The 209,460-nt window shown below is 39.1% G+C and overlaps 1 protein-coding gene across 4 annotated transcripts; it reads left to right on the top strand.

Moving 5' to 3' along the window:
• The first annotated feature begins 96,385 nt into the window (after window positions 1-96,385).
• RPS6KA3 (ribosomal protein S6 kinase A3) lies at window positions 96,386-207,828 on the top strand. Of its 4 annotated transcripts, XM_049873249.1 has the most exons (24): window positions 96,645-96,715; window positions 115,934-116,021; window positions 117,009-117,045; window positions 122,823-122,879; window positions 157,552-157,668; window positions 163,189-163,270; window positions 172,841-172,921; window positions 173,524-173,603; window positions 174,210-174,316; window positions 177,725-177,762; window positions 178,790-178,932; window positions 179,521-179,591; window positions 184,787-184,875; window positions 185,024-185,088; window positions 185,167-185,269; window positions 187,163-187,287; window positions 189,391-189,516; window positions 191,751-191,840; window positions 193,741-193,899; window positions 194,306-194,467; window positions 197,067-197,143; window positions 197,858-197,975; window positions 201,345-201,485; window positions 202,342-207,828. In XM_049873249.1, exons 4-24 carry the CDS (start codon window positions 122,838-122,840, stop codon window positions 202,462-202,464), a joined length of 2,139 nt encoding a protein of 712 aa, XP_049729206.1. In that variant the 5' UTR covers window positions 96,645-96,715; window positions 115,934-116,021; window positions 117,009-117,045; window positions 122,823-122,837; the 3' UTR covers window positions 202,465-207,828. The 4 variants fall into 4 exon arrangements, with proteins under 4 accessions (XP_049729205.1, XP_049729206.1, XP_049729207.1 ...); XM_049873248.1 differs by lacking the exons at window positions 115,934-116,021; window positions 117,009-117,045 and having other exon boundaries at window positions 96,386-96,715; XM_049873250.1 differs by lacking the exons at window positions 96,645-96,715; window positions 117,009-117,045 and having other exon boundaries at window positions 115,998-116,021.
• Window positions 207,829-209,460: the final 1,632 nt, after the last annotated feature.

Here is a 209,460-nt window from a genome sequence, read left to right on the forward strand (position 1 = left end):
TTGAAACCATGTGTTTTCATTAATGGAAGCATGCTGAATCATTGAGTGTGTCTGAATTTTTGGTAGGTAGTATAGATTTTTTTTCTTGCCCCCTCCCACAAGCCTACCCTAAGTGTTCAGTGGTACATACGAAGTATCGCTAATTATACCCCAGAATCTCCACCAGTCTATTGGTACATATGTGTAACAAATAAAAATTTTCAAAAAGTCTATTTTTTTCTACCAAAAATTGAGACACCTCATATAATACCCTGTAAAAACAGTTATTTGCAGCACGTCCATTCCATTGGTTTCAAATGGTCATAAAGGCCCCTGCCCTGTGGCAGCGTGAACTATCGATGGTACCATACAAAAACCCATTGCCGCCAAGTCGATTCCAACTCATTGTGACACTATAGGACCGAGTAGAACTGCCCCATAGGGTTTCCAAGGAGCTGCTGGTGGATTTGAACTGTTGACCTTTTGGCTAGCAGCCAAGCTCTTAACCACTATGCCACCAGGGCTCCATCAGTGGTACAGGAGCTTCCCAATAAACGTCAAAGACTGGAAACGTTCATGATCAATATATGTACCACCAGGCAAAAAAGGGTTAAATACTTAAATAAGAGATCTGTCAGGATCAGTTTACGGGATACTAAACATTTTTTGAGCTACTAGTAGGCTCAGGGAGTCCCTAGGCAGTGCAAACTGTTCACATGTTCGACTGCTAACAGAAAGGTTGGGGGTTCAAGTCCACCGAGGGACGCCTCAGAAGAAAGGCAACCCACTTCTGAAAAATCAGCCATGGAAAGCCCTATGGAGCACTGTTCTACTCTGACACACACGGGGTTGTCATGAGTCTGGGTCAACTTGATAGCAACTTTTTTTGTTATTTTTTTTAATAGACTCACAACTCTGAAGGGTGAAGTCCAATCTAGCTACTCAAGTGGGGTCCACAGATGGGCAGTATTGGCATCAGCTAAGAGCTTGTTAGAAATGTAGAGTCTCAGACCCCAGCTCAGACCTTATGAATTAGAATCTGTATTTTTTTAATAACTTTTATTAAGCTTCAAGTGAACGTTTACAAATCCAATCAGTCTGTCACATATAAGTTTACATACATCTCACTCCCTACTCCCACTTGCTCTCCCCCTCTTGAGTCAGCCCTTTCAGTCTCTCCTTTCTTGACAATTTTGCCGGCTTCCCTCTCTCTCTATCCTCCCATCCCCCCTCCAGACAAGAGTTGCCAACACAATCTCGAGTGTCCACCTGATATCATTAGCTCACTCTTCATCAGCGTCTCTCTCCCACCCGCTAACCAGTCCCTTTCATTTCTGATGAGTTGTCTTCGGGGATGGTTCCTGTCCTGTGTCAACTGAAGGTCTGGGGAGCATGGCCACCGGGATTCCTCCAGTCTCAGTCAGACCATTAAGTTTGGTCTTTTTATGAGAATTTGGGGTCTGAATCCCACTGATCTCCTGCTCCCTCAGGGGTCCTCTGCTGTGCTCCCTGTCAGGGCAGTCATCGATTGTGGCCGGGCACCAACTAGTTCTTCTGGTCTCAGGATGATGTAGGTCTCTGGTTCATGTGGCCCTTTCTGTCTCTTGGGCTCTTAGTTGTCGTGTGGCCTTGGTATTCTTCCTTTTCCTTTGCTCCAGGTGGGTTGAGACCAATTGCTGCATCTTAGATGGCCGCTTGTTAGCATTTAAGACCCCAGACGCCACATTTCAAAGTGGGATGCAGAATGATTTCATAATAGAATTATTTTGCCAATTGACTTAGAAGTCCCCGCAAACCATGTTCCCCAGACCCCCGCACTTGCTCCGCTGACCTTTGAAGCATTCATTTTATCCCGGAAACTTCTTTGCTTTTGGTCCAGTCCAATTGAGCTGACCTTCGATGTATTGAGTGTTGTCTTTCCCTTCACCTAAAGCAGTTCTTATCTACTGATTAATCAATAAAAAACCCTCTCCCACCCTCCCTCCCTCCCCACCTCGTAACCACAAAAGTATGTGTTCTAGAATCTGTATTTTAACAAGATCCTCGTGAGATTCATATGCACACAAAGCTCTCAGAAGTGCTGATGTAAAAGACTGAGGAAAAGTAATTCCCATTTGGACACCAATGAGATTGGGTCTTTCTGGTGAGAGACAGAGACCCCCAAATCCTCTCTCTTGCAGGCAAATGCATTTCACTCCACAATCAGAGTTAAGTTTTAAGAAAGAAAGGGTCTGAAAGAGGAAGGGTACTGAATTAGCTCACCCAGGAGCCTGCTTGTTCTGACTGTAGTTTGGCTGGTCTTCCCTCCTGGAAGGCAAGAAAAGAGCTATGCTGGGCAAAGAAGAACCACCTGCAATATCTGGGCATTAGGTCACAAGGGCTGGGCCTGAAGTGGCTGCTTCATCTACCTGCTCACTCATGCCCCAACCCCTATTGAATCACAATACCACAAAACAGCGACCCAGTATAGAATAAAACACTACTTCCCGAAACCAGGATTTCTCTATCCAGATCCTGAATCTGTCCACTTCATATATCCTTAACAGGACTGAGCATGCTTATTAAGAGTAGAGGCTCAGGGTTCAAGTCCCAGCTCCATCTTTTACTGTGTGCCCTTAGACAAATGATTTAATTTCTCTGAGCCTCACTTTCCACATCTTTAAAAATGGCCATAGTAATTGTACCTATCTGATGGAAAAACTGTGAGGGTTAAGTACGTTAATGCAAGTAAAGACTGTCTAGCAATGTCTGGCACATAGAAAGAGCTCAGCGAGTAACAGCTACTATTATTAGCATCATCAATACCCTTATTATAACCCGTTGTTATCCTAATGGTTACTATTGTTACTAGAGAGCAGCTTCTGGCTTAACATGAATTAGCACTCTCTGGGTAGGGTTGTTCAACCAGTTACATATGCACACCATCCAGTCTGGAATTCTCCATCTTATCAGGAAATGGGTTTTTGTAAATACTGTAACAAAACCTGGCTAAAATCCAGTCGTGGGGTCTCGACTCCAGAGTGTCCCCCTAATCCACCAGTGCAGCAACTCTGTTCAGGTGGAACTGGGACTCACCTGGCCCGACTTAGTGTTTCCATGCCATTTGCTAGCCAACCCCTCTTCCCTAAGTACCCATAGATCATGCAATTTAATAATTCATTCCAGAATTTTGAGTGGATTCCATTTCCAGTTCAAGGTTAGAGTTTTTGAGAAATTGGGACCTTTTCCCTTTTCCAATTTTTGAACTCTCATCTTCCCCACAGTTCTTCAGTTTCCAGCAATGGCTAAGCAATTTCAGTTGCATTTATCTCAATTCTCTCAGATTGTCATTTTTCCATGTCAGAAGACATAAATCCATTTATAGAAGCTTGTGGCTCTAACGATCTCCTCCCTTTATCTCTGGTTTCAATTCCTCTTAGGCAAATGTGTTCTAACCTTTCTGAATTCTCTCCACTGCCACTGACATGACACTGTCAGACCCAAGCAGTCAGGCTAATCCCATCCTCATTCTTTGTGATCTAAGGATAAATTGAAAAGCCTACCCCAAAAAGAATTAGCTGTTTGGGTCCAACCTCCGTTCATTTCAGTTAAAAATAGTTCTGATAATAGCTTTACAAGTCTGTGCATGTTTTTTATGAGTTAGAGGATGTCCAGTGGGACTTTGGGCCTAAAGTTGAGGACAAAGAAGTAATAAGTAGCTCCACATTCTGGAGAGACCCATGAGCTATTGGGACCTGAGAACCCACAGAACTGGCCCTCCTCCTGTAACTCACACCCTCCTAAGTGGGAGAGAAGCACAATTCCCTCCAGTCTTTGTAAGGCAAATACTGGAGAAGGAGTCACAGGAGTGATGCAGGAGTCATGGGGTAATCAATCATCATGTGGGAGAAATAAGAACATACACCCACATAAAAACTTGTATACAAATGTTCACAGCAGCATTGTTCAAAATAGCCCAAAAGTGGAAATAACCCAATGTACATCAACTGATGAATGAATAAATAAAATGTGGTCTTTGCATACTGTCTTAGTCTGGGTTCTCTAGAGAAGCAAAACCAGTCACGCATATATACATATATATATAGAGAGAGAGAGAGATTTATATCAAAGAAATGACTCAAGCAGTTGTAGAAGCTGGGAAGTCCCAAGTCTGTGGATCTGGAGGCTTCTCCTGACTCACATAGCTACAGGGGCTGACAAACTGAAGATCAGCAGGTAAGATGGCAGGCCTCTGGCTTACAGGCTGTGGAGGCTGACAAATCCCAAGATCAGCAGGTAAGTTGCTAGATCAAGTCCCAAGAACCAGAGGTCAGGTGACAAGCCAGATGCAAGATCCAGAGCGAACAAAAACCAACAAGCTTTGCCAAAAAGTCCACATATATTGGATGTAGGCCACACCCTCAAGGAAACTCCCTTTCAATTGATTGGCTGCCCACAGCAGATTTCATCATGGAGGTGACTATATCAGATCGCATATGGAAGTGAATACATCATTAAGTAGCTGCCAAACTACATCATAGCTGCCAAGCCACTGAGAATCATGGCCCAGCCAAGTTGACGCACAACCTTAACCATCACACATACAATGGAATATTTTTCAGCCATAAAAAAGAACAAAGTACTGATACATGCTGCAGCATGGATAAACCTCAAAAACTTTATGCTGAGTGAAAGAAGCCAGTCGCAAAAGATCACATATTTTATGACTCCATTTAAATGAGATGTTCAGAATAGACAAAGCTATATAGACAGAAAGTAGATCAGTTGTTGCCTAAGGCTGAGAAGGGGGGAATGGGGAGTGGCTGCTAATGGGTATGGGGATTTCTTTATGAGGTGATGAAAATGTTCTAAAATTAATTGTGGTGATGGTTGTACAACTCTACAAATATTCTAAAAACCATTGAATTGTATACTTTAAACGCGTGAACTTATGGTATGTGAATTATATCTCAATAAAGTGTTACAAAAGAAAAAATAGAAGTGTGAACTGGCCTCCCTTCTACAGAAGGATGCTCTGGATGCTGCTGAGGGGCAGAACCCACAGGCTCACCCAAGAGCAAACATCAGAGCATGGTGAGGGAGTGCTGGGGAGTGAGGAGCTTATGTGAACATGGAAATTAGCGCTTGTTTCTAGCCCAGAGATATATGAATGGGGTGGGGCGAGGTGGATGCTGGAACAACCTACCTTGGAACGACAGTGAAGAGGGGTGGCAGAGGATGTGCCTGCATGCCTCGATTGGGTAAGGCGAGAATGAGTACACTTCCTCCAGGCCAAGGAGACATTGGGGAAGAAAGCATCTGGGCTTGAGCTAGCATGTTTGCAACTCACTCAAGAGGGCTGCCCACTAGACAAGGGGACCCCAGCAGTAAGATGAGAAGGGTATATAACCAATAGTGGTAACTGAGGGAGAGGGAGGAAAAAGAGGCTGAGCCAGATCTCCCCCATCAAGGAGCCATATAGTGAGGAAATCCCCAGGGCCCTCTAAGGCAGTGCTTCTCAAACTTGACTCTACCTATGGATCCTCTGGGTACTGATTAAAATGCAGATTCTGATTCTTTAGGTCTAGTGGGGCTCTGCATTTCTAACAAACTCCCAGGTGTTAAAAATTGTGTTGCACCATGGATCAGCTTGGAATAGCAAACCTAAATAAGTAGTTCTCAAACTTTCTGGTCTCAGGGCCCTTTTTCACCATTAAAAATTATTGAGGATCCCAAAGGGCTCTTGTTTATGTGGATTATAGCCATTGATATTTACTCTATTCAAAATTAAAACCAACAACTTCTTAATACTTAGTGATTGGTCCATTTAAAAATAACAATAAAGCCTGTGACATGTTAACATAAATAACATAATTCTATGAAAAGTACATTTTCCAAAACAAAAAAATTAGTGGGTGGCATTGTTTTACATTTTTCAAATTTCTTTAATGTCTGCCTTAAGAGAAGACAGCTGGATTCTCATATTTGCTTCTGCATTCAATCTGTTGCAATGTATTGGTTGAAGAACATGAAGAAAATCAGGCCTCACACAGCTATGTAATCGAAAAAGGGAGCAGTATTTCAATAGCCTTATCAGATAATTATGGATACTTTCCTTTGATACTTCACCAAACCTCAATAAGAGATAGTTTTTTTAAAGGTCAGTTGCAATGTGGAATCTGAAACCATGATACAGTGAACTTTTCTTACTCTGTTATGTTAAAATCCATTGATTTAGCTTGCTCTTTGAGTGAGTCTTTTACCATACATTATTTTGTAATATCATACATTGGTCGTTTGGAAAATATTGACTCACTGAGTTATGTAGATGTTCCAAATGTTAACACATTTCCTTCTACAGTTCCATTCAAAAAATCACATTTTTTACTATCACCACTGATCTCACCAGAGACCAGTCAACTCACCAGAAAAGTTTTTAAGTGCTGGAAAGCTGTCAAGCTCACAGAGGTGGATACCAGTTTTCCAAAATCTTAATTTTTGCTTGAAAGCTCAAATTTTATCATTGACCACAAATACCATCAGTTGTTTTTCCCTGAAGTGACAGGCTCACTTCAATCATTTGCAAGAAAATGGTGCCAAATACCCAAATCAAAATAATCATTGTTTGCCTACCAGCCATTCTTCCAAGCGGAAATGATGTTTGATGAAAATAAACAGCTAGTTCAGCTTGCAACTCAAACAATCATACACACCAGTTTTCTGGAGACAGCCATTGTATTTCAGTATGTAGCAGAAGTACTTTATGCATACTTCCCATTTTATCACACGGAGAATTAAAAAGACATGTACTCAAAGGCCAAGGTTTAATACAACTAATAATTTTTACTGCTTCATTAAGGACATCCTTAAGTGAAATTGGATTCTGTTTTGTTTTGCTTTACTATTGGGAGTGCACGGTAGTGAAGAATGCAGCGACTATTTGCACAGTTTGTTGCCACTGCCTTGAATCATGCCAGTTTCAACCACCATTGCTTTTGCACTATCAGTGCAAATGCGAACACAGTGACAAATAACATCTTAATATTAACATGAAAATAGTTTTGACCTTGCACACCAAAGAAAGTCTCTGAGAACCACTGCCCTAAGGAACTCACCATGTGATCCATAAGAAAGCCAGCATTGTGCTAGAGTCCTAGCAGTGTGTACGAGAGAAACCACTGAGTAGTTATGTTTTACATTTTTGTGAAAAAAATACGATAACCAACTAAGAAAGAGGTCCATTAAGTAAAAAGACCCTTGTCCCTTTTCTTCTACCACCTCCCCCACTCAACATGCTTGGTGAGCTAGGCCTTAAAGAAAAGGAGAAGATATATTTTAGAGCTAGACCAGGCTACCCCAACCCCAGTTCAACCTTGGGCTTCAGCAAGGAGAGGAAATAAGATTAAGACCAAAGTCGAGGCTGAAATTTTAAATTGGACAGGACTTCTAATAATCAAAAGTGACCAGAAATTTATGGAATCTGCCCAAGATGTTTGTTATGAAGAAAATGCAAAGTGCAATAAGACAGAGCACAATTGGAAGCAAGGATTAAAGAGTTAAAAAAAAATACTTTCATGTTTCTAACCCCACTGAGTTGAGACTTTTCATTAAACAGTTATGTCTAGTCCCCTTCCATTTATAGTAAGTACATATCTGAGCTAATTGAAGGGATCCCTATGTGACATGCCATATTCCTTTTCTTCCTTCTCAACATCGTAGCATTCATCTAGTCAACAAATGTTGATTGAACAGCTGCTACTATGCTAGGCACTATTCAAAGGGTTTGGGAAACACCAATGGGGGAGGGGGGAACAGATCTCCCAAGATCCATTAGGGAAGCTTGTTTGTAATTTTACTTTTTAAAGCTTTTTTTTTTCCAGTTAGCCATGGAAGCTCAGCTGCAAAGCATGCTGGGATCTCAGAGCAACTTCGCAGGGTTCAGTGGGGCTTTGCTAAATATTATGAGTGGTCCATAAGACTGGTCCCAAGGAACATGGCTGATATTCTATATTGCAATATTTTAGGTCTATTTTTTTTATCCAGATAGCTCCAACGGCCAAGGTTATCTAATGATTTAGTGGGTAGGAGGCCAAGAGCAGAAGGCTCTGGGCAAGGTCAATAAGAGTATCAGCATCTTGATTTCAGTGGAATCTAGGAAGAACATAATCCCAGTCAGTAGCTGGAGGCACAAGGGACATAGTCCAACTTGAACGCAAGGAAGGGGGCCTGGTGAGGGCTTGACAGGAGAAGGGTCTTACTCAATTGAGCTGGAGGTTCACTTGGGAACTTTGTAGTAGAAACAAGAGCCAGTTTATAGGCTGGAATGAACACTATGGATTGAATTCAGGATCAAAGGCAGTTCGATGGTGTTATGGATTGAATTGTAGCCCCCCAAAATATTCATTGTGAATCCTAACCCCTATACCTGTGGTTATAATAGCATTTGGGAATGGATTTTCTTTGTTATGGTAATGAGACCGTATTAGTAAAGGGTGTGTCTTAAATCAATCTCTTTTGCGATATAAAAGAGATTAAACAATAAAGAGAGCGAGCAGAAATAGGGAAAGATAGATGCCAAGCCACATGAAGATCACCAAGGAACCAAAGAATAGGAGCTAAAGAGACAAGGACCTTTCCCCAGAGCCCACAGAGAGAGAACATCTTCGCCTAGAGCCGGTCCCCTGAATTCAGACTTCTACCCTCCTGAACTGTGAGAAAATAAGTTTCTGTTTGTTAAAGCCACCCACTTGTGGTATTTCTGTTATAACACCACTAGATAACTAAGACAGATGGGTATGTGGCTGCTGCCTACTGGGCTATATTTCTGGGGGTCTGACCCAGGGCCAGCTTAAGACCATTAAAGGCTCTAAATCCTGAAAAGACAAGTAACGTAGAATAAAAACAATACTAAACTCTAAACTAGGAAATAAGTATAAGGAAGTCCAACAAAGCTCTGCTTTTTACCATTGATGTCTTCTTCAAAGTTTTCCCTTAATATCCAATCCTTCAAATGGGCATTTGTGTGTGTGCGCGATAGTGTGTGTGTATCATAATCATATATTTAGTCTGCCTCAAGGGTCATCTGTACCGATCTGCCCTCAGCTCAACAGAGAATGTGAAATACACACGTTGGGAAATCCAGAGTGAGCCTCTGGCATTCACGTGATTAATACTGAATGGGCCTTCAGCCAGAAACCCTGGTGATGTAGTGGTTAAGTGATACAGCTGCTAACCAAGAGGTCGGCAGTTTGAATCTACCAGGCGCTCCTTGGAAACTCTATGGGGCAGCTCTACTCTGACCTATAGGGTTGCTATGAGTTGGAATCGACTCAGCGGCAGTGGGTTTGGTTCTGGTTTTTGGCCTTCAACCTGCAGCTCTCATTATCCTCAGCCTATTCAACTCTTGGGCTTTATTTTAGCTCAGCATTTCCAGTTTGTGACCCAACCAACCTACTGCTCCAACACTCGGCAGTCCTATTTAATTCCTTGAATCTTCTTTATCTACCCATGGTGCTTCCTTGGGACAGCTCTTTCAGGGACAATCCCCTTCAGTTCATCTCCAAGCCCCCTCATGCACCCTGACTTCCTGGGGAGACCCGGTTGGGCATGATCTGGCTCCCCCCGCGGCTTGGACCATGGAGGAAAGAGGCCAAGCAGATAAACCTTCCTCTATCCCTCTTCATCTCTCTCCCCAAGTAACAGTCATAAGGCTTGAGGAAAATGCAAAGGCTCTAGAAAATGGTAGAGCAATAAGAAAGAATGCTAATAATCTTATGCTTAATTATTATAAAACTCTCACAGCTGCCCTTCTCAATATGTTGCACGTAATGCCACGTGCATTCAAGTCATCCTCGGGTGCTTGTCAAAATGACACAATACTGGCTGGGCCAAATTTCAAACCTACTCTCTTAGTTTGGGTTCCTCCAGAAGCAGATGCTGAGACAAGGATCTGTGTGCAAGTTGTTTATCCGGGAGACGATCCCAGGAAACACTGGAAGGAAAATAGGGAAGTGAGACAGGAAACGGAAGGCAACCAGTAAAAGGTGCACTCACCACCAGTCAGATACTAATGTGAGCAACTGGAACTTAATCTTGCTGGGGAACTTTAGAAACAATATAGTACATGCATCCCAGCATCTCAGAATTGTCCCACTGAAGAGGTGAGAGAGCTGAGGTGTTTGGATGCCAACTCTCTTCACTCATTGGTTCCAGCTACACTCTAAAAAAACAAACACTCAGGTGGCATTAATTCCCTGACACTTCCGGCCTGCAAAGGCTCTGGTAGAGGAGGTTCCAGTGGCCAGAGAAAGCCCTCTGGCAAAGACGTATAAGTGCTGGGTGCCGGGGGCAGGCTGAGTATTAAGTATTGAAAACCAAAAAACCAAACCCAGTGCCATCGAGTTGATTCCGACTCATAGCGACCCTACAGGACAGAGTAGAACTGCCCCATAGAGTTTCCAAGGTGTGCCTGGAGAATTTGAACTGCTGACCCTTAAACACTACACCACCAGGGAGTATTAAGAAAATGTAGGACTAGTAAGACTGGATTTCTAATTTCCCAAATTTCCCAAAGGCTTCTGTGAATAAGACAGCAACCTCCACCCCATCATGCCTTCTCTAGCCAAAACAAAACAAAAAAAATCTAATTTTAGTAAACCCTCCTTTTCTTAGAATGAAAGCATAAAACTTGAGTCTACCACTTACCATTATAATCCCTGGGCTGAATTTCCATTTTGTACCAGGGGAGCTATTTTAGACAAACCCTGTGAACTTAAATAGGGAAAGTGATTCATTGGCATGTAAGGTCCGTTTCATGTTGATGTCAGGATGGAGAAATCAGATGGTGCTAAATGTTCTCTCAGGTCAATATTAGATGACTTCATAGCTTTCACCAGCGTTTTTAATGGTTCAACATTTAGCACTCAAGTCCAGGAGCTTTTTGCCAGCTCTTTAAGAAGGGGGAGCAGGGGGGAGATGCTATTGAAAGGTTTCTTCAAAATGTTAGTTAATGCACTAGGGCATGGATTTCATTACATGATCACATAACACTGAGTAGCAGAACATATAGTGGGCAATCTAAAAATAATTACCGCTCAGATGTCAATTAACCAAGGGTTGGCCATGAGCCGGGCCTTGGAAATGTGAAGCTGGGGGCTGAGAGGGCAAGCTCTTGAGACTCAAGCTTTGATAAGGCTGCAGGTTGGGAGGGAATAAAATCAAATCCCTGCTACTGCAGTTTTCACTCACTTTCCCTTCCTATTCTCCATAACCATAATCTGCTCCATCCCCATGAGAGCTATGAAGGGCTAAGGAAGGACTACCATAGTCCTTCTTTGCTAAAGTCAGGAGCCATCTTACGTCTGTTAAATATCAATGTAGATGATCATGAATGCTTCTTTGTGGTGGGAGCTAGGCTCTTTCTCCAATACCACCCTGCCTAGAAAAGTACAACTATTAAACAGAGACCAAGGGAAGGGAGGAAAAACTAGCTCAGGGTTTGAAGCTGAAGATTCTCCCAAAAGAACGAATCAGAAACGTTTGAGAGAGTCAGAGAAGAAGAGCGTCTATAACAGTCAGGCATCCTGAGCTTCAACCCTCCATCAAAGTACTCATCATACCAACTTGTTTGTCCTTTTCTGGCCTTTCTCCCGCATCCCTTCTGCCACCCCCACTGAGCGATCCCTGAAGGCAGAGGCTGAGCCCTGTTCATTCTTGACTCCGCTCTGCCTGATATACAGTAAGCTCACAATTCATTAGGGTTGAGTGAATAAATGGATAATAATTATTTTGGAAAAGAGACTTGTAGTGCCACACAGTAAGGAAATGCTCAAAAACAACCACAAAAAACCCAACAATGAGGTTAACATCAAACGGACTCAGGAGCCAATTGAAAGATCTCTCAATGGTCAAAACTGCAACAATTTAAGCAACAAAATAAAGTAGTATTGGATTATAACCCAAAGTATAAAATAAATATTCACAAGCCCCTTCTGATATAAATAAATGATTAAATAAATTACTGAATGGAGGAGGAGAATTATGCAGATACTCCACCTTGAAGGAGATAGAATTCCCCACTCCTTCCGTGAGCTGTGCATACTGACTTCCTTCCAAAGAGGGCAGTACAGAAAGATGGGCAGGTAACTTCACAGTGGAGAAACCTGACAAACACCGCCTCAACCAGGTGATCAAGGTCAACATCAACAGTGAGAAGTCATATTGATAATATGCACGCTTGATATAATGTGATGATAATGGGACTTTACCTCTGTGGTCTTCCTCCCCAAAACACACCACCCCAATTTAATCATGAGACAAACAGCAGACAAATCTCGTTAGAAGGGCATCCTACAAAATACCTGACCAGTACTCCTCAAAGCTGTCAAGGTCATCAAAAACAATAAAAGCCTAAGAAACTGGCACAGCCAAGAAAAGCCTGAGGAGATATGACAACAAAATGTAGTATCCTGGATGGGACCCTGGAACAGAAAAAGGACATTAAGAAAAACTAAGGGAATCTGAATAAAGTATGTTGTTGTTGTTGTTTGCCATACAGTCGATTTCAACTCATAGCGACCCTATAGGATAGAGTAGAACTGCCCCCATAGAGTTTCCCAGGCTATAATCTTTATGGAAGCAGACTGCCACATCTTTCTCCCATGGAGAGGTTGGTGGGTTCGAACTGCCACCAGGGCTCTGTATGTTATTGTTGTGTGCTGTTGAGTCAATTCCGACTAACATCAACCCTATAAGACAGAGTAGAACTACCCCATAGGGTTTCCTAGGCTGTAATCTTTATAGGAGGAGATCACCAGGTCTTTTCTCCTTCACATTGGCTGGTGGATTTGAACTGTCAATCACTTAACCATTGTGCCAACAGGAATAAAGTATAAACTTTAGTTAATAATTATGTATTGATATTGCTTCATTAATTTTAACAAATATACCACACTAATGTCAGATGTTCCCCCACGTGTCTATCAGTTCGTCACACAGTAGGGGCTTGTGTGTTGCTGTGATGCTGGAAGCTAAGCCACCGGTATTCAGATACGAGCAGGGTCACCCATGGAAGACAGGTTTCAGCTGAGCTTCCAGACTAAGACAGACTAGGAAGAAGGACCCGGCAGTCTACTTCTGAAAAGCATCAGCCAGTGAAAACCTTATGAATAGCAGCGGAACATTGTCTGATATAGTGCTGGAAGATGAGCCACCCAGGTTCGAAGACACTCAAAAGATGACTGGGGAAGAGCTGCCTCCTCAAAGTAGAGTCGACCTTAATGACGTGGATGGAGTAAAGCTTTCGGGACCTTCATTTGCTGATGTGGCACGACTCAAAATGAGAAGAAACAGCTGCAAACATCCATTAATAATTGGAACCTGGAATGTACGAAGTGTGAATTTAGGAAAATTGGAAATCATCAAAAATGAAATGGAACGCATAAACATCGATATCCTAGGCATTAGTGAACTGAAATAGACTGCTATTGGCCATTTTGAATCAGACAATCCCACAGTCTACTATGCTGGGAATGACAACTCGAAAAGGAATGGTGTTGCATTCATCGTCAAAAAGAACGTTTCAAGATCTATCCTGAAGTACAACGCTGTCAGTGATAGGATAATACCCATACACCTACAAGGAAGACCAGTTAATATGACTATTATTCAAATTTACACACCAACCACAAGAGCCAAAGATGAAGAAATAGAAGATTTTTATCAGCTGCTGCAGTCTGAAATTGATCAAACATGCCATCAAGATGCATTGATAATTACTGGCAATTTGAATGTGAAAGTTGGAAACAAAGAAGAAGGATCAGTAGTTGGAAAATATGGCTTTGGTGATAGAAACAATGCCGGAGATCAAATGATAGAATTTTGCAAGACCAACGACTTCTTCATTGCAAATACCTTCTTTCACCAACATAAACGGCGACTATACACATGGACCTGGCCAGATGGAACACACAGAAATCAAATTGACTACATCTGTGGAAAGAGATGATGGAAAAGCTCAATCTCATCAGTCAGAACAAGGCCAGGGGCCGACTGTGGAACAGACCATCAATTGTTCATATGCAAATTCAAGCTGAAACTGAAGAAAATCAGAGCAAGTCCACGAGAGCCAAAATATGACCTTGAGTATATCCCACCTGAATTTAGAGACCATCTGAAGAACAGATTTGATGCACTGAACACTAGTGGCCGAAGACCAGACAAGTAGTGGAATGACATCAAGGACATCATACATGAAGAAAGCAAGAGGTCATTGAAAAGACTGGAAAGAAAGAAAGAAAAGACCAAGGTGGATGTCAGAAGAGACTGAAACTTGCTCTCAAACGTTGAGCAGCTAAAGCAAAAGGAAGAATTGATGAAGTAAAAGTACTGAACAGAAGATTTCAAAGGGCCTCTCGAGAAGACAAAGTAGGGTATTTAACGACATGTGCTTTCCATGCAAAGAGCTGGAGATGGAAAACCAAAAGGGAAGAACACGCTTGGCGTTTCTCAAGCTGAAAGAATTGAAGAAAAAATTCAAGCCTGGAGTTGCAATAGTGAAGGATTCCATGCGGAAAATATTAAATGATGCAGGAAGCATCAAAAGAAATGGAAGGAAAACACAGAGTCGTTATACCAAAAAGAATTAGTCGATATTCACCCATTTCAACAGGTGGCATATGATCAGGGACCAATGGTACTGAAGGAAGAAGTCCAAGCTGCTCTGAAGGCACTGGCAAAAAATAAGGCTCCAGGAACTGATGAAATATCAATTGAGATGTTTCAACAAACAGATGCAACGCTGGAGGTGCTCACTCATCTATGCCAAGAAATATGGAAGACAGCTTCCTGGTCAACTGACTGGAAGAGATGCATATTTATCCCTATTCCCAAGAAAGATGATCCAACCGAATGTGGAAATTATACAACAGTATCATTAATATCACATGCAAGCAAAATTTTCCTGAAGATCATTCAAAAACGGCGGCAACAGTATATAGACAGGGAACTGCCAGAAATTCAGGCCGGTTTCAGAAGAGGATGTGGAACCAGGGATATCATTGCTGATGTCAGATGGATCTTGGCTGAAAGCAGAGGATACCAGAAGGATGTTTACCTGTGTTTTATTGACTATGCAAAGGCATTCGACTGTGTGGATCATAACAAACTATGAATAACATTGCGGAGAATAGGAATTCCAGAACACTTAATTGTGCTCTTGAGGAACCTTTACATAGATCAAGAGGTAGTTGTTCAGACAGAACAAGGGCATACTGATTGGTTTAAAGTCAGGAAAGGTGTGCGTCAGGGTTGTATTCTTTCACCATACCTATTCAATCTGTATAACAACGATTGTAAGGATGGCACAGGACCGGGCAGTGTTTCGTTCTGTTGTGCGTAGGGTCGCTATGAGTCGGAACCGACTCCAAAGCACCTAACAAGAACAACAATTCAGTCTGTACGCTGAGCAAATGATCCGAGAATCTGGACTACATGAAGAAGAATGGGGCATCAGGATTGGAGGAAGACTCATTAACAACCTGCGTTATGCAGATGACAACCTTGCTTGCTGAAAGTGAAGAGGATTTGAAGCACTTACTGATGAAGATCAAGGACCACAGCCTTCAGTATGGATTGCACCTCAACATAAAGAAAACAAAAATCCTCACAACTGGACCAATGAGCAACATCATGACAAACAGAGAAAAGATTGAAGTTGTCAAGGATTTCATTTTACTTGGATCCACAATCAACAGCCATGGAAGCAGTAGTCAAGAAATCAAAAGACACATTGCACTGGGTAAATGCTGCAAAGGACCTCTTTAAAGTTTTGAAAAGCAAAGATGTCACCTTGAAGACTAAGGTACGCCTGAGCCAAGCCATGGTATTTTCAATCGCGTCATATGCATGTGAAAGCTGGACAATGAATAAGGAAGACTGAAGAAAAATTGACACCTTTGAATTGTGGTGTTGGCGAAGAATATTGAATATACCATGGACTGCCAAAAGAACGAACAGATCTGTCTTGGAAGAAGTACAACCAGAATGCTCCTTAGAAGCAAGGATGGCGAGACTGCATCTTACATACTTTGGACATGTTGTCAGGAGGGATGAGTCCCTGGAAAAGAACATCATACTTGGCAGAGTACGAGGTCAGCGGAAAAGAGGAAGACCCTCAGTTAGGTGGATTGACAGAGTGACTGCAGCAATGAGCTCAAGCATAGCAAAGATTGTACGGATGGCTCAGGACCAGGCAGTGTTTCGTTCTGTTGTGCATAGGGTCGTTATGAGTCGGAACTGACTCGACGGCACCTAACAACAACAATGTCAGATGTTAGGGGAAACTAAACCCATTTTATCGCATTTTTAACCCCATAACCCATCCCCATTCCCCTCCTTCTCTCCATCCCCACAAGCATTCTAATATATTGAACATGTATCTTTTTTTTTTTTCATATGAATGTGTTCTTTCAAACTGTGGATTGTTTTGTGTGCATGTATTGTTAATCTACGTAGGTAGTACTAGGTTATATATCTCATTCTGTTTCTTGCTTTTTTCATCAACATTATGTTTTTAGATCAAAAAATAGGGAAAACTGTATACAAGGGTTTGATATGGGAACTCTACTGTCTGATCAATTTTTCCGTAAATTTAAAATCATTCTAAAGAATAACATCTATTAATAAGAAAAGAGAAGGAAGAGAGGGAAGGAGGAAGGAACCGAGGGAGGGAGGGAAGGAGGAAGGAAGAAAGGGAAAAAAAGATTTCCGGGGGAACTGGAGTCGGACTATGAAAGGGTTTAATTCTGTGCCGTAGGCCATGGCTAGGCCAACTACTGAAACCCATAAGTAAATATAGACGGAAAACTCTTAGGGCCCACAGTGCAAGCACTGGGTGCCAATGGGCTTTACAGAATGTTGTGTAAATGCTAGTTCATGCAGTAGGTAGTATCTTTGCCCACCTGGAGGTGAGAATCTGAAGTTCTAGGAGGAGTTAAGGGCAGAGTTCGTCTTTCCACTTCCCCATTGGGGGGACAGCAGAGAAGACAAGTAGTGAATGCGGGACACCCCAAGCTCCTCATGATCTCACAAATTCTCCAATCCACAATTCTACTTCCTTTTGTCTACCTCCCCTTACTCCTTCCCCACAATCACTAACCTGTGGGAAGGTAAGTCCTGGGTCAGGGACACGGCCTCATACGGTGATTAGCATAACTATGACCAGAGTCAGAGGCCCTTGGTTTTCTTCCAGTTCTGCCACTGCCCGGTTAGAACAGTCCTTAGTGTTTGTGCTGACAGACGCTTCACATTGGTAACAGCATGGAAAATGCTGAAGAATTGGGCAGGTCTGTTTGTTCCATGGAAACCCTGGTTAAGTAGTGGTTAAGAGCTATGGCTGCAAGCCAAAAGATCGGTAGTTCAGATCTACTAGGTGCTCCTTGGAAACCCTATGGGACGGTTCTATTCTGTCCTATGGGGTTGCTATTAGTTGGAATCGACTCGATGGCAATGCGTTTTAACAGGTTCGTTCTATGCGTATTGATAATAACTAGCATTTATATCACAATTTGCAGTGTTTACAAAAACCTTACCTCACTTAATTTTCAAAAGAACTCTGAGATAAACAGGGGAGTTGTTATTGTCTTTGTTTTACAGAGGAGGGAACTAAGGGTCAAGGAAATTAAGCAACTGGTAACAAACTACTATGGCAACAAAGACAGTAAGGCGCAGGGAAGTTAGTTAGCAAATGGCTCCTCCTGTCACCTAGCTTAATGATGTTTCCCAGAGTGCTTTTCCTGCTCCTTTTATAAAAAAAAAAAAGGTCCATCAATTGGAATTTTTCTTATCTCAAAGTCTCACAACAAGTCTACAGATTGGGGTCATTGTTAAAAATGAAGGCTCAAAGTTACTTGCTCAATATGGGGGCAGGGGTGGTTCAGTGGGTGAATACTTGACTTCCATGTGGAAGACCCAGGTTCAGTTCCTGGCCAGTGCACCTCATGCACAGTCACCACCTGTCAGTGGAGGCTTTCATATTGCCATGATGCTGAACAAGTTTCAGAGGATCTTCTAGACTAAGACAGACAAGGAAGGAAGGCCTGATGATCTACTTTGGAAAATCATCCAACGAAAACCCTAGGGATCACAACAGTCCTATCCGCAACTGATCATGGGGATTGCATGGGACTGGGCAGCGTTTTGTTCCATTATGTATACGGTTGCCATGAGTCAGTGGCTGACTTGATGACAGCAAACAAAAATAAGATCTCAGCATATAAGAATCCAGATCTAATAAGACAAAAGAACTCATGCTCTTCACTCTTGGCCACAGTCCTTTCCTAAAGTTACACTCTCTCCCTAGGTGACATTGTTTATGCCTATAATGTGTTAATCATTAAATTGGTCTCCAGCCCAGACTTCTCTGCTGAGTTCCAGATCCATTTATACAACTACCTACTGGAAATCTCCGCTTGGGCATCCCATACGCATCGCAAGGCATATCCTAGATTTAACTCATTGTATATCCCTCAAACCTCAAACCTGCTCCTCCTTGGGGATTCCCAATTTCAGTTAATGGCACCACAATCTAGTCCACTGCACAAATCAGAAATGTGGAAGTCCATCCTCTCCCTCACCCCGCACCCAGCTGTTGAGCCTTCTCAATTCTTTCTCTAAACATGTCCCCAGTCACTCTGCTGCTTTCTTTCCCCAAGGTCTCTCAATCCTTTATCTTTTGCAGTATATTACCCATTGATCTCCTTGCCTTTAGTCTGTCCCACTCTCCGCTCCAAGCCTCAAACTCCTCTCTGCCTGCCAAAGAGGTCCTCCTAGATCTGTCCCCTGCCTAACTACATTCTAGTCTCACTATCCCCACTTTCCTCTGGCATATTGATTTCCAGTAAATCCAAAGTCCTTCAAATCCACAACAACCACGTAGTTTCATGAATTTGCACCTTGCACATGTCATTCCTTCTGCCTGGAATGCCTCCTTCCCGCCTTCAAGACTCAGTTCAACAATCAATGTCACTTCCTCTATGAAGCATTCCACTCCCCAAAGAAAGTTCTTACCCCCTCCTTTGTAACATTGCTGTACCTTAAATTTGCCCTTGTTGTGGCCCTTATCACCCTGAATCACAATTCTTTGTTACATGCCTGCCACACCTCACCACCCTGCTGGGAGACCCTTGAGAACAGGACTAGGCCCTACCCATATTTCTATCTACAACGTCTAACCCAGTGTTTGACACAGAGTGAATCCATCACCTCCGAATTAGTTCTGACTCTTAGCAGCCCTGTGGGATAGAGTAGAACTGCCCCATAGGGTTTCCAAGGCTGTAAACCTTTACAGAAGCAGACTGCCACATCTTTCTCCCATGGAGCAGCTAGTGGATTCAAATCACTGAACTTTCAGTTAGCAGCTGTGTACTTAACCACTGCACCACCAGGGCTCCTTAACACATAGTAGGCACTGCATAAATGTGTGTTGAAAGTAGGCTGGAATTCTTCATCACTGAGTTTGAGAATCACAGAAGGAAACTTAGAATTTAGGCAATGCAAACGCTCATTTTACAGGTAATGATAGCAAGGCCAGAGAGGCTGTGACATGCTGAGTTACACAACTGCTTGGCAGCAGTGGTAATAAATAGATTCAGATCTCCTGAATGGATTCACTCCTTTATCAGTTCTCTTCCCATGATTCCTCACTGCCTCTCAGACTCAAAGTAGAAAAGCTATTGAACGTGTCGGTGTCTCTGTTTCCACTCATAGGCAACGGAAATTACTAATGCCTTCCCTTGCTACATCATAGGGATTTGATTTAACTCCAGTGAATGCTGTCTGTAAAAATGCTTTGACTTCAGAGCAGAGATACACCACAGTGGAGACTCAGCAGTCCACCACTTTGATTTCAACTTCTCAGTTTACACTTTCACTTCCTTTATTGACTTTTCCTCCCCATGTAGCCTGCAACCCAGCAGAAGCTGGAGGAGAAAGAGATTTGCAATTTCCTCTTCCACTCCAGCTCCACTTAACTAAGGAGAAAGGTATTGTAAATAAAGTAAAACAAAGGCTTCTCTACAACAGCACTAAAAAGATTACCACTGATTATAAACTCGGAATGAGAATAAAAGGAGGTTCAAGTTTGGAGTCTTACATTGGGAATGATGATGACACTATTCAGAAACTCCACATTCATATCCGTACATATATGTGTATATAAAATAGCCTGTTGAAAAAGGAAAAAAAAATTTTAATTCTGATGTCGTTTCTTAAAAGGTCACGGGGGGAGGGGAGCGTTAACTGTACTCTTGAAAAATAACAATGTCATGGGTTATGGAAAGGTCCCAGATTAAAGGAGGCTAAGCAACATGACAACTAAATGTGATAGCTGACCCTCCACTAGATCCAGTACTGGAGGAAAAAATGCTGTAAAGGACATCATTCAATGGATTGACAAAATTGGAATTGGAGCAAAGGATTAAATAAAAGTTATATTAATATTCAATTGACAGAAGTTGATAACTGTTGTGATTAGGTAAGAGACTATCTCTATTCTTAGGAAATACACACTGAGTATTTAAGAGTAAAGCTCCATAATGTATGTTATAGATTGAATTGTGTCCCTCCCAAAATGTGTGTTGAAACTCTAACCCCTGTACCTGTAAGTATGATCCTGTTTGAAAATAGGGGTTTTCTTTTGTTATGTTAATAAGGTCATACCAGAAGAAGGTGGATCCTAAACCTAATCACTCCTGAGTTATCAAAGAGCAGATTAGGCACAGGGGGAAGACAGATGCCAAGGAACTCCAAGGAACGCCATGGAGCACAGGCAGTAACCAGAAATTTGGAGAGAGGCCCACAGAAGGAATCGACATATCCAGGACTCTGATTTGAACTTTTAGCTTCCAGAACCGTGGGAAAATAAATTTATGTTCTTTATTAAAGCCACCCACTTGTGGTATTTCTATTACAGCAGAACTAGGTAACTAAGACAGTAACCTACTCTTAGATGATTCAGATAAACATCGTGTGTGTGTGTGTGTGTGTGTGTGTAGAGAAAGAGAGATAATAGATACATAGATGATAGACAGACAGACAGACAGATAGACAGATAGAAATATAAAGGAAAAGGGGTAAAATGTTTGCAGTAAGTGTAAAGGGTATACAAATGTTATTTATACTATTTTTATTCTTGCAAATTTCCTCTAAGTTAGAAGTTATTTCCAAAGAAAAGCTTTTTAAAATCATGTCTGAACAGAATTTTGCATTTGTGATATTTAAGGCGTTCAATTGCTATATTCCTATCTATGTTTGGTAATTATGTCGCTGGCATGATGTTAAAAGCTATAGGGATTAAAGAGAGAAAGAGCCATAATTTCTTCTTTGACTAGTTCATTTCTAGTTCACAAACACATGAAAAAACAGAAATAATAACAAGCAGAAAATGCTGAAGGTAGTATCAGCAAAAGGAAAGGTGAAATGGGATGCCAGGGCTTTAGAGAGGAGATGGCATTTGAGTCAGGCCTTTGAGCAGGGAGGGGGAGGTGTTAGATTTGGAAAGGGGCAAAAGAGAGAAAGGGCATCCCTAGTTGTCTTAGTTTCCCAGTGCTGCTATAACAGAAACACCACAAGTGGGTGGCTTTAAAGAACAGAAATTTATTTTCCCATAGTTCTGGAGGCTGAAAGTCCAAACCAGGGTCTTGATCATGCCACTTCCTTCTTTGTTGGTGGCCGTGGGTATTCCTTGGTTCCTTGGTGTTCCTTGGCTTGTAAATGATTCTCACATGTCATTTCCTTAGTAGAACCCCTCTGATCAGTGACTCAGGAATCCAGGCAACTTCTATCTTGTGATGCTGCCATATTAAATACATGACCTTAAAAGTCGACACGGAAAGGAAAGATTGAGAGGGAGGATCACACAAGGACTTTTGTGGTCACGCCTGGAGATGATGTATATCACTTCTGCCCATGTTTCAGAGCCCAGTCACTTGCGATCAGCCAGACTACAAGAGTTACTGGAATATGTACTTTTTCTGTGTGCCCAGGAAGAGGAAATGAGATGGTGAGTATCATAGTTTTGGCTTCCCTTAAGAGCAGACTCTGTAACAAGTAGTTTAGATGCGAGGCAATCTCAGGCGATATCAATAGGGAGTGGGGAAGTGAGACAGGGAAGAGAAGGAAGTGAGTATACAGTACATTGATGAGCATACGCTGAGCACCCAAGCACAAGCCTACTGGGGACTTCTGGGAGACTGCATGAAACAAGCCCCATAGTTGTTCCATCTGAGAAGTGAGGAAGCTGAGGTATTTATCCACCAACTCTCGTCTTTCATCCTTCATTGGTTGCGGGTTGCTCCTGGGAAGTTAACTCTCTGGCATTTCTGGCAAGCAGGTCAAGCATGCTCCAGTGGCCAAAAAAGTTCTCAGGTAGATTCCCATGTACTTATGTATAAAGCCAGCGGTGTGTCCTGAATGGTCTGGAGTGCTGAATGCATGTGAGAAGGACACCAACAGCATCTGCTACAGTAAGCACCTACCCTTAGCTTCTAGACCATCTCTACCATGCAGATAATCCTGACTGAAGTACTCCCTGGAGGCCAGAGTGCAGCTTGAGTTCATAACTCTGGAGTGAGTCCTGAGAATGCATGTTCATTAAGACCTTCAAATGAGTCCAAGACAGGCCATTTATGGACAACCATTGAGAAACCTCCCATTCTGTACTGAAACCTTTGTTATCTCGATTGTCTCTCAACCATTCTCTATTGGCCTCCTACTCAAATCTCATTATCTTCTCCGGTCCTCAACTTACTCAGTCATTTGGCACATGTGATTATTTCCTCCTTGAAACACTCTTCTTCCTTCTGGGATTCCACATTCTCCTAACATTTCTCCTGCATTCCTGAGTGCTCTCAACCTACTAACCAGAGAAGCTCACTCCTTCTTGTTGTTGTTGTTAGGTGCTGTTGAGTCAGTTCCAACTCGTAGCAACTCTATGTACAACAGAACAAAACACTGCCTGGTCCTGCACCATCCTCACAATCGTTGCTACGCTTGAGCCCATTCCTGCAGCCATTGGGTCAATCCATCTTGTTGAGGGTCTTCCTCTTTTTTGCTGACCCTCTATTTTACCAAGCATGATGTCCTTCTCCAGGGACTGATAACTCCTGATAACTTGTCCAAAGTACATGAGACAAAGTCTCGCCATCCTCACTTCCAAGGAGCACGCTGGCTGTATTTCTTCCAAGACAGACTGATTCATTCTTCTGGTAGTCCATGGTATAGTCAATATTCTTCGCTAACACCAGAATTCACATGCATGTGAGGCAATTGAAAACACCATGACTTGGGTCAGGCACACCTTAAAGCGACATCTTTGCTTTTTAACAATTTGAAGAGGTTTTTTGCAGCAAATTTGCCCAATGCAATGTGTCATTTCGTTTCTTGACTGCTGCTTCCATGGCTGTTGATTGTGGATCCAAGTAAAATGAAATCCTTTACAAATTCAGTTATTTCCTCTGTTTATCGTGATGTTGCTTATTTGGTCCATTTGTGAGGATTTTTGTTTTCTTTATGTTGAGGTGTAATCTATACTGAAGGCTGTAGTCTTTGATCTTCATCAGTAAGTACTTCAAGTCCTCTAGCTTTCTACAAGCAAGATTGTGTCATCTGCATATCGCAGGTTGTTAATGAGTCTTCTTTCAATCCTGATGTCACATTCTTCTTGATATAGTCCAGCTTCTCAGATTATTTTCTCAGCATACAGATTGAATAAGTATGGTGAAAGGATACAACCCTGACGCACACCTTTCTTGACTTTAAACCATGCAGTATCCCCTTGTTCTGTATGAAAAACTGCCTCTTGGTCTAAGTACAGGTTCCTCATGGGCACAATTGAGTATTCTGGAATTTCCATTCTTCCCAATATAATCCATAATTTGTTTTGATCCACACAGTTGAATGCCTTTGCATAGTCAATAAAATACAGGTAAACATCTTTCTGGTATTTTCTGCTTTCAGCCAAGATCCATCTGACATCAGCAATATCCCTGGTTCCACATCCTCTTCTGAATCCAGCTTGAATTTCTGGCAGTTCCCTGTCGATGTACTGCTGAAACCACTTTTGAATGATCTTCAGCAAATTTTTTTTGCGTGTGATATTAATGATATTGTTCTATAATTTCCACGTTGTGTTGGATCACCTTCCTTTGGAATGGGTACAAATATGGATCTCTTCCAGTTGGTTGGCCAGGTAGATGTCTTCCAAATTTCTTGGCATAGATGAGTGGGGGCTTCCAGCACTGCATCCATTTCTTGAAACATCTCAGTTGGTATTCCATCAGTTCCTGGAGACTTGTTTTTCGCTGGTGCTTTCAGTGCAGCTTGGACCTCTTCCTTCAGTACCATTGGTTCTTGATCATATGCTACCTCCTAAAATGGTTGAACATCGACCAATTCTTTTTGGTACAGTGACTCTGTGTATTCCTTCCACCTTCTTTTGAAGCTTCCTACACCATTTAATGTATATATAAAAAATAATTTGAACATGGAATGTATAAAATATGAATCTAGGAAAATTGGAAGTCATCAAAAATGAAACGGAACTCATAAACATCAATATCCTAGGCATTAGTGAGCTGAAACGGACTGGTTTTGGCGATTTCGAATCAGACAATCATATGGTCTATGCCAGGACTGACAAACTGAAGAGGAATGGTGTAGCATTCATCATCAAAAAGAACATTTCACGATCTATCCTGAAGTACAATGCTGTCAGTGATAGAATAATATTCATATGCCTACAAGGAAGACCAGTTAATATGACTATTATTCAAATTTGTGCACCAACCACTAAGGCCAAAGATGACTATTCCTTGGAGGCCCACAATTACTCCTGGTCACCATGCCTAGACCTTCCGCAGAAACAAGGAATGGTAAGTGGATTTACTGGTAGTGACTGCCTGAAGCCATGTGCTAAGGAGGATTCTGAGGCCACATGATCTATTAACTATGTCTGCCATGAGTGTTGGCATAGGAAGTGGAAGCCTAAATTTAGACTTGAATCAGCTCTGCTATAGATCTTTCTGAAGTTTCCATCTTACGTGATTTCTCTCAACAATCTCATCTGCTCCCAAGGCATTAACTTTTATCTCTATATAGACACCACCTAAATACATATTTCTTTCCATGACCTCTCTCTGGAGTTTCAAACATATTTCCAACTCTTCTGGGGATATGTTAACCTGGATATTTATTTTCTAATTATAATCTCTTTCATCTGCCTTCTCCATGTCACATGATGACTTTGTCATCTTGCAAGTCACCCCAAAATAAAACCTTGGCATCATCTTCATTCCTTTAATATTTCTTTATCACTTTTCCATATAATTTACCATAGTACATGAAGTGTATTAGAGTTAGTTGTTTTCCCTCTCTGCCCCCAAACACTGACTTTTTAAATAAAGGGACCAGAGCTAATTCATCTTCCATATCCAGCTGCAGGAACTGTCTCTGACACTAAGTAGAAACTGAGTTAAGTGCCTCAGGATGTGTTTACATATATGTATAGAATTCACAATTTAATATATAAGTTTTATAATTTAATATATAAATTACATGTATGTGTATATATAATTTAATGCATAAACTATATATGTACGTTTGTTTTGTTTATTCTCTTTTATTCTTCCACCCTTCCCACCGTATATCTCTAATCAATCACCAAGCTCTGGACATTTAATTGTTCCACAAAGACATCTACATATGTCAGTTCCTTTTCCATGCTCACTGCTTGTCATAGGTCGGGTTCCCTGGAAAACAGTCTCTGGGATGGAGATTCAAGTACAGGAAGTTTATTAGGGATGCTCTCAGGAGCAAGAACTTGGAGGAGTGAGAGAAGCAAGATTGGGCAGAGAGGAGAGTTGGGATGCAATGCAGTGACAATAAAGGCCTCAGCTGACCCTAAAGGGAGCTCTGGAGCTGGGATGGCCCTTCATGGATTTCCCAAATTGGGGAAGGTATCTGGACCCATATAACCCCTGCCACTGACCAATCATTAGATGTGGGCTGCCCCAGAGAAAGAGTGTGATCTTGGACCAGTGAGCTCTCTTCAGATGAGGACAATGTCCAGAGGAAGACTCAGCTGAGAGCCATCAGCCATCAACACTTCCTGCAGCTGAGGTAATGAGTGACACAGTCCTGAAATGGGGATCTGGGAAGCATACCACAGCATCCACTATACCTCAATGTCCTAATTCATACCCACATGACTCCTGGCCTTCCCTACTGCAGGCATTGCCCAGCAGTCTCACTGCCTCCAGCCCTTTACTTTCCAATCCATCTTTGGTTCAGCCACCCAGACTAACTTTCCACAAACCAATTTTAAATGTTCCTGATACATTGTTCAGGAGTCAACACAGCTTACTAAACAGTATGCACAAGTTCATTTATTTTGGGAGCAGAGGAGAAGCAAATACATATATAAAGAGGAGGACCCTCAACAAGATGGATTGACACAGTGGCAGTAACAGTTGGCTCCGGCATAACAACAACTGTGAGTATGGAACAGGCACTGTTTTGTTCTGTTGTACATAGGGTCGCTTTGAGTTGGAAGGAACCAACTCAACGGCACTTAACAACAACAACTATATATATATGTAAATATACAAGTAGAAAACTATCATTTTATATATAATATATATATATGTAAATGTACTTGTAGGAAACTATCGTTATGTATAAACCTGTTACCCGTTGCCATTGAGTGGATTCCGACTCATAGCGACCCTGTGGGACAGAGTAGAACTGCCCCATAGAGTTTCCAAGGAGCACCTGGTGGATTCAAACTGCTGACCTTTTGGTTAACAGACATAGCTCCTAACCGCTACACCACCAGAGTTTCCATATATATATATATTGTATAGTCACGAATATATATATATTCGTGAATATACACTTAGAAAACTATCATTTCAGGGCAAATCCATAGATACGGAAAGTAGATTAGTGGCTGCCAGCAGATGAGGGGAGAGGGGAATGGGGAGTGACTGCTAATGAATAGAAGGTTTCTCTTTAGGGTGATGAGAGTGTTCTGGAATTAGATAGTGGTGACGGTTGCATAACCTTGTGAATGTACAAAAAACCACTGAGTTGTGCATTTAAAAATGGTGAATTTTATGGAATGTGAATTATATCTCAATTTTTTGGCAAAAGTATCTTGGAGTTGGCATAAAGTGACAGTGTGACTATAACGGGTTTGTGTCCTTTGGCTTCAGCTGGATTTTCATATTTTTCTGTAAGTGGATTTATTTTGTGATATTAATTTAGGGAGGACAAAAATTATCTCTTCAAAATGAATCTTTTGTGGTAAAACCTCTGATACCTTGTGGTTGTCCTCCATTTTGTGATCTGATGTATTTATCCTGTGTGTTGTAAATTCTAATTTCCATGATATTAATGAGGCGGGATTAGAGGCAGTTATGTTAATGAGGCAAGACTCAATCTACAAGATTAGGTCGTATTTTGAGTCAATCTCTTTTGAGATATAAACGAGAGAAATGAGGGACCTCCTATCACTAAAATAGTAGTGCCAGGAGCACAGCACGTCCTTTGGACCTGAGGTCCCTGCACTAAGAAGCTCTTACTCACAGGGGAAGGTTGATGACAAGGACCTTCCCCCAGAACCCACAGAGAGAGAGAGCCTTTCCCTGGAGCTGGCACCCTGAATTCGGACTTCTAGCCTCCTCCTAGACTGTGAGAGAATAAATTTCTCTTTGTTAAAGGCATGCACTTGTGGGATTTCTTTTATAACTGCACTAGATAACTAAGACATGCCTCATCCCTGTGTGTGGAGTAAAAACCAGGCCCTTCCTGAACAGGCCCCAGCCTGCTTTGGCAGACACCATTTTTCATTCTCCCATGACTCTCCACACCTGACTTCAGCCACACCACATTTCTCCATTTCCCGAACATGCCCTGGGCTTCCTGCCTCAGAGTCTTTGTTCCCTGTCACTCACACCCACCCCCTCCTTTGTCTCCTCTCCCACCCAGCCCTACCTGCAAAAATATTTCCAGGGCCAAATCACATCTCATTTCCCGCAAAGCTGTAGTTGAGGTATCTCTTTCTAGCTCTGCTAACACTTTGTTTAGCATCTGTTTTTATACCACTTATTACATGCTGAAGGAGCGCTGGTGCACAGTGGCTAAGGACTCTGCTGCTAATCGAAAGGTAAGCCATTTGAGCCCACCGGTAGCTCCGCAGGAGAAAGATGTGGCAGTCTGCTCCTGTAAATATTACAAGCCTTGGAAACCCTATGGGGCAGTTCTATTCTCTCTCTTATAGGGTCACTAGGAGTCAGAATCAACTTGACAACAATAGGTTTGGTTTGGTTTTTGGTATTACATGCTGGCATTTTATATAATTAGTTGTGTATTCCTCGTTGGGCTGATTCACTTTGGATTCCTCTACTATACACGGCACATGGCATTGATACTCATAAAACTTTACTGAATTGTTTGGTTTAAGTTTCGGGGGGAAATGCAAATCCACATTCATTCATTTGCTCATTCAGCAAGTGCTTGCTAATGGCACACAATGTGTTGGGTAGTAGTGTCCAAGTCAGGCAAAGTCCTTGCTCTCGTGGAACCTAATTTTTTTTACACCTACTCTTCACTTACCAACTATCTCGTTATCTAACATTTCATATTTACAACAATAGTAAAAAATCTACTATCCGACTATTTTTCATATTAACAACCTATGTCTGGCAGTAACACCAAGACACTGGGCAGGCTCTGCAACATCTCAGGTCCAGTACTTTGCAACCACACTCAGCAGCGGTGCCTCCCAGGTGGAGGACAGGTCAGTAGGGTCCTTCTTGGTAGAGGCAGCCCTGCATGTGGGGAGAGGGTCGCCACTATTTCCATGAGGCAAACTGGGGGATGGGGCACAGAGGGATCATGTCCAGGAGGTACTTGGGCTGGTGGTCGATAGCCAAGGATGCCTTGTACACCGCCAGGCCTGGGATGACAAAGGTGAGGGCCCTGCCTGTGCTCAGGGCCACCTTTTTCCATCAGGGTTGGCACTGCCCTTGCCACACTCAAGGCTCTTTTGGAATGCTTGCCAATTCTGGTCTAGAACACATTTCTCCCACCCTAAACATCATCAGCTGTATTCTGCAATTTGGGCAACTGGCTGAAGGTGTGCCAGGATGCTGAAGGGCATTGCAGCGGCCCGGGATAGCTGTCTGGAGGCTGTCAGTACAGGTGTGGGCCTCTCTCCTGAGCAGAACACTGCCTTATACCAGGGCTCAATGACTTTCTTGAGTGCAGGGTGCCGCGTGGTAGTGGGCTCTGCCTTTTAATTCCATTTTTGCATAACACCTATTTTTGCATAACAACCTGGTCTTTGGAACCTAACCGTGTCGATAAGTGAGGAGTGGGTGTATTTTTATTTATTGAGGTATGATGTACATATAGTGTGCACAAACCTTAAGTATATACCTCAATAACTTTTTACTTCTGTACATACCTGTGTAATCACCCCTCAGATCAAGATATAGAATATTTCTAGTACCTCATGCTCCTTCCTAGTCAATACCCTCCTGCCCAGAGGTAATCACTACTTCAACTTCTACCATCATAGATTAGTTTTACCTGTTCTTAAATGTCATGTTAACAGAATTATACAGTACCTTCTCTTTTCTCTTTTTGTCTGGCTTCTTTTGTTCATCACTATTTCTGTGAAATTCATCCATGTGGTCATGTGTAGGAACAGTTCGTTCTCTTTTTATCGCTGTGTAGTATTCCATTGTAGAGTATTCCATTGAATATTCCAGTTTATTTATCTATTCTCCTACAGATAGGCATTTTGGTTGGCCCCAGTTCTGGGTTATTATGAATAAAGCTTCTATAAACATTCTTGCATATGACTTTTGGAGGACATTTGACTGGGAATGGAATTGCTGAACCATAAGTGGCTTTAGAAGATACTGCTAAACAACTTCCTGAAGGGGTTGTGCCGCTGTGCACTCTCACTAACAGCATATGAAAGCAAACAACAAATTGAAAAAGAAAAACATCTGATAGTGAAAAAGTTATGTGGAGAATTAAGCTAGGATGAGGAAACTACTTTAGATTTGATAACCAGGCAAGGCTTCTCTGACAAGGTGAAATTTAAGCTGAGACCTGAATAACAAGAAGTCAGCCATGTACGTGTCAAAGAACAGCATTTCAGGCAGAGGGAGCAGCAACTGCAAAGGCCCTAGGGCAAGAAGGAGCTCAGCTTGTTCAAGGTACAGAGTGGAGGCTAGTGTCCTTGGAATAGAATGGGAGCTAGGAAAGGGAAGGCAGTAGATAAAGGGTATGTTAGTAAGCCAGCTGCCACAATGGGTGACTGAAGCTTAATTCTGTGGGGAAATTTTGGAAAAGGTATAAAATACATGCTTCAGAATTATCCCACCCATGGGCTGAGAAAGCTGGAGTATTTATGTTCCAACTCCCACAGTTATTGCTTGAAGATTGCTGTAGGGTAAGGTGGGGTATGAATTTCCCAGTGCTTCTGGCCTGCAAAATAACCTTCTGTGGTGTAAGGCCTAAAATTAAGGTCCAATATTAATTATGTGCTGCCTTAACATCTGGTGAAATCAAGAGGGCCTTGAATGACCTAACCACAAGCTCTCTCCTCACTCTGCTCCCCTCACCAAACAATCCTTCTTATCAAACAGATCAGACCCAGTTTCTACTTATCTGAGTAGCAGGTTTCAGTTCCCTGCCAGCCCACAGAATTATTCAAACAAGCCAATCACATCCTCCCATGGGAACCAGAGGGTACCCCACCGTCTTGATACTATAAAGCCTATCTCCCACAGTCCCTGCCAGTTCATTCTGTTCCCAAGCACAAACCCCAGTTGGTCCTGTGTGGCGTGTGGTGTCCTCCTCTCCTAGGTTGTGAGTATATGTGACTAATAAACTGCTGTCAATCTCATCTGTCCAGTGTCGGATGTTCAGCCATCCCCAGAACCCTAGGACAGGAATCCCTTCCTCACCAACTGGGTGACTAACCAAAAACTCATTGCCATTGAGTCAATTCTGACTCATAGCAACCCTGTAGGACAGAGCAGAAACTAGGAGATGATTAGAACACCTTGCGCAGTTCTGGAAAAAGTCCTTGGATACAGGGATGCAGATACCAGCAGTTGGAAATGGCCTAGAACACATTAAACCGGCCAGTCTGGTGGGGAGATGTTGCACTGACAGTATTGCTCTGCTTTCTTCTATTAATTTTGTCTGTTTTCTATTTAAATTCTTAATCCCATTCACGCATCTGATGTAGGTATTTCCTTCCATAACTTCCAATCTCTTCCTCTTTATCAAGGCTTTTAACTTCATCCTGGTTGCCTGAATGTTCTTGACCCTTGGCCCTATAGCCAGCTCCTCAAATACACTCCTTTCTCCCACCCTAAACATCATCAGCCATTTGACCACCTTCATTCCCATGGCTAGCCTCTTTGGATCATGTCCATCACTTGCTTTTGCTTTTCTTGGGCTCCCATCACTAGGCATTCTACCCAGCATAGTGTCTTGCCAATCATAGATTCAGTACATGCATGTGGAATGACTACTGGAGGGGGATCCATAACTGTGCTGGTTTGGAAAGACTTAAAATTGCTGTGAAATCTCAGTTTGATTCTTGCTCCTCCCCACAATCCTCCCAATCCTTTCATTCCTCCCTTAGGTACTTCCTAGATGTTTCCTTGACAATTGAAGTCTCTTTCTGTATCAGTTACCAGTGGCTACACAATGCCGTATAACAAAACACCCTAAAACTCGGTGCCTTTAAACCATAAGCATTTATTTAGTTCACAAGTCTTGGGTTGGTAATTTAGGTTGGGCTTACCTGGGCAGTGCTTTAAACTTCAGCTGAGCTCACTTATAGGTCTGGTTGCAGGTCAGCTGATCTAGAATAATCTCTCTGGGATGACCGGGAAAACTCAGCTCTGCTCCTAGTGTCTCATTTTCTAGCAGGATAACCTAGGCATGTTCTCATGGCAAACACAGAAGTCAAGAACAAGCAAGTGGAAACATATCAGGTCTCTTGAAGCCAAGGCTCAGAAACGACATATCATCTCTTTTACCACATCCTGTTGGCCAAAACAAGTCAGAAGGCCAGCCCAGATTCAGGAAGAGGGAAATAGATTGTACCTCTTCAGGGAGTGAAACTATAAGGTCACAAGGTAAATGATGTGGCTATAGGACAAGGTAAAGCAGTAAGGCCACTTACGCAATTGACTATATTGTGGTGCTTGCCTTTTGACCTAGAAAGCTGAGGGTGTATTTCCTCCCTCTTTAAACTCAACATTTCTGTATCATAAAATGCCCAAGTAAATATAAGCAGTAGTGCTTTGGGGGCCTGAATTATTAGCTATTGCCTCAGTTCTTCATTTCTATATATGTAGACATCAAAGTAAGGACTATAGAGTATATGGTTTCTGTCATAAACGTCTTCCCCAGTAGACTTTGCAAACGAGATTGTCAGTCACCAACTAAAGCTCCATTGTGACCAGAAGTTAGATACAATCAACAATAATCTTAGATTTGATTTATTTCATTTTCTTTTGGGGAGAAGGATGGTCTCCCGCTGTCTGGTGTCTTCACTGGAAGAGAGACAGTGCGAGGGGGTGCTTAAATTACAAGTCATTTATGAAAGGGAACAAAGGAGCCACTACATTACTGCTGTTGCCATGGTCATCTCATATTAAATTAGGATAGGGGAAGTTACTGAGATAGCTTTTCAAACCAAGTGTCTCCTCATAAGACATCTCTGCCAGTGACATCAGCAGGAACATCAGGTACAGAGTGTCCACTGCAGAGAACGTACAAAATATTCAAGCTGACGATGAGCCTTGCTGTGCCCCGTTCAACACTATTTCTGTCCTGTGTGAGGTGTGTGTCCTGAATTTGATTTATCAGGTTTATCACCATTGACCCACAGTGTACTCTGTGGATGCAGCAAGGGGCTGAATTAGGACCTGAAAATCCACTACACTACAGTGCAATTGAAGCAGAATGATTAGACACTGATATAAAGCTTTGGAGAGAAAAAGGGATGTGGCAGCAACTCGCCCTTAATTTCCTGCTTAGGGAGAAGGAGCAGTGCAGAAAGGTGGTTAAGAAGCCAGGTTTCCCAGACAGTCTCAGATCTGAGTCCAGACTCTGCCACTTGCTAGCTACATGACCTCAGGCAGGTCTCTTAATCTCTTCAAGCCTCAGTTTCTTATCTGAAAATGGGACTACAGTCAAAACAACCTCAAAGTTTTAATGGAAGGGAAAAAACATATGTAAAGCACTTAGCAAGGTTCCTGGCACAAAGTTAAGTACCCAGTAAAAGTGAACTATAAATTTTTAAACCGGAAGGGCCCTAGGAGGTCATCCAATCCAACCCCCTCATTCAGAAGATGAAAGATGGAGTCATGGAGAAGCTAAGGAGTCATCTCTGGTTACATAGCTAGTGGCACAGTCAGGACTGAAAACCCAAGATATTCCTATTCCGGTGCCTTATTTCTCCACCAGCCCATCCCACTGTGGCCTGCAGCCCTACTACCCTCTCCACAAAGTATAGCTTCAATAAGTAGCTGGGAGTTCTCCCCTTTACCCGGAATGCCACATCTCAGGCACAAGAAACTCTGAATGGTGTGGGATTTTCTAATGAGGCACTCGCTGTCTGCTCACTTTAATCTGCTGCAAGTGTCTCTGGGAAATAAACTATTGGCAGGTTTGTCCAACAGCTGCTCAGCCTAGAGACCACAGCTTATTTTGGTCCATTTATGTTAACTCATCTGTCTTAAGCTCTTTGTTAGTGACTCACCACATACTGCTACCAAAAATACACACCAAAATCCAAGAATCATTCATATGAAGGGCAAACCTCTTCCTTAAAATCCCACATTTCTGCCGTCTTGTTTTTATATGGTTTTTTTTCCTCATCCCACCTCCGCATCACATTTGCTTCTCTCTTTTCTTCCTTCTCCACTTTGATCGCCTTCAGTGGCATGATGCGGTCAAGAGAATTCTAGAATGGACATCGGAAGTCCTGATTCTCGTGCTGGTCTGGCACTAATATGTGCCTCAGTCTCCTTATCTGTAATATGGAAGGGTAGTATTATCTTTATAGTTCTCACAGCACAACCTCCGAGAACTGCCTCATTGATTTTTCCCTTCAGAGATTCCAAGCTTTGAAGGATTTTCATCTACCAGGCAATCTGCATTGTTTTTACACATCCAATATACTTCAAGCACTTAAAAAAATTTTTTATCATGGGGAAAATAAATACAACAGAACATTTTCCATTTCAATTATTTTTACATGTATAATTCAGTGACGTTAATTACGTTCCTCTTGACGCGCAACCATCACCACTATCCAGTAAATTGCCTTTTAAAATAAAAATTAGCATTCCCCATTTTCTATTAATTGCAGATATAAACAATCTAATATATATTAGAATTGATAACCAACAACAGTTAACAGGAAATGAACATTTTTAAAGGATAAAATTAACATTTCTTTTTCTTCTTCAAAACAGTGAAGCTTTATTGATCTTTTTAGACAATAGGTTTACAGAGCAAACTAGTTTCTCACTAAACAATTAATACACACATTGTTTTATGAAAATGGTTAACAACCCCATGACACGTCAACACTCTCCCTTCTCGACCAGCTTTCCTGTTCCCTCCTGCTATCTCGTCCTAGCCCCTGGGCTGGTGTACCCAGTTAGTCTCGTTTTGTTTTACAGGCCTGTCCAATCTTTGGCTGAAAGGTGAACCTCAGGAATGACTTCATTACTGAGCTATAAAGGTGTCCGGGGGCCGTACTCTCGGGGTTTCTCCAGTCTCTGTCAGGCCAGTAAGTCTGGTCTTTTTTTTGTGAGTTGAATTTTGTTCTACATTTTTCTCCAGCTCTGCCTGGGACCCTCTATTGAGATCCCTGTCAGAGCAGTTGATGGTGGTAGCTGGGCACCATCTAGTTGTGCTGGACTCAGTCTGGTGGAGGATGTGGTAGTTGTAGTCCATTAGCCCTTTGGACTTATCTTTTCCTTTTATCTTTAGTTTTCTTCATTCTTCTTTGCTCCTAAAGGGATGAGATCAGGCTTTTAAGACCCCAGATGCTACTCACCAAAGTAGAATGTAGAACATTTTCCTTATAAAATATGTTATGCCAATTGAAGCTAGGTGTTCCCCGAGACCATGGTCCCTACAGTCCTCAGCCCAGTAATTTGGTCCCTCAGGGAGTTTGGATGTGTCTATGGAGCTTCCATGACCTTGCCTTGGACAAGTTGTGCTGGCTTCCCCAATATTGTGTACTGTCTTACCCTTCACCAAATTTACCACTTAGCTATTGTCTATTTAGTGTTTTTCCTTCCCACCCCTCCCCTCCCTCACAACCATCAAAGATTGTTTCTTTTTGTATGTAAACGTTTTCATGAGTTTTTATAGTAGTGGTCTCATAAAATATTTGTCCTTTTGCGATTGACTTATTTCACTCAGCATAATGCCTGACTTATTTCTTAAGATGGCTGCTATTTCAAATACTATACCCAGACTCATCAAAGGAAAACATGCCGTCTTCATTAGACTTGGTGAAACATTGAAAATGGCTCATAACCTATGTCCGATATTTAAAAATAAACATGCATGAAAAGGATACACACCAACTTCAGGATGATGCTAATCTCCAGGGAGGAGGAAAGGAAAGGAGATGGTGAAGACAGTCTTCAATTGTATCTGTAATATTTCATTGATTAAGATCTGAAGCAAATACGGGAACTTGTTAATGTGTTAAATCTGACTGTTAGATCCATGGCTGTCAGATATTAATATTAACCTTACTTTTCTTCCATTAAGGTGGATTTACACAACATAAAATTAACCTTTTTAAAGTGAACAATTCAGTGATATTAAGATATTCACGATGTTGTGCAGCCACCACCTCTATCTAGTTCCAAAACGTTTTCATCATCTTAGAATCAGGCGCCATACCCATTAAGCAGTTAATCCACATTCCTCTCTCTCCCTACTCCCTGGCAACCACCAATCCACTTCCTGTGTCTATAGATCCACCTATTCTCATCATTACTTTTTATGTTTCAGATATTTCAAAATTAAATATTTTAACTCAAAACTAAGCTTACCAACTTCAACTCTTATACAGCTCTGATGGGAGTGTAAAAAGATACAACCACTTTGGAAATGTTTGGCCCACTGCCATCGAGCCAATTCCAACTCATAGCAACCCTAGAAGACAGAGTAGAACTGCCCCCTAGGGTTTTCTAGGCTACAGTCTTTACAGAAGCAGACTGCCATGTCTTTCTCCCACGGAGCAGCTGCTGGGTTTGAACCACTGGCCTTTCCCTTAGCAGCCGAGAACTTAACCATTGTGCCGCCAGGGCTCCTTACACCTACCATATGATCTAGCAATCCCCCTCCGAGGTATAGGCTCAAGATAAATGAATATATACATTTGCAAAAAGACATATACAAGAATGTTAATAACAGCTTTATTCATAAAAGCCAAAAATGGGAACTAGCTCCATTGTCTATCAGTAGATGAATGGATAAACAAATTGTGGCATATTCATCCAGTGGAATACTACTTAGCAATAAAAAGGAAAAGAACTCCTTTTATCCAACAATATGGATAAATCTCAAAAACATGCTGAGCCAAAGAAGCCAGACATAACGGAATACATTCTGTATGATTCTATTTGTACCAAAGTTCTAAACCAGACAAAACTAATCCATAGTGATAGAAATCGAATAGTGGTTCCCTTTGGGTGGGGGGAGGGATCAACTGGAAAGAGGCAAGGGGAAATTTCTAGGGTAATGGACACATTTTATATCTTAACTGGTGGGGTGGTTACACAGGTGTTTGAATTTGTAAAAACTCTCCAAATTGTATATTTCAGTTCTGTGTTTTCACTGTATGTAAATTTTACCTTGATTTAAAAATGTGTGCAAACTGTAAATTTATGTTCCATCTTCATGGTCTCCTAGGAGCTCTAAGGATCTCAGGACAGGAGCCAACCTTGGATTAAGGATCTCTGCCATCGTTTTCATCTCTTAACAGGATACGGTTTTACTTCTTCATTGCTCTTCACTCTCATTACAAAGGAAGTCTTACAGGATCTCTTCCAAAGGCGATGTGGCAGAGTGGAAAGAATATGGGCTTTAGAATTAGCCAAAGCCCTAAGTTTGTACCTCTGCTCTATGCCTCACTGGCTGCATGACCCTGGACAAGGCACCAGCCTCCTTCAGTTTATTTTCTTAACTGTAAACATCAAAGTAAGAAGCCTACTCCTGAGGTTAGTTGGAAGATTAAATTAGATAAGACTAGGAAAAGCACCTTTCAGACAGCCAGGCTCAGCGCAGATGCACCATACATTTTGGTTTCCATCTTTTCCTTCCTTTACTTTTTATAGACTCTCCACAAAACAGGAGCTTCATATCTCCATAATCATCACAGTTCAATTCCTGATCCCTGCAGGTGTCTTAATATAGGAATAGCCTCCTTGTTCCACCTCAAATGTGCCCAGCACAAGTGTTACCCTTAGATTCTGGCAAAAGACATCCCTGCCCTGGGACCCATGATTTAGTGGGTCACCTCTGAGCCTCCTCCCAGCCATACCCTTCTGCATAGGGCAGGGGTCAGTGGGGTCAAGGAGTTGTGCTTGCCCAGAGCCTGTGCCCCTTCCAGACCACATTCTGGGTACTCAGGACCCAAGTATCTGCTGCCCAAATGACCTAAAGCTGGCTTCCAAGACGTGCATAGGCTTTTTCTCTGGTCCACTTTCTTGAGAGTGAACTATGTCACCCATGAACACATCCCTAGGTACCAAAGAACGGTCAAAGGGCAGCTGTTTCGGACTATGTGGACACAGCTGGGACATTCAGACTGGAGTGGTCACCCACATTGTGTGAGGTGCATCATGGTGATGGAAAGATCTAGGGATGGAAGAAAAATGTAAGCCTCCTGCTGGGATCAAGAGCCAGGAACTGGTTCCCCCTGTGCCATCAGGTTCTGGTACAGAACTCCAAGGAGTCTAAGAACTCTAAATCTGGACCTGGCCTTGCAGGTGAACATTAAGGTATATTTATCAAAGTGGGATGGCAAAATATATTTTCTAAGTTCTAAATGTTTAGCCCTATAGTATGTGGGCCTCCTTTGTGCTCTTGTCCTGGGCTTCCCAAATGTTAGGGACAGGCCTGTCAAACATATTCTCTCATGGCCTTTGCATTTACTGTTCTTATGCCTACAATGTTCCTCCACAAGATCTTTGCTTGGCTTCCGGCCTCATTTCCTTCATGTCCCTGCTCCCTTATCCCCTCTTCACTTCTTTGCCCACCGTGTTTAAAACTGCTCCTCAGCCCTTAGGCCTCTCTTCCCTAATCCTGATTTATTTTTCTTATTACTACTTGATATTCTATTTATTAAATATCTAATGTTGGACTCTTTCCACTAGAATATAAACTCCAAGAGAGCCAGAATTTTCCTGCCTTGTTCATTGGTATAACCTTAAACAGTGCCTGCCACATAAAAAAATTACTTAATAAAATATTTGTTGAATTAATACATGAGTGAGTTAACGGATGGATTTCAATCCCCATGCCTTGTTCTCTGTTCTGGCCCTAATAGTTCACAATATAAAAAGAAAAAAAAATTAAATAGGCCAAGTCACTTGCATTTCAAATTTTATTTCACTTTTAATAAAAACCTGCTGAACACAACTCCCCATTTTCTAGTTCTCTTGCTCTATTTTTACCACGATGCCTATTCTTGTTAGAGACTTCCAGTCCCTTGACATCTCTTACTTTGTCTTCATCCATCAGCTTTCTCCTGCCTCCATCTCCTTCCCTCTTCTGCCTAGAACTAAAAGCCCATCACTACAACCATTTTTTCACCAATACCCTCAATTACCTTCCCCATTTGTCTGTCAAAACCCTAATTCTGGATCAACTCAAGGAACTTTGCCATTTCTACACTTAAGCTACATCATAGGATAATAAGTTAAAAGGGATGGCAAAATGATCTAAAAATATAGTCATTTCTTTCCTGGCCAAAACTGTTGCCTACCAACTCTTGCACATTCTTTACATGGCTAAAATTAAACACGCAAGTCTTCCGTGGCATTTAATTAGCAATCTGGCAGAAAGCAAATGCTGCTTTACTTTCATTCACAAATTTTAGTTTAATTACATTTCGTATCCTTTTCCAAGCCAAGATGATTGGGTTCAAAACTCTGATTAAGGAAACCTAAGGGACAGGTTGGAAACCCTGGTGGCGTAATGGTTAAGAGCTACGGCTGCTAACCAAAAGGTCGGCAATTCGAATCCACCAGGCGCCCCTTGGAAACTATGGGGCAGTTCTACTCTGTCCTATAGGGTTGCTAAGGGACAGGTTACGTCACCTTTGAAAAGCCAGAAACTCATAAAATCAACACAGGAGCTCTTTTATTTATTTATTTACCAGCTAGAGTAGCAGAGCTCCCTTGGTCCTATTTTACAATCTCTTTGTAGAAGTTCCAGATCTCTTTTCATAAGCGAGTTGACAGTATAAAAGCAGAATACAATATTGTATACTTACTATGATTGCTATTATGTAGAAAAATATGAATGTGTATTGGCAAAATAAAATGTTGTTGTTAGGTGTCATCAAGTCATTCCTTTGGGCATGGGGTCTCCATGAAACGCTGCCTGGTCCCTGCTCCATCCCCATGATCTGTTGGAGATCGGACTGTTGTGATCCATAGGGTTTTCACTGGCTGATTTTCAGAAGGAGATCAATCACCAGGCCTTTCTTCCTAGTCCATCTTAGTCTGGAAGTTCCCCTGAAACTTGTTTAGCATCATAGCGACATGCAAGCCTCCACTGATAGACAGGTAGTGGCCACACATCAGGTGCATTGGCCAGAAATCTAACCTAGGTCTCCCACGTGAGAGGCGAAAACTCTACCACTGAACCACCAATGATGGGCAAAGAATGGAAGGCAGCAAATAGAAATGGTGCTTGTGGTATTAGGAATTTTGTTCCTTTTTTCTGAACACTCTTAAGTATTAATTGTTTTACAACCAAAAGTGAGGACAGGGTAGGAAAGGGGGAGAGGAAGCCAAATTCACTGCAGAAATGATATGATACGGTTATAATATTCAAATTTCTTTGGAATTTCAAATCCGTATTGGTTCCATTGATACCTAGAAGCAGCCATCCCTCTGACCTTTAATAAATGTCCTAAAGAAATCAAAGTGGTCACAGCAGGATAATTATAATCCTTTGGCTTTAATGTCCCATGCACTGTACTTATTACAAATGTCTTATCAGTCTCTTTTGGATCCCAGAATATGGAGAATTTGAGCCATTGTGCATGAATCCCAGAGTCTGGATCAAGTTGCAATAGAAAATCACCATACATTCTCATGAAAAACAATTGTATTTTAAAGATTATATGTAATAAATGGATTACTAAAACTATCTTCTAATATATTGCTTTTCCAAGGGCAAAAAAATAGAAATACAAGCCCAGAGGCTCAATTCTTGGAGGGAAGGGGGGAATCTCTTTAAAACTGTTACTAAGACTCTTAACCTAGAGAAAAATGAGGAAAAGGCCCTTATCATTTCCTTCATATCCAGCTCCACAAAAAACTCAATGTTTCAGCAAACGAATGAGGTGGATATTCCATTTGTGGGAGCACTAATTTCATGAGGTTACTTCCTAATCAGAACAAAAATAAACCCTAAATGTAAATGCATCTTGTTAGTGGCCTGTCCATAAATAACATTACAAATCAATAATTATGTTCATTTCCTTAGGAATGCCTTAATTATTATTCCACATAGAAATGTGGGTAAAAAAAAGTAAACAAAATCAGATAGAGAACTTTCCAGCACCCAGTAGATTTCAGTAAATTCACGAATCCCATAGATTCACTTTGGTTATGTTTCTTAGCAATTCTACTATTTTTTTTTTTTAATTCAAACACGCCTGCTTGTTTATCTTAAAGAATCCTTTAAAGGGGCAGTACAGTTAAATTGTCACTGTACTTTTTAATAAGGAATGATGGCAAATTATAAACACTTTAGTTGAATTACCAATAGTAACATGTTTCTACTAGCATTGTGTTTACTCTAAGAGCAAGTTGTTTATTGTTTCATTTATTTATTGCGTTCATTTGTTTGCTACTAAAATTTGTTTATGGCAATAACGAAAGAAGATGGACATAAAATTAAAAATATATATCACCAAACAACAATTGTAGGAACAGCAGTGACTAAAAGTGTCACCCCTTCAGCATGACCCTGTAATCGTTTCTTAGATGGTCCACTTACACTCTTTGAAAAGCAGCATTATTAGGTAATAAAAGTCGAACCGGGTGAAGGATGGTGTACGGTGCAAATAACACAAATAACTGGCATTCTCCGTTTGTTTGCCAACCCTGCCTTTCCCCTTCCTCCCCCCAGGTATTTTGTAAGTGCGCTATGCTAATGTTTTTTACAGCAACATGTAATAATTCACACTTACTACTTTGTGCTATTTGAGCTCAAGTGAAAGAACACCTATACTACTAAATGTGTTTTATTAAGCAACAATAAAGAGTCCTGGGAGATTCTTTGGTAATTCTCATTTTTAAGTAAGAGTCAAGGAAAAAGAGTTACTCAATAACAACTCAGAAATTCACTAGTACTTTTTTATATGCACCTTTTTTCTAATAAAAGGTAAATCACACTCAGGGGAGTGAAGCTAGTTCTGGGGGGATAATGATGGTGATTCCTCATCTGTGATGTGATGCTAGGGCATTGTGGTTCATGCGGGCTGATGTGCTGCTTTTGGGTTCTTGCTACTTTTAGATTCCTGCATCTGGGGGGTTATAAGGAGACTAACCTAAAGTGCTTTTTCAGATTTCACCTGAGCTATTGAAGATAACGTGTGAAACAGCACAAAAAATGAGTTATTGGGTGTCTTCAAGTAGATTTTGAATCTTAGTGACCCCATGTGACAGAGTAGAACTGCCCCGTAGCGTTTTCTAGGCATGGCATAATGGTTAAGCTCTGGGCTGCTAAGGGAAACGCCGGTGGTTCACATCCGCCAGCTGCTCCCTGGGAGAAATATGTGGCAGCCTGCTTCCTTAAGAGATCACAGCTTTGGAGACCCTATGGGGCAGTTCTACTCTGCCTTACAGGATAACTATGAGTTGGAATTGATTGGCTTTATGGGAAGAGACCCACAGGTCTTTCTCCCGCAGAGCCGCTGGATGGGTTTGAACCTCCAACCTTTCAGTCAGCAGCGGAGCACTTAACCGTTGTGCCACCAGGGCTCCTTACAAATGAGTTACGGAAGAAAAATAGGTTGAGGAGCACTGGCTTAACAGTTTCAAGTGCAATATGATTTCTTAACTTTACAAGTAAAGTTGCTCTAAAAGCACAGGAGAGAAAATTCTTATCATTCCATCACCACCCCACCTACTCCAGAGTCTGGAGTCTTGGTTCAGACCAACCTTGTGTCTTGGGCAAGATGCCCCAGAAACAGACCTGAAGACTAGGAATTAAGTAGTTTGTCTGGGAGATGATCCCAAGAAGCACCAATAAGAGAGTGGGGAAGTGAGCCAGGGCAGAGAAGGAAGCTGATCCAGGGCATGATAATGAGCAGGTTACTGCTGTGGGCAACTGTGGTTCAACCCTACTGGGAACCTTGGAGGAGACGGACGTGTAGAACATAACTCAAAGTTGGCCCCCGCCCAGGATCAAGGAAGCTGGAATATTTAAATTCCAACTCCCATTCATCATTGGCTAAGGGCTCTAGCCAAGAGAAAGCCCACAGGCAGTGAGATGCAGGTGTTTGCAGTAAGACACCAATTGGCTTGTACAGGAATGATGAGTGCCAATGGGACATGGGAGGGGCCCAAACAGTTGGCCACACTCTGCAAGCATGAAATTTCTCTCAGGTCTCATAACTTATCACAAAAATGCAAATTAACCTTGCATTTAATTCCACTGTAATCTCCAAGTTAAAACGGTACTCCAGGAATATGAACCATATTTATCCTGTGGCTTCAAGTACCTGTCCCTGGCACACCATTGAGAACTGAAAGTTAGCTCACTTCAGTTTGAGAAAGCCAGAAGCAAAGAAGCGCAGAGAGCCTGGACTTACCGATAATCAGCACTGGCTACACCTGTCTGGGGAAGGAGCAGGCAATCTTGGCAAAACTTCTCTACACAGGCTTCACTGGGGAATAAAAAAAAAAAAATTTTTTTTAATGCCTCCTACTTAGGTTTTCTGTTTCCCATGGAATTTTCCAATTTTTCCTGGAACCTCAGGGAGTCTCAGCTTTTGTTGTCCTCCCTCTCCCAGAAGTTGACACCACCCCTTGACCATGCATACAGGCAGAGACAGCCAATTCTAGCCCATCTAGATTTCATGCCTCAATTCATGTACCTGATCATCCGTCAGCCTTGGCCCCAGGCCCCAGTTCTGGCAATTGAGCATCTGTCTCATTTCCAAGACTTTGCCCACCATGTGCCCAGTTCTAACTTCTAGGCTCTATCTTGGTCCCTGTTTCTGAATTTCTATTCTGGTAATCTATCTAATCCCCAATCCCTTCTAGCACTAGGGCTCCATCTTGTACTTGTTAGTTCTTGTCTTACACTGGGTTCTCTAAAGGAGCAAAGCCAGTGAAAGGCTCCAGTATGGAGCCCTGGTAGGCCAGTTCTACTCTGTCCCATAAAAAAAAAAAAAAAAAAATTTTTTTTTTTTAGGGTCACTGTAAGTCGAAATCAATTTGATGGCAACAGGTTTTTTTCTGTGTGTGTGTATGTATATATATATATATGTGTGTGTGTGTGTGTGTATGTATAACCCAGTGCCGTCGAGTCAATTCCGACTCATAGTGACCCTATAAGACAGAGTAGAACTGCCCCATAGTTTCCAAGGAGCGCCTGGTGGATTTGAACTGCCTACCCTTTGGTTAGCAGCCATAGCACTTAACCACTACACCACCAGTATACATAAAACCCACAGCCATTGAGTTGATTCCGACTCATAGGGTTTCCAAGGCTATAAATCTCTATGGAAGCCAACTGCCACATCTTTCTCCGGCAGAGCAGCTGGTGGTTTCAAACTGCTAACCTTTCAGTTAGCAGTCAACCACTTCAACCACTGTGCCACCAGGGGTCCTTTTATATTTATATATATATATATATGGTGAGATTCATTTCAAGGAAATAGCTCATGCAGTTGTGGAGGTTGGCAAGTCCCAAATCTGTGAGTCAGATGTCACGCTAGAGGCTTCTCCTGACTCAAGTGGTTGCAGAGGCTGACGCATCCAAAATCAGCTGGTCAGACAAAAGGCTGCAGGCTCACAGGGCTGCAGGAACTAGTGAATCCCAAAATCTGCAGGTCAGAAGGCCGGCTGCTGGTTCATATCCCAAGAACCAGAGCTCAAAGGATGACAAGTTGGATGCAGAATCCAGAGAGGGTGAGCTCTGCCAGAACATCTATATATATTGGATGCTGGCCACACCCCCAAGGAAACTCCCCTTTCAACTGATTGGCTGCTCGCATCAGATCAAAGAATGGAGGATGGATACAGAATATCTGCCAAACCACTGAGAATCATGGCCTAGCCAAGTTGACACATAACCTTAACATCACAGTCCACCCCTTGTCAAATTGGCACCTGTACACATCTTCTTAAACCATACATGATATCTAAATAAAGACAATTATTAAAGTCATACCTACATCTAACATGATAAAACTAATATGCATACAACTGAAAATGCACTAGCCCTGCTTACATCTTATGTTTTATAATAAGTAATGCAGTAAGGGGGGGAAGAAAACAAAGATATTTGTTTTATATATGTATGTATATATGTGTATGTATATATATATATATATATATGCATTCATGCATATATAACAAAACAGGGAAGAAATATTAAAATACCTCAGCTGGTCATGATTCTTTGCCTGGTGGGATGACCTTCATTCCTGTTCCAAAACTCCAGCAGGTGACCCCACTACCTGCTTCAACTAACTGCCTGTCTACCTGGGTTTACCTATTTCTCCCCTCCCCAGATTCCTTTTAAATGCATTCAACCCATTCATTTGAACTTCTAGGTATCTCCCCTTAGACTGCTTGGGCCAGTTACTGGCCTGGAATTACATGTTTTTACCATTTTTTTTTTGTTTGGATGCTGTACTTTATCAGCCAAACTCAATCTCTCTTTTCCCAACACTCACTGCCCTGCCCCTCAAAGCCCAGGTCCTAACCTCTATTAATCTTCCCACATATAGCATTGACTAATCAGACCATGACATAGTCTATCACAGCATATTGGCTCTCTAGGATTCTAGATACTATTCCCTATCCCCAGAGCTTTATAATTCTAAAATGAAGTTGTTCATACTCATATCTTGACAAATTATAAATTGCTTCCACCTCTCCCCTGTTTAGGAGACCCTCTCCTTTTTTTTCTAGATGTGAGTTAATTAGTAGACCTAAATGAATGTTGCTCCAAAATAAGAGACACTCTGTCACAAATATCATCACCAAAAAAATCTCTATAGTAATACACCAAGAAGATATAACCGTATTAAATATTTATGCACCCAATGACAGGGCTGCAAGATACATAAAACAGACTCTATCAGCATTAAAAAGTGAGATAGACAGCTCCACAATAATAGTAGGAGACTTCAACACACCACTTTCGGTGAAGGACAGGACATCCAGAAAGAAGCTCAATAAAGACACAGAAGATCTAAATACCACAATCAACTAACTTGACCTCGTAGACATATACAGAACACTCCACCCAACAGCAACCAACTATACTTTCTTTTCTAGTGCACATGGAACATTCTCTAGAATAGACCACATATTAGATTATAAGGCAAGCCTTAGCAGAATCCAAACATTGAAATATTACAAAGCATCTTCTCTGACCATAAGGCCATAAAAGCGGAAATCAATAACAGGAAAAGCAGGGAAAAGAAATCAAACACTTGGAAACTGAACAATACCCTGCTCAAAAAAGACTGGATTATAGAAGACATTAAGGATGGAATAAAGAAATTCAGAGAATCCAATGAGAATGAAAACACTTCCTATCAGAACCTTTGGGACACAGCAAAAGTGGTGCTCAGAGGCCAATTTTATATCAATAAATGCACACGTCCAAAAAGAAGAAAGGGCCAAAATCAAAGAATTATCCCTACAACTTAAACAAATAGAAAGAGAGCAACAAAAGAAACCCACAGTCACCAGAAGAAAACAAATAATAAAAATTAGAGCTGAACTAAATGAAATACACAACTGAAAAACAATTGAAAGAATTAACAAGGCCAAAAGTTGGTTTTTTGAAAAACTCAACAAAATTGATAAACCACTGGCCAAACTGCCAAAAAAAAAAACAGGAGAGGAAGCAAATAAGCCAAATAAGAAATGAGATGGGTGATATTACAACAGACCCAACTGAAATTAAAAGAATCATATCAGATTACTATGAAAAACTATACTCAAACAAACTTGAACACATAGAAGAAATGGAAGAATTCCTAGAAACACACTACCTACCTAAACTAACACAAACAGAGGTAGAACAACTAAATAGACCCATAGCAAAAGAAGAGATTGAAAAGGTAATCGAAAAACTCCCAACAAAAAAATGCCCTGGTCCGTACAGCTTCACTGCAGAGTTCTACCAAACTTTCAGAGAAGAGTTAACACCACTACTACTAAAGGTATTTCAGAGCATAAAAGAGGATGGAATACTACCAAACTCATTCTATGAAGTCACCATATCCCTGATACCAAAACCAGGTAAAGACACCACAAGAAAAGAAAATTATAGACCTTTGAACGTAGATGCAAAAATCCTCAACAAAATTCTAGCCAATAGAATTCAACAACATATCAAAAAAATAATTCACCATGACCAAGTGGGATTCAGCCACGTGTTCAGGGATGGTTCAACATTAGAAAAACAATGTAATCCACCACATAAATACGACAAAGGCCAAGAATCACATGATTTTATCAATTGATGCAGAAAAGGGATTTGAAAAAGTTCAACACCCATTCATGATAAAAACTCTCAGCAAAATAGGCATAGAAGGAAAACTCCTCAACATAAAAAAGGGCATTTATACAAAGCCAACATCCAACATCACCCTAAATGGAGAGAGCCTGAAAACATTCCCACTGAGATCGGGAACCAGACAAGGATGCCCTTTATCACTACTCTTATTCAACATTGTGCTGGAAGTCCTAGCCAGAGCAATTAGGCTAGATAAAGAAATAAAGGGCATCCAGATTGGCAAGGAAAAAGTAAAAATATCTATATTTGCAGATGACATGATCTTATACACAGAAAACCCTAAGGAATCCTCCAGAAAACTACTGAAACTAATAGAAGAGTTCAGCAGAGTATCAGGATACAAGATAAACATACAAAAATGAGTTGGGTTCCTCTACACCAACAAAAAGAACATCGAAGAGGAATCACCAAATCAATGCCAAGGACAAAATACTCAGGAATAAATCTTACCAGAGATGTAAAAGACTTATACAAAGAAAACTACAGTACGCTTCTGCAAGAAACCAAAAGAGACCTGCATAAGTGGAAGAATATACCTTGCTCGTGGATAGGAAGACTTAACATTGTAAAAATGTCTATTCTACCAAAAGCAATCTATACATTTAATGCAATTCCGATCCAAATCCCAAGAACATTCTTTAATGAGATGGAGAAACAAATCACCAATTTCATATGGAAGGGAAAGAGGCCCCGGATAAATAAGGCATTTCTGAAAAAGAAGAACAAAGTGGGAGACCTTACTTTACCTGATTTTAGAACCTATTATACCGCCACAGCAGTCAAAACAGCCTGGTACTGGTACAACAACACGTACATGGACCAATGGAACAGAATTGAGAATCCAGATATAAATCCATCCACATATAAGCAGTTGATATTTGACAAAGGCCCCAAAACAATTAAATGGGGAAAAGACATTCTTTTTAACAAATAGTGCTGGCATAACTGGATATCCTTCTGCAAAAAAATGAAACAAGACCCATACCTCACTCCATGCACAAAAACTAATTCAAAATGCATCAAAGACCTAAATATAAAATCTGAAACGATAAAGATCGTGGAAGAAAAAATAGGGGCAACGTTAGGATCCCTAATATATGGCATAAACAGTATACAAAACATTACAAAGAATGTAGAAGAAAAACTAGATAACAGGGACCTCCTAAAAATCAAACACTTATGCTCATCCAAAGACTTCACCAAAAGAGTAAAAAGACTACCTACAGGCTGGGAAAAAGCTTTTAACTATGACATTTCTGATCAGCGCCTGATCTCTAAAATCTACACGATACTGCAAAAAGACAAATAACCCAATTAAAAAATGGACAAAAGATATGAATAGACACTTCACTAAAGAAGACATTCAGGTAGCTAACAGATACATGAGGAAATGTTCACAATCATTAGCCATTAGAGAAACGCAGATCAAAACTACAGTGAGATTTCATCTCACTCCAAGGCTGGCATTAATCCAAAAAACACAAAATAATAAATGTTGGAGAGGTTGTGGAGAGATTGGAACACTTCTACACTGCTGATAGGAATGTCAAATGGTACAGCCACTTTGGAAATCGATTTGGCACCTTTTTTTTTAAAAAGCTAGAAATAGAACTACCATACAATCCAGCAATCCCACTCCTTGGAATATATCCTAGAGGAATAAGAGCCTTTATACGAACAGATATATGCACACCCATGTTTATTGCAGCATTGTTTACAATAGCAAAAAGATGGAAGCAACCAAGATGCCCATCGATGAATGAATGGATAAATAAATTATGGTATATTCACACAATGGAATACTATGCATTGATAAAGAACAGTGAGGAATCTGTGAAACATTTCATAACATGGAGGAACCTGGAAGGCATTATGCTGAGTGAAATTAGTCAGATGCAAAAGGACAAATATTGTATAAGACCACTATTATAAGAACTTGAGAAATAGTTTAAACTGAGAAGAAAACATTCTTTTGTGGTTACAAGGGTGGGGGTGGGAGAGGGGTAGTCACTAATTAGATGGTAGATAAGAACTACTTTAGGTGAAGGGAAAGACAGCACACAATACAGGGGAGGTCAGCACAGTTGGATTAAAACAAAAGCGAAAAAGTTTCCTGAATAAACTGAATGCTTCGAAGGCCAGTGTAGCAGGGGCAGGGGTCTGGGGACCATGGTTTCAGGGGATATCTAAGTCAATTGGCAAAATAAAATCTATTAAGAAAACATTCTGCATCCCACTTTGGAGTGTGGCGTCTGGGGTCTTAAACGCTAGCAAGCAGCCACCTAAGTTGCATCAATTGGTCTCAACCCACCTGGAGCAAAGGAGAATGAAGAACACCAAGGGCACAAGGCGATTACGAGCCCAAGAGACAGAAAGGGCCACATGAACCAGCGACTACATCATCCTGAGACCAGAAGAACTAGGTGGTGCCCGGCTACAATCAATGACTGCCCTGACAGGGGACACAACAGAGAATCCCTGAGGGAGCAGGAGAGCAGTGGGATGCAGACCCCAAATTCTCATAAGACCAGGCTTAATAGTCTGACTGAGACTGGAAGGACCCCAGTGGTCACGGCCACCAGACCTTCTGTTGGCCCAGGACAGGAACCATTCCCGAAGCCAACTCTTCAGACATGGATCGGACTGGACAATGGGTTGGAGAGGGATGCTGGTGAGGAGTGAGCTTCTTGGGTCAGGTGGACACTTTAGACTATGTTGGCATCTCCTGCCTGGAGGGGAGATGAGAGGTTGGAGGGGGTTAGAAGCTGGCGAAATGGACATGAAAAGAGAGAGTGGAGGGAGAGAGCGGGCTGTCTCATTAGGGGGAGAGTAATTGGAAGTGTGTAGCAAGGTGTATATGGGTTTTTGTGTGAGAGACTGACTTGATTTGTAAACTTTCACTTAAAAAAAAAAGCACAATAAAAATTATTGTAAAAAATCTCTATAGATATCAATGTTTTTTCTTTAGTTATGAAAGTGAGAGGGAATAGATTTATCAAAAGGCTGTAAGGACACATCATTTGATACATAAGTAAATAAGTAAAAAAAGAAAAAGAACCAAACCACAACTTCCATTGACACCTTCTTAGCCTACCACAGCAATGTTGTTGTTGATTGTCGTCAAGTCATCTCTGACTCATGGTGACACCATGTACAACAGAAAGAAACATTGCCCAGTCTGTACATCTTCATGGTTGTTGATATGCTTGAGTCGATTTTCGTGGCCATTTTGTAGTATCTTCCAACCTAGGGGGCTCATCTTCTAGCACTATATCTGACAATATTCTGCTGCGATCAATAGGGTTTTCATTGGCTAATTTTAGGAAGTAGATTGCCAGGCCTTTCTTCTTAGTCTGTCGTAGTCCAGAAGCTCCACTGAAACTTGTCCGCCAGGGGTGATGCTGCTGGTCTTTGAAATAGTGGTGGCATAGCTTCCAGCATCATAGCAACATGCAAGCCACCCAGTATGCCAAAATGACAAACAGGTGGTGGACAGCAATGTTACTACTATTTTTATACTCCCTGGAATAGGTCAGGGGCAGCCTTGAAATAGGTACTCCCTTTGCTAAATAGAAAGGAGTGCAGCAGGCCATGGTATACCATGGTTCTATCTTTTTTCTGTTCCTTTTACGTTCGTACCAGTTTGGGCTGTTTTTGTTTGTTTTTGAGATTTCTGTGTGATACTACTAGTAGTAGGATATAGGTTCTTCAATGATTTTCAACTATTATGCAATATACTGAAATCAGATTATTCCCTGCTTTTTATTGCCTCTTCCTAAAGTACTCCATTTTCATTACCCAATGACAGTGTTCCCTAAGGATATAATACTTTGAACTTGGGGCTCATCAAACAGGAAGATTTACTGTATATTAGTTGCTTGCTTACTAGGCAGGCCTGTCAAGGTATCCCAAGGGAAAAATGAGAAGTTGTTTGAAATTATAATTTTAATTAGACTTTTGTTCTAAATGTTCTGAACTGGTTTTTGTTGTTGTTGTGCGCCTTTTTTCCCCCAACTCAAATTTGAGGTTTTCATCAAGCAATTCTTCAGGTTTCTGATTGGGTGAAATAATAACATGATATAATGGAAGGTTGAAGATCATTAGTCCTACTGTCTTGTTATAAAGAGATGGAAATAAGCTTAGAGAAAAGAAATAAATTGCTCAAGGTCATAGAACTAAACATTAACAGGGTTGCAGAACCCAGGTATCCCAACTTCTAAACAAACCCATTGCCGTCGAGTCGATTCTGACTCATAGTGACCTTATAGGACAGGGTAGAACTGCCCCATAGGGTTTCCAAGGAGTGCCTGGTGGATTCAAACTGCTGACCTTTGGTTAGTAGCTGTAGCTCTTAACCACTATGCCACCAGGATTTCCACATCTGAACAAATGATGTTGGGTCTACATGTAGACTACATACAACTGAATATAACCAAGTTGACACAAAATTATTATATAAATGAAATTTGTCTTCCGAACTTTATCCCCTACCCCATGAGCATTTCCTTCCTCCTTGAGAAAACACGGAAACCCTGGTGGTGTAGTGGTTAAGTGCTACGGCTGCTAACCAAAGGGTTGGCAGTTAGAATCCACCAAGCGCTCCTTGGAAACTCTATGGGGCAGTTCTACTCTGTCCTATAGGGTCACTATGAGTCGGAATCGACTCAATGGCACTGGGTTGGGGTTTGAGACAACATAAGTTTTTCTTTCCCTATTCTTCTCAACTCCTATCAGAATTTACTTGTCCTGGGTCCTAAACTCAGGGCCTCCTCTTCTGTGTTTCAGGTGGCATCTAACTATTTTAATTAAGTCTTGTGACAGTGAGTGTCACATGGCTTCATGCTAGACTTTTCAAATAGGGCCAAGTTCCATGGGATAATTGAAAGCCATGGATTAAATATTAATGATTCGTCTTCATCAACCATCAAATTTTCTGAATAACTTGGTTGTGGAAGAGGATGATGAAATCTTTGCCTCTTCAGATTCACTCTCCACCCTACTCCACCCAGTTCTGTGCACCTGGAGGCTGACCTGTATGGACTACATCAATGGCCTTCCTTGTCTTCTGGCTTCCCATTGGGTTTGACGAATGGAGGACACCAACAGGAGATCAGAGAGTGGAAGGAATGGGAGATTTGTCCAGAGGATCTCTACACGTTGGCTGCATTCCTCTGCTGAAGGCCACCGCTACTTTCAGACAGCTCTTTGCATATACCTGGGCCCCAATAGCCACTTCCTCCTCCAGGCCTTGAGGCAGTAACAGCTCCTTAGTATCATTGCTCCCAAGGTATTGCACTATCCCTTCCTGGTTTCCCTAAACCCTGCTGATGCATGTAGATAGTCCCCCCATCAAACCCTGCTCAGTTACCCCGTTTGAATGTGCCATCTGTTTTCAGACAAGACCTTAAACTGATATAGAGTCCAAAAGGAAGTTAAATACTTTGACTAAGTAATGTAGATAGTTTTATCATCACAAACATGAACACATTAAAAAGCAAAGTGTAAAATACAAAATTTATTGTTCTCTGCTAAGGGGCATCTCTGTGGAACATTTTGGTGCTCACTGGTGAATGTAATTCTCCTTCCTTGGGGCAAAAATTATGGTAATCAGAACTCCGTAAGAACTTTTACATTACCACTTTTTTCTGGTCTTTGGCTTGTAGTGAAAGAGGAAAAGGCAAGGACAAAAGGAAAAGAATTTCATGGCAGGGATTCACCTTACAAAAATATTTTCAAATTGTGTCCTGATCTCAGAACACTTTCTTTTCTTAAAAGAAAAAAATAAAATCTGTGAACCCCCAAAACTGTTGTCCTGAGATAATCTTTAAACCTTAAATGGAAAATATCCCCTGAAGGCTTCTTTAAACCAAACAATAAGTTAGCTTATTTAGTAAAAATGTTTGCCTTGAACATCTTGCTCTTTTGAAGAACTATCTATATGGGATCAAACTGACAACAGCAACTCAAAGGTCAGGCAGGAAGCTTAGAGGGCAGTCAGTTCACGTTAATCGGGGAGGAGCAATTCAGAAAAGGAGAATCGTTGCATAACTTGAAGAATGTCATCAATGTCATTGGATTGAACGTGTAGAAGTTGTTGAATTGGTGTATGTTTTGCTGTGTATACTTTCAACAACGATTAAAAAAATCAGGCATTCACATTTTATAATTTTCCTTCTTACATTTTGTTATGAATTGAACTGCATCACCCAAAAAAGTTATGTTGGAGTCCTAACCCCTGGTAACTGTAAACATGACCTCATTTGGAAATAGGGTTTTGAAGATATTATCAGTTAACATGAGGTCATTCTGAAATAGGGTGGGTCCTAAATCTAATCTGAGTGGTGTCCTATAACAGAAGAGAAAAAACACAGAGAAACAGACAGAGGAAAAACGGCCCTGTAACCACGGAGTTCTGCTGCAACTGCAAGCCTGCGGCTACCAGAAGCAGGGAAAGGTAAAAAAGGATCTTCCCCTAAAAAAAAAAAACTAGAGCCCTCAAATTTCCATTGTTTAAAGCCACCCACTTTGTGGTATTTAGTTATGTCTGCCCTAGGAAACTAATACACATTTGTGTCCATAAATATAATTTTTCTATTTTTATTGTGCTTTAAGTGAGTTTACAAATCAAGTCAGTCTCTCATACAAAAATTTATATACGCCTTTTTTTTTTTTTTACTATATACTCCTAAATGCTCTCCCCCTAATGAGACAGCACACTCCTTCCTGCCACTCTCTCTTTTTGTGTCCATTTGGCCAGCTTCTGACCCCCTCTGCCTTCTCATCTCCCCTCCACACAGGAGATGCCAACATAGTCTCAAGTGTCTACTTGATCCAAGAAGCTCATTCTTCACCAGTATAATTTTCTATCCCATTGTCCAGTCCAATCCCTGTCTGAAGAGTTGGCTTTGGGAATGGTTCCTGTCTTGGGCTAACAGAAGGTCTGGGGACCATGACCGCCAGGGTCCTCCTAGTCTCAGTCAGACCATTAAGTCTGGTCTTTTGAGGAGGATTTGGGGTCTGCATCCCACTGCTCTCCTGCTCCCTCAGGGGTTCTCTGTTGTGTTCCCTGTCAGGGCAGTCTTCAGTTGTATCCAGGCACCATCTAGCTCTTCTGGTCTCAGGCTGATGTAGTCTCTGGTTTATATGGTCCTTTCTGTTTCTTGGGCTCATAATGACCTTGTGTCTTTGTTGTTCTTCATTTTGTTCTTCATTCTCCTTTGCTCCAGGTGGGTTGAGACCAACTAATGCATCTTAGATGGCCACTTGCTAGTGTTTAAGACCCCAGACGCCACTCTCCAAGGTGGGATGCAGAATGTTTTCTTAATAGATTTTATTATGCCAATTGACTTAGATGTCTCCCAAACCCATGGTCCCCAAACCCCCGCCCCTGCTGCGCTGGCCTTCAAAGCATTCAGCTTATTCAGGAGACTTCTTTGCTTTTGGTTTAGCCCAGTTTTGCTGACCTCTCCTGTACTGCATGTTGTCTTTCCCTTCATCTAAAATAGTTCTTATCTACTATCTAATTAGTGAATATCCATCTACCTCCCTCCCTCTCGTTAACCATCAAAGAATATTTTCTTCTCTGTTTAAACTATTTCTCAAGTTCTTATAATAGTGGTCCTATACAATATTTGTCCTTTTGCAACTGACTAATTTCACTCAGCATAATGCCTTCAAGATTCCTCCATGTTAGGAAATGTTTCACAGATTCATCACTATTCTTTATTGATGCATAGTATTCCACTGTGTGAATATACCATAATTTATCCATTCATTTGTTGATGGGCATCTCGGTTGCTTCCATCTTTTTGCTATTGTAAACAGTGCTGCAATGAACATGGGTGTACATATATCTGTTCGTGTAAAGGCTCTTATTTCTCTAGGATATATTCCAAGGAGTGGGATCGCTGGATTGTGTGATAGTTCTATTTCTAGCTTTTTAAGGAAGTGCCAAATCGACAAATGTCAAATGTACCATTTTACATTCCCACCAGCAGTGTAGAAGTGTTCCAGTCTCTCCACAACCTCTCCAACATTTATTATTTTGTGTTTTTTGGATTAATGCCAGCCTTGTTGGAGTGAGATGGAATCTCATTGTAGTTTTGATTTGCATTTCTCTAATGGCTAATGATCGTGAGCATTTCCTCATGTATCTGTTAGCTACCTGCATGTCTTTTTTAGTAAAGTGCCGTCCATATCTTTTGCCCATTTTTTAATTGAGTTATTTGTCTTTTTTGGAGTTGAGTTTTTGCAGTATCATGTAGATTTTAGAGATCAGGTGCTGATCGGAAATGTCATAGCTAAAAACTTTTTCCCAGTTTGTAGGTAATCTTTTTACTCTTTTGGTGAAGTCTTTGGATGAGCATAGATGTTTGATTTTTAGGAGCTCCCAGTTATCCAGTTTCTCTTCTGCATTGTTTGTAATGTTTTGTATACTGTTTATGCCATGTATTAGGGCTCCTAACACTGTCCCTATTTTTTCTTCCACAAATGTAATTTTAAAAAATGTGTAAATGTGATAATATCATACACATTTAGATTTTTGGTGCAGTCTTTTTTTCTTCTTTTCCTGTTCAGCCTGGCACCCCTCTCTTGTTTCTGCTCCCCTCCACTACACATACCCCCTTCCAGATAATTCATGTTAACAGTTTAGTCCGTGTCCACACATATTTTATCCAAATGCATACATAAATGCATAACCTGTTGCCGTCAAGTCGACTCTGACCCATAGCGACCCTATAGGACTGAGTAGAACTGCCCCATAGGGTTTCCAAGGAGCAGCTGGTGGATTTGAACTGCCAACCTTTTTGTCAGCAGCTGTAGCTCTTGACCACTGTGCCACCAGGGATCAATAAATACATACAAATATATATATGCATGTATGTATACACACATATCTGCACATATACATATATAAGAAGTTATCATGGTCATTGTTATGGAAGGATGGAATTATATTATTCATGTTTTTCTGCACCTTGCTTTTCTCATTCAATAATACCACTTGGAAATTTCTCCAAGTAAACTGACTGTACAACACTCCATTGGATGGATATACCGTAATTTATTCAGCCATACCCTCTTGATGGGTATTCACTTTAGTAACCATCTTCCACCACTACAAGCAGTGTGTGTGTGTGAATTCACAATTGATCTTATTTCTAAGAGTTGAATCCCCTGAAAAGGGATGACTGGGTCAAGGGGCATAGATATTTTTAATTTTAAGAGATGTTGCCAGATCGCTATGCAAAAAGCTGCAGCGGCAGTGGCGTCACTGGGGGTATGGACTGCACCAGGTGACACTGTCAGAAAGAATGACACCAAAATGATTGACTGTAAAGTTTTTGTGCAGTGTTTCAGCAGAAATCTATTGTTTTTAATAAAAATATCCCGGTAGTTAGTTATAACAACAAAAAAAGCTTTCATAAGCCTAGCTTACATGTATCAATACACCTACAAGGCTAAAACTCTATGCTAATTTACCTTTTGAACCTTCTAATGCACTCTGGTCAGAGCTATCATTATTACCCAATTACAATGACGCTTTGAATCACGTGGTTTTGTCTGCACGCTACAAGCACACATCATTGTTTTTGTTGATGCTGGTGTTTTTATAGAAACTGATTTTGTCAAATTTTCCAGTGCTTTAGCTACAATATTGTGGTAATTACCATGGGGTGGGTGACACCATGAGTTACTGCACTAGGTGGCACCAACCCTGGTGACACCACTGTGTAGCAGGTTAAATTTCCTCCAGAAATGAATGAAAGCACCCTTTACCCTGTATCCAACCAGCAATGCATGTTATGTAGATCATTTTAAAATACATACCAGTTTTGTTGGCAATACCTTATTGTTACTTTCATTTGCATTATCCTTTTAAGAACACCTTTTCGTGTGCTGTTAACCACCTGGATTTACTCTTTTGTGAATTGCCACTAAATCTTTGGCCCATTTATCTATTTGCAAAGAAATTATTGTTTTCAATAGAAATGGCAAAAGCTTAGGATATACAACTGTAATATTTTTTATATTTATTTTCAAATTTCTGATTCTGCAAAGAACATTGTTGGGACATATAAAGTATAATCTGACCTATGTGACAAAATGTTCTTCAATAGTTCAATAAAAACGTGTCCCTTCAAGAAATTAGGTCAATAAATTATTGTCAAAAGCGAGTTTTGACTCAAGAAAAGGTTTATACACAGAAAGAAACAGTCTTTGATGGTTCCTAGGGTGGGGAGGAGTAAGGAGGGGAAATCACTAACTACATAGTAGAAAGGCAATTCACAACATAGGGTAAGTCAGCAAAACTTGACCAAAGCAAAGAAAGGCACTGAGAGAAACGCAACAACAACAACAACAGCAAAAAAGGCAACCACAGTAAATAATATAACATATATAACCCTACAACAACAGTAAAAACAAACAACAATTTACAAGCAAATACATGGGTAGATATGTACGCTGAATAGAGAAAGGAAGGAGTATGAAAGTATACCCACATACATATATAGGTTAGACTATAGATATTTTTACATACATATTTGTATACATGGCATGTATATTCATACGTATAATAAGAGCACAAAGGGGGCACAATCATAGAAGCTTCCCAGACACTATCAAACACCTCAAGGGACAGAGTTACTGCGACTGAGGGCTGGGGACCATGGTCTCGGGGGACATCTAAATCAATTGGCATAATATAGTTCATAAAGAAAATGTTCTACGCCCTACTTTGGTGAGCACGATCAGGGTCTTAAAAGCTTGTGAGTGTCATCTAAGATCCTTTGCTTGGTCTTATCCCACTGGAGCAAAGAGGATGAAGAAAACCAAAGACACAAGGAAAATATTAGTTCAAAGGACCAATGGGCCACATAAACCACAGCCTCCACCAGCCTGAGCCCAGAAGAACTATATGGTGTTTGGCTACCACCACCAACTGTTCTGACAGGGACCACAGTAGAGGGTCCCAGACAGAGCAGGAGAAAAATGTAGAGCAAAATTCAAATTCACAAAAAAGGCCAGACTTACTGTTCTGACAGAGACTGGAGGAACCCCCAAGACTATGGCCCCTGGACACCCTTCTAACTCAGAACTGAAGCTGCTCCCAAAGTTCTCTTTTCAGCCAAAGATTAAACAGGCCTATAAAACAAACAATAACACAGGTGAGGAACATACTCCTTAGATCATTCAAGCACAGAGACCAAATGGGCAACACCTGCCCAAAAGCAAAGACCGGAAGGTAGAAAGGGGCAGGAAAATTGGAGGAATGGTAAAGAGGAACCTGGGGAAGAAAGGGGGAGAGTGCTGATGCTTTGAGGGGATTGCAGCCAATATCATGAAATGATTTGTGTATAAATTTTTTTTATTCTTTTTTTTTTAAATTGAACTTTAGATAAAGGCTTACAGAACAAACTATTTTCTCATCAGTTAGTATACACATTGTTGTATGCCATTGGTTAACAACCCCATGACATGTCAACACACCCTTCTCAACCCTGGGTTCCCTATTACCACCTTTCCTGTTCCCTCCTACCTTCCAGTCCTTGCCCCAGGGCTGGTACGTCCCTTTAGTCTTCTTTTGTTTTATGGGCCTGTTCAATCTTTGGCTGAAGAGTGAACCTCAGGAGTGACCTCATTACTGAGCTGAAAGGGCGCTGGGGGCCATACTCTCAGGGTTTCTCCAGCCTGTGAGGCCAGCAAGTCTGGCCTTTCTTTTTGAGTTAGAATTTTGTTCTACATTTTTCTCCAGCTCTGTCCAGGACCCTCTATTGCGATCCCTGTCAGAGCAGTCAGTGGTGGTAGCCGGGCACCATCTAGTTGTACTGGACTCAGTCTGGTGGAGGGCGTTGTAGATGTGGTCCATTAGTCCTTTGGACTAATCTTTCCCTTGTGTCTTTAGTTTTCTTCATTCTTCCTTGCTCTTAAAGGGGTGAGACCAGTGGAGTATCCCAGATGGCTCCTCACAGGCTTTTTGTGTATAAATTGTTAAATGAGAAGCTAATTTACTCTGTAAACTTTCACCTAAAGCACAATAAAACATTTTAAAAAAAAAGCAAGTTTTGAAATTATTGCTTCTTTAAATCTTTTGCCTATTTTTCTACTTTGTTAAAGAGTTCTTTTTGGACTAAAGGTATTATGTCTGCCTTCTGTTGCCTATGTTTTTCCAGATATATTGTTTGTCCATTGACCTTATGCCACGTGTCGTTTTTACATTTTTATGTAGTCAAATATAAGTGAAACCAGTCTTGGTTAAAAAGGTCTCGCCCACCCCAACTTCTATACGTAGTTTTCTAGCAGGATCTTATTATTTTATTTTTTGCATTTAAGCATGTAATCTGTTTTAAATTTATTTTTGTATACAATTTATAAGTAAGGCCCAATTTTATTTTCTTCCAGATGCACAGGCGAGGTTGCCTGCCCTTTGTACTAAACAATCCATCCTTGCCCCACGCTTCTCTTTACTCTTCTACAATTCCCTGACTTCTACAATTCTTGATTCTCTCCCACAATTCTTCATTATCTCTGACAATATGCGGTCTCACACAATTCCTTATCTCTCTCACAATCCCCTGACTCCCACAAATCCGTCTCTCCCAAAACTCCTCCTCACTCCCATTTCTTGTCTCTTCCACAATTCCTTGCCTCTCCCACAATTCACTGTCTCTCCCACAATTCCATTTTACCCACAATTCTCTGTTTTCTCCCACAATTCTCTATTCTTTCCCACATCTCTCCCACAATCCTTTGTTTCTCTCCTAATTCCATCTCTCCCGCAACTCTCTATTCTCTCCCACAATTCCCTGTCGCTTCAGTAATTCCTCATCTCTCTCTCTTAACACTGTCTCTCTCACAATGTTTCATTATCTCTCACAATTTCCTTTCTCTCATGCAATTCCTTATCTTCTACACAATTCCCTGTATCTCACATAATTCCTGGTATCTCCAACAATTCTCTCCTACAATTCTTCATTCTCTCCTACAATTCCTTGTTTCTCCCACAATTCCTTCTCTCCCACAATCCTCTGTTCTCTCCCAAATTCCTTGTTTCTCACATAATTCCCTGCCTCTTTCACAATTTCCTGTCTCTCCCAAAATTCTCGATTTTCTCACAATTCTCCAGTCACAATTCCGTCTCTCACACAATTCCTTGTCTCTCCCAAAACTCTCTGTTCTCTCCCACAATTCACTGTTCTCTCCCACAATTCCCTATCTCTCTCACAGTGCCTTGTCTTACACAGTTCTCCATTATCTCTCACAATTGCTTGTCACTCACACAAGTCTTTGTCTCTCCCAAAATTCTCCAATCTCTCTCACAAATCCCTGTTTTCTCCCACAATTCCCTGCCTCACATAATACCTTGTCTATTCTGCAATTCTCTGGCCTCTCCTACAATTCCCCATTCTCTGCCACAATTCTTCATTCTCTCTCACAGTTCTCTATTTTCTCCCTCAATTCCCTGTCTCTCCCACACTTAAAAAAATAAAAAAACAAACCAATTGCATTTGAGTTGACTCCACCTTCAACTCATGGTAACCTCATGTGTGTCAGAGTAGAACTGTGCTCCATATGGTATTCAGTGGCTATTTTTTTGGAAATAGATTGCCAGGCTTTTCTTCCAAGGCACCTCTGGGTGAACTCAAACTGCCAACCTTTCAGTTAGCAGCCAGGCTCTTAAACATTTGTACCACCCAGGGGCTTCCTCCCACGCTTGCTTGTCAAATATTAAATTCTCATATAGTTCATCTATTTCTGGATTTTCTGTTTTGTCCCATTGAACTACTTGTCTACTCTTAGTTACCGTATTGATTGAGCTTTATGATATATTTTCTTATCTGGCAAACATGTTGCCCCTTCTATTCTTATTTTTCCAAAAAATAGCTAGGCTCATCTCAGGTATTTATTCTTCCACCCACCTCCAAAAAAAAGATGTTTTATCCAATTTTTTTAAAAGATGAAAAAATCACCCATTGGGATTCAAACTAGAATTAATTAAATTAATATTAATTTGGAGAGAATTAAGTTTTTTATATTAAGTCTCCTTGCCCAAGATCTAAAGTGGCTTTCTATTTGGTCAGATCTGTTTTATGACTTTCAATTCAAATTTATAGCTTTTTCATGACAGTTCTGAACCTTTCTTGTTATCTTTCCATTATGTGTTTCTTACGGTTTTTGTCAATATTATGAATGGACTAGGCATTTTTCAATTTCCTTTTCTAGGTACTTATTACTAGAAAAGAGAAAAACTATTGACTTTTTTAAGTATGTTTCTTTTTATCTCAGAACCATAAATAAACTGAAGGAGTGCTTTATGTAGAGACCCAGAGAACATTTCAGATGGGGGGAACAGTAAGAGCAAAGACTCTGAGGGGGGAACAAGGATAATGTGTCAATAAATAGTAAAGAGATCACTATGGCTGGAGGCAGTGGGCAATGGGGACAGTGGTAGAAGGTGCTGTCAGAGAAGTAGCCTCAGGCAAGGTTACACGGTGCCTTACATGCTACCTCAGTTATCTATTGCTGAATAACAAATTACCTCCAAATGAGTGACTCAAAACAATAAACATGTATTATCTCATGTATTTTCTGTGGGCCAGGAATTTGGAAGTAGCTTAGCTGGGAGGTTCTAGCTCTTGGTGTTTCTTGAGGTTTCTGTGAAGATGTCAGTCAGAGCTGCAGTCATCCGAAGCCTTGACTGGGACTAGAAGATCACTTCTAAGATGGTTTACTCACAAGAACCGTGCTACGGACATTGGTGATTTTACACATCCAAATTCAATTCCTACTTAATGCCTGAAGTAAAACCTTGAAGTGTATGCTCAGTCACCTTTCTACAACTATATTCCCTTTGCTCCTATGCTAATTTTGAAAGACATGTTTTGAACCTGAACCCATCTAAATGTCAAGCCCTGGCTACAAATGTCACAACCCAGGTATATTTCTAAAGCCTATGCCTCTCTTTTGGAAACAAAATAGCATTTATGAGATCAAGAGAACAGTAAGAAAGGAAACATGAATATTTTAAAGCAGAAAATATGGAGATCCTCAAGATTTTGACAGAATCTCTTTGATGAAATACTGCGTGTAGCTCCTATTCTATTGCAAACATAATAAAAGGGAATATATCTCAACATGAAAACTCTATTACATCCACCTGTTTATAAAAGGGAGATCATATGTAAACGAAATGGGAACAGACTCGACTGGAGAGAATTACTGCATCCTCTAAGAGCTCAGTCTCTTGTTTCAGAATGAAGCTACCAGCTTATTCTCAGACTATGACCCTACAATTTGCATAAGTTATTGTTCCATCTTTTTCTTACGTTTTTATGAGAGGGTTTTTAGTTGTATTAAATTTATTCTTATGAAGGGAAGTGGAGTTGCTCTCAGTAGCCAGTTTTCTGAGGACCCTCTTCTTTTCAAACCTGCTAGACATGGCGAGTAATAACGAGCTACAGGCCAGGTAGTAAAGGCAGACGCAGGGCTTTGAACCGGTTCTAAATGGTTCAAACAAGGGCAGTGTACATGTTGGATAGCAACCAAATCTCTTATGCTTCAGGGTTTTTGGGTGGGGGGGCTTAAAACAATAAGCATGTTCTATGGCTCACAAGTCTGTGGGTCAGCTGGGCAGTGCTGGTTATCCAAGCCAGGCTCGGCTTATGTGTCTACAGCCCGATGGTGGTTGGCTGGTAGCTGGTTACCTAAGATAGACCCAGACGAGACAAGCCCTCTCTGCCCCATGTGGTCTTGCATACTTCAACAGAGTAGCCTGCATTTGTTCTCATGGCAATTCTCATGGCAAGGGTCTAAGAAAGAACTGAAGCATGCAAGCCTTCTGAGGCCTAGCTCCGGAAATGATACAACATTGTTTCTGCTGTCTTCTATTGCCATACAAGCTACAAGACCGACCAAGATTCAAGGAATGGGACAATATACTCCATTTCTTGATGCAAAGAGTTGTAAAATCATATGCAAAAATTGTGGATGAAGAATTACAGCCATTTTTGCAATCAATCAAGATCCCAGAGTGAAGCCCAGAGAGTTGAGCCCAATATTTGATAGTGTGTGGCATTGCCAAGGCATTTGCCAATTCAAAAGCTGCTGAGCACTGTTTACAATAGCAAAAAGATGGAAGCAACCAAGGTGCCCATCAACAGATGAATGGATTTAAAAATTATGGTATATTCACACAATGGAATACTATGCATCAATAAAGAACAACGATGAATCTGTGAAATATTTCCTAACATGGAGGAACCTGCAAGGTATTATGCTGAGTGAAATTAGTCAGATGCAAAGGGACAAACATTGTATGAGACCACTATTGTAAGAACTCAAGAAATAGCGTAAACAGAGAAGAAAATATTCTTTGATGGTTATGAGAGAGGGAGGGAGGAACGGAGGAAGAGGGGGACTCACCAATTAGATAGTAGACAGGAACTAATTCAGGTGAAGGGAAGGACAACACACAATACAGAAGAGGTCAGCACAACTGGACTATACCAAAAGTGAAGAAGTTTCCTGAATAAACCAAACACTTCGAAGGCCAGAGTAGCAGGGGTGGGGGTTTGGGGACCATGGTTTCAGGGGCAATCTAGGTCAATTGGCATAATAAAAAGTATTAAGATAACATTCTGCATCCCATATTGGAGAGTGGCGTCTGGGGTCTTAAATGCTAGCAAGTGGCCATCTAAGATGAAACAATTGGTCTCAATCCACCTGGAGCAAAAAAAAAAGAGAATGAAAAACACCAAAGACACAAGGTAAGTGTGAGCCCAAGAGTCCGAATGGGCCACATAAATCAAAGGCTACATCAACCTGAGACCAGGAGAAAGAGGTGGTGCCCAGCTACAACCAATGACTGCCATGACAGCGGGCACAACAGAGAATCCCTGAAGGAGCAGGAGAGCAATGGGATGTTGTTGTTGTTAGGTGCCGTTGAGTCGGTTCTGACTCATAATGACCCTACACACAACAGAAAGAAACACTGCCCAGTCCCGAGCCATCCTTACAATCGTGGTTATGCTTGAGCTCATCGTTGCAGCCACTGTGTCAATCCACCTCGTTTAGGGTCTTCCTCTTTTCCACTGACCCTGTACTCTGCCAAGCATGATGTCCTTCTCCAAGGACTGATCCCTCCTGACACCATGTCCAAAGTATGTAAGACGCCGTCTCGCCATCCTTGCTTCTAAGGAGCATTCTGGTTGTACTTCTTCCAAGACAGATCTGTTCATTCTTTTGGCAATCCATGGTATATTCAATATTCTTCGCCAACACCACAATTCAAAGGTGTCAATTTTTCTTCAGTCTTCCTTATTCATTGTACAGCTTTCACATGCATATGATGCGCTTGAAAATACCATGGCTTGGGTCAGGTGCACCTTAGTCTTCAAGGTGACATCTTTGCTCTTCAACACTTTAAAGAGGTCCTTTGCAGCAGATTTACCCCATGCAATGCCTCTTTTGATTTCTTGACTGCTGCTTCCACGGCTGTTGATTGTGGATCCAAGTAAAATGAAATCCTTGACAACTTCAATCTTTTCTCTGTTTGTCATGATGTTGCTCATTGGTCCAGTTGTGAGGATTTTTGTTTTCTTTATGTTGAGGTGCAATCCATACTGAAGGCTGTGGTCTTTGATCTTCATTAGTAAGTGCTTCAAGTCCTTTTCACTTTCAGCAAGCAAGGTTGTGTCATCTGCATAACGCAGGTTGTTAATGAGTCTTCCTCCAATCCTGATGCCCCGTTGGTCTTCATATAGTCCAGCTTCTCGGATTATTTGCTCAGCATACAGATTGAATAGGTATGGTGAAAGAATACAACCCTGACGCACACCTTTCCTGACTTTAAACCAATCAGTATCCCCTTGTTCTGTCCAAATAACTGCCTCTTGGTCTATGTAAAGGTTCCTCATGAACACAATTAAGTGTTCTGGAATTCCCATTCTTCACAATGTTATCCATAATTTGTTATGATCCACACAGTCGAATGCCTTTGCATAGGCAATAAAACACAGGTACACATCCTTCTTTTTTTTTTTTTCTGGTATGCAGACCCCAAATTCTAGTAAAAAGACCAGACTTAAGGGTCTGATTGAGACCAGAGCAATCCTGGAGGTCATGGTCCCCAGACCTTCTGTAAGCCCAAGACAGGAACCATTCTTGAAGCCAACTCTTCAGACAGGAATTGGACTGGACTACAAGACAGAAAACGATACTGGTGTGGAGTGGGCTTCTTGGATCAAGTTGACACATGAAACTATCTGGGCAGCTCCTTTCTAGAGGGGAGATGTGAAGGCTGATGGGGACAGAAGCTGGTTCAATGGTCACGGAAACACAGGGTGGAGAGAAGGAATGTGCTGTCTTATTAGCAGGAGAGCAACAAGGAGTATATAAATTTTTGTATGAGAGACTGACTTGATGTGTAAACTTTCACTTAAAGCACAATAAAATTTTTTTTAAAAAAAGCTGCTGAAGGCACCCTGAAAAATAGCCCAGACGTTAAGTTAGGACCCCTAAGGGACTACACCCTAGGAATAGGGGTAAACATGAAATATACCAGCCTTCACAAAGACTATAACCCAATCAAATCAGCTCAAACCCTGATTGGTTTAAGGCAGCAGTTCTCAAAGTGTGATGATCTTTGCAGGGCTTCAAAGCAGGTGTTTCTAGTTTGAACCCCTGCTGAGAATTTTCATTTCCAACAGGTTCCTTGGTGATGGTAATGCTGCTGGTTAGGAACTGATTCTTTTTCGTTTTTGTGTATTTATTTATTGTGCTTTAGGTGAAAGTTTACAGAGCAAATTAGTTTCTCATTCAAAAATTTATACACAAATTGTTTTGTGACTGTGATGGTTAAGGTTGTGTGTCAACTTGGCTGGGCCATGATTCTCAGTGATTTGACAGTTATGATGTAGTTTGGCAGACGTATGAGGTTGTGATCAGTTCCATGATGAGATTTGATATAATGTGATCTCCTCCATGATGGGATCTGCTGTGAGTAAACAATCAGTCGAAAGGGAGTTTCCTTGGGTGCGTAGCCTCCATTGAATATAAGTAGATATTCTGGCAAGGCTCCTGGGCTTTTGCTCACTCTGGATCCTGCAGCTGGCCCCTGTTCATCGGACCGCTGGTTCTTGGGACTTGAGCTAACAGCTTACCTGCAGTCTTGCCTGCTGATCTTGGGATTCGTCCATCTCTGATCTTCGCAGCCTGTAAGCAAGAGCCCTGCTCTCTGACCTGCCTATCCCTGGCCCCTGCGGCTATCTGAATCAAGAGAAGCTTCTATGCTGACCCACGGACTTGGGACGTTCCAGCCTCTACAATTGCATGAGCCATTTCCTTGATACAAATCTCCCTCTACATATATTTATATGCTTTACTGGCTGGCTTAGGAAGCCAGCCTAAGGCAGTGGCATTACTTGCAATCCCCACAATGTATTAGCACTCTCCCTCTCCCTTTCCACCCGGGTTTCCCATTTCCATTTGTCCAATTTTCCTGTCTCTTCCTGCCTTCTACTCTTTGCTTTTGGAAAGGTGTTGCCCATTTGGTCCCTTATACTTTATAGAACTAAGAAATACATTCCTCACGTGTGTTGTTTTATAGGCCTGTCTTATCTGTCTTGAACTAAGTACAACCAGAATGCTCCTTAGATGCAAGGATGGTGAGACTTTGTCTCATGGTACTTTGGACATGTTATTAGGAGGGACCAGTCACTGGAGAAGGACATCATGCTTGGTAAAATAGAGGGTCAGGGAAAAAGAGGAAAACCCTCAATGAGATGAATCGATACAGTGACCGCAACAATGGGCTCAAGCATAACAACGATTGTACATAGGGTCGCTATGAGTCAGAACTGACTCAAAGGCACCTAACAACAACAACAACCTTTGACTGAAAGGTGAACTTTGGGCGTGGCTTCAGTTCTGAGTTAGAAGGGTGTCTTTGGTTTTCTTTATTGTCGTTTGCTCCAGACAGGATGGGACAAATGAATGTATCTTAGGTGTCTCCTATTTTGACTTGAGTAAGAAACAGGCAGCAGTGCCCCACTCAAAGATGGCAGCCAACCATGCCACTTTGAATGTATATCACTCTCCAAGGTCCTGGCAATAATCCAGTCTCTTGCATCAGGCTTCTGAAAGTTTCCTGATGCAGGAGATTGGATCATTGGCTCCTAAAAGTTTCCTGATGTGGGAGATTGGATCGTTGGCAGGACTATGGAGAGTGACACATTTGAAGCGGTGTGGTCGGCTCCCATCTTTAGCAGGGTGTCTCTGCCTGTTTCCTAACCAAAACCAAACCAAACCCAGTGCTCTCGAGTGGATTCTGACTCATAGCGACCCTATAGGAGAGTAGGACTGCCCCACAGAGTTTCCAAGGAGCACCTGACGGATTCAAACTGCCAGCCTTTTGGTTAGTAGCCATAGCACTTAATCACTATGCCACCAGGGTTTCCGCCTCTTTCCTACTAAGGTCAAAATCTGACACTCAAGAGATTTGGTTGCTATCCAACGTGTCTACTGCCCTTGTTTCCCTCAGCCATGACTGAACCGTTTTGAATAGGTTCGAAGCCCTGCCTTGTTTCTGTTGAGCATGACTGAACCATTTCAAACCGATTCGAAGCCCTGGGCAGAAGCCAGGAACTCGGTGACTAGAATCAGGCAAAAGTCAGAGAGAAGAAAATGTCTCTGATGAAAATTAATCAAATCCAAGAAGATATTCAGAACCTACCCAGCAGAACAGCTGCCAAGAAAAAAAAAATTGTCAGTGCAATGAGAAGGATGGATATCTAGAACTTTCCCACTGACTACAGTTTTGTTTTTGAGAAGGGTAGCTCATTAGGATCTAGAAAAGCCTCGATACTGTATCTCTTATCATCATCTGATTTCTTCTCTCTGCAATTCCATCCTTATCAGTATAACCTGATAAATAAGATGGTTTTTAAGTGTACCAAGAAGGGAGTACCTTGGAGAGAAGACTCTGTGGTTCCAGTCACTAGAAAAGTCCACACTTCTCTATAAATTAATAAAATTTTCATTCTGGTTCACAAACTGGGCTTCTATAAATTTCGTTTTTATGGTTTTCTGGTACTTGATTGCTTCCTAGAGCAGGAGGAAATAAACCGGAATGCTATTGTTTCTTTTCTCTCTCATTTTATATTCAAAAGGAAAATCAATACACTAATGTTAAAAGCACTTAAAACTTTTTTAAAATCTTGATAAATATGGAGATATTTGAAATAGGGGAAAGTCTGAATTGTAGGACACTGCTAATGAAACAGTGGTTTGCTTTATACATATATACAATAACCCAACCTGCTAACACACTTTTTGTAAATAGGTATCATGCCGAATCTACTTCATTTAATAGACAATTCATGTCTAATTAGCAAAATCCATTTGATCACAAGTAATTACATCAATACACGGAGGAGTTCTTAACTCCTGGTAAACCTCCTGAGATTGCAGGGACAGTTTCATGTGTACCTGTGTGTATTGGTTAGTACTCTCTGTCGTAAGTAAGAAATACTCATTAAACTTGTTCAAGTAGAAAGAGGAAGTTAAAATAATGATTTCTCACAGAATTCAAAGTCAGGAATGTGACTAGCTGAGCTTTAGAAACTGCTAGAATAAGAGACACAAACACTTGGTGAATTCTCTCTGCTTATTGGCTTTTTTCTTCATCCTTGCTGCAAAATGATTTTCTCCACGGCTTTTTCCATGTGATAGAAAACATGGCTAGCAACTTCTGAGCTTTACATCTTAATTTTTTACTTTTATTGTGCTTTAGGTGAAAGTTTACAGCGCAAATTAGTTTCTCATTCAAAAATTTATACACAAATTGTTTTTGTGATGTTGGTTACAATCCCCATAATGTGTCAACATTCTCCCCCTTTCCACCCTGGGGTCCCCATGTCCATTTGTCCAGTTTTCCTATCCCTTCCTGCCTTCTCCTCTTTGCTTTTGGGCAGGTAATGCCCATTTGGTCTCATATACTTGTTTGAACTAAGAAGCATTTTTCCTCACATGTATTATTGTTTGTTTTATGGGCCTGTCTAATCTTTGGCTGGAAGGTGAACTTGAGGAGTGGCTTCAGTTCTGAGTTAGAAGGGTGTCTGGAGGCCATAGTCTCCGAGGTTCCTCCAGTCTCTGTCAGACCAGTAAGTCTGGTCTCTTTGGTAAATTTTAATTTTGTTCTACATTTTTTCTGCCACTCTGTACAGGGCCCTCTATTTGGTCCCTGTCAGAGAGGTAGGTGGTGGTAGCCGGGCACCACCTAGTTCTTCTGGGCTCAGGCTGGTGGAGGCTGTAGTTCATGTGGTCCACTAATCCTTTCGACTAATATTTTCCTCGTGTCTTTGGTTTTCTTCATTCTCTTTTGCTCCAGACAGGATGGGACCAATAGATAGCTGCTTGCAAGCTTTTAAGACCCCAGACATTACTCACCAAAGTAGGAAGCTTCCATGACTTTGCCTTGGTCAAGTTGTGCTAACTTCACACATCTTAATTTTTCAAGCATTTGAGGGGAGACTGTCTCTCTTTCTCCTTCTCAGTTCTAAAAATTATTGGATTAGGACTCTGATTGGTTTGACGTGGGTCAGGTGATCATTTATGGACCAAGCAGATGCAGCTAGGGGTGAGTTTTGCTGTACCAGCATAGGGGCTCCCATGATAACCATGTGAATGGGAAGTTGCTCAGCAGATAATTCCAACATGTGCCTGCTCCTCTGTGTATAGGTATTTTCTTTGGATAGGTCCATCAAATTCTCAAGGGATCCTGACCTCAAAGTGTTCGTGAAGTACTGCCTCCATGCAACGTATGTGCATAAACATTCCCCCAACCCAGCCCAAATAAACATTGTTGTTTTTAGGAGCTATGAGTCTATTTTGACTCATAGTGACTCCATGTGACAGAGTAGAATTTCCCCATAGGGTTTCCTAGGCTATAATCTTTATGGAAGCAGGTCGCCAGGTCTCTCTCCTGCAGAGCCACTGGATGGGTTCAAACCGCCATCCTTTCAGTTAGCAGCCAAATGTTTGTGCCACTAAGGCTCCTTCAAATAAACATACCCCCCTAAATATTTGTATTAAAAAAATTGTATAGTATGTTATTATTTAACTTTCTTAAAAATTATACAAGCTAAATTTCAGCTTGAGAAAAGTAAATGTCCACAAATTCTAAATTATTAGAGTCCAACTAACAACTTTATCATCCCAGACAGACAGATTCCATGGCCAATCTCTTGGTGTTTGTTTTTCTAGGTATATATTATTTTTCAGTTTGGTGAAATAGGAGACGTCAGTCATGTCTCTGGCTAGAAAGGAATCATCATTGTGGGTGTGATCTTTGATTAATGCCTGGTAATGATAGCTCCAGGATTTATACTGGTAAGGATAAGACCACAAACTATTTTGGACTGAGAACCAGAACTCAGCTAGATAATTCCCTGCCTCTGCCCTTGATGACTACTAATACATTTGTTAGTTAAAGATTTCTCCCAATACCTGGGCTTCTTTGTAAGGCAACAACTTCTGGAAACTGCATCGACTCTCATGACCTCCTTAGTCAGCCTTTATTATACAGTCCACAAAAAAGTATGTTATTAATAAACTTGACATACACACTTGATAAACTAAGGAGCTTTCTGAATAAAATTAACCTATGTCTAAATAATATTCAAGTTAGAACAAGTCATATGCTATATGACTACACCAATTTGTGAAACATTATCTTATAATCTAGCTGTATTAGCCCAATCTAATGTTCTCATAAACTGAGAAAAAATTCTCTGACTTTCAATCATGGATTTAAGGGATCAGCAAATATGGAAGAATTGCCTCTTTTTTAACCAAATATTCAAGTCAATTTGCTAGGTTCTTTATTTGTGACTGGTGATACCTGTAATATTGTAACTAAGGTCAACAGAAAAATAGGAATCAAGTTACAAATTATTTTGACAGATGTGTATCATTAAATAGGCAACATGGAGTAGGAAAGAGAGATCTGGATTGAACTGGGTTTTAGACCTGGCTTTACTCCCATTCTAAGAGCTCGGCTGCTAACCGAAAAGGTCAGCAGTTCAAATTCATGAGCTGTTCCTTGGAAACCCTATGGGGCAGTTCTACTCTGTCCTATAGGGTAGCTATGAGTTAGAATCTAGTCAACGGCAACAGGCTTGGGTTTTAGTTACTCCCGTTCTACCTTTGTGACCTTGGTAATATCATTTAGCCTCTCTGGTCATTAGCTGTCAAATGAGAATGATGAATTACATGACCTCCAACTACATCTTTCAGCTGTAACATCCTATTATTTCTATCCATTAGGATTAAACTTGGTAGCAAATAAGAGAGACCTCAAATAACCATGGCTTAAACAAGATAAAAACTTATTTCTGTCGCACATAAAAACCCAGAAGTAAGTAATCCAGGGCTGGTACAGCAGCCCTGTTTCACAAAGTTCTGAAGAACCCAAGCTCCTTCCATTCTTAAGGAGTGGCCCTTATCCGTGTGGTCCAAAATGGTGGCTAGAGCTTCAGTCATCACATCCATGTTTTAGGCAACAAGACGGGGAAAGGCAAAATAAGGTAAAAGGCAGAGAGGCCACATACCAGCTGTCTTTTAAAGACGGTTCCTGGAAACTGTCTCACATTATTTCTGCTAATATCCCATTGGCTACAGCAATTTGCAAGGGAAGGTGGGAAATGCAGTCTTCATTTTAGGTGGCCATGTTCCAACTAAAGATGAGGAGAATGGCTAGTGGGGAACAACTTGCAGTGTCAGCCACATATATGATCTAAAAGAATATCTCTAATAGGGTACCAGGAAATCTCATTCAACATTTCACAGTGATTAATTAACTATCCATAAGGAGATAGGACCTTTTCTCTTTCATTTTACTTCAACCAATGTTTTATTGTCTCCTTATTTCAGTCACTGTGCCAGGCTCTGGGGACATAAAAGTAAATAAGACAGTCTTAGTCCCTTCTCCCATGGGGCTTGCATTATAATAGGAAAGATCATAAACTAGTCACTATAAGTGTGATGATGGTTACAAAAGAGAAAGAACAGAGTGCTCTTATGTTTGTGACAAAACAACACCCCAACTGCATGGAAATAATTTTTTTTAGAGTTATAAGAGGGCTAAGGATTTTCATTCCATTTGGGAGTACATCAGTGAATGTCAAACTGAGGAAATCTGAAGGCCTTTGATATCTGAGGGTACTGGGAGGTATGCTGTATGGCGACATTAGTCAGTGTGCAATGATAGTTTGGGCAGCTTGGAATCCAAATGCCTCATGCTACTTCCTGGAAACCAGAGGTTCCAGTGAGTTCTGCCCCATCACAGGTATCATAGTCAGCCTTGGCAATCACAGTGAAGCCTAGATATTATCAGGAATTCATTTTTCCACAATAGCTTAGGACTGGTTCCTTTACCCTCAGTCTAGCAAAGACTGACATTTGAAGCAAAGGAATTTGTCTTTTCAACAGGGCCATGTGCAGTATGCACCAAAACCCCATAGACAAATTGCCAAAGTACCCTAGGAAGCTGGGGGAAGGGGGCATTTTCTATAAACAACAACACTTCCAGTTGCATCTTGAAAGAAAAAGACCATGTTTCTGGAGTGATATTGCTATCTTACTGCTTAATCCTGGTTTACATGGTCCCCACACCTCTCCCATCCCCATCTCATCTCTGTCCTCTGCCAATAGTGGCATTCCCTGGTATCCTGCCACCAATTAGACCAAACTCTTAGCAAATGATTTAGTGAAGTCACTTAAAATTTCAATTTTGGAACCCAAAATATTCTCACTCAGAATCTCATAATTACTTGGACCCTTGGGATTCGTGCTAAAATTGACCTAAAGGTTAGATTAGTCCAGAAACAGAATTGGTCTCCAGGGTCTTCTAGATTAGAGATGAATTCAAGCCAAATAGTTTCCATTTCTTTCTTCATTTGGAGGACATGGTAGAAGATTAAATAAAATAATCTATAAAAAGTACTCTAAAAATTATAAAGCTCTAGTCTAATTTTAGATATTATTATTTTAGCGCCAGAAAATATCTCAGAGATGACCCAACTCTCATATTTTACAAATCAGGAAACTGAGGCCTAGATGGTTTAAGTGGCTTGTTAAGGCCACCAGTTAGTAGTGGAGCCAGAATTAGAAACAAGTGATTCTTATATGCAAACCCAAGGCTGCGTCCCCAATACCTCTAAGGTTTATAATCAAAAAAGGACCTAATTTTAGGAACAGTATGAGGACAAACTTTTCTATTCCCTCATTTAAAGAAAAGGTGTAAGGTGTGCAACCCACTTTCATGTGTGGCGTTTAGAATCTATTTTATGATTTTAGAATCATATCTCACAGACCTAAAGTAACTCTAAGGTGTGGGTGGGGCTGCAACCTGAGCCTTGTGGGCGGGGCAGGAACCTGGAAAAAAGTGAGTCACCTTTCCAGATCAAGGAGGGAAGCTACAGGACCTAGAAGGGTGAGGAAGAAGGGGGGGCGGGGAACTTATATATTTAAAAGAAAGAAAGAGCTAAAGAGATAGCAGAGCCTGTGGCATAAGAGAACAATGGCTGATCAAAACATGGGCAGTCCAGTTAGACTATGAATCACTCTCCCATACCCATCCTTATTCAATTTGTCTACCTACCCTTTGTTACAGGTATAAGGAGTCCAGAAAATGGGCATTTACACAGTACTAATTATTTTTGCTAACTCAACTTCCAAACGGTATTGTAAAATTATAAACCACCTTCCCCTGGTCCTATTTGTCTTCACTCTCCTTTTACGTATCCTACCAATTCCTCTAGACTCACAGAATATATTACCCATATTTTGTCACAAGGACCAAAAAGGACTTTCCTAGGACATTAACTGATTCCTTGGTGAAAGACTTCCTTTTATAGGCTTAAACTTCCCTATCTCCTTTCCTCCTCTTTCTAGCAACGCTGGGAAGTAGTCCGTGTTCACCAATTTTCCATGGAATTCTGATAAATTACTGACCAATTTTTACCCTGCGAGTCCACCATGTTAAGATCTGTGCTCATCTGGACATGTAGGAAGTACAGTGATAATAGCACCAGAAAAATGTATGAATTGCTTTTGTGTTTACAAGGGGAACAAGCCTTGGGAAAGACTGCATCAAGAACTTTATACCTGATTCAACACATCTGGAGAAATTATTAGAAACTCCTTCTTTGTTAAATACTATCCAATCAAGATTTGTTTGCTTTCTTTTAATTTACTATTCTTGAAACGTCATCAAACATAATTTGCCATTAATCATTCATCACAGAGGAAGCTGTCTTCTACCCACCCATAGTACTCATGTAAAATCTGATACATTTATACATATATGTGTGTGGACATTATACAGAGTTGTTCAACACTTACAGTGTATTCAGAAAATAGAAACAGAGCCTTTCAGAAATAAAACAGCAGGATTAGCAAAACTGTATGTAAGAAATGTGTTAAACACTTATGTATGGGAGTATAATTTTTTAATAACGAAGGGAGGTCATACAATGTTGTTCATATAATTTGCCTTCAAATAGGTGACTGACTTTCCTTTGGAAAGATTCTTTTTTTTTTTCTCATTAAATTGCCAAGGGCCAGATAGGTCTAGGAAGCATACAACCACTGTCCTAGTTACCTAGTGCTGCTATACCAGAAATACCACAAGTGGATGGCTCTAACAAAGATAAATTTATTTTCTTACAGTCTAGTAGGATGCAAAACCAAATTCAGGGTGTCAGCTCCAGGGGAAGGCTTTTTCTGTTGGCTCTGGAGGAAGGTCCTTAATCTTCCCCTGGACTAGGAGTTTCTCTGCCCAGGAACCCTGGGTCCAAAGGATGTGTTCTGCTCCCAGTGCTGCTTTCTTAGTGGTATGAAGTGCCCCCATGTTTCTCTACTCACTTCTCTCTTTTATAACTCCAAAGAGATTGACTTAAGACACAATCCAATTTTTAGATCTCATCAACATAACTACCACTAATCCACTTCATTAACAGCATAGTGATAGGAGTTACAGCACATAGGAAAATCACATCAGATAACAAAATGGTGCACCATCACACGATACTGGGCATCATGGACTAGCCAAATTGATGTACATACTTTGGGGGGACACAATTCAACCCATGACAACCACCATGTAAAAGAGAAGGATTCTCAGCAATTTCTGGATCTACATTTGTCTGAAGGATGAAGTCTCAAAGACAGGTCAGCCAATAGAAAATGCATTCGGATGTTACCATTTCCTAGAGCTTCTGAGGGGATGATTCACAAAGCTAAATACAGTCTATTGCTTCTGTTTATTGACAACCTACTTGGTGCCTAAGATTGCTCTAGATACTGTGGGAGGTTACCAAACAAGGAGAGAGGAAGGCTAAAGGGAGCCAGATAGACCTCTTCCTCCTTCATTCACCCCACAAACACTCTACCTTCCTTTGCTTACTAGCTGACCTGGTGTTCAACACAGGCGTCCTTATCAGTATCTCTTCCTGTGGCCAACACTTGATTGCATGCCCAACAACGAATTCTCTGTCCCCATTCTTCTTTCTTGCCAACAGAACCCAACTTCATTTATTTGCTCATTAACATATATTTGTTGAATATCTATGATGTGCCTGGTACTGTTGTAGGTGCTGGAGATTCAGCAATGAAATATATATATATATATTATATATATATTATATATATATATAATATATATATATATATATCACTTTGTTTTGGTGGAATTTACAATCTAGACAGGGAAGACAGACTATAAATATATATACATATATGGTTCAGCTGGTGATAATTGCTTTAAAGAAAATTAAAACAGGGAAGGAAGATAGAGAACAACAGAAGGTGGAGATGAGAGGTGTTGTTTTAAATAGAGTGGTTAGGAAAGGCCTCTCCAATAAAGTGACATGGGAGCAGAGACTTGAAGGAAATAAGAGAATGAGTCATGCAGATATCTGGCGGGGTGGGGGGGAAGCTGTCCAAACAGAGGGAACAGTGAGTGCAAAGGCCCTGAGGTCTGCATGCCCTATTGGAAGAACAGCAAAGCTACAAGCATGGCTAGAGCAGAGAGAACAAGGGAGAGAGTGGTGGGAGATGAGGCTACAGAAAGAGAGGATCACATAGGGCTTTGAAGGTATTCTAGGCCTTGAAGGCTAAAAAGGACAGATGTTTGATTTCCCAGCCTCTCTTGCAGCTAGGGCATGCGTATATGACTCAATCCTGGTCAATGGAGCATGAGGAGAAATATGTGGGTTGCTGAGCTTATAAAAAGAATTTTTCTCCTGAGTAAAAAAAGAGACCTGTGAGGAGAAATGTCTTCTCTCTTCAGCTAGCTACTATTTTGTCTACATACGACAAAGCTGGAGCTATTGAGAGCATCTTGCGGCCATGATGGGGCAAGCGTGAGAACCAACCCAATTCTCTGAGAATGGCAGAGCAAAAATACGGAAAGAGCCTGGGTTCTTAATGACATTGTCAAGCCACTGAATTAACTAACTAGCAATTGCCCTGCCCCTAGAGCTCATATTATATAACAAATGCCCTTATTCCTTAAGCTACTTTTGATTCTGTCTTCAGCACTTTGCAGTCAAAAGCACCCTAACTGATAAGTCTCCCCTGGTATAAACACAAAAAAACAATATTTTAGCTTCATTTCAGTTAGCTAGGCTTTTCTGAACTGCTCTAAGAGCTTAACCATCAGGATACAAAGATGAATAGAATTGAAACTTTTTAGGAGAAGGGAGAAATCTTTTCTACAAAATAACTTGAAGAAAGAAAAGATTATTCATCTTCAGTCAAATGTTTTTGTGCAGATAATGATGGCATCAATGGTCTTGAATTATTTAATCCTTTGTTCCCCACTGCTGTCATTTATGAGCAATGTCCTTGCAGTTCAAAATTAGGAGCATCTCAACTTTGCATTTCATTTACCTTGGTCACATAGTTTTCGGTCATACATTTTTTCCATCTTGGCTGTGCTTCAATTTCTCTTCTAAATTTATTAAAATGCCTGTGGGTTGAACCTGTCCAAAATCCAACAGAAAACATGCAAAATACAAAAGTGGAGAAAATGGAAATAGATAAGTAATCACCCAAATAAATAATCCACAATTTAAAACATTGATCTTGCTACAGAAAGAATTAAAGCAAGTAAAAAAGAACTAAAAATGACCAGCAAACTGTGGCAATAAAACTTGGGGATAGTTCTATTAGATGAAAAAATACCAAAAAGTCTTTCCCTCTGAGGTGAAGCTGTTATGACATTAATGGGCTTAGTGAATGAGGTTAGATGCTGAGTAGAAGCTTGAAATAGTACCAGGAAAGAGCATAGTTCAGCGTCCAGGGCTGGAAAACTAGAAAGAATAAGTAAAACAGCCAAGGAGGAAGATGAGATCATAAAAAGCAGCCTATTTAAGGTTCAGAGCTGAGATTTGTATACTTAAAGTGAAAACTCTTTCATTTCGGGGACTGGAATTACGTTGAAATGAATTTTGATAAAACTCACCACTCAAACTTTGTGAGTATGACCCCATAATTGCTACCTATCCATTATATAAAATGTACCCATGGAATTCTGCTTGCTGAATTGGTCATGACTCATTGGCATGTTTTTAGACATTTACGTAAATTGGTGGCATGAACAGTTCAGACAGTGTTGTTCAAATGTACAATAATCAGAATACTTCAGTCATTTCTACCATCTCTAATTAAGCACTAAAGCATTAAGAACCATTTCAAAAACATTTCATAAAATAGACTTGAGTGAATTGTTTCAATAATTCCAAAGGAATTTAGCACTTGCCTAACAAAGACAATTGTTGGCATTGTTTTTAATGTTAGTAATACCCCCCTTCTACAGAAATAAATGTTGACTTCATTTGTTCATTCATTCAACATTTATCAGTATCGCTCTGTGCAAGGCCCTGTGCTAGACCATGTGGAGAATACTCAGATGAATCAGGCAGGGGCTCTTCCCATACTAATGTGATAGCTAATTTGGGAAGATGAAACAAATACACAAATGGTTATAACATGAGATAAGAAGTGGACATAAAATTCAAGGAGAGAGAGTATATTTCCATCAGACAGGATGTCGAGAAAGTGACATTGATGCTGAATTCACTCCTTGTTTCAAAAAAAAATTTACTGAAAAGGTCTCTACCCTCACAGAATCCAACAGGGAAGAGAGACGATGAGCAAATAAATATTTTAGGGTGGAATGTTCCAGGGAAAGGGAAAAAGCTTGGCTACGTCAGGAAAAAGAAGTAGGGCCAGTGTGGCCAGAGTATAATGAGAAAAGAGGAGAGTTATAGGAGACGAAGTCAAAGGGGTAGGTAGGGTTCAGATCATGTAAGATCATTAGACCTTAAGAAGGAGTTTGGATTTTACTCTAAGTGCTTTGGGAAGCCATTGAAGGGTTGAGCAGAAGGGGAACATGATCTAGTTTGCATTTTTTAGAAAATCACTGTGGCTGCTAGGTGGAGAATGAATTGTAGGGAGGTTTTTTTTTTTTAAGGACAGGGGCAGAAACACCTCTCAGGAAACTACTGAAAGAGTCCAGGTGGGAGATGATGATGACCTAAATTCCAATGGTGGGTGGGGGGAGGGTTGAGAGAAGGAAACAGATTGAATATCTATCATGAAACTAGAACCAAAAGTACTTACTGATGGGTTGTATGTGAGCATAAGGGAAAGAGAGGAAATAAAGATGACTCCTAAGCTTTTGGTTTATGAATGGTGATGACATTTACTGAAATTGAGAAGGCTTGCAGAGGTAGTGGAGTTGAGGGGAAAGACATTCAAGAATTCTAATATGACCATGTTAAGTTTAAGATGCTTATTGAACATCCATGTGGAGATATCAAGTAAGAAGTTAAATATATAAATATGGAGCTCAATGGAGTCACAAGAACTGAGGGTATAAATTTGTAAATCATTTGGTATACAGATGGTATTTAAAGCCATGGGCCTGGTTGAGATCACCTAGGGAGAAAGTGTTGATAAAGCAGGACAGACGCCTAAGACCAAGCCCTGGAGCACTTGAAAGATGAATAATATTTTGATAGACAGTGTCTTAGTTACCTAGTGCTGCTGTAATACAAATACCACAAGTGGGAGCCTTTAAAGAAATTTATCTTTTCCCAGTTCTGGAGGCTAAAACTCCAAATCAGGGTTTCAGCGGAGTCAATTTCTTCCTCGTCAGTAGCCCTCAGCATTCCTCGATTCTTGGAAATCCTCACATGGCATCTGTATTCCTTAGTATGTGCTCACATGTCTCTGTGTCTATGCCATTCTTTGTATAACTCAGAAGTGATTAGGTTTAAGATCCACGCTACACTAATATGACCTCAATGGATTCATTCCATTACATTAGATTGCATTATGAAAAGTGATTACACTACATTACATTAAAAAAAAAAAAAGATGTAAGGTAACTACAGTACATTATATTAGATTACATACACAGGTACAGGGATTAAGATTCCAACACATATTTTGGGGGGACACAATTCAATCCATAACAGGCAGAGATGGAAAGGGCATTTCAAAAGGAAGGAAAAGAATGAACAAAAACTCAGAGACAGGAAAGTGTTCACCATAAATGGGGAAGAGTGGGTAGTCCATTTAGGCAGAGCCCATAATGGATGCCAAGTCCTAGATTTGATCCGCAGACTTCAGTGGAGAACCATGGAAGGTTTTAAATCTGTGGAGCTGTTCTGTTCCTGATAATGTCCAAGTAGTTCTTTGTCTTATTTGCCTAGTGCTACCCTAATAAAAATACCACAAATGGGTGGCTTTAGAGAACGGAAATTTATTGTCTCACAGTTTTGGAGGCTAGAAGTACAAATCGGGACATCAACTTTAGGGGAGCATCCCTCCTTATTAGTAGCCCGGCCATTCCTTAGGGTTCCTTGACTATAGTCAGTTCCTCACATGGTCTCTTTTCCCTGTATGTGTGTCTCTTTCAGTGTCTGTTTTACTTTTTTATAAGACAGTACCCAGGTGTTGGAGTGACAGTGGAAGTTCATAAGTTTAGGACCCACCCTACTCCAGTATGGCTCATTAACATAACAAAAGAAAATTCCTTATTTCTAAGCAGGGTCACATTCACAGGTACAGGAGTTAGGATTTCAACATATTTTTTTTGAGGGGGCACAATGCAGTCCATAACACTCCTATATGACCAACCTTTTATAAATAGTAACTGTAAACTCTGGACAAATTAAAAAGCCCTATCCGAAGGCAGTGGAGAGCAAGCAAAAGCAAGCAGACACTGGGCGGAGTGGGGGGGGCCAACACTTGAAGGAAAGCACCAGCCCTGTGTGAGTTTCCCATGTTTATTTTACAGCTTTTGCCTGAAGGCAAGCTCCAGTCCACACTAAGCAGGGCAGATAAATCCACAGTCTTACTGGCTTGAAGAACCACAGGACAGAGTTCAGGGCAGAGGGGTGGGATGGAGGTGGTGGTGGAAATCTCTGAAAGGAGAGAGCCAGAGAGGGAGTATTTTAATTTCTGTGTTTAAACTCTGCCTAAATCTCTGGCTGATGCTGGAAGTTCACAAGCACAGAGCAGACTCCAAGAAGCCCAGCTAAGGCTAAAAAAAAACTGAACTGAGATTTCAGCTGCTGCCTACCACTGAGAAGGCAGAGTTTTAAATTTGGGCTCAGCCAAATTACCTGCCTGCAAAAACAAACAAAAATATCAAGACACTTTGGATGAACAGAACAGAATCCAGAGTCTCCACAAAATATCATGTATAACATCCAGGATATAATCCAAAATTATTAGACATAAGATTGAATTGTGCCCCCCAAAATATGTGTTGGAAACTTAATCCCTAATCCCACGTATGTAATCTAATGTAATGTAGTGCAGTTACCTTACATCTAATGTGATATAATCCAAAATTATTAAAAATGGAAAAATATGACCCATGCTCAAGAGAAAATGCAATCAGTGGAGAGAATCAATGGAGATGACCCAACGGAGATGTTGGAGTTGGCAGACATAAAGCAAATATGGTTGTAGTGAATAAAGCTGAGGAGTGAACTCGTCACTCTGTATCTTAGAAGAATTAATCTTAAATCAGTGTGTAAGATTAATTTGAGGATGCAGAGGCCAGTCTTGGGAGATCAGTGAGGAAACAATTTCTGGATCAGTAGTTTTTTAGTTCTATAAAGAGAGGAAAGACGTCAAAAAGAGACTTTGAAAAATACCATCTGACTGACTATGGGAAGAAGTGAGAGCAGAGATGAAACTGAAGTTTCAAGTATAATTGACTGAAAAAATGGTAGTACTACCAACAGAAATAGAAACATCAATGGAGGCATAAGACTTGGATAAGCATGACAAATTCAGCTTTGGAAATATTGGATTTGAAGTGTGTTAGCATGACATCCAGGTGGAGTACTCAACATGGAGTTCCGAATTCAAGATGGAGCTGGGTGACAGGTCAGAGAAAAGGCTTGGGAGAGTGATCTGGAGTCATTCAGTACAGAAGTGATCATTTAAGTCTCTATGAATTTCGATTAGATTTCCAAGGAAGAATGTGTATAGTAAAAATACACATTCTTACTATAAAAGAGGACAGCGTATAGGCTGTCCTCTTTGCTGCTAGGGAAGAGACAACCCTTCTCCCCATCCCAGACACTCACATTTGCCTGGTGCTAGCTACCTTGCTCCCTGCTTGCTTATTTATTACGTTCAAGATGTCTTACAGCCAGAACCAAAATCCTCCTTCTCCCTGAAAGTGGAAACAAATGTTAAAGTCAGGGAAATGGGCATGAGCTGAATGAGATGCCAAAGTTCAGTGAAATTTTAAAATTACCAAAATTCTGTCCATAATTGCATTTTCATGATCGTCTCCAAAATATATTTCCAATGGGTTTGTTCAAATCAGAATCCATACAAGGTTGATACATTACATCTGGTTGTCTCTTTTACTTTACAGCAGTACTCCCTACCCTTTTTATTTGTTCCATTGACTTCTTGCAGAATCCAGGTCAACTAAACCTGGAGAATATATCACATTATCTATTTGTTTATTTGCTTCCCTGTGATGTCATTTAATTTCTTTCTGTAGCTGCCTATCCGCCACGTGTCTGTCAGTTTGTCATACTGTGGTGGCTTGCATGTTGCTATGATGCTGGAAGCTATACCACTGGTATTTCAAATACCAGCAGGGTCACCCATGGAGGACAGGTTTCAGCTGAGCTTCCAGACTAAGACAGAATAGGAAGAAGGACCTGGCACTGTGCTTCTGAAAAAAAAACTGGCCAGTGAAAACCTTATGAATAGCAGTGGAACATTGTTTGATATAGGGCTGGAAGATGAGCCCCTCAGGTTGGAAGGCACTCAAAATATGACTGGGGAAGAGCTGCCTCCTCAAAATAGAGTCAGCCTTAATAAAATGGATGGAGTCAAGCTTTTGGAACCTTCATTTGCTGAGGTGGTGTGACTCAAAATGAGAAGAAACAGCTGCAAACATCCATTAATAATCAGAACATGGAATGTACGAAGTATGAATCTAGGAAAATTGGAAATTGTCAAAAATGAAATGCATAAACGTTGATATCCTAGGCATTAGTGAGCTGAAGTGGACTGGTATTGGCCATTTTGAATCAGACAATCATGTGGCCTACTATGCCAGGAATGACAACTTGCAGAGGAATGGTGTCACATTCATAGTCAAAAAGAGCATTTCAACATCTATCCTGAAGTACAATGTTGTCAGTGATGGGATAATATCCATATGCCTACAAGGAAGACCAGTTAATACAACTATTATTCAAATTTACGCACCAACCACTAATGACAAAGATAAGGAAATTGAAGATTTTTACCAACTTCTGCAGTCTAAAATTTATCAAACATCCAATTAAGATGCATTGATAATTACTGGTGATTGGAATGCGAAAGTTAAAAGCTTAGGAGGATCGGTAGTTGAAAAACATGGCCTTGGTGATAGAAACGACCCTGGAAATCACATGACAGAATTTTGCAAGACCAACAACTTCTTCATTGCAAATACCTTTTTTCAACAACATAAACAGCAACTATACACGTGGACCTCGCCAGATGGAAAACACAGGAATCAAATCAACTACATCTGTGGAAAGAGATGATAGAAAAGCTCAATATCATCAGTCAGAACAAGGCCAGGGACCAACTGTGGAACAGATCATTAAAACAAGTCCACGAGAGCCAAAGTACAACCTTTAGTATATCCCACCTGAATTTAGAGACCATCTCAAGAATAGATGGAAGGAATACAGAGAGTCACTGTACCAAAAAAAATTGGTCGACATTCAACCATTTCAGGAGCTTGCACATGATCAAGAGCCAATGGTACTGAAGGAAGAACTCCAAGCTGCACTGAAAGCTTCAGGTTTTTGGAAATAATACATCTTATGTACTTTGGACATGTTATCAGGAGGAACCAGTCCCTGGAGAAGGACATCATGCTTGAGAAAGTAGAGGATCAGTGAAAAAGAGGAAGACCCTTAATGAGATGGATTGGCACAGTGGCTGCAACAGTGGGCTCAAACATAGCAACGATTGTAAGGATGGCACAGGACCAGAAAATGTTTCGTTCTATTGTACATAGGGTCGCTATGAGTCGGGGCCAACTCAACTGCATGTAATAACAACAGCATTCTCCTTTTTCTCAAAAATGGGAGTTAACTCTTGAGCAGCACTATTCAATTAGAACTTTCTGCCATGACGGAGATGTTCTAGAATGAGTATCATCTAATACCTTAGCCACTAGACACAGGTGAAAATTGATGCTCGAAATGTGGCTAGTTCGACTGAGGATCGGAATTTTAAAATTTTATTTCATTTTAATTAACTTATATTTAAATCTAAATAGCTATGTGAGGCTAATGGCTACTATGTTGGATAGCACAGTTTTAGAGTTCTAATTTAATTCAGCTTCAGGTTTTTTGGAAAGCATACATCATAGGTCATACCATGTATTTCTTATTGCAGGACATAAGAGGTTTATCATTTTTTAATGCCCCACCTTATTGATGCTAAGATTGAGCAGTGGGCTCAGGTGGTGGCAGTCTCATCGTTATATTTTGAAGTTCCTCATCAACCTTTCATCTAATAGCTCTATTCATTTACAATTTTTGCCTGAATTGGTTATTTCATTATGGGTTTCAAAATGGTGCTCTGCTAAAGCTATCATTCTTTCTACATTTGTAATCCATAATTATTCTGTAAAGATATTTCTTTCATCAACGAGTGCTATTTGTTTAGCCTGAAATACAATTAATTTAAGAAAAGGAAAGATAAATCCTTAGTTATTTTGTTTTTGTGGTCATTAATGGTTGATGAGGAAGGCAAGCATCTTGTACGTAGGCAAAGGTGCTGGGATTTTATCCTGAAGCTATAGAAAGTCATTGCAGATTTTAAGCAGAATTTCATTTTAGGATACACTCTTTGGTGTGGAAAATGGGTAAAAGGAAGGGCTTGAAGGGAGCTGTCATAATTCAGGCCAGAGATGGTGAGGGCCTGAACTCTGATAGGGCTGGTAGAGCTGAAAATTTTGCCAGAATCCAGATTAGGAAGTAGAATCAACAAAATTTAGCAGTCAAATACTGTGGTGATGGGAGGGGAGAGTAGGATAGGATGACATGTTGAATCCTAGAATCTAATTTGGTAAAGTAAGTACATAGCAATGCCACAAACCGCCTTGAGAAATACAGGAGGAAAAGTAGAAAGAAGTTAGTTTCTAATAAAAAACGAAATCTGCCCAAATATGGATCTCCCAGACAAAAGGGAAGATTTAGGAAGCTACTATGTATATCTATATCTATCTATCTATATCCACCTATATATCTATATAAAATATAGAGATATATTTCTAAGAAATAATAGTGCATACTATACTACACGACACGACACGACACGACACGACACGACACGACACGACACTACCCACACTATGTACTAAAAAACCAAACCCGGTGCCCTGTGGGACAGAGTAGAATTGCCCCACAAAGTTTCCAAGGCTATAATCTTTATGGAGAGGAGCCCTGGTGACACAGTTGTTAAAGCACTCCACTACTAATCTAAAGGTTGGCAGTTCGACCCCACCAGCCACTCTGTGGGACAAAGATGTGACAGTCTGCTTCCGTACAGACTGACAGCCTTGGAAACCCTAAGGGGCAGTTTTACTCTGTCCTAGATTTGGTTTCTGCTTTTGGTTAATCTTTACAAAATGGACTACCACATCTTTCTCCTGTAGAGAGACTGATGGGTTCCGAACTGCCGACCTTTTGGTTAGCCGCTGAGCTCTTAACCAGTAAGCCACTAGGGCTACTGTACTACACTCCAAACCCATTGCCATCAAGTCGACCCTGACTCACAGTGACCCTACAGGACAGAGCAGAACTGCCCCATAGGGTTTCCAAGGAGCAGCTGGTGGATTCCAACTGCTGACTTTTTGGTTAGCAGCTGCACTCTTAACCACTGCACCACCAAGGCTCCAAAATTCAAACCCCATGCGGTTGAATCGATTCTGACTCATTGTAACCCTATAGGGTTTTCAAGGCTGTAAATCAAATTTACAGAAGCAGACTGCCACATAGTACACTATACTGGGGGGAAACTGCTCACGTAGAATCATCTGGATACTAAACCAAAAAAAAAAAAAAAAACCAAACCCAGTGCCGTCAAGTCAATTCCGACTCATAGCAACCCTATAGGACAGAATAGAGCTGCCCCATAGAGCTTCCAAAGAGCGCAGCAGCTGTAGCACTTAACCACTATGCCACCAGGGTTTCCATCTGGATGCTAAAAAGGATGCTAGATGTCTAAAAATCAGGGATCATTCTCTTAGCTTGAAATGATTCAAATACTAGACTCTATTCCTAACTCATTTTTAAACATATCCTAAATTCCTTTCTATTGTTATTTTTCCCCTGTTGCTTACAGAGATGTACCTACTATTTTAGGAAATCCTTAACATTAGACATAGTGTTTTTAGAAGTGACAAACACTATGCAAGTGTAGAGGCAAAAATCTTTTCAGTGGCCTAAAGACCTATGATAAACTATGGAAAGAAAGTTTTCATTTGAAGATTATATCCCTTAACATTCTTTCAAAAGCCTTATTTCCCACAAGTTTTCACATTTTATCGTTTACCAAATAATGCCCTTTGGAGAAATTGAAATTTATTTTCAGTTCTTTTTTTAAATGACATTTCACAGAATCTTGCTGTCTCCAATAGACTTAAACACAGAATAAGAGAGCAATAGGGCATGCAGGTATATTCAATAAAGATATTATTTTAAATACTTATTTAATTGTATTTATGGTACATTTTCTTGAAATTTTTTGGAAGAATTAATTATAATGAAAAATATGAATTTTTGCTAACAGTACTCATTGTTAGAATTGAGATAATGAATGTAAAGCACTTAAAAGTTTGCTAGTACTGAACAGCCGTTAGCTGCTATTAATATTCTTAGGGTGAAGATTGAAGAGGTTAATATGTGTAAAGTGCATATAATAGTGCCTGACACATGGTAAGTACTTGATAAATGTCTAGCCGTTATTATCATCATCATCATTATTACCTAAAACTGTAAAGTGTCCAAAATTGCCAGTGCTACTTTCAATTGGTTTCTTCCTGCTTAAACATGAACTCATCATTTTCATAAAACTTTATTAGATGGGGTGACTTGAAAACCATTTAATCTACAGAATTCATTCCCTATTTAGTAAAAAAAAAAAAAACAAAAACTTGCTACCTTGGAATCAATTCCAACTCGTAGTTTAAATCTCATAGCAACTCTAGAGGACAGAGTAGAACTGCCCCATAGGATTTCCAAGGCTGTAAATCTTTACAGTAGCAAACTATCACATCTTTCTCCCACAGAGCCACTGGTGGTTTTGAACAGCTGAGCTTTTGGTTAGCATCCCAGCACTTTAACCACTGCTCCACCAGGGCTCCTAGCCTTATTTACAAGGCAACCGTGAACTACTTAAATTCATATTTCAAAAAAAAACCCAGAAATTATTTAATATTTATTACCCCCAAATATATTTAATTTTCTTTTCAAATAACCAGGGAGACCCTGATGGTGTAGTAGTTAAGAGCTACGGATACTAACCAAAAGGTCAGCAGTTCAAACCCACCAGGCGCTCCTTAGAAACTCTATGGGGCAGTTCTGTTCTGTCCTATAGGTTCGCTATGAATCGAAATCGACCCGATGGCAACAGGTACAGGTAGTAGCCAGGAACATCACTTGAAAATCAGGTACTAAAATCATAATTGATGTGTTGTTTGATGAAAATGTACTTCATTTACACCTATGGCATTAATTCACAGCCAGTTTTTCCAGCAGATCCAATTTCACACTGCCTCATTCACACAATTTTTGTGATTAAAGCTTCAAATTTCCCCAAGTGTAAAGACCACGGGTTCAGTAGGTGGCCAAGACATAGAGTTCCATTGAGTCTCATAGTGTTCCCCAAAGTTGTCTCCAGTCAAGGGCTGGTTGTGGGCTGGTCTTAAATGCAAGTCACTAAAATAGTCAGGATTATTTTTAAAGTATCTTTTCTAGCTGCAGACTTAAATCTACACCCAAAAGCACAAATATAAACTTTAAAAAAATGTAACCACAATAACAGCTATGTTCGAAAACAACAGTTCCATGAAGTTTGGGGATTTTTTTTTTCATGATGATGAGTAGGAACTGGTGGTCCTTGGGTTTTTGCTTCACCAAAATGGTTTGTGGACTGAAAAAAGCTGAGAGTAAATTGATAGGTATAAAACAAGATTGTCTAGCCTCTGAAGGGCTCTGAGAAGGAATACTTTATACTGTGATTTTTGCTTCATGTTAAAACAGCCGTTTTTAATATCAGTTTGAAAATGAAATTTTAATGTATTATCTCCCTCTTATGAATTAGTGTTTATAAAAGAGGACATTTAGCGGGTCTTTTCTGATCTAGTAGAAGGAAAACAGTAGCTTATTAAAGCTCAGAGAATGGCTTCTCAGTTCCTTGTCAAGTCTCAAAGCCCCATCATTTTTTCCCTTTAAATGACTCCAAAACAAAATGATACCTCTAAGGATCAAAGCAATAAAAGAAGAAAACATTAAAGCCTGTCTGACACAGGCCTCTCCTCCATACTTCCTTGTTCCTCCCATCCTCCCTACATAAGTATGAGTCAGGTAATGTTAACTTTGAATCATACATTTGTTAGTTTCTTTTGAGCATTATATAAACAAGGTTTTGATGAGAACCTATGAGCCAAATGACCTGTAATCATTTGCATTTGTACGTATTGTGCCTTTAAAAACAGAGCAGTAAGTTTCCCTATATGCTCTTGTATTTGAATTCCACAGGAAATTATTCATGATATCATTTTTGTGATACAAGCATGCCCTAAAGAAATTGATTATGCCATAATAAAATGCTCACAGAACAAATGGGAAGACATAATTTTCAAGAGTAAAGTACTTGAATTACATTATGTGTGTTGGAATACTCCCTCTCTGAAGCTGATAACAATAGCTGCATTTATTGAGCACTTCCTATGTGGCGGGCACTGGGCTTAAATGCTTTACAGACATTATTTCCATTTGATCTTCCCAACAATTCTATGAGGTATTATTATCCCTATTTTCAGGCGAGAAAAATAAAGCTTATTCTGCAAATATTTATTGGGCAACTACTCTGTCCCAGTCTCCAGTCTAGGCCTTCAAATGGAAGCTTAGAAAGGAAAGTTACCTAGAGTTCGGACACAAGCTTGTTTCTGCTTTTATCATGCCCCCATAGTCCCTTACTCAGAAAAATGTTAAAGAAAACAGTCCCATATATTTGTATCGAAGAATGTCTTCACTTTAGTTCCTTATCGATTTTGTTAATGTTCTTTCATCTTATGCAACTCTGGAATCATGGAATTTTGTATCTGGAAGGGAACCTAAAGAAGTGCCTCACATTTTCCAAAATTTGAGTTGTCGCAAATAAAATGTTCAAAAAGATGTCGAAATTCCAATTGTCTCTTCAATCAGGAAAATCTTCTTAGTAATTTCAATTGGGAAATTTCAAAGAAAAAAAAAACTAAAATTCACTCACATAAAAGATATGTTGCATGTATTTTGTTAAACAATTGTCTTACGTGAGATAAAATTTGTGCCTAAATCTTATCTTTCATCCTCTCTGAAAAGAAAGAGTTCAATGATTTCTAGGGATCAATTTTTCATTTTGTGAAAAATAAATATGCTCCACATCCTGTAAAGGGAAAAGACTTTTTCCAAGAGATGATGATGATTATCCCTGATACCAAAACCAGGTAAAGACACCACAAGAAAAGAAAATTATAGACCTTTGAACGTAGATGCAAAAATCCTCAACAAAATTCTAGCCAATAGAATTCAACAACATATCAAAAAAATAATTCACCATGACCAACTGGGATTCATACCAGGTATGCAGGGATGGTTCAACATTAGAAAAACAATTAATGTAATCCACCACATAAATAATACAAGACAAGAATCACATGATTTTATCAATTGATGCAGAAAAGGCATTTGACAAAGTTCAACACCCATTCATGATAAAAATTCTCAGCAAAATAGGAATAAAAGGAAAATTCCTCAACATAATAAAGGGCATTTATACAAAGCCAACAGCCAACATCACCCTAAATGGAGAGAACCTGAAAGCATTCCCATTGAGATCGGGAACCCAGACAAGGATGCCCTTTATCACCACTCTTATTCAACATTGTGCTGGAAGTCCTAGCCAGAGCAATTAGGCTAGATAAAGAAATAAAGGGCATCCAGACTGGCAAGGAAGAAGTAAAAATATCTCTATTTGCAGATGACATGATCTTATACACAGAAAACCCTAAGGAATCCTCCAGAAAACTACTGAAACTAATAGAAGAGTTCAGCAGAGTATCAGGATACAAGATAAACATACAAAAATCAGTTGGATTCCTCTACACCAATGAAAGAACATCGAAGAGGAAATCACCAAATCAATGCCATTTACAGTAGCCCCCAAGAAGATAAAATACTTAGGAATAAACCTTACCAGAGATGTAAAAGACTTATACAAAGAAAACTACAGTACACTTCTGCAAGAAACCAAAAGAGACCTACATAAGTGGAAAAACATACCTTGCTCGTGGATGGGAAGACTTAACATTATAAAAATGTCTATTCTACCAAAAGTGATCTATACATTTAATACAATTCCGATCCAAATCCCAACAACATTCCTTAATGAGATGGAGAAACAAATCACCAATTTCATATGGAAGGGAAAGAGGCCCCGGATAAATAAGGCATTTCTGAAAAAGAACAAAGCAGGAGGCCTCACGTTACCTGATTTTAGAACCTATTATACTGCCACAGTAGTCAAAACAGCCTGATACTGGTACAACAACAAATACATAGGCCAATGGAACAGAATTGAGAATCCAGACATAAATCCATCCACATACGAGCAGTTGATATTTGACAAAGGCCCCAAGACAGTTAAATGGGGAAAAGACAGTCTTTTTAAGAAATGGTGCTGGCATAACTGGATATCCTTCTGCAAAAAAATGAAACAAGACCCATACCTCACTCCATGCACAAAAACTAACTCAACATGGATCAAATACCTAAATATAAAATCTAAAACGATAAAGATCATGGAAGAAAAAATAGGGACAATGTTAGGAGCCCTAATACATGGCATAAACAGTATACAAAACATTATTAAGAATGCAGAAGATAAACTAGATAACTGGGAGCTCCTAAAAATCAAACACCTATGCTCATCCAAAGACTTCGCCAAAAGAGTAAAAAGCCTGCCTACAGACTGGGAAAAAGTTTTTAGCTATGAGATTTCCGATCAGTGTCTGATCTCTAAAATCTACATGATACTGCAAAAACTCAACTACAAAAAGACAAATAACCCTATAAAAAAATGGGCAAAAGACATGAATAGTCACTTCACTAAAGAAGACATTCAGGTAGCTAACAGATACATGAGGAAATGTTCATGATCATTAGCCATTAGAGAAATGCAGATCAAAACTACAATAAGATTTCATCTCACTCCAACAAGGCTGGCATTAATCCAAAAAACACAAAAGAATAAATGTTGGAGAGGCTGTGGAGAGACTGGAACACTTCTACACTGCTGGTGGGAATGTCAAATGGTACAACCACTTTGGAAATCGATTTGGTGCTTCCTTAAAAAGCTAGAAATAGAACTACCATACAATCCAGCAATCCCAGTCCTCAGAATATATCCTAGAGAAATAAGAGCCTTTACATGAACAGATATATGCACACCCATGTTTATTGCAGCACTGTTTACAATAGCAAAAAGATGGAAGCAACCAAGATGCCCATCGACGGATGAATGGATAAATAAATTATGGTATATTCACACAATGGAATACCACGCATCGATAAAGAACAGTGAGGAATCTGAAACATTTCATAACATGGAGGAACCTGGAAGGCATTATGCTGAGTGAAATTAGTCAGTTGCAAAAGGACAAATATTGTATAAGACCACTATTATAAGAACTTGAGAAATAGTTTAAACTGAGAAGAAAACATTCTTTCGTGGTTACGAGAGGAGGGAGGGAGGGACGGTGGGAGAGGGGTATTCACTAATTAGATGGTAGATAAGAACTACTTCAGGTGAAGGGAAAGACAACACACAATACAGGCAAGGTAAGCACAACTGGACTAAACCAAAAGCAAAGAAGTTTCCTGAATAAACTGAATGCTTCAAAGGCCAGTGTAGCAGGGGCAGGGGTTTGGGGACCATGGTTTCAGGGGACATGTAAGTCAATTGGCATAACAAAATCTATGAAGAAAACACTTTGCATCCCACTTTGGAGTGTGGAGTCTGGGGTCTTCAACGCTAGCAAGCTGCCATCTAAGATGCATCAATTGTTCTCAACCCACCTGGAGCAAAGGAGAATGAAGAACACCAAGGACACAAGGTGATTACGAGCCCAAGACACAGAAAAGGGCACATGAACCAGAGACTACATCATCCTGAGACTAGAAGAACTAGATGGTGCCTGGCTACAACCGATGACTGCCCTGACAGGGAACACAACAGAGAACCCCTGAGGGAGCAGGAGAGCAGTCGGATGCAGACCCCAAATTCTCATAAAAAGACCAGATTTAATGGTCTGACTGAGACTAGAAGGACTCCGGTGCTCATGGCCCCCAGACCTTCTGTTGGCCCAGGACAGGAACCATTCCCGAAGCCAACTCTTCAGACATGGATCGGACTGGACAATGGGTTGGAGAGGGATGCTGGTGAGGAGTGAGCTTCTTGGATCAGGTGGACACTTGAGACTACATTGGCATCTCCTGCCTGGAGGGTAGATGAGAAGGTAGAGGGGGTTAGAAGTTGACAAAATGGACACGAAAAGAGAGAGTGGAGGGAGAGAGCGGGCTGTCTCGTTAGGGGGAGAGTAATTGGGAGTGTGTAGCAAGGTGTATATGGGTTTTTGTGTGAGACACTGACTTGCTTTTTAAACTTTCACTTAAAGCACAATAAAAATTATATAAAAAAAGAGATGATGGTGTTTATATTATGGACTTTTTTTAATAGTAACAAACCTATATGTAATTGTGGATATGTGAAGCAGAGATTACGCCATGTGCCATAGTTAGTCATCTTGCAACTTTTCCAGACTGATGTAACTTCATTTTTGAACAAATGTTATTTTGTTAAATACATGTCCATTTAAACTTGTATACAAAGGTTGTAATTATAGCAGGAAATTGGTGGGGGCAGAGGAGGTTAAATCTGGTTGTCCTGTCATACATTAGGAATGATTTCTTGGAAACCTAGTCCAGATTTTCAACTGAGGTTTGCTGTTTCAACCCACTGCTATAGTTTCAAGTAATAACTTTCCAATATTTTACTTCTGACTGAGAGATTTGCGTGTTGGGGGGAGGGTGGGGAGAGGATCACAGAATCAGTAGCCTTTCTGCTGATTTTGCACTCTTGAGGACAAAAAGACAGTGGAATATGAGGATACCACTTAACATTCATTATAGGACTCATAGGAATATATAGAAGGCTCAATGTTAAAAGAAAGTTCTAGAGCAGTGCTTCTTAGAGAAATATAATGCAAGCCACAAGGGAGCCACCCCCATACATGAGTATATGTTTTACAGTAGCCATATAAAAAAAGTAAAAAGAAACAGGTGAAGTTAGTTTTAATGAAATACTTAACACAACAGATTCAAAATATCATTTCAACATGTAATCAATATAAAAATTATTAATGAGATAATTTATATCCTTTTTTGTACTAAGTCTTTGAAATCTGGTGTGAATTTTACATTTATAGCTCTTCTCAATTTGTGACTCGTTTTTAGACACTGACGAGTCAATTCTGACTCACGTGTGCAGAATAGAACTGTTCCACAGGATTTTCAGAGGCGCCTCTGGGAGGGTTCAAACCACCTACCTTTGGGCTAGTAGTGGAGCGCTTAACCATTTGCGCCACCCAGGGACTCCTCAATTTTGACTAGCCAACCTCAGTTAAGCGTCTGTGGCCACATGTGACTAGTGTCTACCATATTAGACTTCGTAGGTCTAGAGATTGGAGGCAGTCACTTAGAGGTCTCCTTTGTTAAACGGGGGAAAAAATGGTAACCCTGTCCAGGGCAATATCAGCTTCTGTGTTCAAATAACTCTTTTTTGCTGCTATCTGCAAGAAAAATCCCCCAGCCTCGTTTTATTTTCCCAAATTGACCCAACCAAAGAAAGTGGTTGCAACACTCTTGGATTTAATAAAATAAAAGAAAAAAGTTCATTGTTAATAACAACAACAAATTCGCTTTTCTCCTTGGGCAAAAGGAAGGAGGAGGGTATTTTTCTAAATGAATTCACAAATATTTATCAAGTTAATACCCTGTGCAACGCAGCTGTGCGAGTGGTACTTTAGCCCATTATTAACAGTTCATTTAATGCTTAATTCCCACACTGTCACTACTGCTCACATTACTCTTAGCGATCAATTAACTTTGTGTTAAAATTTATTCCTCTGGGTCTCAAGGTAAAGTAAATGAATAAAAGTTGATACCGAAAATGGTATAGAATTTATTTTATTTTTTTAAAGATTAGTTCATCCTTTGAGTGGAGTAATAACCGCTGGACAGTGTTAGACACACAACTGTCTCTCTGCAACTCTGGATATTTTTACTAAAGCAAGAATGTTAACCAGAATAATTGATCACTGACCAACTTCTTATCGCTATAAGGAATTGGGATGTGGCTTTGCAATGTAAATGAAAGGTAAATTAGGCATTTTATACATAAATGCAAAATAATATACAACTCCTTATCTTCATATTTCTGCCAGCAGGTTTTATCGTCAGGAATTACAGAGATGCTGCTGCTAAATTAGCTGAGTTTGGGTCCAGGTTGGATTTGCAGCACCTTTAAATCAAGTCGGTTGGAGGAGGTGACGAAAGCACCAGCCAAGTGGCCCCTTCTGCCCGCAGGCCATGCTGAGACTGCCCAGATGTTGTCCAACCCCGAGTTGTGCGCCCGGGGTCCAGGGCTGCCTGAGAGGGCGCACAGAGGGGATTTCCGGCTCTCAGGCCTCCTCCTTCGGCTCCCTAAACAGATGGAGCCTCCTCAGGTGGTCCTGAGGCTCGTGGACCTTGAGCCCGTGCCAAGAGGAGCTCTGGCAAAGGCAGCAGAAAGAGCCCAACCCCTGCTCCTCGCGGGCTCAGTTAGGAACCTCGCGCCGCCCGCCAGCGCAGACCTGGCCGGCTGGATGTGGGGCTCTAATCTCACCTGCTCACACCTGCACAGGGAAGAAGGCGAGGGCGCTCCAGGTGTCTGGGGCCAGGAGGGATGAAAGGGAGCTGCTACGAGGCGTGCGCGGGGAGCGCAGCGGGGACGCGCTGTGATGGCGGGGCGTGGGAGGCCCGGGACGCCTGGCCGCGGCCTGTGGGCACCAAGGGACTGGCCGGCCCATAGAGTTCCTTTGGCTTTCTTCTTCCCCCTTGCAGGGCGCTTGGCCAGTGGCTGCGGTAGCTTTCCACTCAGCTTGGCGACTTTTACATTTTCTGCCCGTGCAGGCACACTCAGCGCGCCAGTGCACCTGGCACGGTGGCCCGGGGTCAAACCTCGCCGGCTTCCGGGACCCACTGGAGACTCCCGCTCCCGAGCTCTCCTCGTCCCCCGGGACTCCGTCGCCGTCTCGGGGTGGGTTTCCTTAGATCTCCCATCCTGACCTGGAGAAGGAGTCAGAACCCCCTCGGCCCTCTCCTCCTCCGCCCACGGTCAACCTGACTTTTTAATATAATCTTTTATTTAAAGTCAACGGAGGAGCAGGAAACCCGCGCATCTGCCTACAAGATATTTTTTTAATAACTCCTCGACCTCTGCCGAGAGCAGCAGCCTTCAGTAACCTCCCTATGTATTCCTTCGCGAACATTCAGGCCGTAAGGAGTAGGGACTTTGGAGGTCAGGACCGAAGCCTGAGGGCAAGGCGGACGTGAGGAGGGGATGGGGCGGGGGGGGGGGACCGAAGCAAGACAATGCAACCCGAATATCAAACATTTAACACAAAAGCGTCAACTTAGAGAGCCTTGAATCCAACTGGGAGCCGAACCCCGGGGGCTCCCCGGCACCGAGCTTCCCAAGTCCCCATCTGGGGGTGGGGCAGGTGAATGCCCAGCCTGTGACCCTGGAAAGGGCGGGTCTTGGGCACTTACAGGACGTGCTCCCAGACCAGACGCGCCCACAGGCACCCCCGGAGACAGCTGGCCAAAAGGACACGCCAGGACACCCGGCCTGGGTCTGCGCCCCCCGGCCCCCACGCCTGACTGAGCTCCCTCCTCCGGGGGGGACCACTGCTCTCTATCTTTCCCTAGGAGTCTCCGACCTGCTCAGACCTGTGGTAGTTACAGGCTCCCAGCCGCCCGCCCCTCCTGCCTTTCCCCTCCTCTTTCCCTCGCCTCCCTTGGACGCCCCCAGATCTCTCGGACTCGCCCTTCCTGAAAGTAGGCGAGGCCCCGAAACAGGGGCTGGGAAGAAGGGAGGGAGCCGGGAGGCGGGCAGCGCGGCGGGCTACGGGCGTGGCCGCCTCAAGCCCCGCCCCGGGTGCGCGCGGCGGCGGCTAGCCTCGCTCTGAGAGACAGGTATCGCTTAGGCGCCATGTTGTGAGCGGAAGTGGGGAGCGCGCGGCGGCCGCTGTTCTGCTTGGAGCGGGCGCGGGAACGGGCGGGGGGGGGGGGCGGAGCTGTAGTCGCGGCGGCGGAAGGAGGAGAGGAAGAAAGGGGCGAGACCCCGTGCCCGGCGGCGGCGCGAGGCTCTACCTAAGCGCGCGGACGTCTTGGGCTGGGCGCGCGGTCCGGGAGACCAGTGTCGGTGCCGAGCCCTCTGCGGGGCCGCCACCGCCGTCGCTGCCGCTGCCGCTGCTGCTGCTGCTGCCGTGGGGCTCGGGCGGCGACGGAGCGGGGCGGGCGGGGCGGGAGGAGGCGGTGAAGGCGGCGGGCCGGGGGGGAAGATGCCGCTGGCGCAGCTGGCGGACCCGTGGCAGAAGATGGCTGTGGAGAGCCCGTCCGACAGCGCAGAGGTGAGTGCGGCGGGGCGGCCCGGCGGCGCGAGCCCCCACCCCTCGCCCGGCCGGCTCGCTCCTTCCCGGCGCCCGGCCACTCGGCTGCTTCCTCTCGGCTCGCGTCTCCCTCGGTCCGGGATTCCGGTTCGGGGACTTGGGGCTGGTTGGCTTGTCCGTCTCTGGCTGTTGCTCCCACCCGCACCGTCGCCTACCCTCGCTTCCTCGAGGGGCTCTTGGGGTGGCGGCGCGTGAGGTTTGGAGTGGGCGCTGGGGCTTCGCGAGGTGCCGATTGTCATCAAGTTTGCGTGGGGGACCCGGGAGGCGGAGCGGGGACCGGCGGGGAGTTGGGAACTTTGGCCCTGCCGGTCGGGGGCTTCCCTGGACCTGGGCGACTTTGCGGGGTGGCCGAAGGGTATGGATTAGGTTCCCCGAGAAGCAGGGGCTCTCGAGTGGGTTCGGGGTCGGGGGTTGCTACGGGAACACGGGCGCACGGAGGCAGGAAGGGCCTGGGACAGGGGTGGCGACGTGTAGGGCTTTCGGGTAAGGGGTGCTGGACAGCCTAGGGTTTTTGCTTCCTTCCATCTGCCGCAGCTGCTGCTGCAAAGGAGAAAGGGGGATCCTGAGGTGCCCCCCCATCCGCTTCTGAGGTCGCTGAGCTCGAGGACTCTGTCCCTGCGAGTTAAACTTGAGTTTCCTGCCCATAGAGGCGAGAAGGTGATAGTCAAGGAGATCAACGGCCGCCCTAAAGGCCTTTCTGGTTTTCCTACCCTGGGATCTGGTGACCGTCCCTGAGACACCCACCCGAGTACCTTGTGCGTGCCCTTTCCGGCCCGCAACAGGACCAAACAGAATTGCCCTGGCTACATCCCAGCCACCAGCTTTTCGCAGCCGATCCCAGCACGAACTCAGGGTTTGCGAAAATGACCCAGACAAGACCCATTCCAGGTTATTAGGGTGCATCTCCGGAGTGGAAGGAGCCCTGGTGGCGCAGTGGTTAAGCGCTCGGCTGCTAACCAAAAGGTCGGCGGTTGAAACCCACCAGCCGCTCCGCAGGAGAAAGATGTAGTAGTCTGCTTCCTTAAAGATTGTAGTTGTTGTTGTTAGGTACCGTGGAGTTGGTTCCGACTCATAGCGACCTTATGCACAGCAGAACGAAACACTGCTGGGTTGGAAACCCTGTGGGGCACTTCTACTCTGTTCTGCTCTGTCCTTTAGGGTCGCTATGAGTCAGAATCTACTAGATGGCAACGGTTTGGTTTGGTTTTGGTTTTCGGAGTGGAAAATCAGTTCCTGATGGTGGCGCGTCTGCCATTCTTCTTTCTTTACTTTTTGCTGTCTTCTTTCCCTACAGCGGACTTTGGGGGATTACAGGATGCTAGGCTGAGTGTGTGTAATAGTTACTGAGTGAGTGACCCCATTTCTGGAAAGCATGACTGAAACGCGGGGGTGGAACGGGACAGGCTCTGATGAGTGGTGTACTTGGCGGCAGCCGCTGGCCCTGCCGGCCTCCGCAGTGTGAGAGGTGGATAGGATTACTGGTTACGTCAGTGAGACCAAGGCTCTGTTTGATCTGAGATGCGGGACACTTGCATTCTCGGGTATAATGGAGGGGGAGGGGTTCAAATAGCTTTTCCGCTGTTTCCTGGTCACCTTCACTGCTGTATAAAATGTTTACTTGCTCTTTACAGCGCAAGCAGAGTTGTAATGGTACTTACGATTGGTGCTTAGTATTTTGCGACTCGGAACATACTTTTAAAACCTAAACGAAATGCTGCTCTTGAAAATAAATAAATAACGAAATCGTGTTTTTAAGACTGGCAGAATTACAGGAATTTCCCTTAAAATGATCGTGTTAGTCAGCCTAATGCTATAAATCTTCTGTAAGAAAGTCAAACTTAGAATTTTTTTATCATCCTTTGGATAGGGAGTGAGAAAAATAGTATGCCAGGGGGCGCTTTTCATTCATTTTTTTCTTTCCCTCAGAAGTCTTTTTCTTGCATTAAATAATATCACTAAAAGGTTAATAAAATATGTTCTCGAAGTGCTGAGCTTGTTGAAAGAAGTTGAATTTGCTTTGAGCCAAATTTTTAGATGCAAACATTAACGTTTGCAAATCAGAATCAGTCCACATTTCTGCTTGGCATGTATCAATGTGTAGGAAAAAAATTTGTTTAGCATATACATTTGGGTAAGGAAGGCAGAAAGCTGATACTTACTTAACAGCTACTATATGCTTTCTTTTTTATACGCCAGGTACTGTGCTACATGCTATCTCATTGTGATTAAGCCCTAGGGCTGCTAACCAAAGGGTAGGCAGTTCGAATTTGCCAGGTGCTTCTTGGAAACTGGGGCAGTTCTACTCTGTCTTATAGGGTCACTATGAGTCGGAATCCACTCGAAGGCAGCAGGTTTGGGGTTTTTTGGCATGACACAGCGGGGTAGTATTGTGGTCTGTCCCTCCCCGTTGTTACAGATTAGAAGACTGAATCTCAGAAGTTAAGGGCACAAAGATTGTAAATTATCAATGGCAGAGCGATAATTCAAAACCAGATGGATACAGTTCATGAGCTTTGCTTTATGTTAGGGTAGCTGCTTCAGATCTATTGTGGAAAAATTCAGGGTATGAATAAATAAGCTGGTAGTTAGAGATCATGCATTTTTCAGGAACAATTTAGAGTACCGTAAGAGGTCTCTTTTTAAAGCCTAGGTACTTCAGTTACTGTCATGTTTCCCAGAACGTGGCAGACCAAACCAAAAAAAAACCAAATCCAGTGCCGTCGAGTCGATTCCGACTCATAGCGACCCTGTCTACAGTTTGCCATTTTTTAAAGAATTTTCTTTGTATTCTGGCATAAGATATGTCAAACTAGATTCTCACAAATTGCCTGTAGATGCTTTGTTAACTTTGATTGTTAGGCTGTTCTAGGTAATTTACTTCTGATACTTATTTGGAAATATTGAAGCCTGTGAGGGAAGGGTTGAGAGTGCACAGGCTGCTAAACAAAAGGTCGGCAGTTCGAATGCCCCCCAGCCTGCTCCTGGGAAACCCTACGGAGCAATTCTACTCTGTCCTTATAGGGTTGCTGTGAGTCGAAATTGACTCGACGGCAAAGGGTTTGGGTTTTTTTTTTTTTTTGGTTTGGTGAGGGAAGGGTTGAGAATTTTCATTCAGAGGTGTAATATTGGTACCCACTATTCTGCCATCGGCTTCCTCAGTAGGTTCCTATCAGAGAGCAATTGTATTTTATCAGAGTAACATTGCTGTTGTTTTCTTAATAGTAATTTACTTCAGTAAATACATCACACGCTTTCTCTGCAGACTAAAAGATTTCAAAGTTGGTCTGTATAGGAATTTACGTTCAATGGTCTCATCCCTAGTAGGCTGTGAACTCTTGAGAGCAGAGACTTTTCTCTGTATCCTCAGCACTTACCACAGTACCTGGCACCTAGGTACCATGGGCAGTGAATTAGTCATAAAGATCAGGAAAGGTGACAATGGATCTTATCTTTGTTCTTAACATTTAAATTATACATTGAAATATGAACAATTTAAAAAGACCTGAGCACCTCACCAAAAACACCCGCAGTTTCTTTATTCCTTTACGTAGTAGCCTTCCTGCCTTAGGACCTCCTACTGGTCTCATGGTGTTCAAAACAAAACAAAACAAAACAAAAAGCCTTGTGGTTAAACTCAAGCATGAGTCAAAACATGATAGGCTAGAACTAGGCCGAATGTTTAAAGCAGTAAATTGAGGATAATAAAGGAAGTACTATGTAAGCAAAGGAAGGACTGGTAGGAGCTAAAAACCAAATGGCTTCCTAAATGATGTAGGTGAATTCAAAACTCCTCATGGCCGCCCAATGGCACAGTCAATAAGAGCTCAGCTCCTAACCAAAAGGTCAGCAATTCAAATCCACCAGCCACTCCTTGGAAACCCTGTGGGGCAGTTCTGCTCTCCTATAGGGTCACTATGAGTCGGAATCAATTTGACGGCAACAGGTTTTAGTGCGTTACTTAAAAGATGCTGGTATGTTTTGGGATATTTGACTGTTTAGAGATTCATACCAAAGAAATGTGGCTCTACTGTTCTACAAATTTCCTTGCCTCTGCTGTCAGGAGCAACATTTACTGGATCATAAGCCTGACCTAGAATGACACTTTTCTCAGTTTCACTAGAGTGGGAATAAATTATAGTAAACCTAAATGTGAACAATTTTCAAAAATAATAAAATTAAGGAATGATTTTTGCTTTACAGAAATGTGTTGTGTAAAAATAGCCACCTTGAATTTCTTTAAATAACAAGCACCCATAATGCTTTGAAAACTATTAACTATTTTAATATTTTATATATAAAGAATGAGGCCCTTGTATTGGAGACCATCTTCAGTGAATGTGCACCCATTTTTAACCTCAAAGATTTCATTGGATTCTGTAGTATTGCTACTCTATCAATATTATGTAGGTTTCTTATATGTCATCTATAGGGGAAAACATTCTGTTAAAGTTTGATCGTTGATTTTGGGAAAAAAATGTTTTAAATTAAGTTTCTTTTCCTTTTCCTGTTTCATTTTTACCACCTTTCAGGTTTTTTTTCTTTCTCCCAAGTGAAGATCTGAGGAGAGGACAGGTATTGTTACATGTCAACTGTCAAGTAACTGTGACACATTGCTGAACACTTCATTGTTTTCAGTGATTATGATATATGGTGTCAGTTTTTGTTAAACTAAAATTTAGGAAAGTTTGCTTTCTTTTGGCAACTTGACGCATCGTTTTGATCCTGCGCTCATGGGGTAGATTCAAAACGTGAAACTTCCTGGGTGCATTTAAATTGAAATTTAAAGATAAAGAGATAAACTTATCTAATTAAAGGAGGCTACTTTTTAAAGATACTTCTCTGGAAATCACAATAAGTATATCCTGTTTTTTATTTAAGAAGAGTGGCATAATTGGGGTGTGTACTCCTGACCAAGGACTGGTCATTCAGTGAATTGTGGAATGACTGAACATCTAACAGACCATTTCTCCAGAAGTCTAACTTACAGAAGAATTGTTCTGAAGGTTATTGTTTTGTAATTATCATCCATTTTTAAAAAGTCATACCATTGTGATAATTGAGGAGATTTGCTGCGGAATTCCCCAGTCAGAGATTTATGAGCTGCCAGGCTGTGAATGGTAGTTAATGTTCAATGTGACTCAATCCACTCAGTGCAGACAGGGTGCTTTGGGCTCAGTGGCTCAGATTTTAATGTACAACAGTGACATCTTGGTGGTCACAGTGGTAATGCATGAGTGTGATAGTTCTCAGTTGTTCATGTGTTTTGGTGGATAACAAGGTTTAACGCATTGCATTGTAATTGTGCAAGTATATAAATTACACATCCCATTCCTCGATTCACATCATAGAAAAAAGAAGCACAGACATTTTAATACTTAACATTAGATGTCTTTTTCCCCATCAGTGTGAATACAGCTACCTGTATCATTAATCTGAAACAAATATCAGATCTCAGATATTCTGGTTTATCAATTTAATACCAAATATCGTAGAAGCAAGGATTAAAGCAACCATAAATCTCAGTTATTTGGTAAAATGTGTCAAGATTTAACAGCAAGCACAAATATACTATGTATGTTTGTTGTAAAATAAATTCAGGGTAAAATGTATCCATATAACACATCCCTATCATTTAATAAATTGGGCTTATTTTAAACAAATATGCTAGTTAGCTGTAATTAAGATTTCAGTTTAGAAGGTTTGTTGCATAATTTAGATGTATGACACAGTGTTGAAGCTTTGGAGCCATAAAGTCCTGGGTTTTATTCCCGGTTCTGCCACTTAGTAACTTTGTAACCTTATGCAAGTTATTTCATGTCTTTAAGCTTCAGCATCCTAATCATAAAATAGAGAAGAAAATTAATATCTACCCCACAGGGTTGGGGTGAGAATTAAATGAAATGATAACATATGTAAAGCAGTTGACCCAGCACATGGTTTAAGCATTTAATAAATAGTAATTATAATGAATCACCTCACAAAGAACTGTCTGAAAAAGTTTCATGTTTTTCCTCTGGGACAATTTTTTCAGAATCAAGCAGAACAATTAAAAATGATTTATTTGGTTGATCTGTTTAAACAGAACCATTATGCTATCTGAATAAAATGGGTAAAGTTAAGGTGAACAGAAATCTCTTGAATCTTGTCCTTTTTCTGTTGTTCCCCTCCTCAATATTGGTTGTTGTTGTTAGGTACCGTCAAGTTGGTTCCGGCTCATAGCGACCCTATAGGACAGAGTAGAACTGCCCCATAGAGTTTCCAAGAAGTGTCTGGTGGATTTGAACTGCCAGCCCTTTGGTTAGCAGCTGTAGCACTTAACCACTATGCCACCAGGGTTTCCTTATTTCCTATTGTTGTTGTTAGGTGCCGTCGAGTCGGTTCCGACTCACAGCGACCCTATGCACAACAGAACGAAACACTGCCCAGTCCTGAGCCATCCTTAGTCATTGTTATGCTTGAGCCCCTTGTTGCAGCCACTGTGTCAGTCCGGTTTGTCAAGGGTTTTCCTCTTTTCTGCTGACCCTGTACTCTGCCAAGCATGATGTCCTTCTCCAGAGACTGATCTCTTCTGACAACATGTCCAAAGTATGTAAGACACAGCCTCGCCATCCGTGCTTCTGAGGAGCATTCTGGTTGTACTTCTTCCAAGACAGATTTGTTCATTCTTTCGGCAGTCCATGGTATATTCAATATTCTTCGCCAACACCACAATTCAAAGGTGTCAATTCTTCTTCGGTCTTCCTTATTCATTATCCAGCTTTCACATGTAGATGATGTGACTGAAAATACCATGGCTTGGGTCAGGCGCACCTTAGTCTTCAGGGTGACATCTGTGCTCTTCAACACTTTGAAGAGGTCCTTTGTAGCAGATTTACCCCATGCAATGCGTCTTTTGATTTCTCGACTGCTGCTTCCATGGCTGTTGATTGTGGATCCAAGTAAAATGAAATTCTTGGCAACTTCAATCTTGGTAGTTGTCTTTAAAAGAGAAAAATAGATTAAAAAATTTTTTTGAAGAGCACTCATGGTGCTCTATTAAAAAAACTGTCTACATGAGACCAAAAGGTCAAAAGTTACTCTAAATCAAAGATGAGACCATCAGGGGGCAGGGATACTAGAGACCTGGAAACGGAACCACCAGAATGCAATTAGAGAGAATGTTGACACATTGTGAAAAAATGTAACTAATGTCACTGAAAAATTTGTATAGAAATTGTCAAAGGGGAGACTAATTGGCGGTGTAAACTTTCACTGAAAACACAATAAATATTTTTCAAAAACATCTTGAATATTTGTGGAAGATGGAAGAAAGGAAAGTATGTTCACATCTTAACATTCCTGAAATTGGAAGTTTTCTTACACTCAATGGCGTGTCATAGTTTAATTAGCAGCAGGCGTTTTTCTTAGTGATCTATAAAATAATGGTGCATGTTACATATGATGTTTTGTAATCAATGTCATATCTTGTAGTCAACCTCGTGGAGGAAGTGTGTCCCAGAAGAAATGGTTAAAGTCCGTATACAGTGTTGATAGGTAGAATTTTAACTTTCTTTCTAAAGCATATCAAAACAAAATATGCATACCTTCTAATATTTAGCATTTGCAGAGCCTGAATCGGTTCTGTTAATTTCATTTTTAGGAAAAGAAATGAATCTGGCACACCTCCCTCCCCATTACTGTAAACACATTTGCTTTGGTTGTTTGAATATGCCCTGAGTAATGAGGTTTTCCTGTCTAGAAATATAATCCTTTGGATGTGATCTGTTATGTAGTGTTAGTACTTAAGGATCCTTAAATAGTACATACAATATTTTTCAAACTGAAAAGTTTGGGGAGATGTTAAAAGTTATACCTGTGCCCCCAAAACCATGCCAGCCCCCCCCAAAAAAACCAGCAACAACAAAAAAAAGGGGCATAACATAATGAAATAAATTTGGAAATGTGGAGTTAAACAATTTCTTTAATCCAACTACCTTTCCCATTTCTTTTAAATTAATTGTCTCTAACTTGCAATTACTATAAAACAGATAGCTAGGGTTAATATTTTGATACACCCATTTTTTAACTAGGAAACATTTTGACCTTATCTTAAAAATGAAACTTACAGCTTACCAAGTAACATAAAATATTACGTACACATACCTCTGGAGCCAGGGGTATTTGATGGGAATATTAATAATAAGGAGCTCCGGTGGTGCAGTGGTTAAGTACTCAGCTGCTAATCAAAAGGTCGGCAGTTTGAACCCACCAGCCACACCACAGGAGAAAGACATGGCAGTCTGCTTCCATGACGATTACAGCCTTGGAAACCCGATGGGGCGGTTCTACTCTTGTCTAAGGTGGCTGTGAATTGGAATTGACTCGATGGCAATGGGTTTGGTTTTGGTTTTGATATTACTTAATAATAAAGGGTTATTTTATGTTTTAACATGCCATATCAGAATGGCTCACTTACTAGCATTACCTACTTTGCATATTTCTCTTGCAGATGTGAGCTAGAAAGTAGAAGGTGAACTAAGGACAGAAGCTATCCTGTTGCCCCACCTAGAGTCAGGTGTCCACACCGTGAACCTCTTTCCCCCCTATGAAATAGTGCTAAAAAAAAAAAAGGGGGAAAAGGACAGAAGCTATCCTGTTGCCCCACCTAGAGTCAGGTGTCCACACTGTGAACCTCTTTCCCCCCTATGAAATAGTACTAGGTTCCTAAATATTAGATTTCTACATTTATGTGTAAGTCCAAAAGCACTTTCAGACTTCTGCTGTCATTCCTTTCCTCTATTAGTATAAACAGAATTGTAGCAGTAGTGTAACTTAATTTGAATTTTCCCATCGTAACTGATAAATCCATGCTTTCTTACATACCTTAAAAACTAGTTGTTTTGTTCACCGCGTAAACTGATTTTATAATCTGGTGGCGTAGTGGTTAAGTGCTACGTCTGCTAACCAAAGGGTCGGCAGTTCAAATCCGCCAGGCGCTCCTTGGAAACTCTATGGGGCAGTTCTACTCTGTCCTATAGGGTCGCTATGAGTTGGAATCGACTCGACGGCACTGGGTTTGGTTTTGGTTTTGGGTGCATATGATCATGATCTCATCTTAAAATCTGACCCGGTCATCTAGAGTTCTGTGAGCTTGGTACTAATCCTTTGGTCCACCAAGCTTGTTACAGGAAACTTGGTTTAGTCATTTGATATGTGTTAGAAGCACAGGTCAAATGATAGCCTAAAGCAAAAGATCATTTTGACATTAACAGATTGAAGTACATCTCAAGTGCAGCAGTTTGGGAAAAATCTTCGCTCCCGAAATCTTGCAGAGCATAAAGTAAAAACCTCAGTTATCCAAAATGTTATTTCAATTCTTCACGTTTAGAAACAGAGGCATTTATCTGAAAATAATATAATAGGAAGGATTCACTTAAAAAACTAGATCAGCGGTTTCCAATATAGTAGCCACTAGCCAGTTGAGCACTTGAAATGTGGCTAGTGTGACTGAGAAATTGAATTTTTAATTTTGATTAAATTTAAGCAGTCACATGTAGCTATTGACTACCATATTGAACAGTGTAATCCTGGATTAAAGGATTGGCACAACCTGAACTTTTTTTTCTCTCTCTACACCAGTGTTTTTCAACCCTATCTTCTATTTGTATCTTGAAATTAACAGGCTGAAGTACTTTCTAGATAAAAAATATATTTAATATGCCTTTTCAAATTCTGTTTAATTGGGTTTGTCTTCTCCCATTCCCACCCTCAAGGTTTTGATAAACCCCCACCCAGGTGGTACATGCCCCTCAAATCAGCATTCTGTACTTTTTACAACTTTACTAGCTTTAGAGAGACATTTCTCGTTCAAAATATAACACCAAAACATGGGAAAAATGTAGTTTTCAAAAAAAGTTGTTTTATGTTCACTATTTTTGTTAGGTGCTGTCAAGTTGGTTCCAACTCATAGCAACCCTGTGTACAACAGAGCGAAACACTGCCCAGTCCTGTGCCATCCTCACAATCGTTGCTATGTTTGAGCCCATTGTTGCAGCCAGTGTGTCAGCCCACCTCATTGAGGGTCTTCCTCTTTTTCACTGACCCTCAACTTTTCCAAGCATGATGTCCTTCTCCAGGGACTGATCCCTCCTGATTATATGTCCGAAGTACCTGAGACGAAGTCTAGTCATCCTCGATTCTATAAAGCACGTTCTGGCTGTACTTGTTCCAAGATAGATTTGTTTGTTCTTCTGGCACTCCGTGGTATTTTTGATATTCTTTGCCAACACCGTAATTCAAAGGCATCAGTTCTTCCTTGTTCTTTCTTATTCATTGTTCAGCTTTCACATGCAGACGAGGCAATTGAAAATACCATGGCTTGGATCAGGCGCTCATTAGTCCTCAAAGTGACTTCTTTGCTTTTGTAACACTTCAAAGAGATCTTTTGCAGCAAAAAAAAAAAAAAAAGTTCACTATACTGTGCTAGTTAAAATGGGAAAAGTAGATTGCTACAATTTAGATTTTCAACAACATTTTAATGTAATCTTTTAGTAATTTGGGAACCCTGATGTTGTAGTGATTAAGAGCTACAGCTGCTAATCAAAAAGTCAGCTCAAATCCACCAGGTGCTTCTTGGAAATCGAATGGGGCAGTTCTACTCTGTCCTATAGGGTCACTATGAGTCGGAACCGACTCAACAGCAATGAGTTTTGGTTTTCTTTCTTTTTTTTTTTTTTAGCAAATTTATCAAAGCTATCTTTAAATACAAATTCCAAAAGAGCCACAATAAATGAAAGTTCAAATATTATGCTTTTTGTCCACCCTCTGCTAATTTGAAGTCCTCATTTGCTGTGCCAGAGTGCTCAAATCCCAAATAAACGAATATACAGACTTAGCTTTAATTTATAAGTCTGGAAAATACAGTCAGACCTTAGTTTACAAAAACAATTCTAAAACAGTCCTATGCACAAATGAATTGGGGGTGGTGGGAGAAGTATGTTGAGATCACTGCCCTTTGGTTCCCAGGTGAAGATGAAAGGACACTTGACATTTACTGAGTGCCTCCTCTGACTACAGACTTTGCATGTATCAACTCTAATGAGGTGTAGACGTTTAATTATCTTTAACTTACAGGTAAAGAAATTAAACCCTAGAGAGATACAGTAACTTGCTCATGGTTGCACAGCTTGTTAGTGGAGGAGCCAGGATTCATACTCAAGTCTCCTAGATTGCAAATTCCGTGGCCTTACTAGACTGCCCTGCTTGAGTTGAGAACACTATCTAGGTGAATGACAATCTAGATGAGTCAGGTGTCCAGGAAGAAAGAATCCAACTGGTTTGCATGAGTGGCTGTTTTTGTGGATATATATAGTGACCTTGAGAGATAGGTCGGTACCTTTTCATGTATGTAGCATGAAGCTTTCTTTTCATCGAGGGAAACTGGAGAAGATGTGATCCTGGTATGAATTCGAAAGCTGTTCATACTAGAGACAATGTTTCAGTAGTTGATAGGGTGGAGTTAGAAAAGTTAGTAAAATTGATACAACTCTCAACTTACAGTGTGGGTTAAATAGGCTTTTGTGAGCTAGCCTGAGAAATAGCATTTCTGAAACTGTGGGAAAATGCTTTGAGACTTCTAAACAATTGTCTTAAAAATTGAACATTTGAAACAAAAATTACAATATCTGGTAAGAGGGTGCTGCCTAGGCATTACTTAACAGCTCTGTTTTGTAACTGCAGCTTCTTAATTCATTACCTCTTTATATTTGCATTTTCCTTTCAGAAAAATCTATTTGCTACTCCCTCAAAGTGCCAGAAAACAAGATCTGACTCAAACTGAAAAGGTTACCAATTATAAGAAAAGTTACACAACCCTTGGGTCTTTTTCTTTAGACTTTTAAACTGTTAGGTCAAATAGCCTTACTTGATTCTTTTTTTTTTTTTAATTGAGCTATAATTTATACTATAAAATTTACCCTGGTAAACTGGAAAATTCAGTGGTTTTTAGTATCTTCACAAGGTGTACAGCCATCAACACTAATTCTAGAATATTTTCATCACCCCAAAAAGAAATCATGCCCGTTAGCAGCCACTCCCCATTTGCCCTCTCCCCCAGCCTCTAAACTCGTTGCAATGAGTCGTTTCCGACTCATATAGAGTCCCTATAGGACAGAGTAGAACTGCCCCATAGAGTTTGAGCCTCTAGCCCCTATAACCACTAATTTACTTTTTTGTCTCTAAATGTGCCTATCTGGATATTTTCTATAAATGGAATCATACATTATGTGACCTTTGTGTCTGGCATCTTTCACTTAGCACAATGTTTTCAAGGCTCATCCATGTTGTAGCATGTATCAATACTTCATTTCTTTATATGACTGAATAATATTCCATTGTATACCACGTTTTGTTTATCTTTTCCTCAGTTAATGAATATTTGGGTTGTTTCCACTTCGTGGCTGTTACCAGTAATGTTGCTATGAACGTTTGTGTACAAATTTTTTTTTGTGTGTGAACACTGGTTTTAAGTCCTCTTGGGTATATGCTTAGGAGTGGAGTTACTGACTCATATGTTAAGTTTGTTTTTTTTTTTATGGTAAGTCTAACTCTAGGGGGCAGTTCTACTCTGTCTTATAGGGTCGCTATGAGTCGGAATCGACTCGATGGCACTGGGTTTCAGGGTTTATGGTAAGTCTACGTTTACTATTTTGAGGAGCTGCCAAACTGTTTTTCAACTTGACTGGCCCATTTTATGTTAGTAAAAATAGGAATAAAAGCATGTTTTATTAATATTATTAAGAAATAATCATTCAGTAGCCACCCGACGTGTTTGTCAGTTTGTCGTACTGTGGGGGCTTGCGTGTTATGGTGATGCTGGAAGCTATGCTACCAGTATTCAGATACTAGCAGGGCCACCCATAGACAACAGGTTTCAGCTGAGCTTCCAGACTAAGACAGACTAGGAAAAAGGATGATGAGACTGCATCTTACATACTTTGGACATGTTGTCAGGAGGGATCAGTCCCTGGAGAAGGACATCATGCATGGCAAAGTACAGGGTCAGCAGAAAAGAGGAAGACCCTCAACAAGGTGGATTGACGCAGCGGCTGTAACAACGAGCTCAAGCATAACAACGATTGTGAGGATGGTGCAGGACCGGGCAGTGTTTCGTTCTGTTGTGCATAGGGTCACTATGAGTCGGAACCGACTTGATGGCACCTAACAAAAACAACTCAATAGCCAGCATCATGCTTGATGGGGACATGTTATAGTCAGTCTCATTAAAACTATGTCTGCTATTTTCATGTCTGTGTTACATTCTAGAAGAGCTTGCTAATGCAGTTAGGCAAGAAAATCCAAGAGTATTGGAAAGAAGCATAAATGATTACTATTCATAGGTGATATTATCGTCTACTTAGAGACTTTCAGGAAATCCACTAAAAAGTCTTGTAAGGTGGTAGTGGAAACCCTGGTGGCGTAGTGGTTAAGTGCTACGGCTGCTAACCAAAGGGTTGGCAGTTCGAATCCACCAGGCACTCCTTGGAAACTCTATGGGGGAGTTCTCTGCCCTATAGGGTCGCTATGAGTCGGAATCGACTCGACGGCACTGGGGTGGATTAAGGTGGTAGTTTACAAAGTACATCCAGAAATCAGTAAATAGCTTTCCTGTGTACCAGCCATAACCAGTTAAAAAATATAATGGAAAAAAACTCTCATTCAGGATAGCAATAAAAATATTCAATACCTGGAAATAAACACAAGTAAATGGAAGGGCCTAAATAAAGAAAATTACATAATTGCATTAGAAAGTAATTGGAATAAATTGAAAGAAATGACATGGCTCTTTAATGTAATTTAGATTACTTTCAGTGGGAATTAAGGTTTGTGTTTTTTTTTTCTGTTTAATAATTGAGGGTAACTTTTCCTTCTGTCTTGAATGAATGTACCTAGATTTTCAGTTTTTTACTTATTTAAGTTTCTCCAAATTAGTTTATACCTTATCTGAACAGCATACCTTATACAAACAAATTTTAGTAAAAGTGCTGTTATTAATAAAGCCTATGCTTAACATGGTACTGTAATTATAAACAATTCTTTTGGTCATATTTTCAGAAATAAACCTTGGTGGCTTAACTACCAGGTTGATTACACACACAAAAAATTTTTTTTTAGTTAAAGTAGTTTGGTGGTGTCTTCCCAAATTTACAGGTAAATACAACTCAAAACTTCATGAAAACACTTTGTGTTAAAACGTAGTCCGTACTTCACAAAATGAAATTCTGAATTCTGTTTCAACTTGAAGCTCTGGTTTATTGTATATTTGAGGACGGTCTTACTCTATCTTGTTTTATTGCAAGCTATTGATGCTGTCTTCTTTTTGTACATAGATTGTCTGTAAGTCATTGTTAATTAACAGTTATATTATTGTTAAATGTGTATTGGGTTCAGTTCAGCAAACATTTAAGCACCACTTGTTTAGAGATGAACCAACATAGGTTATGTAATTTTTTCACAGTCATGTAGCAAATAAAAGCTCGGGCTTTAAAGCCCAGCATCATGGTTTGGACAAAACGGCATCATTAAGCCTCTGGAAACCAGGCTAAATCATTACATTTTATCTTGAGGCTCCTAAATTAACCAGCCTAACTAATGCATTAAAGGGTTATCTAGAACTCAGATTTTTAACCCTAGAAATGGAAGTGGTCCTACTAGAGCAAAGAACTCATCAAAATCCCCCAAAATGTTAGTATTTGTCATTTCCCCTGGAGGAGATGAGCAGGAAGAAAGAGCGGCTGACATATATTGAATGCCCAGTATGTCTAGGCAAATTGAACTTATTATTTACCACAACTTCAGGCATAACTGTTATCCAAATCTTAAGGATTAGAAAACTGATAATCATACTAAGTAACTTGCCCAAAGTCACAGCTATAATAAAGGACAGAGCCAGGTTTGGAAACCTGGTATGTCAGGCATCTTACCACTCTACTATGGCTTCCCAGTCTTGGCTACTCACCAAAACCTATCCCCCCCCCCAAAAAAAAACCCGTTGCTGTAGAGTCAGTTCCGACTCTCAGTGACCCTATAGGACAGAGTAGAACTGCCCCATAGAGTTTCCAAGGAGCGTCTGTTGGGTGTGAACTTCCGACTTTTTGGTTAGCACCCATAGCTCTAACCACTGCACTACCAGGGTTTCCTGTCTACTCACAGGAGTTTTCTAAGGTGCCTGCTTTAAAAAAAAATGCTGAGCATGGGGCTTCTCCCCCTAGAATTCTGGTTCATTTGGGGTCTGGGGTAAGGCCAGGAAATGTATCTAGAACAGGAAGCCTAGGTGTTTCTGAACATTAGGCAGGTTGGGGAAATTCTACCAATCCCATCATGCGCTAAGAGGTGGGGTTTGAAGGTATCGGGGAGGCCGAGAGAGGATTGGGAGTAGGGAGAAACGAGTTTTAAAAAGGTTGTCACTTTCCTAGTTTTCACTATTAGTAAAATAAGAGTAGTAAGAATGGGTTGTGGAAATTATAAAATTGTTTTAGGTTCCTTAAGCTGCACAGAAAAAAAAGGTATTTTATTTATTTTTATTATAAATTTTCTTTTAGGCAACATTTGTACAGTCGGTTCTTTGGCATTATCCTTGTTTACACTTGGGAACAAATGCACCACTGAAGAGTATAGATAAGAATGTATTTTGGATGCAGAAGAGAGATGGAACTAGACGTAGAAATAACATAAAAACAGCTTTAAATATAGAATCAGTCATTTCCTCTGGTGTAATAACCCTAGAAAATCTTCAGTAACCTTAATCTAAAACTTTAATCCACAAAGTCCCAAGATTATAAAGATTTTGAGCTGGAAGAGATCTCAGATATCCACGTAATTTATGGATGAAGAAACCAAGGCTCAGAGAGGCCTAGACTTAGTGGCTTGCCCACTATTAGTGACCGACTTGCAAATCCGTGCTGGCCCTGTCTCCTTTGAATGCTTATTGATTGCAGATAAGTACCAGGAAAAAGCAACTTGCCCAAGGTCATTCCAGTTTTTAGGAATACACTTAGTGGCAAATTATGTTTCATTTATATTCCCTACTTTGTTTATCTAATTTTATGGTTTCTTCCTTTTTTCGTTCGCCTGTTGAGAATATGAATGTATTTAAAGAAATTCCTTTTAGAAGATTATGCAGTTTGAAATATTATAGCTGATCAATGACATGTTAGAAAAATGAACCCTTCTTAGAATAGTGTATTTAGCAAATGGATGCTTTCAGAACATGTTGTCGTAAGGAAGAACTCTATAGTTTTCTCTACTTTTTTGTCACGGAAAATTCATGAGTAGGGAAAAATGATTTTAGCTAGATACCTATATATGAATTCTAACGGGAATATGACAGCGTATCTGTGTAGTAGTATGAGCTTTGGATTCAGAGTTGGGTTCAATGATCATATCTGTAAACTTAATAGCTCCTTGATCTTGGATGAATCATTAACTCTCAGCCTACCTTTTTTCTTCTCTACTATATTTAACATGCCTCATGGTTTTCAATGATTAATTGGAATTAAATGAGAGAATATGTGTAAAACCACTAGCACTGTACTTTGAACAAAATACCTCATTGCCTTCGAGTCAATGCTAACCTGTAGCAACCCTATAGGACAGAGTAGAACTGCTCCCATAGGGTTTCCAAGGCTGTAAAACTTTCTGGAAGCAGACTGCCACATCTTTCTCCTGCAGAGTGGCTCTTGGTTTCAAACTGCAGACCTCTCTGCTAGGAGCCAAGCACTTAACCACTGTGCCACCAGGGCTCCTTTTGAACGAAACAGAGAGTGAATAAATGATAGCTGTTATTATTGATTTCCTTGACCCAGTAGTTATTTAGAAGGATGCTGATTTCTGACTGCAAGTACTTTATTTTCCTGTTTCATTTTTTTTTTTTTTGTAATCAGAAAATATCTGTATGATACCTGCTTTTAAGAATTTTAGGTTTACTTTACAGACTAGAAAGTGGTCAGTTTTTATAACATTTCATAGATACTTGGAAAGAACCCATATTCCTTTTTACATTATAAAATACAATATCTATCTAGTATTCATTCTAATATAAATTGCTTCAAATGTTTTGTCTTTTGTTCATTGTACTGGTTGATATGAGTGTGCTAAAATTTCCCCTTCCATTTATTTCGTTTTATAGTCCCCAAAGCATCTGTTTTTGTGTTTTGTGGTTAAGTTAGTTTGGGGTTAAATGCTCAATACTGTTATGCATTTACTGTTTTTAAAGACTTTTCTCTTTGAAAAAATAATACACGTCAACTGCAGAAAATCTGGAAAAGAGAAGCATACACAGAAGGAAATAAAACATCTGTACTCTGGCTATGAAATAACACTTAAAAGATTTTTGTGGGATTTAGACTATGGGTTTTAGAATCAGTATGGGTTTTAGAATTAGATTTGGATTTGAATTTGGACTCTGCTACTTATTACCCTTGAGCAGAATATTAGACTTTCTCATTTATTCAACAAACATTTATTGAACTCCTACTGTGTCCTGGGCCTTTTGCTGGGGGCTGAGAGGGCTGCAGTGCTTAACAAGATTGACATACCCATCTTGGCTTAATTTCCTTATTTGTAAATTAGTGACAGTGGCTTCCAAAGTTGTTAGAAGCATCAAATATAATCAATAGTGCACCACGTTTTAAAAGCTTAGTTTTTAAATTGGTTTAAGGTTTTTGCCTTGCATTTTATTTGTGGCATGAATATTACCAACACTTGCTTTCTTTTTCTTTCGACTTTTCTATACCTATCTGTTTTGTTTGGGTTTTTCATTAAAGCAGTATATCATTGTATTTTAATTTTTTAAATATAAGACTTTTAAAGTTTTTATTTTTATTATCAAACGTTTAAAACACATACCAGAATAGAGAGAGAGAAAGTGGTATAATTAACCATAGTCCCATAACCTAGCCTCAGTGATTACGAACTCAAGGCCAGTTTTGTTTCCTCTGTCCCCCCCATACCCCACACCCCCTTCTGGCTCCAGTGCATTATTTTGAAGCTAATCGTAGTTACATCAGTTCAGATGTATATGTTTGAGTTTCTGTTTCTTAAAAGATAAAGATTTTTAGAACATATAGCCATCACACCATCATCACTCACACAAAAGTATCAATTCTGTAATACCATCAAATACCCGGTAAGACACTTCCTTTTAATTAGACAATTTAAACTTTACATTTCTTACATTGTTACTTTTGGAATGATCTCTGTCATCTTACTTTAAAATTTTTATTCTTTCCTTCTTTTCCTCCCCGCTCTGCTATATGGATTGTTTTGTTTGAGGAGGTTATAAAATTTAGAATTATGGAACTAGAAAGACCTGGGTTTGAATCCTGGTTCTGCGATTTACTAATTAACTTTGCTGAGCCTTGGTTTCCTCATCTGTAAAACAAGGGTAATTATATCTACCTCATGTTCTTAGAGTTGAATGTGATTGTATGGGTAAAGTTTAACGTGTTATTAACAGTCTCTGCCAGTTAAATTATCTTCTCTTGTGCTATTTACTGTAATAAAGATCTATTCTTGGTTACTGTATGGTTTTTCAAAACATTCCAAAATTTGTATTTATTGCATAATTGCTAAAAATAATGGTTTTTAAATATCCTTTTAGGGAAGACAATTTAGAATCCCTGCTCCTTCTCCCTTCTTCCACTTCTTTTGAGTCCACGTTAATTTACAAATCTGACCTTTAATTTTTAAAGTGTTTTTTCTTTTATATTATATACTTATATTATTCCTCAATATTGACCCTTTTTCCTTTAGTGAACTTAATTATTTTACTCAGTTATTTCTAGATATTAAGTTGCTATCAGTATCTTCACCAGTTGTTTCCTACCACAATATTCTTGAGCTTTTATTTTGATTCTCTTTTGGTGGTATAGGGTATACCTTTGAATAATTTATGAAAAAGGATACTGCCAGGATGGTGAAATTTTACAAGGCTTTGCAGATCTAATTTCCTGTGACCTTTGTATATGAAAAACTAGGATGAGGTATAAAATTCTTAGATTGTAACTTTTCCCTTTCAACTTTCTGTAAGTCATTACTTCCTTGTCTTCCGGCATTTTATTGTTACAGAGGAGAAATCTGAGGTCAACCTGATTTTAGTTACTTTGAAAATAACCTATTTTTTTTCTGCTTGTATGCTTGTAGGATTATATCTTTATCCTTGAAATTTAAAAACATTTGCCAGGACATATCTTGGTGTTGATGATCTCACCTTCTCAGTCTCCAGTCTCAGGTATTTTTTTTTTTCAGAACTGGAAAGTTTTCTCTTATACTTTTGAGTGATTAAATTGCCTTTTTTTTTTTTCCTTTAGGAACATCTGTTATTCATAGATTATTTCCACGTCTGTCCTCCATGGTTTTTTAATCTTCTCTCTCTTTTTTTTTCTTTTTTCATTTACTCAAGTTTGTCCTCTGTGGCATGGGTTCCGTTTTCTGCTGTGTCGATTCTAATACTTGATAGTCACAATGCAGACTTAATTTTGGCTACTGTGTTTTCATTTCTTTATTCTTATTTCAACATAATCTTATTTCATAAGCAGAATTCCCCTAAGGGGGGTACACTCCAAAAAACACGAGGTGGATTCAGGCCTAAAACTTAATCTGTTTTCTCAGGCCACAACCACAGGATCAGGGGACGAAAAAAAGCTTCTGAGAGGGTCCTCTTAAACTTAAAATGTAGCAATAACTAGAGGTCATTCCTACTCCAGTCCAGAAAATAGCTTGGGTACTTGCAGGCCTTTAGTAGCTAGAGGAATAGTAAAGCCAGGTGTAAAGGCACCTTAACTAGAAATAAACTGATTTTTCTAATTACATTTATTGTTTTTCCCTTGATATAACTAACACATAATAAATGCATATGATTTTGAAAATACAATAGAAGGAAGAAAATCCTATGACCCAGGTAACTACTGATAAGATTTTATATGTTTTGCCAGTCACATGCACACATGTTGGGGGGGGTTGCAAAATTGGGGTCATACTATATAGTTTTGTATCATTTTAATTTAATATATCGCAAGCATATCTTTGCATCATTGATTTTTCTTTGAGGCCCTGATTTTAACCATTGCATAGTGTTCCTACATATGAATAGATGTATTTTGATTTATTTAACGAGTCCCCTGTTGGTCATTTAGATTGTTTTCTATTTTTCAGTATAATGAGTATGATGACTATCACTGTACATAAGTCTTTATGCACATCTCTGATATTTCCTTAGGATAAATGAGGAGCTGATTCTTAATCCTGTCACATTGGTAAGGATTATATACATTCCTTATTAAGAATATAAAATGCTTGTTTCTGATTGTTTCAATGTGATTGCATAGAAGAGTCTTTGAATTCTGAACAATTTGATGGTGTCTTAACTGACGTTCGAGAGAGAGGTGTCTATTGCCTTACACTCAGCACCTTCATGGAACTAGTAGTACAGAAACTGGGGCAGGAAAACCCCTGATTATCACAGGGACTCTGAAGGCAGATATACTTGTGGAAACTTGAGGGTGGCTAAAAAGAAGTGTGGCTCTTGTTCAGTCCTACAACTTGGGTCTCCAAGTTGTAATACACTAGGGCTTTGGACCCCTTTTTCCCCTTCTCCCTTCCTAGTTAATTCAGAATGTTATTCTCTGTGAGGAATCTTTTTTAAACAATGTTCGTATGTAAATTTCATTTCTAATTAGGAGAGTGTCAGTAGATCATATGTCCTACTAAGTATAAGGTAGCATTTTATCAATCACAGATAATTTTAGTCCTAGTATACTTGCACGTGGTGATCTCCTGCTGGATTCAAAGCCATTTTTTAAAACTTAAATTATGTTTTCTTCAGATGTGTCAAACACCAGCCTGGATATGTGCATTGTTACAACATGCCATTACAACAAAACAATGTGTTTAATAGGGTTAAGATGAAATTATTTTAAAGCATTAAAGTGTTCTTATTTTCAACATTTCCAGTCTTCCTTGAAAATGTGGAAATACTCTAGAGGTCCTGAAACCTTGGTTCGGAATTAGTGCTCTTTGAATTGTTCTTCCTCTTTAATGATCCTCAGTGCACATTTTATACAATAACATTAAAAGTGGTTTTGAAAACAATTCCTGCTGAGACTCAAACTCTTTAACAATCTCTTTGATCTGATTTGTTCTGATGAGACCCATATTGTAGGTTATTGGCATTTGTGACTTTTTACACATTTCAGCCTAACAAAGTGTGATTAGCATCTCCTAACCTTTTCTAGTATTTCACATCCCATTTGCATTTGTACAATCTGCCAACCTCTGTAGTTTTTTGGCTGGAAGGCATTATGGTGGGATGAGAGAGGATAAATACATTTGCCTCACTTTTCGACCAATTTTTTGGTCCACACTCTTTCTTAGCCACGTTGTGTAAAAATATATCACACATATGAATGATCTCTTCTACCCTGATTGGCAGGAAATGGGCTGTAGTAAGTGATGAACCAGCTATCTTAACACTCTCCTAATAAGTCTTCATTGCATTGGATGTTTAGAAGTTATCCGTAAAAAGTAAATCTTACACAGTCCATTGAGGCAAAAGAGGAGAAGAGAAGTAACATTTACTGAGCATCTACTATCCCTTGGTGAGTCCTTTTTAATTTCAACATCTCCTTGAGGTAGATATTACATACATCTTACAAACAAAGAAACTGAGGATCAACACGTTAAGTAACTTACCCAATTTCAGGTAACTACGCCAGTAAGTGACAGAGTTGGGCTTAAACCCACTACTGGCCTGCTCCAGAGCACATTCTTTCCTACTTGTTTCTCATAATTAAAGAGCTATCTGTCCCTGTTTAATAGGTACTCTTCCTTGAGCTTTTGGAACTGTAGAAAGTGCCTGTTGAGTCAGATTGATGGTCCATGTAACCCTAATCACTAATGAAACTAAGGGTCATTTTTCAAAAGGGAAATTTCTTAACTGTAGAAGTAACTTAATGCTAATTTCTAATAGAGACCATTTGAATCCTTGTTTCAATGTAATGATATAAAAGGTTTGTTGAAGTGAAGGTGCTTTTGGGGGGTAATATTTACAAAGCTTCACTGGTATATAGGATAACATTGGCTTTCATATTTTCCTGCTTTACAAGTTAAGTTGTTCAAAATGTTATAAATCTTTGCTAAACTCAGAAGGGAAGTATTTTTGTAAAAAGTAGAGCTTACAGTACCTTTTAGATCATGTTTCCCCTCTTTTTTTTTTGGTTAGATTGCTTTGTTGGTATATAGTGTTAGCCAGGTGAGGAGTTCAGAAAAGAGAGTATGTTGTAAAATTTGTAGGTGACGTGGAACTGAAAATAATGAAGAGGCTAATTGACAGATTTGGAACCCAGTCTATACAGACCGTAGCAATGGGTCAGAGCTGGAAAAAAAAAAATGAATCAAAAAATTTAAATATGGCTTTACTCTTGGGACTAAGAGTAATAACAAGTACAGGATAGAGGATACCTGGCTTAGTTGCAGTATAAGTAAGGAAGACAAGGATTTCATCAGAAAACTTAGTATGAGTCACCAGTGTATGTAGGCTTTCCAAAAACCATGCATATGCAAAACTGCATTAGTAAAATTTTATTTTCGAGAGAAAGGAGGGTGACCTGGCCTTTATTCTGCAGTGGTCACAACACAGTTGGAATGCTAATTGCATACAACTCTGTATACCCCCCTGAAGAAAACAAGAATAGTGACAGGTGCCATCTGTCTTGATGTCTGAAGGAACTTGAGTTACCTAGAAAAGACTTGGAGTGATTGATGGGCATAGATGTAGGTTCACTTCCTGTGACACTGCAGGTAGAGTACAAGCAAGTTAGCATATATTAGTATCTTTTCAGGGGAATTCGTGGTTGAGGAAAGTTACTGCATAATGAAGCATTTTACCCAGCAGACAGTGCTTTTTCTGAGATAGAATAGTTGGCTGCCTGGTTGAGGTAGTACATTCTTGTCTTGAAAATGTTCACATGTAGGTGAGGATGAAGTAGAAAGAATTGAAGTATATGATGTGTACTTGGAACTGAAGACTTTCAAGACCCCGTAGCAGTCCTAAATTTTTTTTTTAGTTCTCACATCAAAAGGACTTTATGGAGTATTCTCAGCTACCTCGCCTTAGTAATAATTTGCATTGGTACAGGTCTTTACAGTTTATAAAGTGCTTTCTTATGAGTTACCACAGTTTTCAGCCTAACAACCCTTTGTGGTAGGCAGGGCAAGTGTCCCCATTTTGAACAGATAAAGTAATAGGCTAAGAGAAATTCTGAATTGTCTGTAATCACAAGGCTTATAAATGGCAGACCTAGGACTCTACCTCTGGTCTCCCAGCTCCTAAGTTCAATGCTGTTTCTACCATACCAGTTTTCTTTAAAGGTTATAAGTTGTGAAATTTGCTTTGCATACGTTGAAAATCACAAGGAGCAGCAGCAGATGGTTCCCATGGAAAATGTAAGTGTAGCTTAAGTTAGACCAAAGTTTCTAAAGCCGTGGAGCCATTAAGCAGATCTGTGTTATAGAAAGGGAACTCTACTTACAATCTAGCTTGGGCAACTGTATGAATGATGGCGCACATATAGAAGCAGCAGGTTGGTGGGCCAGAGATGGGGTGGCTGGATTTTGGAGGTAATAAAATCGCTTTGAGTCGGAATCAACTCGACAGCACTGGGTTTGGTTTGTTTGGTTTTTAAAATAGCTAACATTGATTGAGTGCTTACTAAATACCAGGCACTATGGTTGGTGTTTTATATCTTTTATCTCATTTAATCTGCACAGCAGCTCTGAAGATAAGACTTTTAACCCCCATAAAAAGAAACTAAAGCTTAGATAGTTTTACTGATTTGTCCAAGGTGTTATAATTCATAGCCAGTAGCATAAAAGCAGGAACATGGATCCAATGATCTGACTCCAAAGCCAGTGTTTTTGAGAGCTTTGAGGTTTGTCTGGGACATTTGGGTAAGAAATGATTAATAGTCAGTTGAATAAAATGGTTGTGGCTTTTAGGAGAGGGATGTATCCTGGAGATATTTGGGTGTCATCACCATGTAAGTGGGTGATACTGTAGCCTGTGGAAGTATCTTAGGAAACTATAGATTTTATACTTGCATTCCCCCTTACGTGCATCTGGCACCATTTCTGTGCTTTGTAGTATAGTACAGGCGTTCCCTTTCCTAGGAACATCTATGAGTGGGTGGAAAGGATGAAAATGAAAGGTGTCCTTCGTATGAGTCACTAGACTGCAAGATCCTTTAGGATGGAGGCCAAGGGGGCCATGTTTTATTTATCTCTCATCTAAAAGTCAGTACCTAGGACATAGTATGTATGAAATGAAGTGGATGGATGAATGCATGGGTAAATTAGGCAATGGGAGAATAGATAGTAGAGTTCAAGTTGAGAATAGCTGCCTTACCTCAGAATGGGGTGATAAGTGGGCTGCATTTTATTTCTTAGTTGTTAAGACTCCGAAGATGATTAGTTTAGATCCTTGTACACTTGTTGAATTAACAAGTGGTAAGAACATTTTTTTTAGGGAACTAGAGAAGCCACTTTATGTTCCTGACTTCTGATTGTTATTTTTTTAAATTACACTAACCCAAAACCCAGTTTTTTAATAACATATTCATTGTAGATACATTAGAAAATTCAGATAAGCAAAAACAAACGAACTTTGAATTGTCTAAAATATTACCACCCAGAGATAGCCACTGTAAACGTTTTGGTGTATATTCTTCCAGATTTTTTCCCATACAAATATATACATTAAAACATATGTATATATTTATTTAAAATGGGATTGTTATAATCCATATTGTTTTGTAAACTGCTTTTTCATTTATTACATGTAAGTGTCTTTCCATGTCAATAAATTTACATCTTTATTGTCATTTTTAATGACTGCATAGTGTTCCATTATATGGATGTACCATAATATATTTAACTAGTTCCCTACTATTAAGAATTTAGGTTTCCAATTCGGAGTTATTTTTTGAAAAAGAGTTGTGGTGAGCATTCTTCTATGTACATCTTTGTACAGATGTCCATTTTTTTTAAGAACTAAATCAATGGGACATTTCCAAGCTTTATGTGTGTTTTTTTTTAAATACAGACTCAAATTGCATTCCAGAAAGGTTGTGCTGATTCACGCTTTCACCAGCAGTATATCCAGAGTGCTCGTTGCCCCATACCCACATTAACACTGTTATTTTTTTCTGTAAATAATTAATCAATTTGAAAGGCAAAAGGTATCTTTTGGTTAAACACATCATTTTTATTAGTACTAAGGCTGAACTCTTTTTTTCCCCTTATTGCTCATTTCTGTTGAGGTTCATCGTTTTTTCTTAACAGGTTTGTAAAAAAATTTTTTTAAAAAAAAGAACTCTTTATGTATTGAAGATACGAACCCTTTGTCACATGTTACTTTTTTTTTGTAATCAGTTTGTCTTTTATCTTTTTTGTGTCTGGCAGAAGTTTTACACTTTTTAAATGCCTTTTTTTTTCTTTATGATTTCCTTCCTCCTTACCCCATGAGTATTATCTACCTGTATTTATATATTTATAATACTTGTATAATTTTTAGAACATTTAAATGTTTAACCCATCTGAAATTTATTGACAGATCTAGCTTAATTTTCTCCCCAAATAATTAATCAGTTGCCATGATTAATTATCAGTGGAGTTGGAATTTAGAATGTGTTTTGCCATTGAAAGTGTTGTAAGTGATGGTTTGGTGAGGTTTTAATAAAACCATTTGTAATGCATTTGACTATTTAAGTAAACTCATGGGCTCACCTGGAAAGGTAATCATCATTTACTACATTATTTCCGTGGACAAATGCTTTTATAGTTTCAAATAATTAATTTGCAGATTACTTTTGGAAGCACAACCTGTTGCAAATTGGCAACTGCATCCTTGTATGGTGGTTCTACTTCGTTAGAGCCCTGTAGGACTGAAAATATTCTTTGATTTTTTTGGCCTGCCTTCATTTAACTCACCGATGCGAGATCTGTTTTGGTAACTTTTTACTTGCTGTGCTTTTCACAGAATGGACAGCAAATTATGGATGAACCTATGGGAGAGGAGGAGATTAATCTACAAACTGTAAGTAAACTATTGTGTTATAAGTGGTACAGATAAACCAGATGCCATCATATTGAAGTATTCTTATTTTTAAACCGAGCGAAGTAACGGTTTACGGTATTAGAAATGTGTTGATGCTTAAACAGTAATTTTACGAAAATACATTCCTGAATATGCCAGTAAACTTTCTTTATACTGTTTGAGACTGATTTTAAGAGAATGACAAAACAAACTGCTTTATATTGTTGAAAATTTTTCATGGGTGCCTTAAAACTGACCTTTTAAAAAAATCAAGCTGACCATAGACTTATTCATGAAGGCAAAAAATATAAAGATTATACTTTACAGAAATAGTTAACATAGAAAATGAACATTCACCATATCCTCATCTGCTTTGTTCTTCAGCCCTTCATCCCCAGCACCTAGAACAATGCCCAGCACATCACAACATTCATTAAATATTACTTGGATTAATGAGTTGCCCCACCCACCCCCAAGATAACCATTGTCAACAACTCAATTATAGTCTTCTTTTTATTCTGTACAGAAGACAATTATTATTTATACTTGGAAAAAAATACATATTCTCAACTTGCTCTGTTCACTTAACAGGTCTTGAACATCTTTATAGATCTACCTCTTTTTTAATGGTTGCGTAGTTTTCTCTTTTATGCGTGTCCTACATTAAGTGTAATTTTCCCCTATTTATTTTTGTGAACTTGTGTTTCAGTAGGACATAGTCTTTAAAAACGATGTGTTGAAACAAAGGATGGGGACATTTAAATCTCATAGACATTGCCAAATTTGCCCTCCAAAAAGATGGTAAAAATTTGAGTGCCTGTTCAAGCTTACCCTGGTCAACCCTGGATATTATCAGAAATTCTTTCTTATGTAAGCCACACTAAATGTTTTCTCCTTTCAATTGATATCTTATTTGATTTTTAGTCAAGTTAAATAGCCATGCATTCTGGGCTTTTCTATTTCATGTGTTTGCCAAATTTTCTTAGGGGTTGCTTGTTGTCTCTTTATTGGTTTCTGTTATCTCTGTGTATAGTCTGTATATTAACTTCCATGTCTATGAGATATCTTGTAAATGTTTTCTCCCCCTCGTTTTTTAAAAACTGATTATGTTGTCTTTCATGGCTGATGCACAGAAGTTGTAATTTGTAAAAACTTTTACTCTTTGACTTCTGGGTTTATGCTTTGGTTAGAAAATTCTTTCCTGCAACAAAGTTATAAAAATATCCTCTTATATTTTGACCTAATGCTTTTATGATTTTGTTTGTATTTTTGTTTGTTTTCAATTACATCTGTGATCCATTTGGAATTTTAGTACCTGATATAAGGTAGAAATCTGACTTTTTTCCTAAACCTCATTTATTGAGTAAGTAAAATCCAATCTTTTCCTACTCACTTGCATGCCTCTTTTATCATATATAAAATTACCATAAAACCCTGAATGTTTTGACTTTCCATACTGTTCTAATTACTATAGCTTTATTATGTAGTTTTCTTCATGGCAAGGCAAGCCTTCCTACCTACCACATTTCTACTTTTCAAAATTCTCTTGGCCACTCTTACACATTTAATCATCCAGATGAATTTGACAGTCAATTTGTCAAGTACTCCTTAAAAATTTATTGGAATTGTTATTAGAATTACGTTAAATTTACAGATTAACATAAAGAGAATTATTTTAATAATACTGAGTCTTCACATCCAGAAACATTTATTTATTCTGATATTCTTTTATATCCTTTATCAAAATTTTATGATTTCTTATGTATAGTTCTACATTTCTTAGTAAGATAATTCATGGGTATTTAATAGTTTTGGTTGTATAGGACTTTTTTCTAGTATGTCTTCTACCTGGTTATTGCTAATATATAAAAAGCATTATATTTCTATATGCTTTTTAACATCTTGTGAAAGGTAACTTGCCAAATATCAAACAAATTGTCATGGACAGTGTATCAGTTATGGAAGAGTGAGATCATTGTAGTCTTCTGCTTAAAACCCTTCAACAGCTCTGCACTCCCTTCCGTTGCTTATTTCCTTGTCTGTAGTCTCTATTAAACTGTGAGTTGCATGAAAGCAGTGACCATGTTGAACTTACTCCATGTTTTATATCCAATGTCTAGTACCCAGTTAGTGTTCAATAAGTATTTGTTCATTAAATGAGTGCATGAATTACATTTTGGCAACCACAGGGACCCAAACTTGGGTCCTAGTGCCCAGGGTTACCTTCAGATTTGATCTAGATTCTCGCTCCCCTGAACCATATGAGGCACTTTACTTGGTTAGTCTATAGCATACATTTACATGTATGCAAACAGAAAAACTGTAAGTGTTAATATTGATTTGTCTAACACCAGATACCTTTTATCTTTGTGTAACAATTTCTTTGCAGTGAAAACCTCCAAATTTCTAATTGTAATCTAAAATTAAAGCATTCTCCAGTGTGCGGTTTTATGGCTTGTACTTTCCCTCAGAGTATTCACAGCATTAGTAACATGTACATCTGGGAAAAAACTACATTCTAGAGATTGGTTGGAAAAGTGCAAGGCTGAGATATTACCGATAATCTGAGTGAGGTTGTTGAGTAGATCATCCCAGATCACATGAATTAGTTGTAGGTATCAGATAAAAGCCTACTATTTAATATTTCTTTTGCGATATTAGATATAAAAAATTGCCAAAACATATACTCTTTTTATACTTTTAAATTGCGTGTGCTTTGAATATAGTTTTTATAAAACGCTTTCTTTTTGTCAATTGCTAAAAATGTAAATAGCGAAAGTTGGGGTGTTATATTAGTTGTCTATTTGATGCATAATAAATTACCGCAAATTTAGTAGCTTAAAACAGTGTACACTTATTATCTCACAGGTTCTGTGGGGGAGGAGTCTGGGTACAGCTTAGCTGGGTCCTTTGCTTCAGAATCTCTAATAGGCTACAATCAAGATGGCAACCAGGGCTAGTGTCTCATCTGAAACTTGACTGGAGAAGGCTCTGCTCCTCAGCTCACATGATTGTTGTCAGGGTTTAGCTCCTTCCCATGTAGACCTTGCCCATGTGGACATTACCATATGGCAGCTTACTTCAGCAAAGCCAGTAGGCAAGACAGAAGTTACAAGCTGATGCAACATAATCATCTTGTCACCTGTGCTGTAGTTTTTTTTGTTAGAATCAAGTCATATATCCCACTCACAGCGCAAGGGCAGGGGAGATTACCCAAGGGTAAGAATATCAGGAGGTAGAACTAACTGGGGGCCGTTTTAGAGTCTGTTCACCAAAGATGTCAAGATAAATAATTAGATCGTAGACAAGGTCTAAGGTAGAAATAACTATTTGGTTTTAAATCATTTGACTAAGTAATTATAACTAGCATAAATAGTGTGTAACAGTTTAAAAAGCTTTTTTAGTTCCATTTTTGTTTCTTAACACAACCCCAGGAGAGACATGGTGAGGGCAAGTACTCATCTGTCCTAGGATTGTCTAGACTTGAGGCTCTCTAAGGATTTGACTTGCCCAGGCACCAAGTCAATAAAAGCTAGAGTTGAGACACTGTCAGTGTATAGAGATTGCTAATTGTACCCCAGTATTCATTTCACCTTCCAAAAGAACCCCCAGTTTTAGCTCGGAACCTGGCTGCCCAGCCAGAGACCACATTTCACAGCCTGTGTGTGACTATGTGACAGAGTTCTTGCCAGTGAGATGGGAGTGGAAGTTTTGTGTGCAACATCTAGATCTTGCCCAAAAACATTTGGACATAACATGCTGTCCTTTATCCATGGGCTAGAATGTAGAGTATGATGATAAGCCAGTTTTGATCAGGACAAGACTTAGAAAAGATGGAGAGTAACCATCAACCCAAGATATTTTTACAAGAAATCTGGATTCCCAATGACCTAATGCTCTAGAGACACCTCTCCACCCTAAATTAGTCTCTTACCTATCAACTTCTTTATGAGAGAAAAATAGGCATTTATTTCATTTGAGCCATTGTATTTTGAGGTTTCTTCATTATAGCAGCTTAGTCTGTGCTCTAACTACATCTAGTCATTCACAAGAACACAAGCTCCAGATCTTCTAGTTCACTTCTTAGGCCCCACTCTTGAAAATGAGTTAAAAGCCAAATATCACCAGATTTTCGAGGAAGGCTTCCAGCATGAAAGAATGAAATCAAAATAAACAGGAGGAGGATCTTGGAGGAATAGACAATGCGGGGAAAAGGACAAAGAAAAGTTAGTACCCTTGGAGTGTTAAGAAACTCAGTGGAATCCCTAAAACAATAAAATTAAAAAACCCAGACCTACTGCCATCGATTCCTACTCATAGCGACCCTACAGGACAGAGTAGAACTCTGCCCCATAGGGTTTCCAGGGAGTGCCTGGTGGATTCTAACTGCTGACCTTTTGGTTAGCAGCTGTAGCTCTTAACCACTATGCCACCAGGATTTCCAAAACAAGAATAGAATTCTATTTTTAAAAAAAGAAGATGAAGAAGAAGGATCAGATAAAGAAGAAACTTTTAGAAACTAAAAATGTGATAGGACTTTTTTGTGTTTTAGTAGAATATTTAGAAGCTATAAAGTTGAAGAGATCTCCCCCAAAATAGACCAATAAGACAAAAAGATAGAAAATCTATCATCTAACTAATGGAAATTCCACAAAGAAATAAAATGGAGGGGAAGAAATTAGGGAACACCAAAAGGTACCTGGTTATTTTCCCCACATTCTAACATCTCTAAAATTGAAATGCTTGTTATAATCGATGGTGTGACACATTTTAATTCACACCAATTTTTTTTCATAATGATACAGTGATAATCATGATCTTAGTATTGGATACCAAAATATATAAAAAAAAGTTTTTCCCAAAATGAGGACAATGAGTGTCGAGATTAAAACAGCCTACTGGTAACCTATTAGTGAACAACAACGACAAACCCTGCTCATTATAATGAAATATCAAAACACCAGGGATAAAAAGAAGATCCTAAAAGCTTTTAAAGATTTTTTAAAAATATATATAGAAGATTAGGTGAAGATTAGGTATAATGATGACGTCATACTTCTCAACATTGGAAATCAGAAGACATGCCTTTGATGATGTGCTTAGTGAAATGATTTTCAACCCAGAAAATTTTAGACATGTACCCTTTTTCCAGGAAGGTGCTGGAAAATGAGCTCCACCCACACTAGAGGGTTGTTAAGTGAGAAGAAGAAACATGGGATTCAGGAAACAAGGGACCTAGCACTACAACTGTGATAAAGTTTCTTCTCAATATGATGAATGAAGGAAGTTTCAGGAGACTAGTTCATTCAATAGGCTTAGAGGATAATCAATCCAGATTAAAGCAGACAGAGGTGGTTCCAGGAAGGTTATCTTCAGGGGTAAAAAAAAAAATAGAAGAGAGAAGTTATCCAGTAGGTTTCAGTATTAAAAATTTCCTTGAAGGGAACCCAAGGTTGAAAAGGGAGAGCGTTCACATGTTGTGGGGTTGTTAACCAATGTCATAGAACAATGTGTGTACTGACTGTTTAATGAGAAACTGGTTTGTTTTATAAACCTTCATCTAAAGTGCAATAAAAAATTTAAAAATATAACAAAAAAAAAATTCCCTTGAGAGCCTGTTGCAAGGTGGGAAGAATTTAAGGTAGGTACAAAAAAAAAAAAAAATACAAAGAAAGCAAATTAAAAAACAATTCCCTTTACCCTGTAATCTGCCTATCTCCCATATCCTAGAGCTGCTTTTCTCCCATTCTTCTAGAATTTTAATACTGCTGTCTTTTCTTCTGGTTGTCTAAAGGTTCAATCCTTTTCCTGTCTTTACTCACCAGATGTAAAAAAACTTTTATTTTCTCCATGTATCACATAAATTTATTTAGTTAAATTTATCCATACCAAAATATAACTAGTCATCAACTTTCTCCATCCCCTTCCCCCAGGAATGTTTGCTTTACTAATCCATATTTATATATATAATTAGTTGAATGTCATACCAATTAACTTACGCAAGCCAGTATCTTTTGTTCTATCTCCCTTCCTGGAGAGACTTGATTATGTTTATCCTTTAGTCCTGTGGGGCAGGGGAGAGAGCCTGCCCCCTTAGCAAAAGTAGAGTACCGCATAGCATCTCAAGCCAAGATAGTTTCCCAGGCTCCAGAATGTTCCATCCTTCCTCAGCTGGCCAAAGGACTCCATGCTCTGCATGATGCATGCTGAAGAAATAGAGAGTCTTGACTTTTGAGGTCTCCTTAGTCACCCAAGAATAATTAATTTTCTGTTTATTGGGGAAATGATTCTCTTAACAGTTTTTGCAGTATCAGGCAAAGATTCTTTTGAGAATTGAGCATTAAAGGAGACAAATAACTACCTAGCACAAAGTAAGAGCCTAATAAATGTTAATTTTCCTGTCCTCTTCCTTCCAGTGACTGATCCAGCTTTCCCAGACTATTTACCAGGGATAAAGTTTGCCCCTTAGGAAGTAGGGTTGTATCCAGTAATTTTGCAGCTGACGATAGGCCTGGCTTCAGCCAAAATTGTGAAATGAGTTGACTTTCCCTTAACTTGGGCCTTTGACCTTTCTGTTCTCTTTATCATTTATTTCAAATGAGTGTGCATTCATTAATTGCTCATAACATCAATTTTGTAAATATTATATTAATACAAATCCTAAGCATACTTATCAACTCAGTCTTTGTAGTTCATACTTATATCAGAGACATGTGCATGACTGTTGAGAATAAGAGAAAGCTCATTAGTAGTCAGAAAAATTCGCTTAAAAATACAAGTCGAGGATACATTGTAGATGATCTCAAATGAAAGGTTAAGGAGTAGCACCCCCATAAAGAATATAGGCAGCAATACACTGGCAATGCCATGTTCTTGTTTTCAAATCCCCTGAAGTCATGATCAACCTCTAGCAGTAGTGCTTTCCAGCTTCCACACATACCATTATTCCAGTAACCATAAGGCTATGGCGATGTTTATGACAGCCTTCATAATATCCAAGGAATTGTACCAGTTCCTGTTTTCCTGCTGATTTTATCCTCCATTTCCTTGAAGGTTCCTCAAGCTGCCTTAAAACTTGCATTTGAGCATCCAAAATGATACTCATAACCATGAGTCCAGCACAAGCTTGCACAGCTCTTGGAGCCATCAGGGATCAAACACAAACTACAGAAAGAGGCACCCTAGTAGAATAAACAATAGTCGGTTGAAGAACTCACTCATCACAGGAAAGTACAATAGAGTGCTCGTTGACAGTGCTTATTTGTCCCTGCTGCATTAACAACACTCATTGACTACTTGTATGCAGTGTTGTCTGTCATTCTAGCTCTCATTGGCTGAGAGTGTATTTTAGCACTCAGAGCATGGGAAAAAATGTACTCTAGTGGATTTAAGTATATATGGATTCAGACCATATTTCTGAGATAAATAGCAGTATAATGAGCACTGCATGGTGGCATTAAATGGAGTATGTGTGCACTAGGCAAAATTTCCAAGCATTAAAGTTTCCATTGGCTACATTTTTGGCTCTCTTTCAGGGCTATTTTTTCACTTACTAGTGTCCCTTATGGAAACCCTGGTGGCGTAGTGGTTAAGAGCTACGGCTGCAACCGATGACTGCCCTGACAGGGAGCACAACAGAGAAGCCTTGAGGGAGCAGGAGATCAGTGGGATGCAGACCACAAATTCTCCTAAAAAGACCAGACTTAATGGTCTGACTGAGACTAGAAGAATCCCGGTGGTCATGGTCCCCAAACCTTCTGTTGGCCCAGGACAGGAACCATTCCCGAAGACAACTCATCAGACATGGAAGGGACTGGACAATGGGTTGGAGAGAGATGCTGATGAAGGGTGAGCTACTTGTATCAGGTGGACACTTGAGAGTGTGTTGGCATCTCCTGTCTGGAGGGGAGATGAGAGGGTAGAGAGGGTTAGAAACTGGCAAAACAGTCACGAAAGGAGAGACTGGAAGGAGGGAGTGGGCTGACTCATTAGGGGGAGAGTAAATGGGAGTATGCAGTAAGGTGTATATAAGCTAATACGTGACAGACTGACTTGATTTGTAAACTTTCACTTAAAGCCCAATAAAAATTATTTAAAAAAAAAAAAAAAGAGCTACGGCTGCTAACCAAAAGGTCGGCAGGTTGAATCCACCAAGTGCTCCTTGGAAACTCTGTGGGGCAGTTCTACACTGTCTTATAGGGTCGCTGTGAGTCGTAATTGACTCGAAGACAGTGGGTTTGGTTTGGTTTTAGTGTCCATTAGGCCCTAAGAGTGTGAAAAAAATATGACCCCATTTTTTTTCCTATCATATTTCTCTCTGGTTAGTCTACCTTATATGGTGCCTCTGATCCAAAATTGCTTCTTTTCTGCTCTAGTCTTCTCATCACAATGCCCAGTCTTTCAGTTTGAATGATCTCACCTATATTTGGAAAGAAAGCAGACTGATTTAAAGTTAAGCTCAAGTGTGACTGGATGACTTGAGTCAACCTGAAATACTAGCATGTTGAAGGTTGTCACTCTGTTACCTAAATGATTCTTTTCATTTCACCGTTTTAGACAAACATTTCTGAGTAGAAAAAATTTTAGGCCAAGAAACAAAAAAGAAATTTGTGCACAGGGAGAGGAACAGTACCTTCTTAGTGTGTGGTGTTGCTTACCGTAAGACTCAGTCCTGGGCTGGTGGTGCTCCTGCCCCTCACCAGGCCCACAGGAGATAGTGCAAGTAGAACATAGCAGGTTTTCCCATTGAGCTCCAACAAGCCTTAAAATCGACCCCTCTCAGTGCTCTGGGAAGCCCCTGCCATTTGGTACAAGCTGTCATGACACTAGTTTTCCATCTCTGATGTAAAACCTTAGTACCGCAGCACCTTCACCATTCTTGTGCTAGAAAGAACATTGTCTACTGATGGATGTGCACTAGAGAACAGTTCTCCTGCACTTAAACAGAACTCCTTAGACATTAAACCTCACAGTGTCTGAAAACTAGAATGATTTAGTCAAAACAATTGTATCTAAAAGAAATAATTAAGAATGTGTTCATTTTAAGTTTTTATCATAGGACTGGTATTTCTTCAGCAGTGTTCAGCTGTTCAGGCACAGTCGTGGAGCTGGTTGATAATTGGGTTTGACCAGGGTTGGACTTCGCCAGATAAGTGTAATGAATGGTGTAGAAAAGTTGCCAGGAGCTCTGCTATGGCCCCTCTACTGAGCCTTCTTCCTGTAGGGCCTTATCAGAAGGTTTAGCATCTCCTGGTTACTGACATAAGTCAGTAGTCTGCCATGCATGTGCACCCTCCTTCCTTCCCCAGAGAGAATTACTTGGCTATCCTCCCCGCCACTACCACCATCATAATGATTGCCATTTTCTGTGTGAACTTGGGTGGGTTACTTCACTTTAAGCCTCGGTTTCTTTATCTGTAATGTGTGAAGTACTTGACACTGTGGTGAAGTGTGAAATGTAAAGTTAGTACCCACCTCACTGTGGTGAAAATGAACTAAGATAATTTTAAATATGTAGCACAGTGCCTAGAACATAATAGTATTAATAAATGATGTTATAGTTATACTTGAAAGAAGACTTTTATTAATAAATGAATGAATTTCTGGGACTCCATGAAAGAAGCTAGAGAAAGAATTACAAAGTAAATCTATAAAAAGCAAGAGGAAGGAATTAAATAGAAATTCCAAAATCGGTGAATTAGAAAACAGGAAAAAAAAAAAACCCAAAGCAAATGTACACACAATATTAGGATAGCAAAACAGGATATAACCATAGATAAGAAGGAGATTAAAACATCATCATAGCAACTGAAATATTTACAGATGAAATGTCTGGGATTTGCTTCAAAATAATTACAGGAGTTGGGGAAGAGAGTGTATGAAACAACATCAGCCGTGAGTTGGTAATTGTTAAAGCTGAGTGACAGGTACATAAGCATTCATTTGACTATTCTACTTTTATAAATGCCTGAAGTTTCCCTTAAATTTAATTAAAGCATAGTAGACTACTACGTGTAGCTCTATACTAATATGAAAATCTTGCTGAAATATATGGTTTTCGAGGAAAACCTAAATAATACCAAACAAACTTGGGAAGAGATGGAAAAACTGAGTATACCAATAGCCATATGAGAAATTGAAGTTGTTAAGGAATTAACACCACCACCACTCCCAACTACAGTGCCAGGCCCCAATGATTTCATAGCAGAAATCTCTGAAGTTTTCATGGAATCGATCATTCCATTAAAATGTCCTAAACCACAGCAAAAAGTCTGCATTGCCTTCTAGCTTCTTTTATAAAGTTAACACAGAAAAGGAAATCTTATGCTAATTTAATTTATGAATATAGATGCAAAATCCTACATAAATATCAAATTGTTGTTAAATTGTTGTAAGGTGTCTTTGAGTCAGTTCCAATTCATAGCGAACGAAATGCTGCCGGTCCTGCACCATCCTCACAATCATTGCTATGTTTGAGCCCATTGTTGCAGCCACTTTGTCAGTCTATCTTGTCAAGGGTCTTCCCGTTTTTCACCAACCCTCTACTTTACCAACCATGATGTCCTTCTCCAGGGACTGGTCCCTCCTGATAACATGTCCAAACTACATGAGACAAAGTCCTGCCATCATCACTTCTAAGGAGGAACGTTCTGGCTGTACGTCCTTCAAAGACATATTTGTTTGTACTCTGGCAATCCATGGTATTCAATATTCTTCACCAATACCATAATTCAAAGGCATCAATTCTTCCTTGGTCTTCCTTATTCGTTGTCCAGCTTTCACAAGCATATGAGGCGATTGAAAACACCGTGGCTTTGGTCAGGCATACCTTAGTCCTCAAAGTGACATCTTTGCTTTTCAATACTATAAAGAGATCTTTTGCAGCAGAGTTGCCCAGTGCAGTACATCGTTTGATTTCTTGACTACTGCTTCCATGGGCATTGATTGTGGATGCAAGTAAAATGAAATCCTTGACAACTTCAATATTTTCCCCATTTATCATTATGTTGCTTTTTGGTCCAGTTGTGAGGATTTCTGTTTATGTTGAAATGTAATCCGTACTGAAGGCTGTAGTCTTTGATCTTCATCAGCAAGTGTTTTAAGTCCTCTTTACTTTAGCAAGCAAGGTCATGTCATCTGTATATCGCAGGATGTTCATGAGACTTGCTCCAATCCTGAGGCCACATTCTTCTTCATATAGTCCAGTTTCCCGGATTATTTGCTCAGCATACAGATTGAATAAGTATGGTGCAAGGATACAACCCTGACGTACACCTTTCTGGTTTTAAACCATGCAGTATGCGCTTGTTCTGTTTGAATGACTGCCTCTTGGTCTGTGTACAGGTTCTGCATGAGCACAATTAAGTGTTCTGGAATTCCCACTCTTTGTAATGTTATCCATAATTTATTATAATCCACACAGTCGAATTCCTTTGCATAGTCAATAAAATACAGGTAAACACATTTCTGGTATTCTCTGCTTTTAGCCAAAATCTGTCTGACATCAGCAGTGACATCCCTCATTCCACGTCCTCTTCTGAATCCAGCTGGAATTTCTGAAAGTTCCCTGTTGATGTACTGCTGCAACCATTTTTGGATTATCTTAAGCAAAATTTTACTTGTGTGTGATATTAATGATATTCAATATTTTCTGCATTCTGTCACATCACCTTTCTTTGGAACGGGTACAAATATGGATCTCTTCAGTCAGTTGGTCAGGTCGCTGTCTTCCAAATTTCTTGGTATAGATGACTGAGTTCTTCCAGCGTTACATCCATTTGTTGAAACATCTTAATGGATATTCCGTCAATTTCTGGAACCTTGTTTTTTGCCAGTGCCTTCAGTGCAGCTTGGACCTTTTCCTTCAGTACCATTGTTTCTTGATCATATGCTACCTCCTGAAATGGTTGAACATCAACCAGTTCTTTTAGGGACAGTGACTCTGTATTCCTTCCATCTTCTTTTGATGCTTCCTTCATCGTTTAATATTGTGCCCATAGAATCCTTCAGTATTGCAACTAGGGCTTGAATTTTTTCTTCAGTTCTTTCACATTGAGAAATGCCGATCGTGTTTTTCCCTTGTGGTTTTCTAACTCCAGGTCTTTGCCCATTTCACTATAGTACTTCATCTTCTTAAGTCACCCTTTGAAACCTTCTGTTCAGCTCTTTTACTTCATGATTTCTTCCATTCACATTAGTGGCTCCACGTTTAGGAGCAAGTTTCAGAGTCTTTTTTGACATCCATTTCGGTCTTTTCTTTCTTTCCTGTCTTTTTAATGACCTTTTACATTCTTCATGTATGATGTCCTTGATGTCATCCCACAGTTCGTCCCATCTTTGGTCATAAATGTTCAATGCATCAAATCTATTCTTGACATGGTCTCTAAATTCAGGTGGGATATACTCAAAGTTGTACTTTGGCTCTCGTGGACTTGTTTTAATTTTCTTCAGTTTCAACTTGAACTTGAATATGAGCAATTGATGGTCTGTTCCACAGTTGGCTCCTGGCCTTGTTCTGATGATATTGAGCTTTTCCATCATCTTTTTCCACAGATGTAGTTGATATGATTCCTGTGTTTTCCATCTGGCTAGGTCCACGTGTATAGTTGCCACTTAACGTTGTTGAAAAAAGGTATTTGCAATGAAGAAGTCATTGGTCTTGCAAAAATTCTATCATGTGATCTCTGGAGTAGTTTCTGTCACCCTGGCCATATTTTCCAACTACTGATCCTTCTTCTTTGTTTCTAACTTTTGTATTCCAATCACCAGTAATTATCTGTGCATGTTTTTTTATTTTATTTTATTGTGTTTTAGGTGAAAGTTTACAGCACAAATTAGTTTCTCATTCAAAAATTCATACACAAATTTTTTTCGTGACATTGGTTGCAATCCCCACAATGGGTCAGCACTCTCCCTTGTTCCCTTTACTGCCCAGGTTCCCAGTGTCCATTCATCCTGTTTTCCTGTCACTTCCTGCCTTCTAGTCTTTGCTTTTGGGCGGGTGTTGCCCACTTGGTCTCATATGCTTGAATCAACTAAGAAGCATGTTCCTCATGTGTGTCATTGATTGTTTTATGGTATGGACCTGTCTAATCTTTGGCTGAAAGGTGGACTTTGGCAGTGGCTTCAGTTCTGAGTTAACAGGATGTCCGAGGGCCATAGTCTCAGGGTTTTCCATGTATCCTGATTGTATATTTGGTCAATTTCAGACTGTGGAAATTGATTAAAAAATCTTAATTTATCTACCCTTCACATTAGTGGTTGGTGTGTAAATTTGAATAATAGTCGTATTGACTGGTCTTTCTTGTAGGCATATAGATATTATCCTGTCATTGACAGTGTTGTTCTTCAAGATAGATGTTGAAATGTTCACCGTTCCTATTCAATTTGTCATTCCCAGCATAGTAGACCATTTGATTGTCTGATTCAAAATGGACGATACCAGTCCATTTCAGCTCACTAATGCCTAGGATATCTATTTGCAAGCATTCCGTTTCACTTTGACAACTTCCAGTTTTCCTAGATTTATACTTCATACATTCCATGTTCTGATTATTAATGGAGGTTTGCAGCTGTTTCTTCTCATTTTGAGTCGTGCCACATCAGCAAATGAAAGTCCCGAAAGCTGTACTCCATCCACGTCATTAAGGTCAACTCTACTGTTAGGAGAAAGCCCTTCCCCAGTTGTATTTTGAGTGCCTTCCAACCTGAGAGGCTCATCTTCCAGCATCATATCAGTGTTCCACTGTTATCCCACGACTCGTCTGTCAGTTTGTCATACTGTGGTGGGTTGCATGTTGTTGTGATGCTTTTAGCTATGCCATCCGAATTTCAAATACCACCAGGGTCACCCATCTTGGACAGGTTTCAGCAGATCTTCCAGACTAAAACACAGTAGGAAGAAAGACCCGACAATCTATTTCTTAAAAAATTGACCAGTGAAAACCTTATGAATAGCAGCAGAACATAGATCAAATACAGAATTATATTAAAATAATGGATTTTTTCCAGAAAATAAAAATGTAAGTCAACATTAGTAAATCTGTTGATCTAAGTTATCAAATCAGTAAGTCAAAGGAGAAAATATAAGTGACTATATTAATAGATATTAAAAAGACATTGTATAAAATTTGACATTCATTCCTGATTTTTAAAAAGAACTCTTAGTAAGGAGGAAATTTGTTGTTGTTAGGTGCCGTTGAATCAGTTCTGGCTCATATCAACCCTATGTACAACAGAATGAAACACTGCCCAGGACTACACCATTCTCACAATCATTGTTATGGTTGAGCCCATTGTTGGAGCCACCATGTCAGTCCATCTCCTTGAAGGTCTTCCGCTTTTTAGATGACCCTCTACCAAGCATGATGTCTTTCTCCAGGGACTGGTACCTACTGAGAACATGTCCAAAGTACTTAAGAAGTCTTGCCATCCTCACTTCTAAGGAGCAGAACCAGGACACATATTCCATGCTTTTAACCACTACTTTAGTCATGACAACCTTTCTGGAGGATAATTTGGCAAGCGCATTTCAAAGTACTCAAATTATAAGTCTGTAGGGTAAGAACTTGTCAAAGCATGTTGGGACAATTGGTTATCCGTTTTGAGGAAGTCTTTACCATATACTGCGCAAAAAAAAAATTAAGAGATTTAAAAATTTCACTGTACAAAATGAAATTGTTATAAGGGCAAAAAATGAGTGTGTGTATCTAATCTTACAGTGGGGAAAGTCTTTCTAAGCTTGATGACAAAGGAAGAAACTCAGAAAAGATAAATTCGATTACATAAAAATTTACAACTTTGTATATAGCAAATAATGTAAACAAAGTTGAAAACCAGTAATAAACTGGAAAGAGGTATTCACGTTCACAAAAGACAAAGTTATATCTTTACTATATAAAGAATTCTTAATAAAATGAAGAAACCAATGGAAAATGGTCAAAAGACACAAGCAGTTGTTTTCACAAATAAAGGCCAATAACCATTGGAAATCTCATCTATGGAGATAGAAAGCAGTCAGTGATTATCTAAGGGTCGGGGTTTACTAGGACGGAGCATAAGGGAACCTTTCGGGGTGATGGTAATATTCAGTATCTTGATTGTGATAGTGATAAATGGGTGTATAATTTGTTAAGACATCAAACTTACAATGTGTCCATCTTATTGTATGGAAATTGTATCTAAATCGAGTTGATTTTTAAAAAATAAACAAGTGCTATTTTTGAGCAAGATTGTTTAAAATGTAAAAATCAGTACCCAATTTTAGCAGAGATGTGCTTAGTATTTATTTGACAAATATTTTTGAGGTCCTTCTGTGTGATAGGTTCTGTTCCTACCACTGGGGATTCAGTGGTTAACAAGACAGACCAGGCCTCCTGCAGTCTTGGGGGTTCTTTTCAAGTGTAGGCAGATACTTAACAAGTCAACAAGTAGATAAAAATCCTAAATTATGATCATTGTGATTAAAAGAATTAATAGAGTAGTGTGACAGGGTAGCTGCTATAGATAGAGAAGGCCTCTCCGAAGCAGTGACTTTGTAGTTGAAATCTAAATGATGGCAAGGAACCAGCCCCATGATGTTCAGTGGAAACAACCTTGTGGGTAGACACAGCAAATGCAAAAGGCCCTGACCTGGGAGAGGGCTTGGGGCCTCTGCAGTTTGGGAAGGAGGCCAGATTGACTGAAGGATGGCAGGTGATGGCGAAAGTGGTAGCAGTGACCTTTGGAGATCTGGGGTAAGCAGGGTTCCGTAGGCCATGAGAAGTTTGGATTTTGTTCTATGATGAAAAGCCACAAAGAATTTGAGGCAGAGGCATGACACTGGTCTGATTCTGTTCTAAGATTATTCTGGCTGCTGTGTAGAGAATGGATTGGAAAGGGGACAAATTTGGAAGCAAGAAAACCAGTTAGCTGGTTTACTAGTTTCCTAGGATTGCCGTAACAAATAACCACAAAGTGGGTGGCTTAAAACAACAGAAACTTATTCTTTCCCAGCTCTGGAAGCTAGAAGTCCAAATTCAGGGTGTCAGCAGGGCCATGCTGTCTCAGAAGACTCTACAGGAAGATCTTTTTTTTTCCTGTCTCTTCCAGCTTCTGGTAGGCCCAGGCGTTCTTTGGCTTGTAGCAGCATACTTCCAGTCTCTGCCTCCGTCTTCACATGATCGTCTTCCCTGGGTGTCCTGTGTCTCTTCCCTTTTTATAAAGACACCAGTCATATTGGATTAGGGCCCACCCTACTCCAGTATGACCTCATGTTAACTAATTACATGTGCAAAGACCATTTCCAAATAAGGTCACATTCAGAGTCACTAGGGGTTAGGACTTCAGTATATCTTTTTGGGGGACACAGTTCAACCCATAATAGATGGCAATAGATGATGGTTTTTTGTTTTGTTTTGAGGATTGGCAGAGGAAATAAAAATAGACAGACTTGAGGTTTATTTTGGAAATAAAATCAGTAGAATTTGCTGATGGATTAGATATAAAAGGTGTGAGAAAGGAAAGAGCCAAAAAGAACTTATAGGTTCCTGGGATAGATAGCAATGCCATTGCCTAAGACAGGGATGCTTAGTTTCCCATTACACTTGAAATAAAATCCAAATCCAAACTTCTTGATGGTCTGTGAAGCCCTACTCAATATGGCTTCTACCTACTTCTCTGTCTCCTTTTTCTTTCCTCGATGTTCACCACCTTCTAGCCACCCTGGTCTTCCCTTTGTGTCTTGAATTCGTTAAGCTAATTCCTATCCGGGGGCTTTTGCATATACTGCTCTGTTTGAGGGGTCTAGATCAGAGGTCTGCAAACCTTGTCTGTAAAGGGCCAGGTAGTAAATATTTTTGGCTTTGTGGGCCATATGCTTACATTGCAACTGCTTAACTCAGACTTAGCCACTGTAGAGCAATGACAGCCCTAGACAATATGTAAGTGAATGGGCATACCAAATTTGGCCCTTGATTGGCCAGGCCTGGCCTTAGTTTAGAGCCCTGTTGGCTCAGTGCTTAAGGACTCAGCTGCTGTTAACCAGTGTCTTAAAACAATATGTGAACTGTTTAATAAGAAGCTAGTTCTGTAAACCTTCATCTAAAGTACAGTAAAAATAAATAAATAAAAGAAAAAAGAGCTCAGCTCCTAACCAAGAGGTCAGCAGTTTGAATCCCTCAGCCACTCCTTGGAAACCCTATAGGGCAGTTCTGCTGTGTCCTAAAGGGTCGGTATGAGTCCAGATAAACTCTACAGCAATGGGGGTTTTTTTGGGCCTTACTTTGCCCCTGCTCCAGGTCTTGGTATGTTTCCCTGGTTATTATTCAGGTTCTTCCTGGAAGGCAACTTGGCAAATAAGTTAGTATCAAAAACCTTAAAATGCTGCATTCTCTCGACCATGCAGTTCTATTTTTAAAAATTATTTCTGAATAATTGTGGGTGTACACAAAGGATAGGGACATCACAGTGGTACAAAAGATTAAATACCAGCAATAGGGGATATGTATAGTAGAGTCTTCTGCAATCAGTAATACACTGAAGGGTATTTAATCATATAGAACAGGGGCCAGCAAACTACACCTGTGGGCCTGCTGCCTGTTTTATAAGTGAAGTTTTATTGGAGCACAGCCTCACCCATTTGTTTTATTTATTGACTGGCCGCTTTCACACTACAGAAGTAGAGTTGAGTAGTTGGATAGTTGACAGAGACCATATGGTCTATAAAGGTGAAAATATTTACTATCTGACTCTTTGCAGAAAAAGTCATAATGTATATATAGTATGAACTGTGTATGTGTATACAGAAAAAAGAATGGAAAGAAAAGCACCAAAATAGTGGGTTTTTTTTTCTCTTTCATTTTTCTTCTTTTTGTTTATTTTTATTATCTGGGTTTGCTGTAGGAGCCCTGGTGGTACAGTAGTGAAGTGCTCAGCTGCTAACTGATAGGTTGGCAATCCAACCCACCAGCTACTCCTTGGGAGAAAAGACCTGACGATCTGATCCCATAAAGATTAAAGCCTCGGAAACCCTATGTGGCAGCTCTACTCTGTCTTATAGGGTCACTATGAGTCGAAAGCAACTCGACGGCACACAACAACAAGAGCAACAAGTTTTCTATAATGGTCATGCGTTGTTTTCATAATAAAAGTTACTTTTTAAAGAATAAGAAGGCAAAAGATATCACCAATAAAATTTAAAAATGAAGCAAATTTAGCTGGAAATTTAGTAAGATCAATTTAAAGAAACTTAAAAGTTATAGCTAGAAAAAGTATAAAGAAGAATGTATAGTTTCATGCCTACAGTCATACAAGCAATGTCTACTTCAGATCTCTGCATGGGATACATTCCCAGGCAACCATTAGTTGAGCTCTTTACTATGTGGTATTTGCTATGATAATAAAAAGACAAGTATGATGCTTGTTCTCCCGGTTAATCTGGTGGAGGCAATGTAACATGCTTAAACAGAAATAAATGCCAGAGGAAAGGTACTAAAGGACTTTAAGAGCTGGCACAGCCGATACCTGAATAAAGCAGTTGTTCAGTGATGAGCTATAGAAGTGATTGCAATGTATTCCAATCACATGAGCTATTCTTTTAACTTTATGGTCCCTTATGATATAAAGAAGTTTTTGAGTTAAATCTATATCAGTGTTTTCCTTTATAGCACCTGCATTTCGTACATTTGTTATGAAGGCTTTTTAAAAATATTCTCCAAGATATACTTATATTTGCAGTACTTTCTTCTGTTTAGCTCTTTAATCTGACTGGAATTTATTAATGTGTGTGATATGAGAGAGAGCTCTATCTCCCTCCCTGCCCCCCATAGGTAGCCAAATGTCCTGACGTCCCCCTCTGATGTAAAGTGCTACAATTATGCTTAAGCTTGTTTCTGGAATCTTTATTTTTTTGCCGTTGCTCTATTTGTCTTTTGTATAGTAGTAACGAAATGTTTTAATTAATAAATTTCAACTCAGGTAGACTTTCTTCAGATTTTGGTATCTGAAGCATTGACTCTTTTTTTTAATGCCTGGATAGTACAAATGGTTAAGTGCTTGGCTTCTAACCAAAAGGTTGGAGATTCGAGTCCACCCAAAGGTACCTTGGAACAAAGACCTGATGATCTACTTCCAAAAAAATCAGCCATTGAAAACCGTATAGAGCACAGTTGTGTTCTCACACACATGGCATCTCCAATCAGTTCAATGGCAACTGTTTTTGTTTTGTTTTCCCCCACTTTTTAATTTTTTTTTTTACTGGTTTTAATAAAAGAAAGCATAGCACACAACAAAATGTGAATTATTACCCTGAGCAGTAGTAGTAATTAAAGTCAATGTAGACTAATCCTTTAAGTTTAAAAAAGCATATTTGGTTGCTCCTGCTCAGAAGTACTACTTGAATAAAGTTGATGAATGCTCTCTACAGATACACACCTATTTTGTTTTGTGCTATATGGTTCTTAGCCCTTTGATGACCCAGTTATTTTCTGCTTTGAATTTTTTGTTGATACTATGTGTTGTCATTAATGGAAGCACGCTGAATCATTGAGTTTGTCTAAATTTTTGGTAGGTAGTATGGATTTTTTTTCTAACACCCTCTCACAAGCCTACCTAAGTAGTGGTACTTAAGAAATACCACTAATTATACCCCACAGCCTGTACTGGGGTCTATTGGTATATATGGGTAATAAATAAAAATTTTCAGAATTTTTATTTTTCCTACCAAAAATTCAGACACCTCGTACAATACACTGTAATAACAGTAATTTGTGGTACATGTCCATTTCTTTGGTTTCAGTCATAAAGGCCCCTGCCTTGTGGCAGCACACACTGTTGGTAGTACAACAGTTTCCCAATAAACCTCAGAGCCTGAGAATGTTCATGGTTACTGTATATACTGCTGGGCACAGAAGGGTTCAATAATTCCTTTTGCGAAATGGAAGGGTTTGTTTTCTGATGGAAAACTTCCTAAGTGCTTTCTTGTTGAACAATTTAGGCATGTATTTTTAATCAAGAGAAGTACACAATTTCCTAGGCAGAATTCAGAGTTCTATCTTGGATATTTATTTTGGTCTCAGTTGATTTTAATGGGTTTGGTTCCATAGGATAATTTTTTAAACTGAGCATTTTTTAGGTATTCTTAAACTTCCATAAGATACAACTATTGGTCTCTTGCTCACTTACCATCTGGAGCAAAGGAGAATGAAGAAAACTGAAGACTCAAGCAATTATTCCAAAGGACTAATGAACCACAGCCTCCTCTAACCTGAGACCAGAAGAACTAGATGGGGCCTGGCGATCGCTACCGACCACTCTGAACAGGATCACAATAGAGGGTTCCTGATACAATGGGTAAAAAATATAAAACAAAACTCAAATTCATAAAAAAGACCAAGCATACTGGCCTGATAGAGACTGGAGGAACCCCCAAGACTGTTGCCCTAAGACAGCCCACTGACGTAGAACTAAAGCCACTCTCAGGGGTCCATCTTTCAGCCCAATGATAGACTGGCCTATAAAATAAATAATAACACCTTTGAGGAATGTACTCCTTAGAACAGTCAACCATATGAGACCAAAAGGGCAGCATTTGAAGGCAGGGAGGGGCAAGGAACCCGGATGAGTAGAAATGGGGAACCCAGGGTAAGAAATGGAGAGAGTACTGACACTTTGAGGGAATTGCAACGAGTGTCACAGAACAATTTGTGTATGAATTATTGAATGGAAAGCTAATTTGCTATGTAAACATTCACCTAAAACACAATGAAATGTCCCTCCCCTCCAAAAAAAAAAAAACCTTCCATTAGGTCATTTATAGAACATTGCCATAAAAATTTAATATAGCAGGACAGTCCTGGCCTTTGATATAGTACTCCAGCACATAATGCCACTCCAATATTTGCTTTCATTGCTGATGTCAGATGAATCTTGGCTGAAGGAGAATACCAGAGTTGTTTTGCCAGTGTTTTATTGACTATGCAAAGACATTCAACTGTGTGGATCATAACAAATTATGAACAACATTGCAAAGAATGGAAATTCCAGAACACTTAATTGTGCTCATGGAACCTGTACATAGATTAAGAGGCAGTCGTTTGAACAGAACAAGGGGATACTGCATGGTTTCAGGAAAAATGTGTGTCAGGGTTTTATCTTTTCACCATACTATTCAATCTGTATGCTGAGCAAATAATCTGCAAATCTGGACTATAGGAAGAAAAATGGGGCATCAGAATTGGAGGAAGACTCATTAACAACCTGCGTTATGCAGATGACACAACCTTGCTTGCTGAGAGTGAAGAGGACTTGAAGCACTTACTGATGAAGATCAAAGACCACAGCCTTCAGTAGGGCTAACACCTCGACATAAAGAAAACAAAAATCCTCACAACTGGACCAAAAAGCAACATCATGATAAACAGAGAAGAGATTGAAGTTGGAAAGGATTTCGTTTTATTTGGACCCACAATCAACACTCATGGAAGAAACAGTCAAGAAATCAAACAGTTTCCATTGGGCAAATCTGCTGCAAAAGATCTCTTTAAAGTGTTAAAAAGCAAAGATGTCCCTTTAAGGACTAAGGTGAGCCTAACCAAGCCATGCTGTTTCCAGTTTGCCTCATATGCATGTGAAAGCTGGACAATGAATATGGAAGACTGAAGAAAAATTGATGCCTTTGAATTATGGTATTGGTGAAGAATTTTGAATGTACCTTGGACTGCGACAACAATGAACAAATATGTCTTGGAAGAAGTACAGCCAGAATGCTCCTCCTTAGAACCAAGGATGGCGAGACTTGGTCCCACGTACTTTGGGCATGTTCTCAGGAGGGACCAGTCCCTGGAAGAAGGATATCATGCTTGGTAAAGTAGAGGGTCAACAAAGAAGAGGAAGAGCTTCAACGAGATGGACTGATGCAGTGGCTGCAACAATGAGCTCAAGCATAACGATTGTGATGACAGCACAGTACCAGACAGTGTTTTGTTCTGTTGAACATAGTGTGGCTGTGAGTTGGAACTGACTCAAAGGCACCTAACAACAGCAGTATTTGCTCAATAAATGAGTGCTGAATTGAGCTCCGTTATAAATAGCTCCATTTCCAAATATGTGCCTATCTTTGATGGACAAGACAGTGAGTGATTTTTCTTGGTGTTTTCTAGAGTCTCTTCAGGTTTAGAAAACTTGGTGATTTTATTAAATTCTCGTAGGCTAAATAAAATTAACACTTGAGGTTTTTGTTGTTCCACATAGATTTAATGTATATTAAGTGGATCATTTTCCTATAACTCTCAGCATTGCTGTCTTTTGGTGGTTTGTTTTCTTTTGTTTAAGTGCCACTGTTACGGTGATCATGTTCTAATTGTTGGCATGCTTTAAAAAAGATTTTCCAAAGCAAAAATACCTCAGAAAAACTTCAGCAAACTATTAGAGGATGAAATGGAGTAAGGGAGTTTATGGTAACTTGACTCTCCTTTTCCGGGTTGCCATCTACAGTGTTCGTTTTGCTCTGGGATTTCATATGTTTTTTTTTTTTTAGATTTTATCAAAAAGGGATGTGAATTTTAGCTATGTGCCGTGAAGTTTTTGACCTGGTTGACAGTTGATGTATATCCAAAAACCCACTGCCATTGAGTCGATTCTGACTCATAGCTACTCTATAGGTTAGAGTAGAACCATCCAATAGAGATTCCAAGGCTGTAATCTTTTCAAAAGCAGACCGCCACATCTTTCTCCCTCGGAGTGGCTGGTGGGTTTCAACCTCCGACCTTTTGGTTGTCAACCAGGTGCTTTAACCACTGCACCACCAGGGCTCCTCATCGATGTATATAACCAAGAAACAATGTAAGTCGAAATGTAATTTACTCACGTTTGAGACCCAGAAGAATTTGTCCTTACATTGCAATAAAAACGTTTCTTGCATGTGATCTTCATTTTCCATCTATAGTTATGAAACTTCCTCACTGATGGGAAACACCCATGTCGTATCTACATATAATCTTAGAAAAGTCATGAGAATATCCTTTGGAGTGTGTGTATAACCATTAAAGGGTAGAATTTCACATGTGCATCAGTGACTTTTATTATTTTAATAGTGGTGACTAGTTTTAGTTGCTTTAAAGGGTCATATGGTTAAGAAATACTGGGATTTCTCAGGATTCTAAACTAAAGTGTTCATTTCACCAGTTGTGAAAATTGGATTGCTGGGAACCAGGAGAAAAGAACATTTCAACAGGATTTTGCTATCAGCAAATCTGTTTTGGTTTCCTGTTCTGGCCCCTAACTATCAGCTGCATTTGTGCTCCTGCCTTTAGGTTTCTCCTTTCTTTTACCACAGGAAAATTGTCAGGCCTCTTTTTCTAGCGTTTTCAGGACCCGCCTGACAGGAAATTTTCTAATTGCCGGAACAGCTGGTAGGAGAAAACTTTTCAGGGGCTTGGCCTTCCCTTTTTAACTTAAGTTTTCGGTCAGAAATTCTGTTAACATCATGGTTTCGTAGCCATGTTTAAGTTTTTATCTTTTCGTGTTCGTTCTATACGGGTAAGCTTTGTTAAACTTCTTTAAAGGATAAAATGTTTTAGTTGGAGATAACTATAATTATACTAATTAATTCATCAGTCCATTTTATTTGTTCATTTAAGCTTTTCAAAATTCAAAACTAGTTTTTATAGAACTACTAAAGGATAATATTTCCACATATTAAAAGTAAGCCAGTTATGGTTGTTAGATATTTCGACTCTGTGTATGTTTTGTAAACATTTCTACATCGGCTCTTTAGTCATAGAGTAATTTTGATCTTGATGCTGTTTGTAATTTTGTGTAATATGAGTGACTCTCATTAAAACAGGCATGAACAAAAGTACAAACTTGATTGTATTCCAGAGATTAGTATAATGGGAGCAATATTTTGACGGGTAGAATGTGTTATTTGAAATAGTCAGAAAGTTAAAATCACGTATTTGTTGAAGTGGTTCCTGTAAAATTTTGAAGTATTTTTAATCAACTCTACATCTGAGTAACTTTAAACAAGTAATTCTATGTAATTTGGAGCAGGAACAGTTTTCAAAGAATTACTTTAAAAGGTGCTGAGTGAGTAATAAGTTGCATTATATTTAATCCAAAATCCTGATAAAAGTGACTTGATATTTTGCCTTGAAAATTGTACTATCATGTTGCCCTTTAAAGAGAATTAAATTTGCTGATTGATGTTTCTGATTTGGAGGAGGGAGAAGATACGTGCCCTTCATGGCAGTGTTGAAAAATGTTAGTCCGAAGAACTAGTGAGGCTGTTTCTTTTGATGTAGATACAAGAAGCTGGTTTGTAACGCTCTCTTAAAGAGTTAGGTGAAATGAAAAATGCTGAGCACATTTATCATTCCTTTCGCAAATTAAGTGAGTTGAATTGTAATCTAGAAGAAGCTGAAATGTGCTTTCTCTCCATTGCTTGAATAACCAGCCTCATTATGTTCCACAGCCAAATAATTTTTATGTATATTGATCACCTTACAGAAAGAAAGATAACATTTTTAAAAAGAAAACCGTATGTTACAGAATTATAGATTGTATAGATAGTGATCCTTCATTACTTTAGGGAATTACATTTAAGGGGTAAACAGAGTATAAATATATATTTTTCAGTTGTAAGATATGTTTTATGTTGGGCCAAAACATGGTTACACGTCCATCGTTTAAAAATTCTTATTTATTGGCTTTTACCAGGGAACACTTCAATATTTCACTTCAAACTTCAATAATATTGCCTGACATTCAAAACAATTTAGAAAATATAAATGCTTCAAGAACACACTTCCTGACTCAAGGGAGGAGAGGAAAAAGGAAATTATGTATACAAGGCAAGGCATAATGCCAAATGTTGAATCATTCTTTAAAATCAGTTAATATCACCCAGTTTGTTTTCTTAATGTTAGTATTTTAAAGTAATAACTCAAATAGAGAGCATTGATTTCAGGCCCTTTTCTTTAATTTTTTTCACATTTTAAGAACAAAATTATACTTTTCCTCCTCAACTTGAAAAGGAACCATGGAGTAAATTTTTTACCCCATTAAAGGATAAACCTTAAAGACCATTTAAGGGTGAGCTAAGGAAGATATTGTTGTGTCCTGGAAAACAAACTAGGTAGCTTTCCTTGCCACTGAAGGAACACAAAAAGATCTACCTGTCTGTGAATTTTCTTCTGCCATTTTTCTTTCATGTCTAAAATGTCAGATTGTACAGAATTCCTAATTTTTTTTTTAACTCAGTTGGCTTTGTTATCTATCACAAGGCTGCATCTTAACAGGTCCTTAATAAAAATGAAATTTCAGGTAAATTCCTAGAGATCAAGGGCTCTTTTGTATCTTAGTATTTCTAACACCTAGCACAGAGTGTGGAACGTAATTTGAATTGACTTCTAACAAAGGAATGGTCCTAACAGAATATGTCATAGGTTAGAAACATTTTCACTGGGACCAGATCATTAGGAAGAAGCAAAAGCAAGAGAGCTACCTGAGTTGCAGTTACTTCTCTGCCTCATCCCTTCCTCTCCTTCGCTCCGATCCTAACGCTGGTCTCCATGTGTGCTCCGCACTGGCCTTTGCACTGGCTAGTCCCTCTACCTGGAATGCTCTTTACCCAGATGGCTATCTCCCTTACCTCCTTCAGGACTTTGCTTACATATAACCTTAATAGAGCTGACCCTAACTCCTTTATTTAAAATGGCAAGCCCCTCCTTTCCACCTCTCACTTCTGATCCCCTTACCCAGCTCAGTATCTTTTTTCCTTAGTATTTAATCATGTTCCAACACCAATTTTCCTATTATTATTGATATTATTATTATTTGGTCTCTCCATTAGAGTTTAAGATCTACAAAGGCAGTGATTTGGGTTTGTTTCATTTTCTGTATATTTCAGACATCTAGTTCGGCATGTATTAAGTGCTCAGTAAAAAAATGTTTGAATGAATGGATAAATTATGAATTCCCATACATAGCCTGAGGGTATTGAACACCAGACTGGGGTGGCAAATGTCTGAAAGGGGTGGAAGTGTAGAAAAATGATACTAGGTTGCGCAGTTTGCCAGCTACCTGCCTCAAAATTTTGCCTACAGTTAGACCTTTGCTTACCAAATAAACATAAGCTTTGTAAAAATAATATGGAATTATTATAATGATTTTTAAGATGCATGAAGTAAGTTTTTGTGGTAATGAATGGACAGGTATGCACATATCATTTAAGTTACAGTTGTGATAGAGAACATAAAAATATATGAGCCTCACAGAGTAATCATCACGTATGTAATTTATATCTTTGATCTACTTTATTGATGATTTTTTTTCCATAAAAGTTTGCATAGTTGTTTCACAATGTACTTGCAGGCACAAACCCAGTTTTACAAATGTCAAACTGTAGTTTTATGTTTTTGTGTGACAGATTTATGTGGGTAACAGGTGAGTTAGTGACATAGATATGCGTGTCACATGCTCGCGTCAGTCTCTGTTCTTATCAGTGCCTTCTGAAGCTTGATACCCCTCTCTGCATCCATCTCATTGGATTACATGCGTGAGGTAGAAGAGCACAGTTGCTTTCCTACCTGTTATCCAGGGTTGCCTAAACATTAGGATTATGTCCTAGGGAACTTCAGGTTCGTTTCTAAAACACTCACGGTCCCGTGGCTTAGAAAAACTGGCGACATTGAGCACAGTCTGGGCATTGAGTTATCAACCAAGGATATTTTACCTATTATACTACTGTGACATCCCATACACATAGAAGTAGATAGAAAATAGTTTGCTGGTATGATTAGCAAAAAAAAAAAAAAAAAAGCCTTAGATTTAGAAGGAATAGAAAACTGTGTTCAGGGCAAAACAGTGGCTAACTTTTGAAACTTGGGCCAGTGTCAAATTCATCACAGGCATTGATCTTTTCTCTCCACGTCCAAGGACACTTTCTGTACTCCCTGGGCCCCAATGTAACAAAAGATTTTTTTAAATTCTAGTTAGTGTCCTAAATGGAATTTGGAATGATTACATTCATTGGGGGAGTGGGTAGGAGTGGAGGAAGAAGGTGCTATTTAAGAAAAAAGAAACACTCTGAGAAAAGAATCACTTCTAAGTTTGTTTCAATATAACATTTGCCAGAATTTAAAAAAAAATCACTAGAGTATGGGAAGATAAAGTCCAGGAAGTCTTCAAAGTAGAAACAGATAATAGGAGAAAAAAGATAAGCAGCATAAAGGATTCAGTTTCAGAGAGAGAATATCCAGCTAATGGAGGAGTTGCAAAAAGGGAAGCAGGAAAAATGGATGGAAAGAAATTATCAAAGAAATGTTAGAATTCAAGTCTTCAAATTAAAATGTTCACCAAGCGTGCAACATTCTGAAGAAAGAAGACCCGTATTTATGTCACTAGTATGGAAATATCAGAAATACAAGAACAGAGAAAATCCTTAAAGCTTCCAGAAAGAAAAAGCAAGTCACCTACCCAAAAAATGTAAATCAGATGAGCAGTACACATCTCATCAGCAACACCAGCTGCCGGAAGGCCATGGACCGATGACCAATAGCGTCAAAGTTCTTGAGGCAAGATTATTTTTATCCTAGATTTTGGTACCAAGCCAAACTATACAAATGTGAAGACAAAATAGAGACATTTTCAGGCGTTCAGAGTTCAGAAAGCTTTCTATTGTATCACCTTTCTTAGGAAGTTACAAGGGAGTAATCTAAAAAAGAGAGAGACGTGGGAAACTGAAAAGAGTGGATTCAACCAGAAAAGCACTAAAGAGATATGGCAAGGTGACAGCTGTGTAGCTGGCCTAGCGAACAACCATCCAGAGTGCAGGGGAAGAGAGGTCTCCAGGAGAGAAAGGGGCTCTCCAAAGAATGGAAAGTATGAGTAAAGGCTAAGAAACATTTAAGAACAATAGTAAATTAACCTCTACCCTCCCCCCTACAAAAGGAGAGGCTATTAGAAACAGAAAACAGAATAAGAAATTCATAGTCCGTATCCAAATCAAAGTAAAATTTAATCATGAATTTAAGTATTTGATGAAGTGTTAAAAAGGGAGGTGTCTTAGTTATCTAGTGCTGCTATAACAGAAACACCAAAAGTGAATGGCTTTAACAAAGAGAAATTTATTCTCTCTCTGTCTAGGAGGTTAGAAATCTAAATTCAGGGTGTCAGCTCCAGGGGATGGCTTTCTCTCTCTCTGTTGGCTCTGGGGCAAGGTCCTTGTCATCAGTCTTCCCTGGTCCAGGAGCTTCTCAGCGCAGGGACTCCAGGTCCAAAGGACCCGCTGTTCTCCTGGTTCTTGTTTCTTTTTCTTCTCTCTTTTATGTCTCAAAAGAGATTAGCTTGACACAGTCTTGTAGGTTGAGTCCTGCCTCATTAACATAACTGCCACTAATCCCATCTCATTAACATCATATAGAATTTACAAGACAAAGGAAAATCACATCAGGTGACAAAATGGTGGACAGTCACACAATACTGGGAATCATGGACTAGCCAAGTTGACATATATTTTGAGGGGACACAATTCAATCCATAAGAGGGGATAATAACTTTAATAAAAAGGTAAAAATACAGCTAGCAGCAGGTGGAAGGGGGTGGGAGTAAGTCTGAGGGAAAGAATGTAAGGGCACTGATAGCCTCATTTTACAAAGGAGTTGAAATTCTGTCCAAAACTGACAAGAGAAGAGTCAAGAGGTTTATGTAAAAGTAATATAATTACCAAACAGTGAGGAGGAAGCTGGTGGAAGGAATGGGCATAATGTGTTAGCCCCTCATCTTTCCTATTTTTAAGTCAGTAGGCATTGTCTTGAGCTTAAGGAAGTGAGAAATTTATCAAAGTAAAGTGTAGAAAGAACTAATTTTTTTAAAAGGCCTGGGCATGGAGGTGAAGGGAAACTTACTTTTCATCATAAGCTGTTCTCTCACTATTTGATTTGTTATCCGTGTGCATGTATTACTCTGATATTAAAAAAAAAAAGTTTAGGGATCAGGAAATAACCCTTGTTGACTAAAGGCTACATGTAAGGGAATGTTGGGAGCTAATTCCAGAAGATAGATTGAGGCCATATTGTAGAGGACCTTGAAAGCAAAGGTGAAGCACTGCATTTTAGTTTGGGAAAACAAAGAGGAGTTCTGAGCAGCCTGGTCATACAATTGGAGCTGTAGACTTTCAGAAAATGAATTTTTCAGTAGGATGAATTGGAATGGGTAGTGCAGAAAGAGGTATGAGTAACCAAGCTAGTTTCAGTTTTCTACACAAAAGACCATGAAGGCCTGCGCTTGGATCATGGCATTGGAAATAGAAAATGAAAGAACATAAGGTATTTCCAGGAACGTGCTTGGCACATAGTAGGTGTTTCAGGAGATGTTTATCAAGGGATCAAAGGGAGACTATATTTTTTTAGTAACTTGCTTGACCTGGGAAAAGAGTGGTAGTTATCAAAGATGAGCTCTTCGTTTCATAGTTACCACTGTTTATGTGGTTACTGAACTGATTGTAGTTCATGCTATGTAAGAGTAAGGCTTGATCCTGTATGATCCTGTATAACTGCTATAAGATACAAAATGTTTGTAATTCAGTGATCTTTCTTCCAAGTCTGTTTTGCCTTTTTATTTGTGACAGATAATTGTAGTATGTATTTGTTATTAAATATAAGATTTTAAAAAATGCTGTAGCCTGCTAAATGACATTCCCACTTACCCAAGAAAAATTGTAAAACATGTAGAATGTTACAAAGTAAGTTCTTCACAGCCTCATTATTTAATGGCTGCTAGATTCCAGGTGGCGTAGTGGTTAAGTGCTACAGCTGCTAACCAAGAGGTCGGCGGTTCAAATCCGCCAGGCACTCCTTGGAAACCCTATGGGGCAATTCTATTCTGTCCTATAGGTTTGCTATGAGTTGGAATCAACTCGATGGCAGTGGGTTTGGTTTGGTTTTGGTTTTTTAGATTCCAGGTAGGCTCTTGAAAAGATAGTTTTCTCCATAAGAGGCTAACTGGCACGTGCTGAACTCAAACCCGTGAATTTGGCCATATGAGTTCAAGCCTGTAATCCATTAGTCAATATTTTGGGGTACAGAAAAGAAAGATAAGAACTTTTTAATGAAACTTCATTTCCATGTATAATTCAGTAGTAAAAACTATATGTATATAATTTATAAATGAATATATAAATACGTGGTATGTGCTAAATTTTTTTTTACTGATAGAGATGTACTACCAAAAGTTCAGAGACAACTGCTTTAACCAGCTGAGCTAACTGACCCGAGATATAGACCAATTACAAAGCCCAGAGGTGTAAGTCTATGTTCCTGTCCATTGATCTTGCATGGGAAATCACCAAGAGTCCTTGACAGTCTTGGTGGAGTGCATTGGTAAGAGCCTTGTTGTCAAAGTCAAAAGACCTGGAGTTGAGCCAATTACTGGCATGTGATCTTTAGAAGTCACCTAGTCTCTTTAAACTTCAAAATTTATTCAAACCATTTTGGATTTAAGAGATCTGTCAAATTTCTAGTGGTGAACGGGGGAGTACAGAGAGAAATCTGAAATGTTTTTGCTTGCTGTAGCATTTCCTTCACTCTATGTTACTGTCAGCCCTCTCTAACCTAGTATGTGGCCAAAGATTTGTTGTGAAGCTTAAATATAAGAGAAAGGATGAAAAAGACACCTAACAGGCTTGATTCATGGTAGATGCTTCATAAATACTTGCTGAATTTGAATCTTACTTAATCAATCCTATGTATACCTTTTTAAAAAATTTTTTATGTGCTTTAAGTGAAAGTTTACAAACCAAGTCAATCATACAAAAACTTATATACACCCGTACTCCTAGTTGCTTTCCCTCTAATGAGACAACACACTCCTTCCCTCCACTCTCTCTTTTCATGTCCATTTGGCCAGCTTCTGACCCCCTCTGCCCTTACATCTCCAGACAGGAGCTGCCCACATAGTCTCAAAGTGTCTGCTTGATCCAAGAAGCTCACTCTTCACCAGTATCATTTTCTATCCCATAGTCCAGTCCAATCCCTGTCTGAAGAGTTGGCTTTGGGAATGGTTCCTGTCTTGGGGTAACAGAAGCTCTGGGGACCATGACCTCTGGGGTCCTTCTGGTCTCAGTCAGACCGTTAAGTCTGGTCTTTCTATGAGAATTTGAGGTCTGCATCCCACTGCTCTCCTGCTCCCTCAGGGGTTCTCTGTTGTGTTCTCTGTCAGGGCAGCCATCAGTTGTAGCCAGGCACCATCTAGTCCTTCTGGTCTCAGGCTGATGTAGTCTCTGGTTTATGTGGCCCCCTCTGTCTCTTGGGCTCATAATTACCTTGTGTCTTTGGTGTTCTTCATTTTCCTTTGCTCCAGGTGGGTTGAGACCAATTGATGCATCTTAGATGGCCGCTTGCTAGCATTAAAGACCCCAGACGCCACTCTCCAAAGTGGGATGCAGAATGTTTTCTTAATATATTTTATTATGCCAATTGACTTAGATGTCCCCTAAAACCATGGTCCCCAAACCCTCACCCCTGCTACGCTGGCCTTCAAAGTGTGCAGTCTGTTCAGGAAACTTCTTTGCTTTTAGTATAGTCCAGTTGTGCTGACCTCACCTGTATTGTGTTGTCTTTCCCTTCACCTAAAATAGTTATTATCTACTGTCTAATTAGTGAAACCCCCTGTCCCTCCCTCCCCACTCTCGTAACTATCAAAGAATATTTTCTTCTCTGTTTAAACTGTTTTTCGAGTTCTTATATTCGTGGTCTCATACAATATTTGTCCTTTTGCAACTGACTAATTTCACTCAGCATAATCCCTTCCAGGTTCCTCCATGTTATGAAATAGTTTCCTGGATTTATCGTTTTTCTTTACCAATGTGTAGTATTCCATTGTGTGAATATACGATTATTTATCCATTCATCCATTGATGGGCACCTTGGTTGCTTCCATGTTTTTGCTATTGTAAACAATGCTGCAGTGAATGTGGGTGTAAAGGCTGTTATTTCTCTAGGATATATTCCAAGGAGTGGGATTGCTAGATCGTTTGGTAGTTCTATTTCTAGCTTTTTAAGGAAGCACCAAATTGATTTCCAAAGTGGTTGTACCATTTGACATTCCCACCAGCAGTATATAAGTGTTCCAGCCTCTCCACAACCTTTCCAACATTTATTATTTTGTGTTTTTTGGATTAATGCCAACCTTGTTGGGGTGAGATGGAATCTCATTGTAGTTTTGATCTGCATTTCTCTAATGGCTAATGATCGTGAGCATTTCCTCATGTATCTGTTAGCTACCTGAATGTCTTCTTTAGTGAAGTGTCTGTACATATCCTTTGCCCATTTTTTAATTGGGTTATTTGTCTTTTTGTAGTTGAGTTTTTGCAGTATCATATAGATTTTAGAGATCAGGTGCTGATTGGGGATGTCATAGCTGAAAACTTTTTCCAGTCTGTAGGTAGTCTTTTTACTCTTTTGGTGAAGTCTTTGGATGAGCATAAGTGTTTGATTTTTAGGAGCTCCCAGTTATCTAGTTTATCTTCTGCATTCTTAATAATGTTTTGTATACTGTTTATGCCATGTATTAGGGCTCCTAGCATTGTCCCCATTTTTTCTTCCATGACCTTTATCATTTTAGATATTATATTTAGGTCTTTGATCCATTTTGAGTTAGTTTTTGTGCATGGAGTGAGGTATGGGTCTTGTTTCATTTTTTTGCAGATGGATATCCAGTTATGCCAGTACCATTTGTTAAAAAGACTATCTTTTCCCCATTTAACTGTTTTAGGGCCTTTGTCAAACATCAACTGCTCATATGTGGATGGATTTATGTCTGGATTCTCAATTCTGTTCCATTTGTCCATGTGCCTGTTGTTGTACCAATACCAGGCCGTTTTGACTACTGTGGCGGTATAATAGGTTCTAAAATCACGTAAAGGAAGGCCTCCCGCTTTATTCTTCATTTTCAGTAACGCTTTACTTATCCCGGACCTCTTGCCCTTCCATGTGAAGTTAGTGATTTGTTACTCCATCTCATTAAAGAATGTCATTGGAATTTGGATCGGAATTGCGTTGTATCTGTAGATGGCTTTTGGTAGAATAGACATTTTTATAATGTTTAGTCTTCCCATCCATAAGCAAGTATATCTTGTTCTTTGAAAAGTAAAAAAAAAAAATTTGGTCATTTGCTCCCTGCCTTTCCTCTTGTAGCTACTAACAGCCATCACTCCTCAAGCCCTTGTACATTGATCTTATTTGGAGAGAAGGGGTGCCCAGGAAGGAGGTATATTCTAGAGTCCGCTAGTGCTTGATTCTACCCTAATAAACCTGCTGTACAGAATGGTTGTAGAAATTACAGGAGATAATGCATGTCAAGTTACAAAATAAAGGACTAAATAAAATATTAGGGGATTATCTTATTATTGTTGCCAAAGTCCTGAGATTGTCCAAAATGGTCTAGCTGCCTAAATAGTAGGACAATCTACAAACTACAGCCTGTGTCTCAGGGAGTAAAATGGTGGGCCTGAATTCCCCATTTTCTTCTCATGGGGCTTTTTGTCCTTTTACTACTAATTTTCAAAAGCTTCCATATTTGGATTTCCTGGTATATATTTTTTTTAGAAATCTTTGTAATTCCGTATGTTGCCAACATTCTGTGGATGTCTCAGAAAATGTTAATTGAGCTCAAATGTTTATATATACAATAGCAATAACAATAATGAACTGTGTTTGTATTACACATTAGATTGTACAAATAGTACTTACGCATCTAGAAAAAATGAAATGGCATTCAACAAAATAGAAATGGCAGTCTCTTTCAGACAGGCTTATGTTTTTGGTTTTATTGGACTTTGTTTTTCTTGTAGTTTTTGGCTACATAATCAAGTGCCTTGTTAAATATGGTATACTTTCCATGTGGTTCACAGGATGAATAAGTAATTGAAATCCTTGTGCATACTTATTATCATCAACCTTTCTCTTTCTCCTGACACGTCCCTCAGATATGCTGAAATATCCCGTCTTTGAAAATGCTTCTCTTAACCCTGAGACCCTTCACTGTTCCATCATGGTGAATAGTCATTTTTTTCTGTGTCTCATCCTCCACCCAGTGTTAAATCCTTTCTGACTTTGTGTTTTAGAGTTCTTCCTTTCTCTGCTGTCACATCCCAGGTAGTCCTAGAAACAAAGTAACTTCAGTATTTCAAACAGAAAGAAACTTAAAGTATACTTACTGAAATGGCCGTGCTGAGGGTAGAAATCTCCACATTTACATGGGAATATTTTCAACCCCTCTCCCCAGTAAACAGGTTTTTTTTTTTTAATATGTATAGCACTGGTTCTACCTAGTACAACAACATGTCAGAACAGAGCAGAATTCTCTAGTCTGTTGTTTTCAGACTTCTTTACACCCTCTGCCCCCCCTCCATGAAACTATTCATTCTACTTATCTCCAGTAGGGAGAATGGAGACTTGGAAATGTTCAGATCTAATTAAATTGACGTATATGATGGGTTGGTAATATTCTATCTCGGACATTTAACTTCAAAGTATATTTGTTTGGTGTATTTTCTGTTTACTTGGTAGGTCAACAAAGGGTGGTTTGTGAATATTAATTTGAGGGTTTCTAATATGATATGCTAAATTAATATTACTTCATTTCTAGCAGGAGAAAGTAACTCTGACTGGGAGCTCTCTTATATTTGATTCAACAGGAAGAAGGCAGCATCAAAGAAATTGCAATCACGCATCATGTAAAGGAAGGACATGAAAAGGCAGATCCTTCTCAATTTGAACTTTTGAAAGTATTAGGGCAGGGATCATTTGGAAAGGTAAGTCATGAGTGTGTGCTTTTTAAAAAAGCTGATTTTTGGAATTCATGTAGATCTCTTACACACAGAGAAATGGAAATATTTTATGAAATGCTAACAGTCCTTCCGCCAAGCAGTGTTTTCTGTGTTTTTACCTTTCTTACTATCAGTTAAGTGTAGGCAAGTGAATGACGTCATTCAGAAGTACTTCGGAAACTTTAGTAAATTGGCGGTATTTACTTCATTTTATCTTCAAGATCATATGACCTCCTGTGTAATCGTGCTTCTTGAATTATTAAAAATCACAAGATATTTCCTTGATAAGCTGACCTTTCTTTGAGTCCTTGTGTAGGGCTTGAAGGTGATCAAGCATGCAATAGATTGTTAACAGTACAACTCAACCTTTTCCTCCAAAGTATCCCTGATAAGAGAAGAAAGCGAATGAGGATTACTTATAGAACTAGGGTCAGGGGTTACTACAAGTCTAAAATTTTTTGGACTTGGGGCTTGCCTTTAAAATGAACTCAAAGTTTGCATTCTATTCAATAATATCAGTGTTTGTTTTGAATGTAAAAAAAAATGTTCCCCAAAACTACCAAATAAAAATTTTTCCAGAAGATGCAACATCTCTATCATTTTTCTTCAAGTATTCCTTGGCCTCTTGTTTCTCACCTCAGGATTACTTCCTGTACTCTATTTTGAGAAGTGTACAGCATTATAATTGCTACTATTTGATCTCTCTAGACCATTCCTCAGCAAGAGGAAGTTTCCGAAATTGTAATTCAACTTCACAGTACCGTGCTTCCTTACTGCCTTTCTAAGGAAACATTTGAAGATATTCTTTGCAGTCTTCAGAACAGCATTAGTTTAGCTCTTTTGTGTATTTTAATAGGACTTCAGTAATTCTTGGAAAACATAGATAATTTAAGTTGCAGTTGTAGACCTCCTTTAGACCCGAAGTGATGCTTTTAATACAGATATAGATTAAGAAGCCAGAAGAGCATAATAATGGTTGCAAGTTTGGACTCTAGTCAGCCAGACTTGAGTTCAATTTTTTTTTTTAAGTTTTTATTCTTCTACTTACTCTTTATATGTGCTTACGTTACTTAACCACTTGGAGCCCCATTTTCCTCTTTTAGCCAACCATTAAATATTGAAGTTCCTCAAGGTTCAATTCTAGCCTGCCTTCTCCTCACTCTAAAAAAAAAAAAAAAACCCATTGTTGTCCAGTCATGACCCACTCCCTACTAACTGGCTTTCTCTGTGCCCACCATTTCAATTTTAATTCACATACAGCTGATGTAACAGTTTTATATCTCCAATCTACATTGCTTCTCGAAGCTCTGAACTGTATATACAGCTGATCTTTTGAGTTTTCCGTTTGCATGTCTCAGAGGCATTTTAAACTGAATATGTCCAAGACCAACCAAACTCTCAGTCTTTCTCTACTTCCAAACCTAACTTTATTTCTCACTGTCACTGTGAATGGCATCCAGTTCAGCAAGCCAGAATTGTGGAAGGCATTCTTAACATATCCTTGTCGTTCCCACCCCTTCCCAGTCCCTGTGCCAATCTGATCCCTTACCAAGCCCTGTTGATTTAGTAAAGATCTCTCCAATCATGCCCGGTCTCTTCTCCACTGCCACCCCTCCAGTCTGTGCTGCCATCATTTCTCCCTACTCTGTGGAGGGAGTTACCTAATTGGATCTCCCCAAATTTATCCTGTTCTTGCCTCAATCCATTATTTGTATAGCAGCCAGCATGAGCTCATCTTACACTCTATCCCTTAACCCTTCAGTAGCCACTCTTTGCTCTTAAGATAAAGGCAAATTCCAAGCATAAGCTTATATACTTTTCACTATCTGCATTTTAGGAGCTCTGGTGGCATAGTGGTTAAAACACTCAGTTGGAACCTACCAGCTGCTCTGCAGGAGAAAGATTTGGCAGTCAGATGAATAGAATCAATGTATCAAAACTCCATGAATGACAATCACCACAAAACCTCAAAGAATATATGATCTTTGTCAATAACCGGGACCGCTCATGTCATAGAGAAGCCCTGGTGATGCAGTGGTTAAGCTCTCAGCTGTTTACCGAAAGGTCGATAGTTTGAACCTACTAGCAATTCCACGGGAGAAAGATGTGGCAGTCTGCTTCTGTAAAGATTACAGCCTCAGAAACCCTATGGGGCAGTTATACTCTGTCCTGTAGGGTTGCTGTGAGTCGGAATCAACTTTGGCGACAGTGGGTTTAGTTTTTGGTCTTTATCTGCATCCTGGCCACATTGGCCTTCCTTTTCAGTCCTTAAGCGTGCCACTAGAAAGCATTTCCACATGCTGTTCCCTCTGTCTGTTGTACTTGGCCTCACCCCCACCTCTTCATCTGCTCAGCTCCTCTCATGTTTATGATCTCAAAGAAGTCCTCCCAGCCATCCCAACCAGGTCATAATCCTCTATTTTATCCTCTCATAACTAACATTATATACCGCATCTTCATAGCACTTGCCACAGTTACATTTCTTCATTTGTGTAATTATTTGTTTATTGGCTGTCTCCCCCGCTAGTCAGTATGTTCCATGAGTGCAGGGGCCATGCCTGTGCCAGGTCTCAGCACTGAACCAGTAGCACAGTGCTTGGCATATAATACTGGACAGAATTAATGAGTGAATAATAGTCCTGAACTCATAGGCTAGTAGTGAGAATTAAATGATATAAGGCTAAGCACATAATATCTGATATTAAATTGTTTTATCATGCCACTTGATAAACCCAAATAGATGGGTTTATTTTTATACATTAGACTTTAAGGGCACACAATATTTAAGATGGTATGAGTTAGCATACTTCTCCCTTTATTTCTTTAAAAGTAACTTAAAAACCTTACTATAAATAGCAAACATTAAAAATAGGGCGTCTCCTTTCTTACTCATCCTAAAAGGCCAATCTAAACCAAGGAAACAGGGATGACCTGTCAGAGCCTAGAATAGCTTCCTGGGGGTGGTAGAAAGGTCAGGCCAGCACTTGTGGAGGAAAGTCCCATCGTGTCTGTGACTGCTGCTGCTCCTGCTGGGCTGGTTACCCAGCCAGCTGGAGAAAACACAGAAAGAGCACCTGAGCAGAAGCGCAGGGCTGCATGTCTGACCTGGTTCATGTCTCAGTACCTCTCCTGTGAAGCTAGGCAAATTATTTAACCTCTCTAGTTTGGACAACTAAAAAATAGGCATTATTTAGTCAGCCTGCCTCCCAAAGCTATCATGATGATCTGTTAGAAATACTTTGAACACGAAAATACTTCAGAAAGAGTTAAGAAGGTGCTTGCACAGGACAGGTGAAGAAAGTTTGGGATCAACAAGGAGAACTTTTCTTCTAGTGTGGAACAAAGACCCTTGATTAGGGAATCTGAAGGATGAATAATTATCAGATAAATAGTAATTATCTCCACCTAATTAGAATTTATGTCTATTCAAAATAGTAATAACCTGTGATTACCTTTAACATTTGAACATCACCCCACCTTAGGAACCACCCTGATTAAGAGTGCTTTTCTCTACCTAGGTTGACTCTCTGCTAACTGGCTGAAAGGAACTAAAGAGTGGGGCATAGTGAAGAAGGAAGGGGTGATTACGGGGCTTCTGTGCCAGTTGTGCTCTTCCTTTGATTTGAGGTCCTTGCCCATTCCCTTTGGGAAAATTTTTCAAGTGACGGTCATTGCCTTGCCCCTAGAATCAGTTGAATGAGTCATTTTTTTATTGTATGCCAACAGCCTAGCTTACTAATGCAGACCATTGAGAGCTGACCCTAAAGTAATTCTTAACTGTAATTGGTTGTCTTCTTCTTCCTACCTTTGACAGCTCAATAACAAAAGAATGAGTAGGGGGAAAAAAGAGTTGACATTCAGGTCCTTTTAGCAGGTCTGTTTAAAGGTTTGGTGGAAAAGATCATGAAACTAATAATGAAAATGAGTAGGAGGGATTTATTGATAGTTTTGTATTAGCCATGTTACAGCTTAACCATGAATTCTTTAGCGCAGACCATAATTATTTTGCATAAACCCTACACTATATTTTTAAAGCAGACAAAACTATTAGAAAAATCTAGATGCTCAATACCATACCCGGGGATTGTGTTCTCTGTATTAAGGCAAATGTGATAATTTGATTTTAAGAAAAGGTGTATTGGAGGGGATTATGACTTAAGTCACATTAAATATTTTTCAATAGAATTCTTTGATGTGAATGTACTTTGAAATTATTCTGCCTAGCAATGAAAACATTTATGTGTAGCTTTTTTGTGTAGAAAAAGACTATTCATCAGTGAATAATTAACATCAGCGGGGTCCTAAAGTAAAGCTCTCAGACTCCGCTAGAATAAAACAAAAGGATTTATAGAAAGCTCAAAAACATTCAAATGGGGAGACATGAGGCCCCAGCCAGTGAAACCCAGGAATCCAAGGGGCAGCAGTTTTTGGAGGATAGATATAGGCCTGACTTAGGAACTAACGGTAAAAAAAATATTCTGATTGGCTAGCTAATGTAAGTTCTTCTGATTGGCTATTTTTGGTAAATCATTAAGGACATGCCCAGGCATGTTACCTGTATAAGCACCTTTCTGCATACTAGTTAATCTACTTTCAACCACATTCTTCCTGAAGGCAAGCTGCCCCTCCCTTGTTCATCCACCATCAGTCTTGGGTCACCCCCCCAGAAGCAGAGCCTGGGGGAAAATGGAGTCTGCCTCTGACTTTAAACTAGCTCTCTACTTTGATCAAGCACCTTGATTTTAGGGTTCCTGCACAAAACCTCCTGGGTAAACTCATTCTCCTACAGTCACATTCCTGATCCCACCCTTATTTGCTGTAAGTGGTTTTGGGGCAAAGGCCAGGCCCCTTAAACAAGGTAATTACTAGGGGGGCAGGGTCTGTTGGTTCCACCCAGCCAGAGGCCTGAGGTCATATGCATGCGAATGAAAGAAGTCAAGGTAAGTTCTCAGGAATGTAGAAGCAGGAGCTTGTAACAAAATGGAGTTGGGCCTACTCCTAGGCCATCTACCCTAAATATGCTAGGCACCTTTCTTCTGAAGCTCTTATTCAACAGAAAATTATGATAAAGGGGAAATCCCTATGTAACATTTTTTATGGAATGAGAAGAATCTTTGTTAAGTGGAGCCATCATCACCTGTGTTATACTTTAAACATACTAGGCTTTTCACAGTCTAATTGCTAAATAGTTTAAAGTTTTTTTTCTGTTTTATATGTTATATGATCTTTGGAAATTTGCAAACAACAAAGAAAATGTATTCACTTATATTGATATTCCAAGTTATAATAACCACTGTTTATAATTCCTTGTATTTATAATTGGTACATTTTAAGGGAAATAAACTTGATCTACAATGTATCAGAATCTGACTGGTAGTAAACTGTATTATAGCAAGGGTCTGCAAGGGTCCCTATGAGTCAGAATTGACTTGATGGTGATTTGGTTTTTGGTTTTAATAGTTTGTGATGCTTCATAAAACTTATTTTCTCTTATGTTAAATACAGGTTTTTTTAGTTAAAAAAATCTCAGGCTCTGATGCTAGACAGCTTTATGCCATGAAAGTATTGAAGAAGGCCACGTTGAAAGGTAAGTGATGCTTACTTACCTAATTGTAATGTTCGTGCAGTATAAACAAACTGAAAGGTCTTTATAGATGTCATATGACTCCTAGGCTGTTTACTCACATTCTCAATCTGTTCCTGGTACTGTCTTTAAGTTTAGACTTTCTTTTAGTGAATTTTTCCTATTGGACTAACGGGAAAGGAAGGTGCCATGTTATAAAAGAAGTATCATATATTCATCTTGGGCTTCAGGCAAGTAGAAACTTGGAATACTAAAACTGGGCTTGATTTATCTTTAAATTGTTATAATTATTTTAATGTTTAAAAAAAACTTGATAGAAAATTGCTTTTATTCTAAGGCCTTTACCTTAGAATAAAAACTCAAGTAAGTTTTTATTCCAAGCCTGTCATTTTGGAAAATCTAAGGCAGAATTTGGTTTGTATAGGTAAAAAATCACCTAGATGAAATTGTATATAGATTTTTAAATACGTAAATCTTCCTTGAATTTAGTGATATGTTACCACCCAACCTCTAGATGTTTTATATGTTGATTCCTCTTTGATGTACATGCAATTTCTAAAGATATTTAAATATTCTGGAAGGTATATTTACAAAGATCATTTACTATTTCTGATAGTATCCTTCCCAATTAGTTACCCACTCTGGATATTTGCTGTGGTTGTTGTTGGTTGCCATCCGAGTTGATTGCAATTCATGGCAACCCCATGTGTGCAGAGTAGAACTGCTCTATAGGGTTTTCAGGACTGTGACACCAACCTTTCAGCTAGTAATTGAGTGTTTAACTGTTTGTGCCACCCAGGGACTCCTCCTGGATATTACCATCCACTCATTTTTTTCCCTCCTCTATTAACACCATCCTTTGCTTCTAGTCTGTTACACCTTTCCTGAATGTATTTTCTTTACTAGCCAGTCTCTACCCCATGGCATAGCACTATACTTCATTCTTGCTAGTACCAGGTAATTCAGTTATATCCACAGTGCCCTACCTTTATATCACTACTTTTATAATTTTATACTCATGAATCCCATGTTATAAAACTGCATAGATGAAGCCTAAATAAGAGAGTTCATTCACAAAAGCAACAAAAGTCAGGTTTCTTTTCATATAATTAACAGCGTTTGCGTTGTGTGTACTGTATGTAAAGGATAATACTACAAAACTCTTAAGAAGCCTAAAAGATATCAGGAAAGAGAATAAATGCCCAATTCTTTTTAGAGGAGGCTCTAAATATTGTTAATCTCAATTTTCCTCTAGCCATCCAGTTAACTCAATATCATCAAAATTCCAGTTGCGTTTTCCTTGAAACTTAACATAATTTTCAAAATTTCATTAAAAAAAATGTACCTCAAAGAGCACCCTGAAAAAGAAGAATAAAGAGAACAAGCTCTGTCAGGTATTAAAGCTTATCTAAAGCAGCTGTAAATCAGTGTGTTAATTGGGGAGAATAACACAGACATACAAATCAATGAAACAAAATAGTATAAAAAATTATATATAAAATTTTAATCTATTTGTTACAGAAATATTGAGTGCTTGCTGTGGTGTATGACAAAGCAGGTATACAGAACAATGGGAGAATTAAATAATTCTTTAATAAATTTTGTTTGAAAAACTGCTGAGTAATTTGGAAAAAAATTAGCTTACAGTCTTTTCTTTAACCCCATACCATAGTAAACACCAACGTAACTGAATTCTAAAACGTAACACAGCTAGGAAACTTGTGAAGGGATATTGAACAAATGAAAGCAAATTACAAATTTGACAGTACAAAAAAATTTCAACCTTTCATACAATGAAAAATAATACAAATAAGAAAACAGACGGGAAAATATTCACCCAAAATATTATAAAATATCAGTATAAGGAGTTGATTAAGGGACTCCCACTGGTCAAATCTAGGACAATTTGAGCATTGCAGTAATTAGTGGTAGATTATATATAACCCATTGGATAAAGTAAGAAACCATGAGTACAATGCTGATATAAATAAATAATAGAATAAATTAATTACTGGGGGAGAAGGAAAAGCTCCTTCTTTTGTAGAATCCCAGCTAATAAATGTAGAAAGATGGTGGCATTAGGAGTTGATAAGAAATAACATTACAACCTCCACCTAAAAGATTTCAGGATAAGTTTTATGCAAGGGGATAAAATAATCTTTGGGAAAATGTTTAGTTTTGCTGGAAATCAAAAAATATATATTAAAATAATGAGTTACCATTTCATATGTTGGCAGCATAAATTGGGAAGCAGTGTTGTCATGTGTATAGAGAGCCATTACTGCTGCTAATTTAACGTGAGGAAATAACCTCAAAAAAGGGAACTTCGGTACTTAAAGATTCTCATTACAACACTATTTACACCAGCAAGAATTTAGAAAGTTTATGAACACTGAAAAATAGAGGAATGTTCATAAAATTATGGTATCACTACCTAATAGAATATTATTAAAGTGAAGTATTTTAAATATAATCATAAAATTGAGCTTAATGAAAATATGTAAGTTTAAAATTATCAAAAATTTGGCTACTACGAGTATGTAAAATTATATAAACATAAGGAATAGAAAAATAAGAATATTTGATTTATTAGAATTGTAGCTGCTGGATAATTTTTAATGTGTTTTTAAATTTAGTTCTTATTTTTATGAAAGTAATATCTGTAGAGTCTTATAATGTAAAATAGCAGTTCTGTACTCATCCTCCTCCCTAGCCTAATTCTGGACCCCCGGAAGCAATGACTTTGATCTCTTTAGCTACTTCTGCCATTTACCTTCATATTCAACATTCTTATATTCCAATTCCTTGATTGTTTTCATTTGGAGACATACTTTATTAATTTCCTAACCCAAAAGATGAGGGTTTAGTTCTCTTATGCTGCTGCCTGCACAACAGTTTCCCATTTCTTGTCCTCTCAGTAATGTTTTCATTATTATGACTTTATAAAAATCATTCTTAGCTGAGTCAAATAGCATACCAGAGTCATATTTCTTTCATATTTTTGCTGTAGTAAATCTTCTTTGGCTAAATTCTGTATCTACTGTTTTCTCTACTACTGTCTAGTTTTGTTGGAACGCATCTTCTAGTTGCTACCTCAGAAAGGGTGAATGGATGGCAGAATTTTTTGTGATCTCGTATGTCTGAAAATGCCTTTATTCTACCCCTTTATTTAATTTATACTTTGGCTGGGTATAACATTCTAGGTGAGAAATGCTTTTCCCTCAGATATTTGAAGGAATTGTTCCCATTGTCTTCTACTTTCCTACACAGTTATGAAGAAGTTTATTGCCATTCTATTCCCAGTCCTTTGTGTGTGAGTGGACTTTCCTCTTTGGAAGTCTTTAGAATGTACTCTTTATCCCTGGTGTTCTGAAACTTTAGTAGTTGTATTCTATATTGTGGTTTTTCTAATATTCATCATACCCGGTGATCTCTTTCAATCTAGAAACATTTCTTAAGTTTTGGGAAAGTCTTTTATAATTTCTTCTCCACTCTGTAACTGCTACTCATTGGATGTATTGGACTTCGTGGATTTCTTAATTTTCCCCCTCCTGTTTTCCATTTTTTGTCTTTTTTTCTTTACCATCATTCTTAACTTCCTAGATTTTTTTCTTCTTCTCTGATTATTTCATTTTTAAAGGCTTTATTACAGAAAATGTCAAACATTTATGAAGGGAAAGACAAAAATATAGTGAACCGCCATATTCCCTTCTCTCTGCTTTGACATTTATTAACTCATGGTCAAATCTTTTCCTCCATGTTCTCCTCCTCTCCCACCTTTGTAATTTTGAAGCAGATCTCAAACATTGTATAATTTCTTCCGTATACATTTTAGTTAATGTTTTTTTAAAAATATTCTTAAATAATACCACTCTGTCATTACATTCAAAAAATTAACATACAAACACCCAGTCAGTGTTCAAATTTCCAGTTGTCCCTAATGTTATAATTTATTTTTCTTTTTGTGATTTATTTGAATCAGAATCCAAACAAGGCCTATACTTTGCAAATGGCTGCTATCCCTTAAGTCTTTTAATTTATTAGCTCTTTCTCCTTTTTTTTTTTTTTCTTGGTAGTTTATTTGTTGAAGATACCAGATCCTTCCCCCTATTTTTCATATTAGAGCCTTTGTTCAAATCCCTTGGGGATTTTTTGTTTTTTCCTTGTTTAAGCCTGAGGTACTAAACAGCTGATTACAAAGAGTTCTGTGGCAAGAATTTACTTATTTCTCTCGGGCCTCCTTCCTTTAGGCTTAGATTTTAGCTTTCACTTATCTTCTATGTTAGTTACCACTTACACATTTTCTGCTATTGTGTCTCCTGTTCCTCGGTCATTGTGAGTTTATGCGTAATTGTTCCATTATTGTCATTTTGATTCGATTTTGGCAAAAGAGAATAAAATATCCATGTTTAACCAGAAGTCTCTTTTTCCATTTTAAAGTTCTTATTAGTACAATAACCAACCTAACTAACCAGTTTCCCTTGAGTCAATTCCAGCTTATGATCCCATATGTGTCAGGGTAGAACTGTGCTTCATAGGGTTTTTCAATGGCTGATCTTTCAGAAGCAGATCTCCAGGCCTTTCTTCGGAGACATCTTTGTGTGAACTCAAGCCTCCAACCTTCGGTTTAGCAGCCAAATGCATTAATCATTCATACTACCTAGGAACTCATATTAGTATAATAAGTGAGGTCAATAGAAGTCAGTGGTGTTAGGTTGAGTTTATGGGGAATCTTGTCCTAGTAAAGTGTTCTGTCGGAAACCCTGGTTGCATAGTGGTTAAGTGCTACAGCTACTAACGGAAAGGCCGGCAGTTTGAATCCACCAGGCACTCCTTGGAAACTCTATGGGGCAGTTCTACTCTGTCCTATAGGATGGCCATGAGTTGGAATCGACCTGACAACAGTGGGATTTTTTTTAAGTGTTCTGTTAGCCTAAATGGTTTTGTACAACGTTGTTAAAACAGTTTCTTAATACATAATCCTAGAAACATATATAGCATTTCCTCATGTTCACTCTCACTCATATTCTAGTAACTTCTATATAAAAGATTATTTCAGTGAAATGTAGCTTATTTTGCCAGCATGAGTCAGTATTAACAAATTCTATTTTGGTATATACTAATCAAAATTCCTGAGTGTAGGATGATTTATATTTGTCACTAAGTCTTTACATAAGCAAAAGAAATCAGATTAGAATTTTTACACAGTCCTACCTCAGGCAAAATGAAGGAATTCTTTAGTGAATGAATCTCGCCACTCATTGTCAATTAAACAAGGTCTCATCAATGTAAGGGAATATTGCAAAGAAATCTGTCTCACAAGATAATCATGATCTAAAGAAAATCATCTTGTTCTAGCCCCTCATTTTATACAGGAAATAGTAAGTCCCTGAGAAATTAAACGATTTGACCAAGGTGACACATCTGATTATTAGCATGGCCACTGAACTATAGTTCTTGACTGCCAAACAATTGTTCTTTACATTGTGCTGCAATAGTAGAAGAAGGATATACAATAAATACAGTAATGGATGTTTTTGCTAGCTTAACTGAGCAGAGGATGATTTTTAAATAAGCCTTTGTAGGCTTTGTATAATTTTGAGAGAGGTAGAAATTTCAAGTCCAGCTTTCAAATCATAGGAACCTAATCCAAGATTGTGTGGGCAGCAGTGAAAAGAGGATACCTAGGCTGGATTGGACAGAATGGTCAGCTGGCCTTGGTAATGAACTTTATTTATGTACATACTAGAATGGGCCTGTTGGGTATTATAAGAAAGCCACCAGAATTGTGGTGATAGGAGAAAATAACGAATTCACAGGTTGATATGAATGTCATATACCAGCTGCACAACTTAGTTGAAGGACACAGCTGAATAGACATCAAGAGAATAAAGTCTTATTCCTGGTTTGCCCATTTTCAGTCGGTAGCACCAAAAACACCCCGTTGGGTGTGGAAAACTGATAGAATGGAAAAAATAGAATATTTTGTAGCTTCTTTGTTCATTTTTCCTAGAGGTCTTATTTCTGTGTTTTAAATATCTGTGGTCACCTTAAACTGAAAAAAAATAAAACCAGTAACTGCTTTCTTTGCCATGAGACCAGTAGAACTGGATGGTGCCCGGCTCTCATTACTGAATATTTTGATCGAAGATTCCATAAAAGAATACTGACCAAAGGGGGTAAAATGCAGAACAGAATTTCAAATTCTCATGGACTCCAGATTTCTGGAGGCATGGAGGATGGATGAACCCCTGAAGCTTTTGCAGAGATAATGTTTAAACTTGAAACCAAAAATTTCACCTTAAAATCAAACAACAGTTTAGCTTAACTCATTAAAAAAAAAAAGGCCCACCGTGAGCATTATGCTCTTTGAAGAACTATCTTTATGGGATCAAATTGACAACAACAACTCAAAAGATTAGATAGGAACCTTAGGAGGCAGTAAGCTTATGTTAATGGAGGAAGAACAACTCAGAAAAGGAGGGTGAGGATGGTTGCACAATTCGAAGAACGTAATCAGTGTCACTAAATTGTACATGTAGAAACTGTTGAATGATGTATATTTTGCTGTGTATATTTTCAATAACAAAATAGAATTTAGAAACATAAATAAATGGGCAAATGATTTGAATAGACATTTCTCCAAAGAAATTATAGAAATAGCCAGCAAGTACCTGTAAAGACGCTTAATATTTTGGTCATTACTTGAAAACCAAATCTGTTGCCATGGAGTAGATTCCAACTCATAGTAACCCTGTAGGGCAGGGTAGAGCTGCCCCATAAGGTTCCAAGGGTGTAAATCTTTAGGGAAGCAGAGTGCCACAACTTTCTCCCATGGATCAGCTAATGGGTTAAAAATACCAACCTTTCGGTTAGCAGCTGAGCACTTTAACCTCTGTGCCACTAGATCTCCTCCATTAGTCATTAAAAAATCCCATTGCCTTTGAGTCGATTCCAACTCATAGCAACTCTATAGAACAGGGTAGAATGGCCCCATAGGGTTTCCAAGGGGTAGCTGCTGAATTTGAACTACCAACCTTTTGGTTACCAGCCAAACACTAAACCACTGTGCTGCCAGGTTCCATTAGTCATTAGGGAGATACAAATCAAAACTACAGTGAGATGCCACTTCACATCTACTCTTATCAGAAAAATAGAAAATAACAAGTGTTGACAAACGTGGAGAAATTGGAACCCTCGTGCATTGCTGGTGGTTATATAAAGCAGTACAGCTGTTACGGAAAACAGTTTGGTGGTTCCTCAAAAAGTTAAACGTAGAATTACCATATGAACCAACGATTCTACTGCTAAAGTATATACACAATAGAATTGAAAGCAGGGACTCAAATGGATACTTGTACACCCATGTTCTTAGTGGCATTATTCACGATATCCACAAGATGGAAACAACCCAAGTGTCCATCAGCAGATGAATGGTTGAACAAAATGTGGCATATACACACAATAGAGAATATTATTCAGCCATAAAAAGAAATACCATTCTGATTCATAGTGTACAACAGGGATGAGCCTTGAAAACATTATGCTGAGATAAATAAATCAGGCATGAAAGGATGGATATTGTATAATCCCACTTATATGAAATACCTAGAATAGGCAAATGTGTAGAGACATATTTATTAGTGGCTGAAGAAGATGGAGGAATGGGGAATGACTGCTTAACGCGCACTGAGTTTGTGTGGGGTGATGAAATCTTTCGGAAATGGATAGTAGTGATGGTGGCACAACATGGTGAATGTAATTAATGTTGCTGAATTGTGCGTTTAAAATGGCAAAAGTTTTGTTATATATTTACCAAACAAAATAAACGTTTTTAAAGGGTGAATTCTATCTCAAAGCCGTTATTTTAAAAGGGAAAAAAGAAAAATGAAACCAAGTCATCTTTTTCCCTATGCCTATCCCCTAAAAGACACTCCTGTTCCCAAACTCTTGGTTTTAATCTTTGGCAGAACCATTCAGTTACTCAGGCCTGAAACATAGAAGCGGTTTATGATTCATCCTTCTTATTATGTATTGGAATAAAATTAAAAGCTTAATGACTGAACATTTTCACATCATAAATCCATTGAGCTACCAACACAATCATAGTACTTACCAGAATGTGTTCTAATCATTTATTTGTCTGTCATTCCCACTAGATTATGAGCTTCTTGAAGATTATCTTATTTGTAATTGTATCCCCAGTGCCTGGCACAAAGAATTTGCTGAGGAAACATTTGGTTGGTCAAAGAGCCTGTTCCCTACAGGGTCAAACATAAAGTCATCCTGACAATCCAAATTGTCAGGAATCTGGATCCTCCTTCGGTCACCTCTCCAATAGTAAACCCCTGTTTCCACACTGATTTTGTTTCTTCTCCTTTGTCATTCATGTCTCCAAGTGTTTGCCTGCACTGGTCCTCCATACCTGAGCTGTTCTCCCTATCCTCCCCACCCATCCAAATGCCTCTAGTTCTTAAAGCCTGTGCCCTAATCCCACCCCTTTCATCTAGCTTTCCTGTGTAGGTGAAATTGAACTTTACCTTTTCTGAATTCCTGTACTACTTACTGCAGTAATAAATCATATTATCTTTTAATTACATTCATGGTGATACTTTTGATATAATAACGATACCAAAAGCAACAACAAAAAACCATGCTAGTTACCATCAAGCCTGACTGTCAGAGAAGATCTGTGTTCCCTAGGGTTTTCAATGGCTGATATTTTTTCCTGGCGGTAGGTCAACAGGCCTTTCTTCCGAGGTGCGTGTGGGTGGACTTGAACCGTCAACATTTTGGTTAGCCAAGCACTTAACCTTTCACACCAAGCAGGGATGACATAATGATTAAAAAAAAAAAACCATTTAATTGAATATCTCTTACATACCAAGCTCTGGAATGTACAAATCTTATCTCGAATGGTCACAAGCTTCCAAAGGTCCGGCAGCATTATCCCCATTTTGTACCGAGAAGTAAATGAGGCTCAGAGAGATTAAATAAGTAACTTGCTCAAGATTATATAGATCTGAATCTAGATCTAATTCAAAAAGACCTTTGCTCTTTCAGCTGTATTACAGTCCCTCTGTTCTTTCTGTCCCTCAAAGTAGACCTATTTGGGTGTATCTGTCCTTTATCATGTCAGCCATATTTTATAGATACTTAATGAATGTTGAATTGAATTGATAGGGTTGATAGAAGTATTGAAACCTATATTCAGTTTTCTTTTTGTTTTTTTCGGTATTTTAATATTTCATTGGAATGCCTCGTTTTTTTTTAAGTTGCTTTTTTTTTTCCATTTTCCGTAACTTTGATTGACGTGCTTGTAAATTTGATATTAAACCAACATCTAATAATTCTTTTATTTTTAAATTTAAAGTACAAATTTTGCAAATACATATGATTCCTTTTGGTTGTATAATTTAGTGAAAGATATACTTAGTTTTTTTGAAAACTCGAGTCAAATTGAAAACATTCACGTTAGCAAAATTTTACTTAAAATAGGCATCAGAAAGTATTCGTTTTACAGATTTTCTCTGAAAACTATTTTAATGCAGCCATTTGCACAATGTTTTATAGTTCGAGACCGTGTGCGGACAAAAATGGAGCGTGATATCTTGGTAGAAGTTAACCATCCTTTTATTGTCAAGTTGCATTATGGTAAGTTAGGAACCACCTCTCACCTCATCCCTTTACCCTGTGTCCCACTCTGAGAGCACTCAGGTATACCCATGTATGTAAGCATGTATTTGTTTATATTCATATGAGTTCAGCAGATATATAAAGTCATGGAAATTAAAACGTGACTTTTAGACAAACTTTAGAAGGTTATGTTTCTTTCAAGCTTTTTCTTAGTGGGTATAAAGGCGTGATGATTCTTATTATGTGTGATTAAATCTTAGCAGTCCTCATTGTTTTTTGTTAGTGTGGTAGTTTCTGTATTTTATTTCTTGGTTAAATTAGTCTTTTACTTTTGGGAGTTTTTCTCATTGGTCACGTGCCTTAGAACTATTGTATTCCTGAGAGACTCGCGCCTGAAGAAAAACCTAACAGATGTTCTACTGGTTCCATAATAAGAAACACTACATTTAACATTTCCACTTAGAAACTAAGGGGAATCAGTGGTTTTCCTCTAAATAAAAATAAGTATCTATAACAATTTCAGTAATTTAGTAAAAATTATATTTATTTGTGACTGAGTTGACCTAATATAAGCCTAAAACCATGATGGATTAAATGGAAATTTTCGTTTCTTCATTCAGCTTTTCAAACTGAAGGGAAGCTGTATCTTATTTTGGATTTTCTCAGGGGAGGAGATTTGTTTACACGCTTATCCAAAGAGGTATATAATTAATCTCTATTTTTAATCTATTTATACAAACCCTGTTCCAACTAAAGCTTTGTTATATTCCAATATTATGCTTATTGTATTTTCTCTAGCAGCACGAGGTTCTTACATTGAAGAATCAGACCCCCCCCAAAAAAGAGTTATTTTCCTAACTTGTGAATTTATTTTGGAAGCAAGGCTTTAAATTGACAAACGTTCTTTGCCTTAACGCTGCTTCTTCTAGTTATCGTTTTCTCAAAAGCGATAATATATCAATATGGTATCCTGAAACAATAGTAGAAGTTCAACATGCATTTTAAACACTGCTTTTCGTTTCTAAAATGTTACTTTGGTGGGACGACAATGGCACAACCCGAATATAGTTGTTACCTAACAAAATGTAAAATTATTTTCCCCGGAGTATGCAGTTAGCATTTAGTAAAAGCGATTGGCCAACAGATCGTTTTTTGCAAATTCCTAGCAAAAGTAAATACTGGAAAATAAGTGTAATTTGCATATATAGAATATTTTCGAATATTTTAACTCTGGGGCAGGCATTTAAATAAAAATCACAAATAGAAAAATAAAAGAAAAACAAAAAAAATTACTATTTTATTTTAGGTGATGTTCACAGAAGAAGATGTCAAATTCTACTTGGCTGAACTTGCACTTGCTTTAGACCATCTACATAGCCTGGGAATAATCTATAGAGACTTGAAACCAGAAAAGTAAGGAATGATGCTGTTAAGTTGAATACAATATAATATGATTGTTTAGGTAATAAAAATAATCATTTCATAGAACTCAAACAAGGATTGTATTAGAGTACCTATGCCAACACTTTGTATCCTGGTACTATTTCAAGTCTCTGTTAATCAAAAAAATGTTGTCTTGTTTTAATTTGCATTCTTTCATTTTTAATGAGGCTTATTGGTAATTTGTATATTTGTGCGAGTTTTCTATTTATGGTCTTTGCCCATTTTTCTTTTGAGAAGACATTTTTTTCCCATTGATTCGTAAGAGACCCTTACACATTAAAAAGTTTAATCATTTGACATATTGCAAATGCATTTTCCTAGTTTTTCTTTGCATTTTACCTTTGTTTGTGTTACTTTAACCTATACAAGTATTTTTTTCTCAGTCAAATCTACTAGTCTTTTATGATTTCTTCCATGACTTTTATTCTTGGGAAGGCTTTTTCAATTTCTGATCAGATGTTTTCCTTCTAATTTTACGGTTTCTTTTCTTTTTGCTTTTGCTTTCAACTCCATCTAAATTTTTTGGCATGAAGGAATGGTGTAGCGCTAACGCCTCCCCCCCCCCCATCATTTACTGGTAATTTTATCTCACACATAATTTCAAATTTGAAATGTAAGTTGAGGAAATTTCCCATAGCTTTTAGAGTAGCAGTTATCAAGAAGCTGATACTATTTAAAATTGTACGCAAGTCTGTTTTAATTTGTCAGTGTTTACCATCTACCAGTTTTGCATAAGAAAGCCTTTTTTCCTCTTTAAGGATACAAACAAGAATCTTACTTTATCACAAATATTTTAAAGCAGCTTTATTGAGGTATAGTTCACATAGCATACAGTTTATCCATTTAAGTGTATAGTTCAGTGGTTTTTGTATATTCATAGTTATGAAACCATCACCTTTATCAAGAATGTTGAATATTGTTTACTTTAAAATATTCCGTGTAGAATTTAAATTATATACTGCAACAGGAAATAGAGGAGATGATCCTTTGGAATCCTGTTAAGTGATCATGTAAAAATCGATGTGCTTTTATATTTTACCTTTGTTTTCCATGTATTTTGTTTTTGGTATTATATGGTTCTGTTTTTATTCCCCAGATAATTACTGAGTTTTTCTCAGCTTCTAACTATCATGACATGAAATATAATTCCTGGTGGGAATAAACATTCAAGCATGTAGTATTTTGAAGAAAACTACTATAAGCATAATATTAAACATAAGAAAAATGTTTTAAGTGTTTCATATCATTTGATTGAATGTATTTATTGTAGACCATTGTATTAGCATTAGTCATAAAACTACATATAAAACACGGGCCCTGTCTCAAAGGTTGAATAAGATCAAAAGTAGATAAGATTGCTTATAATGAGATCTTTCACATAGGTGTCTAATAAAGCCATTGAATTAAAATAACATTTAATTGGAAAATGATCCAAGCACATACCATTATATAAAGCTTGGAAGAAATTAAAATTTTTTAGGCCAGATGTTTTATGAACCGTAAGGGATTTTCCAGGTCTTTTAAACTTAAACAGTGCTCGCAACTCAGTGAAAAAGAGGAAAACCCTCAACAAGATGAATTGACACAGTCGCTGCAACAATGAGCTCAAATATAGCAATGATTATGAGGATTGAGCAGAACCAGGCAATGTTACGTTCTGTCATGCATAGGTTCGCTGTGAGTCGGAACTGACTCGACGGCACCTAACAACAAGAAGGAGCAACTTTGCTAGAACTCTGTTAGCAATAAATATTGCTAAAAATATTTATTAATAGTTGAAAAAGAACTTTGTTCATGAAAGTAATACAGTTGACTTTTTCTTTCAAAGTTAAACTATGTGCATGGTTATCGCAAAAGATTGTAGATGGTAAGATGCTGTAGAAGGCATAAGTAATGCCCTTTTAGCCATATTTTTTTTTCTTTTCTCTCAAAACTAACCAAGAATGATTTTAGGTTTGTTTTGTTTTTAGAACTATCGTTCTTGTATTTATTAAACAGAAGGGGGGATAATTTCCACCATATCTAATAATTCCTTTTATGTTCCCTAGATGTGTTGGTTTGCTTCATAATCAAGCATTTAATATTTTTTCATAACAAGTCCTTCGTTATGAAAGAGACTTGAGAAATATGTCCCTACTGAATTATCCCCAGTTGTATGTATAAAAATACCCTGTTGTAATTGTAATTAAATTGATGAAATAGGGAAGTTGGTAGTATTTTTGTCATAATAAAATTTTATTATGCAGAATCTGACTGGCAAATTTTTAAAGTTAGAATTAAAAGTAAGGTAATGCCTGTATTATTTAATGTATTGATTAATAATATTAATTATTTAATGAGATAGCATTAAATATAAGTGAAAGATTTATTACTTGACCTTTCAAGTCAGTATTCTGAAATACCTATCCAAAAATAAAATTAGTGGCTTATAGCTTAGTACTTACTCCTTTCTGTAGTTTCTTAATTAATGGCATTACTTTGCACTCAAGTAGTTGCTCAAACCAGAAATTTGAGTGTCATTGCCCATTTGTTCTTCTTTATCATGACCCCTTTCTAAGAGCTCATCAAATGCCTCTAAATTGTTTTCTTAAATCCAAAAATCAGATTATCTTTACCCTCCATGCTTGTATACTTTGGCGGTCTTCATTGTCCTTGGGAAGAAGTCCAAACTATTTTGAGTGTTTTATAAGGCCCTTTGCACTCTGGCCCCATCCTGCCTGAGGGACCTCAGCCATTCATTCAGCAAACATTTCCTATTTTTCAGTGCTCTACCAGACACTGAGCTACAACGTTGAATAAAAGCACAACCCTCTAGGAGGTCGCAGTTACTGGGAAAGAGAGAAAACACTGGAGAATGTATGTGGTGAAGGGATGGATGAGTGAAGAAAAAGATGTAAAGGAGGATGAGGAAGGTGGTATGTTGAGGAGAAAAGAATTGTTATGTGGTGTCAGAAGAAAAACTAGGAAAGAGTAATTGAAGACAGGTGCCTTAAAAATAACTGAGAGAATGAGAACTCCTGAATTTGACTTCACTATGTGGACCCTCTGTCTACTGTGAGCAAGCACTGGGGAGTTAGGCCACCTCTGCGAAAAGACATTAGAAAGGGCAACTTTGAAGAGCATAGTTTTTGAGTTCTCTTCCTAATACTTCTCAAGTGCCTCTCTGGCTTAATATAAGTTTATGGCTTTGACTTTGTTATATATGTATGTCCAAAAATCATTTTTTCCTCCTTTACCTTTGCTGTCTTATTCACAGCCTGAAGTAATATTTTAAAATGGATGTATCGATCTGATGTTTGAAGAAATAATTTCAATTTTAGCTTCCATAAGTTTCTTTTTAGTGGTGTTAAAAGATTTTCTGACTTTGTTTTCATTTAGCATACTTCTTGATGAAGAAGGTCACATCAAGTTAACAGGTAAAATGCTCATTTTATTGAAATATCTTTCCAGCCCACTTCTCACTTACTGGTATGGTTAAAAGTTCCAAAGAACAGGTCATTAGCAAAAATCAACATTATGCGAAAATGGAGGATTTTTTCCCCGTTTTCAGATCATCCATTTGTCTGATTTTTTTTTTTTTTTTTTTAGAAAACATGACCATAGAAATAATAGCAGCTAAGATTTATTGGTGTGCTCATCACTGTGATGACACTCCAGTTATGGATTATTCCTCTGCGGAGAAGGAGGCTTGGAGGAGACAAAGCTGGATAAAGCCGGGCTGTGAGACCTGAGGGCCCACGGCTTAACCACTTCACCTTCCTCCTGTGCTGGGTCAGACCTTGCCTTGTGGAGCTGCCTCCAGGGCTTCACTCCCACCCCTGCAATCCTGATTCGGCTCTGTACATTGGGCCTGGCTGGTCACCAAGGCTCAGAGCTGGGGGGCCAGCAACGCACCCAGCCCCACCAACATGCCAGTACGGCTCACTTTGGGATGTCATTAAACTCACGCGCATTTCTTCCAAACACCCTCTCTGATGCCTTCTTCTTTCCTCCCATCTCGCCCCATAGTAATTTTGAACTGCAGGCCCTCAGGCTGCATAGGAGCTGGGAACCCAGAATAGTGAACCAGGCACCCACTGGAGGCCATGGAGGAAGCTGCCCAGCACAGGCAGGAGGGAGCAGAGAGTGTGGTGCAGCGCGGTCCAGCTTCCCAGAGGCAGTCTGGAGACCCTCCTCCAGGCTGTGCTGCCATGCTCACCTCCTCGTTAAGCCACAGAATATTTAGATAGTAGATTTTTTACTATTGTCGTAAATGCTGACTGTTAGATAATGAGATAGTCCACAAGTGAGGAGTAGGTGTACAAATATTAAGTAATTCATTGTTTGTATTAAAAACTTAGCTTAGACTACTTAAACAATTATGTTAATGATGGAACTCAGTTTAAAATTGACGTGTACAAATTATTCTAAGATATTTAATAAATTCCATATTTATCTTGGCAGATTTTGGCCTAAGTAAAGAGTCTATTGACCATGAAAAGAAGGCGTATTCTTTTTGTGGAACTGTGGAATATATGGCTCCAGAAGTAGTTAACCGTCGGGGCCATACTCAGAGTGCCGATTGGTGGTCTTTTGGTGTGCTGATGGTAAGTTTTTGTTCTTATTTTGTTTAGTTTTGCTTATTAAGTGGAAATCACCAGTGAGTGTTGTGAGAGAGAAACTGGTATTTTGATTTTCTGTATTTTATAGTATATGTAACAAATAATCAAGAAAAATCATTGCATACGATATAGAAGGCCTGTGGAACACATCATTTGCTTCCATCTCATCCTAATTTGAAAAGGCACAAATGTATTACCATAGATATTCTGCAAATAGCAACACTCTAAAAAATTAACAGTATTTACTCTTTGGGAGAACCTCATCTAGAAATCTATCTGTTGGTAAGGGACCCTTAAAAATAAAGTCATATGAAATGGGAAGATCTGTCCAAATTTTCCCATATTTATATCTTCAAATTGCTATTTAAAAGGTAATTCATTTCTGCGAAATACTTATACCTCAGTTGTCTTTTAGGGATTATCATAATGAATATGGTAGAAATGTAGATCACTTGTTTGTTTTATTATGTAACATTTTTAGATTTGGTTCTAAACAAAATGATGCTTTTTTACTTCTGGCCTTTAGATTTTATACTTACTGGCTAATACCATTGATTATTTGCCTTTTTATAGTTTGAAATGCTCACTGGTACACTACCTTTCCAAGGAAAAGATCGAAAAGAAACAATGACTATGATACTTAAGTAAGTACTGTCTTATATATGTTTTGATAGTGTTAAAAAGAAATGCTTCAAACTAGAAAATGAGATTTTTACAATGTCAGCTACAGTGTAAGAATTAACTAAGAAATTTGTCAATATTGTATGGCTTAAATAAGCAAATCTCATGTATTTTTAGAATACAGGCAGTCCCCAACTTAAGGACGGGGTTCCATTCCGCGACTCCATCATAATTCGAATACCTCATTGTTTGTTTGGTTTCTCGGTCTTTATTATTACTGCCCTTTATTATCAGTATCTTTTTAAATCTGATCTTTGTTTGTTTGGGGGGATTGAAAACATCACATATAAACTTACAAATATGATGACATCTGCAAATTACATGCTTCAACTTTGTATGTAGTACATATTACTAATGATAACATGTACCCCCCCCATCGAATACATTGTAAGTCAAGGACTACCTGTACTCATTATCTGTTTTAATGGTGAAATATTGAAAGCTTTACTTTTGAGATTGGAAATATGACAAGGATGCCCATTATTCCACTTCCGTTCACATTGTCTTGGAGGTCATAACCAGTACAGAAAGGCAAGCAAAGTAGTAAAGTTTAAAAAGAGGAAATAAAAATGTCATTTAGATAACATGATTGTTTATATTGAAAATCCAAATCTTCATGTAAACTATTGGAATTAGTAAGAGTGTAGCAGAATTGCTGAATCCAAGGTCAGTAAACAAAAATCCATTTCGTGTCTGTAGATTAGTAGCAAATAGAATGGAATTTTAAAAGAAGACACTGTTTATAATAGTTTCAAAAAGTATCAAATACCTAGGGATGTATCTAGGAAAAGTTATACAAGGCCTCTGTGCAGAGAACTAGAAAATTGTACGTAGAGAATATAAAAACCAAAACAATTTGGGAGGATTTACTGTATTCATATTAGGACAGAACCAGTGTTGTATAGATCAGTGTTGCCCAATAGAAATAAAATGGAAGCCACGTACATAATTTGAAATTTTCTAGTAGCCACATTTTTAAAACATACAAAGAAACTGTTGAAATTAATTTTAATAATGTATTTTATTTAGCCCAACATATCAAAAATATTATTTCAAAATGTAAAAAAAATTACTAATGAAGTATTTTACATTCTTTTTTCATATTTATCCTTTCCAATCTGGTGTATGATTTACACTTACAAGTTAAACTGCCCACATTTCAAATGCTCAGTAGCCATATGTGTCTAGAAACTACTGTATTAGACAATGAAACTAGTTTCAGTGGAAATCAAGTAAAAATCCTAAAAAATTTTGGCGTGGAACAAACTGATTCTAATGTGATAGTACAAAGACCAAGCATAACACACTTTTAAAGGGAATTAAGATAGAAAGACTGATTTTACCAGGTACCAAGTCTTATTACAAAACTCTTGTAATTAGGACAATATAGCATTGAAACAAGTATGAAAAATAGAACAGTGCAACAGAATAAAGAGCCCAGAAACAGACTTACACAAATATGGACACAGTTTATGACCACTGGGAATAACTGACAATAGGGAAGGAACAGCCTTTTTAATAACTCATTCTGGAAAATTTGTATATTTGTATGGAAAAAGCAAAATAATCGCTACCTTTTACCATACACAAAAGTCATTTTCTTGAATATTGTAAATGTATATAAAGGCAAACAAGATTCCAGAAGGAAACATCTTCATGACCTTGGCCTAGGCAAAGATGTCTTCAGCAGAACACAAAAAGCACTAACCATAAAAGAGAAGGTTGATAAATTGTGACTACATTGATATTAACAACTTCTCATCAAAAGATTCCATGAAGAGAGAGTAGAAGTAATTTGTGACATATATAACTAACAAAGAGTTTGTATCCAGACTATATCAAGAACTCCATTAAAACAATAAGAAAAACATAACCCAGTAGAAAAATGGACAAGAGGCTTAGGGATTTTCACAAAAGAGTATTCAATAGCCAATAAACTTATTTAAAAAATGCTAAACCTCATTAATTAGAAAGTGCAAATTAAAACCACAGTGAGCTACCATTGTACATCTACCTGAATGGCTAACATTAAGAATTGCCAGTACAAAGTGTTGGCGGGATGTAGAGCAGTGACAATTTCATACATAACTGGAAGGAAATACAAATACCAGTTAGGAAAGCAGTTTTTGGAATTATCTTCTCAAGTCAAATATAGGTAGTGGTTGTTGTTGTTAGGTGCCATTGAGTTGATTCTGACTCATAACAACCCTATGTACAACAGAATGAAACGCTGCCTGGTCCTGTTCCATCCCACAGTCGTCGTTCAGCTTGAGCCCATTGTTGCAGCCACTGTGTCAATCCATCTTGTTGAGGGTCTTCCTCTTTTTTGCTGACCCTCTACTTTACCAAGCATGATGTCCATCTCCAGGGACTGATTCCTCCTGATAACATGTCCAAAGTATATGAGATGAAATCTTGCAGTCTTTGGTTCTAAAGAGCATTCTGGCTATACTTGTTCCAAGAGAGATTTCTTTGTTCTTTTGGCAGTCCACAGTATATTCAGTATTTTTCACCAACTCCATGATTCAAAGACATCAGTTCTTCTTAGGTCTTCCTTATTCATTGTCCAGCTTTCACGTGTATATGAGGTGATTGAAAACACCATGGCTTGGGTTAGGCTCACCTTTGTCTTCAAGATGACATCTTTGCTTTTTAACACTTTAAAGAAATCTTTCACAGCAGATTTGCCAAAATGTAGTTACATCCTCTTAATCCGACAATGCCACTCCTGGACATGCACCCAGTGAATATTTAACAAGGTACTTGTACCCAAAGAAACAAGTACAAAGATGTTTGTAGTAATATTATTTGAAATGGAGAAAAACTAGGAAGACAAGGAATTAATATTTAAACAAATAAATATAATTTCAGAGAGTAATAGGAGCTAATGATAATAATATAGGGGCTACTTTTTTTTTAGTACTACTACTAATAATAATAAATAATACTGTTGTTGTAGTTCGGTGCCATCAAGTCAGTTCCGACTCAGCAACCTTATGCACAACAGAACAAAGCTGCGCCCGGTCCTGTGCCATCCCCTCAATCGTTATTCTGCTTGAGCCCATTGTTGCAGCCACTGTGTCAGTCCGTCTCATTGAGGTTCTTCCTCTTTTTCAGTGACCCTCCACTTTACCAAGTATGCTATCCTTCTCCAGGGAATCATTCCTCCTGATAACATATCCAAAGTATGTGAGATGTAGTCCCGCCATCCTTGCCTCCAAGGAGTACCCTGGCCATACTTCCTCCAAGACATACAGTGTAAATAAATGCACAAACAAGTAATTTTTTCCACGTAGCAATTTATAAGTACAAGTGAAGACGTGGAATCTGAAATGCCACAAATCAACACGCAGAAAGGTACCTTCATACTTTTATAATAAGGTTATGAACAAAAACAGTCTTATAATTCGCTAAAAGACTTAATAAGCATCTTAACTGCCATGAAACACTGAAAAGGATTTGCTAATGATCGAATTATTGTGGCACAGATAGGGTGTGTTTAATCATTTTAAATTTACAAGGATAACAAATAGTTATTTAATGGGTAAATAGTTAAACAAACTGTGGTATATCCATGCCATGGAATACTAGTGTGCAAGAAAAGAGGTTGAACTAATGACACAACAGCTTGGATGAATCTCCAGGGAATGAATTATGCTGCATGAAAAAGGCCCATCCCCAAAAGATTACGTACTATGTGATTCCATTATAGAACATTCTTACGATGACAAAATTATAGAAATGGAGAACAGGTTAGTGGCTGTCAGGGCTTAAGACCTCTTTAAAGTATTAAAAAGCAAAGATGTCACTTTAAGGACCAAAGTGCGTATCTTAGTCATCTAGTGCTGCTAGAACAGAAATACCACAAGTGGATGGCTTTAACAAAGAAATTTAAGTCCAATTTTAGGCGTCAGCTCCAGGGGAAGGCTTTCTCTCTCTCTGGGCTCTGGAGGAAGTTCCTTGTCATCAATCTTCCCCTGGACTAGGAGCTTCTCCATGCAGGAATCCTAGGTCCAAAGGATACGCACTACTCCCGGCACTGCTTTCTTAGTGTTATGATGTCCCCAACTGCCTGCTTGCTTCCCTTTGCTTTTATCTCTTGTAAGATAAAAGATGGTACAGGCCATACCCCAGGGAAACTCCCTGGGATCAGGGATGTGACCTGAGCAATGGTGTTACATCTCGCCCTAATCCTCTTTAATCACAGGCAGAGGTTATGACATATAACACATAGGAAAATCACCGAATAGAGGACAACCACACAATACTGGGAATCATGGCCTAACCAAGTTCACACATACTTTGGGGAGGCATAATTCAGTCCATGACAGTGCACCTGACGCAAGCCATGGTATTTTCATTCATCTCATATGCTTGCAAAAGCTGGGCAATGAATAAGGAAGATTGAAGAAGAATTGATGCCTTTATGGTGTTGGTGAAGAATACTGAATATACCGTGGAGAACGAACAAGTCTTTCCTTAAAGAAGTACAACCAGGATGCTCCTTAAAAAAAAATAGAGGGGAAAATTGTGAGACTTCATCTCATGTACTTTGGACATGTTATCAGGAGGTAGGAGAAGGACATCATTTTTGGTAAAGTAGAGGGTCAGAGAAAAAGAGAAAGACCCTCAACGAGATGGATTGACACAGTGGCTGCAACAATGAACTCAAACATAGCAACGATTGTGAGGATGGCACAGGACCAGGCAGTGTTTCATTCTGTTTTACATAGGGTCACTAACATAGGATACCAAACAACCACTGCAGCAGGGAAGAGTAGAGGGAAGTGGGTGTGGTTATAAAGGGTTAACATGAGGCATCCTGGTGGTGAACTGTGGTGATGGATATAGCAACCTACACATGTGGTAAAATTGCATAGAAGTAAACACACACACACACAAGCAGAAGGAAAACGGGGCGTGTGAATGAGATCAGTGGATTATCCATGTCAGTGTCCTGTTGTAATATTGTACTATAGTTTTATAAGCTGTTTACTCTTGGGCAATACTGAATAAGGGACAGAGGGTCTCTCTATGTATTTTTTCTTACGAGTGGGTGTGAATCTACCATTATCTGAAAACAAAAAGGCTAACTTTAAAAATAAAAACATAGAAACTTCCAAAAATTAAAATTGTATTATGTGGGTTGATTATTTAGGGCCAAACTTGGGATGCCACAGTTTTTGAGTCCTGAAGCCCAGAGTCTTTTACGGATGCTTTTCAAACGAAATCCTGCTAACAGACTAGGTAATGGTTTTAATTACTTTGATTCTTTTATGTGTTTGTTAGTGAGTGTTATTTGGAGGCAAAGGGGATGAATATTTGTTTTTGTGGTGGGATTATAAAATATTAAAATAAAATTACCGTTTAATCACAACTACTTAACTTTTGATAGGCGCAGGACCAGATGGAGTTGAAGAAATTAAAAGACATTCATTTTTCTCAACGATAGACTGGAATGTAAGTATAGTCTGGAAACTTGCTTGAAATTTTTTTTTAATAGTTGACACATGTATAAGTCTCTCTTTTTGTTTCCAGAAATTATACAGAAGAGAAATTCATCCACCTTTTAAACCTGCAACTGGCAGACCTGAAGATACATTCTATTTCGACCCTGAATTTACTGCAAAAACTCCCAAAGGTAAAGAGAAATCATGGAAATCATAATATAAGGCAATATGTATATTTTTGTGTGTTAGAATACCTTTTCCAATAAAACTATTTGTTATCCTTGTAAATTTAAAATGGTTAAACACACCATATCTTTGCCACAATAATTAGATCATTAGCAGAGCAGAACTGCCCCGTGGGGTTTCCAAGGAACTGCTGGTGGATTCGAACTGCTTACCTTTTGGTTAGCAGCCGAGGTGTTACCCAGTGTGTCACCAAGGCGCCATAAATTGAATAGTCTTCAACTTTGATACTATGTGGAAAAAATTACTTGTTTGTGCATTTATTTACCTGTAGCTATTCACTGTTCACTATAAATAGTGCTCTTTAAAACCTTAATTACAGGTGGTATTCTGGAAGTATTAGTAAAGTTCAAATCCCAAATGTAACTTAAACTTTATATGAGATGTGATAATTTAAATGAGTCACATCCTGTGTCATGCTTATTCCTAAAATTGCATGAACAGTGACTTCCAGGAAAGTCATCTTTGAAATGGTAACCTGTATTTCATTAATTGGTGTGTATACATAATGGTGTATGTATGTGTATACAGTGTTTTTTCTCTAATGCTCTCTTTTGGGTGTACCAAACCCCAGGTTTATCATTCACAAGCAAATGAATGGAAAGTGTACTTGCATATACTTGAATGATATTTGAGTACATCATTCAAACCTTGCTAAAAGCTTTCCAGCTAAAATCCTCGCAATCTATTTGAAGCATTGTTGGGTGTTTATTATGCTTATTAGACAATCTTAGAAATTTAAATCAATGCATGAACAAAACTTTTTTTTCAACTCATATACATGGAGTTGAAGATATATGGTAATGTTTTACTTTGCTTTCTCATTACAGTTTCTCCTGGAAAATTCTCAGAGTAGAACAGTTTTCTATTGCATTCTGTCCTGATAGCTTCCTTGGCTGAGGTCTTCAATATAATACTGTCACATTGATTTAAAATCCACTGGACAATAAATGTACTGAGAATATCAAGCTGATTTTTAAAAAGAACTTTATATTGAGTTGGTGTTTAAGTAGATTTGCCTATTTGTTTTTTGCTTGCCCTTAACCTTTATAGTATGTTGAGAAATATTAGTATGCCTAAGTGTGTTTCTGAATAGCACATTTACTGTGTTTTTACTGTTTTTATAGTGAACATTAAGCTGTACAAGTGTTTTTCCATTTTTGTGAATGCTGATAGAGTACACGTAGATAATTTGAATAACGGTACACATCACATCCTACAAAATATTTTAAGGACTACACATCATGATTGTCCTTGAAATTACTTTTCTTAAATACAGTGATTTTTAACTTGTGATTTCGATTTTTCAATTCCAACGTTAAGTATTGAGAACACCGGACTAAATGCCTTTCTACTCAATTTTCTGCACATCCGCCTTATATCTCCACCCCTACCTAGGAACCATATAGCATTGTTAGGTTGTTATTTACAGCTGTGCTGTTTAAATTTAAATTAAATAAAAATTCAGTTCCTCAGGCACACTAGCCACATTTCAAGAGCTCAGTAGCCACTTAATAACCATATTAAGATAGGCAGCACAGGTAAAATTTCCATCATTGCATAAAGTTCTATTGGGCAGCACTAACTTAGAATAACAGTAACCCAGTAAAGCATCAATTTCTTATAGTCTTCAAATAATTAGCATTTTTCTAGGCTCTGAGGGACTAGGGTGTTAAGACTTGCGGTGGCATTAAGAGATCGGTATCCTAGGCAGCAAAAGGTATATACTGGGTGCCTGAGAAGTAGAATTTCAGAATAAGGGTGAAAGGTCAAACTGCCAACATTTCTCCCCTTAATTCCCTTCCTTAGGAACCTTCTTAGTAACTTCTCGTTCTTTTCAGACTCACCTGGCATTCCCCCTAGTGCCAATGCACATCAGCTCTTCCGGGGATTTAGTTTTGTTGCAATCACTTCAGACGATGAAAGCCAAGCAATGCAGACAGTTGGTGTACATTCAATTGTTCAGGTGAGTGAATGTCAAATTTTAAATTTGCAGTGTTGTCAGATAATAAATCATTGTGTGAATCATTAGATTTTTATCTGCTGATTTTTTTAAGGGAGTGCTTTAAAATAAGTTTTATATTAGAGTGGAAATAAACTTTACTCTTAGAAATTTCTTTTATTCGTCATTAGAAAGAAAGCTGTTATGACCTAAAACCCTTGGATATCTATCAGACCTGAAAGTGAAATTCTCAGAGAGTTGACATAGACATCACCATCTTGTCTCGTCCTCTTTCTTGTGCTTCAGAACATATCGGGCCTAGTTTTTTTCATAATCTGCCTCAGTCAAGTTAGCCATGGTGGATTACAGTTTCCTGGCTCCCTCATGCCTTAGAACAGGGGTCAGCAGACTTTTTTCTGTAAAGAGCCAGATTATAAATATTTTAGGCTTTTGTGGGCCATAGGATCTCTGTGGAAGCTATTCAAGTCAACTGCTCAACTCTGCCATTGTACTACAAAAGCAGACAAAGGCCATAAACAAATGAGCATGGCTGTGTGCCAATAACGCTTTGTTTATAAAAACAGGCCATGAGCCAGATTTCACCCTCAGGACATAGTCTGTCAACCCCTGCCTTATGAACAAACAAACAAAAAAATCCAAACTCTTTGCCTCGAGTCGATTCTGACTCATAGCGACCCTATAGGACAGAATAGAACCTCCGCATAGGATTTCCAAGGAGTGGCAGGTGGATTTGAACTGCCGGCCTTTTAGTTAGCAGCTGAGCTCTTAACCACTACGCCACCAGGGCTCCCCTGCCTTATAAAGATATAATAAGAATGAACTTAAAATTTCCACGTTTTGTGTTCTTTCGCTTTTGAAGCCCCTATTATCATTAGGAAGAAATGGTTATGGGTACCGTCAGCTGAGTTGGAGAAAAAGTGAGTAAAGGCAGATTTCTAGGTAGGTGTACGTGTGTTTGTAAGAGGAGACTGGACTAGTTAATTAAATATTAGAGCACACAAGTGGTACAGCCCATTAGATTTGTTATTTCTTCCCATCCTAGCATCATGCAATGATAAATTAAATTCATCTTCCTAATCATAAGGAAAACAGATATTTCTTTTGAGGCATTGAATTGTTTTTATGGTACATTTAGTGCTTGGATTTGCTTGATTATTAAGTTGTTTTATGCTGAAGTTTTTTTCACGAGTCAGTCATCCTGCTTTCCACTTTCTAGAAGATCAGTTTAAACACTTTTTTAAAACAAAGTGCATGTTGAAATAGTATATCCCTTTTACTCTGACAAGTACAGGAAGGTGTGGAAAGTTTTTTAAATTACAACTTCTATATCTAGCATGGAAACTGCAAACTTTACAGAATTCAAGTTGTAACCTATGTGAGGCTCAGAGGCATAGAGGTTCAGCTTCCCTCAGCCTGTCCACGTAGCCAGTAATTTGCTGTTCATCCTCCTACCACATATTGTTAGTTCTTAACCCACTAATGGCTTCTTCAGCAGAAGTTGTATCAAAGCTACTCGAGGGTAAAGAAAGAAGGACATGGCTACTGATAGACCAAACAAAATGTTGATAACAGTTTTCACCTTCCAATATGTTTTATTTAATCCTCACCATTTCCCTCTGAGAAAACACAGGGTCAAGGTTTACATGGTCTTATAAGTAGTGCATCTGAGACAAGAATCCAGAGGCCTCAATTCTGAATCCTCCTGTATCTCTTCTTCTGTACCAGAGATTTTCAAACTTCTCCGCTTTTGCAGAGGTGCTTCAGTGACCTCTAGCCTGTTGGGGAACGCAATGAAACTGAATTACAGACAAGGCTACAGACCCCTCATCAAGTAGCTTTGCTTTTTCTGTTATACATATTCAGTTTTTTCTTTTTTAACGTAGCTTTTTAAAAGCCTATTTCCTGCTATACATTTTATTGTAGACTCTTCTAAAATATGCAGTTGTTGAAGAATAAATGCTATAAGAATTCATTTTTATTTTTACCGATATTCATTTATATTTATAATTAACCTCACCAACACATGCTGAGTAACCTATTCCCCTATTATGAAATGCACCAAAGTCATTACGGAATGATTTCATCAATCCATCATTTCGTTTGCAGCAGTTGCACAGGAACAGTATTCAGTTTACTGATGGATATGAAGTAAAAGAAGATATTGGAGTTGGCTCCTACTCTGTTTGCAAGAGATGTATACATAAAGCCACAAACATGGAGTTTGCAGTGAAGGTAAATATTTTTAGATTTAAAATGCAATTCTAACAGTGCTTATTCATGCAAGTCAGTACCAGTTAAAAATTACACTCTTCGTCTTTGGTAAATGTGCCTTTTGTTATAAAAAGTTAAGGTAAATACCTGGCTAGTTATTTTCCGGGATCTTAATCTGGAGCCGTGGATTCCCCTGTGGGTTAAAGTGAAGGTGGCCATACATCCAGTTTGCCTGGAGCAGTGCCAGCCTACCCTTACAGTGATTTCTGATACATCCCTTTTCTTCTCGAAAGAGTCTCCCATAATACGGTTAGGGAATGCCTCAAAATTGAGCGCAAATTTTTGTTTTCATTTTCCTGGCAAAAATGTTCATACCTTCCTTCACATTCCAAAAGAACTTTGACCTAAAAAAATAATAGTAGCCACTGTCATAAAATGTATTATCATTAACCATTTTAATTTCAGCAGGTATCTTAAGACAATAAGAATTTTCTAAGCCAAGAAACCAAGGCACTTAGGTCTATGATACCGTTTAAGTTTCAAACCTTTAGCTGTAGGTGAACAAATTCTGTATTCAAGCCTCTGCCTTTTCACTTCTTGGTTTAGCAGCCTCTGCTCTCCCATCTCAAGCAATTCAAGTCATGTCTAAAGCTTTCAGTGGATCTCGAACCTGCAAACTAGTATATATAAATATGGGTAGCTCATATTTTTAGTTTTTAGGAAAATGACATTAATTATTATTATTACTCTGACCTGAATGTATTGCTTAAAAAGTCACCAATTTCCATAAGCCTTTCTTTCTGTTGGGTATAAGGATGAACCATAGAAATGCATTTAATTTTTTATTCTGTTCAATGGTCTTACTGAAATCGGAGGTACATAGAAATTTTCAGATTGTTCACATGAAAAGACATACAATGTGCTTGGGTAGGCAGTTTAAAGATGTTCCTCGCTTCTTTAAACACATCATGAAAAGGAGAAATGCCCTGAGGTCCTCTTTGCATTTCAGAAATTAGGAGTATGCCCAAAGCCAGGAGAATGTCTTCCAGCTATTGTGGATCCTTGTGACTTGAAATAGATGCATAAAACCAATCCCAGCACAGCTAGATTCTACTGAAATGACTACAGAGCTGTGATCCACAGGCACAAGTATAGATATAATTTATGCAGGGTTCAGATCTGGTTAAATGTTGCTAAAAAGAGCACCTCCAGTGTGTTCTGGTTTTCAAAAGAGTAGCGCCAGACCATCTCTCTTGAGTGAGCCTCTCTATTCGGTTTACCTCTCCTCTGCATCACAGTGGACACCTAGGTTTGTCTCCCCTGTTCTCCAGATACAGAACTGTTTTATGACTAAATCCATCTCAGATAGGAGATGGGGCTCATATTGAGAGTTGCAAGCTCTTTCCTAGGTTGCTAGAGCATTTGGGTATTCATTGCATATAGTAATTACTAAGCTCTTTTAAAATGGAAAATACGAAGACCACAACATTTGTTTCAAATTCCCCCTTTGGGTAAAATGAAAGCGAAACTTAAGTTGGCTTTTTAAAAATATAGTATTACTTTAACAGATTAAAACATTAAGAGAAATGTTTTTTAAGAAGCAGGTGACATAAAAGGGTTAGAAAACTATGTTAGTATTTTAAAGGGCTTTATTATAATAATTAAACTTAATTCCAACCAAGTAAAATTGTCCTGTGGTTTTCTGCTTAGCTATCTGACTAGGTTCAAAAATAAGCTTGTTCTACTTAACCGTTAATTTTTATAAGTAGCTTATAACTAATGGGATATTCCATTGAAGCATTTTATTAAAGGAAGTAAAGTTAATCCAGGAAACAGATGCTACTGGGGTTGTTAGAGATCCATCCAGCCCTTAATTATCTGTATTGAGTTAGAAGGTAACTTCCTAAATGTTTAAGTTATTGAAGGATGGAAGAAAAGTAGGTTAACTGTGTTCTTGGTACCTTTTCTTTGAGGCTTTTAATTCATGGAAAGTCCTAAACTTACTACAAACTTACATCAGAGACCTGGTAGGAATGTGACTCATGGGATTGAATTAGTGTTACAGCCTTGCCAGCTGTATCAGTGCCGGTTTTCCAATTGTGATCAGACAGTCTGGCCAGGAACTAGAATAAAACTAGTTGGTAAATGGCTTGTATATGCAGTATTTACATAATACCTTAGGTCTGTAACTGTAAATACTTAAGGTTTATAACTGTACAGTTCATGAGATTTTGTTGTGAATATATGCCTTTTAGATTATTGATAAAAGCAAGAGAGACCCAACAGAAGAAATTGAAATCCTTCTTCGTTATGGACAGCATCCAAACATTATTACTCTAAAGGATGTAAGTGGATTCTCTAATGTACTTACTTGAACATTTGGGGATTAATTAACATTCAGGATTCACTAGTTTCACTCTGCATGGACTACCCAATCTGCCTTCCACAGTACTGCCAGAGAGATCTAACACTCTCATCTAACCATGTTACTTCCCATCCTCAAATTCATACTCCCATAACCTCACGCCCCTGCTTCCTCTGTATTTATTTTCAGACTTCCTTACACATGCTGTGCTCCAGCCCTGCTCTAATATGTGCTGGGTTTTTTTTGTTTTTTTTTAGCATCTCTTGTATTTTCATGCTGCTGTGTCTTTGAATTTATGGTCCTATTGATGGGGAATACTGTTTCCATTCTTTGCCTGGCCAACTACCACACATCTAAGACTTTGCTAAGGCACTGCTTCTTCAGGGAAGCCTGCCCTGCCCATCACCACCCCTAGTACAAGTGAGGTATCCTTTCCCTGGGCTGGCATAATTCCCAGCTACCTATGTCCCTCATGGCTTTTACGGTAGCTGAGCTGTGAGCAAAAGAAGTGACCTCCCCAGGTAGCGTGACGTCCTCACTAGCTGATGTGGTCCTATAGGCTGCAAGTTTGAGGGTCATAGACCAGATGTCTCACATGCTAAGACATAAGACTTCTAAGGTACCTTTCACCTCTGAGATTTTATGAAGTGAAACTGCAAATTTCCTCAAGTTAATTTATCACCGCTCAATATTAGATTGGCGTCGAGTAGACGCTGACTCATAACATACCATGTAGGACAGAGTAGAACTCTATCCCATAGGGTTTCCAAGGAGCAGCTGGTAGATTCGAACTGCCCATCTTTGGGTTAGCAGTCGAGCTCTTAACCATTGTGCTACCAGGGCTATATTAGAAGGAAAATGTTAAACTTAGTCCCATGAAAATGTGAAGCCGTTTAACTTAAGTGCCTCCTTAATTAACAAAACCTCAAAGAAACCAACCAAGTAAATTAAAAAGGAAGTGTAGAAAATATTGCCTGGCCTTGGAAACTCAAGCTGTCACTGTTTTTGTTTGGGTTTTTTTTTTTTACATCTGTAATGCTTCCTCCTTTTCAAATTCCAAAGTCTCTGAAATTTTCCCCAGACTTTAATTACGGCATTTCTGACATTTTATTATTCTTATTTATATGTCTTTTTCTCCCTACTAGGGTAGGCACCTGGTTTTCTCCATACTTGGGGCTCCAACACCTGGTACAGTATCTGGTACCTATTATGGAGCTTAATAAAGGTTCTCAGTAACTCTACAGCGAGGGTTGAAAAGGGCCTGAAGTGTAGTGAAAGGGTTACTTCAGTTAGGGATTGCCTGGAGTAACAAATCCAAAATTACAGTGAGCTTTCTGCTTCTTCCTTAGGAGTTTGCTGGTGTTTCTGTGTGGTTGGTTGGAACTTTGCTACTTTATCTTCCTACTTAGTGGTAGGCCACAACTGCTTTTTCAGTTTGAGCAAAACCAGAATAATTCATTTGTACTGTGTATATATAAATACAGACGTTCTGCAAATGCAGACGTTCCCGGAAAAGCACAGGAGTGTGTCTTGGTACCAGTTCCTGCTGTCATCAGTAGATAGAAAAGAGATCAAGAAGAGGAATGAGCTCTAAAGCAAAAAGTTCAGTCCGCCTTCATAGTTTACTTTGATCACCTTGAATTAAGTTTCACAGAAAGAAATTACAGGATGTATTTCTAGACAATCCTATCAATTTCTATTTTAATGTTCTTGTGTGTATAAAACTACTTGCAAATGTCATACCTGCCATTGATTGTGATAACTAAAATATCCTGTGAATATAAAATGGGTTTTAATATATCTTTAATATGCAGGCTTTGTTTTTGAAAGCACATAAAAAATGCAAATAATTTTTCACATTTTAATGTTGACTTTTATAGGTATATGATGACGGAAAATACGTGTATGTAGTAACAGAACTTATGAAAGGGGGTGAATTACTGGATAAAATTCTTAGACAGAAATTTTTCTCTGAACGAGAGGCCAGTGCTGTCCTGTTTACTATAACCAAAACTGTTGAATATCTTCACGCACAAGGGGTAAGTCTTTAACGTTTTATGTATACTCACCATGGTGTCTTTAGCTCCTTCTTTAAGACCCTGGCGCGTGATGGGCACTCAGTCAATATTTACTGAATGAATGAATAATTTGGGACTAGATGTTACTGCTATTTGTGTTTCTCCTTAAACCAGTTACTCAGTTGGACAAAGAACAGAGGAGGTAAATACTGTTCTTTCTTCCTCCTCCTCGCCCAGTTCTATGATAGAGAGTTATGCCTATGTTATCAGCATTTTTTTTCATTATTGGCATTTTATAATGTTGGGATAATTTAAAGATAGCACTCATCATCTTGCTTAAGAGTGCTGCTTGACAGTTTATGAATAAAGAATTTTTGGTGATGGAAGTGAACTGTTACTGTAACTCTTGAATTTGTGTTTCCATTAGGTGGTTCACAGAGACTTGAAACCTAGCAACATTCTTTATGTGGATGAATCTGGTAATCCAGAATCTATTCGAATTTGTGATTTTGGTTTTGCAAAACAGCTCAGAGCTGAAAACGGTCTTCTCATGACTCCTTGTTATACTGCAAATTTTGTTGCACCGGAGGTAATGATGAGAGTTTGCTTGCACTATTTCAGTTTATGAAAATAACCATTTGCTATGTTTAATATAACAAAAAAAAATCAAATAATATAACATAGTTAATATTATTTGATTGAAGACTTATTGAACAAAGGATTAGAAGAAAATGCCAGCCCCTTTTCTTCTTGTGTTGGTAGTTTATTCTCTCATCGGTCCACTACCACCTGTAATTCATCTCTTGCCCTGACCTCTGTCTTTCTGCATAATCACACTTCTCTAGCTGTCTACTAGCAGTTTTGTGCCTGTCAGTGCATCCAGTTACATGGAAACGAGCTGATTCTCCTCCTTTCCTAGTACCTGTTTTTTGTTTCCTGTTTTTGGCACCATCTTCATGCTTTTTCCGAGGTTAAAACTTCGAGGCCATTTTTTGTCATCTTGTCATCTCATAAAACCAGTTCTGCCAATTGCTCTGCATTCTTCTGTTCACAGAACTGCCACCCTAGCCCACACTTTCATCCCCAGCCCACAGGTGACTGCTGGAAGCCAGGTGCACGCTCCCTCCGCCTTCTCATTCTGTGATCATTCCTGACATAATAGGTACAAAGCTACTAAAGTCTGCTTCAAGCACTGCTGGGATCAAGTTCTTTGTTTTTCTAAGAAACTAGTTCCCCATCGTATTGTAGCAAATCTAAAATCCTTTGCTTTGCCCTCAAGATTTCTTGCCTTTATTATCACTGTGTAAAACAAACAACAAAAATACCACTATGAAAAAGATCTAATAAAAATAATCCTTAACCCTAATATAGGGCCTGTGTGCCAGGCACATACATCACCTGATTTTGTTGTCACAGCCTTCTACTTTACATGTAGTAATTTATTCTCAATGTGAGTATATGAGGTAAATGTTTGCATTTCACAGGACACTAAGATTGTTGTGAGAGGTTATGTAACTTGCCTGAGATCAGATCTTGATATGCACCCAGGGTGTCTGGTTCCAAAGTCTGTGCTTTTACCATGGGCTAGATATTTCACAAAAATGAGAACCATTGGTAATGTTATGATAGTTGGACTATAGCGCTGGATTGTTCCTACTGTTTTTAAAAGACTGCTTGCATCTGCTCTTCCCCATGCTACTGGAACTAACAAGGAATGGGTTTTTTGCTTGTTTCTCCATGCATCCAGTCTCTGGCACACAGCGATGGTCAAGCGTGGTCAGTGAATCTAGTCATCTCACTTTTCCACATAAGCACTTCCTGCTTCATACAAGCAACCTGCTTCTTGAAATTACCATGTAGTTGTTATGCCTTTGTTCGTTCCCTCCCTAGAATATTTTTCTTTCAAAACCTGCCTCTGAATTCCTCTGCCTTGGGAAATCTGCCATAATTAAACTCTTCCTTAGACTTAACCTTCATTTCAACTCTTTGTCTCCCATTTGCCATCTAGTCATCCAAGTTACAACTTTGAACTCCTCCTGCAGTTTTCCTTCTCCATCATTTCTCCACAGCCAGTCTGGCACCAAATTCTTCCCATTCTGACTCCTAAATATTCTAGACGCCGTTTCCCCTACCTTATACATCCAATCTATGCTAAGTCCTTCCAGTTTTATCTGTAGATATTTTTTCCTCTTCCTCATGTCCGAAGTAGTACAGATCCTCACAGCCTTTCACGTAGTTTGCTACAAATTGCCTCCTGTTCTGTGCCCTTGTCACCAGTCTTCTAGTTTCCAGCATTTCTTCTATACCTTGAGTATCTTTCATTTTCCTGTTTAATGCTTCAGTGACATCTGATTGCCTACAGGAACAGAAATCTAAATTCCTTAGCAAAATACTTACACCAAAAGCCTTCAGTCTCTCTACAGCTAATATCCCCTGCCTGGAGCACTGCCCTCACTGAACTGCTTGCCTAGCACTAAGCATGCCACTACACTTCGAATGTCCTTGCCCACCTCTTTCCTTTTGCCTACTGAATTCTTACTTATAGGTCCAATATGAGCAGGCTGCCCCCTAGCCTTCCCTCTCTCCCTACATCAAGAAGAAATTGCTACCTCGTCTTTATACCCATAGCACTTTAGACCTAATTTCGTTATACTATATATCACATCAAATCATTATTTATATATTTGTTTCCCCTGCCAGATCCTGACTTTCTTAAGAGCAGGAACAGGGTTTTTTTTTTTTTTTTGTATTTGTCACAGTTCATGCCCGGTGATTGTTAAATGAGTGCATCAAATTACATATATATGTACTATTTTGCACTGTATCACTTTTACTAGGTTATATGTGTTCTTAAAAGTGTTGTGTTTTATGTAACAATTTCAGTAGCCACATACAAACATAAATTCGTTAACATAAGAAGCTTAGCTTCAGTTTATTTTATATTCCTCTGTGTGCCCATGGTGGCACTCAATAAATGTGAATTTGCATTGCGAAGTTAAGCTTTTGTGTTTGTCTTAGTTCGTAGTAGTAGAGGTTCAAGAATAGGATTAACATATTGCCTTATCTGTTGACCATGTTTTGAAGTTTTTCTTCTACACATTCATTTGGGAGACATAATTCCATTCATAGCCTGTCCAAATCTATACAACAAGCAGTGTTGTGAGGATACTAATTTTTCTTTTTTCTAGGTTTTAAAACGACAAGGCTATGATGCTGCTTGTGATATATGGAGTCTTGGTGTCCTCCTGTATACAATGCTTACCGGGTGAGTGTATACCATATGTTGTAAACATTTATTCATGAGTATTTTGTTTAAATTATCTACATCTTTTAGTCCCTACGTTGTTATATCTTTCTTCCATTTTTTCTCGTGTTATCTAATACATACAGCTATAGCTGTATCATTATTGATTTTCTAAAATGTATTATTTATTAATGTCTTAAATTGCCTTTTCTATACTTTTTTCTACTCTGATTTATTTGTTATATGAAAAACATGCACTATTTTAAAATATTCTGTAATATGCCATATCTTAAAATATTTATATTGTTGCATCTTAAGTCTAGTTAATACTTCCTAACTTAGAACTTGGAAACCCTGGTGATGTAGTGGTTAAATGCTAACCTAAAGGTCAGCAGTTTGAATCCACCAGGCACTTCTTGGAAACTCTCTAGGGCAGTTCTACTCTGTCCTGTAGGGTCCCTCTGAGTCAGAATTGACTCAGTGGCAACAGGTTTGGTTTGGGTTTTTTTTTTTTTTTAACTTATAACTTGACTTCATGCTTTATGGAGCTTCATTTTGTGGGTTCTTTCACTTTGGTAGATTTGGTAATTATTAATTATTTTTGCATATTTTAATAATTAATAATTTAGTAATACTCTGAATTACTCAGAGAACATTGGGTACTGCAAATAAATATAAGGATTACCAACCAAAAAATAAATTTTACTCATTAACATTTTAATTTTATTATATTAGTTACACTCCATTTGCAAATGGCCCTGATGATACGCCAGAGGAAATATTGGCACGAATAGGTAGTGGAAAATTCTCCCTCAGTGGTGGTTACTGGAATTCTGTTTCAGATACAGCAAAGGTGGGTATGACTTCCTGTTACAAGTTTTTGAGAAAATGATTTTCTGTAATCCCTGATGAAAGGAATAAATTAGTTAGGAACTTTTGTTTATAAAGAAGTATTTTGAAGTGATGTTACCAAATAACTTGAACTAAAAAACGGACCAAGTATTTTGTTTCTGAAAACCTTGGTGGTGTAGTGGTTAAGAGCTATGGCTGCCAACCAAAAGGTTGGCAGTTTGAATCCACCAGGTGCTCCTTGGAAACCCTATGGGGCAGCTCTGTTGTCCTATAGGATCACTATGAGTCAGAATTGACTCGACAGCAGTGGGTTTGGGTTTTTTTGTTTTATTTTGTTTCTTCCTCAGAAGATGTAGATCTGAAGTATATTTCTTACTTACAAACAGGATTAATATCAATGGTGACTGTCTTTGCACTTTACCTAAATTATCCCGTTTAATCCTCATAACAACACTTTAAGATAGGTGGCAGTATCTCCATTTCATATAAGGAAACCAACGACCAGAAATGTAGTTTACACTTTGTCTGTGGCACTTCCAACTAAATATCTGCTTCCAAAGCCCTCGTTCCCTGAAGTAACTACACCGTGTTATCTGCGGTTTTGCTCCCATTCGCTTGCATTTTAATATGCTTATTTGGGTGAGAGAGAAAGAAATAGGTGAGGCTAGAGACACAAACAGAGCACAAGGAACTGTATCCAACTCCCAGCCTGTCATAAAGTCTACAGTTATTGCCAGTAGCTTTTGCTACTACATAGGGTTAAGACTTGTGATTATAAGCATGATGTAATATGACTACCCACAAAATTGGAAGGGGGGCTCTGTGTGTCCCCAAAAGAGCATGTTGCATATGTGAATGTCATCAGTGAAAGAAGCCACATGTGTCCTAACGTGGCTTGGAGAAGAACAGGACCACAGCTACCATTTACTGAACACTTACATGCCAGGTACTGTGCTAACACTTCTACCTCCATGACTTCATTTGGTCCTCATTGACCTACTATTAGGGGCATTACTTGTAAGATTTTGCAATATTCCAGGTCATGAATGATGAGGACCTAAACTTTAGCAGTTGTAGTGGGATCGAGCCAAATGGCAGAGAAATGTAGGTGGCAGAATAGACTTGAGAGTTTATTGGACATGAAAGTGAGGGAGAAACATATACCAAGCCTGCAGTTCATATTTCCACCTTGGGTAGATGGTGATGCCATTCACCAAGATGTTGAATACGAAAGAAATAGTTTTGAGAGGAGTGATGATTGCAGATTTGGACATTGTGAATTGGAAATGCTTAGATGATAAATAATTGAGATGTCCATTAGGACATCTTCTTAGGCAAGAAGCCTGGGGTGGAGATTGAATTGAGAGGTTTTCGTTGTAGTAGCTAGAGCCTTGAGCATGAATGAGATTATCTTGGTAGAGTGATAAGAGGGCCAAGGAGGAAACTCTGGGGAGCTTTTTAAAGAGAAAGCACAGGAAGAATAGCCAAGGAAGGGGTAGCAGTAGGAAGAGAAGTGGTTCTAAGTCAGTTGGCCAGAAGTACATTGGTTAACACCAACATTTGATTACAAGTATAATAATAGATTTGTTGTGCCCCTGGGAATTTTGTAACCTTTTATACATTTTGAATACTTGCCCACTTTGAGAATTTGGAAGGGGAGGTTCCTAATTATTTTGCTTTTTATCTATAGTTCTATTCAGTAGATTATTCTTCTTGCTGTTAAAAAAAAAAACAAAACAAAAACAAGAAACCATAAATGTCTCAGCAGAGGAGTTCTTGGAACAATATTTCCCCTAGCCCCAATATCCAATCATCCACCAGGTTCTGTTGGTTCTTTTTCCCGACTACCTGAGTTCCACCCATTTTTCTCTAATACCCTTGCCTAATGGTATCATCTCTCTCGGTCTCTTAATTGAAGTCTCCAGGCTTGCCCCCTGCAATCCATTTTCTTCCCTACCTTGTGAGTGTGAGCTCTCCAAAATACAAACTTGTATTGCTTTAAATGCTTTATTGCCTCCAGAACAATCCCAGGTTTGCTCATATGGCTTTCAAGGGCCTTCATGCTCTGGTCTCTTCTCAGCTTGGCCCACTTCATCTGTTGCCTCATTCTCCTTTAGAATTTATGCTGCAGCCACGTTACATTCCCTTCAGGTCCTTGATTGTGACACGTTCTCTCACACCTGCGAGCTTTCCTGCATGACACCATTCTTTCTGCCTGAAACACTGTGTTTCCCCCTTCCCTTCTCTAATCTAGCACCTGCTTACCCTTCAGAGCTCACCTTCCTCTTAAGAAGTCACTTCTAAGCCACCCCACCCAGTTCAGGTCAGGTGTCTCTCAGTGTTCCTCCAGCTACACCCCCTATTTATTCATCCCATCAAAGAACTTAGTATTCGCTTTGTAATGGCCTCTTTGTTTTTCCCTCACTGGACTGGAAGCCCCATAAGGTCGGAGTTCATTTCTGTCTTGTTCCCTTCTGAATGCCCAGTGCCTAGCAGAATGCTTGGCCTTTAGTGGATACTCAATAGATATATTTTGAATGAAAAATTAAAGAAGTAGTAGGTGGCTTTTGATGTGGGTAGCTTTTTTATGATCTATATCACAATTATAGTACCATTTTAGAGAAAGTAAAACTATGGAGTGATTATGTGGACATAGGTTACAGGCCCAGATAAACATTTGGATAGATAGGCCATGTTAACAGTGATTGTCTTCTGCAGGGGTGGGATTAATGGGTGTTTGTCATGTTCTTTTGCTTTTCTATATTTTTCTGAATTTTATGTAATACCCATGAATTATTTTGAAGTAGAAAAATTTTTAAAAGAACTCTACAGTCTTGGGAAGGGGGCATTTAAAGCCCTCCAATTCAATTCCTATTTTTGGACATTTATGTTCCACTTTTCAGTATTGACAAACAGCTCCAAAAAAGGGCCAGAGTACTTAAAGGTACACAAAATGTGGAAATCTACCATTTGTAATGCACCAAAATTATGGTTACTCTGAGGGGAGAAAACATAGACTGAGGTATTAATTTTTATCGGATTGTCATGCTGACCAAATTGAGCCAAAAGGTTTGTTAGGAAAAAATGGTGTCATAGAAGCAGAGAAAGCATGCTTAGCAGTATCTAACAAAAAAAACCAAACGCATTCCCGTCGAGTTGATTCCAACGCAAATAGCGACCCTATAGGACAGAGTAAAACTGCCCAATAACGTAACCAAGGAGTGGCTGGTAAATTTGGGCTGCCAACCTTTTGGTTAGCAGCTGAGCTCTTAACCACTGCACCACCAAGGCTCCCAGCAGTATCTAGTGCCACAGAAAAACAGGCAGACAAAAATATTTAAGTCGTGTTTTATTACTGTCACCATCACAGGATCTGGTGTCAAAGATGCTTCATGTAGATCCTCATCAGAGGCTGACTGCTGCCCTCGTGCTCAGACATCCCTGGATCGTCCACTGGGACCAACTGCCACAGTATCAACTCAACAGACAGGACGCACCCCACCTAGTAAAGGTACCTGGGTCCAATTATGTCAGTATTGGCCACATGCTCCAGGAGAGACAGAATCAACCTCTCCACGCCCCGTCACCTTCAGTGCAGTACTCTTGGGGGCTTCTCTTTATAATGGGTGATTTAGAAAAGGCCAATGGAAGCCAAACTACCAGTAATAGGACCAGCTTAAAAGGGACTTCTGAATTTATTTCAATCTATAGAAGTAAGAAAACGGGGCCCTGTTGGCACAATGGTTTAGCACTCAGTTGCTAACTGAAAGGTTGGGCTCGAACCCACCAGCTACTCCTTGGGAGAAAGATATGACAGTCTGCTTCCATAAAGATTTATAGCCATGGAAACCCTATGGGGGCAGTTGCACCTATAGAGTTGGTATGAGTTGGAATCGACTCAGTAGCAGTGGGTTTGATTTTTGCTTTTATAGAAGTAGGTATTCACTGTAAATAAGGACAGAGAAGCTTATGGATTTCCTCACTTTCTTTACGCTCTTCTTGCTTATGTACACCACAAAGCAACCTCCTTGAGGTCACCAACAGTGACAGAGCACGGGTTCCAAAAGAGCAAGCTTTCTTGCCTCTCATACTCAAGGGTTGCAAAGAAGGAAAAAAGCGTCCTGAGAAAAGGGAGAACTGCTTGTTACGAGCCCACCATGTCCTCTCTCCTACATCATTTCAACCTCCCACATTGGCCTCTGCAATTTAGCGCAATCCGGGGGTGTGACCAGTGCAATGACTTTCCCTAGGAGCCCAATTATATAAATTTGCTTATGAAGAGATTTTCTGAGATCTACATTTTGTGTTTTGGGTACATGTGGCTACTCCATGTCATTTTTGTCATTGCCTTTCTTTCCTGTTTTTAGGGTGCCATGGCAGCTACATACTCTGCTTTAAACCGTAACCAGTCACCAGTTTTGGAACCAGTAGGCCGCTCTACTCTTGCTCAGCGGAGAGGTATTAAAAAAATCACCTCAACAGCTCTGTGAAGTGACCTCATTGAGTTATTTGGTACCATGGTGTAAGCTGATAGCACAAGTTCTGGCGACAGGTAGCACATATCTGAGAGACACCTGCAAGCACACACTGTCCCAGCTGGTACCCATAATGCTGCTGCTCCTGCTGCTGCTCCTGCTTTCGTCTCTTCTCGCTTTAAATGATCGTTAGCAAGTTAGATTTTCCTGGAGCTTCGGATGGAATGAAAATGGAAACATGGCGGAGATATATTCACTGAATCAACAAGAAGAAAAATGAACATATGAATACCACCTAAAAATACACTGAATAAAGCACTCTACACCATATAGCATTATTTTTATAGGAAATATTTCATGTCCCTTAAATATTCTTTGTTAGTTATAGGGATGGACAGTTTATGTTAAGCACTTAGCTTAAACGATCTGTTTATATTAGCACTGTATCCTTTGTGCCATCCAACATTTTGTATGTTTTTGTAAACAGTTCATATACAGTACATTTCTGTACTGCTTTCTTTAATGTATACATGCCTTGTTTAACTTGGAATCTATTATTATTAATCAATTGACTATTAAACCTGGTTAAATAGTTCACCTGGATTAACAGTATTGTTGGACAGCCATAAAAGTGGCCAGATTGTGGAACAGCTGTTGAATGTAATACTTTGAAAATGTACATATCTTTCCCCATGTCTGTTTCACTGGTTTGTGTGTGTGTGTGTTTCTTAAAGTCAGGTGCTCTGTCAGACTAACCTAGAGAGCTATAGGGGAAGGAAAGTTATTGTGTGTGTGTGGCATGATGTCAAGTGTACACCTATGAAGTTAGTGCATATACTTTGCATCTCCTTAGGCTTTTTTCCTTAATTAAAGGAAATAGTCCTTTCACTTTTAATGTTAAGTATATCCCTACTTAGTATTTGGCATACAATTTGAAATTTTGCCAATATAGATCAGGGGGCTTTAAGAGTCATGGTGAAGAGATTGCAATGAAGAATTTAGCAGCAGGTAATTGAGGTGCCATTGAATATTTCATGTTCAAATAAAAAAAAAAGATATTCTATATTAAACATTAATTTGAACGTAATAAATGCCACACGCCTCTATTAAATTGGATTTAAACTTTATTATTCTAGGGAATAAAACATTCTTGATCAAACAGTATCTGTTCTAACCTGAAATCATAGCTAAGGTAGGCTAAGTGAACGTTCATCGCTGAGTGCTTTCTGTAATCCTTCCTGATGTCTTACAGCCATATGATGCTGCTTCTGACTTGAGAATTATCAGTTTTCATTATGGTCCCTTAGTCTGCTTAGATGACAGTACTCATTATCTACATATAAGTTGGTGGTTGCCACAACGTTATTTGATGAAAACCCTGTACCTGTTATTACCTGTATCTTTGCCAAGCTGCCTAGCACGTATACATCAGTATGTCATGTGAAAGACATATGAGTAAGGAAAGATGGATTTCACTTAACCTCATCAAGAATGTGCCCAAAAGGATCTTTTCTTAGTCAGCTACTTAAACCATTTACATCTGACACCTTTTTGTCCTACCAGAAGCTTTAAGTCATCCCACAGGAGTACAAAGCCAAAAGGGGGTGGTTTATCTAAATGTCTTGGAAGCCACTTGGCATCCCTGAATTTCTCCTGTATACGATTAAAGAGAAAAGAAAAATCGATAACGCTCCTTTTGCCCAAGTGACACAAAAGAATTATTGCAGAGAAATCAGATGTAAGTTTGTCTTCTAGATTAAAAATGTATAGAAAGATGGCTCTCAGAAGATCTAGATAAAATTTTTTAAAGTTCTTGAGTATATGGATGCTAACTATTAAAGCTGCTTTCCATTGTCTGGAAAGAAAGCTCCCCCCGTCCCCTTTGTTCAGTGTCTCAAACCATGGTCATCCCAAATTGTCATGTTTGAAATGTTAACACACCTCTGGACAGAAAAAAAAGATAGATTCTCAGATATTTAGTGCCACTGATGCTACTGCATAAGTGCTTAGATGTATTGTCCATCATAGTCTTTTAAAACTAGGGGTAAATGTAGTAAACCAAACCAAAACCTGTTGCCATCTAGTCAATTCTGACTCGTAGCGACCCTATAGGATAGAGTAGACCCGCCTCAGTAGACCGCTGAGCTCTTAATCACTGTGCCACCAGGGCCGTGGTAAATGTACTAATCCTTATAAATTACCTGGTCCAGGGTTCTCATTGCATGTAAAGAACCTGAGACCCGTTAACTTCTCCCCATTCATTTTTTGTTTCTCTTAACACAGTTCTGCCCTCCCTTCATATTACCACCTGATTTTTTTTTTTTTTAGTAGCTTGAGTTCAAAACTACATGTTTCTTGGGGTAATCCTGTACTGCTAAAATAATCCCAAGTTTATTGTTTCAAAGATACTGCCTACTTCACATAGTCAAGCTCTCAGTTTTATTGGACAAAACAATTTTTATAGTCACAAAACTAAAGGCTTGCTGCCTAAAAAGCAGTTGATGGACATAATATATTTCATCTGTGGTTCATGTGTTCCTATTGCTTTTGGCTTACAGTGGATCAGACTCAGCCAACAATATGCTCCAAATGTAGTGCTTGTTATGGGTTAACCTTTCCATTTATCTCTCAAAGGTCAATCCTTCCAGGCCAATATAGTTGTGGTATTGAGGCCCTTGCAGACTTCATCCCTTCATCAGTTGGTGCTGTCCTTACTACTGGGGCTTCTCCCAGGAGGTTTCAGTGCTATCTTAAAGATCTTTCACTGTGAAAGAAAGAAGTAAACTACCAGGCCTCTTTTACAAGCTTACTCTTAGCTTAAAATCCAAAATGATAGATTGCATTTAACATTGGCCAAGGCACATACTGAAATTTACTAATTACACTACCCTTAGTCTCTTCTCTTTCAAGTGACGATGCTAAATTAAGGTAAGTGTTGGGGGGTTTTCATATAAATCATTTCAGCTCCTTTGTTTTATAGTGGTGTCTTCTAAGTACAATAGACTTTTGACTTTTAACAGATTTGACGTGGACTTATTTATTCACAAGCAGATGCAAAAGTCCAAAGATAATTTTGAGAAGGCACAAAATACTGAGATGCTGTGAGGCTGACATGTGGGAAAAGACACTTAGTATATGGAGAGGGTGTGGTGTGTGTGCAGCAGACATTTCACATGCAGTGCACTCCAAAGAGTGGGGTTGGGTCAACCATTTCCTATCTATGTGTAAGAAACGGCAACTCTTGGTGCCAAGGGGCATCATGGGAAGTGGAGTTGACTAGTTAGCTATGTCCTGCACCTTCAACCCAAGAAAGACTTGAACCGGGAGGGGAATGTTGGTGGTGCAAAGGCTTCAAGAGAAGGCACGGTGGATTGAGTAGGAAAGGGGCTGGGGTAGACTCAGCTTGGGATGAGAGCAGAAAAAGAATTCAAGATTTAGGGTCCTTGGTACAAAAAAAAAAAAAAAAAAACAGACGTGCTTAATCACCATGGAGGCCAACAAAACTCAGCATGGCTTTGATATTGTGTACTTCCCGGCTTTCTTAAAATCATGACCTAAGGCGTTCAGCTGGCTTCACTTTATAGAGAACGTCCTAGCTGATGGGATGACATTGAGCATTTGAGATTTATGAAGATCTTGGGACAGGTGCCTCAGGAATGTAAAGGGTCAGAAAAGATCTATTTTATGTGGTTAACAAATACAATAGGTTTCATGGCTGACCCTTGGTGCTTAAACCAGGAGGTTGCAATCCAGTCCTAGAGTTCTGTCCCTCTGAAAGATCCAACTCCATGTGACTAACCTTAAGCTGGATGTATACTTTGAGCCTTATTTAATTCACAGATACTAAGTTGACTTAACTCTGTGTTTATTTCCGTTAAGGAAAATAGTCCTCTTTATCTCCAGAAAACTTAAATTTGCTGGTCTCCCCAGAGTGACCATTGGCGGAGACCAATTAATGAATGAAATAGCTCTCTTGGAACTGTGATATTCTGCAGAGCCACACTTAACCACTTTTTCCAGTGAAGAGTCTACATAATAATACCTGAATAAGGATGGCCAAGAAGAATTTATATCTACCGTGTTTTATGTATTTTTGACACTGATGTATTCTGTGTGATCTAGTGAGTTGTAACTGGTTCCAATGCGACCGAGTGTTCTCAAAGAATTCTACAAATTAAGTCTACTTAATTTTCTTAAGCCTGATATTCCTATCAGCCTCACATTTACCACTTTGATTCCAGTCTTTTAACTGTTCATAACAGGGCATACAAAGGGTCAGGATGAGAGCCTACCTCCTACCTCTCAAGGCACTTTCCTCATTATTTTGCTATATAACCTTGAAGTGCATGATAAGCTGTTTCAATTTCCCTGACTTCTCCCAGAGCAACTAGCAAAGTATGTGACATTGAACAGAGATTAGTGGAACGGAGACTTAAGTTCAGAGGTGTGAACCTCCAGAAAACATCTTTAGAGCACATACCGTTTGAGTGCAGTCTATGTAAATGTATATGAGAAGAGAGTCTACTAGCCCTCTGTAAGTAGATTAGCTCAATATCTTATGGAAGTGAAGATCTTTACTCCGATTATCACTATATACTTCTGATTGAACCATATACTGAGTTTTTCAAACTGAAGTATTAAAAATAGAAGTTTTAAATGCAAAACAAGGGCATAAGGATAAAGAATTTGGTTTGTGTTTAAGTGTAGTTTAACCATCTAAAGCTTTACTTTTTAAATAAAAAATTTTAAAAGCTTCAAGGTATTGTCATTCCTTAGCATCCTTAATGACTGTGGGTGATAAGTCTTTACTTTTAAGATTATGTGCATTAAATTAGGTTGGTCTTAACTCTTACCCTAAACTAAAGGGAAGTGTACACCTGAAGGACGAGATTATTTTGCATTTTTGGTCATGGGTGGGAATGGGGTGGGTATCTACTTAAACAGTTTTTAAAAAAGAAAAATAATCACAAATATTTTTCTACTATTATATATGACCTTATGTATATATTATATATGACCTTACTTCATACTAGTTTCTCTCTAGTAAGGCACGCCAGAAGCCTAAGGTACCATATCATGAGTTCATATGTATTGTACCATTTATTGATGGTGAAATCGCATCAGATGCTTGGCACAGCTGCCATAATTATGAAATGCTTGTAAAGGATCAAATATCACTGAATACTTTAAATTGTTTTAAGAGTCTAATCTGGGAAGTTTTCGAATCATACTATAAATGTGATACTATAAATGTATAATCTAACCTCTTTCCAATTTATCCATGAACCATCCTGGAACAATATTGCTTGTACTCCTGTCCTAGAACAGGTTTTGTAATCTTTAAAAGAAATGAAAATTTATATAATAAAGTTTCAAATAAATGCATGTATGTCCCTTTTATCAGATTATTTCAATATGATGGTTAAATACCTTATATCAAATTTTCTACTCCCAAAGTATAAGCTTATGAAATTGGACTAATAGAACTGAAAACAGGAATGTTTCTGAGTCAAGTGCAATAAAATTTTCTAGGCATAGTATTGATTAGCTCAAGGATTTGTCAAATCAGATTCACATAAATCATAGACCTTTAAAAAAAAATTTTTACCTACAACTAAATTTGATTAATGATTCAAAGCATACGGGCACTCACTAGGCAGAGATGAAGCATTCTTTTCTTGGAGAATCCAAGACTGCCAGCTCAGCTCCAAAAATACCTTTTTTCTCCCTCACTAGGATGCATTTTGGATTCGGATTTAAAGGACACGTTTCCTTCTGAGTAATGTATGCGGAGATGTTCAAACAAAGGCAGCCGTTTCAGTTCTGCAGCATCTGTCTCCCTTTTGTACTGAATTAATTAGCCAAGTTTAACTAGCACCCATTCTTCAGCCAGCCATGCCTCCTAACTCCATAAATTCCAGGCTTTACAATAAGCCATTTAGATAGACCAAGTGTATCTTGCCCAAAGCATTTGAGAGAGGACTTGTCATTTTCTTTTTGCTCAAAAATAGCAAACCAATTGCAATCTAGTCAACTCTGACTCATGGCGACCCCATGTGTGTCATGAGTAGAACTGTGCCTCATAAAGTTTTCGATAACTGATTTTTTGGAAGTAGATCACCAGGCCTTTCTTCTGATGTGCCTCTGGGTGGACTCAAACTGTCAACCTTCTGGTTAGCAGCCAAGTGCACTAACCATTTCACCATCCAGGGACTCTGAAAATACCATTGTTTTTGTTAGGTGCCATTGTGTTGGTTTCGACTCAGCAGCCCTATGTACGATAGAACGAAACACTGCCCAGTACTACGCTTTTCTCGCGATCGTTATGCTTGAGCCCATTGTTGCAGCCACTGTGTCAATCCATCCCCTTGAGAGTCTTCCCCTCTTTCACTGACCCTCTACTTTACCTGGCATGATGTCTTTCTCCAGGGACTGGTCCCTCCTGTCAACATGTCCAAAGTAGGTGAGACAAAGTCTCATCATCCTCGATTCTAAGGAGCATTCTGGCTGTGTTTCTTCCAAGACAGATTTGTTTGTTCTTCTGGAAGTCCATGGTATATTCAATATTCTTTCCCAACACCATAATTCAAAGGCGTCAATTCTTGTTCAGTCTTCCCTATTCATTGTCCAGCTTTTGCATGCATATGAGGTGATTGAAAACACCATGGCTTGGGTCAGGCACAACTTAGTCTTCAAGGTAACATCTGTGCTTTTTAACACTTTAAAGAGGCCTTTTGCAGTAGATTTCCCCAATGCAATGCATCTTTTGATTTCTCGACCGCTGCTTCCATGGGCATTGATTGTGGATCCAAGTGTCTTAGTCATCTAGTGCTGCTATAACAGAAATACAAGTGGGTGGCTTTAACAGAGAAATTTATTCTCTCACAGTCCAGTAGGTTACAAGTCCAAATTCAGGGTGTCAGCTCCAGGGGACAGCTTTCTCTGTCGGCTCTGAAGGAAAATTCCTTGTCATCAATCTTCCCCTGGTCGAGGAGCTTCTCAAGTGAAAAG

This window comes from Elephas maximus, chromosome X (genome assembly GCF_024166365.1).
Source record: "Elephas maximus indicus isolate mEleMax1 chromosome X, mEleMax1 primary haplotype, whole genome shotgun sequence".
Lineage (NCBI taxonomy): Eukaryota > Metazoa > Chordata > Mammalia > Proboscidea > Elephantidae > Elephas > Elephas maximus.

Coding starts and splice junctions, on each gene's coding strand:
- RPS6KA3 (XM_049873248.1), top strand. CDS start 96,647: ATGCCGCTGGCGCAGCTGGCGGACCCGTGGCAGAAGATGGCTGTGGAG. Junction 172,922..173,523: donor TATTGTCAAGTTGCATTATG/GTAAGTTAGGAA, acceptor TTCTTCATTCAG/CTTTTCAAACTGAAGGGAAG. Junction 194,468..197,066: donor CAAATTTTGTTGCACCGGAG/GTAATGATGAGA, acceptor TCTTTTTTCTAG/GTTTTAAAACGACAAGGCTA.